The sequence below is a fragment of the Python bivittatus genome, unplaced genomic scaffold (genome assembly GCF_059951505.1).
Source record: "Python bivittatus isolate LINGU-HERP-01145 unplaced genomic scaffold, Pbiv_v1 ctg000310_np1212, whole genome shotgun sequence".
Classification (NCBI taxonomy): Eukaryota; Metazoa; Chordata; class Lepidosauria; order Squamata; family Pythonidae; genus Python; species Python bivittatus.
The window spans coordinates 7653014-7937323 of record NW_028277054.1 but is presented as its reverse complement, the minus strand read 5'-3'; the positions used below and the strand labels follow the sequence as shown (position 1 = coordinate 7937323).

General features: G+C 44.3%; 13 protein-coding genes, 1 long non-coding RNA gene and 1 pseudogene across 23 annotated transcripts in view; 3 read left to right on the top strand and 12 right to left on the bottom strand.

Moving 5' to 3' along the window:
• LOC103048888 (uncharacterized) overlaps window positions 1–11178 on the bottom strand; it is an 11214-nt gene extending 36 nt beyond the window's left edge. Inside the window, exons 1-10 of one of the 4 annotated variants that reach the window (XM_015890930.3) lie at window positions 11026–11178; window positions 8926–8983; window positions 6433–6519; window positions 5304–5357; window positions 4910–4966; window positions 4682–4729; window positions 4441–4482; window positions 3293–3367; window positions 2075–2123; window positions 1–1926 (exon numbers count right to left, since the gene is read on the bottom strand). The exon at window positions 1–1926 is cut by the window's left edge and continues 36 nt beyond it. In XM_015890930.3, coding sequence (XP_015746416.1) covers window positions 1902–1926; window positions 2075–2123; window positions 3293–3367; window positions 4441–4482; window positions 4682–4729; window positions 4910–4966; window positions 5304–5357; window positions 6433–6519; window positions 8926–8983; window positions 11026–11073 — 543 coding nt within the window. In that variant the 5' untranslated portion in view covers window positions 11074–11178 and the 3' untranslated portion in view covers window positions 1–1901. Of the gene's footprint in view, window positions 1927–2074; window positions 2124–3292; window positions 3368–4440; window positions 4483–4681; window positions 4730–4909; window positions 4967–5303; window positions 5358–6432; window positions 6520–8925; window positions 8984–10008; window positions 10374–11025 lie in introns of those variants that run through there. The other 3 variants (XM_025176378.2, XM_025176377.2, XM_025176379.2) reach the window with 3 other exon arrangements.
• Window positions 10505–28729, top strand: LOC112542762 (uncharacterized). The gene is made up of 4 exons (XR_003086364.2): window positions 10505–10825; window positions 13363–13528; window positions 19251–19406; window positions 24125–28729. It is a non-coding gene; the product is annotated as an uncharacterized LOC112542762 (long non-coding RNA).
• LOC112542761 (FXYD domain-containing ion transport regulator 7-like) lies at window positions 17063–35684 on the bottom strand. Of its 4 annotated transcripts, none has more exons than XM_088140003.1 (6): window positions 34509–35677; window positions 21444–21476; window positions 21176–21250; window positions 20676–20709; window positions 20516–20550; window positions 17063–18893 (listed from the first exon to the last, which is right to left on the bottom strand). In XM_088140003.1, the coding sequence occupies exons 1-6, from the start codon at window positions 34531–34533 to the stop codon at window positions 18874–18876; spliced, it is 222 nt and encodes a 73-aa protein (XP_087996129.1). In that variant the 5' UTR covers window positions 34534–35677; the 3' UTR covers window positions 17063–18873. The 4 variants fall into 4 exon arrangements, with proteins under 4 accessions (XP_087996129.1, XP_087996127.1, XP_087996128.1 ...); XM_088140001.1 differs by lacking the exon at window positions 17063–18893 and having other exon boundaries at window positions 19401–20550; window positions 34509–34610; window positions 34794–35684; XM_088140002.1 differs by lacking the exon at window positions 17063–18893 and having other exon boundaries at window positions 19401–20550; window positions 34509–34610; window positions 35286–35684.
• A 6684-nt stretch (window positions 35685–42368) lies between these two features.
• Window positions 42369–65543, bottom strand: FXYD1 (FXYD domain containing ion transport regulator 1). The gene is made up of 8 exons (XM_007440649.3): window positions 65309–65543; window positions 54532–54585; window positions 52156–52194; window positions 51244–51318; window positions 50762–50798; window positions 48121–48170; window positions 47598–47636; window positions 42369–46313 (listed from the first exon to the last, which is right to left on the bottom strand). Exons 2-7 carry the CDS (start codon window positions 54581–54583, stop codon window positions 47614–47616), a joined length of 276 nt encoding a protein of 91 aa, XP_007440711.1. The 5' UTR covers window positions 54584–54585; window positions 65309–65543; the 3' UTR covers window positions 42369–46313; window positions 47598–47613.
• An 8625-nt stretch (window positions 65544–74168) lies between these two features.
• On the top strand, window positions 74169–89134 carry LOC103060985 (leucine-rich glioma-inactivated protein 1-like). The gene is made up of 9 exons (XM_007440650.3): window positions 74169–75151; window positions 76510–76581; window positions 79055–79126; window positions 80017–80088; window positions 81565–81636; window positions 82566–82735; window positions 84448–84612; window positions 85224–85729; window positions 87606–89134. Exons 1-9 carry the CDS (start codon window positions 74946–74948, stop codon window positions 87909–87911), a joined length of 1641 nt encoding a protein of 546 aa, XP_007440712.2. The 5' UTR covers window positions 74169–74945; the 3' UTR covers window positions 87912–89134.
• Window positions 89135–90275: 1141 nt separating this feature from the next.
• Window positions 90276–105310, bottom strand: FXYD3 (FXYD domain containing ion transport regulator 3). The gene is made up of 9 exons (XM_088140000.1): window positions 105160–105310; window positions 96938–97029; window positions 94317–94385; window positions 93498–93530; window positions 92420–92443; window positions 91990–92064; window positions 90850–90892; window positions 90611–90648; window positions 90276–90459 (listed from the first exon to the last, which is right to left on the bottom strand). Exons 3-9 carry the CDS (start codon window positions 94357–94359, stop codon window positions 90440–90442), a joined length of 276 nt encoding a protein of 91 aa, XP_087996126.1. The 5' UTR covers window positions 94360–94385; window positions 96938–97029; window positions 105160–105310; the 3' UTR covers window positions 90276–90439.
• An 11634-nt stretch (window positions 105311–116944) lies between these two features.
• LOC112541120 (alpha-tectorin-like) lies at window positions 116945–136117 on the bottom strand. The gene is made up of 14 exons (XM_025169190.2): window positions 135558–136117; window positions 134607–135211; window positions 133679–134243; window positions 132168–132367; window positions 130684–131076; window positions 129697–129983; window positions 127963–128228; window positions 126791–126910; window positions 125208–125392; window positions 123814–123977; window positions 120035–120283; window positions 118469–118631; window positions 117942–118044; window positions 116945–117448 (listed from the first exon to the last, which is right to left on the bottom strand). Exons 1-14 carry the CDS (start codon window positions 136105–136107, stop codon window positions 117354–117356), a joined length of 3945 nt encoding a protein of 1314 aa, XP_025024958.2. The 5' UTR covers window positions 136108–136117; the 3' UTR covers window positions 116945–117353.
• LOC148216124 (uncharacterized) lies at window positions 121455–123149 on the bottom strand (annotated as a pseudogene).
• Window positions 136118–136488: 371 nt separating the features above from the next.
• On the bottom strand, window positions 136489–140949 carry LOC148216123 (zonadhesin-like). Its single transcript, XM_088140220.1, has 4 exons — window positions 140676–140949; window positions 138449–138714; window positions 137230–137828; window positions 136489–136524 (listed from the first exon to the last, which is right to left on the bottom strand). Exons 1-4 carry the CDS (start codon window positions 140918–140920, stop codon window positions 136489–136491), a joined length of 1146 nt encoding a protein of 381 aa, XP_087996346.1. The 5' UTR covers window positions 140921–140949.
• A 1146-nt stretch (window positions 140950–142095) lies between these two features.
• LOC112541122 (IgGFc-binding protein-like) lies at window positions 142096–165585 on the bottom strand. The gene is made up of 16 exons (XM_088140219.1): window positions 165118–165585; window positions 163338–163902; window positions 162022–162620; window positions 159709–160258; window positions 159049–159147; window positions 158271–158869; window positions 155577–156135; window positions 153970–154361; window positions 152951–153343; window positions 152425–152711; window positions 151921–152186; window positions 151266–151706; window positions 147082–147686; window positions 145536–146082; window positions 143978–144177; window positions 142096–142392 (listed from the first exon to the last, which is right to left on the bottom strand). Exons 1-16 carry the CDS (start codon window positions 165583–165585, stop codon window positions 142096–142098), a joined length of 6867 nt encoding a protein of 2288 aa, XP_087996345.1.
• A 1229-nt stretch (window positions 165586–166814) lies between these two features.
• Window positions 166815–174896, bottom strand: LOC112541121 (alpha-tectorin-like). The gene is made up of 6 exons (XM_025169191.2): window positions 174864–174896; window positions 171369–171396; window positions 170627–170757; window positions 170256–170537; window positions 167539–167676; window positions 166815–166997 (listed from the first exon to the last, which is right to left on the bottom strand). Exons 1-6 carry the CDS (start codon window positions 174894–174896, stop codon window positions 166815–166817), a joined length of 795 nt encoding a protein of 264 aa, XP_025024959.2.
• A 7031-nt stretch (window positions 174897–181927) lies between these two features.
• On the bottom strand, window positions 181928–201978 carry HPN (hepsin). Its single transcript, XM_007432206.3, has 13 exons — window positions 201750–201978; window positions 196667–196774; window positions 194125–194226; window positions 193638–193679; window positions 193216–193345; window positions 191815–191937; window positions 190720–190760; window positions 190237–190402; window positions 189179–189369; window positions 187741–187836; window positions 186018–186160; window positions 184955–185119; window positions 181928–183831 (listed from the first exon to the last, which is right to left on the bottom strand). Exons 2-13 carry the CDS (start codon window positions 196680–196682, stop codon window positions 183793–183795), a joined length of 1254 nt encoding a protein of 417 aa, XP_007432268.2. The 5' UTR covers window positions 196683–196774; window positions 201750–201978; the 3' UTR covers window positions 181928–183792.
• On the top strand, window positions 199688–211282 carry FNDC8 (fibronectin type III domain containing 8). The gene is made up of 4 exons (XM_088140216.1): window positions 199688–199723; window positions 208938–209288; window positions 209841–210053; window positions 210998–211282. Exons 1-4 carry the CDS (start codon window positions 199688–199690, stop codon window positions 211109–211111), a joined length of 714 nt encoding a protein of 237 aa, XP_087996342.1. The 3' UTR covers window positions 211112–211282.
• A 6170-nt stretch (window positions 211283–217452) lies between these two features.
• On the bottom strand, window positions 217453–238632 carry SCN1B (sodium voltage-gated channel beta subunit 1). The gene is made up of 7 exons (XM_088139999.1): window positions 238024–238632; window positions 237309–237732; window positions 225053–225219; window positions 222429–222672; window positions 221521–221662; window positions 219921–220034; window positions 217453–218569 (listed from the first exon to the last, which is right to left on the bottom strand). Exons 2-6 carry the CDS (start codon window positions 237352–237354, stop codon window positions 219968–219970), a joined length of 666 nt encoding a protein of 221 aa, XP_087996125.1. The 5' UTR covers window positions 237355–237732; window positions 238024–238632; the 3' UTR covers window positions 217453–218569; window positions 219921–219967.
• A 3791-nt stretch (window positions 238633–242423) lies between these two features.
• Window positions 242424–284008, bottom strand: GRAMD1A (GRAM domain containing 1A). 4 transcript variants are annotated; one of them, XM_088139997.1, is made up of 19 exons: window positions 283776–284008; window positions 270232–270451; window positions 269119–269139; window positions 263728–263812; window positions 262196–262299; window positions 262015–262110; window positions 259642–259722; window positions 258677–258792; window positions 258307–258460; window positions 255745–255940; window positions 255514–255657; window positions 254179–254297; window positions 253803–253945; window positions 252593–252696; window positions 252117–252302; window positions 251811–251898; window positions 248993–249100; window positions 245260–245380; window positions 242424–244381 (listed from the first exon to the last, which is right to left on the bottom strand). In XM_088139997.1, exons 1-19 carry the CDS (start codon window positions 283781–283783, stop codon window positions 244313–244315), a joined length of 2163 nt encoding a protein of 720 aa, XP_087996123.1. In that variant the 5' UTR covers window positions 283784–284008; the 3' UTR covers window positions 242424–244312. The 4 variants fall into 4 exon arrangements, with proteins under 4 accessions (XP_087996123.1, XP_087996124.1, XP_007432264.1 ...); XM_088139998.1 differs by having other exon boundaries at window positions 270232–270448; XM_007432202.3 differs by lacking the exon at window positions 283776–284008 and having other exon boundaries at window positions 270232–271889.
• Window positions 284009–284310: the final 302 nt, after the last annotated feature.

Below are 284310 nucleotides of genomic sequence, written 5' to 3'. Positions count from 1 at the left end.
GTTTTAAAAATCTGGATTCTAAGAGGAGAATAAACCAGAAGAAAAATAATTTGCTAGTGTGGGAGCAGGAGAACCAGTAGGAGAATCAGCAGATTTGCTGTCCCCAAGAGTAGATTGTACCACCATTCATTTACCCACCCACCTGTTAGATGGACCACACAGCACAGAGAGCCATCTCTAGCCAACCACATTTTAGCTTCACATACTACACGAACCCATCTTGTGTGGTTACTTATCATTTATTGTGTGAGTGTGAGTATGTGTTGTGCGGATTCCCCAGAATGGGTCAAATGGGTAAACCATAATTTAATCATGCATAAATACATTGTGCAATAGTGCCCTGGATTTTTTCTGGACTGATCTGTGTGATTGATCATTGATGGATAAGAAGTTGCCATTGGGCAATATGAGATATGGGGCCATGTATGAACCCTCAAAAGCCTTGACGTAGATACTTGTTCTTGGTTGAGCCTGCAAGTGAACAAGAACAACAGGTCATTCCTATAAGACACAACCCAAAGAAGTCTCTCTTACTTTCAGCCAGGACATCTATTAGGTTGACAAAGCAGAAGAAGAGGGAAAAAGTAGAATGATCTTTATATCTATCATAAAATCCTGAAGAAGTCTCCCAGTGTTTGTGTCTTTCTTCATCTGCTCCCTCCAAAAGTGCAAAGAGAGACAGAAACAACAGACTTCTGGCTTTGCATCTCCTGGAAAGTAAGGCAGGGTGATTCAAACAGGAAAGGCAAATGTATGGATAGTTGTGACAGTGGGGATGAAACCCACTGAGGGCATCTTGTCTAGATTTGACACCAAATGCTGAAGATAACTATATTGCGCAAGTTCTGAGACTGGCCCATTGATTCCCTGGACCTTATTCAACTTCCCAATTTTAACCATTAGCTACCTTAAACAAGGATCAAAGCAACAATTCCACAAGATCTACAGTATGTGGTGGTGGGAGGCTAATTGGTTTTGCTTTCTATACATCTCCAAATTCCCAAAGAATCATTGGTTATGGGTATCACTTAAGTGCTGGTTCCTGTTTTAGAACCAGTTTTCATGGCTACATGTGCTTTTTCATAAGCATGGCCTTACTTCTATTTTTCCCCTTTCTTTTGCAAATATGGCACTGCCATAAATCCCAATTCTGGTTCACCCACTGCAGTAAGCTGTGATTTGCTTAATTGTGGTTTTATTGAATACATTTTAATTGGATAGGGTTGTACAACATGGATTACAAACTATGATGGCTGAGTTCACTCATTATGAGAAACCAAAGCCAGACAAACCAGATTGTGGCTTAATATGATGTGTGAATCCAGAAAACTCTGTTTGTCTCTTACAAAACCTTCTCCTCCCTTCCTTTGAATCTTTCCATCTTGCAACCCAATCTCATAGCTTCCAGTTCCCAGAGGTAATGGCTCTGCTGTCATAGCTTCTTTCAGAACAAGGGTATGTAAATATCACACACACACACACACAAGGCCAAAAACAGCACAGAGTCCATGTCAGGAAACTTAGAAGCAACAAACCACGCCAAAAATTTATTGAGAGAACAGAACTTGAGACTTCTTGGCAGAGACTTTGCTCAGCAACCAAGAACAATGGTCATAATCCATACAATCTTGATCTCAGGCGGGCAAAGAAAGGAACAATGAATTTGCAGATCTTGTGGTTGTGCCAAGGAACTAGTTTAATGTAACAAAAAGATAATTTAGGGAGAGGGCAAAAAAAATGGACTGATGTTGCAGGATCATACTAAGGACGAACAGAGAGTCAGATGGCAGGGAGACGGTTTTGGGAGAACACCAAACGTTTCTTCACCATAGGAAAGGGTGCCTCCTGATTGATCCAAAGCATTCCCAATGCAGTCTTCAGAGGCTTCAGGCAAAGAGGTTTCAAGCCAGGGATACATTATATGCTCTGTAAAGGCAGGGAATTAGGATCAGGGTTGATCGTGCATGAGAATCTGGCATATTTCTTATCCACAATTCTATTCTTCCATTGTTTTTCATGCAATCAGATGCACTAGGATAAGGAGGTGGAGTTGGCAGCACAGTTGCAGACTTACCTTCCCCGCTTTTTCCCTCGGCATCTTGGAAATTTCCCATGTTTACCACCTGGAAGGGAAGAGGGAGCAAACAAAGTATTTGAGGAACGCTCCTTTCTAGAGTTAAGAACAGAATGGGAAGAGGTAGCATGTCAGCTGTCTCTAACATCTAAAGCAGTGTTTCTCAACCTTGGCAACTTTAAGATGCGTGGACTTCAACTCCCAGAATTCCCCAGCCAGCCATGCTGGCTGGGGAATTCTGGGAATTGAAGTCCACGCAATGTAAAGTTACCAAGGTTGAGAAACACTGATCTAAAGCAATTCACTAATGGATGTGTAGACTAAGGTGCTTGGATTATGGCTGAGCATGTCTGGAGATCCACAGCTCCCCCCCACACACACTTCGCCCTATTGAAACCATGGTGCATAAATTATTCTAAATGATGTTTTAATTATAACCAACAAGTACCTTGACTAGCATACTTTTGGATATATAATCCCTTATTTGGATTGGACATATTTCATGTCTTTCCCTTTCTTTTAATATTGTACTGGTCTAATTGACTGTAATAAAGTTAATACAGATACACTTTGCCCTAGAGTTTGGCTTATGGTCAAAAATGGCAGCCTGTGTCAAACTAGCTATGTAGCATCTTCAAAACCCACCGAGGCACTGGATCACCGCGTACCCCTGCTGGAACAATGCTGGAAAACATAGTTTTTGTGTTCTCGTTATGTGTTTCCCAGAGGCCTTTCCTGAACATTAAAAAACTCTTATGATATAACTAGGATTCACCACCCAGGTTTTCTTTGGATGGATGGACAGCCATAGAAATGTGACCGACTGGTTGATAGATAGATACATAAATAAATAAGATGTTAATGTGAACGGTTCCCACCTAAACATGACCATTTTTCTGACTTGAAATGGTCATACTAATGGTGTGATGTTATTTTCTAGCATTTTCAGTTATGCGGATCACATCCATTTGATCAGCTTTTTCTTACAAGAATCCCACATTTTGTTAACTGAGATAAAACCCTTCCATTGCTGGGAAAGCCAAAGCAAGGCCAGTGTAATGAACTGATTGATGCTAACTATAGTAAAATGTTAAAGCTAAACAAGGGTTGTCAGGCAATGACATGAAACTCAAGCATGGCTACATTCTTTTACTCCATCGTTCTCTGTCCACCCTCAGTTTATAACACAATTGATTCGTTCCAATTGCTCAGGCTTACAAGTAAGAATGAGAATGCCCAAGATGAAAAGTATGGCAGCAGCTACTAATCCCCATTTGCGCAAGGAGTAATAATCTGCAAGACAAGAGGAGAAAAGTCAACAGATTTGGGACATCTGGAACTGAAAACGGAGAGCAGTTTAAAGAACACCCATTGACGTTGGACGGAAAGCACCACATTCACACAACATGTCTAACCTGCTTCCCAAATCACCCACTTTCTGGCTTTGCACAATATTTTGAACCCTGAACAAACCAAATAGGCTGGGTTTGCACAACATGCAAAGCCATCAAAAACAAACAAACTAACAAAAAATGTTGCCCAAGCTTAATACAGCCACTATGTTTCCAGCTGATCTGGTTAAGCAAGTGGTGTAAATACAGCCTTGCGAACCTGAGGGTCAGAGAACTTGTGAGCCTTAAAATACAGTGGTACCTCTACTTACGAACGCCCCTACTTACGAAATTTTCGAGATATGATCAGCTCCGGCCCCAAAAATTTACCTCTACTTACGAATTCGCCTCGACTTACGAGCCATTTTCCGCCCATTCCACGTGGTCCGCGGCCATTTTTCCGCCCATGCCACGTGGTCCGCGGCCAATTTTCTGCCCATTCCACGTGGTCCGCGGCCATTTTCCCGCCCATTCCACATGGTCCGCGGCCATTTTCCGTCCGTTCCACGTGGTCCGCAGCTGTTTTTCCGCCCGTTCCACATGGTCCACGGCCGTTTTTCCGCCCCTGACACGTGGTCCGCGGCCATTTTTTCTGCCCTGCCGCATGGTCAGCGGCCGTTTTTCCGCCCCTGATGCGTGGTCTGCGGATGCCGGAATGGATTAACGGTAATTACATTGAACCTTATGGGAAAATTTACTTCGACTTGCGACCAACCCGACTTGCGATCAGAGTCACGGAACGGATTAAGTTCGTAAGTAGAGGTACCACTGTATTGTCAAACAAGTGCCAGGATCTCTCTCCATTGGCCGTGACTTTTGAGAAGACCATCAGTATCTGGAGGACCCCAGGTTCCTCATCCCCACATATGTATACATTTTATCTTAGTATTTTCTTCCCTCAAACCAGGTGTTGGTTTTTTTTTACCTCCCTTCAAGTTTTCTCCTTTGCTTAACCCAATCCAGTTTAGAACTCACCATAATAGAAAAGATTATCATGATATTCATTCATCTCAGCATCTGTGAAAAGAGGAGGAACAGTATATTGATGGGAAGATGTCAGAACTGAAAGGCTTATTTTTCAGCATTTACTTGAGTTAAGGTTGCGGTTTTTATTGTTCACTAGATGTTAATATTTTACCTCAGGTTTTCATTAATGTTGACAAGTGTCTGCCATCTTGGAAAAGTTTAAAGAAATCTTTAAATCTTTAATAAATACCTGTTGTCTTTTCTTGGTCAACAGATGGAAGTTGAGATGTGGTACCTGCTGGAAAAGACAATGCCAGAGGAAAATTTTACTGTGCCAAAAACATCATCCTTGAAAGTTTTGTTTCCCTGAGAAAAAGGCTTCTGAGTCCCCCCCCCCCCCCGCTTATTTTCAGGGTGTTTTAGAATTTCTTTCAAATTTTTTTGTTCATGTCCTTTGGACTCACTGTTGTGACCTCACCTGGAGTGTTCGTGAGCTCCACAAAGCTTGTGCCAACTTCAGTTACAGTTGTCATTTCTATAGCAAGTCAAGGAAAGAGTGCCCTTAGAAAAGAATTGTCATTTTGTGGATTTTCCCTACCCACTTGCTTTTAAAAAATATCAGCCCCTATTTCCCTTCCCCAGTTACTTCATCTAAGCATCAAGCAGAAGAATGGAATCCTTAACTATAATTCCAACATTCAAATAAGGTTTAATGTCAGCTCATAAATTGTGACTTAAGTGTCATGCTGGGTTTGGACATCCAGCAAAACTGTCCTCCCTGACTGGTTTAGCTAACTGGGTGACAACAGCTGCCAAATAGGAACAAATGAGCTGCATGCACTAAACGTCCAAGAACGTGCACAATTGCATACCTTCTGTTGATACATTCTCATTTTCTGGATTGTGAGTTTCATTTGTTAATGCTCCTGTCATAGAAAAACAAAGCACGGAGAAGGAAGAGCGGGTTAAACAGATGTAGATTCTCTCCCAACCTAAGTTTACATTTTAACTGATGGTTTAATGCCTTGAACAAATATCACTGATCCAGCTGAATTTATGCAGCCCCAGGGTGAACTGTTGGGTTTGTGGTGTTCTCTAAGTTTTCTTCTTTTCCTGCAGACGTTTCATTACCAAGCTAGGTAACATCGTCAGTGCATGGGGGAGTGGAGTTTGCTGACTCTTCAACCCCACATCACTCTTCAAAGAAGTGGTTTGTTATTGCCTGCTTCCTAGGGATGAGCGGGAGGGACTGGCCCAAGGTCACCCAGCTGGCTTCATGCCTAAAGCAGGACTTGAACTCTCAGCCTCCTGGTTTCCAGCCTGCTGCCTTAACCACTACACCAAACTGGCTCTCTATCATTATCTAGCCTGGTAATGAAACGTCTGCAGGAAAGAGCCAAGCTCAGAGAACACCAAGTATCATATTAAATCATGAAAGTATTATATTAAATCACAATGTGAAATATGTCCTCTCCATATGTGGGAGTTGGACAGTTCCCCCATTCCCCTGTTGCCATGTGTAGATCCATATTCCAACTCAACTGCTTTGGAGACCTTGGAGACTATCACAAACCTACAAAACCTATTTGGTAAGCAGAGATGTGGGGGAGAGACCAAAGGAATGCCAGGGGGAAAAAAAGAACCACCTCACATCAGATTTGCTTCTGTTTAAAATTAATTCTCCATCTCAAGAATCTTAACCCTTTGACTTTCAAAAAGTATGAAGCATCTGTCTAAATTATAGCACCATACTGCACTCCGGGGTCTACTACACGACAAAACTTCGTGCTCGTTTAAATTTAACAAGAAACAGATTTTGAAGGAGTGAAGCAGCATTCTGGGGAATGGCAATCAGCCCTTTTCCCTATCAGCTAATCCTTCTCTCAAAACACATCTTTAGGGAAGCAAAACAATCTAGGGAAGGAAAATAGATACCCCATTAGTACACAAATGCTGGCCTATCTAAGACTGGATATTGCCAGCTGTTTTGACCAGACTCACCTGCTGTACTCAGAAAGAATTCTGTTGTGGTTGGAGATCCTTCTGCGTCTTCTTCCTTCTGAACTATCAACGTTGGGCTTCCTGAAACTGAATCAAGATGGTGGCAGATTAATATCTTTTCTTTGTGTGATCCTCCAACTGTTTTTGTGTACATCTTCATCTCTTCTCCAAATTGCTCAGAGCAGGGCAACTTCCCATTTTATTCATACCACACCCTTGAGTAACAGATTGAGTTGAGATAAAAAGAAAAGAGGGGGCCACCAACCCCCCCAGTGGTCACCAAAGCGGAATGGGGAATCAATTTTTTTTTATTTGTAAGTTTTTTGTAAGTCTTCCAGAGTCCCCTGTTGTGGGGGAGATGGGTGGGGGAGAAATCCAACAAACAAACAAACAAACAAACAAATAAATTAAATTAAATTAAATTAAATTAAATTAAATTAAATTAAATTAAATTAAATTAAATTAAATTAAATTAAATCAGATGACTGGAGGCAGCTGCTTCCAAGATAGTTCCCTCCCCAGTTGTCTTAGGTGACTTCTGCCGTAATGATTTACAGCATTTTCATAGAATCATCTACTCATCAGTGATGTGATATAAAGCCTGTCTGCATTACTGTTATCTGGGCATAACAATGGTTGGAAGATTCTAGAAGATGCTATAAATTGTTAGTGTGGATATGACCTGTGCGGAGCCCGAGAGATGGGTAGAGCAAGGCTTGCTAAGAGAAGGTTTTTTGAATGATCCTGCCAATTACCGGTGTCTCTTATAAATTTACAGTAAAACATGGCACCCAAACTGAAATTAGAGATATGAAAAACAACAATGAAAAACTCAGCTTAAACTCAACACCGCCTCAACCCAGAAAGCAAATGGAGACCACCAATGAACAGAGCTGTCGGTGGGAAAGTGAGAACCTGCTGCAAGGCACAGGAGAAGCTTTGAGTACTGAAAGGGACAAGGGGTACACTCCAGCTTGAACAGGAAGCATGGCTTAGGAAAAGATCTCCCATGGGTTGGAGAGAGTCCATGGTCCCATAGGCTCCACACCAATGCCAAAGAAATGCAAACTAAAAACAGAAAATGAGTACGTATAAACAAAGTTGGATGTCAACCTGGATTTGCAAATCTCAAATCTGCATTGGATCTGGAAATGAGGAAGTAATGGGTAGGGTTGCAGGAAGGATTCCAGATTCCTCCCACTTCCTCTTTCCAGTTTTCTGCCCACATACAATGTGAGCATTCCGCTGCCATTGATCGAGTTCAGTCCTTTTTTGAAGGTCCCATAAGGTTCTCTCCCCTCTCCCAAAGGTTTTAGAATCTGTACTTTTGCACATGTTGGGTTTCTCCACGATGTGGCTGTTACCTCCCGTTTGTGCATGAGTGAGCTATTCCACTACAGAGGTAATTGCATTTACACTCTGAACTCCAGAAGTAGAAAAAAGTATGATTATTTGATGTCAGGATGGCTATCCTTCCTTCACAACATGCCCCAAACTCCCATCTTCTTCTTGTCATCCTTTGTAGTAAGCTTATGATCCCAGTTGGCTACAGTTCCTTGCCTTTCTTCCTGCCAGCACTTTGCAAATATTTAAAAATAATTTCAAAACAGGCAATCTGGTTCTCAGCTTTGCAGCGCATGCAGGAAAAGATGTGAAATTGTCACAGTGGATTTTTAAAAAAAAAAATATTGAAAATGCTAGCATATGTTTTGACTTATTTAAAGAGAATTCATTTTCATCTCAAGGGTAAAATATTTCACAATATTTTCTTTACCTCGATTCTCCAGATGTCCTCCTTCCCACCTCCTTGTGGGTATTAAAGCAAGAAGAAAACAAGAGGTGATAAAAAAGGGGTTCCTGCATGGTTTTCTTTTCTTTTTCCTCTCTACATCTTGATTTATCTGGATGCATCTTTATAAATTACATATACCTCCATCAAAAATTGTCCCATACTGGCTGCAAATTACAATGACTGAGAACAAGGATAAATCAGCAGGTAATTTGCAGATCAATAAGAGTCTCTCTATAAATTTAACAAAAGCACAACAAAAAAGCCCAGCACTACAATTAAATAAAAAAGATCTGTTAGAATCTCTGATCTGCAAAATAGATGCACAGATATGGACTGAATTGCTGTAATAGTGCCAGTAAGCAAACACTCCAAATAAGATATGCAAAATTATACTATGGGATCTTTTTCTTACATTGTTGGGGGAATCATACTATGCTTAATATTTGTCATTCCTGCTAGGGTGCAGATAAAATGGCTTTGGAGTCTCTAACTGACCCTCGTACCACCCAGATGATCTTCCCAAATTCTAAGTTGTATGTTGCTAGATTCTCCCATAACTCCAAAAGATTCACATACATCAGATAGGATGAAAGATTGACAGTCATGGAGAACATAGATAAGCAAACCCATCACTGGCTACTATTGTGGAGTTGAGGGGACACACATATCTAGACCCATTTCAAAAGTAGCTAGCATCTTACCTTGTGCAACCACAGGAGCTGTGAGATGTGCAAGGGCAAAGAGGACAAAGACAATGAGCTGGAGGGGAAAAGAATTTTGAATCAACTATGAGGTATGTTTTAACTCTGCCCATCATTCCACCCTGAATCTCCCAAATCACCACCACATGATCAACCCAGAAAGAAATATCAACAAAGCTAACATGGGACAGTTATAAACCGAGTGCAGATCCCACCTAAATCATAGAGTGGACAATTGCCACACAGGATTCACTGGACATAATTTAGGGGAATCATAAATTTTAGTTTGTCCACATTCAGAATAGCAGTTGCCTGGATGCAAAATATTAATTATTTTAGAATGGTGGGAACACACAGCCTTGTACCACATCCTCAACAATTTCTGGGTTCAAAGCAAGTTACAGAATTTTGCTCAATATTACAAAAGCTTCCCAGATTTTCAAAATGGGCCCATATTCCATTAATGTGTCAGTCATTTTTAAAATTAGCATTTGAATTAAATAATATGCAGTCAATCTATTTTCTCAGTGCACATTTACAGATTCCAAGAGAGAGAATAGTTTAAATGAAAAAAATAATATCATGTATTTAGCATTTCTGTAATGAACCAGCAGAATCTAATTCTCATCAACCTCTCTATTTAAATGGCAGCCTTTTTAAAGCTATAATTAAACTGAATCAACTTCATCCTTTAAGCCAACAAATAAAAAACTCAGGGTGGCATTTCTTTTCTAATCATTTCTGAATGCTGAACAATGGGGCAACCCATCGATGAAAAAAGGATGAAATCTTTGAGAACTATGGTGTCTTAACAAAAACACATTAATCCTGAATTTCATGCAAAACTATAAATGAATAGGTTCACATAGATGAGAGAAAATGTTTTCCCTTGTAAGAATATAGCTAAGTTAATTCAAATATTCCCTTCCTCCATTTTCAGCATTGTGCTGGAGTGCCCCTAAACACAAACAAAACTTCTTAATGTCTGATCACACAAATCTGACATTTGGAAAGCAAATAATAGAACAGGGTTGGGGGCAGAACACTTGCACACTTACACTCCCACACCCACAAAATTCCTACCCTACATATTGCCTGGTGCTGTTTTAAGTGACCACCTTCGCAACCTAACGGGCGTTTCTGGTTCATTCAAAAGCTCTGACGAAGTTCAGAGTTCTGGGTAGATCCAAGTCTCCAGAGCTGGAAAAATACTGACATTTCCACCCAGCGGAACAGATCCTTCTTTCACTGTGACAGCTGAAGATATTGCAGCTTGCTGGAGAAAAACTCCCCAAAACATGAGCGCCATGGTGCCGCTGTCGGTAAAGGCAGTTTGGAGTTGTCAGCCAGCCAAAGTCTTCGACAAAAGACCGTTGGGGTTGACGGAAACCTAGCGTGGCCTCTCACTCCTGCATCATAAGACTGGATTGGTTTCCTAAACCTCTCCTACGGGATTCCTGCCAATCTACTGTAGTCCCCACATCACTGAAATTAACTATCCACTCCCTGACTTTTAGCTTTGTAACTGAGAAGGCAAATGGTTTTTCTCTCCTCTTGTGCGCCTTCTCGATTGCCTGCGCGCGCACACGTACACACACACGCAGAGCAGCTCTAAAGTTCTAAACTGCTCTAAACTCTGAAGCCTAAAGTTTTGGACATCTGCCGTTGCCACTGAACCATTATGTGCTCTACACCCATTATTAACTATAACACAAAGTCCTCAACTCTTGTATGGAAAAACTCCTTGCGAGCAAACCAAAGATGGAGTGAAAAAGGCATTACGGGGCCAACGAAGTTGGAAGGGTAATGCATCTCGCTGTGCTTCTCTGTCTGCCTTCTGGTTTACAACCCTGCTTTTCTGCTTAGTGCTGATCTTCCATTTCTTCCTGTGCCTTTCTCGGTAAGACATGTGGTTTTCATTCACTGCCACTACCCCCACCACTACCCCTCTCCCTTGGCCAGAGTCAGGTTCACCAACCCAAAGAGTTAATCCTCTGCAAGGAATTCCCCGGCTAACAAATTGTTCCAGAAGCAGGAAACCTGCTTGAAGTAAAGGGGCTGACAGTGTTAGAAAGGAAACTGGGAATAGGGATCACTCACCTTCATGGCTGCTGCTTCACAGCCCTGGGAATGTGGCACGTTGGGCATCTGGAAGGCAATGAAAGACTGCACCAGTAATTTCCTCCTCTTGCCACTTCCTGGCCCTGTAGAGCGGGTGTGTGAGTCACAAGGCACGTGCTCCTACATTTCTAAGTGTGTGGGGTATGTATATACAAAGACCAGCAGCATACATGCATGCAGCTTTCAGAATGCATCAGTGCACTGGGCGGAAATACAAGCGTTCTCTGTTCGGGACAATTCACAGTAACCAAATCTCAGGCTGTTCATCAGAGAAGAACAAAGGCCACCTGGTTTTTCTGCCCTCTTTCTCTGCATGGCTGAGTGAGTGGCAAAAGGTGACCTGGTTCTTCACAAACGTTGATTGGTACAAATGTTGGGCCCTGTGTTGCAGAGGAGGAACCTTTAAAAACTGTTTTCAAGGAACAGGTTTGCGGGGCAGCCAGGCCAGCAAGCTGACGATCAGATCGGCCAAGTGGAAATGATGACACTGACTCTTGACTTTTTCCAAAACGGCTATGGACAGCTTTGTTGGAAAGAAGACAGAAAATGTAATGTGAGAATGGCCACCCCAAAAGGCTAAGGTTTCACTGGCAGGTGTGTCCAGACTCACCGAAGGAGAGTTTTAACATCTTTTAATCAAGGGCATCCAAATTCTGGCCCCAGGGCCACAGAAGGGAAATAATGACCTGAACCATAGTTCATGAACATAAATTGAATTGAGTTTAGATTTGTTCTAGAAACCACCTATGCCCTTGTCCTGGCCACCATGGCCTTCAAACTGAAACAGGTGGTGCGTCCATTTTGCCTATCCCATTTGCAAGCTTTTTGCTACATTTATTTATTTATATTTCTTTTTACATTGATATAGGCCGCTCATCTCACTGTACAAGTGACTCTAGGGGGCGTGAAAACCAGACAGGGCCGGCCCTACCATGAGGCAAAGTGAAAATCTCCTCAGGCAGGAGATTTTAGACGACAGGAAAGGACAGCAGATTGCTGATTTCCTTCCCTTCGTTTGTTACTGTGTTTTTCCTGCTACAGGTGTGGAAAGATACTTGTGGGACTTTTCCTCTTTTTTTTTTTTTCCGCTCACATCCCCAACGATTGGGCACTGTTCACCTTGATTTTGGCTGGCCTCAGAAATGGAGTCTGGCTACCGGAAACCAATACTGATTTTTTTTTTCATTCCTACAGACTCAGGGAAGGCCTCAAATGTTCCTTCGTTTTCTTCCTTCCTGGAAGTGGAGGAATTGCCTTAGTGGATGAAATATCTGAGTTAGTTGAAGTATAATATGGTTCCATTCATCATTCTGTTATGATAGGGCTTAGCACCACAAACCACCCATTTCAGCTTAGAATTATATGTGATCCAGGCTACTATGGCTTATTTAAAAGTTATGGTGCATGGTGGTCCACCTGGACAAGTATTGCCTATATGAGTGTTTCTCAACCTCAACAGCTTTAAGATGTATGGACTTCAATTCCCAGAATTCCCCAGCCAGCATGTCTGGCTGGGGAATTCAGGGTATTGAAGTCCACACATCTTAAAGTTGATAAGGTTAAGAAACACTGTCCTATATCAAGGGTGCACATCTTTGTTTGGCTTGAGGGCCACTCCATCACACAGGATGAGAAGGTCATGCACTGAAAGTGGGTGAGACCAAAAGCCAAAGAGGGCAGAGCAATTCTAAAACACGAATGTGAAAAAGAATAATGAAAGGGTGTTTCTGCCCTGCAAACCTAGAGTCTGCATCTAAATGCCATGGCTCTTAGCCACCAATACTGTATTCTTTTAAGTGCCTTTTGAAGCCATCTCATCGCTTGTGGCCATCACCACATCTAGCAGCAGCCAATGCCATTAATTCCTTGTGCGCTGTGGATGACAACCGTTTTTTATCTGTCCCAGATCTGCTGGTTGTATCAGATGTCGCAAATCGCACAGCTATTAGCAAATAATCAAAAGTGCTTCTACAGCAGAAAATTTAGGACGAATCCACAGCTGGATAATATCTTTACTAGGACAGCCTGCGTGTCACAAGAGCTTCCAAACTCTTCATCAGGTTGTTTGGTGCAAACAACAGGAGTGGAAAGTAAGGATTTTTTAATCCATCTTTTTAAAACAAAACAACACACACACCCCAAAAAACCCCCAACCCCTCCAACTTTCTGATGTATCTGTGAATAGCAAAACATCGATATTTATAGCTATCCGTGCAATTGTACAATTTCCATTGGGTGCATAGTAATGGATTAACAGGCCAAATGCATTCCTCACCTCAGCTGAATGTTTTAAAAGCAATTGTCATCCATTTCCAGCCCAAGACACTTCACACATCTCGCTGTGGCACTGCGCCCTCTGCTGATCTTTCAACCCGCAAGCAAATGTCATAATAAGCAAATAAACAGGGAAGAACATGTCGGCGTCTACAGACACTGGAAAGAAGCTGAAAAAGAGTTGTCTGAAGTGTTGAAAGAAAGCATGGTAAGATTGCTCCCGGATGGCTTTCATTAAGAGCTTGTGTGGCAAGATGGGTGATTCTTCTCCTTCTTTTAAAAAGGGAACTTTAGGGTTAGCAAGAGAAAACAATATAGTTTCTGGGGGAAAGGCAGGAATCTGAGATTAGATCTGGGTTTCCATATTGTACTACACTAGCATAAGCTTTCCATCTTCTGGCCTGGTGTGCTGCATAGACCCAGGCATTGTGACTGGTAAACTACTCTGTTTTTTGACAGTGTTGGGTGTAATCCCAACTAATCATGATTCAATAAACCTCAGTTAGACCATGGCTTAGCCAGATATCTGAAGCTAGCTAGTCTGTACATCTAAACCCTGCCACGGGATGTTGAACTTCAACTCAATGCTTCCCATCCTTGCTAGCATACTCATTAGACACGTTGGTTACGCATCATGGGAGCTAAACTCTACCTTAACTGAAGGTGGGGCAGATGTTGATCTAGAGTAGTACTGTTTACCCTTTTGGGTGGCACCTCACCAGGGATCACCTTGACAAACCATCCAACCCATTTTAGCCAAGCTACAGAGGGCTCTGCACATTGATTGCAGGGACCTCTAGACCAAGCAATCAGATTTCTGGAGGCAGAATCTCCAACATGCCTCTGTTAATATTCTGCTTGTAGACTTGTAAATTAGAGATATCCTAAACATTAAGACTCCTGGATTATTTTCATCACATTTGTGGTGGTGGGGAAATATGATCCTTCTCTTGCTTGGTCATTTCCCTTTGCGGGGACTGCCGTTACTGTGCATTTCTATGGTGATTCAGGTGCTGCTCAACAACTTCCAGGGCCGTAACTCCCAACTCATAACATAACACCTCCTGTCTGGGCTTACAACCCTGTTATCCACAAGGTTATTTGTTCAGCATATACTCAGGAGAATACTCCACTGCGTTGTCTCTTTCTACTTTAAATATTTCCGTCACGTGGCCAACTAGCTGCCCAGCTTGGCAGAAGTCCAGATTCTAATGAGCAGGGGGTAGAGTCAGCAGGCTGGCATTACACTAGATTGCCATGAGAGATTGTTGCAATTTGAAAAGCCATCTCTGGAGGCTATGATGGAATGGATGTGTTAAGTTCTCTGCAAAAGGTTCCTAATATGACATACAAGTCCTGGGCAGCACTCAAGTGTGCAAGTATAATCGATTTCATTTGTATTTGTACCAGAGCTATCATCTCTGGGCTACCACAAGCCAGAGATCTCCAAAGCTGACCAGGAGCTTTTTCTCTTCATCTCCTGCCATCTGGTGGCTATCCAGACTTTTGCAGTCTAGATCTGAGAGCTCTAATCTGTACATGAAGCCCCCCAAAAGGCTTTTGTGAGTTATGAAGATGATAATAGCATCAAGGAGAAATTCTCGAACAGATCATTTCACATACTGATTTCAAGTGAAGTCCCTGGTGTGACATGCCTCTCCCCTCTCCTCTCCCCTTAGCAATAAATCCAGTAAATCTTTCAGCTGTAACTTAGGCTTCACAAAGAAGACTCGGTCTTGGGTGATCTAGCTGTGGAACTCAATTGTGGGAGACTTTATTTTGCAGTAATGTAGCGAAAAGTCATTTGGAGTAGCACTTCACCGAATGTAGGAGCATTAAATTTTGAACGACAAGGATTTATGGACTCCTCAGCCTCCCTTCTCCCTTCACCGTGTCCAGTTCTAATGGCCATTTCATGAAATCCAGCAGCCTTCTCTCATCAGGCAGATGTGTGGACCTATTATTCCCACTGGTCTTGCTGGATGGGGGTGAGAGGATTTGTAGTTCCGCACACTTGAAGGACACCTGTTTGAGGAAGCTTAATTTCTTTTGAGTACCCTATTTCAGAAGGCTTATATTGCACCATGAGTTAGGGAAGGAAGACAATCCCTATTAAGACGCTTAAAATCTAAAAGACATCATACCAAAAGAAAAAGGATGGGAGAAAAGGGGGAACAAGAAAGCTTAGATACTAACTCTAACAAGCTAAATAATTTTGTATGATAATGTTCCATTGGATACCACTGAAGGAGAAAAGATGCATGAAAAGGAAGGAAGGAAGGAAGGAAGGAAGGAAGGAAGGAAGGAAGGAAGGAAGGAAGGAAGGAAGGAAGGAAGGAAGGAAGGAAGGGCATGCAAATCCTTAGATTTGCCTTAAGTAGCTCATTGAAATGCATCTCACTGATGTGCAAATCAGGAAATGGATTTTTAAATGTGTATCAGTATCAAGACTTCACTTTTGCCCATTAAATTAAAGGCTCTAAGGTCACCCATAACCGCTAACGGGATTGCCCTTAAAATAACCAGGACAAATGAAAATCACTCTTCTACTGAATCCTATCTCCTCTTCTACAATATATTTCAGGAGCATCTCCAGCCAGTGCAAGGACAACCTGTTCAGAATTAATCGATGCGCTGAGTGGCACTGAATTGAAGACCAAAAAATAAAATAAAATAAAATAATGCTTCAGATGTGGATTTCTGCTCCCTCCATCAGCCCCCACTGCAGGGGCTTGGCTAGATCATCTGTCCTTGTCTGAAAGTAGAACTTGCTCATCTTCATCAAGATGGCAGGGACCAGGGAAGAGGGCCTAGTCTGAGTGGGACAGCAGTTTAGTGGTAGTACCCTAAGAATGTTTATCCTAATGCAAGTAGGTTTCCTAGTTCAAAAGATGATGCAAAAACAGAAACAAGACTCTCTTGAATAGAACACAACTCCTAATAACTCGAATAGAATTGTGTCTTTTCCTTGATAGCAGTACACAACAGTATATGTTGTAGTTTGCTCTTGATACTTTCTGGAAGGGAAGGAGGGAGGGAGGAATAGATAGACCAGTGTTTCTCAATCTTGGCAACTTGAAGATGTGTGGACTTCAATTCCCAGAATTCCCCAGCCAGCCATGCTGGCTGGGGAATTCTGGGAATTGAAGTCCACACGTCTTCAAGCCGCCAAGGTTGAGAACACTGCAACAGACAGATATTACTACTAGCCTATAACCCTGGCTACCTGCAGCCTGGACTGCCTGTAGGAAATGGCCGGTGGTGGGTCCTGACCCTTCTTTGCCTTGTACGTTGCTGAAAATCAATGGTCTTCCACAGCTCACTTCAGTCTCCCGGAAGGCAGATTCCAAAAAATTCACATGTGGCTCAATATGATGGAAGCCATGATGTTTCCCTAGCTTCAGCTTTTGATTTTGATTTTAAAGGATGGCTGCTCCCACTGACTTTTTTTTTTTTTTAATCTCCCTGGTTGTACTGAAGAATTTTATGACCAAAATCCTGAAGTTGCCTATTCTGTGGCAAAACATTGGGACTTACATAGTCCCCGAGAAGGTCATCTTCGTAGGACAGAAAGACTACCTGCAGACGTAGCTTCACTTAAGTACAGAAGTTTTTGACTACAGTATTTAATGAGGTTTTATTTATTATACTGGAGTTCTGGTCAATCACCATAATAAAGTTGCGATTTGGTTTGGGGGTAGTTTCCTAACATGTTAAAGCAGAAACCTACAAAAGATATCAGGTGCACCCTAAAAGTCCTCTCATATCCTTTAAAACAAAACAAAGCCAAATTCCGCACCCCAAATCTTGACCCTGTCCTTGCAAGATGGCATGGCACCAACCCCTTTACATCATTGCCCACCCCCCACTGAAGGCACTGTTAAGTGTGTGGCCCACCATAGGTCAAAACACTATTATTGCATCGCAGCGTATCTTTCTGGAGACCAAGCAAGAAATATGACACACATTATTAGGGACTTTGATTTTTTTTATCCATCACTGAAAATTACACACACAATGGCCTGTTATATACACACTCCTTGCTCTTTTTTTCCAACAGTGCAATTGGGGCACCAAGAAGAACCAGGGCAAATTCGGGGGTGGGTGGGTGGGTAGACAAGCTGGACTGGAGAATGGACAGAGTTGTTCTTCACAGCACATTAGATTTTACTTTATAATGTGATGTGCAGTTGGAAGCATCACGTCACCTTTTTACAAAGTTTTGAAGTATTCTGATTTTATTGAAGTGACCTTTGTTCTACCTTCTTGTAGCTAAATGTTAAAAAAAATATTCTAAGTCAATCGATATTCATAGTTATGTTTTGGGGGAGGGGGGCTGTGGGGCATTTGCCAAAACAGGTAGCAGAAGCTTTGGTGAGCAATATAATTCTACAGCTGCAATTTTGGCTGTGTTTATTCATACAAGGAGGAATCTACCAGAAAGAGGTCATTTTCTAATATCTGAAAAAGTTCTTTGGATTTTAAGGGTTCCATTTTCTCCATACAAGAGATAATATGAGCTAAACGTCTGGTTTGCAAATGGAGCAAAAATATCCAAATTAAGCAGAATTACAATCTTAAGCAGACCCCGTCAGCACAACTAAGGTGAGAGATGCTAGAGGGCCATAGTTTCTTCACCCTGCCAGAGAGGCCGGAGATGGGATTCAAGGAACAGGGAGCTCCTCAGAGTAAAAATAAAGAAATCACCAAATCAAGAAATTCGTTAAAAAAAAACCTGTAATTTTTATTGGTCAAATTTTTCTCCATGTGTGGATGTGACATGGAGAAGCAGGGGTCAGCATCCCTTGGCAGAAGAGGACCATATGACAAGAAAGCAACCCTTCCCTTCCAAGAATTCTTCCCGCATTGTTCGGACTACCAGATCTGGCCTGCAAATCCCTACAGGATCACTAGATGGCAGCGACAAGATATCGAAAACTCTTCGCTTTGTCGCCCTCTAGTGGACAGCCGTAATATTGTATCCCAGTTCTGGGAGCCCGACCCATCATAGCTCCACGGGTTACGACGGCCCCCCTCCAAGAAAGGGGTAGTTTCCCACGAGGGCAGGGGGGGCTCTTTGGACTACGCCACCTCACTTTGTGGCTAATGGAGTTCATAGCAAGAGGCTCAAACAGCAAAGCAGCAGCAATAGCAATGGAGGGTTATATTATGCCCAGCAGCGAGGAAGCGTTTGGGTGATTTCTTTTCCCAGAGAGCAGCAGCAGGCAGCATTATTGCATTTTAATGGGACCTTGTGTAGGGGAGGGGGGGTGATTATAAGAACCAGCCCCCAGCAGGGGGGGTCAGCTGAAACTGACTGGCAGATGGGCCGCACCACCCCGTGGCCTGTCCCGTGCCCCAACCCCACCCGGGTGGCCTGCTCCCATCATGCAATGGAAGCGCAAGAGCTAACTGGTTACAAAAGTGCCCCTCCCTCCTCAAGGTTAGACAGGAGAGCCCCTCCCGGGCAGTCAGTGCCAAGGTCTCCGGAGAAAGGTCCCGGGCGCGGTTCGTCGCCAGCCACTCGGGAGCAGGACGTCTTCAGGACGGTGCCTACACGGTGCCAGCTGGAGCTGGGAAAGAAAAAGAGGGGGAGGGAGAAAGTGGAGGATGTGAGGGTGAAGACAGAGTAAATGTGTGAACGCTTGGGGAGGAACACCCCCAGAACAGAGAAAGGGGGGGATGAAGTTCAGAAGAATAAAACTTGGTTAAACTTCAACTGAAAAAAGCCACTGAAAAAAGGAGGGGGATTTTTTTTTTTAATTCTCCCAATCAAGTTCTTTTTTGCTCTATTTTATTTATTGAATGTAAATAGCCACCCATCTCACACAGGTGGTTTAGACTTGGGGTACCTTGTAAAAATGCTTCTCCTCCTCCTTTTCTGTTCCCCATCCCATCTTTTCCATTCCCCCAAACCTCACATCTTTTAGGCTGGAACAGAGATGTCCCACCCCCCAGGAGCCTTTGCGAACAACTCTCCCTGCGGGCTTCTCAGCTCCTCCAGGAACAGGGCTGCCTGTTGCCACAGCACCCCATCAAGTCTTCAGCTCTCCTGGCAACGTCAGGAAGCTCCATGGTAACCCCAGGTGGGTGGGAGGTTACTTCAGGTGTGGGCGCTCCAGCCAGTGGCTGACTTTCTCTGCAAGAGGAAAGTTCAGTGTATGATGGGCAGATCACCTCACATCAACACGAGGGCCCAACCCAGCCCCTGTTGAATAAAAAGGGTGGTTACGGTAGAACACCTGGGTTACTTTTAAGTAGAAATGATTAAGGAGTAAAAAAAAAAACACCCAAGTAAAGAGTGAATGCTTGTTTTGCGTTCCTCCCTTCCCTTCGGGAGAACTCAGCTCCTGGAACAGAGAAACCAGCCAGAGGTAGGTTTTTTGAAAGCAATGCCAATAGAGATGCTACTGTAGTACAGACATCCAAAGGTTCACCTTGATTTCATCACTGTAAAAGACATAGAAGCCTCTCCCGGTAACTGGTTAATATTTCCAGCACTTTTACATCTCTTCATGTGCAGGCCATGCCTTTGGCATAACTTGAAGGGGGATTTTGGGAGCTCCCTGTTGAATATCATCTCTGTTCCTGTGGTGCCAGTCAAATGGAGGACATTATTCACTATGCCCTCCACTGCCCCATTTACAAGGAGATTAGGGCCAAACTATTGATGGTGGGTGAATTCAACGGCTCAGAGCTCAAACAGCTGAATTATCTTCTTGCAGAGGGATTTCCAACTGTTAGTAATCAGGTTGCTACTTTTGCTTTATCACCATTTAAACTCAGAAATATTTTTTCTTTCCATTCTTTATTGTAGTCCCGCCTTTATCGTGTTTTGACCTCTTTGTACCTAACACTCTTTATTACTTTATTTTACTCTTATTCTGTTCTATTGTATTTATTCTAAGTTAGCTTCTTATGACCTATGGTTACAGCAATAAAGCATTTACTTACTTACTAGTGTATGTTCACCCAACACACTTAACTAGGTTACAGCTTTACCATTTCTGTATGATGCTAAACTTGCACATGGTGTGAATGCTTCCCCTTCAGTTAGTTTTGCATCCATTTAGAATCCAGATGAACCATGCAATGTTAACACCAACCCAGCTAAAATTACACAGGGATTATACAAGCATGCCAGTGAGGGCCCCCTTTGCCTGGGTGTTCCTCTCCCCAGTGCTGCAACACTTACTGGGACTCTTGCCTGTCGCCCTGGGGTCTGACAGTCTGCAGAGGGGAAGAAACAGAAAGGGAGTCAGTGAAGAAGGGCCAAGGGAACAATATCCAGGGGCAGGAGAACTGGGGTGAGGGAGAGAAAGGAGGAAGGAAGGAAGAGGCCAGAAAGTACCTACCCAGGGTCTGATTTTTTGCATTTGAATTTTTTACCTGCAAAAGAGAAAGGGGCAGAGTGAGACGGGAAGAAACATGGCTCAGGTATTCAATCTGGAGATGCGGGGTGGGGAAAATAAATTGGGGGTGTGGACATAGGCACATGCACTCATATCTACAGAATTCAGGGAGGAAGAGAGCAGGGGGCACCGTAAGACTGAGAGTGCAAAAAACAAAAGTCAGCACTCTAAGATTTGACTTTACATCTTTTTAATGAGAAGCAAAAAAGAAAGAGTCTCTACATTTCGCTGGGCAACATTTTGGCGTTTCGGCAATGAGTCTGCAGAACGGACTCCTAAATGCGCCCATACGTACATCCACAAAATAGGGTGTCTCTCCAGGGAATCCAGGAACAGATAGACAGAGGAAGGAGAGAAGAACTCAGGATGGGATTTGTAGGGGCCAGCCAAAGTCAGATCCAAGCAAGCACAAAAGATGCAAGCATCAAGAAGAGGCGACTCACTCAGTGCTATCAAGATTCCCAGCACAAACATGATGGTGGCCAGGATCATCCCCACCAAGCGCAATGTATCATAGTCTGGAAGGGAGATATGGAGGTTCAAGAGTCAGACGTTCAGGACCATTCCAGCATACTCCTATCAGGACAGCCTGGATTCCCCACCCATGACCCCAAGCCATGCCACATTTCTTCATTTCTTGAAGGAAGAAACTCCACACCTCCTTCCACCCACGTAGGCCAACACCTGCAACCTTTCTATAGCATCACTCACCATAAGTGAAGGGGTCGATGGGTTTGCTGGTCTCTGGGGAGTAAAGAGAGCAGACAGTCAGAATACAGTGACCAAGCAAAGCTGCTGAATATTTTATTTCAATAGCTTTGTTGGGAAATTATTGGGTGAAGTCATTCTTTATACTTCACTACAAACTTTGGCTCAAATGCTATACTGTTCTTCTGTATTCGTTCTCCTGCTTTGCATGGATAGTGCCATACTATAGGTTGGTAGCTAGGTGGCACTGGAGTCAGTCCATTCTGGTTGGATTCATTAGTTTCTCATATCTCTTCAATATTCTTGGTTGACAGAAGTAAACAAAGAATATAAACCAAACCTTTCAACAGACCCAAATTACAGCTCTGCCCTTATGGCAGCACTATTACAACACTTAACATCATTCATCATTCAATCCAGTCATCCATCAGCAATGCTCCATTACCCTCCTGATTGGACAATCTGGCCCATCTCTACCCAAAAAGAATAAGTAAACATAACATGACACACCAAAAGCAGCCATTTCCCAAAACTACTGGGTGAATTAGTTGGGTAGCCTTATACCTTTCTAAAAACGAGAAACAAGACAATAAAATAAATTCGTTAAAACTTCAGCCCCTTAAGCGAGTTCCCTTTGGTCAAAGGAGTTAAAAGACAAATTCCATGGTGAAGCCTCTGAGTTGGCTCAACAATATTGTTGAATAATTTAGGAAGTTTGACACTACTGTGCAGTATTGCTCATGGGCTAAACTTCTGACTGTCATTGTCAAAAACCAACAGCAGTTTTCTCACTATACTGAAGTGGGAACATAGAAGGCAGAACTGTTAAGTCCTGAAATAGGTTTAACCTCATGTGTGTGATGTGGCACTGCTCACTGCAGCTCTCCCTTCCCCCAGAATATTAAGGCTGTGTTCATATAACAAGTCTGACTTATTCACTGAATTAGCCCCTCTGCTAATTTCAAGCTATACATTGAATGATAAGCTAATTAAGAGCACTGGGCTAGTAAAAGCAATCTTCCCAAGGTTAAAATTAGCCAGGCTTTGCAAGCTATGCAAATACAGCCCAAGGTTTTCAACTGACCTGTTTAAGCCCAGTTATGATCGCTATTCCCTCTTCATGGATCACTGCCATGTCGTGGCGAAGGGGCTTGCATAACTCAATGAAGCCATGAATGTATGGCTGTGAGAGCTGGACCATAAGGAAGGGTGAGCACCGAAGAATTGATGCCTTTGAACTGTGGTGTTGGAGAAGACTCTTAAGAGTCCCTTGGACTGCCAGAAGGTCAAACCAGTCAATCCTAAAGGAAATCAACCCTGACTGCTCATTGGAAGGATTGATACTGAAGCTCAAGCTCAGATACTCTGGTCACCTAATGCGAAGAGACGACTCTTTGGAAAAGACCCTGATGCTGGGAAAGATGGAAGGCAAAAGGAGAAGAGGACGGCAGAGGATGAGATGGTTAGATAGCATCACTGAAGCAATGAGCATGAAACTGAGCCAACTCAGGGAGGCAGTGAAGGACAGGAAGGCCTGGCACAATATGGTTCATGGGGTCACGAAGAGTCGGAGACGACTTAACGACTGAACAACAACAACAAAGTGATCACTATTCATCAAAAGATGAACTACCCTACAATTAAACAAAACCAAGTTCTCTTATTTCACTAGGGTAGATTCACACAACACATTAAACTCTAAACTTAGGTTAACAAAACACAGTACTGCTGTTCCCATAACATGGAATGTTTGGACCCATAAACCATATAATGGCTTAATGTGATGGCCTGGGTCACAGAGCATGCTAAGACAATAGCTGAATTCCCACAACACAATGCACCACAATTTTAGCTTAGTCTGGCATGCTGGGTATACCCACCCTGTGTGTATTAAGGAACTCGTTGGTGCAAATATATCTGGCTCACATCTAACAAATATTTTATGAATATCCTCTGACATGTCACTATTTTCTTTCCTGCTATGGACCCCCTCCCTTTGCAGATACCCCAGCTGGCCCTGATCAGGGGGTTCAAATGGTGACCTTGAGCCATAGGGGCAGTGTTCACACAGGACACTTAACCTGTACTGAATTAAGCCTGGGTGTTGTAAGCCGCTGGAGAAAAGGAAAAATTGCCAAAGAGGAGAAAGAAACATTTTTCAGGGTACAGAGACCCAAAGGCTTCAACTGCACCGCCATGAGAGAAAAGGTAGAACAGACCGTGCCCAAGAACGTTTAGAGAAACTGATTTCCTGACATTTGTGCCCAGAAGCAATGATGGAAGGAAAACAGAGACTGGGACATTGGTATCGGGGGGGGGGGGGGGAGATGACAAAATGCTCAATGCAACTTCATGCTGCAGATTCCACTCCTTATGCACTTGTGTGTGACACTGCAAGCTCAAAAGGGAGGAGCGTGTGCCAGGACATCACAACACAACACCCATTTCAGCTTTTTGACACCCTAACTAGCTGCAGGCTGCTGCATGTTGTACTAAGCCATAGTTCGTATACATCATGGCTTACTAAATGATCTACACTTGGCTGGATTCACATTGCACTGACTGGATTCATGTAACACGCTAAACCCTAAATCCAGGTTAACTAGCCACAACTGGGTCGCCATGACATGTTATACCCCAAATAAATGAATTACAGGGGATCTCCTCTAATTTTATCCTCACAGCAACCCTGCGAGATGCGCTGAGGTGGAAGAGAATGACCGGCTCAAAGTCACCCAGAGAGTCCAACCCAACCTTTAAACCACTACTGTGTCACAACTGAGAAGTCCCCTTTTGGTCCTCTTTTTACCCCAACCAGCCTTCCACAATCACATCCAGTAAACCAAGGTGAGGAAGGCAAACCAGATATTTGTACAAATACTTCCAATCTAAATGTCATCTTCTGTTTGGGGATATCACATAGCGGCTTGCATTCTCATCACGCAGCGAACCTGCTTCTGAATCAACTCATCTTCTGAGTTTACACAATAAACTGAATCCTATGTTAGCTCCTCCTCCTCCTCCTCCTCCTCCTCCTCCTCCATACTCAAATGAAGCTTGGTGTGTCAGTGCAGCTCCTAGGTCTTTCATGGATCTGACTCAGTGGGTTGTACAGACATTGCCATGGTATCTTTCAGCCCACCCCCAAACCTATTTGGTTGGATAACTTGTTCTCTACGTGCCTGCCTGCCTGCCCCCAACGGGAAAGCCAAGATTTTTTTTTCCTTAACTGAATGTTCTTCCACTGGGATTTCATCTGGCCCACCATCGGGAAGAAACGTCAACAGCATTTCTCTAATTCTCCTGCTCTCCATTTCCATCCCGTTCCTTGTAACTGACTCCAATTTTTCTGGCCAAGGAAGCCTCATTGACCGCCCCTTTCCCCAGAACTCCTATAGCTTTTGACTTATTTTGACAATGCTGTTTCTTCCATTCCTATATAAGGGCATAGAAAAGAAGTGAACATTCTTGACTTTTATTAAGGGTTCCTTGGCCAAAGCACCCTCCAGACGTCTAGCCTTGCCTTCATGGGCTTTCTCTTCTGTCTTCTTCACCACCAGTGTCGTCCTTGCCCCACTCATAACATTTTAGGCGTCATCCTAATTTCAGCCCAGGCTACTAAAATTCCCCCTCTTGGGACCGATTCTTGGATCTCACTGCAGAGGCAGCCTTTTTCCCACCTGACACCAAAAGTAGGGAAATCTTACCTTAGCCATGATTCCCAGATCAATCTGCCCCAAATAAAGGATGCTGGGTGGCAACAATTTGGCCACACAGCATCCTTTATTTGGGGCAGATTGATCTGGGAACCTTACCGCCCCCTCCATACTCCTTTCACAGAATCAGACAATCCAAGAATGTAAAGGTTGGAAGGGATCTTGGAGATCCCCTACTTCAACCCCCTGCCCCGTGAGTCGTGTTTATAGCAACACTCTGAGCTGCCCCATCCCTTACACACCAACTTGCACCCTCCATCACATGCTTTGGAAGCATTACCTATGCTGGTTCACTGTTCTTGCAGAGAAAACTAGAAAGTTGGCTTGCCCTCAACCCCCTTCCAGAACCTCTCAGAACCACCCAAGCCCTATTGCCTCTGCTTCGTTCAAAAAACAGAGACACATCGTCCCCTCTCCAAATCTAACTGCAGCCTATAAGTAAGGTGAAGCCTCCAAGTGTTTAAGGCAAGATTGAGGCCAGCTGCGGCAGCTGGGACTGCGGATGAATAATGCAAACTCCAATGCAGAGGATGCGGGGTTGCCATGGAGACGGGATACTGCATAACCAGGCGCAGCGTCTTAATCCACTGCCAGGCAGGTCAGGAGGAGGCAGGATGCTCAGGTCCTGCCCAGAACTGGCTCCAAGACAAATTGTTTATAGGAAACTTCACCCCAACTTAGTGTTACGCTCCTTCTGCTGCCACTATGCACCAAAGCCTGGCTAATTCCCCCTCGGTTTTATTCCACCAGTCCTTGGTCAGTGCTCCCACCACCACAAAATCTCAACCGTTGTCCTGAGACGTCTTCTGGAATCTAGAGACCCTTCTCTTTTTGGTCCCCATCCTCCAGGGTCTGTCAGATGTGAGTCTGGTGTGGGGCAAGTTCTCCCCTAACCAAATCAGCAGTTGAGCTTTCCAAACAAGAAGGACCTGGAAGTGGGCCAGAGAAACACTCTGCAGACAGACTGGTGCAGCAGCAGAGAGAGAGGGAGAAAGAGGAGAAGGGAGTGGCAATTCCCAGAGCTGAGTATTGCATCCCCCCCAAAAAAAATTGTTAAAAGTCTGGCCGGGGAAGCCCGCTGACATTATCCACCCCATTCCTCCATGATGCCACATCACGTCACCACAGTTCGATCCTCTCCACCTCTAAAAAGAACTGGCATTCTGCAATGCTGCAAAATGCCTCACACTTTTGCTAAGTGCAAACCTGGTTCAGAAGATGGGATCTGAGTCTGGATTTGGGAGGGGTGGCTCCAGGCCAGCCCTTCAGAAATCCTTGAACTTAAAATAAAAAGTTTTTTTGGTGGCTGACATGCTGACTGGTCAAACACTGAGGAAATACAAGGCAGCCGTGGATACTTGCAGCCAGAAAATGTGCCTTTTTAATCTGAAAACAACTTCAACAGTTCCTCTTAGGGGACAAAACAACTCACAGGTGGTAACACACTACTTTGGCTTATAGGTCTAAGAGAGGTGTGGCTCTCACATATCCTATAAATGTATACCACCTGAAATAGTTTGGCTTCAGCTAAGAATACTTGGACTCCTTTGTCTTGCTTCTTCTTTATTAAAAGCCCATTAGTTCACATTCAAATACAGCCCCTCTGATTCATCGGTCACAAACAGGATGGGCCTCAGAATGAGTTGGGTTCTGATTAGGATTGTAAGAAGTGAGTGTGTTGGAGGGATGTTATGTTGAAATTATCTGAATTTGCTACAAAATTCCTAATCTGATGATTTTTCAAGAAGTGTGGATTTAAGGTTTTTTAAGGTACAAATAATATACTGATTTGGTAAGAATGTTTAGTGTTATTGCCTTAACGTTGACTACTAAAAGTTGAGCTTCATTTGTTCTACGATGCCCACGTCAAAAACAAAAAATGGATCAGATGAACTTCACAACAAACAAATTTGAATCAGTGACTGTCATAGGTATGTGAAATTTTATTTCACCCATGTTTCTGTGATATTTAGGTGTATGAGATGATTTCAGAAATAACAAAGATTATCAAGTAAATCGATGAGCAATTCATATTATTCCACACAGCAGCATTACATGAAACTTTTGGGCAGGCTGGAAAAATGATTAGAAAACTAATGTGGCTGGTCCATGACCATAAAAATAATTTTGGCAGAGAAACAGGACCATTTGTTATGGCATAACCAAATATACAACTCTAACTGGATAGGTACCAAAAAACAGCTATGGAAGAAAAGTTGATCTTTTGGTGAAACCGTCCTTCTTTCACTTGATTACAAGCTTCCAAATCACACAGAGGTCTTGAACCAGAAGACGAAGAGTTTGGTCAGACAAAAACTTGAATCCTTAATCAACAGAAGCCTCTGTTTGTCAAGATAGTATCAGCAACTGCCCGAGACTCACCATGAAGGACCGCCTTTTCCCAGTTTCTTCTGCCCGACCCACCGGATCGGGGAGGCAGGGTATGTTACAGGTCCCCTCTATTAAGGAGGTCCATCTAGTGCAGTGTTTCTCAAACTTGGCAACTTTAAGATGTGTGGACTTCAACTCCCAGAATTCCCCAGCCAGCATGGGGAACACATCTTAAAGTTGCCAAGTTTGAGAAACACTGATCTAGTGGGATCGAGAAGAAGGACCTTCTCTGTGGTGGCTCCCTCCCTGTGGAACATCATCCCTGCAGAGATAAGACTGGCCCCCACCTTGATGCTCTTCTGCAAGACGCTGAAGACATGGTTTTGCCAGCGGGCCTGGAGATCCCAGGTCAATCTGGAGCCCATTAAATGGCTAGTGTAAATGTGTTGTTGTCGCCGGGGGGTGGGGTGGGGTTCATGTAGCAGGTTTTTATTTGGGATTTTTAATCCTGAAAGCCACCCAGCATCACCATGAGTGAGTTGGGCGGCCATCTAAATTGCATCAATAAATAAACAAATAAATAGTTTCCCTGTTGCATAAACCACAGGCAGTGCTCATGAATGTGAAAGCTTGCAAGACGACACAACAGCAAGACCCTGGTTTCTCTGCTGCAAAGAAAGCAGCAGCAGGATGATCAGGGAAGACCCAGATACAAAACAGATCATCCCTTTGCCCAGATGTCCTATATTCTTAATATTCTGGCACCAATCTTTGAAGCAAAAGCCACCATGACCAACCATTCATCGAAGAACATTCCCCCATTCCCCCATTTCTATTTTGAGCTCAGCAGAAATGTTGACATAATTGCTGGGAAAACAACGTGGAGCCCCTTCTTGCCAAAAATCACTCTGAGTTCAAAAGGATTTGCTCCTTGATGAGAAGGTATAGAATTACGACCTAAAAGCCCTAACGGTTCCACATTGTTTCCTGGTTTAGGGAAAAGTGAACACTGACGTTTTGGTACGTGTCGGCTTTTGAATTCACACGGGATTAACTTCCAGTCCTGGCAAACACGCACCCAGGCAAACTCAACACCTTGGCAAGCTGGCTAAGCAAACGGAGAGACTTTCTTTCCAAAAACAGGGAGGGAAGGGGGGTGTTGAACTTTACCCTATGTATATTTAGCGTTTATTTTAGCTAATGAGGAATTACAGAAATTGGTCCATTGCGTGTAGAGGCATCAGTTTGAGAAAGGGAAGATGTAGGGGTGTCTGGGCATAAAAACCAGGAGGAATTTCTATCACACTTGACTTTTTGGACCTGAGGGCACCCCTGGCAATGTGAGTACATCAGCACCAGGTATCGCAACTCATGAATGGAGTAAAGAGAAGGTACCTCCCTATTCACAAAAGCCAAACACCGTGTGCCGTGAGAAACCATGTTCCATGGGTGTGTGGGAAACGTGGTGACAACCCACCCTCACATCCAGGGACATCCACAGGGTATGGTCATAAAGTGCCAGCCACGATGGTGCAATCAAAGCTCTGCTTTTTTAAATGCATCACAACACACATTAAAAAGCAGGCAGAGTTTTGATCACACCACCGTGGCTGCCATTTTGACTTTTTTGCCCGTGCCCTCCGGACCCCTGCTCTACATCAGGGCATTCAGACATGCAGAGCATGCACATACATTTGTCAAACTGTCTGAGGGCCACCACAGGCCTAGAACATTATAGAATGAACATCACAACATTTGTATCCTAGAAGGAAGAGCTGAGCTGAAACTTGGGAGAACTTGTCAATCAAGAAGCAGAAATTAGCTACTTCCTCCATCTGTTGCAGTGTAAGGTCGGAGGAATACAGCTGAACCTCTTTCCTGGTTTGTTTTTATTCTAAAATAAGCCTTTGGAATTTCAGTTCAAATTGGGGCCACCACTGGCGGGAGGGGGAGATTGAATATTCCTGCTTTTTTTTCCCCCCTGAAATGTGGCCCATTATATGCCTTACAAAGAGAAAAAGAGTTACCAATAGAAGAGAATATCTGTAGCTCAGGGTTGAACTGCTGGAGTCCTTGGGGTTTTCTGAGCTTGGTTGTTTTCTTGCAAACGTTTCATTACCTGGCTAGGTAACAACTTCAGCGCTACACTGGAATGGGATTAAACCCCACTCCATTCCAGCACTGAAGATGCTACCTAGCCAGGTAACGAAACGTTTGCAAGAAAACAACCAAGCTCAGAGAACCCCAAGGACTCCACAGAAAAAGAGATCTTCTAGTGACACCAATCTCCTGCTATGCTCCCATTCTCTTTTAAACCATGCACAGGACAGCAAGCTCTAAAAATCAAGCAGTTTAAACTTTCTCCATCTCTGTGGTGAATCCCACCTATTATTCGGCCAGAGCCAAAGAAAAGAGAATCCGAGTCTGCATTTTAGATCATTTATTTTTATGCATCTCTTGTTAAGTTATCTATGACTGGACCAGCCATAAGCTTAGTAACACCCTAGCTAAATTTTATTGGCATCCATCTTGATTGACAACTGTGATTTACTTCAACTACTGTTTTTCTCATTTTGATGTATTTTATTGTGGCATTTATCATTTTCACCGAAACCTTTTGAGTTGGGCAGGCTATAAAAACTGTAATTTTTTTTTTAAAAACTAAACTAAAATATGTACTTATCAGTCTTGGTAGAGGAGCCATACTATTTGACGTGATGCACAACTGTTCCTGGACTGCAGAAGCATTCCCACAATATATAAAGCTTGGTTAGCACGAACTTTGGTTAGACTTCTTCACAGCTCAGCCTTTCGCATGAACACTTTGCTTAGGTGATGATTCAGCAGAACGTGCGGGCCTCTATAACGGAATACTTCAGAAACCAGGTTCTGCAAGCCATCCATCCTATAGTTAGACTCCAAGTAAGGTTTCTCTTTACATAATGTATGAAATGGCCACGATGCCAGGAAGAAGCATTTCTCTATGGCCAAAATCAACATAGATTAGAGTATCTTGCTTGACATCCTGCATTTGCAAACAGGAATGCACATTACTGTTGATGAGATAGATGGCTGCTTACGCACATGCAGCAGGAAGGAGCCACCAATGCACCCCAGTTTCAGAGCACGGGGACATCCCTTGCCTTAGACACAAAGAGACCACAGGCTGATCAAGAAGGTGTTCGCAACATGCACAGGTTCTTTGTCTTTCTATCTTAGTTTTTAAAAATGGATCACATATCCTGGGCATGCCAACAGGCATTATACACGGGAACACATAAACTAGGTTTGTGTAACGTGCAGCCAGGCCAGTTAAAAAACTAGGGGCTACAGTCTTACAACATACCAAGCTTGGTTAGTTTTAACCTGGGTAAGCCTTTCTATGGCTGGGCTTGCTGTGTGACCCCAATCAACTTGGTTAGTTTATGGATGAATGGATTGTACAAACCCAGCAAGTGGGTTAATTCTGGAAGCAAGTTAAGGGCAACGTGTGAACCCAGCCACCCTTTTGTCATGGGTAGGTATGTTCCCTGGCAACTTACCTCCTCTGTGAATAATGTCCTGCCTACTTTGGCCACTAAGCATTCTGATGCAACTGGGGCCCACGGTGGCCCCTGAAGTAGAAGGAATGGACCCCAAAGCCCTTCCAGTGTGCAGTCACACAGGTCAAATGCACACAACCTTTCATAAGCCTAACAGACCCAATGCCCCCACCCACATGTAGTTAGTGAATTTGTGAGTGTGAAGACAGATTGTGTTTGCACAATCCCAATTTCCCCCCGAGCTGTGCCTCACTCAGAAAAAAATCAAGGTGCACAGCTATACTCACAGACCATGCATGAAATATGAATTGTGGGGACAGAGAAAAATTGATCCTATTCACTCGTCTGATAGACCACATTCACACAACACAATTCACCTAGTTACTGAACGAGCCCATTGTCTCGGTTCAGGCAATACATTGCACTACAAGCTTAACCAAATGGTTTATGTACACACAATACCCTCAGCTACCATGAAACAAATAAAGGTCAACTCTAATCCAGCTTACTTGCTGTGTGAATGCAGCTGTTAGGTTTGTAACGGACCTAGTTAAACATGTTGTATGAATACAACCATAACTTATTTTTAAAGATGGCGGATGGGGAAACACGATTTGGCTAAAATTGAGGGGAAATGGAGAATGGAAGTTCATTAAAGATGTTGGCTTGGATTACACACTAAGCCCCTAATTCTGTATCCCATGGTTTCTTGAACAAATCACAACCGTCCAGGTTCACACAGAACACTATTTATGTATTTATTAAATTTATATGCCGCCCATCTCCCCCATTAACTATAGTCTGCAAAGCAGAAGAGCTAGATTTATGCAACAAGAAGCAAACCAGATGATACCTTAGCCCAGTGTTTCTCAACCTTAGGAACTCTAAGAGGTGTGGATTTCAATTCCCAGAATTCCCCAGCCAGCATGGCTGGCTGGGGAATTCTGGGAGTTGAAGTCCACACCTCTTAGAGTTGCCAAGGTTGAGAAACACTGGCTTAGCCTAATGTGAGAATGCAATCACTGAAATATTTCCCACTGCAGAATTTTAGCTCTGAGCAAACAGTTCCTGAGTACCATATAAAGCCTTAACAAGCCAGAGGTCCTTATCTATGAACACCAAATGTTTAGCCACCCCATGAAGACTCGTCAGGAGGCACGTGGTATCTTCAGGATAAAAGCAAGCCGAGGAAATAATTATCTTTATGTTCTCCTGCAATGTCTTACTTATGGCTTGCCACATATGACTCGGATTCCCCAAGGGGACCTGAGCTGCGGGACCGACCTCAAAAGATGCAGCAAACCCTATCAACTGACACACACAGAGGGAAGCACAGACTTCATTCTTTCACAAACACCCACTCAATGAAAAGCACAAATCAGCAAGAACACCATTCACAGACGCATACAAATAGCCGATTACAGGCACCCCTATACAATCGCACCAGATCTGAACAGGAATCAGTAGACTTTGGTTGGGTGAAAGGTCTGCGGTACAGCCAATCGCCGTTTTCATCTGCCAGGGCCCCACCCATCACCCCCCACCCCGCCTGCGGTTCACAGCTATTTGCCAGCTTTGGTTTTTCTGCCCATCCAGCTCTCCGGGCAGGAAGAGCGATAGACGACCATTCATCAAGGCAGGTGCCCCATCTCAGGGAGCAACAAATTGGTTTCCCAGCGCACTTTGTGGGTTGCATTCTTGCTTGTGAAAGAGGATTCATCGATCTGGATGCCAGAGCAGGGCAGCTGGCAGCTCCCTCAGCCAGGGCTTCCTTTTATCCTTTCGTCCTCGCACTGAAGCTCTGCAGCTATAGGCAAGCCTGTTGGCCAGTGCAGAAGATCCCCGGGTCAGAACAGGAAGTCGGGGATGAGCTGTCTCAGGGCCTGATTCCCAGGAGACCTGCAGGGAACCCCAGATGAGCACCCGCTCCCTGTGCCTGCTGCCACAGGCACATTCCCGATAGGTGCAGTATGGCTCCATCCAACATCAGCTAGCAACTGCCTCTGGTCTCTGCAACATGCCTCCTTAGCCACAACCTCTGGCACTGTGAGCAGGCCACACAGGCTACGGCAGAGCTCCATATCCCCATTCTTGCACAAACAGGTGGGGACACCCTGCTTTTTGCAAGCCACGCACCACCAAGGCATCCAGCCTTCCCCCCCTCCCCCCCGCCGCCCCCGGCCTTCTCTCTTGGCAGCATTTCTGGGCCTGTCAGTCAAACAGTAACTGCAGAAGAAATGACTTCAGGCTGCTCAGTTCTGCAGTGAAGCCGTGTGCCTGCAGACACATCGAGCAAACTCAGCCTCTGCAGCAATTCCCAGGGGGGGACCAAGGGAGGCAAAAGCCCCCGCTGCACACCTGCCTCCCTTGCAGCTACCCGTGAGCAAACACACCGCTCAGCATCCACAGATTTTTTTTTAAAGAAGTGGCTATATGTATGTGCACACACACACGCACACATACTAGCCACACCTGCCAGTGTTCACTGCATAAGCCCTGCTCTTTCACACAACTTGGCTGCATCCACACAGCATGCGTAACCCAGTTCCTGAATTAAGCCACTGTCTGGGTCTACATAAAATATCAAACCATCATTCGACATGCCAGAGGCTAAGCTGCAAAACAGTTAACCCAGTTTAGCCCAGTGAGCAAAGACAGCCGTCCGTCCTTCATGGACTTGGTTAAGCATGTTGTCTGAACATGGCTTGTGTGCATGTAGGTCCCTGCATGGATCTACCGTTTGCCTATTTAGGGACCCCCCAGTTCACAGCCCAGAGCTACACAGAAGCCAACTCCAGGTGAACCCCAGTTATGGGTCAGTGCACCACACAGACCCTCAGCCCCCAGGTAACAGGTAAACCATGATAGCTAAACTGTTCCTAAGCCAGTTCTTCAAACTGCCACTCAGTCCCAAGGGATCGCTCCCACCCACTCAAGCGGTACAACCAGAAAGTTGCAGAGATTTTATAAAAACCTGCAAAGTGGCTGGGAAAACGTGAGAAAAAGATGAAGGGGTTGGAAGGAGGAAAAATGGCAGAATTTTGCTGTTTGAATTAGCGTGCAAACAGCGGCCTTAAAAAAAAGAAAAGAAACACCCAAATGGAAAACCGCGCTATTCGCCGGCGCCGCTCCGGAGTGGCTTCGAAGCAGCGGCGGGAGCAGCATCTCTCGATTTCCAACCATCCTGAGAGCGTTGAGCCTTCCTTCGGACTAACCCCGCAGGTTGCCTAAATGCCACTTCTCCCCCCCCCCCACCGACTCTGGCGAGGAAGACGTCCATAATGCGGGTGCTGAGGGATCCGAAGCCCCCCCAGGCTCCCGCCGCTGCCCTCCCCTCCTCCCGCCTCGCCTTCGCTCACCAGCCCCCTGCAAGGGATGGCTAGCCTGGCCGGCTGGCGGAGCTTCGCGGGGATCCCCCCTCCAGGGAACCCCGGTCTCCCCCTCCTTGCCTGCCTCCCTGCGGCGCGGGGGCGGCTCACCCTGACGCGGCGCTGCGGTGATCATGGTGGGGGGACGCTGGCGGCGCGGCGACTCCCGAGCACGTCTGATCCGGAGCAACGAGCGAATGCGGCACGGCCAGGCTGGGCGGGCGAGAAATAAGACGGGAGCGAAGATGCGGGGCTGGGTGGGGGTGGCGTTCCCAGTCCCCCCCTCCCCGTCCCCGCCCGAGTCTCTCTGTCTCTCTCTGCTCCACGTGGGAAGCGAATAACCAGTGGAAACGGAGGGAGGTGGATCGTCGGTGGGGGGGGGGACCAATCTCAGACCTTTGGCCTCTGCTCTCTCCCCTTCTCCCGTCGAGGCAAAGCAAACCCCTTCGCGAAGAAGGCGCCGGGGGTCCTGCTTCCCGGGGACCCTGCTACTTCCGAATCAGACGCCGCTAGCTCTGCAAGCTCCCGTCAGTCAGGATGGGGACCACCCCGCGGTGACAGGCTCTCGGCTTTCTCCTTCGCCCGAAGGGCTCGGGGAAGCTTCCCTGCGCAGGGGCAGTCTACCTCGGTTTAGCTGCTGAACAGAAGCGGCCCGGCTACCTCCTGGGCGCTGTGCCGGTGACCCGCGGGCGCCACCGGCTTTTGGAGAAAGAACGCTAGAGCAGTCCGAGGTTATTCTGGACCTCGGTTCGCCAAGCAGGCGCCCTCTTGATAGGTTGGGGCTACAACTATTCTTCCAGAAGACGCAGGGGCCCCCTTTTGCTCACAACACCTTCAATGCACGTGGGACCACTCAGGGCTACGTTTTTCATTTTCTTGCACCTTTACCATAGACTCCAGTGATGGCTGTAACTTTAGCACGGACAATGTCGGGGCCATTGGTGAGCACATACGGCACGCAAAGAATTGTAAAAACTTCGGCTGCTGCAGTCCTAGAACACACCGAAGCTGGTCATGGAATGGTTTTCTGGCTTCACACAGTACACTGAGTGATAAAAGAAAGAGGTCGGATTCACACCCCGTACCAAACCTCTAGCCAAGATTAAACTGAGTTTAATGGGCTGTGTGAACGCAACTGCTAAGTCTTGATCCGACCTAGTAAGAATGTTGGGTGAACACAGCCACTTTCTCAAACCCAAGTAAGGCAAGACCATTGCCAGAAAAACTCTAACAATATTATATTATTCTATACAGTACCAGTGTTTTTCAACCTTGGCAACTTTAAGATGTGTGGACTTCAACTCCCAGAATTCCCCAGCTAGCCATGCTGGCTGGGGAATTCTGGAAGCTGAAGTCCACATATCTTAAAGTTGCCAAGGTTGAAAAACACTGCTGTATATGAAGCGCATTTACTTAGTTAGTCTTCCTTAACCCGGGGCCCTTTCAAACACATTGGAAAACAATGCCCATCATCCCCATCCCATGTGACTAATGAACGATGGGGCTTGTCGTCCCACCACCTGGAGGTGGTGGTGATGAAGAATAAATATTAAGCATAATTGCTGATTCCGAAACTGTGTTCACCTTGATAGCTAGGAACAGTACTGAAGTTAGCCCAATATCAGGAATTCACAAATTGTGGGTCAGGACCCCTGGGGAGGATCATTGCCCCCAGTTACACTACTGCAAAGTTTGAGAAGTCCTGCCATACAGGATGGTTTCTGCCAGGACCGGGGGGCAGGGGGAGGATGTCAAAAAAGTCAAAATGGTGCCACAACTGGACAATCAAATCCCCACATCTTTTAAAATGTGCAGGTGGGTTTTGATGACACAATTGCAACTGCAATCTTGACTTTTTTGACACACACACCCTGGCCGCGCCCACTTTCTGCCACCACGCTCTCCTTGAGACATTTCTTGCCACTGCTGAAAATCTGGAGTTAGGACCAATGTATGCACTTCATGAGTAGCAAAAAAAGGAGTGGACCAACCTCAGGCGGATCCCCTCCAGATTTACTGAATCCCCATAATCTACCGCCCAACCTCCTAAGTAATGTAAAATCCTTCCTACTCATTCATCTTCAGTAGAATGAAACACCTATTTATTGGACCATCAAGTTAATTTAAACTTACCCTTTCATCATAAAGACAGGGGCTGATTTAAAAACCCTTTGTTCCAGCTTTATGGAAGAACTAAATCACAATCGAATGAGGAGATGTGTCTCCCCCCAAGGGCTCTGGACTAAATGAATCGCTCCTTGGCTTCATCTTCAGCATGATCCACCTTTCTGAAAATGCAGAGGGTCACAAATCTGCCAGAGCCACGGAGCTCCAAATGGGGACCTTTACGCTTCGGATCCAGCTGGTTTCCAATGATAGACAGCTGCAGCTGAGTGCTGAATTTTCCCCCAAATCGCCATCTTCAGCCCCAGAATGTTTTTCTAACTGTTAATGGGTATTAGCCTATTCCAGTGTTTCTCAGTCTTGGCAACTTTAAGACGTGTGGACTTCAACTCCCAGAATTCCCCAGCCAGCCATGCTGGCTGGGGAATTCTGGGAGCTGAAGTCCCCGCATCTTAAAGTTCCCAAAGTTGAGAAACACTGGAATAGGCTTATATCCATTCATTAAAGCAACAGCAGAAGGGATGAACAAGAACATTGCAAAGGATTTATCTCTCAGGAGTAATACCAAATTTACAGGACCCCCCCCCTTATTACTGCATTATATTCTGTCTTTCTTTTTGAGAGGTTGATGTGGCATAAAGGGCAAGGGGGAGTCATCTCCCCTCATTTTATCCTTCCCCCCAAACCTGAAAGTCAGCTTAGAAAGAATGACCGGCTCAAAGTCATTCCAGCAACTTGGCCGCGACTCAAGATCCGGGTGATGATCAAGAGATTAAGTGAACAGAGGTTATCCTTCAGGTAAGGTTGCAGGCATGATGCTATCGGTGGGGAAAAAAAAAAAGTTGGGGAAAAAAATAACCCAGTGGGAGGTTATGTTAACTAAATTATTTCTTCTGAACAACAGTATCTGGGATGGGTGGTTATTCTGAATGAGGAAACATCCTCTTCATCCAAGGTCTGCCGTCCGGATGGATATCTTCGCGTTCGCTGGAGCAACGGACGAGGGACAGAGGCAGCCATGCTGGGGGTGAGGTCAAAAAAATCAAGATGGCAGCCATCACCATGCAGTCAAAGACTCACCCTATGCACGTTGCAGGTTTTAAAAAAGGCCAGGTTTCAATGGCACATTCATGGCTGCCATCTTTGAACGCCCCTTTGTGGACACTGCAGACAAGGAGGGTGAGAGAATTCAAGGGGGCTACCCAGCCTTCCCAAACCTTGGCATGCTCCAGATGGGTGGACCTCAACTCCCAGAATTCTCAGCAACAGTGCCCAAGCCCAGGGAACGTTGGACTAAGCCAAAAGATGCTAGTCACCATCCACCAATTAGCATATTTTGCCTGATTTACCCTTAGAGCAGTGTTTCTCAACCTGGGCGACTTGAAGACGTGTGGACTTCAACTCCCAGAATTCCCCAGCCAGCATGGCTGGGGAATTCTGGGAGTTGAAGTCCACACGTCTTCAAGTTGCCCAGGTTGAGAAACACTGCTTTGGAGGATCAGAATCCACCTTATCAGATACATAAGAACTTAATTCTCAGCTGGGAGAAAGGCCCAATATGAAGGAGAGGAGAAGAACAAAGTAGGCTAGATGGTGGCCTGTGAAGGTTTCCTGGACCAACATGAAGCCCTCCTCTTCATGATCCTGTAGCAATTAATAATTGGGGGTGGGGGGAGACTCTCCTAATGGGAAGAACAGGCAGCCTTTCTACTGACCCCAATACAACACAGGGATATTGGGGAGAGGCCAGAATTGGCAGCTGAAAAGCATCTCTCGTTCCCTGGAATAGACTCCCCGGGAACATTTCAAAAGCAATGGCCGTACCGCGTCCACACGCATTTGTGGACTGGGGAAGGCGAGGGTCTGACTCTGATCACCCCTGAAATGCATCCCTGCAGCTGGGGGGAAAACCCCCCAAAGAAGTCCCCATTGTTGGAGTAAGCTGGGAGCAAGTAGCCCTTCTGCTTTAGCAAACGGACAGGCAGATGGCTGCAATGGGTGTGGAATGAATGTTTGTTTTGCTGGGGTGGGGAAAGGAGTTTTGCGAACCTGCGTTCATTGGAAAGGCATACCTCTCCTGTCTCAGCGTGGCCAAAAATGGCACTTTTCAGTCTGTATTTTCACGCATTTCTACATCCCCTGCCCCAGTGGTTTACACTAGGTGGTTTACACTATTATGAAGATTTCTATCCCACCTTTATTCTGTACAACTCAAGGCAGTACACATAATGCCCCCACCTCCTATTTTCTCAACCACCACACTGTTAGGTGGGTTGGACTGTGTGTGTGTGACTGGCACAAAGTCACCCAGCTGGGTTACATGCCCAAGCGAGGACTAGAACTCAGAGTCTCCTGGTTTCTAACCCAACTACTACACCCATCCAGCTCTCATTCAGAGGGTGCTAGGGACCCCGAGATATGCTGGAGGGCCATGCGGCTGCCCACCTCTCCAATAAAATAAAAATCCTGTTGCGTGACTGGTTTGTGCAAACCTTTATGATAAACCCCGTGATGAAGCATTGCTGCCACACTATCTTCACTTTGCACAGCATGATCTCCTTCTATACTTTTTGCATTTCATCACTGTCTGATTCCACTCCACACCACCCTGTTGTTTTGCTGCCAAGAGATAACTGGGCTGGAAGTCAACATCCAAGGTTGGTAATCCCAGTTCACAGGATATAGAAACACAAAATGGCATTCTGTTTCCCCTTGATGTTTTTGCAATTTTTCCATTCAAGTCAGAGTTGCAAAGCATAGCTCCAGGAGGCTGAACGAGAAATCCCAAAGGAGCTATTTATTTAAAACTTTAGGGAGCTACGCAATGCCTGAGCCCTCCAGGGCCAAGAAAAGCAAAGTGTAACATTTAAAAAGAGAGAGAAAAAACAGTTTTGATTGTCAAATGCATTACATGCCTTTAACAGAAACGTTCTGTCAGGGATGCAAATATAGGTAGCCCTTGATTTACGACCATTTGTTTAACGACCATTTGAAGTTACGATGGCACTGAAAAAGTGACTTATGAACAGTCCTCACACTTATAACTGTCGCAGCGTTCCCACTGTCACGTGATCAAAATTTGGGTGCTTGGCAACCAGCTTGTATTTATGGTGGTTGCAGCATCCCAGAGTCACATGATCACCATTTGTGACCTTCCCAGGGGGCTTCTGACAAGCAAAGGCAATGGGGGAAGCCGGATTAACTTAACAACCATAGTGATTTGCTTAATGACTGCGGCAATAAAGGTTGCAAAATTGGGTGTGACTCACTTAACGACCGCATCGCTTAGTGACAGAAGTTCCAGTCCGAATTGTGGCCATTAAGTCAAGGAGTACCTGAAAAATTCACTTCAGCTTTAGGGGTTTGTATATACTCTGAAGTATCTCTTTAGTAAGGAAGAAGTTATAAATCCAAAGAATCGCTTTAAAAAATCTCCATGCAATGAAGCCCTTGCTTCAGACAAAGAAGCAACCATCAGAAGCGAGGCATCTTAGCACCCAGAGAATGCCCTTCTATCTAAAGATATGCACTCTGCAGATATTTTGAAAGCATTTCAGAAACTCTTCATTACTCCTAAAAGTTAATGATTTAAATACCTTGTAACTTTTGAGAGCTCATATCGATCAGAGGGGTTTAAAATATCCTGATTTATGATATGTAGTCCGAGCTTATTCGTCCCTTCAGAAGCTGCTCCAAGAATGCCAGCCAGGGAATGGCAGGATATTGGTTTAAAATAACTCACAACATTATAATGAATAGTGTTAATTGCCAGGATGATTGAGCTGCAAGGCAATTTGCTACCACAGGAGTGTGGAATTTATTGGGAAAGTGAGATCTCTGTTTTTGTTGCGGCATGCTCTTCTTTACAACATGATCTCAGTTGTGACAATATGAAGGAGAGAATCTGGTATACAGGTAGTCCTCATTTAATGACTGTTCATTTAGCGACTGTCTGAAGTTACGACGGTGCTAAAAAAGTGACTTATGACTGTTGCAGCACCCCACAGTCATGCAATTGCAATCTGGGCGCTTGGCAACCAGCTCGCACTTACGACAGCTGCAGCACCCCAAGGTCACGTGATTGCCATTTGTGACCTTCCCAGCGGGCTTCCAGCAAGCAAAATCAATGGGGAACCACATGATTCACTTAATGACCACATGATTCACTTAAAGACTGCTACAAAAAAGGTAGTAAAATCATGTGATCATCCACTTAACAACCAGTTTTCCAGTCCCTGTTGTGGTAATGAAGCAAGGACTACCTGTACCTACATCTGGATGATTCCAGTTTGAGAACTGTTGGGTTCTTGGTGTTCTCTGAGCTTGTTTGCCTCCAGATGTTTCATTACCAAGCTAGGTCTGCAAATTCCACTCTCCCCTGCACTGATGATGTTACCTAGCTTGGTAATGAGACGTCTAGAGGAAAACAACCAAGCTCAGTAAACACCAAGATCCCAACAGTTCAGCCCCAAGCTACCTATATTCTCTATATTGGCCTCTGAAAACCATCTGACTCTTGCATCTTATCTAACCCTAACCCTAACCCTTGCATCTTATCTGAAATACAGCGGTGCTCAGGAAAAAGGCCTCTTTTGCAATAAGAACTTTTCTTGACAATACCAGAGTTTGGGATGAAGATTCAAAACGCAATTCCACATTTCAAACTTCTAGCTGAGCTAGAAGTCTCAGCTACTTTCAAGAATTTGGAAAAGTTAAACAATTGTACTGGAACACAGTATAGCAGTATTTCTCAACCTCAGCAACTTTACAATGTGCGGACTTCAATTCCCAGAATTTCCCAGCCAGCATGCACCGGCTGGGGAATTCTGGGAGTTGGAGTCCACACATCTTAAAGTAACTGACGTTGAGCAACACTGCAGTACAGTATACAGTGGAACCTCGATTTACGAACTTAATTCGTTCCATGACTCTGGTCGCAACCCGAATTGGTCGCAATCCGAAGGAAATTTCCCCATAAGGTTCAATGTAATTACCGTTAATCCATTCTGGCGTGGAGGACAGGGAGGTGGCTATTGCTTGGAGGGAGAGTCCCCCTCCCTACAACCACGTGTCAGGGGCGGAAAATGGCCGCGGACCACGTGTCAGGGGCGGAAAAATGGCCGCGGACTACGTGTCAGGGGCGGAAAAATGGCCGCGGACCACGTGTCAGGGGTGGAAAATGGCCGCGGACCATGTGTCGGGGCGGAAAAATGGCCGCGGACCACGTGTCGGGCGGAAAAATGGCCGCGGACCACATGTCAGGGGCGGAAAATGGCTGCGGACCACGTGTCGGGCAGAAAAATGGCCGCGGACCGTGTCACAGGAGGGAAAATGGCCACGTATCCTGTTCGTACCCTGAGGCGGAGTTCGCAAACCGAAGCAAAATTTTGCAGCCGGAGCTGGTCATAACCCGAAAAGTTCATTAACAGAAGCGTTCATAACCCGAGGTTCCACTGTACTAAGATATTACACTTGGGTGAGCCTTCTTTGGGGAGTGTTTTATATTCAGTTAAAGGTGTTCATCAGATATTTCCCCAATTTCCTTGAAAATTTAAATTGCCAGAGACCTTAATGGGTTTTAATTTTACTGTTGTAGCTTTACATGGATGTTACAGTATTTACCCTATGATTAATGTGCTTGTGGTTATTTTTCTGAAAGCAGCTGTAGGAAGCGGGGGGGGGGGTTGACAAATGAAGCATGAGATACTCTTTTAAAAATGAAAATAGGAATATCTTCCAAATGGAAGATTTTAACACCATATGCTCCACAAACTTTAAAATACCTCTTTAACTCCCCGTTTCATCTCTTAAGGAAAGACCAGCAGATAATGAAGAATATCACAAATGTTCTTTCTTCACTGATTTTAATGTTCCCCGCTCGTTTAAGGGGACTGTTCAGAGCTAAAGAAAATTAATTCATTGATTGTAAAGGGCAATTAGAAAGCATGACAAAGCCAACTGCATAAAAACAAAGCCCCTTTATAACATCTTCAGCTCCTTCCGTTGTTCCCCCATGCCTTTTCCCATTAAAAGTTCTTATTTAGTATGGGTTTGTACACATTTTCCATATTGTTTGATCTGCTTCATTTGATCATTTTGCCTGATCTCTGCAATTCCAGGGCATTGGCTCTTGTGCTAGAAGGCTGCCCACCGTGCCAATATTTTAGTTATAACTCTGCAAGCGCAGGAAAAAAGTGACATTTGGAAACACCTTTAATCGGCCAGGAGGAAAGCAAAATCTGGAAAGATTCCTCCTAAGCATTCAACCACCACTTGGGTGCTTGGCATGTGGCCTGTTTTCCATACAACGGAAAGGCCCAGATCTCACATGTAAATGATCTGCAAAACTTGAAGGAAGCCACTGAATGAATGCATACGTTAAACATCTAGGCACCAACACGTGCTTCCCCTTGCATCAGTTCATTTCACTAGCCTTTTCATGAGCAAAAGAGAACTGGGGTGACTCCCAGAAAGGAAACAGGACTGCAATGAGGTTCCCGCGCCCAACCAGATTCCCCATTTGTGCACCTGTGATTGGGCACTCATACCGGATCAAAACCGACCTGCCGCGTAGCATTTTCAGGTTACAAAAAGCACTTGCCCCAAGGATCAAAAGTAGAAACAGATGAACCATGAAGCTCGATTCAAGAAAGGCTTTTTTACATGGAGGATCGCGCTAATGGAAGTAACATCACTTGGGCAGACCAGGGTCACACAGAGTCAATCTTCAGCCCAATGAACTTTGGCAGGTGATGGTTAGTGGTGCTGCCCTCTGCTGGAGAGAAGCCAAAGTGCTCCACGGGAAAAATTCATCCAGTGGTCCAAGACTTAACTTCACCCAGGATTCCTATGGGTGAGTCATCCACGCTTTCACTCCACTGTCATCACTGTTGAATTAAACCTAGCCAGGTTTAGAAGGGCTACAAGCAGAAGTAAAAGATTTGGGTCCACATCACAGGCAGCAATCTCTCTACTGGGGCTGGAGCTATCATCTGCCAGAACACTGATTAGCTGCATTCTCGACTGGATCGGATTGCAAGCTGAGAAGGGGATTTTTATATCCAGCCAGATTTTTCTGCATGGCTCTGCTAAAACCCTTTATCAGTTTGGGGCCAGTCAAGGTGTCAATTTCCTCATCTGACTCAGGAAGCCAAATGTGCTTGGTTAGCCTTGGTACGATGCGGTCGCATCTGCGGAGCAGGGCGAGAAGGACAAAGCCACGTTGGCACAGAAGCCCCACCCCTTTTGCAATGTATCATGACATCACCAGCATGTTCAAAAGGGGTGGAGCTTGTGGCACAGTGGTGCAAAGCGGCTTCTGTCATTTTGACAAAAGCAATGAGCTCCTACAGACGCCCATCGTATGAGGTCAGAAGACAGGGCGGCAGGCACTTTGAAACTCCACCCTTTCTCTGAAGCTCCACCCACTGAAGTCCCAGGACTCTGGAGGTGCCACTGCTTCAGAAGACTGGAAACAAATGCCTGCCTGCGTGCCTTACCCAGCATTGGGCCTTCACAGGCCAGATTAGGGCTGGAGATTCTCCACGCGGGCAACACACCAAGCCATACATTGGCAGGACACATCAGCCTCCCCCAGCATGATGGCTCCAGTTTGGCTGGACTTCCAAACGTTACAATCCCCAGCCAGCAGGATCAAATCCATGGCTGAAAAAAGGGCAGGAGGAGAGACTCCAAAGCCAAGGTCACATCCTTTCCACCTTCCAAGCTGACACCGGCAGCAATTAATTTTCTTAATAACGCTGCTTACTTCAAATAAGACAAATCCCCGATTATCCTTCTGTATTACACCCGTGGGTCATCACACATTTGATGATGTTAGAAACTCCCGCTCCAGCAGCCAAAGAGAAAATGAAGATTTCTGACTACATCTCTGGCTCCCGCTATTAAAAACCACAGGCCCTTAGGGAACTGCGCAATCACTGTCAGCCTAACTATTAAGATTGCATTATTTATCATCACTTCCAAGAGACCATCGTCCCTCTGTCTCACCAGCTCCCTTCTCCCCTTTGAACTCTTCCTTCCATATGGGCTCAAATAGCCCTTTCATCTGCACTCAGAGGGAGCTACTGTTGTCCTTGCCCAGCCACAGAAAAGAGAGGGAATTTGCCCTTCGCCGGCAGATTTCTACAAAGACAAGCTTTTGCACCTCCGCACTGCAAAGCTCGTCGAGAGCTCATCAGCTGGGTGGATCTGTTGATGAGATCACATCCCTTGAGAAAAGATCTGCAGAAAATTGCAGGGCAACACTCCAGCAACAGAAAAGGGGAAAGGCAACTGTCTGAGACCCTGGGCTGCAGATAATACTGGGTTCGAGAGATTCTGTGCAAGGCCATCCCAAAAATTTTTGCTGGCTACCCATTCAGAAGTTGACCTAGAAGTACATTAAACTTATTTCAGGCCTAGCTTCTTCCACCACACCATTGTCTGGAGGTCTTGGTAGCGTCTTTAAATAACTTAAGTCCAACAATGTAGTTACTTGCCCGTTCCAATAGCCTTTCTTCCCCTGGCATTCATTGCATGCATTTGGTCATGCTGGGCTGGGAATTAATAATCAAGGCATCTGGGGAAGGTGATTCTGGTACTCTCCTTGCCTTCTCCCATACTTGTACAGGTAAGCTAGAATAATCCTTGTCCAGTGGCTGGGTTGTGAGAACAAACTGATAGGAAAAACATCTACCATCTTGCAATGGGGAGAACCACCAAACTCTTGCCATTTTCAATGGGAAAAATCTCCCTTCCTACCTTTAAAAGCCAACTGTGTACCCTAAAATCCTGTTCCGGAACTAACAGAAAGAACCACTGCTAGTGAAAAGAGGCTTGCTACTGAACACAGCTATCAATCCTACATCCGCTTCTTTGCATATTGATTTAGTCACACCTACAATTAAGGATCGTCTTGGAGAAGGTCCTTCTATGTGGTTGTTAAGAGTCAATGTCAACTTCATGGCAATAATCAGTCCATCCACAATATTAAGGAAAGGCACAGAGGCACAAGGGTGGTTTTGGGAAGTTCCCCCTCCCAGACTTGTTTCCTTCTATGAATACAATCCAAATTGGCTGTGTGATCTCAAATGGCATAATTGACAATGGTGAAAGCCAATGAAATAACATCCTACGCCAGAAGAACTTCATTTGTCCCTTTCTTTGGTAATACGGAAAGAAGGAGGGAACTGGATCTCTCACAATTTCTGTTCTTTTTAGAACTATTGCCTTGGTGGGAGTCCCAGATTGATCTCATAGTAGCGGTCATGGTTAGTACTGAATGGGGGACCATCTGTGAAACCCAGGAGAGCAAGCTAGACTAAGAACTTGAGAAACAACCTGGAAGAAGGCAACAGTAAACCAAGTCCCTAAACCTGCCAAAAGAACTGCATGGATGCAGCCATCAGGAGAAGAAGGAACTCGAGGAATTTTTATTTTCATAAGCCCAAGGAGGGCTTTTTAAGGGAGAAGGGCTCAGAAAGGGCTACACTGTCAAGCAGCTTGAGCTTAGCTCAAGATTTAGAACCCCTCATGATCACTAGAACCTGGCTGAAGGCCAATGGTTAGATGGCTGCCCTCTCTTTCTGAGGGGTAGTGGACTTCAAGCAGCAAGCCAGAACAGATGGGGAAGGCCTTGGTGGGGCTCAGTTGGATTGGGATGACCCCAGAGGCAACCAGTTCTGGAATTCACTGGAGTTGTTGCAAGCAATGGGGCCTTGCTGGGAGAATTAAGGCCAGGCAGAACAAAGGAGGGGGCGCTCTGGATCCAGGGGGACGACGTGCAGCTCCCTAGGAGAAGAGAAGAAAAGGAAAGAAGTGAGGCATGTAGGAGAAAGTTGAAATTAAAATAAAAAAGGAAGAAGCTCAGGACCCAAGTGACCGGTGATGAGATCCCAGGTCCAGCCAGAGAATAAATTTATTGTGGTAACGAATGCCACCTTGCTGTTGGAGATATCTTCACGCCCCTTGATTTCCAGATTTATCCATAACATCAGACAGTCTACCTGCCAGTCCTTTTCTTGACACAGCTTAAACTCCTGGTCCTGTATGGCTTGGACCTTGGCTCTCCCCCAATTGCCCCCTTCAGGCCCAGAACAACACACAGCTCAGGGCTGCTACCTATCCTGAACGTGGTTTTATTTATTTTACCAGTCTCCACTGGCTGGCTGTTCTATAGAGGCCTCTGTTCCATGTCCCAGCATGACCTTCATGGAACAAACAGAACTTCCTTTTGAACAGGTTCACACGAGCATGCACACAATTTGACGTTTGGCAGTTTGCAGCCGAAGAAGGCAACCCTGGCTGGAGTCTTTGTAAAGCTGCAAGAGGCTGCTCTCCACCGGGTAGATGATGGCCAGGGCCTCCCTATCTAACGCAGGTCCTTTCGTACAATTCCTCACCCAATTTTGGAATGAGAAAAGTTGCTGCAGTCAAGCAGGTGCAGTGAGATCCTGGTGTTTCACAATTAAACCCTTGGTGCAACAGTGGGAAGTATGAACTAAGATTTGGACCAGCAACCCTATCGCAGACTTAATTTCTATTTGATTATTGCGGAGGTCATCAAAGGGCACATTTACCACAAAGCCCAGAAAGAAGATAGCCCTGAAATTAAGACAAGCCAACCTCCTCCACCCCCAAAATAGGAAGATTAGACGAGGGGAGGGGGGGACTCCTTGCCTGTCTCCAGTGTTATGTTCTCAACAAAGCAAGACTCCCCTCCCTTTTTTTACAGGTGAGTTATTTGTAAAACCCTAACCCTTTTAACCCCCACCCTTTTAGCCCTAACCCTCCCTTTTTTTTTTACAGGTGAGTTATTTGTAAAACAAACAAAACACAAACAAAACGAGCTTTCCTTTCAGATCAATACAGTATCTACATGAACAAGTCCTCTGCTCTCGAGGCCACTTGGATCTTACAGAAGAAAAAAAGACAAGAAAAGGGAACTAAAACGTTGCAGTAGGCACAGAGCAACAGAGGCGGCAATAGATTTTGAAAGCACAAGAGTCAAGAGAATCCAGCTGAAGTTAGATCACAAGAATGGGTATATTTTCATTCAGTCTAGAAGCAACTCACCAGTTCTGGATGTCTTCTATCTCATCCGAGTGGATAAACCTAGTGAGAATTCAAAAGGAGTCTGATCTTTTTAAAAGGCCTTTTCCTGAAATGATTCATTCTGTCCTTCTGCAAACACACCTCCAGCTAGGACAGTCTGCTTCCTCCAGGGTCTGTTGCATTACAGACTCCAACGGCCCTAAAGACCATCTTGCTCCAGAATGCAAGATGCAGCAAATAAAGACGGCAAGCCATGTCACCATCCTGGGGAACACCCCGATGTTGACAACTGTGCATTGCACAAATCAATCAGCCTTTTAAAGGACATCTAACAGATCCCCAATTCCCTTACATATTGCCAAACAGAATGCCAGGGGTATATGATATGAAAGCAGCTCAGCTTTCTTCTTCTTGTTCCCTTTTCGCTTTAAGTTGGAGTTGGGCAGCTATAATCAATTTAAAAAAATTTTTTTAAGTTCCCTGGCCCCCACCCCATAAGAAAAGGGGAAAGGAAAGTGTACGGTGGCCATAGGTTGGCTCTTACGCCGGATCGAGCTGCGCAGAGTTCCCTCCTCTTCATCAGGTTCCCCCGTCCTGGGGACAAAACAAAACCATCATGTAGGGTCTCCACCTGTTGAACTTTCATCACACCAGCCAGTGACAATTCTTTGCACACAGAACAGGTTTGGATCCTTACTTCGAAACGTGTTCTGTACCCCCCGAACCCCAACCAGTTCTGCAGCTCCTATCTTTACAGTGCTTCTGTTTCTCCTTTTGGTGAGCTGTTTCTATTCCAGCTGATTATAAACCAATGCACTGTCAAGATTTGGCTCCTTTACCAAGGATCGTTAGATGAACTTTGTCATATTAGAAATTGGCATCTTGAGGGTTTTTTCCCCCCTCCCCTCTCTAGCACTTTATTCTTTCGCACCATGTCTTTTTCCACAGTAAGGCTAAAAATCTTGCCTTGATACATCATGAGAATGCAATGCACTGGCAATCTTTCTGGCAGAGGATAAATGCACGCGTATCTGGGATGAGGTCAGTGTGTACGTGTAAGTGGGTGCACACGTGGATACCAACCAGAGGGTTTGGGTATAAAAGCTATGCTACAGCTCCCCCTGCTGACATCTGAAAGGAATAACAATTCAGCATACAGTACTAAAGGTAATGATAAACTACACCGTAATAAAGTCACATCAGGATGTGCAAATGGGCGCAGCACAAATCAGTAAAAATACCACAGTGGGAATTCTTGCCTTCCCTCCCTTCCTAGCACCATTTGGTTTGTATGCTTCATTTGTGTTAGAGAAGCATTTCTTAAGCCCAAAACATACAGGCAATTCCTCGAATCTGGAGCCACAGAGGGATCCCCCAAGGGTTAGCTTGAGCCCTCCTCTCTACAATGGTGCGGATCCTCACTTTGCCCCCAGCAGATTATTTTTAATTGCTCCCAAAGAGAAAAAAATAGAGAAAGGAAAACATCAGCATGAGAAGAAAGATTCTTGGTCTCTCTTGCGTCAACTGGAGGACTGTAAAAATGGCCAGCCCACTCTGCTATTCATGCCATGGGCTGCCAGGAAAAGAAGGCAGATTAAATACAGGCAGTCCTCGCTTACCACCTGCCTCATTCAGCAACTGTTCAAAGTTATGACGGTGCTGAAAAAATAATTTTACAACCAATGCCCGCATTGACGACCTTCTTAGCATCTCTCATTCACACGATCGCCATTACAGCCAGTACCTGTTCTCCTGGGCCTGACCTGTTGTTTTTCTTTTTTCCTCCCCTCACAGAGCAGAGAGATGGGAGAGGAAGGGATTACAAGAGAGTAAGTCAGCACACAATGGAGAATACACCTGGTTGTTTGTGTAGCGCGCTTGGATTGCCAGCACCACAACATTGCTTTTGCTGTGTATTCCCCATTGTGCGCCGGCTTACTCTCTTGTAATCCCCTCCTCTCCAATGAATGGAAATGCAAACATTAATTCCCTTCTTGCTAATTATCCCAAAGCCACAGTCAGCATTCTAAAGAGAGGGGGAGTGGTTAGGAGGCAAAGTGGAGGGTGTGAAACTGATTAGTCTTGTCAGTTTCAAGCCAGCTGTTCCCAGCACCTCGGTGAGCATTCCACAGGGCGGGGCACGGGGAAAAGGAAAGCACAATCACGGTCACCGGATTTCCCACTTAGTGACCACATCGCTTAATGGCACAGCTGCCAGTCTCAATTGTGGTCGCTAAATGAGGACTACCTCTATCTGGAGGAGGGAACATGTGGGTTATCCCTGTCATGCAAGCCAGGCCTTTGTGTTTTAAGAGCTGGAAAATGCCAGTTACGTTCCTACAGTTCTAGAAAAATGTTTCCTTTCCATGTTTCTGGGTACAGCAGCCTTTCCAAGATATCTGTGGGAGGGCCAAGAGGGGAAGCAATGTCCCCTGCGTTATATGGTCACTGTGCAAATGGCAGAATTTGAATCATTTCGGGGATGATGTGAGACACGTGACATCACTGTGGCTTCTCCTGGGTGCTTATGAGCGTTCCCCAGTGTGGCGCCCTCCAAATGTCTGCAGCTACAATGTCAACATATCTGAAGGGTGACAGATGTGAGTAAGTCGTTGTAGAGTCGATTGTTAATCTGACAGTTGAAGCTAGCTAGGGAGACGATGAATCAATCCTTCTCTTTAGCCCTTAAACAATCTGTAGCATCCTTTTCTTCCCAAATTTCACAACTCTTATCTGCTACTAGCACCCCACAGCTTCCACATCTCCATTTTATATGTATAATCCGAATATTTCTAGCAGGGTCAAAATTAAAAGCCCATTTATAGGGTAATCATCTCCATCACGCTTGCACGTTAACCTTCTAATATCCCGTCTCTCCCAGCTTCCAGTCCCTGCACCCCAGAAAGAAAGCAATTATCAGCAGATGTACTAGTTCAGAGAATGAACCATTGTAATGGCCAGATTTTTCCCCAGCAGGGAGATAACAGAAAATGGAAATAAAAGAGAATAAAGAAAAAGCAGAGAGTTTCAAGGGTCTCCTAATAATGAAGATGCTTGAACAACATCCCAAAACATGCAGAACTACACCACATTATTAGGCTCCCCCCATTTCTGTCCATTTGATACAACACACATAACCACGGTTCCACATCCCCTCCAAATTAACTTTATGGGAGGATTATTACCTTTGCTGCTGGTTGAACTTGCACCGACAGCGCCGGCCTGGGAGAGGAAGAGAGATATCAAGAGTAGAGTGAGGAACCCAACAGAATCTGAGCAGGGATGAGTTTCTTGGAGAGAAGCACTATTTGAATCAGAACAGAAGAGAGCCTGCACAGAGAAGGCCCCAGACCATAATCATAATAAAATGCCCTCCAGTTTCCACTCTCTGACACAAGGAAGAGAGTTGGGTTAGTCTGCAGTAGCAAAATATCAGAAGGAGTCTGGTAGCACCTTTTCAGACTAACCCATTTTATTCAAAGGCATAAGTCTTGGATCCCATAACACAATGGTTGGGTCCAGACGCCAAGAGAAGTCCGAATCCACCAACCCAAACCACATTAGGGCTTTGCATGATGTGTGAACACAGTCAGTATAGCTTAAGTGTATTCTGATCCCAACTCACTGAGCCAGCATCCTGGGCAACCATTGGATGGTATGTACTCACTAAGGATAATGAGGATGCCAAGCAGAAACAGGACAACTGCAAACACCAGGCCTCCAACTCTCAGCGAATGGTAGTCTGGAGTGGAAAGGAAAAACAATGGGTTTGTCAAGCTAGGAATAGAAAGTGGCCTGGAGTTGGAATGGAGGACCCTATTTCTATAGGGCCTTTCCCCACTGAAAAGTTGACGTGCTCTCCACCCATCCCTGGATCATCAGAAAACTATTTTATTTCCATCGCGGATCCCTTCCCTGCCTCCTTTCTGAGCCCCACCCAACCCTTCCCCAAAGGAACAGTTGACAAGCCAATCAGACATTATGCTTCTTAATGCTCTCCTTGGACAGGGTCAAGATAAGGGAGGAAACACAATACTACTGATATAACCAAGGATGGCACAAGAGGAAGACCGCATGATGGAGACAAAGCAGAACATCAGTGTTACCACAGCTCGATTACGCTGCGGTTGGGTGCAAGTGGGCTCCCAGTATTGCGTTCCAGAGGTGTTCAACTACGGGTCCAACATCAGCAAATGTTTGTGGGCATCTTCCCACCCTTCTCTTCCTCTGCGTTGTTGCCCTATTAGCCTCGCGGAGCAAGAAGGGGGGGAAAGGAATACAAAGGCAGATCTGCATTGCCAACCAAAGATCTAACAGTAGCTTTTAAGCAGGGGGTGGGTGGGGTGTTTCCAAAGAAAGCATGAAGAGAAGGGTTAAATATCCTTCTGAAGCATTACTGTAGTCTTCAGAATCATCTGCCTGTTTCCAAATTAAATAAAAACAGGAAAAAAAATCCTTCAGAGATTTTTTATTTTTTATTTTTTTTGGCCTGGGCTTTGCTCCTAGCTCTGCCAGTTGCAAGGGATTTTTCTCGCTTGCAGAAAAGCCCCAGACAGACTTTCAGTAATGATTAACTTACCATAATTGAAAGGGTCATGGGGCTGATCCTTGGGGGACTCTGAAAGATACACACATAGGAAGAGATGAATTATGAAAGACAGAGAGATAGCCTTTGCTGTGCTCCCAAACCAGTTACTGCAATGGAGCTGTCATTCCTCTTTTCTAATCTTGATTAGAAAAAAGACAGCATGCAAGTCATGAATTTTAGTTCCTTGAAACCTAGCAGGACATATTTTTAATCTCTAAGGCTTCCACCATGCGGGTCTACAATAAAAATTGAAACTTTTCTGCACAAACCCACCCAATTACTATGTTCTTCATCTTCTTCTCCCACTCCCAACCTGGCGGAGATGATGTCACGTGCCTCACCTCTAAATCATTGGTAGAAATCAGCATTTAAGCTAGGACATCTACTCATGGAAATTACAACTGTTCATGGTCCACTTCCTATGCAGCTAGAGGTAGTCCTCATATAGCAACCACAATTGAGACTGGTAACTCAGTCGTTAAGCAAAGCGGTCGCTAAGTGAAACCACACTTATGGTTATGATCTTACTTCAGTTTTCCTTTGCTTTACAGACTGTGAAGGTCATAAATGCAAGGATTGGTTGTAAATTTACTTTTTCATTACTGTTGTAACTGCAAACAGTCACTAAACAAGGCAGTCGCTAAACAAGGACTATCTGTATTACAATTGCAACAGCCTCACTGTTTTTGCATCTTTCCACCTTTACGGGTACGTGCAGAAAAAGCCCATTCAAAAATCAGATTTCTTCCCAAAGACAGTATTTATTCGTTTCCTATTTATTTTTAAAAGCTGTACGTTGCCCAGATGTTTCAGATCTTTTTGTTTCTGTATAGATTCTCCCCCCCCCCCACTGTGGGCTAATATATTTTACTATTTTACAACTGATTACTGTTCTTAAGACATTTTTGTTTTCAGCTGTTGTTTTCAAGCCGAAGAACAGGTACTACTTCCATGTACATTATCTTTACATACATTCCACTGATTTATTAATCAGCAACACATGTCTTGCCCCTGAAGAGCTGAGAATGCTGGTGAACATATGGTGTTCTCCCCTTCTATTCTAGCTAGGAGAGGTCAAAAGCACTACTGAAGTCAGCCACTGTAAATAAATAAATAATTTAAATGAGATCTCATGCTTGTTTTATTGAAATGTAGCTCTGTTCTATGATAGCTGGGGTACAACTGATTCTGGATGACCCAGTTTTAACCCACAGCATCATTTTCACATGCAAGCTTGGCTCAGTGGCTTGAACTTTACTCATTGATCTAAATCCTAACAGAGTCTGCTTGGCTTAGCACTGGATTTTCCACCCTTGTTAGCTTCTTAATGTGTGCTTTAAGCTCCCAGAATTCTGAGCAATAGTCCTGCTGGCTGGGGAATTCTGGGAATTGAAGTCTACACCTCTGAAAGTTGATGAAGTTGGATATGCTGACTTGGACATGTTACAAACTGTAGCCCTTTCCATTTATAAACCATCGTTTATAGTGAGATATGATGCATGCTAATTGTAGCCTAAACAAACCATGGCTTAGCATGACATGTGAACCTAGCCATTCGGTCTGTGTATTTTATACACTTCATTATTAATTATGTGGGAAGAAAACTGAACTTTCAAAATTATAACCATCATTTCTGAATGAGGAGTCGGGAATTCACTTTTAACCTCACCAACTCATTCACAATCATTAATATTATACAAGTAATGAATAGCCTTAACCCCAAAGGTAGCCAAGATTTTTCACGACATAAAGTTAAATTGACTCAGAGAAAAAAAATATCCTGGTTTCCCTTAGAGATCAAATCAACCTTCTACAAACTTGCACTTTTTAAGCTTTTGAATTTCAATTCTCAAAATCCCCAATCAGGCAGGCTGTCTATTAATTGCAACAAGCCAATAGCATGCAGGCTCGGGGGTCCATGAGTGGACAACGCTTCGCAATGCCAACTGTGTAACTTCCATGCCTGCATCCGATGTCTGGACAGAAGTAAGAAAGGTCAGGATTTGTCTCACGGTGTCACAAGGCATAATGTGGTCGTGTTTGTGTCATCATGATTTGTATTGAGGGGGTGCGCACACAGAAGTTCAAAAGTACAGAAGGACAAGCGACGGGTATCCTCTATAACTAACTTCCAAGATATGATATACTTTCCTTGGAGTGGGGAACTGCTAAGAAGCTTAGGTGTAGGACATCCTTTGTACATAAGCTCTAGAAAGCGTGAGGTTGTAGAAGGTTGATTGAGAGAAATCCAGCCAAATCCAGGACTCAGTTATGGCATCTTTATGTTTCAGTGTTTTTGTGCTGGACGGGATGCGGTGGGGGAGGGAGGGTCTTACTTCCATCCCTCAAGACCAAATGTGATCTTACCTGCAGCTGAACTTGCTATGAAGATCCCACAAAGAGGAAGAATGATCCACATGTCTACATATGTCCAGGGGAGATTAAAAAAAAAAAAAAAGACAGTCAGGTTCCTGGATGGGGTAAAGCAGATGCTCTTGATTTGGAGTGTGCAACAAAACAGTGAAACCCTCCTCAATCCGTATTCTGTGCTTTTGGTTGGCTTCTAGGAAATATGGCTTCCCACTACGGAAATAACAAACGGTTCAGGCCTTATGGCTGGATGGAAAGTCTGTGGCCTTCCAGATGTTGCTGAATCACAGTTCCCATCTTCCCTCACTACTGATCGTATTTGGCTAGGACATCTGGGAGCAACAGGTCTTACCCATACCTACAATAAGGGCACACATGTATGTCACATGAAGCATGCATTCTAAAAAGCGAGCCAGTAACAGCACAAATCCTTTCCTCCCTACCCCTATTCCCCCCCCCCCCAATATTCCTGCTGTTGTGGACTTCTTCAGGAGCACTTCCACTCTTCATTTCCCCCCTTCCTGTTTCTTGCACGTTCCCAACAGCTGTGATCCATAGGATTACCGCTTTTCTGTCCACTTTTCCGTTTTAGCATCTCCTCTCAGCTGAAGCAATCCCCCAAAACTCAACAGGTAAGCTCTCCCCAAATCACTGCCCTGTCAGTAAGAGAAAACACATCATGGGGTGCTTGGTCCCCTTCTCTCTCCTATTCAACACAGGAGCCTGGCCAAGTCCCCACCATGGCAACTTTCAGCTGCAACAACCAATGCATCAAAAGTAAATCAGTAAAAGTAAAATTAGAGGGGGAAGCATCCGGAACTTTAAAGAAAGGGAGGCTGCAGAGAAGCAAGATTCTAAAATGAAAGTGTATCTATCTGAATGCAAAGCGTTTTTGAGAAAAAGACGGGTGAGATCTGGCAGAAGGCAGAGGGGGGAACAGGAACCGCTGGAGAGGAAGGTATTCTGCATGGAGAAAGGGGGGGGGGGGAGAGCAGAGCAGCCAGGTGGAAAGGAAACAGATTGGGGAGGAAAGCAAAGCACGCTTGGAACAGCTGGTGCTGGGCCCACGATTTCACATTCTGAAATGACCCAGCTGGCCCTGGAGGGAGGGAGGACAAAGGCCAGTTACTATGGCAATGAGATGTTTGCAAGTGCTGAAAACTTTCTGCAATGTTTGCAGACGATAACCTGTCTCCACGGTGCCCAGGGATGTTGCAACAGGCTTCCCTTCTGCCAGCTGTTGCCCACCAGGCAATTTCCAGTTTGCAAATGCCTACAGATCATGCTTAGTCAGGACATATGGGAGAGGGGTAGAATCCGCACGGTTGAAATAAAAAGCAGCATAAGTTCACAAGCTGAGCTGGCAAGTACCCCAGGCACCGTAAGGTCAAGGGTGCTTTTATGGAAAACAAAAGAGATCTGCAAAAAAAAATAAATAAATAAATTGCAATGTCTTCCCCCAGTTAACCACAACCGCCCAGGGACCCTTGTTGGAGAAGGGTGGCTATACAAATTGAATCAATCTATCAGTAAAATAGCCACAGCAAAATAGTTTTCTAACCCTGCTGGTTAGGGACCGCAGGAATGGCAACGCCCCGTCTGCATGGGAGGCCATCCATCCAAAGTCCCGCTGCACAAACAGGAATACTTGGGCTGTGAACTAAAACTTCTCCCTACAAATATGAGTGCCCAGCCAGGAAAAAGAGGAAGAAACATTGAAAGAGAAGAGCCAACTCTACTGTTTCTCAGCCTTTTTTTTTAAGTTACACTCACCAGCAAACCTATTTTTATATTCATCAGAAAATATGAAGCAACTGAATAAACTTTGGCTACAGAGCACGTTAGCCCCTCTCTGGAGATCCACACTTTTTGACTTGGAGCTAGACATCAGGCTGAAAAGAGAAACCTGAAACCTCAGTATTTCTCACTATCATGGCCACGTAGATTGCTTTATTTATTTATTTAATTTATTTATCAAATTTCTCCCCCGCCCATCTCCCCCCAATGCGGGTGGCTTTATCAAGGTCCAGAGGGATCAAAAGCAGTGGGCAAAGAAAGCATTCGGTACCTCTCAAAAGTCTGCAGGGTCCTAATCGAGAGGCACAGGTCCAAAAAATAATAGTAATAATTTTTTAAAAGCTTGGTCGTGAATCTGTTTTGCTGGAAGGTCAATCTATCGACTTCCTTCAAGAGAAAAACAAGGAGGTTGATAGGCCCAGGTATGCAGTGTCTCCCCTCCCTTCTTCCCATCCCAGTTCTGCATCACTCCACAAGCCAATCTTTTCAATAAACATCCTTTTGGCTAACAGGCTTGGCTTCTATTGCTAATCAACAGGAAAAGAAATAGGAACACTCCCGTCCTTTGGCTCGCTTGTGGCCTGAAAGGTTTTTCACCACAAACAGAAAACAGGCTAAATATTTCCCTGTGCAAAAAGCAGTCTCCTTATGCATTCAGAGCTCTGGGCCTCCTGCTCCGAGTTAGATCATATTTTCCTTCCAACACTGGATAGAAAAAGAAATGTGACATTCTACTTTCCTTTCAAACTCCAGAATGGAATTCGGTTCACCTCTCTTCTTTCTCCCATCATGAGGCCAGAAATAGGAAGATTTTGCCAGGACACAAACTGAGCCAGTCATGCTAATTTCCAGTTGGATCAAAAGCAATGCTGGGTTCACGCCTCACTTTCATCCTAACCCTGCTTTGCCACGTAAGAATCAAATGTTTGTGTTTGCAAAATATTCTAAGCCATACACTAAATGTTCTTTAACTTTTTCAAAAAATGTGGTAAGAGAGGGAAATAACTGCATACATGACTGTATAGTAATTCTACTAGTTCTCTTTCATTCTAATGGCACGTAGATGAAAATGAAATCAATCCAAGTGTTCATCCTGGTCTCACCCACTCCTTTCTGGAATGGGTGAGACCCATCCCCCCTTGGCATATCACTCAAAGGCTGGGGTGATTGTTGCTCTGGAAAAACTGGATTGGCTCTGATCATCAGGACCCACAAAGCACAATGGCCAAGTCTGTATAACATGCTCCACAACACCAGTTGAACCACATCATGCTTAGTGTGAAGAGTGCACCCAAGCAGCAGAAAAGCAACACCTTTGGCCTACTGCAGATCCCCAGTCACCTGCACGTAAAACTGAAGGCAACATATAGCCGTGATCAATAAGCACTAATAGACTTCTGTCTGCCTGAATCAGTTTAAGTGCCACCTTTTAAAGCCACCTTTCTTTCAAACCATCTTTCTTAGTGGCCGTTACCATATAATGGTGCAGTGAGAGTCACTGGTTGCTTATCGGCTATGCTTGAAGATAGCTTGTATGGATCGCATGCGTGCGCAGGCATTTGAATGTGTGAGAGAGAGATGAGAGAGGGAGGGAGGGTTTGCTCCAAAATTGGGAAACAATCAGCATGTAATTGAAGCTCTCTGAAATTTATCAAGTCTGGGCCTATCCAGACATACTGAGATCCAAAGCACACTGGCTTAATAAATTTATCCTCCTCCTTGCCGCCTCCATTGCTAGGGACAGATGGAGTAAAACTGGCCGACAACAGACTTCCCGCTCACGGCTGGATTTATAGTTGCTGGCATCCATTTGGAATTATTCTTGTGTGTGTGTGTTTTCTTCTTGTTTCTTAATCCTTGTTTGTTTCTGCCACTCTGTGCCTCAGCTTCTGTTCCCTTTCGCTCAACAAGGACATCTCAATCCCAACAGGAAGCCCATTTCCTGGGTGGCTTGCCTAGTGAAGAAAGGGAGATCTTGTCCAGCAAGGCTAGCTCTCCCATTAGCCAGGCCAAAGCCTTCTTCAGCATGTCTTGCTGGTCCACCACAGGACAATATTGATCAGGTCCTCAGGTTCCACTCCCCCCCCCAGCTCATTTTGTTTCCACGTGTTGGCAGAAAGGCTGCAAAACACTGCAGTTGGTGATGAAAAGTTGCCTGAATTCAATGAGTTGGACATCACTGATTAAAATAACTTTTGGTTGCCACAAAGGAGGCAGGGCCAAGACAGCAAATCTCAAAGTCAACCTAAAACTCATGAAAAGCAACAAGATTTATGGTCAGAGTCAATTTACGGTCAGAATCAACTTAGCATTTACATCTCTCAGGCCATCTGGACTTGATATTCTTGGCTCAGATCAAGAAGCCAACAAGTTCTTAGCCAAGTTGGGACTTCAACCTGGCTCTTCTCCATCCATCACTTGGGCTCAAGCATTACAGTGCAGCATCACGTTGCACAGAAACAGTGAAAGCTACTTTCTTTCAGCCTGGATTATGATTACATTCACTCATTGTACCTTATTTAATCATGGCTTCTTAACTAAATCACCATTGGCTGGGTTGGCACAGTAGCTATGCCTAAACCAAGGGAATTGCATTCTGGCCTGATACAATATGTGAATCAAACCTATTTGTCTCTCTAGCCTAAGTGGAGTTAGAACCACTGGGAATTCAAAAACCCTTAATGATCTACTGTAAGTTATTAGATCTATCAGAAAGTCAGTGGGAGTCTGGTAGTACCTTTTCAGACTAATGTTATTAATGAAGTCAGCTTGATAAAGCGAACTGTAGTTCACCAAAGCTTATGCTTTTTAATAAAATTGGTTAGTCTGAAAAGGTGCTACCAGACTCCTCCTGATTTTGGGCTACTGTAGACTAACCCAGCTCTCCTACAATATCCAGGAGATCTACACTATGAGTAACTGATCCAAATCTGTCCTTCTCTCCCCTTTCCCAGGCTGCCAACTCAGTTACAACAGCTGTGCAACCCTGCTATTTTTTGACACACACTCTCTAGACTCAGCTTCCTAGGCGCTGTCCTGTCCCAACAGCAATGCCAGAGAAGCTACTGTGTCACTTTCCCCAATCTCAGGCCCCAAAACTATGTTGTTCCCTGCCCTACATGGCCCTATATTCCTACCCTTTGATGCCTGCCCCACCAGGACTCTTTCAGATGCTTCAGAGGAAAAGAATTGACAGCTTGTAGGAAGTTCGGGGAAAGGAAAGGCACTACTGGCTTGTGGCAGAGAGAGAGAGAGAGATCAGAGGAGCTAAATTTGTCTGCCTTGGCTCTGGGACAGATGTGGGAGGGGGCTGGATCAAGAGCTGCTAACAGAATGTGCAAAGGAGAAAACAAACCAACCGCACACAGGCATTAAGAGGAGGAAAGCAATGGGGGGGAAGGAATTGGGAAGGGCTGATCTACGCAACCACCACCCGCCTCAATAATGCAGCCTTAGAAATTAGTCCCTGCAAGACATGACATGGCTATCGGCTGTTTTTAACTAGCTGGAGGTCATATCAATAGCTGTCACTCTTGACACAGTGGTATCTGGAAAGGAAAGGCAGGTGAGCGTTGGGGAAGGAAGGAAGGAAGGAAGGAAGGAAGGAAGGAAGGAAGGAAGGAAGGAAGGAAGGAAGGAAGGAAGGAAGGAAGGAATTTTCCATCTCTTTCTCTCTTGCTTCAAAGAGATCCAACAGACCTCAATGCAATTTAGCATCTCTCTTGTATGCATTTCGCATTTACATAGCAGCCATGGGGGCCGAGGGATTCTCTGCAACACAGTGGCCATAAGAACTGCCCCCTCTGGGGTGATGCCATCCAAGGGCATCAACTGACCATTGGCAACTACAGCTTGGAGAAGAGGAAACCTGGGACCGTGTGGATCAGGATCCAAGCCAAGGGAGGGGAAATAACCCAGCTCACCGCCCGCCTTGCTGTGCTCTGCCAAGGCAGCTCTTTGATAAGAAACGCCCCTGTGCACATTTGCAGGAAAAAACCAAAGCTTTGCTGCTCAGAATTTTGACTGATTAGAATGGCACAAAAAGGTGAAGAGATTTAACACAATGATTATATTCACACAGCATGCTTGGCCTGTTTATTCAGGTTACACATTTTCCAGGTTTCCACCAGCCTGAATTTGTACAACACATTAAGCCACCAAAAAACCCCTAACCTTGCTTATGATGCCGTGCAAATGCCGCTGCTAGGTTTGCAAATGACCTGCTTAAGGGAACACAGCCAATGTGTAATTTAGCCATTATTTACCATAAATAACCAGCCTTATTATTCTGACGTTATATAACCGCCTCCTCCAACCTGGTCTGTGTTGGATAAGGATTGTAGGAGCTGAAATCCAACACATCTGGAGGGCGGCTCCTTGGGGAAAGCTAATCTGCACTGTAAAATCTGCTGGGCCGAGCTGGAACTGGTTATAAGAGGATCACGTTATGGGGGGCTATCAAAACTGGCCACAAGATCAGGTTTTACACTGGACAAATGAGATCCCAATCACGTGACTTTGCCTATAAAACAATCAACATATGTGGGTCTTTGCAAACTTAAAAGAAAGATATGCAGGACGGAGCTTGCAATCCACATTTCAGCAGTGGATAGGGGAAACAAAAAAGAAAGAAATTGGAGATCACAGAAAAGAAATACACACGAAGGCATGGCTAGATTTGGGGTACACTTCCGTTGGGGTCTGAAAGGATCATGCGTAAGCAATCTTTGTGAAAGAGAAGGCTTTGGGGAAGGAGGAATTTCCGGGAAGGCAGAAAGCGAGCATTGCACGGGCATTTTGCAAAGAGATTTACAGGAATTGAGTGCAGAATAGAAACCAGCCCAGAAAAGCTGAGGGATGGAGATCTTTGGGCACTGAGGATGGCCAAGATGGAAGAGGAACAACAGGGAAGGACTGGGGTTACAAGGCTGGTGCCTGGTTTCCCTGACCTACCTGACCTTTTAAAAAATGGGAAGCCAACCTCTATCACCACTTTGGTGAAGGGAGAAAGAGTAGCTTGGGCACGTAGAAGGTTTAGAACAAACTATTACATTCAGGATCCAGAGCAGTGTGTCTCAACCTTGGCAACTTGAAGATGTGTGGACTTTAACTCCCAGAACATTTCAGGGCCCCAAAGTGTCCTCAGAAAATCATAGCGCTTAGTTGTTATTGTTTAAGGCAAGTTATAGCCTCCTTCAAGTCAAGCTTGTCTCTTGGTGATTTCACGGACACATCCATGCAGTTTCCTTGGCAATAAGACCAAAACATCTTTGTCATTGCCTTCTTCCAGGAAGCTGCTGAACTTCCCAGTCTAGCCAACAACCGTGTAATTGCCTGTCCGCCTCCCATCCAAACACTAACCAGGCTTGACCCTGCTTAGCTTCCAAGCCCAACCAAGCCTTTTTTTTAAAGACATGCCCCATGGTCCTTACTTTATTTCTTCATGAGTTATTTGGGGTGGAAAGAAACGGTAAGGAAAGCTCTGAAGAAAGTACAGGCAGCTATAAACCGTGCTCTAGAGCCCCATTGCAGCTGATTTGTTGTTGGCCAGAATACTGTCTAAATATATCAAACCTGGCAAGATGTTGGAGTTATAAATATTCCCCCTTCTCAATCCTTGTGACATCCAGCCCCCAAGTGACGCCGGGGTTCAGTACAAGCCCTCTTAGGGAAGGTACATAGCAACAGAGTAGATGCACGGCCAGTTAGAGGACGACACTTTAACCTCTTTCTTATCCACCATTCACAAAGGTCCAAGACTGGAAATATTTTTTGGCAAAGGGAGAAAGAGTAGCTGGGGCCAAACCAGGCATGTAGAAGGTTTAGAACAAACAGTCACATTCAGGATCCAGAGCAGTATTTCTCAACCTTGGCAACTTGAAGATGTGTGGACTTCAGCTCCCAGAATTCCCACAGTGTTAGGATTTTTTTAAAAAAATTCTAAAATATCTAAATGCCAGGCATGGGACACTATGGTTTGCCAAAGCCTTCTTCCAGAATGTTTTTTGGATTTCCCAATCTATCTGCCACCCTATTATTCCCATCTAAGTGCAAATGCAGCTTCTGAGATCAACTAAAGGCTGCCATCTGCTGAAGCCAACAGATTTGAGTCAATATGAAGAGTATGATGAATCGGAATCAAAGGCAGAGCCAGTCTGGCATCAGGATCATCTCTCCAGGAAGGTATTCCAAAATTACCAGAAAGGTCCTTCAGTAAATGAGTGAGAGGCATGGAAAAGATTCTCACCATACTATAACGTGTAGCCTATATTCCAAGTGTTGACTGGGCACTGAAAAAATACATTTCCCCAAAATCCCAGGACACAGTAGCTGTGTTCAAACATAATGCACTAAGTCATCATCAAGGATAGGTTTGACTTAGCGTGTGATATGAATCCAGTCAACAGTGGTTTATCCAACCACAATTTAATAAGTAGGCAGGATCCACAACGTGGGAATCCAACTGCTAAGATATCATGGAGCTTTGTCTAGTTCTCTATGTAAATCCTCCCAGAAAATGCAAAACTCTAGTCTCAGGAATCAGGCTGGAGCCCTGAATTCCCTGACTGAATTAACTTGCTTACTAAACTAACTAACCAAATGGCCTGAGATCACAGAACACACTCAACAAAACCAAAGTGTAATGCTAACTAGGCATAGCATGTTACGCAAAAGACATCTCTTTTTATCTGACCTGGTTAAGAGTGTTCTGTGAATTTAGCTAACATGTGGCTTTAAGAAACTTCTGTCTCCCTATCTCAATTTCTCCACTTGTAAAAAGGGAATGAAAGCAATTTCATTCAAGCTTCACTGGGCTGGACCGTGAGAGATGAATGTAACACCATTTTTCAGCCTCCTCATGCGTGGTTTCAAGAAACAGATTTATTTAGACCCAGGATGTTATATGAAGCTACCCCAAATGGTTTATAAGCATCAGTTTATGGCAGGGGTTCCCAACCTGGGGTGTGAGCTGGAATTCCAGGGAGTACGACAATTTTATGTACTGAGTTAAAAGCTTATTTTTCTAAGTTCAATTTGTTCACCCGCATTAGAAATTAGAGGTCTTCATCTTCAAATGTGATATTACCTTTGTAGGGGGTGCAAATATTAATCAAACATTTCCTAGGGGTGTGGGGCATACAAAAGGTTGGGAACCACCGGTTTATGGTTTAACTGAATACATGAACCCAGACCATGGTGGCTTATTCAGTAAATCATGGGTTAAACAAGCCAGACCTTGGTGCACGGTATGAAGCCATCTTCTGGTTGCAGAGAATTTGTTGCCTGTAGCAACTGGTTTGCTGAAGGATCCCAATGAGACTTCTCACGATACCCCACTCAAGATCTCCAGGGATCCCTGACTGTTGGAAAGCACCAAGCAGCTTTCTACAGAACCCACCCATTTTTTTCCAACATGACCCTTTAGGCGCCCATGAGCAACTTCACCACTTTCCTTCCCCAGCCACCTCCATAAAATGGCCTATTTTAAGAGGCCCAGCAGCGGTGGTCAACTCTTCCTTCACCATCAGTGGACCAGCCTTATCTGTTGCCCAAGCAGGATAAGAGAGAAATAACTGTTGCGCCCAGTCAAAAGCAAAGCAGATATGGCATACTGCTTAGGCACCTAGAGCAGTGTTTCTCAACCTTGGCCACTTTAAGACGTGTGGACTTCAACTCCCAGAATTCCCCAGCCAGCATGGCTGGCTGGGGAATTCTGGGAGTTGAAGTCCACACGTCTTAAAGTGGCCAAGATTGAGAAACACTGGAGTAGAGCATAGTATATAGGTAATATTAATAGTATGGAGTATAGAGGAAACACAGTAATTGAATAGTAATAGTATATACATAATAGCAATAGAACAGAATATAGGATAAAGGTAACAAGAACCACTCGCATACAGATTTGTAAGTAGATTTGGGGAATTCTGGGAGTTGAAGTCCATGCCTCTTAAAGTTGCCAAGGTTGTGACGCGCTGACCTAGAACCGCATTTGGACTTCTAGCCCCAGATAAGATAAAATCTCCCTTAAACTCCCTTGAAAACCTGTCCAAACTCTTGGACAGACGAAGTTCCATCCAGTTGCTCTGGGGCCTTTATTTTTTTGTTTAATGCCACATCCTATGAGAAATCCTAACCCAACATTGCCTCAAATGACCCATCCCTCAAGTCCGGAATGCACCGCCCGGGGAATGTTGCTAATAACCCGCCAGTAAAAGTGTCTGTTGTTTTGGAAGCCGAGCAAGACGTTTCAGCGGACGAGGACGCGCCGAGCGCTTTCCGCGAGTCCCCCACCCCGGGCCCCCACCCAGCTCCCAAACGGGTCCGCAGAAGTGGGCCAGCACTGAGGACCACCCCCCAGCCGCGTGACTTCCCCATTAAAGGAAGGCAGAAGTTCCACCGGTCAAGCCTTTTCTGGCAAAGGCAGGTCTCGAGTTTCCACGTTGGTTAAAGACGCCGACGCCTTGCAAAGGAAGTTTGGAGTTGTGCCCCGAAGCCCTGAAGTCACTCCCAAACGCAAGCCAAGTCCGCGCCCCCTCCTTACCCCGCTGAAGGTCAGAAAGCCTCCGCCCCAAAACTCATCTGGCCCCCCTCCCTCTCTCCCCTATAGAGGGCACGGAGGGCACCGAGGACTCCCCGCGATCTACCCCAGCCGCTCACTCCCGCTGGAGACCCGCAGGCACGCGTCCCCAGCGCCGGGAAAGCCCCCCCCGAAAAGCCCCCCCTTGCGGTTCACAGCTTCGGGATCCGCGTCCCCACTTGCGCGCTTTCCGGGAGCTTCCCAACTTCTGCCAACCGCAGCTTCCCGCTCGGCAGCGGCGGGGACTCGCGCTTGCCTTCCTTCCGCTCCACCCCGTAAGTGGTCCAGGCGCTTGCTCAGCCTGGGCAGGGGACGGCAGGGGGCTGCCCCTCTCCCAGACTCTGGCATTTGCGCTCGGGGCGTCCTCACCCCAAATCCCGCCGCCCCCCCGAGACTTACTCCCCCGCGAAGGACGCCCGGACTCTGAGCGATCTCGGCGAGTATCTCCCCGCAACGAATCCGCGCCTCCGACGCAACCCCGGTGCGCCTGGCCAAGGGTCCCGCTCCTCGCTGGCCCCGCGATCCACTTCACCGCAGCCTGCGCCCCGCGCTCTCTGGCCGTTTTGCGGGCAAGACTCCCGGCCCCGCCTCCGAACGCCCTCCCACTCGCCCGCCCGCCCGCCGGCCGGCCGGCCGCCCCCCCCAGCCTGGTCCCTCGAATCCGCGCGGGTGAGGAGCGGGACGCAGGCTGGGAGCGGGGCGGTGCCGTGCCGTGCCGGCCGTTATACATGCACTCCCAAATAAATAAAATAAAATAAAATAAAATAAAATAAAATAAAATAAAATAAAATAAAATAAAAAAATGCATGTTATCCTTCCTTCGAGTCAGGGCCAGCAGGAGCTCCAGGCGGTCCACAGAGCGCTCCTGCCTCCTATTTTTCCCAACACCCATCCTGTAAGGTAGGCTGGGTGGAAAGATAGCAACCAGCCCAAAGGCACCCAGTGAACTTGCTTGGCAGAGGATGCCTTTAAAATTGGGTCTTCTCCGTAGGTGAATTGGTGAGTTTGCTTAATTGTGGTTAGCTGGCTTGGTACACACTAGGCATTAAGCCAGAGTTTACCCACAGTAGCTAGTTTTGCACAACTGGTTAAGCCAAACTGAAACAATTATTTTATTGGATTCTCACACGGTGCCAATGTGGTTTGCAAAAGGTGGCTTCTATCTTAATGTAGGGGGCAAATCAGCCACATATGGTTTATTCCACAAACTAGAGTTATACAAGCCATCATTTCGCATGATATCTGCTGTGTAAAACACCTCGTCTTATTCCAGGGATCCCAATTCAGTGCATCATTTAACTTTAGCAGAATGTCACTGGTTGATTTAACAAGATTAAAGTCCTAATTAACACCCATCAAGTAACCCTCACTATTACCTGCTCATCAGGCCGATAATATTCAGTCTATTAACAAACGTTTATCTGAGAGAGAGCTATAAAGCTCTTCAGATTCTTACATTAAAAGTCAGTATTGATTTCTTTTCACCCCATCTCAAATTCATTTCAAGAAAAGAAACTTTTCTTCCAACTCAATATTTAATTTCACTTAGAGGTGGGCAGCCCTGGGGGTCACAAACAGGCCTTAGAACCTCCACACCCAAGACCACACCCCTGAATATTGAGGGGGATTTTCCACTGATTTTAGCTTACTCCTCCCTCTTATCTCAATGAGATTTAAGAAAACCCGGACAGCCCGGAAGACCCACACCAGCCATTTAAGAAAACCATTAGCATTTTTAAAAGCCCAATCCCAAAATGCTAGTCCTCCTTCTCTTGGTGACATAACGGCATCTATGGAACCAGCATCCCTTGGTTATCAAACTTTAAAAAACCACAGTTCAACCTGACCATCCGGTGACAGGCTGATGGCCACCAGATCTGAGTGGCACCACTAGACAGCAACTGAAAGTTAGCCTCTTCTGAACCTCTTGCTGCCCTCGAGTGGCTCTATAGAATTTTGCAACTCAGATTTGGCAGCCTTAGGACACCATCTTTGCTGAACTGCTTGGTGCAGCTGGCTGGGAGAATGACCGGGAAAAGAAAATAAATTTGGCTCCGAGATTCAGGCTGCAGACGGAAAGAGTGCAGAGAAGAGCCGCAAAGATGGTGAGGAGCTTGGAGGCTAAATCCTATGAAGAATGGTTAATTGAACTGGGTATGCTTAGCTTAAAGATGAGAAGGCTAAGGGGGGACATGATAGTAGTCTTTCAGTACTTGAAGGGCTGTCGCAGGGAAGAGGAGGTGGATATATTCTCCATAGTGCCCAAGAGTAGGACAAGAACCAATGGGTGGAAGTTTTACAGAAGGAGATCCAAACTTGAAATAAAGAGGCATTTCCTGACTGCAAAAGCTATGAAGTAGAGGACCAGTCTGCCCCCTGGACTCATGGGTGTCACATCCTTGAAAGTCTTCAAGCAAAGGTTGGACAGCTATTTGTCTGGGATGGTCTGAGGATTCCCATCCTGGCCAGGGACTGGAATCCCTTGGAGGGACTGGAAGACTTCCAAGCTCCTTTTCCAGCCCTGGGATTCTATGATTCCTCCTCTCTCACACCCACACATACACAACACCTGAACACTTTAACCATTGCATAACAAATCTGTGCCACATTCCTATACAGGTAGTCCTCAACTTATGATCATTAGTTTAACAACCATTCAAAGTTAGGACGGCATTGAAAAAAGTGACTTACAACCGTTGCAGCGTCCCTGCGGTCACATGATCAAAATTCGGGTGCTTGGCAACCAACATGTATTTATGACAGTTGCAGTGTCCTGGGGTCACATGACCACCATTTGCGACATTCCCAGGGGGCTTCCAACAAGCAAAGTTAGTGGAGGAAGCCAAATTCACCTAATGACTACAGCAAAAAAGGTAAAATCAGGCACAGCTCACTTAATGACCGCATCGCTTAGTGACAGAAGTTCCAGTCCCAACTGTGGTCAAAAGGCAAGGACTACCTGTACTTGCATTTCACTGGGTGATTTTATGCATGAGCAGCCAGTAGAGGGCAACCCATTTCCACCAGTCAACTGCCCAAAAGGAACCTGCTAGGAAAGTTACACAAAAGTGCACAGTATTTTCTTTAGGGATAATTTGCCAGAATTGCTCTTTCTCTCTCTCTCTTTTTTTGTTTAAGGTTGTCAGCTCGTTTTATCGGCTCTTCTGTTGTACCTTTAAAAAGCTGGCCAGCATGCAGGAAGTTAGTAGGTGAAGCTCTTTCAGGCATGGGATCATGAGAAAGCTTCACCTGCTGAAGTTCTCTGCATTAGGTTGATGCTTAATGATTGCAAATACAAGGCACTTGTGCGCACACACACACACACACACAAAGTGCACAGACACTGAGGAGACCCAGGGCAGAATTTACAGATTATGCTAAGCCCTTGATAGGTGAAACTAGTCTTGATGGACTTGGATGTCCTGAGCTGGCTGGTCTTTCTTTTTCTGGGGAGAGGAGTATTATCTTGTCTAGGGTCAAGGCCCAACACTGGAGGCATTTTTTCCTTATTCCTTGGTTTTCTCTCCAATGATTTCTTGGTTGATTTAATGTATAAGGCATACAATATTAAAACAATTCCAAAATGCAAACAAAGCATCTGGAAAAATAAACACAGACATCTGGAGAACTAAAACAAACCCCAACCTCTAAAAAAGAGCCATATAACACCCCAGGAGCACCCGCTCTGGCCCAAGGCCCAAGCAAGAACCAAATTTTAAGAGCTCTTTTGAACAAGATTGGGGGGGCAGTGACTCTCTGGGAGATGTTGTCCCACAAACCAGATGCTGTTAAGGAGAAGGCATGCTTCCTAGGTTCCACCAGATGACACTGTTTAATAGATGGGACCCGGAGTGTGCCAACTCTGCCAGAAAGAAACTACAAGAGACAGATGTCCGTCAGAAAACCAAGCCCTATGTCATAACTCACCATTAGGCATGGTGGCTGTAGTTGATAGCAACTGCAGTATGACAACATCTGGAGGACCAGTTGCTTCTTCACCCCATAAAGTCCCAGTCTGGCTCTTGACAGAGTACTAACAAAAACTTGGAGTCTCCAGCATGAGCTGCAAATTTCTCTTTGACCACTAGATGGCAGGAAAGAGATCCAGGGCACTAACTCTTCGTGGTCCTCTAGTGATCATCTTAATTCTTGTCACCAAGATATATAGGGTACCCTGGCCTAGATAAATCCAACTCCATAAAGTGATAGCAAATTTGGAGTCTAAATAGTTTAAATTACACATTGTCTTGAGAATTGTCCCCATGATAAGATTCATCCTTCCGTAAGTAGGGAGCTATTTTGGACCATGAGTGCTTGGAAGTTCTGGATAATTCCTTTTCCTTAATTTGAGGATCTTCTCTCCCGTGTGTGTGCTGAGTCTCTTTCCATGAAATGGTAAGCAATTTGTCTTTCTTCACACCCAGACAACTTTTTCAGAACAGTCTTGTTGTGGATACCACTAATTATTTTGGGAGCCCTGCCATACCCACAGACAAAAGCATTCTCAGCAATGAAGATGAAAAAAAATCGCTGTTTGGCTGGTCAGCAACTACTGCCAGTGGGTCAGAGAGAGAAGGAGCCAAGCTGGAGAACTAAGATTTGAGGTCTCGCCTTATTTTTTCCCCAATTCCTGTTCAAAGTGGCACCAACAGTCTCTCAGACAGAAATGGAGCTCATCCAGATTCCTTTCCCTCCTCTGGGGATGGCGAATGGGAAACAGCCAGATTTGGGCCAAGGTGTGTCAGTTGCTAACCCCAGGGACTATTATAAAGTCGAGGCAATTCAGACGGATTTCTGACAAATATCCCCCAAATAGCAGCGTTCTCTCACCCCCCCCCATGGTAATTTATTGAGATTTCCCAGGAAATTCCCCCCACCCTGGGCAATCATCTCCTTCTCCTTCTTCTCCTTCTCCTTCTCCTTCTCCATCTTCTTCATTATTATTATTATTACTATTATTATCATTATCTGCTTTGGCCCCAGGCTGTTCTTACTTTCAACAGCTGCTCTTTAAGTTCAACTCCACTCCCCCCCTCCCTAAAGGCACTTGCAGAACAAAGCTGTGCTGTGTGTAGGGAAATGCCAAGCCCTGGGCGGGAATCCCGGCTTCTAGGGCGTTGGGCCAAACAGCTGGGCTCTTTGTAGTAGTGGGGCCAGCTCTTTGCTCCACACTCGGCTTTCTAGCTTGGCATTTGAGCCTGGACGAGAGGGGCGGACGAGAGGGTGTCGGGGGAGTGGAAACTATTAGCACTTGTTGGTGACTCCCTGGAGATGGCATCAATCTTGTGGGAGTTGCCAGGCTCCCCACTTTGCACATTCAGAGAAGGCAAGTACAAAATCTTGGCCCAATCTAAAATACCAGAACTAAAGAGCAGATGGTGTAGCCTTTAGGACGAGAGTTTTATGAACTTCAGCTACTCAATGCCTGGATCTGATACAGAACACTAAGTTGTGTTTCACTTAACCATGGTGTGTTGAATAAACTATGATTAGCAGGGTTCACAGAGCATGCCAACTCCCAAACTCAAGTCAACAAAACACGAACTCCACCATATTATAGTTTAACAGGATGGCCTGGTTCACCAGGTGGTGACAATGGCTGGTCCCCCCCCCCAACCTTTTTTAGCCTCCCTTACGTGCTTGCAGGCCCCCCACTCTCCCAGGGTTCCAGAAGGCCTTAAAAAGCTGACTCTTCCCCCTCAAGCACTGAAAATGTTGATGGGTTAGGAAACACTGGTTAGGGCACCGAGATTTGTTTTGAGCTGTTGGTTTTATTGTGGTTTTGTAACCCAGAGTTGTGACACATAAGATGGGTGGCCCTACAAGTCTTTTAGCTAGACAGACAGACAGACAGACTAAGAGGCTAAGGAAGCCAAATTTTGGGTTTTGCAGTTTACACCATTTCTGCCTTAGCCAGCAATCCCCAATGGCTCTTTTGACATGATATGTGAAGCCAGAACAAACCATATTATAGGGTGTTGTGTGAATGATTTGACTTGGCCCCTGTGGTTTGTAAATCAGGCTTGATGATTTAGCATGTTGTGTGAACTCTGCTCCTACCCTACAAGCTAGGCTTCACACAACATAGTGGCTGGGTTCAGGCAACTCACAAAGCCGCACAATTTGGTGAGCCCAGTTACTCTTTTACTTACAGATTGGGCTCACACATTGGACCAAGCCATGGTTTGCTAAATAATCCACATCTGGCTGGGTTCTTGAAGGCTGGCACATCTGGAATGATGGAAAAGGCCAAGTTTGTCAGACCCAGCATTGTTCCCAGGAATTGAGAAAGATCTGTGTTGCTGTGATGGCAGCACCAAGAAAGGGCCTTCCTGTGTCACCAGAAGAAGACTCATATGGACAAGGTCACTTCTCCAAAGACAGAGAAAGACAGATAGCAGGGACAGACTCAAAAACAAGCCATGATGATGCCAGAATGATAGCACAGGGTTTATAATAACATCACAGAAATGATGCAATGATGTAATTGGCGTCATGATGTCCAATGCAAGTTTGTAAGTTGAATCATTTGCCCTCCATAAAGGGCCATGGTAGCATGGATGGCATGATTTTGGTTTAGCGTACATGCAAACCCAGCCCTTGTAGTTTGTAAGCCACAGTTTAATGTATTCAACAAACCACAATTACCTTAGTGTGATGGATACAAATGGGTCCTTATTTTCCTTCAAAGAGCTCAACATAAGCTATGTGAAGACAATGACAGATCGCAAACCAACATTGTTGTTTGAATTTAGGTCTCACCAAAGAAGCCTAACATTGGCTGTGTCAATGCAACGAAGTCAGTTAAAGTTCCTAGTGCCTCTATTTGCACAATATAGTAAGCTTGATTAGCTTAAACCTTGGTTAGTTGAGGGAGGACTTAGCATGTCACCTGAACATAGCCATTCGGTTGGTTTATGACTCCATAGCTTGTGCAAACACAGAAAGTGGGTTAATTCATTAACCAGATTAAACATATTAAGAAAACAATGCCACTGTTTGATCTTGCTCTTGGCTTTCCTTCAGGAACATGGCTGGGTTTACGTCTTTTATTTGGTGTATTGATTTATTTATTTTATTAGGTGTATTTATATTATTTACTTACATTCCATATGTTTTCCATCATGGTGGTTCCCCTGGGTGTCCTCAGCATCTTTTGGTATTCATTCACTGGAGGAGCTTCAGCAGGAACTGCTTTTCTCAAATGACAGATGATTCAGTAAAAAACTGGAGCAAACTCTTCTACAAACCCACAGTGGAACCTGAGTCACAGTGAAAGGGAAGAAATAATACCAAGAATGAAAGCTTTGGTTTGATATCATGAAGACTCTTCCTTAGCTTTTGAAGTTCTACCAGAGGTTGCCATCATATACTATTTAATTGTCCTCAGGCGAAAAACTGATTGCTCTATTTTTAATTGCAAATAAATCCACAATGACTCTTCATGGGGTATGACTAACAAGGGATAGGTTAACATTATGGGTTAAGATTATGCGCCAATAAATCAGTGTCGACTCTTAGTGAGCACACAGATAGATTTTCTGCAGGACAATCTGTCCCTAACGTGGTCCTCCCAATGGTGACCACATCATAACTGAGTCCCTCCACCTTGCTGCTGGTCCTCCTCTTCTTCTTTTTCCTTCCACCCTTCCCAGCATAAGAGCCTTCTCCAGAGAGCTGGGTCTGCCCATCATGCGTCCAAAGTCAGATAATTGGAGCCTGGTCAATTTGTGCCTCAAGTGGACTGATTTGCTCTATGATCCAATTGTTTGTTTTCTTGGCTAGTATTCTCAGAAGTCTTCTCTAGCCTCAAAGTTCCCACCTAACATATGACGCAGAGCTAAATTATAGCATCATGGAGAAAATCTATCTCTGTGGTCACTAGGAGTCGGAAATGACTTGATGCCACATAATCAATAAAAAATGTAGCTTCTTTGCAACTTAGTCTGTTGCATGACCACAGGTTTATAGGTCATGGTTTGAGGCTTAGACTGTTGCACGAACCTAGTCAATTGTGACTTATTTAATCATTTCAGTAATGGGATGTATGATCCAGGTCAGCATTATCCTAGAAGGCAGTCCTTGGAAAAATAGCCCAATGCCATCGACAAGCCACACTGACTTCATTTGCATGATGACATCATGGCATGTCACTTCCCTCCTTGCCCCCACCCTCTGATAGACACTCATGGATATGGGACTTCAGAAGTGGCAAGAAACCACCAATTAGTGTTGCATGCAACTTACATACTTGTTCCAAACATTACGCAGCAGATCTTAACTGCATCATTTGCACAATGAAGTTCTGGCATACATGTTTAATTTTGACATCATTGGCTACAGCAGTGTTTCTCAACCTTGGCAACTTTAAGACCTGTGGACTTCAACTCCCAGAATTCCCCAGCCAGCCGTGGCTGGCTGGGGAATTCTGGGAGCTGAAGTCCACAGGTCTTAGATGCCAAGGTTGAAAAGCACTGGGCTACAGACACCTATGCATGCAAAACCCATTCTGATGTTCAAAGACTGCCACAGATGTATGCTAAATGGAAGAGAACCACCAAATCTTCTTTCTCTTGGTGAGAGCTCCTTTCCCACGCGGTCAGGTCGGATTCCCGCAGTGGATGAATTCTTCCAAGGCAGGTAATATTGAAAGAAAGGAAGACATTTGTGCGCACTCAGAACATCATGCTTGACGCACAGCCAGTGCAGAAGCAGATCCCTGTGTACCAATAGAAGCGAATATGTGTAGCTCAGGGCTGAACTGTGGAGTCCTTGGGGTTCTCCGAGCTTGCAAATGTTTCATTACCCGGCTAGGTAACATCTTCAGTGCTGCTAGCCGGGTAATGAAACGTTTGCAAGAAAACAACCAAGCTCAGAGAACCCCAAGGTCTCCACAGATGCCTGTGTGTTGTGTCTAGCAGCGGGGTCCGCGGTGTATGGTCAAAAAAGTCAAGATGGCGGACGCCCCTACTATCTATCTATCTATCTATCTATCTATCTATCTATCTATCTATCTATCTATCTATCTGTCTGTCTGTCTGTCTGTCTGTCTGTCTGTGTGTATGTATGTATGTATGTATGTTCCCATATATATATGGGGACAGAAAAAAGCCAGATCTCCATAAGGCACAGCTGGAAAGCCGCCAGTGGACATGATCTGTCCGCAACCCGCCTGCTCTCTTCCGGAGGGAGCTGGAAACGTGTGAATTAGCTTTCCTTTAACGCCCACTTCTCCCGTTGCCCGCTAACAACCCTCACGATTCTTTCTCTCCGCCGCCCGTGTTTCCCCGCGTCTCCACCGTCGCGCGGTGGCCCTGCCAGTCAGAAGCCTGCATTTCTATTGGCTATCAGCAGCTTGGCGTGCCGGCTCCCCCACCCCCACCCCGTGGTTGCGTGTCTCGGTGCACGTGTATACGCAGCGGGGATGCGTTGGCGCCGAGGGAGAAGCGGCGAGGAGTGGCTGGTTGGAGGCGCTAGGTTTAGCCAAGGGAATGGATTGTCTATTTTCGCTTAGAACTTGATCGATGGGGTTTATTTTTGTTTAGCCGGAGGAGATGCCAATCGATTCGGTGTAGTTTTTAGACTCGGGGCAGCGCTTGGAAAAAGTCGACGCGCGCGCGCGCCAACGCACCCGCGCGCCTATATCTACCCGGCGAGCGGAGGAAGAAGCCCCGCAGCCTTCTCGCAAGAGGGCAGGACGGGGCAAGGCAGGGCAGGGCAGGGCAGGGCAGGGCGCGTAGGAAGCGGCGGCGGGCCTCCCGTCTCCTCCCCGGGAGGCTGAATGGGGCCAGGCAGCGGCTGGACCCGGCCGGGAGGTGGCGGCGGCGGCTCTGCAGAAGCTGCCTCGGAGCCCGGCGCGAGGACGGAGGAGCGGCGGCGGCGGCGGCTCTTGGCTTAGACCCGGGGAGAAGGCAGGGGGGCCCGGGCGCGCGCGCGCTCCGCTTTGCGGTTTGCACGGGGAAGGGAGGCCGCGAGCGAGCGAGCGAGCGGCCGAGGAGCCCTGCCGCTGCGCCTCCTCGCCCGGCTGGCTGGCAAGATGGGCTGGGGCTGGGGGATCGGCGGAGCCGGCGCCCGGCTCCCGCTGCTGCTGCTCCTGCTGCTGCTCTTGGCTGGGCAGCCGAGCGCCGGCCGGAGGCCCCCGAAGAGAAGATGCGCTTTAGGCTGCACCTGCACCAAGGACACGGCGCTGTGCGAGGGAGTCAAGGAGATCCCCCGCGATCTGCCCCCGAACCTCATCTCCCTGTAAGCTTTCTCGGGGTGGGGGGAGCGGGGCTTCTCTGAACCTCCCCCTTTTCCTACCTGCCTGTCTACTTTCTTATTGTTTAAATCCCCTGCTTAGAGGCAGCAAAATTGCCAGCAGATCTCCTGGGTTTTACAGGTTGAGCCTGTGTTTTTACCCCTTTCCCACGATCAAGGCTTGGGGTCCGGTGGCCCGAGGAAAGGAGAAAGGGAAGCCCCTCCTGGACACCCCCTTTCCATATGGAGACCAGCTGTGCTCGCCTCCCCCCTTTTAAAAACTGTCCCGAAAGGGCTCTGGCATCAGGCTGAGAATCTGCCACCCCTGGTTTGGCCTAAGTGTGTACTGCAAGGCTGGGCTGGCCTGCAGAGTTGAGGACAACTTGGGGTATCTCTTGGTGGCCAGGGAGTCCTGGATGTGGCTAGTGGGGGGGGGGCTGAGCTAGCAAGGGGCCACGGAGTGCATGGCTTCCCCTGGGTGAAAGCACCCATCTCTGGTGCAATGATGAAAACCTGGTTAGCAGGGATCTCGCTGGGAAGCAATGGATTTTAACCAAGAGAACACACACACACGCTCCCAAATTCTGCTTGAGGTAGGCTGAAATTCTCCCCTGAGCATCCTCTGTCTTCTACCTAGAGACTCACCTCCTAAAGGCAAGCTACCTTAATGGCTAGTGGCCTCCTCTGCCTTCTTTTTCCCTCACATATGATGGGATATCTAATGGGGCAGCTTCCAGTGCATCTCCCGTCACTGTATCCCTGAAACAACAACCCTGTGAAAGAAGAGAGGCCGAGAAAAAGCAGCTGGCCCAGATTCACCCCGGTCAAGATGAGCAGGAACTTAAGTTTCCCCCATCCAGATCTTAATCAGTACAGCACGCCAGCATCCAAAAATCGAGAAAATATGTCCATGCTTAGAAGGATGGGCATATTGTTGAAACTGAAAGCTGCACACATTCCCTCCCATCGTAATTCCCCCCCCCCAAATTATTGCAAGTCCCCTGAGGAAATTAGATGCAGCTTGGCAACCCCCCTTTGAAACTAAGGATACATGCTCAAGAAAGCTTGCGAGAGAGACATCTCCCTTCCCACAAATGCGCCTCTGGTTGCTGCATAAATTCCTCCAGGTAAAGCTGATCCCAGTGACTGCTCTTTGCCCACCAACACGAAACTGTTGCCACTGCACCCACATTTAGGACTTTGGAATGCCATCCTTGGCTCATTTACTCTTAGCAAGGCTATTCTGGATGGCTCCTGAGAGCCTTCTGGCTACGCGGGGAGGAATCCGGCTGGCCATCGCCCTCGGGGCCAGGCGATGGTGCAGTTGGCTTTGTGGCTTACAACATCTCCCTCTCTCTCTGCAGGTGTCTCATTCGGTCAGGATTCACCGAGATCTTAGAAGGCAGTTTTCAACAGGTGCCGTCCCTCCAGCTGCTGTAAGGATCCTCTTGGTTGTGAGTGTTGTGGCATGTGTCAAAATGTGTGTACATTAGGTGCTCCTCGGTCAGTGTGTATGGTAGAGGAGAACCTGTCTCTGTTTTGCTACCCAACCTCCCGATCGCAGGGTCTTGCCAAGAAATCCTCTGAATGTGACTCCTTTGGTGTAATTGTGCAAATGCATACTATTTTACCTGATTCTTGTTTAAGGAGATGGGCAAGGAAAGGAGTCTTGCCCATTCTCTGGGCAAGGGTGTATACGCTTGCTTTCTTTCCTTTTGACTCACACATTCTTTGAGGGTCTATCAGTTAACCTTGGAAGGTCCCCCGGAGGACCTGGGTGAAGGAAGGTGAGCAGTAGTCATCATTTAAGATGTTCATGGCACGTGACTCTGTTTACCTATATATCTGGGGCCTGCAAGGTTTAGTCTAGGTTGTCCCAACCCGACACCCTTCACTCCTCTAGATGCATTGGTCTGCAGCTCCTCAGATTTCCAATCAGCATACCCTCCCATCACATCTGAATATTGGGAAATAGTGGCGTATTTTCTTTCTAAAGTTACAAGGTTAGGATTAGTTAGCCAAGTAATTTTAATTAATGAGCAGGAGCACCCAATTAAGCCGTTGGCAAATTTATGTATACCTCTGTCTCTACTGATCAGTCTGTGCAGAACAAAAACCCAAACCCTCTGTGTATAATTATAACTGCACCAATGGCATGTTAGGAGCAATCACTCATAGAGGAGCAAAGACGGAGCATGCACTTTTCCAAAGACAATACGCGCTGCTCTGCAAAACAATCACACCATCTAAAGAGCAAAGACTCTCTAGGGCGAATACTTTGACCTGCAGATAAACGGCATGTTTAATCAGTTAATTGTCTGGAGAAGTTTGCTATTTCCTTACTTCAGTAGGATTCCCTGCAAATTTAATAGACCTAGAATTGTGCTGTGAATGGATGAATTCATGAGCTTTCATCAATTAGCATCTTTAATAGGCTAACACACACCTCTAGAGTCTGTCTGTCTGATGGGTTGCGGTTGAACAACATATTTTCCTCCGTCAGTTGCAAACCATCGTGACTCCATTTGCACAGCATGCTAAGCTTGATTAGTTTTAACCTTGAGTAGGTCTTTTGAATGCCTTTGCACATGGTACCAACTCAGCTCTTTGGATGCGTTTGTGTGTATTTTGCAAAGCTGCTAAATGGGTTAACTCAGTAACCAAGTAAGTCCCCCTCTTTATGGATTTTGGAAGTGGGCTGTGCTATTTCACTGGCCTCTCACATGTGAATTAGCATTCCTGGGAGCATTCGCATATATAGGCTCCTCAAACAGCATGCATAATATGTGCTCATCCTGTGAATGAGAGATTTAGCATATCTGTAGATGAACATGTGCCTGTGAAGCATTGTAGCTGCCCATTGTACTGGAAAGAATGCTGGTTTAAAAAAAATGCCTTCTTTCCCATTTGCATTCTGGGAGACAGTCATTAGCAAAGCAATAGCGGTTAGTTGTTTTTTTTTTCTTTTTTACCAATGAGGAGATCTGGAAGCCTCCTAATCCCGTGTGTATATTCGGATAGGACCCGCTTTCAATACACCTTGCAGAGAAAGACATTCACTCAAGACAGGCTTTGTCGTCCCATCGTGTGCTCCAAAACTGGTCCCTGAGGTTGAAAAACTGATTTATTGCTTTTCAAGATGAGTCTATAGGACCTCTGACTCATTGCTAGACCAAGGGAAATTTCAGGCCAGAAACGATGAGATCATTTCTACAATCTGGGTTTAATGGTCTTAGAACAATGTGTTAGCTGAGTATAACCCCCTTTTTATTTGTGTGTGTGTGTGTGTGTGATGTTTTAAAAGTAAAAATGTTCAAATGAACATCTAAATATTTTTAGCCTAGCCAATTGCTGGTTCATTATAAAGGGAGAGTAGTTGATGACGATGATTGAAAGAAACATGGCAAGCAATGCCACCTTTAATGGACTGTGATGCATGTCATCTTGTCCCAGACTTTCTTACCAGGCCCTGGGTGCTGCTTTCCATACCACTGGGCCCCCATGGCTGTGGGCCCCCTGACATCTGCCCTGCACTCTGATCTTAACTACCCACCCCCTGATTGCAGAAAGACCGGTGGGGAACTGTATGTGCATTAGAATGACCCACTTGGCAGCTTTCATCCCCGTTTTGCTGGGCCATCCCACAGCAGATGTTGCAAGATGTGATGCCCTCAAGGCCTCCCCAGCCCTGGCTCCTCTCTAGCCAGCAGCCTGGACCCCCAGCCTTTTGCTTCCCTGACCCCTAGCATAAAGAGTCTTCTTATCCTCCCACCCTCCTAGTTTGAACATTGTGCTGTCGTTCTTCAGAGAGGTAGCGTTTCCTGTAGGCACCCAATGTGGCTGTTCCTCCTTTGTATTTATTTCATCTGACCAGCCTGTCTACTTTTCCCCCAACCATCTCCTCCCTAGCTTGATCACTTACAACTCCCTGGAACTGATTGGGGACGACGCTTTTGTGGGACTTGTACACCTGGAATATCTGTAAGTGGGCCACGGTGGTAGGTTTGGGAAAAGAGGGGCAAGTACATCGGTGGGGACCAGGATGGGGCGGCATCAGGAACTCAGTGTCTCAAACAAGGACAGGACAGCATGTCCCCTTCCAATGGGATGGAGGAGCAGTCCTCGTCCATCCAGTCCAGCAAGGGCTACGGCGAGGGTTGATGGAATCACAGTCTATCAACATCTGGACTGCTATATATTGCAGGTAAGATGCAGAGATTATAGCTCATAAAGAGGTGGGCTTGTAGGATTTAAGAGATTGGTTTGTAACTGTGGAACTATATGGAGAAATTGCTGGAATTGTGTAAGACCAAAAGTCCCCGGGCGGGAATATATCTGTAATAAGGCATGCAGTCAGCTAATTCTGAAAAGCCTTTTCCTTTAATCATGAAACTTTCATTCCAACATCTAGAACAGTGTTTCTCAACCTTGGCAGCTTTCCGATGGGAGGACTTCAACTCCCAGAATTCCCCAGCCACCAAGGCTGGCTGGGGAATTCTGGGAGTTCAAGTCCACCCATCGGAAAACTGCCAAGGTTGAGAAACACTGATCTAGAAGGTTATACAATGCTGATCCCAGATTTAGAGCCAAATTGCCTTTTGTTTTGCGTGTTTCTTTATGTGTTAGATTAAGATGTTGCCTTTCCTCCAGAAGCAAAAGGCAATGTACATAGCGCTGGTCCTCCCTCCTGTGATATTCTCCTCACAGGGACAGCCCTGTGAGGTAGACTGAGTTGAGAAAGCTTGCCTGGCCAAAGTCACCCCATGAGCTGAGGATGGATGTTAACCCTGGACTGTCCAACATCTTCACCACTGCCCCATTCCTTTTGCTCTCTTCCCCTGAGACTTACAAGGCCTTCTCCTACTTGCCAGGTTCATTGAACAAAACAGACTGGAAGCCATCTCCAAGAATGCCTTCAGAGGCCTGAAGAACCTTCTCCATCTGTGAGTACTTCATGGGCACCTTCCCAGTTCCTGTTTGGACTCGGAGTTCTGACACCGTTTGCCACACAACCCCACTTACTATTTATGTATTAGATTTTTTATCCAGCCTTTATTTTTGGTCAACTCAAGGTGGCCCACAGACCTCATGCTCCCAACTCTTATTTCCCCCAAACCATCAACAACTCTGCAAGGTGGACTGGGCTGAGAGAATGGGACAGGCCTAAAGTCACCCAGCCAGCTGTCATGCCTATAAATGGACTAGAACTCACCGTCTCCTCATTTCTAACCAGTAGCTTAGCCATTGTACCAGTGTTTCTCAACCTTGACAACTTTAAGAAGCGTGGATTTCAACTCCCAGAATTCCCCAGCCAGCCATGCTGGCTGGGGAATTCTGAGAGTTGAAGTCCACACCTCTTAAAGTTGTCAAGGTTGAGAAACACTGCTCTACACCATACTGGCTCTCACTTCTATATACCACCCTCAATATCAGTCTTCCTATTTGCTGGGCAATCACCCTCTGCATTACTTAGTCCAGCTTCTGTTTCGCAAAACAAACTATCCACAGCTTTTTTTCCTCCCTTCTTGCAATAAACCTAAATTTCCACTGAAATAATTAATCTGGGTTTGGGCTGCAGCTTTTCAGATGGCATGCCTTGGTTCCCATCTCATGCCATGTGAATAAAAGTAGGTTTTCCTTTCCATAATGGCTGGGTTCATATCAAAGTCCGTATGCAAAACATTAGGAATGTGCAACCCTCAAGAATCAAAGGGCCAAAGATGCTGCAGAGCACGGAGGGGCACCCACACACGGCCACCAAATGTCTTTTCCCAGGATTGTGTGTCGGCTGCATTAAGAAGTTGCAGACAGGTGCTCTGTTGGAACCTGCTCCTTCTTGGAAGCACCTTTTTGCCTTCAGATTCAAAGGGTTACATAGGGCTACGAATCAGATTAAGACGGTCTGGGTTGAGTCCAAATCTGCAAGAGGCTGGTAGCAGTGTCCCAAAGCCCTGCCCCTTTTGTACAGGAGTTCCCACAGCCATACTTTAGCATGCTTGAACTTGGAAGTTGGGATTCACGCAATACACCCCTTTGCCTGCAGTTTGCAAGCCACCATTGCTAGCTTCACATCTATTCAGCCCAATCCAAGCAAATCGTATTGTGGTTCAATGCAGGGTTTCCCAGATTTGGCCATTTCTGGATGGGTGGATGTCAGCTCCTAGAATATCCCAGCCAGTGTGACCCTTGCTGAGCCTTCTGGGAGTTGAAGTCCACCCATCTGGAAGTTGCAAAGGTGGAAGCACTGGCCTAGTGCAATGTCTCATTGGCAATTTAGCTTCAGACAGCAAATACTTTGTTTGGCTGAAATCCCCTTATTATCCCAAACGCTCCTTCATTTGCCACCACACAACACAGGGCATGTTCCCAGACCTGCCAACTTCCTTTAAAGGTATTGTTTTTCCTTTCCATTCTCGCAGGAATTTAGCCAACAACAACTTGCAGACCTTACCAAGGCACCTCTTCCGAGGTTTGGATTCTTTGACTTCAGTGTAAGTTGTGGGTTCAGGAAAAGAAACAGGAGTATGATTTTGGATTCAGAGGATGTTGTTACTCAGCCTCCCTTCCACTGTTGGTCATTAGTGCAATCAAAGGACACAGGTCCTTTCCATATTCAATCCAACCAGCTTGAATATCACATATTCCAGATGGTTGGAGATTATATATCAGCCGTCCAGTGGCTTTTAGATGGCTTAGACCACAACTCCCTATCACCGAAAGGAGCATAAGAATTGTGGTCCGTTACATCTGGAGGGTACTAGGTTGGAGGAAGTTGATCTTTAATCTCAATCCATGCATCTTGTTTGAAGGGAATGAAATATTAGGGGGTTCCTTGCTATGCTGCGTGGTACAAAAACTTCCATCGTTTAAAACCAAGGATAGTTTTTAACATCTTAGGTGAGTTTTCATACTTGCCCTGAAAGAGGTGGATTGGAAGTGTCGCCCCAAAGTGTAGCTTTTGAGAGCTTTTGTACTAGGTTGGTTTAACAGAGATTTTTTAGAAAGGAAATAGAAGTCCACCAAAAATTGTATCATCAAATTTTGATGGCCTAACCTGAAGATTCTCCAGGGTTGCCCAGGGTTTGAGGGCTGCGCATTTCCCATTTTTGACTTAGAGCAGTGTTTCTCAACCTTGACAACTTTAAGATGTGTGGACTGGCTGGGGAATTCTGGGAGTTGAAGTCCACACATCTTAAAGTAGTCAAGGTTGAGAAACACTGCCTTAGAGGAAGAAGACAAGGGTGTGAATAGTGGCAAGAAAGATGGGCTAGCAGAAGAATTAACCAACCCCTCCCCCAAGTACTTGAAGCATGGAAAGACATCCCACTCCCACCCCCAAAGACATGAAGCTAGCCCTGGGTGAACATTGTCCAGCCACCCTCCCCTCCTGATGGTCACCAACCAACGTCTTTCTCAACAGGGACTTGCGGGGAAATGCTTTCCACTGTGACTGTAAGCTGAAATGGCTGGTGGAATGGTTGAGCCACACCAACGCCTTGGTGGAACCCATCGAGTGCCACTCACCGTCTGAGCTGAACCGCACCAGTCTCAGCGAACTGCGCCCTGGAGGTTTCAATTGCATCACCACTGGTATGTCATCCTTGGTCCTATGGATTCCCACCAGCGAGGAAGGACTGCCAGCCCTACCATGAGTCAAAGAGGGGGAGCTGTCTGAGTCAGCAAGTTTTATTATCCTGGAAGGGTCAGCCAAATGGGATAGCTATTTGCTTTGCTTTAATTATAGTTTTCCTAACGGGAAGAAGAGAGAGATGTTTGCTCTTATCTTGCTGTTCTGATGATAGGGCGTTTTCTGTCCCAAGGATCAAAAAAGACTTTGGTTGATGTTGGATTGTAGATCTTTTGACTCGCAGGGAGAGGTTCTTATCTGCAGGTTTGATTTAAGCAGCCGGATGTCTTGGGTTGACTCCCCTCTCCTTATTTAGAGAATTTATAGCCATGGAAATGGAAGAAGTTTGAATTAACCTCATAAGGGACCAATAGAAAGATTATAGATTCATCAGCGATCAGATGGAAGTGGTTTGTGGTTTGTGAATACTTATCAAGCTTCTATCTCACTAAGGCAGTATTTCTCAACCTTGGCAACTTTAAGATGTGTGGACTTCAACTCCCAGAATTCCCCAGCCAGCATGGCTGGCTAGGGAATTCTGGGAGTTGAAGTCCACGCATCTTAAAGTTGCCAAGGTTGAGAAACACTGCCCTAAGGAATGGGGCAGTTCCATTCTAAACCAGTGATATCGTTCAGATGTGTTGGAGAATCTGGGAGTTGAAGTCCCATACATGTACATCTTGTGGCCAGCAAAATGGGGAAATTTGTTGTAGACAAGGTTACTTAGACTGTGGTGTCTTTTTCCCAGCCTTCTTCTCACTTTACTTTCCAAACTGGCTGATCCTGCTGAAGTCAGAGTTTGCTTAAATTCACAATATGCCCACTTAAATTCAAACAGTTTTGGATTATTTGAATGACATGCTGAAACGTGGGTCTTAGGAAATGTGATCTTGCCTATGTGGTCTGATCTTTTTCATGGGATGTCACGTGTTGTGCTGATGGTCCTTATCTTCAAAGTCTTCAAGAGAGGATTTAATATCCCAGGAGGAGAGGCCAGGGGAGGTCTATGCAAGAACTATTTATGACAATGATCACATGCAACATTTCTTTCTGGAGGTCTTATTCCCTTGAATGCGGGGTGCTGAAGGTTGGTGGTGGAGAATAGCTTGATTGCTTTCATGGTCTACTGGTGAGCACCTCAGGGACATCTGGTTGTCAGTGTTGGAAGCAAGATTCTGGATTAGATGGACTTTTGGATCTGCAGTGGACAACTTTTGTTAGTCTGAAAGCTGAATCTGGCTTTTGAGGAGCATGCTGGAGGATGCAGTTCCAAGAAGTGGGAAGGGCCAGGACAAAACCTAAATTTCACTCCTTGTTGCATTAAAAATTGCAATTCAGTAGAAACTTCAGGGCAGGCTTGAAGGCACTTCTGAGTTTTGCAAGGTGGTGCATGGAACCTAGGCTTGCAGATTCTCCTCCCTTGCTCTGGGCTGACCCAGCAGGATTCATCATTGTGAATCAGCTATAAGACATAGCAAAGTAAAACAGAGTGAGCAGATAAAGATGTTCTGCGTGGAACATTTAAAAACAGCATCAGCCCTTGCAGAAATGCATTTATTGATTCATTGCATTCCCGGCTGCCAACTGAGCTTCCCTTTCTGAATAGTGGAAGGCAAGAGAGGATTGCAAGTTTCCACCCCTGATCTAATGCTAATTTCCACTTTCCTTCCCACAGAACTTGTTCTCTTTGATACTTTGCCAGAGCAATCTCTTTCAGTAGAGACATTCATCTACCATGGAGAAGAAAATCTGGTGATTGCACAGCCCTTTACAGGACGTTGCAACTTCTTGGAGTGGGACCACGTGGCTGGGAAATTTCACAGCTATGCCTATATCAATGGTAAGAAACCCAGAGACACACAACACATACACTTTTCTCCTGCCAGCATTGCCAGGTAAAAACATTGCCTTGGCCATTTTCAGAAACGTACAGTGGGTAACGTTCAGCAGCACTAGATTACACCAATAATGAGTAAGGAGCTACCTTCACCACCCTTTCATGCCCATCGCCCTTTGCTGTGATTTGTAGGTCATCAAGACATGGTGATCTGTAAGTCATCTCCTTGACACCCCCCAGAGCCTCGCTGCACTATTGCCATTTGATAGCAAAATGGGAGCCACAAGTTCCCACTGAGGTTTGGGCAGAAAAAAAGAACAGTTCCCTATTGGAAGAGTTTATCACATCTCAAAAACAAAGAGATCCCTTCCTGAATTGTCTTAAAACTAAGTAGGTTAGGGAGGAAACCTATTTACGTGCAGGACATGACATTCTCATCTCATCTTCTGCACCCTTTGCCTGCCCAAACGTTTTGAGAGGAACGCTACAGATCCCAATTGTGATGTCATAATTAAGATCATGAATGCCACTACTTAATGATAATTAATAATGAGATAACTAATGTAAGAGGGTTTCTAGCATCATTTCAGTGACTCCATCTTTCGACTTCTCAGGTTCTTCCACAGTGGTCTGCAAACCCTTGGTGATTGAGGGTGAACTCTTTGTGGTTGTAGCTCAGCTCTTCAAAGGGTCACACATCTACAAGCGACACGAAGCTACGGGACAGTTCCTGCACACCCAGGTCATTGAGAGCTCACACATCCGCAAGCCCAACGACATCGAGGTCTTCCGAGTGGAGGGAGACTGGTATTTCATCATGGCCGACAGCTCCAAGGCTGGCTCTACCACGCTGTACCGCTGGAATGGTCATGGCTTCTATTCCCACCAGTCCTTGCACTCTTGGTACCGTGACACAGATGCTGAATTTCTGGAGATTGCAGGCAAGCCCCACGTCATCTTGGCCAGCAGCTCCCAGCGCCCCGTTGTCTATCAGTGGAACAAGCAGCAATTTGTGCGCCGTACAGACATTCCCGATATGGATGATGTCTATGCTGTCAAGCATTTCAAGGTCAAGGAGGACGTGTACATTTGTCTGACACGCTTCCTTGGCGATTCCAAGGTGAGGTTGGAGGCGGGGGATGGTGGTCAATGTTGTGCCGCCTTCACATTATGCTGAGCCCTAATGTGGTTTGCCCACAGCCTCCAGAAATGTGGCTCATTTGGCTTAGTATGTCGGGTGAATCCAGCCACCATGGCTTGTAAATCAGGTTATATCTGAGCATATTGTAGACCTTAGGACACCATGGCTTGTTCAAGTTAACTTGATGCAGTTATGAACACAGCCTGTAGGAGAATGTATTTGTGCTTGGTGAAAACTATTGCTTTCTTTTGTCTGTCGCCAATTAAAAAAATATGTCTGTGAGAAGCACAAGCTATTAAGGCTGATGGCCTGAAGGCCAGACAGATCTAAGGGTGCCCTCCAGATGTGTTGGATGTCAACTCCCTTAATTCCCACCCATCGTTTGGAAGGTCTACGCTAGCTGAAACTATTTAACATATGGAACCAGCTGCTCAGAATACCAAGCCTACCTCCTTGATGGAAGACTTTGAGCAAAAGAATGGGCAATCAGTTACAATAGAAGAGAGTATATGTAACTCAGGGTTGAACTGTGGAGTTCTTGGTGCTCCCTGAGCTTGGTTCTTTGCTTGCAGACATTTCATTACCCAACTAGGTAACATCATCAGTGCTAGTGAGTGTGGGGTTTGCTCCTTGTATACAGTAGCTTGCCCTGCTAGTGTTGGTGGGGTGGGGGTGTGGTTTTCTCCTTAGTAGTTCCTTGGTAGTTCCTAGTACCAAGGAGAAAACCACACCCCCACCAACACTGGCAGGGCAAGCTACTGTATATAAACAGGGAGCACACTCCACACTCACTAGCACTGATGATGTTACCTAGCTGGGTAATGAAACGTCTGCAAGCAAACAATCAAGCTCAGGGAGCTTCAAGAACTCCACAAACCATCGATTAACCCATATGTCTGGGTTCTTGCATTAAGAGCTCGCTTTTGATGGCTTACATAGCCTCACCCAAATGTACAATTCTGTAGTGTTTGGTAGGGCAAAGTGGAACCTTATCTTAACTTCTGACCAGAGCAGATTTGGTGGCCGTTATGCCACATGTTACCAATTGTATTGGGTGCATATAAGCAGAGATACATGAAGCAATGATAAATGGAACAAACAATAAATAGCACATACATGCGTATATGGTGGTCCAAAGATTAAGCTATATGCAGTTGGTGTGATCACCATTATGTACCAGTTTAGCTTTATCCTAGCAAGAAGATAGATCCAAGTTATTATGCCTGGTCCTTTTTCTTCAAGCACAAAGCATTTTCCCATTCAACTATATCTGTTCTGGACCCATTCAGAGATGAAGTTGGGTCAGATACCTCCTCCCCACTGCCAGGCTGGGGTGGGGGTGGGGAGTTAGGTTATTTATCCCAATTTCACCTCTGCTCTCTTTGCTGAGTTTAGACTATAAGACTTCCAGGTAGACATTCTGTGACTTTAATGAGTTCCTACATTAAGTACATTAAGTCTGTGCCTTAATGGTTCTCGCTAGCTCTGAACCCAGGGGAAGAGAAAATGCCAAGGCATAGGATTCAGTCTTGGCTCAATCACATCTAGTTTATTGAGCCAAGATAAATCTGAACCAGGTTTTTCTTTTCCAATATGTGATTGTTTAAGAATCAGGTAGATTGCTCATTAAGATATAAATGAAATCCCTCACCTAGGTTGGCCCCTGTTTTTTCCACTGTCCAGAGAAGCATTGCATTCATGAGGTTCTTTTTTCCCCTAACGATGCTCACATCCTTATAGGACTTGCTGTTGTCTTAGCTGCAGCAGATACTGCTCCACACTTGCACAACTCCATACCATTTTATTGAAGCCATCTTCAAGAAATTGCATTCAAGGCATGTTCTGCTCTCCGCAGGTGATGCACTGGGACGGTTCCATGTTTCGAGATGTCCAGCAGATGCCTTCTCGCGGCTCCATGGTCTTCCAGCCGTTGAGCATTGCCGGATATCGCTATGCCTTTCTAGGCAATGACTACTCCTTCAGCAAAGTCTACCGCTATGATCCCATCACGGGGCTCTTCCGGCACTTCCAGGAGCTCAACACCCAGGCCCCACGTTCCTTTGCCCACCTCCACGTTGACAAGCAAGACTTCCTGATCGCCTCCAGCTTCAAGGGCAAGACGCATATTTACCGCCACATCATCATCGATTTGAGTGCCTGAGCCTGATGACAGTGGGGTTGGGGGGCATCGAGGGTAGGAGGTGGCGACTGCAGGGAGAGGAGGTGCAGGAGCAGCCAGCCAGCTCCTGAACGTGCAGTACCAGAGGCAACCACTAGGGGGACAGCACTGGAAGCAGATGCTGTTGAGGGTGCAGTTCTCTGCTGGCCCAAGATAACAGCTGGCCAGCAGGTGGGAGTTAGGTGACTTAAGAGCCATAATCAATCACTAGCAAATGCAAGGAGTGGCAGCAGAAGTCAGCAGAATTTTTTTCTTTTTGACCTGCCAAATGATGATAAACTGATGCTGCCGTTGCCGGAAAGGGCAAATAGCTTGCAGCTTTGCAGCGGGGCTAACTCAGAAACCCTCACCCATAAAGGCCCTTAGTTTTGGAGGGGGAAATCCTCTCCAGAATTGTGGAGAATCTCATTGCCAACCCATCCTTTCCCCCCACTCTTTGTTTTAAATAGTTCGGTTCATAACAAGGATGAGGTTGATTCTGTTGGATTTCCCCTTCCCCTTTAATGGATCCCTGGAAACAGTTTGTTTGTTTGTTTTTTGCTTATTTTGCCTGCTTGCTTGTTTGGCTATGTTTTCTTTTGAAAACCTTTTTTAAAATTGTGGAATCATGCATAAGATAGCTGTAACCAGTCCTGTGCATGCCTGTTCAAAAAGCAAACACTGCTTACGGCTGAGTTCACACAATGCGACAGAGCCAGCTAAACTGCAGTTGGATAGCTTGAGATTTGGTTTCTGAGGATCTGTCGTGCAAACCAGGCCATGATGTTAAGCCATCATATGGTTTATTTGCCTATCCCAGGTGGAGGGCGCAGGGTATTGTGTGAACACAGCCAAAGAATCTTGGAGCTCCTTTAAATGTATTAAGGTATAAGCTTTGTACTTTATACTTCCCTAAGAATAAGCCCTGGTGAGCTTAACGGGGGTGAACAGCTCAGCCAGTAGGTACTGGTCTGCCTCCCAGTCAGTCCTGGTGGAAGGCTGCTCCAGCCTTTCATGGAGATGGGCCACATCTTCCCGTGAACATTTTCCTGCATTCAGCAGAAGTTCTTCCAAAGCAGATCTACATCCTGTAACCATTAACAGTCACACTGGTTGCAACCAGTATGTTTTAATGGCCATGTTCTACTTTCCAGTGGAAGGATGTATAAACCAGTGTTGTCCAAACTTGGCCACTTTAAGATGAGTGGACTTCAACTCCCAGAATTCCCCAGCCAGCCATGCTGGCTGGGGAATTCTGGGAGTTGAAGTCCACTCATCTTAAAGTGGCCAAGTTTGGACAACACTGGTATAAATGTACATAATGTTAGGCATCAGACTATGTCAGAGAGAGGCGACTGAAGCACAAGCTTAGCGTTAAGCACACAAAGGATCCCTGGAAATCTTGATCAGCTGGGAGGGAGGCTTGGTGGGGGGAGAGAGCAAAGTAATATAAGAGGTGTGTGAACTCATTGATAGAACAGGTAGATGGGAAGCATTCTGGACAGAACTCTTAGTTGAGACACAGGTGGACTTGCAAGGAATACAGTCCGGCATTTATTTTTAAGCTGTAAATAACCACTGTGTTATTCAGAGTCATCCAACCTTCTTCCGGGAGTGGGAAATACTGAACAGTGAGGAACAGACCTTAATGTATATCTTCTTCTCACTGGACTTGGAAGCACACAGCTCAGGCAGAAAATATACCATGCAAGGTCTCTTCAGAAGGACAGGCTGATTTCCTCTTCAGTCTCCCCTTTGTGATACGGAATCCCACGTACAATACATTGTAAATAAAAGACAATATATTGTTGGTGGGCTCATGAGCGTTTGAGCTGGTCTCTGCTTTCCAAATGCCCGGGTGATACCCAGAACTAAAGGGAAGAAATAGATCCCCTAGCCTTGAAACAATTGGAGTCAACCCACAACTGTTTTCATACGGGTTCTTGGCACTGAAAAACTGAGTTGGGCGCTGAGCTTAAAAATGTAGCATAGCTGATTTGACATATTACATTAAACCACAGCTTCTTTAACCATGATTTATCAAATAAGCCACCATTGGCAGGGTTTGCCCAGGAGGGTAATCCAGAAACCGAGTAAGCCATGTTCTCAGTAGTATGAGGCGGTGGACCAAATTAGCACAGGTGCTCGTTTCTGGTTTTCTGCATAGTACAACCCCAACCTTGTTTATTTAGTAAATCAGAGTTAAGCAAACAATTTATTACAAAACAGATCTCCACTCATTCTGGTGGCCAGGCAATTCCACTGCAGTGTAAAGTAGTTTATATGCTGGGTCCCCCCCACCCCCCGTGGAAGGACCAGAGAGACTTTACTCCAAAACCTTTCTGGCACAACTGGGGAATCTACCGATTTCCACAAATCAGCAAGATTTTATTACATGAAACGAATGCAAGAACAGGTCAGCCATTTGCGGGCTCAAGGCAACAAGTTCACGGCTTATTGATCAGGGGGAGAGCTGTTTCACCAAGGAGGACCAGGGCTGGTGATATCATTGCAAGGAGCTCCGTCTAGGTTCAGCACTCGCTGGCTTCTCCTAGACGTGGGTGAGAAAACCAAAGAAGACACATTTTAGGCAGGGCGAACGGCGTCCTTTCCCCCCTGCCCCACCTAAAAGGTTGACACGTGAGATAGGCGATCTCCCTTCACACCGAATCCCCTGCAGCACCTAAAACAGGTTCTCTTACCTACAAGCACATGTCTTGGTGCCACATTGATCTGCATGCTAGATGGGAAGAGACATCAGGTTACGGATGCTGGAGCCAACATCAGAATCTCCACCCCACTTCCTCATTTTAGGAAACAAGATTCAGGCTTGCTCTCATCCCAAACGAGGAGTGCATAACCCAAGGAGCCTTCACCAGAGGCCATCCCTTCCAATCCGTCCTGACGTGCCCCTTGGTGGCTTTTAGAAAAGATCTCCTACCTGCTACTGCTGCCTCTTTTGGGCTTGCATTTGCACTTTCCACCTGGTGGGGGGAATGACAACAATTAAGAAAAGGGTGGGGCAACACCATCCAGATCAGCCGATTCGGCATAAGGCAGCTTAGTGGGCAGGAAATTCAGCTCCAGTGCCTGCCTCCTCCCAGGATGGCTGGAGAACCAGAATGTTGCAACACGGGCTAGATGGACCTGGGGTCTCCTTCCACAGAAGACCGTGAGGTTCTGCTGCAACTCTTAACCTTGGCATATGGAAGATACAGACCAGGTTCCTATCTCATGTTAAGCCATAAATCATAAATTACAATCCACAATGGCTAAGCCAAAACCAAGTGATCTACGTCATGGGGTGGTGGAAAATGGGACTCCAGATGCAAGGAATCAGCCCAGGAAGAAACGGCTGAACTTCCAGCAACCCTAGCCAGGTATGGCCCCTGAAGAGGGATCCTGGGAGTTATAGTTCAAACCAGCTGGGTGTCACGGATTCCCCATCTCTGCTCTAAGGGAAGGGGGTTAATTGGAAAGTGACCACAAAGCTCTCTTCAAAGCCCAGCTCTTGTGGGGGTGGTATCACACGTTAGTTTCGCTGCCAACGATTTCATTAGGGGGGTCTTTCGATTAGGCAAAGGGAGGATAACCGGTAGCAATCCTACCACCGAATAGTTCTTAGCTCCCAATCATTCCTCTTTTGAAGGAAACAGCTATGTATTTCACCCAGCCGGTCATGACCACCCTAATGTACCTTCCTACTGTAACGATCTGCCACTTCTAACTCCCAATGCCAGTAACTCTCCTTGCAACCCTTGATAAGGGTTCAAAGAAAAGTTCATTTATCGAGAAATAGTGTACAGGTCCAAAGCATTGCTAAGACTGAGCCCGCGCGCGCCAGAAAGTTACTTTACCCCCTTTGGTTCCCATGTTCCCCGCTTTGCCTTCCAGACATTCTCACATTCGCCCATTGGTACGACCTTGAATGCTCCTGCTCTCTGATAACAGCCCATCTGCTTCTAACGTCTTCTCAACTCCCACCCCCTGAAATGTCTTCCTTATTAAGAGCTAGGTCAAAAAGACTCTAAGCAGACAGTGTCTCCCTGGTTTTCTCCCCTTTATTGATGTTTTCACTTACTCAGGAGGATAGCAATTCCCAGAAAACACAGAATGCCTGCAAAGACCAAACCACCAACCCGGAGCGACTCCCAATCTAGAAGAGAAAGGAGACCACTGAGTCTTGTTTAGGTTAACGGCAAAGTCTGTCTTGCTCATTTCAGTTCTACCCACTTCACTAAAAAAAGGGTGAAGACAGCTTTTCTCCTTGGCTGAAGAATTCTGGTTGGCTACCAAAGAGACAGTTTGTGTTAAGGGACCATTTCATGCAAAGGAGAGGATAACATTGAAAGAGATAATACAAAATCAGCCACATGAGTATATGGATGTGGAAAAGAGTCTATTATGGAGTACAATCTTTCCACATATTTTTTCCTCCTTTGTATAATCAAACACCCTCCTTCCTTCACCACCACCCAATTAGAACATGGCTGAGAATGATACATACTTACCATAATAAAAGGGGCTGTTTTTATCTGGATAAAGGAAATGAAAGATAGTTAACATTCTATGCTTGGGAACGGCAATTCCAATTAGGCAAACACAAGGGATTCCTGGCTACATCTTTGCAAGAAACCAAAGGTTTTTTCCAAATACATTCAGCAATTCTTGTTTAAAATGCAGCAGAAAACATTGATTCGCAAGGGTATGAACCATGCCTTATTCTTGAGTGGGCAACTAGCAGTTCCCCAAATGTTGCTGAGCTGTAACAACAAACTACACTACCCAGCCTAGCCAAGTTGGAAACATCTGGAGGACTTGCTTACCCATACCTTATTTGGACTGTAAATCTCTCTGTCCCAGCCCTGCTTTGTATCCTGCCACTCTTATGTCCCACTTTTCCAAACATGTCATTCAAAGAACCCTCAGGAATAACCTGTTGGAGATCAGCACTCCTTAATCCCATCTGGCTGGTCTCAATTATGCCCTGAGGAATTTCATCTGGCTTGAAAAACATCTCTTGAAGCCTACCAACTTTAACAAACATCTAGAAAGTAGTCAGGCTGAGGGTGGATATCTCTGGTCTACTTCAGGGTTCTCCAAAGTGGTCAGTACTGACCCCCAAGGGTTGATGGGACTATCCAAGGGGCTGATGTTTTTATTTTTTTATTTATTTGTCATATTTATATAGCCGCCCATCTCACACAAGGTGACTCTGGGCAGCGTACAACAATTAAAAAAATAAATACATAAAAAACAACTACATATAAAAAACTATAAACACACACAAAACAAGAGGGATAAAATTAATAAGGGAGCCATCGTAAAATCTCCCTGGTGGTTGTTCTTGTTATTTGTAGTACTACTAGTTAAAGTAGCATTTATTAAATTATTTTCATATAATAAATGTTTGGGGGTTGATGAACAATCTGAAACTTCACGAAGGGGTTGATGAGCTGAAGAGTTGGGGAGACCCCTGGTCTAGTTAAAGCATTTTTCGTGATGAGCCTAGTCTTCGATGGAATTTCAAAGAGATCTTCTGCCATGTTTAGAGCAAGCCATGAGACATCAGCCTACGAAGTTACTCACCTGTAGGGTCATTTGCCTTCAGAACAGGGAACCCTGCAAACATGAGTTGAAAAAAAGTTATTCTCAAGCGATGGCAAAACTACAGCCCTCAGCTTCTGCCTCCCAATTCTAAAGAGGCTATTGAGGAGGAAATGCATCGTGCAAATATATTAGAGAAGGGACAATCCCTTTCTTGACATCTCTTCTGCACTGCACTGTTCATTGGGAACATCATAGCACTCATTGGCTGGATTCACATAAAACACTCAGTCAAAACCAAATCAGTGGTTTAAGTATGGTACACGACCCTCGTTCAAACACACTGCCCAATTTTCTCAGGACTTCAACTTTCTCATACCATGTCTCAAAGAATCAATCTCATGAGTGATTATGTCCATGTTCTCATGACAGGCTAAGCCACATGAGTCAAGCTTCCCAGATTTTCAGAAACTGACATAAGACTTTGATGGTCAATTTTTGCTTTTCAATTCCAGTTTCTACAAATCCACAATGGTAGTTGGCTCATGTCTGGGAAAAAGCTCTGGCTCAGATAAGGGTCTGAAAGGGCGATGCAAGGGTTCTGGTTACACTGCTTATAACTTAAGGAAGAAATCTGGTTGCTTAAGTGGGCCCTTGGCATTTTGGGCAGCCAGAGTGGTGAGACCATCAACCATGGAGAGAAAGAGAATTAGGGATAAAAGCTGGACATTAGCCTGTCCCAAGGTGAGTGGAGCTATCTCTGTGAACACAGCTTTTATAAGAAGGATCAGATTCCCAAGAAAACTCCACACCTCTCTTAGAGGAGACCACAAGATGGAGAAGAAAGGCAAGAACATTTACCAGCCAATAGACAAAGGAGGATCTCCATGGCAGTAGATTTCATTTTGGCACACAGTGAGAAGTAGAGGTCTAGGGAAAAAGAAAACAAATGGCCAATTCAGATTTTCTATTACCCAGTTCCAGGATAATTTAAATAAATAAATAAATAAATATTCCACTGTATTGTTCGTTGTTCATACATTTAAATAAATGGAGTCTAACTGAGAGTCTAAATATTTGCCCTATTCATATCTCCTGGTGACTTTTCTTCTTCCTGACCAAAGAAAGAAGTTCCCCTTTGATACATCTTAGACCCAAGTCTGTGCAATGAAGGACACTCCAAGATTGGCCATAATACAACCTTATTTCCACCACATTTCAGGGTAGCGAATTCCAAAGTGGAATTATTCCCTTTTGTCTGTCCTGATTCTACAAGATTTAATTGGGTGACCTCTGCTTCTAGTATTTTGGGAAGGGGGAAATAGCTGCTTCTTATCCACTGTATCCTCATACATAATTCCCATCCAAGACTTTAGTTATGCAATACTGTGACGGGACAAATGGACAGGTTTCATGCCAGAACTCAAGGCACCTAACACCAGAAACATGACTCTTACCCAGAACCAGGGATGGGGGATTTCTGATCTTCCAGGTAGAACTGAACTGTGACAACCCACACCCCTCAGTCTAAGAGAATGCTGATTGATGGGTATCATCAACTACAATTGGAAGGTCACTCTTTCATTGTTCTTGCACAGAACATCTGATCTACCCTGATGCCCTCCATAAGAGTAGCCTTCCTTGTTGCCAAACTGGTTTGGCAAACTGCCATGGTAATTAAGAAGAATGGGAATTGTAGCCCAACACATCTGAAGAACATCAGGGTGGGGAAGCCTGAGTTAAACATTGCAAAATAGTTTTTTTTAAGTGTTCGGGGTCGCAACAGATTTTAAAAGAAGCCTCAGCTGGTATTTTAAAATGATGGTTTAAAGCTTACAAAAAGGAAATCAAAGAAGCTGACAACAACCAGCTCCCCAATGCAAAGCTATAACTAAAACTATATATACTGTATATATATGTATGTATGTATATGTGTATATATATGTATGTATGTATGTGTGTATGTATATGTATATGTATAGGTAAATATGTATGTGTATGTATGTGTGTGTGTGTGTGTGTGTGTGTGTGTGTATATATATATATATATATATATATATATATATATAAAGTACAACAGCAACTGGCATAGACTAAAAATTTCATCAAGTAGTCCAAGCAGCATTTCATAACATTTCTCAAAAAGTTTCTTTTGACACACTGGGTAAAAAAAGTAACATCCTTAGCTGAAAGCCTTCCTGACCATGCAACTTAAAACAGTGACTAGTTTCTGACACTGCATTCAGTCATACTTTGATCTAATAATAAACCATTAAGCCATCATTAATGCATTAAGCCATAAACCACTGTTTATAAATTACAATGAAGGGGTTCATACAACACCGTATAAAGGCTTAAGTTCATGCTGTGACTCTCACCTGAGACGTTTTCAGACTGTCCTTTCCTAGTACTATCCAAATTATGCTACTAATTCACCTTTCTTCTGTCCTTAAATAAATATTGTGATGTGAAATAAGCCAAGTAAGAATCATGGGAGGGCTGCAGAGAGAATACAATATTTCTGGAACCCCCTCTAAAATCCTGTAACAAGTAGGATCTTTTCAGACGCAAAAAAACCTTATCTGGAAATACCCTTGGAAATCCATTTTGACCAAGTAGATACCACCCTTGAGACAAACTCAGAAGGACTCAAATGGGTGATGGCCTTGGGTGATGGCCAGAACATTTTGGAAGATAAATATGGGAGAAATCATCAAGGAGGGATGGAAGGACTAAAAAAGGATCAGTAACAATACATGGGCTAAGCATGTCTGTAGCCAAGTAGAATCTGTAACTGACTAACAAAGGTGGAACTAAAACAGAATATTCCAAACAGAATGAATATTTTATCAGTGTTCTAATCCTTCAGGGTACCCACAGGGACCAAATGTTAACACTCAATGAATAGAAGGCATTTCTGAATGATTAATTACTTTGGAACAGCTCTGCCCCATTTTGGCACACTCCAGATGGATGGTCTTCTATTCCCAGAATTCCCCATAATGGCCATGACAGCGGGGGAATTCTGGGAGCTCATTTGACACATCTGCTGGGTCTTTTGAAGTTTATAACTTAACCCAACAATTAAGCTGGTGAACGCAACAGATTAAGGTCTGGGAAGAAATGCAGAGAACAGTGTTCGAAAAGAACCATGACGGTAACAGAAAGAGAAATTATTTAATCTGACCAGTGCTAATCCTGAGGGACTTTTATATAATTTGAAATGACTGACTGTAAAGGATCAAGCAAAGCAAAAGGAAAGAAAGCTTTCCTGAAGAGCATTTAGGAATTGTTGTGGAGAAATAAGCACAGGCGAACGTGTGACAAAATATTAATTAAATCAGTAAGGACCAGCGTCTTTGTGTTGGATTCTTTCTACTAACTGTTAAGCACAGTGGGTCGCAGAAGAGCAAAGGTACATACAATCTACTGCCTGCAGTGAAAGGAGCAGTCACAACATGTTGAAAGGTAATACGGCTTACCCGTGCAGAAAGCAGGAGGATCAGTTGGTTCCAGAAAAAATGTCCTGGTCCTCAAATCTCAAAGCAACACAGGGGCAAAGGCTGGAGGTAGACTGAGAAAACAGAAGGAAACTGTTTATACAGACCCAAAGCAACTCCTTTTGGTGGTCCCTGGGGCAGGGCTACCAAATCTGTGTGGCAAAAATCCTGATGCCCACTTAATGCCACAGAGCTAAGAGATTCCTGCACCTCTTTGCTTCCATACTTAGTGATTTGCTGGTTTTGGGCAGCCCAGATCTTCAGCCCTTTGTAGAGTCCTCTCCAAACGCAAAGCAGACTTCAAACAGTTTAAAAACAATGGAGAAAATCCATGAAAAGAGGAAATCTTGCCCCCATGCATGTCTGTGACATGGTCCCTTCCTCTTTTCACCCTTGGGTCACTTTCTAGAGCAATGTTTCTCAACCTGGGCAACTTGAAGATGAGTGGACTTGCTGGTGGGGGAACTCTGGGAGCTGAAATACACACATGTTCAGCTTGTCCAGGTTGAGAAACACTGCTTTAGAGGATCAGAATCCACTTCCACAGATACATAAGAATGTAATTCTCAGGTGGAATCCTCACACTGGGGACAGCATGCTGGCTGAGTGGACTTCAACTCCCAGAATTCCCCAGCCAGCATACTGGCTGGGGAATTCTGGAAGTTGAAGTCCACACATTTTCCAGTTGCCCAGGTTGAGAAACACTGCTTTAGAGGATCAGAATCCACTTCCACAGATGCATAAGAATTTAATTCTCAGGTGGGAGAAAGGCCCAATATGAAGGAGGGGAGGAGAACAAAATAGGCTAGATGGTGGCCTGTGAAGTGGCAGTGTTGGCGGGGTGGGGGAGAGAGATTATTATAATCAGCATTCAAAACTGGATAATTCTTGATGCAAGATTTGGGGTAGAGAGCAATGCTGCACAGAATGTTGGAGGCTACTATGGGTTTTGTGTCCAAAGGCACCGGGTGCCAAGGCAATAATCTGATTGGCAAGACAGAGAACAATGATCTCCTTGGAAAACTCCAGTTTCTAGCCCATTATGACAGCGTTATTGTGAAACAGAAACAAGTTTCGACAAGCTCAGGAAATGTCTTTGGTTTTAAGCCAGCTCTTAGTACCGCAGCTTTAATCCCAAAATGTAAAGCATTTTTAAAATGTTCTGCGGTGAAGAGGCCCAGTATTCATAAGTACCGAGTTTAAAAAGAGATTCTGGAACTACCAAAAAGTTGTGTTATGAAACCAGCATTGCAAGTTATGGCACTGATTACCAATTCAGATAGGGTTTTTTTTTAAGAGAAAAAAAGTTGGGGGGAGAGACAAAACCAGGATAACGGTGTCAATCTATGCATTTTAGAATGGAGTAGAAGGATTTACAGCCATCCAGAAAATGAGTAAATTCAGTAAGCAGATTAATTGTGTTATCTGAATGCAGTCTGTCTCTCTGTATATGTACAAGTAGAAACATAATTAGCTTTTCCTTCAAGAGTTGATCTGAGAAGCACAGGTTCAAGTCTCTGCCAGAAACTACTTGCACACACTTAACAGGTTTGAACATTATACTGAACTATGATTTACTTATCCATGGTAAGTAAGACAATCTAAGAACAACAATCTAAGCCAAAAACTATGATCTACAAATCACTGGATTCCCCTTGCGTACCAAATCAAACAAAATCAATACATATTATGGCTCAGTGAAATGACTTTATTACACCTTGTCCAGCAAACTGTATTTACAGGCAGTCCCTGGGTTAAGAACGAGTTCCATTCCTAAGCCTGTCTTTAACTAGAATCTGTATGTAGGTCGGAACTCGTACTTATGGACGGGCTGCCTGTTGCTAAAAATGGTGGATGGAGTTCTCCTTTCTGGGCTGATGAACCGTTGAAGCCACATAATGGTTTCATGAACCACTGAAAACCAGCCGTATATGAGAAACATGCAGCTTCAGCTCGTAAGTATGAGTTGTAACTGGGATATTCTTCACTCGGGAACTGCCTGTATTACAAACCATGATTTAGTGTTACTTACAACTGCCCGCAGCATCTGAAGCTCATCTCCGGCCCGGCCCTGATTTGTAAGAAAGGAATTGAGGAAATTTCCTTCAACTTAGTGACACCACTGGCCAGTTCTAGAGCAACCTGATGTGCTCCGAATGTCCAGGAGTCACAATAAGTACAACTGTCAACAGCGATGAGACTTGTAGTCCAGACTTACAGAAAGCACGTGCTCATTACCCCTGCTGTGTAGAACTCCAATTTACAGCCTCCTTCCAATCTATCTAGAGAAAGCAGGAATGGGATCTCCAAGCTCCTGCAGGCAAATGCATGCTCTGCTTCTCGGTTTGCATTTATATCTGGACTGTAGCAAAGCTCACCACAGGAAATAAAGCTATGCAAAACCAGGTTGCCGCTTTGAAAAATGTATACAACAGGGTTTCTCAACCTTAGCAACTTTAAAATGTGTGGACTTCAATTCCCAGAATTCCCCAGCCAGCATGGCTGGCTGGGGAATTCTGGGAGTTGAAGTCCACACATCTTAAGGTTGCCAAGGTTGAGGAACACTGGTATACACTATAACACGTACAGAGAATAAAAAGAGCTTTAAAAGGCCTGGGTCTAATGAGAATGGTTGAAAAGTATCAACGGAATGAAGAAGTTATTATACTCTTTGCAAACACCCTAAGGTGTTGCATCGACACGAGGCTGACGGCTGTGAGAAACCAACTGCTTTTATTCAAAAGGGTTGTTTCCTGGAAGTTTCACGTCACTCCGTAGCTAGAAGCCTGCAAAGTGTGTCCACATACACACACGTTAAGCAGGGAGGCGCACACATTTTCCCTACCAAAATATCACACAGTGCATGCAATCATCCAAATTCCCTACCTTAGATAGAATATTATGCCAACGCTGATTATTTTTAAAATCAGTACCACCAGAATCTGAAATAGCTTGGTGTAACACAAGTTACCTTACACCCCAGAGAAGTTAGCATATGCCCCTTCTTTTAAAAACTCCCCGTCAAAAAAACCTCCCCTTCTGCTGACAAAAATGTGTCAAACAGCACCATGTACAACAAAACCAGTCTGGGTTTTTTTATTAGTAATATTTTGTATTATATGCTAGTGAAACTTACATAATACATTATAGTGTTTCAATACAATGGCATTAAAGATTATTAATGCTGTAATATTTAGATAACTTAGATAAAAGGAAGAAATAAATATTATATCAATATTCATTATGATTTACAGGTAGTCCTTGGGCAAAAACTATTCATTCAGCGACTGTTCAAAGTTATGATCGCGCTGAACGAATGGTACTTATGACAGGTCCTCGTAGTTATGGCCATCGCAGCATCCACACGGTCACATGATCGTGATTTCCGACGTTCCCTGCTGGCTTCCCACAAGCAAAGTCAGTGGGGAAGCTGGCAGGAAGTCAGAAGTCCCGGTCATTTGAGATCCTTGTTTAACTATGGCAGCTGGGCCTGCTGGAATTGCCACCGCTAAACGATGCGGTCACGTGACGTCATGCTTTAGCAATGGCGTTCCCGGTCCCAATTACCGTCGTAAGCTGAAGACTACCTGTAAAATGTTAATGAGTGTTAAGATTATTTAGCTTTTTCATCCAGAATTGAATATAACGTTAAAAGCCATTGCAGGTTGCATCAAAGTATTTGTTGTACAATAAAGGTTCTGGTCTTGAGCTGTTGACTTAGTATTAAGGTCTCCATCATATTGTTACTTAATATGGTTTGGGCCTGTTGCTAAAAGAAAAAAGATGAACAAAGTCAATTTAACAATGATTAAAATACCAAAAAAGAAAAGAGAAAAAGGAAAAAAGAAAGAAGCTATTTGGGTTTTTTTTTTTTAATAGCTGTTGCTATTTCCCCTTGCCTGCTCTCCTCCTTCCAGTTTGATTTGATTTAACCATTCGGAAAAAAAAATCCTGGAGAGCATGAAAGCACGCTGATAACTTTTGTGCCACTTTGGGGACAGCCTTATCAAGATATTATCTTCCTCTGGCTTTTGCGCAACAGCCATTGAAATGGCTTTTTCCACCCGCTGAGAAAGCCACTTTGCCCAAAGGAAATTTCTTTCAAATTTTACAGACCAAGAGATCAGAAAGTACATAATTTGCAGATAGTGGCAAGAGGGCAGAACAACATGCACACAAAAAAGAGGCAAATAATCCACACAGGAGGTGCAAGGGGCTTATGGTTTGAAGAACCCTTTTGTTTCAATGGTTACAGAGTAGGCTCCCTGGAAGAGACAACGTCTCAGGAAAAGAATAAGCCCAAATTCCCCCCCCCCCGCTTCATTATTAAATATCTACTTTTATGAAGAGGAAACTACCAAGAAATTTCCTCTTTTGTCTTGTTGATAATTAAATCGGGCAAACTGAACAAGTTGTTGGAAAGTTAATAACTTGTTCAGATTCCCCAATTTAATTATCAACAAGACAAAGCTACAAAAATAAAATAAAAAGTTAAAAATACAAGATAAAAGATAAAGTTTGATCTAGTGGTTAAGCCCCAGGCTAGAAACCAGATAACTATGAGTTCTAGTCCCGCCTTAGGCATGAAAGTTGGCTCGGTGACTTTGGGCCAGTCCCTCTCTCTCAGCCCAACCCACCTCCCAAGGTTGTTGTTGTGGGGAAAAGAGGAGGAGGAAGGTGTATTAGGTAGGTTCGCCGCCTTGAGTTATTTATAAAAATAATAAAGGCGGGATAAAAAATCTAAATATCTCTCTCTCTCTTTCAGGATTCTTACTTTGCAGTAGTCTAGTCTACCTGACTGGTTTCAGTATCTTCAAATAAGTGGTCAAGGAGAAGCTATTTTCTCTTTCCCCAAATGCAAAAACCAAAAGTCACCCAATGCAGCTGGTTGGCCACTGGGAGAACAGGCTGGGCCAGGGGTCCAATCCAGCAGAGCATGGCTTATGTTCTTAAGCAGCATACCATTCAAAGCATGGAAAAACAGACGAGAGATCCAATGCTCTGGTCCCTCTAACAATGTTCTTCAGGCCCTCTCCCTCCCTCCCCCTGTGTAAACCTCTGTCCAGAGACTATAACAGTCCTTTCTTTCCCCCCTTCCCCCACAAAGGAAACTATGTCTCCTAGCAAGACAAAGATAAAGGAAAACAGCAATAGTGCCTTTGGATAAAACTTTGGCCAGGACAAAGGTCCAGATTCCTTTCAGCAGAACAGCAAGATAAATCTCTGAATACAAGCAAGTGGAGAAGAATCCATTTTATTACCTAAAGGCTACTAAATCCACTGGCAGAAACTGTCTTTGTATTTAATCCTCACTGGTAGTTACTCAATTTTGTTGCTGTTCTCTGCTGTTCTCTTTGTTGCTTGTTCCAACTTCTCTGAGCTTCTTAACAATGGCCAGAGGTAATGCAATTGTTTGACAAAAGGTTCCGGCTTACTGGATATGGATGCAAAGCAGGAGACGAGCCTTGTTTTTCAAGTCACCGAGCTCGCTCGCTAGGCCAACATTGCCAAGTCAAGGTAAAGCTATTCTGCCAGAAAGTGTGTGGGTCCATTTGACCTCATTCCAAATTTTGATCCATTAAAACAGACATCGTCCTCAACGATGCAATCCTGTATTTCTGGGAAGGTATCTGGCGTTTTAAGCTTACAGGTTTCAGAGAGCTTTTAAAGAAGTGGAGAAGTTGTTCAAACCAATCAGTTCAAATTGGTGGCTTGGTAGTTTCCTCTTCATAAAATTGGTGGGAAAGCAGAAGTGAATTAGATAAGAGTTAGATAAGCTTTAGACTTTGCATGTACAGTTCCAGCTTCCTTGGACATGTGTCTTGGTTCAACACAAGGGCCCCCACCTGATAAAAATGGACTCCTATTCACCACTAAGACCCCAGGAATCAGCCAACAGGCGGTTCTGTAACTCAGAGGGCCACAAGACAGCCATGTGCCACATCGTAAAGGCCCAATGATGAAGAAAACAGCATCTGCTAAACCAGGGTTCCTCAACCTCAGCAACTTTAAGATGGGTGGACTTCAACTCTCAGAATTCTCCAGTCAGCCATGCTGGCTGGGGAATTCTGGGAGTTGAAGTCCACCCATCTTAAAGTTGCTGAGGTTGAGGAACCTTGTTCTAAACAGTGTTAAGTGAGAGTTCCTACCTCATTTCAGCCTGAACAGCCTTTTCATTACACAGACCGTTTGAGTAATAAACAATTTCAGGAAGAGAACATTTATTTGTATAAATAAGATGTGAGGCCAGGGACTCCTTTCATTCCATTGTCCTGGAACCCCATTGTGATATGATAGTTGAGTTTCCAAAAACACTTGAATAAAAAACAACCCAACCCTGTTGTGCAGTATATCTCAGCAGGGAGTAACATCTAGTTGACCTTGGCTGATCTCAAAAGCTAAGTTGGGCAAGATCTAGGTAGTACTTGGATGGGGACCACTAAAAACCCCGTTGCCATGGGCTAGACTGGGAAGCTGAAAAATCACCCCAGAAGACAAGGCCAAATCACTTCTATACTATGGCCAAGGCAATTACATGGGCGTGCCCATGGAAGTCAACCAGGATGATGGTGTCTGTTCTTTATGAATATGGATCATGCCTATCTTTCTAAGTGATACCTTCACGTTATCCTCAGAAACAAGAAAAATATTTATTCCTGCAGAAAGGCTTGGGTACCCCTCCACAAATAATCCATAGCTAGAGGAGTATTGAGATGTTGCTTTTAGCTGCTGGTGGAAAAGTGGGTTCTAAATCTAAAAATTAATATTGGGCTCAGTTCAGGCCACATACCCCACATTCCAAATGTTATGGAAGCCCAATGGATTTGCTGACAGTGGTTGTTTCACAGTGACTGCACCCTTGTCCTTGATGGCCTCTAAATAAGTTGGTCTACAGACCACAGTGCAGCCAACAAACAATGGGAGTTGGGAACCTAATATGTCTGGAGGGCACCAACTCTGTGAAAACAAATCAAACACCCTTAACCATCCAATACAGTTTGGTCACTTGAAGTTGGCTTTGCCAATTGACCTCAACTCTGTGGCTGGGTTGACACATCCCACAAAGACATGGCTTGCTAAAGCAAGGTTAATTGAATACGTCACAACAGGGTTCCTCAACCTCAGCAACTTTAAGATGGGTGGACTTCAACCCCCAGAATTCCCCAGCCAGCATGGGGTTGAAGTCCACCCATCTTAAAGTTGCTGAGGTTGAGGGACCCTGGTTTAGAAGATGCTGTTTTCTTCATCATTGGGCCTTTACGATGTGGCACGTGGCTTCTTGTGGCCCTCTGAGTTACAGAACCACCTGTTGGCTGATTCCTGGGGTCTCAGTGGTGAATAGGGGTCCATTTTTATCAGGTGGGGGCCCCTGCATTGAGCCAGGACACATGTCCAAGGAAGCTGGAAGTGTACATGGCTGGCAGGGGAATTCTGGGAGTTGAAGTCCACCCATCTTAAAGTTGCTGAGGTTGAGGAACCCTGCGTCACAATAGGCTGGGTCCACACCATAAAGGGAGCACGAACAAACCGCAATATGGCCTCATGGGAGTGAATCAGGGGATGGGAAGTCCCCAGGAAGCCCCCAACTTGAGTGCCTCCAGCAGTCCATCCCTCCTCCATCCATAACAGGCAAAGAGTTGCACCCCTCTGAAATCTGACCCCGAGCAAGGCTTCCCTTTCCACGCATGCCCTTTCAACAAGGCCAAGCAGACCCATTTTCTGCAGGACCCCTTCAGAAGTCCAGACCTGGGGATTCCCGATTCAATAAAGCCCCCTATAAGCAAGTTTGGAGAACCACAAGCATGCCACTTATGGGCTGGGTGGCTGTTGTTTCCTTTAACGACCGCCATGATTACTAAAGTGCCACCCCAGATGCCCACTTTTTGTTTTACAAGCTGGGGGGGGAAAAAATCACGATCCAAGCCGCGTCCGCTGCCCGAGGGGAATTTCAGGAGTTGCGGAGAAAGCGCAAAGACTCCTTTTCCCTTGGCTTGCAGAGGCCCAGGTCGTTGGAAGCTTCGCTTCCCCCGGCCGTCCCTGCCAGCAAGAAGCATCGCGGGGCAATCGCGCTGCGCCTTCGGAACCTGCTTTGAAATCTAAACGAAACTTTTCTCCCCCTCGGCCACCAAGAAAAGGCCCGAGGGCGCCCCCTCCCCACGAGAAACAGCCCGATCCATGCCCCCTACCCCAGCCCTTCCACTTACCCGGTCGGACCCCAGCCGGGAGAACTCAGGGCGAGCAACGAGGTGGCCCAAACGACCCGGAAACCCCAGCGGCGGGCGGGGGCGCCCCTCCTGTCGGCCGGGCTAAGTGGAACCAAGGGCGGACCACACCCAAACCTGCGCGGGCAGGTACGGCGGAACAGGTTTCGCTGCCGCGGGGCCGCCGAGCGCCGATCGGAGCGGGGGAGGGAGGGGCGCCTGCTTCGTTGGCACTGGGGGAAAAGGGGCAGGACGTGGCCCAGGGCCCCCCACCTTCAAAACTTGCCCCCCTCCCCGATCTGGCACCCTCTGAAAGGCGTAGAGGACTGTTCCCATCCTTCCCAGCCAGTAGGGTCGTGGAGGCTGGGGATTAGGGGAGAGGCCGCAGGGCTGCAGAGCACCCGATTGTTAAAGGATGGGGGGACGTTAAACCTAATGGGGTGTCTTACCAAAGACTGGCTAGTTTGGTTTTCCTTGTTCAAATGCTGACATCGTGGGCTGTTTAAGAAACAATGGGGTAGGTTCACCCACAGCACCCCAAAGCATGAACTGTGGCTTGCAGGTGTTCACAGCTGGATGGGCACCACACCTCAAGCCCCTTGCCCAAATAACACCTTTGCAAACAGACACACATACACAATTACTTTATGGATTATTGTGATGTACAGATCCAGATTATTTTTTTCCTCTGTCCCTCTGTGTCTTTGCTGCCAGTGGTCTTCAGATCAGTGTTTCTCAACCTCGGCAGCTTTAAGATGGGTGGACTTCAACTTCCAGAATTCCCCAGCCAGCATGGCTGGCTGGGGAATTCTGGGAGTTGAAGTCCACTCATCTTAAAGTTGCTGAGGTAGAGAAACACTGCTTTAGACTAACACAGATCTTGCTGTAGTGCCATAAAGGAGTTTTTAATCCAAATAGGGTTCCCACCTCTGAGCTGCAAAAATTCAGCACAACCAGCAGAGTTGGGGTACAGAGTTATTTTACAGACATTGCCATCTTATGATCTGCAGTTTTGCAGTCCAGGTAGGTACTCCCAATGAAATCTATCAACCCCTTTGGGGAGAAGGGCTGGGTAAGATTTTAAGGACTCTAATTTGCTGATCAACAGCCAAACACATGTGTTTTGCCCGCCCTACCATCCTGGTAGATACAGGCACCTCCCCCAGGAATCTGTCAGGACTGGTCTTGTGATGTGAGCAAAGGGGTGGGAACTTGATGAATGTTACACACCTTGGCCCTCTGCCTATTTAAAGAGGAAAAATGGTTTGGACTGGCATTAGATGATTCAGATTGTGGGCTAAGGATAAGATAAGGTGCAAGGGAGGGGGATTGTGGTTGTTAAGATGATATGGTAGAAATGCTACAAGGGATACTACATACTACAAGGGATAAAATGGCTTTTTTATCCCAAGGTGTAGCAGTTGAGATTGATTAATTATGTGTCACCAAGTCAGTATTGACTCTTAGTGACCACATATATCAGGGTTCCTCAACCTCAGCAACTTTAAGATGGGTGGACTTCAACTCCCAGAATTCCCCATGCTGGCTGGGGAATTCTGGGAGTTGAAGTCCACCCATCTTAAAGTTACTGAGGTTGAGGAACCCTGACATAGATGATCTGTCCCAAACCTGTTCCTTCAGGTCTTCCGTGCACCCATCGCCACGGTAACTGAGTCCATCCACCTTACTGCTGGTCATCCTCTTCTTCTCTTTCCTTCCACCTTTCCCAGCATTAGAGCTTCTGCAGAGAGCTAGATCCATCATGTGTCTGAAGTAGGATCATTTGAGCCTGGTCATTTGCACCTCTGGTGAGAACTCTGGGTTGATTTGTTTGATGACCCACTGGTTTGTTTTCTTGGCTGCCCACGATATTCTCAGGTGTCTTCTCCAACACCAAAGTTCAAAAGCGTCAACGCTCTTCCTATCTTGCTTCTTCAAAGTCCAACTTTTGCTTCCCTTATGCTGGTTTTTGTAGTGATAGACACATCACAGCATCTGAATATGTAGCAGCTGATAACCACTGCAAAAAACAGATGAAGGTTCAACCTTCTGTAATTAGAATATGGCCTGGTATATAAATGGTTATGAGATCTCAGTCCTTGGAATGACCTTCTCCATCCTGGCACTCTTTGCCATTTTGACTATTTTGATCCCACCCTGTGGACACCCCTGGCTGGATTTGCTCAAGACACCCAGCTAGAGTGTGGCTTGACTGGTTTCCTTTTAGCAAGTGCTGGGATCCAAGCCATTGTGGGTAAACCTGGCCAGTTGGGCTAGATGGGCAAGCAGTCCAAGCTGAGGCCATTTCCTTCCTTCTTCCTCTGGAATGGCCTTCCCAATAGCCCTTTCCAGGTGGCTGGCCTTGGCTCTGTTCTGCACAGTTCTTGGCCATTCCTTTCAGCATCTTATCAGTCATTCCTGGCTGCTGCAAATCATAAAACATTTCCCAGTAGAAACAGGGCCCTGTTACAGCCTGTTCTCGGTGATCACCAAAAAGGCTGTTCTGTCCTTTCAAAAATCCAGCCTGGGCTGGAGAGGACTTGAAGTAGGAATGCCTGAAATTGTTGAAGAAAGGAACTAGGGTGGTGCAATCTCTGCCCGCACAAGGCAGTTTGTAGCTGTGCAGACTGAAACATAGCCTCTAGTGAGAATACGATTCACTGCATTCAGTGGATGCTTTCAAATGCAATTATCTTGAAGCACCAAGAAGAGACAAGCGAGGATCTCATGATGATCCTCAGCTTTGGTGTCCATCGGTGCAAGAGGTAACAACAGGGCTGCAAACATATATCCCACTAACCCATAATGAAGTTTTCTTGGTTGTGGCTGAGTGTCTTGTGCAAACTCAACCCACTGTGATTTGTTTAACAAACCAGCCATGATCTTAGCAATGATTGGATGTGGTTGAAGCCACTTTGCAAAGATTCTGGAGAGAATGGTCAGTGCAGAATGCCCATTCGCATGACCACTTGTTCTGGGAGCCCTGGTTTTGCACAGGTCAGTTTCACCTGCCACAAAACAGAGAAGATGAAGAGAAGGTGGCGGGTATCCAAACTGGCTAGAAATCTGACTTTCAAAAGGGCAGACGAGTCACTCTTGCAACAAAATAAGCGAAGGAGACACGTTTCAAATCAGCTGCAGTATGTTCTAGGATATATGTGGAAAAGGTCATAGGAATTGGTGCTCACCAAGATGACCTCAGTGTCATGATTAAATTGTGCCAATGATGCAGATGACATAATTCACACCTATGATATGCCACACATGCACCTCTATAGACATATGATACCGGCTGTCAAACGACAACAGTGTTCTCCTTAATACCACGTAAGATAAACTTGTCTGTCTTTTTCACAAGTACTAGGAATTTGTTCATTCATTTTTTCCCTTTATTTACTGTTTCCATATGAACTCATTGTACTTCTAGACCTCCCAAGAATTGTAATTCTCCCAGAGAGCATACAAAGCAATTACAGAGTATTACTAAAAGAGATTAAAGAGGAAAACAGCACAGTAAACAAGATACAAATTATTATTAGCAGCAATAATACTAGCAATACATCTCTAGAAGACTACAAAAATCTAGTAAACTGGGGTGGAACCTTTAGTAGGGAACTCAGTGAGCTATATTTTAGTGTAAATATGCATAAGATTTGGGCTTTTGACTTTAAGACTGCAATCCAATACACACTAGGGAAGATGCCTCTTTGTTGGATAAAAGGGAACTTACAAGGATCGCAGAATCTCAGGTGTGAAGACTGATCCATCACAGTCAACAGTGCACCCTGGGGGGCGGGGGGGCAGATGAGTCCTGTCTTGGCAAACTCTGTTGTAGATCTACTGGTATTAATTTTGCTCAGGCCCATATCTTCCCTTCCTAGCTCCCATTGTTGGGTAGAAAGGCTCAATGTGAAATTCAGCCACATGTTGACGTTGATGTGCAACCAGTGGAGAGAGATTGGGAGGCTCTTTGCAAGAACAGTCAGTCATCAAATACTTGTTGGAGGGTATCCTGTTGGTTTGGTTCCAACTAGGCTAAGGCTTTGAGGAGCAGCTCCTTAGCAAGAAGTTGCCTGAGGGTGAAAGCAGGGCTAGGTAGAAGAAGACAGCCAAGCCAGAAAATTGGGAATGCAGATGGTAATTGAGGAGGGCCATGTAAATGCCTTCCAGTGTCTTTTGGTCAGATTATGAAAGGAAAGCTGGAGTCACAGCCATGATTTCTCAAAAAGGCTACCACTACCTGGGCTTGCACGACCCATTACACCATCAGCCATGGTTTACACACCACAGTGGTTGAGCTCACACAAGAATCCAAGCCATCAATGTGTGCTGCAGACCACAGGGCAGCTCAAATGCCCATGGAAAACTTACAATTCTTCTCACTTATATTACCCAGCTGAAAGCCAGTTTGGTGTAGTTGGTTAAGGCTAGAAACCAGGCTAGAAACCAGAAGATTGTGAGTTCCAGTCCCGCCTTAGGCACGAAGCCAGTTGGATGACCTTGGGCCAGCCACTCTCTCTCTCAGCCCTAGAAGGAAGAAGGCAAGGGCAAACCACTTCTGAAATCTTGCCAAGAAAACTGCAGGGACTTGTCCAGGCAATTGCCAGGCATCAACACTGACTTGAAGGCACTACACACACACACACACACACACACACACAGAGCCGGCTACTTGTGTTTTTATGATGACTGTCTGTAAGCATCCAGAACTCTTGTAAATACAGAACTGTGGAAGAAGAATGAACGGACCAGAATCGGGCATCAGCTGAATGCAAAACACATTCCTCAGTTGCAGGGTGGATGCACAGCTCCACTTTGCAAGAGCAAATGCTGCAGAAATGTCTCAGTCCCCGTCTTCTTTCCCGAGGAATGAGCTCCTTTGGAATCATTCTCATGATTCTCCCTTGTGCTTATAAGTCAGCATTTTAAGAGCAGAGCAGAGATGCAGGAACCAGGCCCAGAATGTGCTGCACTGATATGCATACAAATGAAATTCCGGGGCTGCGTGGGTGGGGAGAACATCAGAAGTGCTTACAGTGTTGTCCAAACTTGGCCACTTTAAGATGAGTGGACTTCAACTCCCAGAATTCTGGCTGGGAATTCTGGGAGTTGAAGTCCATTCAACTTAAAGTGGCCAAGTTTGGACAACACTGGCTTAGAGGCAGCAGCGCTCAGATCTCTGGGGATCTGCAGGAAAGGATCAGTGGACCTTTCTGGTTGCAAGGCCCAGAAGCAAGCCAGATCTTTCCACAGCCCCCAGGGATGAAAAAGCCCTTGTTTGTTCACACATGCCCTCTAAGTGCTTAAAAGTGCTGTTTTCCCCCAGGAGTGGCAGAGGGACTTGTCTTCCTGTGACTGATTCACCCAACTCAGAATCTTTCTGGAGATGGTGTAGCTACCAATGCCGCATCATCCTCAAAGGTGAGAGCTGAAGGTCTCCAGGAGACAGAAAAAGGGAACTGGTAAGATGCCCTCCGTGTCCTAGCCTGTTAGCTCTCCAGGATAGGCCAAGTCATGAAACAAAGATGGCAAGGATTATAGGAATGAGGGTAGGTGAACAGAATCTTGAAAGTCTGCCAGAGTTTCTCTCTACTCCATCTTATACCAAACAGAATCAAGGTGGGGTTGTTTTGAATTTCTTTCTAACACTTTCCCTTTCCCCAGGACTGAGTTACCATTTCTCCTCCCTCTGTGTATCCTGCATTCCTTCAGCGAGATTACCTCCGCATTCCTCTACCAGCCTGTTCATGGGGAGCCTTGCTACTGTCACCCCTAACTAGAAGGAAAAGGGCCAAGCTGATGGAAATTGTGGCTTCTCTTCCTTTCTTTTCTTCACCACTTTGGAGAAGGCAGGAGGAGGGTGATAAAAAAGGAGAAGAATTCTCTCCTTTCTCCCAGTATTAGAAGTTAGAGTTATCCATTGGGGGTAATTTAAGACATTCAAGAGTGAAAAAAGGTCGAGTGGTTTTATACAATGTGCAGTCATACTGTGCCATGGGATGGGATGATGGTGATTGAGGTTTTAAACAGAAGCTAAGTGAGCTCAGGCCTAATTAATACTTGGTGGATGGGAGACCACCAGGAAGCCCCAGGGTTATGGATTACATTGGAAAGTAAAAATAAAAAACCTTGAAGGATGCCAAGAAAATTGCATGGGTGTGTCTAAGAAGGGCTGAGCTCAACTTGAAGGTGATTTACCTTAAAAGCCACATAGGCAGGACCCATCAATGGCAGGAAACTAGGCAGACTGGTGCCCGCCAGCCATTCAATGCTCTGAGAGGCACGTGCAGGAGTGAATAGGGGCACATCAACACATCTGTATTTGCATGGCCACCGAGGCAGCCACCAGCGTGCCCCTTGAGACTAGGCAGATTGTCCAGCTATGCTTGCGTATAACATCAACTCCAAACAAGAGTTAGCTCAAACTATAGATTGGAGGATCACAAATACACCAGGAAGGGAGATCTATTTCCATCAACATTTCCCAACAGAGCTGCAGGTTGCGTGGGCCCAGGGGCAATGCATCAGCCCGGGGAATGGGGGGGGGTCTCCTTAATTACCCCCAGAAGCTTCCCTTTCCTCGGTCATTTCCGCTGCCTTGAAATCCACCCGTGACCTCGCCACTTTTGAAAACACCCAAGGCTCTCGCTGGGCTGCCCTCGCACAGACGGAACATTGTTTGGCAAGCTGGATGGCAAACAAGGGATCCTTTGAGCGATGTGAGAACGGCGGCACCACAAGGCGGGCGGGAGGCTTGGCCTTTTGTTCCGGCTCCCGAGGAGGCACCAGGAGCCAATGACAAAACCCAGAAACAACGTGGGGGTGGCTCTAAGCCTTACGAGGGCATTTCTTCCCACCTCTGTCCCTCCTCGCTTGGGTGTGTTTTGGCTGGGAGACACAATCCGAGAGCCACTTTGTCTGGGTGGCACCGAAGAGGGAGAGAGAAAGAGAGAGAGAGAATTTTTTTTCTGCTGTGAGGCCTGATTAAGAGACAGAGCAAAGATAGCTTGGCAGTGCTGCAGAAATTGGCCTGAGCTGGCCCAACTTCCCCAGAGGACAGTTCGTTTTATGATTTTGCGAAGGGCAGCCCCGGAGAATGGGGTGATTCAGTCTGCATGTTCTCAAGCGGTTGCAGCTGTACCCGGTTGAGCAAGAGCAGAAAGGGCTCTGAGGCACCCCTGGCAACCCGCCAAGCCAAGTGGCGCCTTTGCAGCAATGTCAGGGAGAGTTCAGCAGGGTGGCCTGCTCCAGGAAGCAAACTCTGTTTCCTAGAGCTCAGAACGGAGAGGCGAGACAAGGAGAAGGTGAAGGGCGGGGGGGGGGGGATTTATCAAAGCCTCTTTCGCTTGCCTGCTGGGATGAACTAAGGGGGGAAGGGATGAAGCACTCAACTGGGTCTCCGAAAGAACTCAAAGATCATATTGCATTTGTGCTAAAAGCACACTGCCAGGTTGGGGCTGGTTGGTACTTGGATGGGAGACCACCAGAAGATCCTTAAACTGTAAGCTAGACCAGGGTTCCTCAACCTCAGCAGCTTTAAGATGGGTGGACTTTAAGATGCTGGCTGGGGAATTCTGGGAGTTGAAGTCCACCCATCTTAAGGTTGCTGAGGTTGAGGAACCCTGAGCTGGATTGAGGAAGGGAAGGGAAGGGAAGGGAAGGGAAGGGAAGGGAAGGGAAGGGAAGGGAAGGGAAGGGAAGGAAAGGAAAGGAAAGGAAAGGAAAGGAAAGGAAAGGAAAGGAAAGGAAAGGAAAGGAAAGGAAAGGAAAGGAAAGGAAAGGAAAGGAAAGGAAAGGAAAGGAAAGGAAAGGAAAGGGGTGGAGAGAGGGAGGGGAAGAAAATCAGAGCCTAAACTAACGGCCAATACTTCTGTGCCATCGTCAAAAAAACAGCAGAGACACGTCCATGTAGGACATCTAACACATTCCCCTGGTTGCCAGTTTGTTTCCAGCAAAATACAAAGCCCTGGTTTTTACCCTGACAGCTGTCTATGACTTACACCCAGCCGATTACAGAGAACTTTTCTTTCCCCATGAACGTCCCTGCCCCAACTTCTTGAGTTCATTTGCGGTGATTCACCTACGCTTGCCACTGGCTCATCTTCTGGCGATTCGAGGTCACGCTCTCTCTCTGGCCCTGCCCGTTCTTTCCACAGCTCCCCTTGCTGAACTGAGAGGCCTCTTCTCATCACTGTAGCTCTGAAACACTCGTAACATCTCTGCTTCTAATTTTAATCTTGCAGCTTACTGTAACGGCTGAGAAACTTCAGTAGTTGGCAATCTATGAAGCGTAATAAATAAAATAAACTAACGGGTATTGTTTTTTCATCCCACATTTCTCTTTTTCGATGCCTCCATCTGGCACTGTCCATCTTATCTTTGGCTAGACTTAAAAGCAAAAGCACCCCCAAAACCTACATCTAAAATAAAGGGATTTCGCACAAGCATCTCAGGGCATGTAAAGAGTTCCTGGCCTGTACCACAATAGGGCTGTAACCTGTCCCTTTTGACAGTTTAGCCCAAGCATCTTTTGCTTGGAAATTAAGCCTGATGACTTGATTAGGTGACAAAGAATCTTCAAGAAAGTGATGGCATCAACCTGCCACTGCTGAATTGCACACTTGCACTGCGGGCTGGGCTGATTTGTATTCTGCAAATTTCACCCTCTTGATTTCAGATTACTCAAGGCAATTTGTTTTTCCTCAGGAGGAAACAATTCTCTTCTTATTTGGGCTGTGCGGGCCTCAAAAATGAGTCTGAGGAAGTGTTTTGGATTTCATAGGAGCCCAGCTCCATTTTTTAAAATCCATTCTTTTTCTCCATCCAAGTCAAGGATCAGAAAACAGGAGGGCCTCGGAGAACTCCAGAATATTGAAATAATCCTAGGAGTCCCTTTTCACAGATTAGGCTTAGATATACTTTATTGTTCCACCTCATCAGTTTGCAATGTGCATAAGGGTGTCTGCAGGAAGGGGCAGGGGGTTGGAATGGCAGCCACAACAGTACAATCAAAGCTTTGCTTTTTCATATACATATAAAAAAATCAGAGCTTCAATCCCACTATCATGGCCGCTCTCTTGATTTTTCTGCCCATACTCCACGGACAATCCCATTCTGAACAGATTTGTGTTCCAGGCCTTGGGGTTCCACTGCAGCATGAAGGATGAATGTCAAATCATAGCAGATCCCTCTTTTTTGGCGAGAGCCACTCCAGAAGATCTCTTGCAAGGTGTGACCAGAGGCACGACACTGAAAGGTGTGCTCAGTCCCTCTTTCAGAGGTCACCAACCAGCAGGTCACCTCTGCCATACCTTTGCCCAACCAGGGACCAATCGCTGGTCTAAAAATACCGCCAATCCTGAAATCATCAGGGCATTTGAAAGGCCCCATGAAAGCAGGAGAGGACCCACCCTCTGGACAAGCCGATGGATGGAGGACCTCCCTTCATTTGGGGGATCCATGGATCTTATCCTTGGGGCAGTGTGTCTACTTCTGAAGGTCAGCTGCTGGGACACTCGAGGGCCTCCTTGTGCAGTTGGCTGGCCGCAGGCTGCTGGACTAGACGGGCTAGGGGTCCGATCCAGCAGGGCCCAGCTTATGTTCTTACGATCTCCTGGGGACACACCGGGAGAGAAGCATCTGCAGCCAGCGCCAGGAAAGGTGCACAAAGCCAAGGAGACAAGCCACCTTCACACATGCCCCCAAGATCACGCTTGGCTTGTCCCTTCCCTCCTGCTCCTGCCCTCGGAGACGGAAAGAAGGGGCTTTCCACGCCTCTGGCGGCGGGCATGCGGAGATGGCCATCGCCACCTCGCCTTGCCGTGCCCCACCCAGGGCCTCGTGCCCTGTCGCCATGAATTAAGAGGCCTGACACCCTCTCTACCAGGAGAGGTATCCCACGGACCGGCCCCCGGCTTCGGCTCTTTCCCCCCGGCTCGCCAAGAAAACCCAGCGCCGACCCTTGCACACGCAACCCTCTGCTGGGCCCGGGCATCAGGGCGCCCAGACGGCGGTGGCACGCTGCCCTCTAGCGCATCGCGGCCACGCTACCCGGTGCGCAAAGCTCTCCACAGAGCCCTCAGGCACCTTTTCCCTGACGCCAAGCACGGCGCGTCCGAGAACCGCAGATGCCTGCTCCATCTTGGGCCCTGCAGACCCAGGGGGCTCAGCGGCCCGCCTTCAGTCTTAAGCTTAACCCCCCCCCCAACTTGTCTGCGGCGAAGCTCGGGGTGAGCACAGCGGGCGCCCCGTCCTATGAGCTACAGAAAACGAACTCCTCGCTGCCATCTAGCGGTCATCGAAGTTTTGCAGCTTTATATGGTCAATGGATTTGTCGGGTTATTGCCGTGTTTTTCAAACGTAGCGACTTTAAGGCAGGTGGACTTCGACTCTCAGAATTCCCCAGCCAGCATCATCTGTTCATTCATAGGTATCTTTTTGGAAAACGAACCTTTGTTTTAAAGCAGTGTTTTTTCAAAGTTGGCAACTTGAAGAGGGGCGGATGTCAACTCCCAGAATTCCAACCCTATTTGGATTAAAAACTCCTTTATGGCACTACAGCAAGATCTGTGTAAGTCTAAAGCAGTGTTTCTCAACCTCAGCAACTCGAAGAGGGGTGGACTTCAACTCCCAGAATTCCCCAGCCAGCCATGCTGGCTGGGGAATTCTGGGAGTTGAAGTCCACCCCTCTTCAAGTTGCCAACTTTGAAAAACACTGGTTTATGGCATTTATTCCCACTGCAATTGGAAGATTGTTAAAGATCTGGTAGTCCAAATCCTGGTCCAGGCTGTTGGAGGCTGCTCTGCCCACTCCCTGTGTGGTACCTGGAGCCGGTACTACCTTTCCTCCCAGGGAATGACTTCCGTGTGCATTTCTCTCTGACTCTCCATAGCTCTTGCCCTGGTGACTAATACTGGTTTGGGAGAGGCCCATCTCAAAGGTTCACCTTGCTCTATTGAAGCCCCTGCCTTCCCCCTCTCAATTGCATCTCTGGCTGCCATGGGAGAAAACACAGGTCACCCCTTTCTCCCAACGGCAGGAGTTTCTGTCCCCGAGTTGGTCTGCTGTGCATCATGCTGGAGAAGGTGGTGTGGTGTGAACTGCACTATTTCCAATTGCAAGGAGTTTGTGTGTGTGTGTTTCTAAGACAACATTAAGGAGAACGGTTCCAGATCAGGCTAGTTCACGGTGAGCTATTTTAAAACCAATACTTACTATATAATTAAAATCATTTTTCAATTTTTACCGAGCCTCATTTGTCTCTGCAGGCGGTAGCCACTTTCTCTGAGCAACTTTCTTGGAGTAACGTTGAGCTTAGAAGCCAAGCAGAGCTGCCACTGTTTAGTAGTTGGATAGCAGACCACAGGAAATCTCAACGCTGGGAAGTTGAAAAACAGGAAGGAAGGCACTAGCAGGCCACTTCCATATTGCTATCTAGAAGACCACACAGACATGTCTATGAAGTCACCAGGAGACCTGCTTGACTCAAAAGAGGCTTTACTCTATCCACCTCCAGCCACATTATCCCCAGATCTACTTTATGGTTGATGGCTTAGCCAAAGTTGATTCTTGGGTCTTGAAGGCCAGGATGCCACAACCCAAATGATCACCCAGCAAACAGGAGCTTTCTTCTTTTTTAAAAACATTTTAAAATCAGAAGGAGACCACAGAGTGTGTTTGTAGCTGGAAAGGATAGTTTTATGAACATGACTTTAAAAGGGATTCTCCTTTTGTTTCTCCAAGTGCCTTTTAAGAAAATACACTCGACACTGGATGGCAGAAGCAAACTGGATTTTATTCTCGTAACCACCATGGTGCTGCCATTCAAGTGAGCTTAAAGTGAGCAACTATTCACAATTGGAGGAGTGCAGTTTGATCTCCTGTGTGCATGTTTGCTCTATCAGGAACATTAAAAGCTGTGAAAAGCATGGAATGGCATGGAGGAACAGAGGGAAGAAAAAGATGATTTGTGTACTTCACAACTGAAATTATACATTCGTACAGCCCTTGAAAGAGCAACCAAGGCCATGTCTAAATATGACTCCTGAGTCCAGAACTTTTCCACACCCTGAGTTATAATGCTCTCTACCTATCCTTGATTCGACCAAAAACTACCAGCATGGCGTCTCTCCATGAATGGTGGGCCTCAAGTCTGACATCTCCATCCATCTGTAAGCCATATTCTCAGCATAAGAGGTTAGCATGGAATCCAGCAGGTCACCACAGTGCTGAGGAACAGAAATAGGAAGATGAAGGGTGACGGGGTACAGTTTCTACTGGCCAGCTGAAGTCCTGTAGAGAGAGGCATGGAAGCATCAGGTTCCCAGTGACCCTGCCTGTAGATATTTTCAGATGGTCCTCACCAGGAAATAACAATATTTGGAATCCATATCATGCAGAGTTGGGTAACTTTTTTATTTGAAGGCTGCAAGTAATGGTTGGATGGGGAATAGGTAGCTGTGATTTATTCCCACCATTCATACAGAAACATGAGCAAATCACAGTCATCCCACTCACTCCCAGTGATGTTGATCAGGGTCACAGGGAGGAATGAAGCAATGAACTTCTCTCCCTGTGGCCTTGCTTGTAAGTGTCTGGTCTGTTGCTGCAGGAAGCTAGTTTCAATTGGGGTTCCTGGGAGATGGGGGGAAATGATAGGCTGGATGGGGGTTTCTTAAGGGTCACATGAGAAGAAAAAAGCATAGAGAAGCAGTGATTGGGGAAATTTCGAAGTCAAGGAGCACTCAGGGACCTTGGCATTAGGTCTGAGCACAAAGCAACCTACCTTGATCGAGAAAATTGCTACTGTATTTCAAGAAAGGGCCAGCCGAGATGATGGCTGATGGAGGTCTCCTTCCCACAATCACAGAGCCTGGTGAATGGCAGTTCTGAAACAGGGAAAACACAATCTCACTATCTTGTTCAAGAGAATGGTTTTTGTGTGAACCCAGCAAAACACAAAGTGACTCCATGGCAGACCTCAAAGTTTTGGAAAAGCAGGACTTTAACAGCACCATCAAGGAAGAAATTGTTGAACTCAAATACATCAATATATGGCAACTTCAGAAGGTCTCAACAAACACAATCAGTTTTTAACACATCACAATTGTTCATTGATAAGGTACTTGTAATCAGTTTTATATGTAATCTGCACAACGAACCTATCTTCCCCTCCCTTAGCCTCATCATCTGTGCATCTGATGAAATAGATGCACAGATTCCTTCTGATTTTTTGCCATTATAGACTAGCAAGGCTGTCCTCCTACAATGTAAAGAGAAGACCTTATCAACAGTTCCTCCTTCTTCTCTCACCACTGTGCATTTGGCCATCCGGAAGCTGCAGAGGCGGATGCGACAGTGTAGATACACCTCTTCCAAATTTGCAATGAACATGAAAACATTGAAGGAGAAGCGCCCCAAAAGGGACACTCCATCCTCCTCAACTTCTACTGTGTCATCTTGAGGGTTGGGACACCTAGAGAGGGAAAGATAACATCAGACAGAGGAGTGAAAGTTGTTAGAAGGTATGATGAGATCAAGGATCACTTCACATTTACCTGTTGATCACTTATCATCTATAGAATATTCATATTTATCTCATGTCAATCTCATGCCATTTAATAAAGTCTGGTTTTGTGTTTTCAACCCAAGACTCACCAAATTCGGATGAATACATTGTCAAGAGCCTATCCCATGTGTGAAAATTCCTTATTTGCCATAAGCCATCATGTAACTTGATTGAATCTAGCTTGTTTTATAAGAATGTAACCATAATGGTTGGCAAATCATAGCTGGTGATATAATATGCATGAATTAAACCAAAAGCAGCTTATTCAATGAATTAAATTATACATTACACAACTCATTCATTTCCCATGACTTCCTCTCCCCCTCCCTAAGATATCATGAATGCAAAGACCCAAATTCTATTGGAACCACAATGTGGAATAGGCAAGATTTAGCCCTTGGCCCATGTTGCATTTCCACTTGGAATGTCATCCTCCACCATAACATTTCTTTGAAGTGGAAGAAAACTTCAGTTAGTCCTGATTGGGACTTTGTTTCCCTTGCAAATTGACTGTTAACTGTTGTAAGATGCCCAGAGTCACACACTGTATATGAGATGGGCAGTTATATAAACCGAAGAAATAAATATATCACAACCGACAATAGAAATCCCGTTATTGGGACTGTAGGGGCCCCAAGAGAACGCCAGTTTGGTGTATTGGTTAAGGCATCAGGCTAGAAAGTGGGTGACTGAATTCTAATCCTTCCTTGGGCACAAAGCCATCTGGGTGACCTCAGGCCAGTCCCTTTCTCTCTGCCCTAGAAAGAAGAAGGCAAGAGCAAACCACTTCTGAAAAACTTTGTCACAAAAACTGCAGAGATTAGTCCAGGCAATCACCAGGAGTCAAAAACTGACTCAAAGGCACACACACACACAAAAAGGCCCCCAAATTAATGTATCCCCTTCCTCCATATGATTCCAATCTCCCATTTAAAAAAAAAAAATCTAGCCATGCAAGGCCTATAATACATGAAGATTTCTACTTTTAGTTTAGTCTTAAATACTGCAACTTAGTCTGGTAGTTAGCTTTTGATGCCAGTGATTAAGAACTGTCTTTACTATTGTCTTGAAGGCAATGAGTACTGTATCCCCTCAATTCTCAGTATTTCCTCTTCCCCTGAATCTCAGACTTTTGGGCAACTCTGAATGGTCACTCCCACTAAGTTGAAGGACAGGAAACACCTGCTCATTCAGACATTACTGAATGATCTCAGATCCCTCACTACTGGAGATGCTAATGGGGGCAACAAGGCCTGTCCACCCCAAAATAATTAAACTCTGTTTCCTTTCAATTCTCATGAACAGCTTACTGGTTGGTGATGAGATCCCACCGAATGCTGGAGGAAGGATCTCTGTCTGGCGTGGCCCAGCACGAGGACAAAGTGATCACAAAGCGGGTGGGGTCAGCTCCCAAAACCTGGATGCCCACGTAGGCTCTGTGATTGACTGTGAGCAAGATAGGGCTCTGGGCAAAAGGTTTGCTGTACTGGGGATCTTGGTACAAGGTCATGATGGTCTGGTAGTTTCCTTGGCCAGAGGTGATGGTTGCGTTAATGATGCTGTCAAAGGAATAAAACAGAAGAGAATCATGATCATGCTTTTTGCCAAAGTTTTGGAGGAAGCGTTAAGGAAACTTCACAAGTTCTCAGAAACAGTTGTGTTGTAGGAATGGGGGTGATGGGAGAGAAAGAAGAAGAAAATGGTTAAGAAACAGCAGAACGGAGGATGTGGTGAGACCGGCAGAGGCCTTTGGTTAGATCATGTAGAGTTGGTTTAACAGTCACGTAACAATTCTGCAGAAATCTTACCACATACAAATCAGGTTGTTGTACAGGAATCAGGAGATCCTGGATCCAATTTCTGAGTTTTCTCTTATGGATGCTGAAGACCTAAATCTCTGGGCAAGGTCTCAAAGTACTAACGTTGCATAAACTAAGCAACTCTGTTCAGGGACAAATGCTGCCCTCAAGAAAGAAAGCATGGCCCGAATTTGTTACAGGCCAGGAGCATGCTGAAAATGTGTGATCCTTGATCTCAGGATACACCTGAACAATTTATGGCCCTTGCAAAGCAAACACTTCATACAACAGCCTTAGCCAGGTCAGTTACAAACCTAGTAGCTGCACTTGTAGAACATACTAAAGTTTCACTGTGGTTAGACTTTCTGTAGATCAGTGTACTTGTGAACTCAGACTGTTTGATCAGATTATCATTCAGTGTATTGAGTAAACCCCCCAAATGGGTTGATCCAGTAACCAAGGAACCAGGTTGTGTGAACTCAACTCAGCCAACGTGTTTTTACTTCATCACATTGCATCACATCATATTGCATTACAGTACATGAGTTTTTAATCCTATGTATCACCTGGAGATGCAATGCCTCAATGGGAGTATGCAAATATTGTAAATAATAAACACTCAATGAGTGGTCTATTTTTCCACAGATTCCAAAAGAAAGGAATGGCTGATTTGGGATTTTTGAGGAAGAACTGCCACCCAGTGGTAGAGTAGGAAATTCTAACCACAATATGGAATGATATGTAAACTTCAGGAGAAGTTGTATTTACACAACACGGACATGTTGGCCTTCCCCTACCGGTTTCACTGCTGTCACTTTTTTTCAAAGGAACTTAACATTTAGAGAGGATGCTGAAATGATTTCTTCCCATCCAGCACTATATTTTTTTAACAGTTGGAGAATGGGGAAATGCAGTTAGTTTGGTTCTTTTTCTAGATAGGGAAGTTAAACCAACGGACTTCAGTTTGGCCCAGAAAAGCGATGCTTAGCTGAAAGAATGACATGTTGGGGAATCAATATGAAGAAGGTTGGGATGAGCAAGAACAAGGGCCAGGGTGAGCAATAGTTGATAGGAAGCCCCAGAGTAGCGAGAGGTAGAGCAGGACTGGGTACCTTTTTTTGCAGCTAAGGGGACATCATCATCATCATCATCATCATCATCGTTGTCATTGTCATTGTCATTATTATATACAAAGCAACATGAAATCACAGCTGCCAGTTCTTTAGGTGGTGTTGGCCTTCATTCACATCAAGTTCTTCCCAAGAATCTAGGCTGTTGTAATGTATTGACATAGTATAGGTGTATGTAGATCCAAGCAGTGTGGCCTTTTGTAATTGACAGATGGACACTTTGCCAATGCACAGATTTTCTAAGTGGCATCCAAATGTGCCGATAACCACTGGGACCACCACTGCCGGTTTATGTCATCATCTTTCAACTTCGATTCTCAGATCTTGATACTTTGTGATCTTCTCCAATTCTCTGTCTTCTATTCTGCTATCCCCTGGTATTGCCCCATCGATTATCCACACTTTCTTCTTTTCAACCCCAGTTAAATCTGGTCTGTGACGTGCCAAAACTTTATCAGCTTTTATTCGGAAATCCCACTATATTTTAACCTGCTCATTTTCTACTACTTGTTCAACTATATTTCCCACCAATTTTTCATTATTGGCAGATGATAATTTTTATAGATGTTCCAGTGAATCATTTTGGCAACAGCGTTATGTCATTGTTTATAGCCAGTTTGTACTATCTTCTTGCACGAGCTGAGTATATGACTTATTGTTTCTTCTGCTTCTTTGTACAATCTGCACTTGGAATCATTTGATGATTTTTCAATTCTGGCCTTGATTGCATTAGTTTGAATAGCTTGCTCTTGAGCAGCCAAAATCAAGCCTTCGGTTTCTTGTTTTAATGTTCCAGTTGTAAGCCATTGCCAGGTTTTATCTTTAACCACTTTCCCCTCAATCTTTTGTAGAGATTGATCGTGTAATGCTTTTCCTTGCTAGCATTCTGTTCGTGTTCTGATTACATTATTTGAATATTCACCCTTTGTTTCCTGTACATTTGGTAAGTTCCAATTTTTCACTTGCATCAATGCTTGTTCTTGACTGTCTTTTACGTAATCAGCCAATGCATGTTTTTCTTCTTCGACAGTTTGTTTGACTTGAAGTAAACCTCTGCCTTCCATTTCTGCAAGGGTGGTATAATCTAGCAATATCACTACGGGGATGCAATGCATAGTGAATAGTCACGAGTTTTCTTGATTTTTGGTCCAAACTGTCCAGTTCAGCTTGTGTCCAGTAAATAATTCCAGCAGTGTATCGTATCACAGGTCTGGCCCAAGTATTGATGGCTTTGATGGCGTTTCCACTGTTCAATTTTGTCTTTAGCAGTTTTCTCACTCTTTGGATGTATTCTTTACTAATCACATTTTTAACTTGTCCATGCTATCATGTCCATGTTATCCAACTGTAAAATGCCCAGATACTTGTAGGCTTTATCCTGATGGTTTGGCCATTTGGCATTTCAATTCCATTACTGTTTGGGATTTTACCTGATTTATTGCTCCTGTAGCACATTTTTCTAGGCCAAATTCCATTGCTATCTCTGTGCTGAACATCCTTATAGGATTTGTCAATGACCGGATTTCGATTTCTGATTTTCCATAAAGCTTCAGATCATCCATATAAAGCAAACGTGAGATTTTATTAGCATTTTTTGCTGTTTGATAGCGAAGATGATGATGATGACGATGACGACAACGATGATTTTACCAGCTTATAAAAGATGTAAGATGTTTTATTGGTTTCTTTCTTTCTTTTAAGGAAAGTAGCCTGTTAAGGCTAGCAGAGGCTTAACACCAAATTTATTTAAATTTGTGTGACTTTTTGGTTTTTGAGAGGTTTTTGCACTACAAAAAAAAAAAATCAAGCTACAAATTGTCTGCATTTTGCTATCGAACTTCAGTGGAGTGCTTTGAAGCAGGGGGTGTGTCTGGAAGCCACCGAATAGAAACTAGATAGCACCTTGTGGTCCACTGACCACTTAGCCAGCCTTGTTCTAGAGTGTGAGGTGTGGTAGGATGGGAAAAGGCACAAAAAGATGTGGCAGGAAACAGCAAATAAGAGGGGGGGGGGGGGTTACACATGAAAAACACCAGGAACGTTGAACAAAAGACACCAAACTAAACAGTGTGATATGGTGTGGGACTCTAATCAGGGAAAGAACACAAGTAGTTTTGAACTATAATTGTTGCCATGAGAAATTTGTCCAGCTGAACTCACTCATGGATGGGATGGACGACAGATGCCATGGAGAGGTTGATGTTCAGTGGGAAAGCACAGGAGAAGCGCAGGAAAAGAAACCGGTCTCGGCTGATCATCCCACCGTAGGTGTTCTCCAGATGACCCTGCACTATGTTGGAGTAGATAGCGTGGGTTTTATTTACCTAGAAAGGGTGGGGGGAAGGAATTGGGAGGAAGAAACCACATTGAAGAGGAGGACAACTTCTTATTGTTGTTGTAAAAATATTATCTAGGACAGTGTTGTCCAAACTTGGCCTCTTTAAGATGAGTGGACTTCACCTCCCAGAATTCCCCAGCCAGCATGGGGAATTCTGGGAGTTGAAGTCCACTCATCTTAAAGTGGCCAAGTTTGGACAACACTGATCTAGGAATGTGTTAATGAAGGAATATGTTCAGAAAACAGAATTAGAAGAGAAGATATAACTTTCCCCCCATTATTTCCTCTCACCGTTCAAGAATAGACTCAAGACTGGGAAAAGAAACCTCATTTTTTTCATAATTTTCCCAATTCTCCCCACCCTTTATGTTTTAAATGCCCCATTGCCCTGGATTCTGGAAATAATATTGGTATCTTCCATGGTGAAGCTCAACATTGACCTTCCTGTATAATGGATTGCTGATTCTAACCATGAGGCTAGAACCTTACAAAGGGAATATTTGGGGAATGTTCACAGCTCAGAGGTTGTACACATGTTCTGCAACAGGCAGTGCCTGATTCAAACCCTGGACAGTGATGGGAATGACTTAAAAAGTTGACTCAGAACATGCCAGGCTATTCTACCTATGTAGTTCAGATGTCTACCAGATATGTGGAACTCTCCCTGGATCAAATCTGAATCACCAGTTCTACTCCAAAGCTTCAAAATGGATTTCTATTCAGAACATTGAAATATATCTGTTCAAGGTCAAAAAATCAAATAGATTCAGTCTGAATTGTTGTTTCATTCAGAAAAAAGCTAATTTTGCCCATGTTTAATAGCTGTCCCATATATTCTGTTTGACAGATATATTTGTTTGTTCTGATTTCAGTTGAATCACTACTGACTTTCTGAACTGAATCAGGGGAGTCTGCAGGGAAGGGAGTCCAAAAGTCAAGATGGCAGCCACATAAAAAAGGGCAGGGTTCTGATTGTATGGTTGTGGCCACCACCTTGACTTTTTTGATTTCCCCCTCCCTGCAGACACCCCTGAACTTAATCCTTACATAACCAACTGCTTTATCTTATCCATCGGTCATTAGTCTTGCAGAAGGCTTGTCCGGAAGTCATCTTAACTGCCCTTCACCTGATCCTTTCACAGCAGGGTCTCCCAACTAAAGAAATGATTATATTGCTACAACCCCATTATCTCAGTGACTTCTTGCTTCTCCCTACCTCTACTTGTGTCCCACAGGTTTTCTGCACCGTGTCGAAGTAGAAGATGAGCCTGTCTCCTACTAATGAGCTGGTACAAGTCAGATCAGCCAGGTGGAGTCTCTCCGCAGGGAATCCATCGGTAAAAAGGAGACAACGGGAGAGAGAGACCATACTTTTGCTGCTAGTACAGGTGAGGTGGTAATCTGCAGGAAGCAAGACCACAGGTAAATGATATCTGGCCTCTTTGAAAATTCAGTCAAAGAAATCTAACACTCTGTTGACAATTCTGCATTTTTAAACCCTCTTTTTTTCCATGTGGTGGAAAAGAAATGGCCTTTTATTTTATTTTTATTTTCAAAAGAAAATGCCCAATGGTGGGAGGCAGAGCTCTTGCCATTCCTTTAATTTTGAGATAACTAAAGGGTAGGCGCAATATTTCAACAATCTCTTTAGCGGTCTGCAGTCCTCCTGGCTTCTCTTTTTTCTAAGCATTCCTAAGTGAAGTCATCAAGGGAATTCTTCAGGAAGCAAGAAGAAGCAGGGAGACTGCTGAGGGATGGAGATACGTATTACAGAAACACAATTGCTATGCAACACTTGGCCACAATGCAACAATTAAAAAATGCTCAACACCACACCCTGAAAGAAATTCTGAGGCCCACTGAGAATGAGGTAGAAAAACAGAAGAAGGAAGGGGAAGAGACTTTTCAGGAAACTGGGGAGCAGAGGTTTGGCCCTGAATTATTAAAACAGAGCTGTTGAAAGGCTCAGCTGGAGCTACTGAACCCAGACAGAGCGAGATAAGAGTACAGAGGCTGGAAATGAAAGACTTTGGCAGTTGGCATTTTTCCTCACTTGATGCCAATTTCAAGGGAAAAAACCTCAAGAGTTGTTTGTTCCAGGGATACCAAAAAAGGAAGTCTTCAGGAAGGGGTTAAAAAAATCACCATGGCCCCATAATGGAGGAATGGATCATGAAGATGGCAGAGCATGCAGAAATAGCAAAATTGACTTGTTTGATTAAGGAGGGAACAACAATTAATTTTATAAAAGACAGGAGATCCTTTATGGACTTTGGACTGAAAATGGATAAAAATGGTGAACTTCAGATTTACTGATTCAAAAAGCTTGTTTATGGGAAGAAGGGAACCATGATATGTAATTCGGGAGGGTGGAAATGGTCATTCCTATGTTTGTAACTGCTGCAAAGAAGATCACTTCTTTAGATACCTTTCTTTTCCCCTTTCTTTCTCTTTTGTTATCTTTCACTTTTTCTTTTATTCTTTTGTACTTCTTTCTTTTTTCTACTTTTCCTTTTATGTTTCTGTAGTTTTTTAATCTCACGTAAAATTTTAATAAAAATTATAGTTTCAGAAAACGACACCATGGCAGCTACAACCACGGGATCAAAGCCCTGTTGAAAGCTTTGTGAAGAAGGGGCGGGACTTCGATCCCATGGCCACGGTTGCCATCTTTATTTTTTTGACACCTCCCCCTGCAGACTCGTCTGATGCAGCAACATCACGACGTGAAACAGATCTGTATTGTAAGGCAAATTAGTACAAGGAGAAAAAATTAAAACAGCTCATGCTTTTGCTTACCATAGTCAGCCTTTTTGGTGGGGCTATAATCTTTGTAGCAGAAGCAACCCCAATTTCCTCTCTTTTCCCCACACCATTCATTGTCTCCACATGCTAAGTCAAGGCAGGGGTCAGTGGCAGCTGCAGAAAGAACAAGAAGTTCACTAACAACAGGTTTGGTCCTCGTGATTTTTAAGTGATTTTCCCTTTCTTTGATCAAGCAACAATGGGCAAGACATGATTCAGAGCGTCTCAAGGTTATTTGTTGTAGATCTCCAGAATTTTCATTATGAGTCAGAATTGTCTGCCCAAAGCAGCAGCCAAGAAACACAGCTTCTCAAATTGACCTGGAATGGACACTGAATCATTTCCTGTCCTAAAGTGATCTTGTTTCTTCTTGCTTCTGACCACTGAAATTCTGATCTTATGATGATGAGAAGCAAGGAAGCTTTAAGACCAGGAAATCCTAAGCGTCTCTCCTCTTCAGCGATCTGAACATTGCAATTATCTTTAATTTGTCCAAGAAACCATAATCCTTGGTTTTCCTCTCTACTAATTAGAAAAAGAGGCATTAGTCCTCTGTACATATTTCAAGCAAATTCAAGTTTGATTTCTTCTGACTAGGGTTGGATGGATCTCTCAGAGTCCATTTTTTTCAATCCCTTTTTTTCCTGAATCTGTCCATTTCACTTTTGGATAGATGTGATTTGGATTTCAAAGAATTTGGTTACCAAGGTTCATGAAGTAGAGAGATTACCAAAGACTTTTTTGGATCATAATCCTGAGAGTTTGGTTTATAAAAGAGAATCTAATTCTTTTAGATGGAGACTAAATGAAATGTTACCACTGAAAGAAGCAATAATGGAGGATTGTAAAAAGAAATTACAGTAAAAGAAGTCTTTGACAATCATTTAGATAAAGGTACTGATTTAAGAATGGTTTGGGATGCAAGCAAAGCTTTTATCAGAGATGATTTCATACACCATAACAGTGAACTCAGAAAGAAGAGGCAAGACTTTTTCTTTCTTTCTTGCACTTTTAGCTTTCTCTCTGATTTCTTTTTCTTTTTTCTTCCTTACTCTGTATTAGTTGGCATTCGTTCTTACTCTGTTTTTAAAACTTTTCATAACATTATATATATAAGAAAAGAGATCCTCCAAAATTTGATGGATGACTGAGAGATTGACACTCACGGCATTGAACGGAAGTTCTCCAGCCTGGGGTCTGAATCCCCTGAAGGAGGCACATTTCCTCATAAGCTGCAAGGCTGATGCACAGCATGTTATTATTTCTCCCGTAGTGGCACAAATCATACAGACAGGCCAAATAAAATGGGGAAGGATCCACGTGCCAGTGGCACTCAGCAAAGGGTCCCATCTGGCTGACCAAAATCCCGCAGAACTCTTCATATTCCTGCAGATTTTCACAGGGCTCCAGGGTTGAACTGTCATCCAAACACCTTAATAAAACAACAACAACGAAGTGAGAGGTCTTGGTTTTATTAAAGGCACCACAGCTCATAGGAGAGGAACTTTCATATCTTAGTCAATACAGGAAGTATTCATCAAACATGTTGCTGATTCTTAAGAAATCTTAACAGTTCTGCAGGTTAGAAATATAGATTTAGGAAGGTGATAAATCTTACTTAGGAATTAGCTGGATCAAACTCAGCAAGACTTACAGTGGTACCTCAGTTCACGAACTTAATTCGTTCCACGATCCTGGTCGCAAACCGAATTGGTCGCGAACCGAATCAAATTTTCCCATAAGGTTCAATGTAAATAAGGTTAATCCGTTCTGAACCATATGTGTTTTTTTTTTTAACCACAAAAATATGAAACAAAGTACAGGCGATCTCACTTAGAGGAAGCCACAACCACATGTCAGAGCAGGGAAGATGGCCGGGGGTCGTGTTCGTCACCCGATGCGGAGTTCGCGAACGGAAGCAAAATTTTGCGAACGCTGCTGTTCGTGAACCGAATTGTTCGTGAACAGAAGCGTTCGTGAACCGAGGTATTACTGTATTTCCAAAGAAACTCTACATCAGATAGCTTGGGGACTGCCTCAAAGTAACACCAAGCTCAAATTAGAGGTTATGATGTACAAAAAAGCAGCACATATGTCAATGGGTTTAGCTAAAGTCTTTACAAAGGCCCCCAATTAATTCATGGTTGATCAAGAATATAGTTGACACCAGAAATAAAACAAAATACATCATACAATATGTACAGACAATGAGCCTGACCATATTAAGCCTCTCAAAAAGCTTCATAAAGTTTATGCTACTAGGCCTTTGCTAACTCCCTGAACTGAAAGCATGTTTTTTCCAAGCATGAATCTCACCAAGTTCTGTTGAGCAAGATTTATTAAGGTGAGCATAGTAGTAATGCAAGAATTCTTGCAAGTGAATTATTTCCAATTTTGAAGCAATATAGCCCATTAGAGCGGGGCTTTGAATCTTTTGCTCACAGCTTTGCAATACACCAAAGAGAAGGCAAGTCTCTTTTCTGACAAGGGGGGAGTCTGCAGCTATGGGTTATTTATACAAAGCTTGCTGGAATCCTTATTAATCTGAGAACCAACTTTTATATTTTGGACCATCTTTTCCCTAACATCAATAGATACCCAAATACATTTAGCAGAGTGCTGTCCAACAAATAGATTTGGATCCTGTAACTTTAAAAAATGGTTCACAAAATTTCATATGCCTTCCTTGGTGGTGTATTAATAGCAGCAGCCTAAAATGTATTCCTAGCTCTATAAAACCACAAAAAAGTCAACCCCACAATCTAGTAATACATCTGTAATACCAACAAGCACCGATGTGCAATATTTCCATCTATATTGGAATGCAACGTGACTTTCATTTCATTGGATTCACAACACAGCAGCGAGGCTTAACATGTGATCTCTGAATCTTTTCTTACCCTACTGGGCTGGTCTCTGTTTTCCAAGCATTGCCGAAATGCAAATCATTCCGGGCTCTGCTTCCATCAGGTAGCACTTTATCATCCTCTGGAATACCATTAAAATTCCCACACATTCCACATAGCTTCCCCTGGTATTCTGGTCCCACTTTGATGAACAGAGTGTGTTGGCCATTATAATGGATTTCTACATCTGCTGCTAACTTTATTATCACCATATTTTTGATCTTGGCAATGGAGCCCATGAGCTCCAGGGCATGCGGCAGTTCCACCATTTCCTGATTGACCTGAAACAGGAGAGTAGGATTAGGGAAGCAAGCCGGAAAAGTCATATCAAACCAAGGATGTGGTCAGCAGAGATTTTTCTCCCTTTCCTATAATGTTAGAACTTGGAGGTCATCCACGAAAGATGAATGGTGGAAATTTTAGGAGATAAAAGTATTCATTCACACACGCAGCGATGGCTGGATTTTGCTATTATGAAGTAGTGATGGTTATCAACTCTGGTTTTAAAGGGGATTAGATGAGTTCATGAAGGAAAAGGCCATTAGTGGTCTCAGATCATTCCCAAATTCAAAGGCAATCTATCTCTAAACACCACTTACTGGGGAACATAAGCAGAACAGCAGTATTGGACTCATGACTACTTACAGACTTCTAACAGACATCTGGTAGACACCTGAAAAGAGCATCCTGGACTAGATGGGCCTTCAGCCTATTCTAGCAAGTATAAGCAGAACCAGAAGAAGATATGGTGGACTAGGACTAGGACTCTAACTTTAATTTGAGTAAATTCTGACTACTGGAGAAGTTACTCACTTACTATCTGAGGAGATCTTCCTCCATGAAAAGGTAAGTGTTATTAACTTGCAGAATACCATGTCTTCAGTGTTCAAAAATATCCCTGGAATGGGTATTTGACAGAACAAAAAGGCTCAGAATCAACTGTGATGTAGCAAGAATAATGTATGGAAATATTCCACATACCTCCACAATCTGACCGCTCCTTAGGACAATATGAAAGGTTAGTCTGCTGCTCTTCAACCAGATTTCCACTCGAGTTACAAAAGACACCCAAGGGTTTCCCCGATGTCGATTCTCTGCCACAACCCGGTAGAAGAAGGGAGAGGAGGCGTTGCAAGTCTTTGAGATCTCGTAGGCGCAGGTGCCTTGGAAATGTGCCACAGACCCATCAAAAGTGAAGTAATGAGGGTCCCCAGTCACTGTGCAGGTTCCCCATGGGGAATGACAGCCTAGTTTTCCATCCTTCACAGTACACTTCTGTCCAGGATTACAACTGGCAGCAATGCAGCGGAAGTCAAAGGGGCCATAACAAGTGCATTGCTGATGGCAGCCAGACAGCCAGACCCGATCCCCAATCTGCAATGCACCCCCCCCAAAAAATGTTAACAATGAAGTTCATAGGGTTACGAAGCTCAAGCAACACTCCGGAGCACATGTATAGTTCCTGTCAAACCACATCTCCTTGTATCATGGAATATGAGCAGACCTGAGCTAATTTATCCATTTTATTAGCCCTCCAAAAATGTCCTCTAGAGATCATTTTGCCCTTAACTATGAACAGTGGTTGCTGTTTGCCCTTCTTCAGTTAAAATGTTAAGGATGGCTTTGATCTTATTAACTGCACGTTCATTGGGTTTCTGCCCTTGCATATTACATTTGGCAAGGATGAAATCTCCTTTTCTTTGATGCCTTTAGAAGAACATTTCTGCTCTCACCAAGATGCATCTGGTTAAGCTATTTCTGCCCAAATCATTTGACCAAATAAAATGATCAGTCTTTTGTCCTTGAAACAGAAGTCTGAAGTTTCCCAGAAGGATTGGAAGTGAGTGTAATGCTGTAATTATTCATGATATTTTAAGCACTATTTTTAACTCTGTTTATTATGATGACTTTGATCTGTATTGCTCTGTTATTCTTCCGTATTTGCTTGCACACACTTGCTCATAATTTATAGTTTGAATAAAAGCCTTGGCTAATTTATAACCTTTACCGTCTGCTCCACAATTCAAAACCCACTTTCATGCTAAAAGCAGATATTATCAAACTTAAAACAGGATCACAAAAAGGTCCTACATTCGCCTCTCAGAGATACCACTTAGTTTTCTTCTCTCCTCCATCAGCAAGAGGAAGAGAGAGGGGATCAAGGAAGAAGATGAGGGCACAATCTCCTAACAGTCTGGACAAGACTGCTTTCAGCACCATGGATTTTCTTAGGCCTCCTTTGATGTTGGTGGTTCTAAGTCCTAAGAGAATATTAATGGGGCTGGACAGCTGTCATAGTATCTCCAAAGTTCTTTCAAGGCCATTGCTGGAAGTTTAAATGGAGGCTAGTAGCATTTTAGGTCAAAACTAAGGGAAGTTCAGAAGAGTTTTGGATGGCCCTTTGTGCCATGGCAGTCACCTGATGATATTATATGGTGTTACCAGGCCTGGATCTAGGATTTTACCTTATAATTCAGCCCATTGTACACGCAGCCACACTGCTCTTCTGGAATGCAGCTGTCCCCACTACGCAAGTACCCTTGGTCACAGAAGCATCCTTCAGAGCACTTGGGAAGGCAATGAGGCATGACCCAAACATGTGAACAGACATCCTGGCAGGGAGCCCCACAGAGCTCATAGTGGCTGTTGGCCTGGCAATCAAGGCCTGTTCAAGAAAGGAGAAACCCGATACCATTAAAAGGGGGAAATTCCCCAAGTGTTCAGAATGAGTAAGCAAGATTTGGCAAAAAGTAATGGAGTCCCTTAAGCTCACAGTATGTGGGCAAAATGTGTCTGCTAATCATGGACTGCAGCCTTATCTTATCCTTCTTCCAAAGCACCTTGAACTGTAGGCTTGATTCTGCTGACAGGTGGAGCATTGTACACAACGTCCCCTAAGTGCCTAGGATATTAATGTACATTCCCTGAGAAAGCGTCTCTTAAAATGGACATTTCTCTGATGTAAAAATCTTGCCACGCCTCATGTTTACCCAGGATTCAGAAATGGATATTGTTTTGCAGATCTCTTTCTTACAAAGAAGTGGGAAATTTTGACCAAAAAAACCCAGATGCTTCCTTTCAGGGTCATCTTCCAATCTGACAGCCTCTTCCTGTAACATTTCCTTGCTAAAAATCACCCAAAGACTGTCTGGCTGATTTGAACCTCAATCACCTCCACCTAAGCCCAAACATATTTGTATATTAAGCATATTTACAGGTAGTCCCCAGTTTAAGAATGAGTTCTGTTCCCAAGGTCTGTCCTTAAGTTGAATTTATATGTAAGCCGGAACAGTATTATTATATAATACTGTATAAGTAGTATTGTAATTAACCTGAACCATTGTGTATTTAACTCGAATCATTGTGTAATTAACTCGAATTTTGCTACAATAGGCTCTGTTCTTAACTATGGGTCATCTGTAAACCAGGCATTCTTAACCCAGGGACTAGTACTATAATGGCCTTTATAGGCAGTGAACTCTAAGCCTAGATTAATAAACACAATTGTAGGGTTGTATAACATGTCATGTCGAAAGAAAGAAATCATATTATGGCATAATCTGATGGCCTGATTTACCCAAACTACTAAGAGGTCCTACAGCATGCTGAACACCAGACTCCCTAACTCCATTTTAGTCTAGTCTAGTATGTTGTATAAACTCAGTGTAGTACTTTTCCAAAACTCAGGATTTTGTTGTGTCACTGGACAACAGTACATGGACACATATAACTACATGGAATTGCAGCTTACGATAGGTAGAAAACCTGATGTCCTAGCTACATGGCAAAATGCAGTGATTCCCACTTGCCATCCGAGTATTTAACAATGTAGGTAACTCAACAGCCCTTTTATCAACCACATATTTGAAGCATTTAAAACTTCAGGATGCTTTGCCTAAGAACTGCTGACCTAAAATGGAGATCACAGAATTAGTCATATTGAAGTTCAAAGTAGAAATGAATATTGTCTACCTACCACAGAAATCCTCTCTCCTCCAAGGTGAGATGGTGACATTGACTCTCTGACAAGCTGCAACGTATGTCTGAATGGAATGACATAGGATGCTACTGTCTCCAGCAGAGGCATAAAGATCAGAAATGCAATCTGTCAAGAAAGACAGTGGATCAACCTGGAGATGGCAAGAAGCAAATGGCCCATCTGGATTCTGGATGATCCAGCACAGAGATTTAAACTGAGTGAGATGTTCTCCTTTTTCAAACCCTGAGATAAAGGTAACCGATTCACCAGGATCCGCAGGATTAGTTTCTGATCTCCAATTCAGGGCAAAGTCCAGTATGTCCTCTGTGGTAGAGCCATTTCTCATCATAAAGTCATCATCCATGAGTTCATTGAAGTTCCCACATAGACCACAAGTCTGGCCCCGATATTCCGGGGAAAGCATAACAAACAGATTGTGACCTGGGTCATAACTCACTATTAAACCAAACTCTGTTTTTAAAATAGTATAAAATCCATGCTGATAAATGGTGGTTCCTAAAGCCCGAATTTGAACTGGAAGGTTTACTGTCACTCCATCAATCTGTGTAAAAGACAAGAACAGGAACCATTGATTGCTGCCAACAGAAACCGCAAATGACACCCAAAAAATTTACATAAAATGAATTGGGGCTTTGGAATCTAAACCATGGTGTCTTTACTCCAAAGGAGCCAAGGAAGAAAGAATTGTTGAAGAGGAACAACAAATGTGATGAAACCTGGTGTTTAACTACATTGGAACTGCAATTGCTAGAATCCCCAAGCATTAGTCTCACATCATCTGAAGAGCATTGGATTAAGAAAACTGAGTTTATCCTCTCCATCCAAAACTTCCACTGGTTCAGTTTAGCAAAGAGAACAAAATTGACTTAGAAACTGATGATAGATGTTGATCTTACTTTCTTACCTTGACTGTTCCTTGATGCTCTCTGTGCAGGTATATCTGGGTATTGTTCACTGATACAAAAACCTTTGACACTACAGATAAAGAGCTGTTGGGCAGCTTCTCATTCTTCACCTCAACCCTGAAAGAAGGTAAAGACTTGGACATTGGGCACAGTTCCACCAAGATGTATGTGGAGGTGCCTTGGAAGTTATACTGTTGCCCATCAAAGGTAGTATAATGGAGAAATCCAGAAATTCGACAGATGCCATCTGACAGTGCATGGCAGCCAAATACTCCCTTCTGAGTGCCGCAGAATTGTTCAGGGCCACAGAAGGACCCATCAGCTTCAGTGACAGAGATGGAGCCATCACAGTGATACATTTTTTGACAATCTTCTCCTTCCAGGAAGAATGTTTCCCCGTTCAAGTAATATTGTCCCTTGTAGCTGCAGCCACACTGCTCCCGTGGCACACAATCACTACCACTCAGCACGAACCTTGCTTCACACTGGCATCCTTCTACACACGTGCTTTGGAAGCAACTTGGAGGACCAGCTGGTTGGCTGCAAGAGGCAGGGCAGGGAGAGCCACAAAGTTCATAGTAACTATTTGGTGGGCAGGTCAACTCTGAAAGACATGTGCGCACCAATTAATCCAATACCAAAGAAATTGGCCAGAAAATTCTCCATGCAAAGGAAAATAAGATATATTTCAAACTTATGTAGAGAGCCTGTGGTCTTCCCAAAGCTGAATTCCAACTCCTATCACTGTTAGTTTACATGGCCTATGATGAAAGGTGATGGAAATTGTCATTCAACAACATCTGAAAGACCATACTAAAAAAGAAAGCAAAAAAAGAAAAATATGCAGATTAAAAATGTAAATGTGGAGCAACTGATTGCCTGGGTATGCAATGAGTGCCTAATAATGCAACAAGAACTGCTGAAATTATATTCAATGGAGACTCACTTACCACACTCCGTAATTTCCCTCCAAGGCTGAACGTTGATGCCATGAGCCTGGCATTGCCAAGCATAGCTTTGGAGGGCTTTGCACAGGCTCTTATGAGCACCCTGAGTCGTGCAAAGGTCTGTTACACAGTTCTCAGTGTGGTTCTGAAGACCTATAAGGTTGCCACATTCTTTAAATGGTCCATCCCCACTGCTGATCATCCCACAGTAGTTCTGAGATCTGAAGAGGGCTAGTTGAGTTTCACTGCATGTGGCTGGAACTCCAACTGCTGCACAGTAGAAAAGGGAATCAGCTTTTTTCCAGCTGTTGCCAAAAATATCTGCATCCTGAACCACAGAGCCATTGGGAGTCCTGAAGTCCTGGTGATGGTTCTTACTGAAATCTCCACCAAGACCACAGAGGGAGCCAGAATAAGTCTCAGGAACAGAAACTGACACATAGTAAGACCAGTCGTAGGAGATGGAGAGGCCAAACTCAGTTTGAATGATGACAGACAATCTGCTGTAATAGGCATAGAGTTTCCCAGAGGCCAGGATAACAGGCAGATTCATCAAGAGGCCATTGACCTAAGACAAAAAGGTGAAGCTAGAAATCCTTAAGAACTAATGGATTGGCACTCCCCAGTTTTTAATCCAAGGATGATTAATTTAAGGTAAAAGGCAAAGATTCCCTTGAGTCAAGCTCTACTCAGAAGGACTACACAAAAATATCTATGTGATTTTCATAGGAACAGTGTGGACATGGCTTAGCATTGCCTCATTCTGAGATTTATACCAAAGAGAGTCAAGGCAGGGCAATCTTGAGTTTCTTTCTCACCGTTCCTTGTTTTCCAGGGCTAAACTCATATTTTACTAACAGTTACAGTGTTATTTTCTTCAAGGTATCTCTATGCTCCTCTACAACAGCCTGCTTAGTCTGCCACCTGCTCTCACCTACTGAGACTTTCTTGAATTGTAGGTCTCTGCATGCTTTGGAGAGTGCAGGGGACAGAAACAAGGCACTTGTTTGCAATTCCTTAAAGCAGCATCTTTTCCTGGGATTGCACCACTGCCCTCCCCAGCCCCCATGCAATCCCAGGAAAAAAGTTTGCATAAGAAGTTGCAGACAAATGGTCCAGAGCATGTTTATGCCTTTCAATCTGGCACCCAACCATCTTTTACTCCATTTAATCCTTGGCTGCAGTTTTTACCTTTCTTTTTTTTTTTTTTTTATCATTTTTCTCCTGTCTTTCTTCCAGGGAGCTTTGGAAAAAGCACATCATGTCTTTCTATGTTTTTGTTTCAGCCACTTACAAGCAGGTAAGGTGGTGATAAAGCGATTAACCTATGGCTTAGCAGGAAGTTGACCCTTGTTTCTCAGGTTTATGTTCAGCTCCAGTTCTACAATAGTGAGAAATGTGAAGGATAAGTATCTTCTGATCCATAAATTGGATGGATTGGGGGGAGGGGATCTGACTCCACATATTTTGGGGGATGTTTAATGCATTTGCAATTTTTACTTTTATCTTTTTGGTTTCATTATTGTGTTTTGTCATAAATGTGATAAATAAATAAATAAATAGCCAGGAGGATTTGGATCAAACTGCTTCATGTCAGAATTCACAACGATCAAATCCCTCACATATTGCCACTGAGAGGGCCCATTCTTCAGGGTTTGCAAAATGCCCCTCTTACCTGCACTTTGCCTTCCTGCCCTCCTTTTACAGTGATGCGCTCCCCATAGACATCCAGATCAAGCTGCTTAGTCCAAGATGCTGCAGTGGAGTATCTGTGCACATTTACCATGTGGATGGTGAACGCAGGTAGCTTGCCAGGGGGACCACAATATTTGCTGAGGATGTACGTGCATGCTCCTTGATAGCTAAAGGCGGCCCCATTGAATGTGATAACATGAAGGTAGCCAAATACCCGCATAGTGCGGTAAGACACAGGATAGCAATCCCAGACACCATCCACAGTTTTGCATATCTCCTGAGGCGCACAGGTATGCTCCTGGCACTCCAGAGGGTGGCCAGGTTGCTTGCAGGAACACTTTCTGCTGCAGGTGTCTGACAGGACCACCTCTTCTCCCAGCGCATAGTCCTGACCATTCTGCCTACAGCCGCACTGGCCCAGGGGAATACATGCTCCTGAGTTCAGGACATGCCCCTCTTGGCAGGTGCATCCTGCTATGCACGGCTCGGGGCATTTGGTGAGAGCTGTGTAATTGGCACAAGTGACTGGACAGGCTGAGCCACAGAAATCATAGTAAGCATTGGGCGGGCAGGTAATATCTACGATAAAAAGAAAACAAAGGATTAAAATAAGTCACAGACCTCATCCAAGTTGGGGAAGGCAGGAAGGTTAAAATAGGACAGTGTAAATCTTTGATGTGGAAAACCAAACCAGGAGTTGCGGATGTGAAACTCTGTCCGTCCATCTCTGCTCATTCTGGATATTTGTAAATAAATATATCCATAACTGGGACTATTCATCAATTTATTTATTGTTTTGACCACTAGTCATAAGAAATAAGATAAAACCTGCACAAAAGTGGCCAAACATTAATATATACAAAAATCAGTAAAAAACATTAAAATGTTTTTTTTAAATAACAGCAGGTAAAATATTAGAAAACATTAGGAACTTTTGATAAAATATTCTCTTTGTTTAGCAGCAGCTGTGCAGAGCTTGCTCATTTCATAACTGAGACTATGTTTAATAGAAAGCCAGCTGAACATTGATATAAACAATACAATTCATAGTTAATTCCTTGTAACCTCCAAAGGAAACACAAGACAACCCAGCAGTGCACCTCTGAAAGTTTTCATGCTTTAGAACTGGAAAAAAACACACACACATTTGCACACTAGGACATTTTGAGAGATCAAGAGGAAGCATGTTCCTTGCTCACCACAACCCAACTCTTGTCTCCAGTTGGGCACCTTCACTTTAAGAGACTGGCACATCTCCTCATAGGTTTCTATGGCTGCACACAGCACATCATGACCTGGTCCATACTGGCAAAGATCAAAAATGCAGGAGTCGTAATATGGAGCAGGATCCTCATGCCAGTGACATTCTGAGAAAGGCCCAGATCGATCTTTTAGGATCCCACACTTTTGCTCCAACTCTAGGCGCTTAATGCATGGTTGAAGGGTACCTGTGTCATTAATGCATCTGAAAGGGCAAGAGAGAGGGTGAGTTCATGCAGGGCATTAAAACCTGTATCCAAATTAACAGAACAGAACGGCTCATTCCTAAGGTTATATTGAACGTTAATTGTATAACGTCAGTAATTATCTGTTCATTCATAAATAATCTCTTTTTTGAAAATGCACCTTTGCTTTAAATCAGTGGTTTTTCAAACTTGGCAAGTTGAAGTCCTCACATCTTCAGCTTGCGAAGTTTGAAAAACACCATTTTCAATAAAAATAAAAGGTAAAAAAACCCCCCAAAAACCAGAATAGCTTTATTCACACCATATGAGATGCCCAAAAACATAAACTGGATTAATTTGTCATCTGAGTATGTCACAGCCAAGCTGGAGAAAAAAGCTCGACGGCCAAGGAGGATGACTCTGGGCGTCTTCCCAAGGCTGAATTGAAATGCTCTTCATCCAACCTTCAGTCAGAGGAAAACGGCATTCACATGGTATTTGCTTTCCTCATGGCTGATCTCTCCTGCCTTCTTGTAATGGTATGTGGGAATGACCTTGGGAGACGGGGGGAAGAGATGCAGATAAGAGGGGGATAGCTCACAGCTGCATAACGGGCAGAGAAAGAAACTCAGAAAGGATCCTCCCTAACTTATCAGGTTGTAAAGGAGAGGGCGGGAGATTTGTACTTTCAGACTTGCAAGATTCTGTTAACGTAGCCTTACAATAAAGTAGAATTAGCTCATCTGGTCATGTTTCCTGTCTGGTCTACCTGGGAAGGTTTTCACTCCCTTCCCAGTCACATAGTTTTTAAACATGTCAATAAGTAATAGGGTAGGTTGGAAAAAAACTTTATTTCCCCAAAAAGATAACTTTTCAAACAAATGTTCTGGGTCAAAAACTACATAGATTCTTGGAAAACTGAATGCAAACCCAAGCAGAATGGCTGCCTGAAGTAGGACAGGAGAATGTCAGACTGCATCTGGGCCAAACCTGGGAATGATGGTCCTTTGAAGAACAAAGCTGTATGGAGGCAGAGGAATGTTTATCAAATCTTGTTTCTACTCTCCTAGAAATACTTTATGAACAGTGCCCTCCCATTCATAAACATAAAGGATACTCCAGGAGGTATTTGAAGAATGGGGACAGAGACTAGATGCTACAATGTCAGCAAAGATGTCTGCTTCTATGAATAGACTGTGTCCAAAAGATGTTAAAGAAGAAATGGCAGATGTGAAAGAGAATACCTTGGAAGATTAGGATAAAGAGCTGAAACAAACCTCACCTGATGCAGAAAAATTAGAATATAAAGAAAATGTTGCAATATGGAAAATAAAAAAAATGTGGATTATAAGGCAGAGATGACAGTGAAAGTGGAAATACAAATGATAAGCCAAGATAATGACCTAGATAATGACTCCTTACTGGATTTACAAAAGAGGTTTGCTAAAGCCTCGAAGAAGCCTTTGAGATGGGAAAAAGAAAAACTGAAGAGAGATCAGATCCTACAACAACATCTGAATGAATTAAAAATCAGGATTGCTAGAAGCAAAAGGAAGGAGTACAGTTGGTTTGTTTGACCAAGGTTAATAAGACATATTTCTATAAAATTCCGGGAACCCCTTATGGACCTTTTGCTGACACCATGACTGAAATGTTAATGATTTATGGATTTGCATATAGATAAGGGATGGGTTATGAGAAGAAGAGATACTTGCACGTAACCTTACAGGGGGTGAAGAATTACTACGTTTGTTCGTACTTGTGATGAAGATTGGAAGTAACTTCTTTAAATATTTCTTTTCTTTCTTTTCTTATTTTTTCCTCTTTCTTCTTTCCTTTTTTTCCCCTTGCACTTTCTACTGTCTCTTTCTTTATTTTTCTTTTCCTTTCTGAGTTAAGTTTCTATTGTCTCTTATTAATGTTTTTTTTAATATTTAAAAAATAAACATGGGATAAACAAAGAGAATATAACTCAACTTACTTGGGGGGGCTGATGTCGGACATCCAAGCATTGCCAAATTCAGCATCATTCTCGGCTTTTTTCCCATCAGGCAAGACTTTGTCATCACCATGATAGCCATTGAAATTCCCACACATCCCACTCAGCTTCCCCCAATATTCGGGACCCACACGGACAAACAAAGCATGGCGGCTGTTGTACTGGATCTCCAAATTGGGATGGGCTTTTACAGTCACCATGTGTCTTCTTTTTGTGATGTTGGCCATGTGCTCTAGTTTTGCTGGCAAAATAATCCGTCTCCCATCAACCTAAAAAGGTGATGGAAATCCATATAAGGCATAAGTAATCACTTGCATGGGGAGGAGAAAAAATGGCTGGTGGCTTCCACACAACATGAAGCCCACATGGTTTCACGTGATGGGTAAGATTCTGAGGGATTGCAGCCATTGGTTTTGATTGTCTCTGTTGTTATGTCCTAATCCCCCAGTTAAGGATGTCTTTGGGAAAAACAGGGGGGCAAAGGTTCCTATTCTATAATGCAGTAGCTATGATCATTTGCAGACCCATTCATATGAATCTGAAGACACTGAGTGAGAACAGACTCAGGGAAGTGTCTGAAGTAATGGGACACATTTACAGTGGGAGTTCTTTTAGTGGCCTGAGAAAGAAACCCCTAGAATTTGCTTTGAGCTTCCCAAAGAAAAGATGACAAGAATAAATGAATCAGGAGTAATAATTTAAGGCCAGACTAGATGAAAAATTGGATATATGGAACTGAATCTCCTATTTTCCATAGCTCAGTAATATGAGAACATGCTTTGAAAAGCTCAGATTCAATCCCTAGTTAAGAACTTCTTGTTGTTCCTGGGCAAAACTACCTACTCTAACATCATGGTGAGCTGCTATCATCAGAGTGGACAATTTCACTGGTTGGTTAACTAATTTATTTGGTCTTTTCTCTTAAGCATTGAAATTCCTGACTGAAGCAGAATCATACCAGCCAAGAATTGGAGGGACCCATATACGTGCTGTCCCCTGCTCAATTAAATATATAAAAGTACAACATCCCAACAAATGGGACTTCAGCTTCCTCTTGAAGACTTTCAACAAAGTAGAGGTCAACAACCCATTAGATAATTTCATTGTCCAACTTCTTTTGTCACTAAAAAAAATGCTGGTAAGATTCAGTTAAAATCTAGTATTCTATTATTTAAGACTTACATTCAGGAAAGAATATGTCTTTGCTCTCATCTATGTATAACCTGCCAAATCCTATCTCACTTTTTTACAAGCTAAATATTGTTCCTTAAATATTTCATCATCATCATCATCATCATCATCATCATCATCATCATCATCATCTTCCCATATCTCCCAAATGGCTTCTAATTATGTTGATTTATAATGTACAGTACATTCCTCCTCCTTTTTCTGGCATGTATCAAGAAGTTGTCCTCACCTTCACATCTTTTCCTTGTTCCAAAACAACATGAGAACTGAACTGTTTGAAGCTAAGCCAAATGTCCACTCGGTAAATAAAAGATACTCGGAGATTCCGGAAATTCTTGTTAGTAGCCACAACCCGGAAGGAGAAATCCAAGGAAGAGTTGGGTGTCTTTGAGATCTCATAAGCACAAGTGCCCTGGAAATGTGCTATGGCCCCATCAAAAGTGAAGTAGTGAGGGTCTCCAGAAACAGTGCAAGTGGTCAGCTGATTCTTACAGCCCAGCTTTCCATCCTGAATTGCACATTTCTGGCCAGGATTACAACTGGCTGGGATGCAGTGAAAGGTAGATGAATTGTCACAGCTGCATCTTTTCGTGCAATGAGAAAGCCAGAGAAGGTCTCCAACCTGAGAATCAGGTAAATTAGCATTTAATGGCAATCTAGCAAAAAGATAACACTTGACCACTATGCCCCAACCTGCCCACCTTATTCACATAAGTTTCCATCCTCTGCAAAAGAGGTTTTGCTTATCTACTTTACTAGATTTCTTTCTAGTATTCTTTTTGATATGTTTGACCTTAGAATGCTGCTGCTCCTGCTCCTGCTGGTCCTGTTTTGGGCTATATCTCTTTTCATCTTTGTGCAACTTCTGTGGTTGCTCGTGTTTCCTGAGTTGAAAAAGACCTAAGGGAAGACTGTGAACTCTTTATTCGGAATTTAATGGGCTCATGGGAAGCCAAGGAGGCTGCAGACTGGCAGAAGGATACATTGTCCCTGGTGATTCTTGACCACCTCCTATCTACAGCAAGCCCATCATTAGCCATTCCATCAAGAGTAACTTGAGAACCCACCAGAAGAATTGGGGGGGGGGGAAACAACCCAAACAAATGTCTTCTCCCTTGGAATAATTTTCAAAACCAGTTTCTTTTCCCACCCATGTAAAGAAGTATAACAAAGCACTAATTATATTCAGAAATACATTGCAATCTTAAATCAAGGTTGGACATTGTTTGAGGATTAGGGGGGTACCACTCTGTCTCCCTGACCTTCTGAAGGCCTTTGATAACATGATAGGCAGCATGGCTGATATTTTTCAGTGTTTTTCATCCTTTGGGGAGGAATAAAGATGAGCACTGCTGTTCCAAACTATGGGGACTCAATCTCAGGGTGCTGGGGATCAAAAATGGAGAACTAGGTGGTCCATACAGCCCATTGACCATGGATTTATTTATTTATTTATTAGATTTCTGTCCAGCGTTTCATTCAAGAGTTCAAGGCAGCATATATAGCACTTCCTACTCCACAAAAATATAGCATCTTTCTCCACAATGACTCTGTGAGGTAGACTAGGCTGAGAGAGAGGGAGAGAATGATGCCCAGTGAGCTTCTGGAACTGAGGATGAACTAGAACCTGGATCTCCTAGTCCGATCCCTTAGCCACCACATCATCTTGGCTCTCCACTGTTCCAAAAAAGGTTTACAGACTCTGTTGGAGAGGAAGAGCCTTCACCCATCTCACTGCTCATATTTCAGACCCTATGAGGTTTAAGTACTCCTTCTTAAGACCTGTTCTTAAGTTATTTTTATGTCTGTATTCAAGATCTCCCTTCATTTTATCCCTGCAACAGCAACCCTGTGAGGCAGGCTGGGCTGAAAGAGAGAGCATCTGGCCTACTTCACCCACCAAGCTTCTAGGGCTGAGTGAGGACTAGAATCTGGGTCTCCCCACTCCTGGTCCAGCACTTTCCCCACTACCCCACACTGGCTCTTGGGCTGAGAGAGAATGACTGGAGTGGACTAGAACCTGGGTCTCCTAATCCAACACCTTCCCCATTACACCACACTGATCTTTGGTTCGAAGGATGAACTTGACTTACATTGTAGTAATGGCCATTGTGCTCACAGCCACATTGCTCAGGCCGAATGCACTTGCCTCCACCCCACAGGTATCCTGCATCACAGACGCATCCTTCAGAGCACAGGGGGCTGCAGAGATGTCTAAATGTGGCTCCATTGCAGAAACCCTGACAGGGCTCCTGACAGAGTTCATAATGGCTGTTGGCTGGGCAATCCGCATCTTAAAAAAAGGGGGGGGGGATCAGTAATGATGCTGATCCTATCCATGAGAATAAAGTCTTTCAGAACCAGGGGCGATGCTATTCAATGCATTTTGTGGGTTTTTTTTTTTTTAACAACAGTAATGTGGACTTTATTTAGCTTTGCCATCACATACCAAAAAAAGCACATTCCCGCCACTACCCATAAATCTCATAAAGCTATTAATGTTCTTTTCTATAAAATGTTCCAAATAACTCATCTTAAATATATAAAAATGACCAAGGCTGCAGCAAAATGTTATAGTATATCCAAGTCTGCTAGGGAGGAAGTTTTTCTAGAATATTCCATTCATCTGATCAGCCGATCATCCTCTTCCCCGGGATATCATAAAACAAGGGTTCAACCCTGAGCCTTCAAAAATCCCAGCATCCCACATCAAAGCTATGGATTTGACTCCCAAAGCTCCTATGAAATTAATGGCTGATTAACTGTATTGGTTTTAACACAACAGGAAGAGGAATCATATCGACTATATCTATTGTATTTTAAGTATATTTAATTTAATTTTGTCTTGGTCCTATGAAGCTTGACACTTTCACAACCCTGGGCATCTTTTCAACAAGCTGTGTTCTGCCCCTGATTAGGGTACAGTCCTGCTGGCACTTCCTCTGTGAGTTCAGGGGTAGTGTGATGTTAATCTGATCGACATATAACTACAGTTTGCCAGCTCTTATGCACGCTTCGTTTTGACTCCTCTTCCTTTTTTGTTGCGCCCCAAAGCAGAGCTAGCAGGATACAGTGAGAACTTTTCTGTACAAGCAGAACATTTTTCTATACATCTCCCTTCCCAAAGTAAGCAGGAAGACCAATCTGGCATGACATTAAACAAATCAGGGTCAATTCAAGGATATTTATATTAAGAAACACCATGTCTTCGCAACAAGGTGCTTAAATAAGTTATTGAATTAACCCATTTTCTAGTCAAATGGGCTACATGTGCACAACGTGCTAAGTCTAGCTAACCAAGCTTAGCGTGTTGTGCAATGCACCTTGAAGATCTTTCAGTGATCTGATTAAGCATCACACAGTGCATTTAACCTGGTTGCTGAATTAATCCATTTTTGGCTTCCCACAATATCTTGAACCATCAACTAACCAAACAGGCTGGTTTCACATAGCACACGAACAGAACTAGCCAACATTTGCAATAAGCAAGCTTAGCATGTTGTGGGAACACATCTGCTTGGCCTTTCCATGACCTTAAACTTAGATAAATGTGTTGCATAAGCACAGTTATGAATGAACAGAATATTAAGTATTGTCCTAGAAGTGTTCCAGCCTTCATAAAGTATACTGGGCTTTGCAAATTGGACTCACCACAGAAAGATTCAATCCTCCAAGGCCTAAGGGTGACATTGGCTCTCTGGCAGGCTGCCGCATATGTCTGAATGGAGAGGCACAAGATCCTGTGATCCTCAGCTGATGCATAGACATCCAAAATGCAACTTGTTAAATAAGGTTTGGGGTTGACCACAGAATGGCAAGACGCAAATGGCCCATCGGCATTCTGGATGATCCAGCACATGGATTTGGACTGGATGAGACGTTCCTTCTCCAATTTAGGAGGCACTATGCTACCTGTGATAGCTGGTAAACTCCAGATGCTAGCAAGATCCAAGGAGTGTTTTGCTAGGGAGCCATTTTGCATGCTAGAATCATTGTCATTGGCTCTCTTGAAATTCCCACACATCCCACATACATGGCCTTGGTATTTAGAGGAAAGGGTTACAAAGAGGCTGTGTGCCAGGTCGTAGCTCACGGTTAAACCAAAATCAGTTGTTAAGACAGCATAAAATCCATGTTGATAAATGGCAATTCTTTGGCTTTTCAAATGAACAGGGAGGTGCAGGGCTATACCATCGATCTATATGAAGGAAAAAGCCGAGATGATGATTCTAGCACGTCTTTTTCTTAATTACCATTTACCAATTATGCACTTTCATTTGGTTCATGGTGACCACACCCTAATCACTATTAGATGGCATGAAATGTCAGCCTAGCCTTTGCGACTGGTAGATTCACGCAAACATCTGGTGATGCCTACTCTGGGTACTTAACATTTTCTCTTCTGACTCAGAACTGGATGATGCCAGTTGATTGTACATAGTCACCATTTTAATTCCCCATAATTTCCTGGTGCAGTGCTAATTTGGGACATTATGGGAAAGAAAAATAGTGACTAGATGTTGCTAGGAGACTGAGTCTACGAGACACTAATGGAGTTTAGAAAGAAGGTATTTAGAAGTTTCCCTACTCCATATATTGAAATAATGCATGAAGGTATCATGAGATGTCCAGGCTAACCTTGTCACATCTTTGTGTGTGTGTGTATGAGATGAGATGAGAGAGAGAGAGAGAGAGAGAGAGAGATGGTGATCCTAACATTGAATATGGAGCATTCTACTCTGAAAGAGTTAGAGATAAAGTGAGAGAAGCTTTTGGCATCTCTCCACCCCTTCTTTCAGCTTGTTTATATTTTAAAGACCTAGTCTAAATATGTTCCAAATTTGGGAGCATATTGGAGGCTCTGAAAGCTTAGGATCCACAGCCTCTCCTGGTGGCCCTCAACCTCACTCATGTTAGCCGTTTTTTGCTGGCCTCCTCAATATCAGAGTTTCCCATATTGGAGATAACAGACCTCTAATGATGGAAGTTAAGCAGATATTTCTCCTTTGAAGTTAAAACTCAAACTCCAAACTTGCAGGGTGATGTATCCTATGGTCCCTGGGTGGTTATCTCAGAATGACAGCTTTAACACTCTTCTTTTTTAAATGTATGTTCAGTTGGAATATCACAACAAATGCAGAACACGCTTGAAATCACATAATCCATTCAGACTGCAAATATCTAAAATTGTCCTTACCAAGACCCTCCCATGGTGCCCTCTCTGCAGATATATCTGGGTATTGTTCACTAGTACCAATACCATTGATGCCTCAGGGAAAAGGCTGATAGGTGTCTTCTCATTCCTCACTTCAACTCTGAAAGAGGGTAAAAACTTGGACATCGGGCACAGTTCCACTAAGACGTACATAGAGGCGCCTTGGAAGCTATAATGCTGTCCATCAAAGGTGGTGTAGTGGAGAAATCCAGAAACTCGACAGATGCCATCTGACAATGTGTGGCAGCCATACACTCCCTTCTGAGTGCCACAGAATTGTTCAGGGCCACAGAAGGACCCCCCAGTTTCAATGGCAGAGATGGAGCCATCACAGTGATACATTTTTTTACAATGTTCTCCTTCCAGGAAGAACTTTTCCCCTTTCAAGTAATATCGTCCTTTGTAGCTGCAGCCACACTGCTCCTGTGGCACACAGTCAGTGCCACTCAGCACAAACCCTGCTTCACACTGGCATCCTTCTACACATGAGGTCCAGAGGCAGCTTGGAGGTCCATCAGGCTGGGTACATGAGGCAAGGCAGGGAGTTCCACAAAGTACATAATGACTGTTCTCTGGGCAAGTTAACTCTAAACCAAAAACAAATGTATCATTCTTTCTTTTAATACCAAAGACAGATTTTGGAATTAATATAATGGGGACAAAGGAGCAGGAATGGTAATGAAAAATATTCCTCTTATTGAAAATACACAATTCTTGCATTGTCACATGCTTCCTTCCAAATGTTCTACTTATTTCCTCTAAGGCTGAAATGATGTAATCAGGCACCCATCCATTCAAAGGAGAAATGGAAATATCCAAAAATAAACTACAGTAGCTGCTTCAGCTGATCAGTGCTAAATTGGTGCCTCCACATGCTATAAAGCATCTTTTGGAGATCAGATCCAAAACACTTGACAGCCCTATTGTCCATTTTCAAACAAATGAGCCCCCTCACTTTAGATCAGGGTTTCCCAAATTGGTCAGTGTTGACCCCAAAGGGTTGATGGGATTATCCAAGGGGTCAATGTTGTTGTTGTTAATAGTAGTAGTAATAGTAGTAGTTATTAAATTATTTTCATAGAATAAATGTTTGGGGGTCAATGAACCATCTGAAACATCATGAAGACGTTGATGAGCTAAAGAGTTTGGGGATCCGTGCTTCAGATGCTAATGCATGTTACTTGATTTGCCTCAAAATGAAGTAGGCAATTTCTGCTTCATTTACCTCTTTCTCAGTTTACAGGTAAGGATAAGCATAAGGATTCTCTCAAGATTGTACTCTGACCTGGGCAATTTTTCCTAATCATGAGAATTTAAAAACTACATGTATATGTGTTTGTGTACATGTATATGTGTCAGTGTTTTTCAAACTTCTCTAATCTAGGTTAGTGTCTAATCTGAAAGCAAAGTACAGTGCTCATTGGAATTCTTGTTTTGTCACATTAACTTTTCTTCCAATAAATATTGCTAATTAGAACTCTGGGAAATTTGTTCATTAACTGTTTCCAGTGCAGACTGAGAGGAGTGAAGTCTGATTCTCACACAAACATATACAGTGGTACCTTGGGTCATGAACGCTTCTGTTCACGACCAATTCGGGTCACGAACAGCACCGTTCGCAAAATTTTGCTTCCGTTCACGAACTCTGCATCAGGTGACGAACAGGATCCGCGGCCATTTTCCCTGCTGACACACGTGGTCGTGGCTTCCTGTAGGGAGGGGGACTCTCCCTCCAAGCAATAACCGCCTCCCCACCCGCCTTCCTGTCCTCCACGCCAGAAGTCGCCTCAAGCAAGGTTAGCGTTCTCTCTCTTCATAGTGTACTGTACTGTACTTTGTGTCATATTTTTGTGGTTTAAAAAAAAAAACACATATGGTTCAGAATGGATTAACTGTATTTACATTGAACCTTATGGGAAAATTTGATTCAGGTCGTGACCAAAATCGGTTGGCGACCAAATTCGGAGGGGTCAGAACGGATTAACCGTATTTACATTGAACCTTATGGGAAATTTGATTCAGGTTGTGACCAATTCGGGTCGCGACCAGAGTCGCGGAACGAATTAAGTTCGTGACCCGAGGTACCACTGTATAGCCGTTCATTCAATCATTCATTCTTAAAAACTGTTTCAGAAAGAGAGAGAAGCAAGATTCTTAGACAGTGGAATGTCCAACAGACACCATGTTTTAACTGCAAATTTGCAAAAATGTACAATTCTGTCCTTAAAAACAATCTTTCTACTGAATATCACTTACCACACCCAGCAATCTTTCTCCATGGCTGAATCTTGATGCGGTTTGCTTGACACCTCTGAGCATAACTAAACAGTACTTCACACAGAATCTTGTGGCTGCCCTGGGTGGTGCAGAGGATCTTCACACAATCCTCTGCATAATACTGAGCTTCTGTTTGGTGAAAACAGTCTTTAAATGGCCCATTGATATCACGAATGAGTCCACAATAAGCCAGAGATCTGTATTGAGCCAGTTCAGTTTCACTGCAATTTGGAGAAGGCCCAACAGCTGTGCAGTGGAATGGGGAGCCAGAATCTTTCCAGCTGTTGCCAAAACTCTCTGGATCCTGAACTACAGAACCACTGGGAGTCCTGAAGTCATTGTGGCGATTCTGGTTGAAATCTCCACCAAGGCCACAGAGAGACCCTGAGTAAGTTTCAGGAACTGAAACTGACACACGATAAGACCAGTCATAGGAAACAGAGAGGCCCACATCAGTCTCAATAGTGAGGAAGGTGGCAGTGGCATAGGCATAGAGCTTTCCCATTGCAAGGGTGACAGGCAGATTCATTAGAAGGCCATTCACCTAAGACAAAGTCAGGGGAAGAAAGTTCTGGGTAAAATTCATAGCTGGATTTATTTATTTAATTAATGTGTACACTGCCTATCTCCCAGTGACTAGATAGATGGTTCAATGGATACATAATTAGATGGATAGATGGACACTTCTTCTCAGGTAACTGTAACCTTAGACAGAAAAGGTTTTCTATTTCCAGCCCAACCTCCCAATGTTGAATGTTATTCTCCTGAAGAACTGAGTGGATGTTGAAGAACAGGTAGATGTTACTCAACACCAAGCCCAGGAAACACAAGACGTTCTCATTCATGATGGGTTAGTCTAGTCTAGGTTAATCGCATCAACCACTAGTAACTACACTGTGGGGTTCAAGCCAAACTCTCCTTCCTGTCCAAAAGTATAGCAGTTAAGTACTGGCCTGGGATCAGGGATACCTAGAATCAACTTCCCACTCCCCGATGGAACTCACTGTGTGACTGTGGATGGTCACACTCTCTTGACCCAACTTATTTCTCAGATTCTCAGGGCTGTTGTTGGGGGGTGGGGTGGAGAGAGAGAGAGAGAGAGAAAGATTCTTTCATAGAAACCTTGGTCCTCAGAGATCTTTCTACAAATGTAATTCTAATTTTATTTTTCTTTCCACACACATTTTACCACTGTATAAAGTAGATTCCCATGACTGAAAAAGACTACTTGCTCTGAAAAAGACTGAATGAAAAAGATTCAACTTGATCAACTTGTTAACAGGATTCACATTATATCTTTAACTTAATCAATGAACTATTTTAAGGTTGAACCAAAGTTAGTATGTTGTTGAATGCACTTCTTCTTAAGCTTGTTGTATAGACAGAGTGTAATGGGCTGTGAGAATAACCTTGAGGAATAGGAGGAAGAGCCGCACCCACCAACAGTTAGATAAAAGAAATTTGGGACCAAGCAGAAATGTAATTTGAGAAAATGTCTCAAACTTGACCCTCCCTAGTTTTCTTAAAGACAAAGGGAGGGAAGGGGAAGACACCTTCAGACTTGCAAGACTCTATTACTGTAACCTTGTAATAAAAGTAGTATTAGCCTTCATCACTTTGGTTTCCTAGTCTGGTCTACCTTAAAGGGCTGACACAGAGTCATTATAAAGCACTTTCTCAGATCCCACAGACATTCCAATGAAAACCAGTTAGAACTTACAATACTCTTACCTTTATTAAGCCATTCTGTCCTTCTGCTACAATTATTTGTTTCCCATAGATTTCAAGTTCCAACTGCTTTACCCAGGACACTGAGATGGAGCCTTTATGTATGTTTAATACTTGAAGCTTGAAGCCCACAAGCTTTCCTGGAGGGCCACAATATGAAATGAGGGTGTATTTGCAGGCCCCTTGAAAACTAAAGGCAACACCATCAAATGTGATATAGTTTGAAGGGCCATATAAATACATCATGCCAAATGTCACTGGGTAACAACCCCGTACGTCATCCACAACTTTGCACATTTCCTGAGCCTTGCAGGCATGTTCTTGACACTCCATTGGGTGAGCAGCCTGCCTACAGGTGCATCTTTGATTACAAGTGTCCGCCAGGATCACTTGTTCTCCCCGCTGGTAATAGCGGCCATTCAGTGTGCAGCCGCAGAGGTTCAGAGGCATGCAGACCCCACCGTTCAGAACATAGCCTTCCCTGCAGAAGCAGCCTGAGATACAGGGTTTTTTGCAAAGGGCAGGGGCCTGGAGATTGGCACACGTGGCAGGACAAGCTGGGCCACAGAAGTCATAGTACTGGTTAGCTGGACAGGTGATGCCTGAAAAGAAAAAGATCAGATGGGTTTGGGAACTCATCAGCCATCAAGCAAAGGAATCCAATGTTTTTGTAACACAAATAAACTAAGTTTGATAGTACAGAGATGACCACTGTCATTTCCAAGGGCAGATGTTACGTACAGATGTTGCACCTAGCCTTTCAAATATATCTACAGGCATTTACCAAATGGGAACCACCCTTCTTATCTTGCTTACTGCATCCTATTGCATGTCGCCAGTTCATCACCTTCACACCACTAATGGTGCACATCTCGTCATAAGCTTCGACGGCCATACAGAACATGCGATTGCCCAGTCCGTACTGACACAGGTCATAGATGCAGGATTCATAATACAAGTCTGGGTTATTGTGCCAGTGACATTCAGAGAAAGGCCCTGAACTGTTAATTAAGATTGCACACATTTGTTTGTACTTGTGTTGATTTGGACAAGGAACAAGGTCTTCGGTGTCGTTCTTACAGCTGAAAGAGATATGCAAAAGACAGAGAGTTACAACAGCATCATAACTCATCATCCAGGAGACTGAGCTGCACAGAAGAATACTAGCTGATCTATTAATTAAAACATTCTATACCACTCTTCTTCTGAAACACTGTTGTCCTGGTGTCTTCTAATGTATTGGAACCATCAGAATTTCTGGGTCTCCTGATTCCAGGGCATTCTAGCTTTTGACATGGAGGAGAAAAAGGATCATCCTACCGTACTGAGCTGGTGTTCGATATCCAAGCATTTCCAAACTGTGCATCACTCAGAGCTTTCTCTCCAGAGGGCAAAGTTTTATCATCAGTAGCATCACCATTGAAATTGCCACACATGCCACACAGCTGATTCTGATACTCTGGACCCACACGTATGAACACACTACTAGCCCCATTGAACTGGATTTCAACATTAGCTTTGGTTCTCACAGTCAGCATATTCCTCAATCTCAAGATCTGAGCAATCGATCCTACATGGGCTGGTAGTTGGGTTCTTCTGCCATTAACCTGCGGTAAAAGAAAGACTGTAAAAGTTTCTGTAATGCTAACTTCATCTTTGCTGAATGACTGGCTATGTTGATAAACAATGAGTTGATGGAAGTCTAGAACCGACGTTGTCAGCAGCAAAGTAGAGATGGTCTAGGATTTGGACTAATTTTTTTTAACAAACCCACTTCATTTGCTTTTCCCAAACTAATGTATGGCTCACAATAACAACAAGAAGATGTCACTTAGCCACAACTCACATGGACAGCTTTGCCTCGCTCAAGGAGAATATGGACACTCGACTGGTGTGTATAAAACCAGATTTCCACTCGGTAAGCAAAGGAAACTCTGGGATTCTGGAAGCGTCTGTTTGCAATGACAACTCGGAAAGAAAAATCCAGAGAGGAGTTGCAAGTGTGAGAGACCTCATAGTCGCAGATACCCTGGAAGTGCACCCTTGCACCATCAAATGTGAAATAATGAGGATCTCCTGTGACGACGCAGGTGGTCAAGAGACTGTGGCAGCCATACTGTCCCCCCTTCAAAGTGCACCACTGATCCCTCTTACATCGAGCTGGGAAACAGTAAAAATTGCCATGGGAGTCACAATTGCATTTTTTAGCACAACCAGGCAGCCAGATGTGCTCTCCAACCTGCATGGAGAACATAGAGGTCAAAACGGGAGATGCCGTGAGAACAGAGTGGATGTTTTTCAACTAATGTTGTGTTGACTAAAGGTCAGAAAGTTACGGAATTAAAACTATTGAGAAAATTAGATGTCTGATAAGGTTATAAATCATAATTTTACAAAATGGAATTGTGTTGGAATTCTATCTTGTAACATTTAACAGATAATTTCTTTGTTAATCACAGCCCAGACAGCTATTACTCCAGCTCAGAAAATGAAGTTCCTTGCTAATTGATAAATGGCACATTTAGATATGGCGTGCATGATCAAATTAACAAATAGGGGGTGCAAGAACAAAGGCAAGATAATTATTATTACAGAACAAATGAATCATAAAATTAATGGACAAGCTGAAATACATCCATATTAGGATTGATTCAATTCTTAAGAAGTACTGATTGTTAGGATGAAAAAAAAAATCTCAACCTTTAGTTCATATTATTGTTTGTTTCTGTTTATTTATTTTTGCATGGAATGAATATAACCCATAATGCTAAAGAAAAAGGAATCAGAAAAGCACCATCACAAATCTTCATGGTTACCTTCTATACATTTTGCCCCCTTTCTGATGCCCATTCAATGCTTCTCTGCTCTGTTCAACTTTCCAGAAAGTTTTGCGATGTGATTTGCTGGATTCATGGACGAGATGGCCCCTGATTTATGGCGCCTTCTCCTCCACCCCTTCACCTCTCCTAATTTTCTCCAAAAGCTTTCTGCAAGCCAAGTACATGTTCCACCACATGACAAAGTGTTGGCTTTCATAAGATGGGGCACCCCACTCACTTCATAATAGCGTCCGTCACGCTCACAGCCGCACTGCTCTAGCCGGAGACACTTGCTGCCGCTCTGATAGTAGCCATCATCACAGAAACATCCTTCAGAGCAAGCAGTGCCTCGGACACCCTGAAGCCAACTGGCAGAGCATTCTTTGCCCACAGCGTTGTTGCAGAGCTCATAATGGCTATGTTCTGAGCACTGAAAATCTAGGAGAAAAAGGACGGGACAATCTGAAAGGCAGCAATTTGTGGATGTCAGCAGGGAGACCTGTGTACTAGTCCAGATCTAGAAAGAAGTAGGGAGAAGGAGGGAGGGAAGAAGTAAGGGGTGCTAGAGGGAGTAGGAGAAAACCCCACCCAACACTGGCTTTGGCCCTTCCCACCACCAGCCCACCACCTCTAACAATGACCTTCAGCAGATGGAAAGTACCCTTCCCTTCTCTCTCTCTCATTGTCCATCCAGTCAGCCTTTCTGCCTAGCAATACTTTTGGAACTGCCTGAAGAATGGAGATGAAGAATGGCTTCTTCGTGGCATAACTACCTAAATCCATGAAAGATCCCCAGCCCTTCCTTTCAGCAAAGTGATATGGATGCTTCTGGCAAAAATTTTATAGGGTCACAAAAGGCCAGTTATTTTAGCCATCTCATTTGTTGTTATTGTAACATTACAGATGAGTATGAGAAGTAGTTGGGTATTTCCTCCCCCACCACAACCCATGTTCCTAAATACTTTGCCTATTTGGGGGACATTATGAATGTTCTTGTTCTGCTTCAGGCAATAAGTTCTTTTGAGCCAAACTTGTTCCAGGGGAGGGGACACAATGGAAGGTAAGTCGCTTCCAGTAGTAATGGCCCTATGCAAACTTGAAGTAGCTGCAGAAATACTATGCCTCTGAATGGGAACTGCAGGTGAAGCTTATTGCAACATTCAACCAAGAGCAATCTATCAGAGGGAAGATGGGACACCTGGTCTTCTGGACTTACAAACAGATAAGCCATGAAGATTCTTCACATAGTTGATTGCCCAAGAGCCTTCTCTGGATGCTTTGAACAACAACAACAATCAGCTCCAACCATTGGCCTCAGTAACTTAGTCTAAAGGAAGTTGTTGTCTAAAGCCTCCAGAGCAGGGATAAGCAGTACAGGATCCTGAAAATGGTGTTTATTCCACACAACCCAAGCCAGCCGGGCCAATGTCAGCACTTGCAATCCGCCCAAGTTCTAGATGACAACGGTAGATGAACTTTCACAGGTCGCCATGAGATGGGTCTTCATGGAAGATCTACTGTTGGATCCAGAAAACATGCTTTTCTAAGAAGCATATGTATCTCCTGTAGGGGAGCATTATCTATACCTAGTCTTCCTATATCACATAGCACAAAAACAAAATGGCATGTATGATACAGCCATAAGATACATACAGCAGAAAGTTTCACCCCTCCAGGCAGAAATGTTTAAGTTTTTTCTTTGGCAGGCTGCTGCATAGTTCTGAATGGAGTGGCACAGGACATTGTGATCCAATGCAGAGATGCAGAGGTCCAATATGCAATCATAAATATAGGGTTCAGGGTTAATCTGAGAGTGACAAGAAGCAAAGGGCCCATTGGGGTTTTGGATGATCCAGCATTTGTATTTTGCCTGAATGAGCTGTTGCTTCTCCAGACATACTGGGTAGGAATCCGTAGAGACATCCTTACAGCCAGTCCCTAATTTCCAGCTTGCAGCAAAATGGAAGACATCTTTTCCTAAAGAACCATTTGGCATCACAAAATCATCACTGGCAACCCTGTTGAAGTTTCCACAGAGCCCACAGGTTTGTCCCATGTATTGGGGAGGAAGGACAACAAAGAGGCTCTGCGTCAGGTCATAGCTCACAATCAGGTTGAATTTTGTTTTCAGCGTGATGTATATTCCATGCTGAAAAATGATGGTCTCTCCTTGATTGAGGTTCACTGGGAGGTTCACAGTGGCTCCGTTGATCTGATTTGAAGAAGCAAAGAAGATGGGAAGACTGGTTAATCTGGCCGCCCATCAAGAACAAACAACTCATCTGACTATGTTTACGCATTACAAGAAGCTTTAAAGGTTAAGATTCTTCAGTGCAAGAAAACCTCCCATTGTTTTTGCTCTCCCTTTACACCAGTGTTGTCCAAACTTGGCCACTTTAAGATGAGTGGACACCAACTCCCAGAATTCCCCATGGCTGGCTGGGGAATTCTGGGAGTTGAAGTCCACTCATCTTAAAGTGGCCAAGTTTGGACAACACTGCTTTACACAGTCCTCTTTCATTCACTAATCCACCCTTTCTTTCAACCTTTCCCCACTTGCACCACACCGTGGTCCAAAACTAACCTGTCAGCCATTTCTTCTATGTCATTATGTTTTTTTTCCCCTTAATTGTATGTCACTTCCATTAAAAGAAATCTCAAAGCTTTTGGTGCCATCACATTCCCAGGGTAGGAGTGAGAGAGATTTAAATCATCCTTAGCTGTACCAGTGTTCAAGGAGCATGTTCTCCATGATTTTGACACCATCCTGACACCATAGGAGCAGATGACTACAGTGACTAGGAACAGAGTCACTAAGCAGTAAAGAATAGGGATCAGCAGTGGGAATAGCCAAATTCATACCAGTACAGATTTCTGGATAGAGAGCACTTCAACTCATCAGCAAGGAAAGCCCCCCTTCCATTCTGCCTCTACCTCTTCTATGTACCTGCCACCTATTCAAATATCTCCAAAGCAATGTATGTAAAATCAATAAAATTTTAAAGCATTCTACATATACAACAGCATTATAACGATCATGCATGATCTAAAGCAGTGTTTCTCAACCTTGGCAGCTTCCCCATGCTGTCTGGGGAATTCTGGGAGTTGAAGTCCACACATCTTCAAGCTGCCAAGGTTGAGAAATGCTGATCTAAAGGCTTTCTCATGATCAAAGTTTGAGAGATGATAGTCTAGCATTTTGTGGTGGTAAAAGGTATGCCCCCCACCCCCTAATATATGTGAACTGCTTAAAGCATTTTACAAACTTTTCTCATTTTTTAAGAAAGCATCTACAGCATGATGAATGGACCCTGAGTGGCGACAGGGGGATGAATCAGTCAGGAACCAGTGGCCCAGTAAACCAAATGGTTTTTATTCACTGACCATATTCTATTCACTGACCATCTCTCAAAGCATGGTAACCTAGTAGGAAGGGATAAATAATGAGAAGGCCATCCAGATGGGTTTATCAGAAGCATTCCGATGTCATGCTGATACACTGTGTCTGCCTTTTCCTATGTCTTGTCTTTGAAATGTAGGAAGCCAGAGATATGAGAACTGTGGTTCTGTTTTGCTCAGGGTGGCTCCGCAAACCAATGCTTTGTTGAGAGTTTGATGTACACTGTAGTTCTTTGCATGCTTCATAAATGTATGTTGTATCTTCAAAGTTATTTGGTGGTTTTAAGTGAGCCACGTTTTGACCACAGCCATTTCAAGAGAGAGCCTCACATTTAAGGCCCACCTGTCCACTATCAGGAGAGGAAAAAGAAAGCAATTCTTTACTGAATGGAACAATCTTGAGGAATTTGTCGTGGTGCTAGCTACTGTTTTAGGTGGCTTTTTAAAAAGTTTTTAAAAAGTCAACAGGTCAAGTTGATCAGTAGTTTCCAGCTGTGGCATTTATATAGAACAACCTTATCCAGAGGGTGCATTTCTCTGAAACATCAAGCTACGGTAGAAAAAAGAGAAAGTTGCTTTTTAGATGCCCTACTTGTATGCTTCTTATAATTGGAAACAGAATATTGAACTAGACAGACAAGATTGGGGTAACTTCTCAAAAACAAAAGAAGCCAGTGTATTTCTCCATTTTTCTCTCTAAATACATTTTCAACTTGTTTTCTTATTTCTCTGAACTTGTGTCATCCTCAGTCCTAGCTCAGACTGGATCCTAATGAAAATCCCACATCTAGGACAGTTTTCTCCAACTTGATACCCTCCAGGTATGTAGGGACTACAACTTCCAGAATACCCACCCTTGGATTACAGTGATAGAGAATTCTGGGTGTTGCAGTCCCAACAAGTGCCTAGATGGATAAGGCTGCTGAAGGCTTTGCCCAAGAGATTTACCTTGATGGTCCCCCAGAAGCCTCTCTGCAGATGTATCTGATGGGCATTCACTTGAACAAACACTTCCGATGTCACGGGCAATGGCTGGTTGGTTAGCTTCTCATTCTTCACCTCAACCCTAAAGAAGGGCAAGCCTGCAGCGCTTCCACACAGTTCTGCAAAGACATATTTGCAGGTCCCCTGAAATTCATAACGCTGCCCATCAAATGTGGTGTAGTGGAGGTACCCTGACACCTGACAGAGACCATTTGAGAGCTTGTGACAGCCATGAATGCCTTTCTGGGTGCCACAGAACTCTCCAGGACCACAGGAGGAGTTGACACACTCCACAGCATGGCTGGTGCTGTTACAGCTGCAGAAGTTCCAGCAATCCTGTCCCTGCCAGAAATGTTCCTCAGCCAGGTAATATCTTCCATCATAAGTGCAGCCACATTGCTCTTGGGCCACACACTCCGTGCCACTCTGTACAAACCCAGGGTTGCAATGACACCCTTCAACACAACCAGTCTGGCAGCTGGAAGGCATGGCTAAGGAGGCACAAGAAGAAGAGCAGGAAGGTCCACAGAGATCATAAGAGCTATTCTCAGGACACAACAACTCTGGGGAGAAAAAAAATGCACACGTATCAAAAATTGAGAATGCAGAAGCACAAATCCTGTCTTATTATTTAACCTAAGGGAAGAGGTAGGTGTCCTGAGAAGCAATATTTTTAAAAAATCAGACATCTTAATGCCTCGTATTATTAAAACACTGAGCGTGTAAATCAGTGACAGCTTACCACACCCAGTCATCTCCCTCCAGGGCTGAATGGCAATTCCATGGCTTTGGCACTGCTGACTAGGTTGAGAGAACCCTCCAGTAGAAACTCTGCTGCAGCCTAGATATTCAGGCACAACCCCAATCATATAATTCTGAGATGGTAAACAGCAAAAGGTGTGATCACACTCAGTCTGCATGGCAAGGACAGGCCTCCAGATAGTGGTGGCATTTGGATGTATCTGCCATCTATACAAATGTCCCACAATGCTCTAGAGCAATGCAGTGGCAGGGGTATCATGGGAAAATTTAAATGGCAGAAAGGCCCATTTGGAGAAGCAGAATGAGATTTTTTTTTTAAGACTAGAAAAGCCCAGAGTATGTGGTAGCAGATGGGTCTGGCGATCCTTATCAGCTGTCCAAAAATGTCAGATTCTGACACTGAACATCTTTATTCAGTTTTAACCTTCCCAATTCATCTAAGGGGATATTTGTAAGTATCAGTGAGACAGAGTATGAGAAGAAGTAATTTTCGCCAACTGGATTCTCTCTGATTATTTTGGGGATGCAGTTATCGAGAGCTGCAGTCCCACACTTCTGGAAGGTGACCAGGTAAGGAAGGCTGTTCTGAAGATGCCTCGTATTATTAAAACACTGAGCGTGTAAATCAGTGACAGCTTACCACACCCAGTCATCTCCCTCCAGGGCTGAATGGCAATTCCATGGCTTTGGCACTGCTGAGCGTATGTTCCCAGGGTTTTGCATAAGCTGCTTCCAGAGGTGACACACATGTCCTTCACACAGTTCTCAAAGTGCACTTGAGCAACAGCAGGGTCACTGCAAAGTTGAAACGGCCCATTTGGATCACGGATGATGCCGCAGGAATGCAAAGACCGGTATTGAGATTCGTCACAGGAGGGTGGAAGCCCAGTGACTGTACAGTGGAAAGGTGAGCTGGCTTCTTTCCAGCTGTTGCTGAAAGCGATGGGATCGGGAACAAGACTGCCATTGGGGTTTCGGAAATCGTCACTCTGATTTCCATTGAAGTCTCCGCTGAGGCCACAAAGGAACCCAGAATAGGTCTTGGGAACAGACACTGACACAGAATATGACCAGTCATAAGAGATGGAGAGACCAAAATCAGTCTGAACGTGGATGGAAAAGCCACTGTAGTAAGCATAGAGCTTTTCTGCTGGAAGAACAAACGGCAGATTGACCAGAAGGCCATTCACCTGAGATAGAAAGGAAGAGAAGTCAAGGTAGCGCTGTTTATCATTCACAATAAATCAGAATAACTTTTCCAATATGACACCCTTTTAGATGGATTGGATTGAGAATTTCATAATCCCCAGAGGGGGGATTCAAAAATTGCCACATCATTGTAATTATGGTGGGACAAGCCAAAAATCATCAAACAGATGATGAGGAATACATAAACTGTATTTCATGACTTTAAATTAAATTTAAATGAAGACAAATATAGGTTTTTGTTCTGGCCCTCCCAACCTCTGGCATGTGGCCTGTATATGATGCAAGGTTGGGTAGGTTGTTTTTGCTGTTCCAGCTTCTACAGCTATTCTTGGAATTGGAAAAAAAGCTATTTTGGGAATGAACAGACCATTTTTATAACTTCAATAAATATTTACTGATGTGGTTTCGCTCTATGACGGTTCAGAGTTTTGTCAAGGAGACTTTGATGGTACATTTGTGGTGAAACCACAGAGAGTGAGAAGAAGGGATGGAATAATAACCACAGCAAAAATCTCAGGAAGGGAATTATGTTCTGCAGGCACTGGTCAGAACAATAAGCACGTTTGTTTTATGTGGTGAACATTCTTCAATTATTGTGATGCTAAATTAGCCATCAGTGATTATGTCTAAGGATATGCTACCTTTCGATCTGAAACCAAAAAAGTGATTCACAACACAGGTGGGTTTGCATACCATACCTGTTGGTGCCTTCCTAAAGAAGCCATGTCTTTTTCTAGGCTCAAATAGTAGCCACACACTCCACAAAAATACACATTTGCATTAAGGAGATACCAGCAGCACAGCCACAACCACTCCAAACCACCTTTTCATTTTGGGATCCAAAGCAGAGCACTGCTGTGAGAACTTCCAAATCTTCACCTTGAAGTATGAATGTTTCATTTATAGGGAGAAAATGAATTTTTATTTTCCCACCCTGATATATTATAATGCTATGTAGTAAGGTAGTGGGAGGACAGCCATGTTAGTCTATGGCAGTGTTGTCCAAACTTGGCCACTTTAAGATGAATGGACTTCAACTCCCAGAATTCCCCAGCCAGCCACGGTATCCAAAAATCAAAAGTCTCACAGCATCTTTTCAGACTAATCAATTTTATTAAAAAGCATAAGTTTTTGTGAACTGCAGCTCACTTCATCAGAAGCAATGGAGGTACATTACACCTTCACAACTATGCCACACCGGCTCTCACCTTAGTGAGCACTAGAAGGACGCATATGAATATTTAAAAACTTAGACGCAACCAAACTAAAGAACATAAGGAACCACCGTATGTACAGGTAGTCCTCGCTTAATGATGGTAATTGGGACCAGAATTTCTGTTGCTAAGAGAAGCAGTTGTAAAGTGTGACTTCACATGACTGTGCTGCTTAGGAACAGCAGTTCCAGCAGCCCCTGGTTACTGTCATTAAATGAATTATAAGGGTTAAGTGAGGACCTCATGTGAGCGTGACTTCTGACTTCCTGCCAGCTTCCTCACTGACTTAGCTTGTGAGAAGCTGGCAGGCAAGGTCGCAAATCGCAATCACATGACTGTGGGACACTGCAATGGTCAGAAATCCAGGTCCATTGCCGAGCATCTGAATTGTGATCCCATGACCATGGGGGCATTGTGACGGCTGGAACTTTGAGGACTGGTTGTAAGTACCACTTGTTCAGTGCCATTGCAAGTTCAAACGGTCGCTGAACAAGTGGTGGTTAAACGAGGACCACCTGCATTGTTCTTACCTGTATTTTGCCATACTGATCTGCCATCATAACAATCTGCTGCCCATAGACCTCTACCTCCACCCGGTAGATCCACGATGCTGCCAAAGAGCCTCGATGTTCATTCTTCACTTTGACAGTAAAGCTTGGTAGCTTGCCCCGAAGGCCACAGGACTTGCTCAAAGTGTATGTACAGGTCCCTTCATAATCAAATGCCGCTCCGTCAAAGGTGACATAATGGGGATCTCCAAATACCCAGGAACTGCCAACTTCCTGAGCAGAGCATCCCCAGATACCATCCACAACTCTGCAGGTTTCCTGAGCCTTGCATGTATGCTCTTGGCACTCCATGGGGTGAGAAGGATGCCTACAGGAGCATTTCTTGCTGCAGGAATCTGTCAGGATCACCTTATTGCCCACTTCATAATACCGGTTGTTCAATATGCAGCCGCAGCGGCTCAAGGGCACACATGCTCCTCCACTGAGAATGTAGCCTTTGTTACAAGGGCAGCCCTCTCTGCAGGGCTCCGAGCAGAAAAGTGGGGCAGTGGAATCCAGACAGCTAGCTGGGCAAGCCGTAGAGCAGGCTTCATAATGGCTGTTCTCTGGACAAGTGATTTCTGATAGAGGAAGGAGGAGGAGAAAAATCAGTGCCAGGCCATGACCTTTTATTCTATCAAACCAAGTCCAAATACCTCCACTATTCAAATGTGAATCATTAACTATCTCTTGCTCTTCCATTCAGACACACATTCCACCTCAGCCTTCTCCAACTATCACCATCAGTGGCAACAACCAGCAGGATGGGGAATTCTAGAAGCTGAAGCCCATCACTTCTGGAGAACACAAAGTTGGAAAAGAGGGATTGATCTCATGTCATTCCCTCCAATGATCCTTTCTGCAGAGGTAGATGGGAGGGGCTGAAAGAACATGTTGCAATAAGAACATGCAGTAATTGATGGTTCACATGCATAAGAACGTATTGTTTTTCCCAGCCATGGAAAATCTACCAATCTCTTTCTTTAATGCGTCTCACATTAAAGCTATCAGGATAGTACCAATCACCAGCTTCATTACCAAGTAGAATAGAAGATCATCCATCGGAACAGAGCAAATTATGCTGGCATATTTTTCTGCCATCTCATGGGCTGGAATAAAGCATGTCCCATCAGTTGTCTGGGTGTGCCCTAAATCATGTTAATTATATTTCTAGGAGACCAGAGTGTATAAACTGTATCTCTCCATAATGATTAGTCACTGCTCTGTGACATTTATTATGATTCCCTCCAGGGATTGAGAGGTTGTTGATTAACGTATATTAGTTTAGTTTTACTCACCACATTGTGTCTCCCCTCTCCACTGCCCAACTGTGATGTTGGCTGCCTGACAACGTTCAGCGTAAATATGGAGGAGATTGCACAGCACAGTCCGGTTGCCTCCAGATGTGCAAACATCATCAAGACACACTTCCATAAAGCTAGAGATGGGCAAGATTTGTGCACAGCTAGCAAAAGGACCTGGGGATTTTTCTAAAATGCCACAGTATTCTGAACTGGAGTAATTGGCCAATTTAGTCAAGGGGCAAGTTGATGGCTGTTGGATGTCCCCACAGTGGTCCTCAACATTTTTGGCCTGCCAGCTTCTAGCAAACAGAGCCACTGACGCCACAATGGATCCATTGGGAGTTGAGAAGTCATCGGATGGATTTTCATTCAAAGTTCCACAGAGACCACAAGTAGCGTTTTGATATCTGGCAGAAACACCAATCTCCACATGTTGGTTCCCAGTGTAAGAAACGGACACTCCAAAGTCAGTATCTATCTTCACAGAGAAGCCACTCTTACGCACTCGGATCTTGCCACCAAGTAGGATCACAGGAAGAAAGGTTTTTATCCCACCAATCTAATAAGGGGTTCCATGCAATAAAGTGGAATCAAAGTTACTGCTTTTTTCTTAGCTAGATTGGATTTATCTATCTATGTGGTCACTAGAGTCAAAAAAACTTGATGGCAAATAATCAATCAGGTTGGATTTAAGGAAAGGCTGCTGGCATTTAATGCTACCTAAGACCCAGATCTGCGCTCAGGAAACAATCTAAACTACTATGTCCAAATATATTGGTAGGTGGGCAGAAGCATAACTAACTGAATAGAGCGAGGGCTTTATAAGCTAAAGATCTCCACCTGAAACCCCAGTAACTCTCTTTAAAAAGGAGCAAGACATGACAAAAAGAAAAACTTCCTTGGAAAGAAATTCTGAAATGTGCCTGCCAAACAGAGGAAATGGGTAGAGGAAGGATTATATTAGCATAGTGACTGCACACATCTTTTGCACGAAAAAGGTCTGAAATTTAAACCTTGGCATCTCAATAGAAAAAGAATAGATAATTTTTTAAAAGCTTCCAGACTGAGATTTTGAGAATACCCGCCATTCAGAAAGACAACACTAGACTAATTAGGGGAATAGTTTGGCCTGGTTTAAGGCAGTTTCTTAGGAGATTGGAGAGTTAGAAAGCCTTACCTGCCATTTGGTTTAGATTTGGATCTGAAGGGGAAAAGATGCTTTGGAGCAGGCAGGTGTGCTCACATATCACCTGGCAGCAACTCTGCAACTCTTTAAAGTAGCTGTGTCTTCTCCTGGGATCACATGGCTGCCCTCCCTAGCTGCTGTGCAATCCCAGAAAAATACACATTGGGGTTAAGGAATTGCTGACAGGTGCTCCCACTTGCTCTGAAGCCTTTTTTTCACTGAAAGTCCAAAGTGCTGAACAGCCCTTATTACTATACAATAACCTAGGAGGTGGGTTGAAAATTAAAACAGGCACTTTGTAGAGTCTGAAAGTTAGAAGGTCCGCTTACTCCCTTGAGTTCAAGCCCTGCTAAGGAATTAAATTAAATTAAATTAAATTAAATTAAATTAAATTAAATTAAATTAAATTAAATTAAATTAAATTAAATTAAATCATCCCTAAACATTGGTTCCCCTTGAAGGACAGATCAGTGAAGAAGAGTGAGTAAAGAAAGAAAAAAATCATAAGAAATGGCAGAAGAAGGCCAGAGAAGGTGGGGCAGAATTAAACCATGAGCTGAATTAGAGACACTAAATCAGATGACTTACCATGACATGCCCAGTAGAATTGGTCATTAAAACAATGTCCTGCCCATAGACTACCATGTGCAAATATTCTATGTGTGGTGCATCTGGGGCTGTTCCTTGCACCTTGCCTTCCAGCTGGTAGTACTTCAGGCTTTGGTTGTGCAAGGGTGCACATACCTGAGACAACACATAAGTGCAATCACCTCGAAAATGGTACAGTTGACCATCAAAGGTGGTGTAATGCTGTCCACCTAAGACTTGGCATGATGCACTGTAAATAGGCTGGCACACATGGTACCAGGAAGCCAGCTGGCAGACCTCATCTGCAGAGCAGCCATTGGCCTGGCATATCACTGTGTGAGTGTCGAGCATGCACTGGCACTTCTTCTCACAGGTTGATTCACTCCAGAAGATGGCATTAAGAGGCAAGAAGTTAGCTGTGAAGACAAAGGACACATCACAAACACCTGGAAAGCCCAGGAGATTCATGCTACTGACTGTTTGTTATTTGCATTGAACTAATTAACAAAAGAAAACATAAATACATAAACCAAAGTAACAAAATAATGCCACCCCACCTACACCTACACATCCATCATGGGAAAAAATTGCATATACTTGTGATAGGAAGGCCTGGACATTTATCTCATGAAAAAAATAATTCCAAAAGTTGGACTAGAAATAGAAATCCAGTAATCTTGAGCGCCCATCTTTAAACCTGAGTGTAGTATGGTTCTGCTCACTAACCATTCATTGAACCAACTACTGAGACATACTAAACACCATGATTGATAGGGTCTTAGAAGTTTTTCCCATCGTCTACTACTTCATCTTTCTTTTTATTGAAAGTCCAGAATTAGTCAGAAACCTCTATGTTCTTGTGGTGAGAAAAAAAGTCACCTAAGAATATGCCAACAACTGGAAAGGATCCAGTGATTGTTTTATTAAAACTAGCAAGTTAGAGTCTGCCAGAGACTGGTCAATAAGAGCTCTTATGTAGAGTTATAGAGATTAAAGATGACAGTTTGACTTTGCATCACAATTTGAACTGGGAGAGCTGTAAATTCACTCCTTCTCAAGCATACTGATAATGTGTTTACAGCTCTCCCAGTTGTAGTTTAGGAAGATATGTGGTTCATAAAGCAAAAGCCATGTCTTAATATAATAAAGGTTACAACTCTTAGAGGATCTATATCATGAGGAAGTAGTCATGGCATGTATACAGAGAAAGTTAAGGCTATTGTAGCTACATTGACCTTTACACTAAACTGGCATGCAAAAGCAGAGATATTCAGGGACCATCAATAGCCTATGTTTGAAATGTAGAAGGCACACAGAACATAAATATTCCCTCCACCTTCTTTACCATGAAGCTCCAGTGCTTCCCCAATGTTAATTTTATTTGTATTCATGTTGATAAGCCACTTTTATGCCTAAAGGCTTGCCAAACATCTTACTAAATGAAAAAAAGATAAACAGCTGAATATTCTACACCTTGTCCTTGGGATAAATTAAACACATTCATGGACACATTGACTAGCCATCATAAATTCATGGAAAGTCTATGCTCAGAAACTTGGAGCAAAAACCAACACCTTGGAGCAAAAAAAAGGACATTGCTATTGACATCTGGCTAAGCTTATGAGACAAATATGGCTGTCCATCCCTGGAATAGAAGGGCTTTTAGCTGAATCCTTTATGGCTTTTTTCTCATGATCTCACTGGGTAGCGTTAAATGTACCTTTGTAAACACAGCCATTGGGGACTGCAAAAACATCCACCTCAAATACCCAGCGCCCAGGATCCATGACATTGCTTGTTGAGCTGATGTTAATCATGCTTGGAGTCCAAGAACCAGGAATATTGAAATAATTGTCAGCATCACCATTATTAAATCCAGCCTGTAAGTAAGAAAGGGGGAAAAGCATTACCAAAAGATAATTGGAAGGTTGTTAAGACCAAGGGGGTGTCTGTTGGACTATGGGACCTTGGCCTTCAGTCCCCAAGATCCAACCTTGTCCATGCCACTGGCCATAAAGTAAACATGAAGATAAACTGGGTGAATGGGGATAAGGTAAATTCTCTTATAAGTCATACTTGCCTTCAGAGATTATATGTATTTCCCTTGAGAGTAATATGCAGTGACTTCCTATTGCCTTCTTCCCAGAATGTTTTTTGGCTCCCTAGTCTAGTCCAGAGCCCCAAGATTTCCTGGTGATATCTTATCCAAATAACCAGATATAACCTCACCTGGTTTTTTTTTTAGATCAAAGTCAGCTAGGTACTGCCACCTAGTTGGACACAACTTCTCCAACCTGGGTATTCACCACTCTAGGACTTCAGTTCCTAGAATTATCAGCAAAGGCCTTGTTGGGTGGGAAATCCTGTGAGTGTTCAGGCTGGGAAAGACTGCTGTAACATGTACCTTTAGGAGACACTTACCTGGGCAGGTGTGCCCTCTAAGCCAGTGTGGGCATCTCCACCACTTGCTTGCCCTGATATCCACTGGATATCCTGGTAATTCAGCATCACAAAAGACACTTTGCCATCAGAAGTTAAAACAGCCTGGAATGTGTTTACCTGTAGAGAATTGATGTTTCAATAGGTGATGTTTCATTCATTTCCCTGCTTATGGAGCACCGGAACATGTTAAATTTTGTTACACTTTAATATTATATTTTAGCATTATAAAGGGGAGGAGCCCTACCCAAACAACCATGCCCATTTCTTTCATGTGGTAATTACAACTAAACTCCCCTCCCCGCAAGACATCCAGTAGCAACTACAAAAACTTTGTGTACATCATCACATCACTGTACCAATGATATGAATTATGAAATTTGCTTAAGTCATCCCACATTATTATGATGCAATTAATGTATATAATTTGTGCATTTGTGCACTGAATGACATCATGATGTGTATAATATCACTTCTTTCTGTGGCCCCTCAACAAAGTCACCTACGTCCCCTTCTGAAGTTTCTAATTGCATCAGGAGGAGGGAGGCACTGGGATCATGTTAGGAAAGAACCAGTTCCTAACTTCACAATGTTTAAGAAGTCCCACCATGTCCTCTTTTTGTCACTTAGGAGAAAGACATACTTCCTATGGTTTCTGGCACATAATAATGGATTCTACAAGACATGCAGGCTGACCCTGAACAACAGCAAGAACAGAGTCCAGCTTTTGCATGTCATTTCTTTTTAGACTGGAAGGAGCTGAAGCAAAAAGAAACCAGTTCTCTGTCTATGGTTTCCTTGATTTTGTTGGCAGGCAGAAGTTATTAAAACTGCAGTGGACTCTGGTCACAACGTCCTGAGAACTGTAAGTGCTCAATGAGAACTGTAAGTGCTTAATGAGAACTTTGAAGTGCTTAGTGAAACACTGAATCAAAGTTTGTAATACTCTTCACAGGTCAGTTTCTTAAACTTAAGACATTGGTCAGCACCTAGCTTACTAATGGAGAAAAAAATTCTCCAGTCTCACCAGCATGGCTGGCTGGGGAATTCTGGGAGTTGAAGTCCACTCATCTTAAAGTGGCCAAGTTTGGACAACACTGAGCTAAGGACAGACTTTCACAACCTTCTCTCTTGCCATCTCATCACATTTGTTTTGTTGGCTTTTTCACTTTAATGAGTACAGCAGGTTAATTTTCATTCTTGTCTAAATCCTGATGCAGGAGTTTAGGTACTAAGAGATGGGAAGCATCACGGCCATTTTAGAATGTATATTGATAGATCCTCATGCTGGCTGGTCATCTGGGGGCCAAAGTCAACGTGTCATTAATTCCTTGAATGAAATTCATGTCTGCATCTTGCGGTGTCAGATCGAAGTTGTTGGAAATCTAACAATGGTTACTCTTTTATAGATCCATGACCAAAGCCAGTTGGGCCCAAAGCAGGAATGAAGTGAATTGCAAGGATACAATTAAGTTTTCTTATTATTAGGTAAGTAGAAATTATGCAGATATGATAGAACACCCTCCCGACCATGGAATGAATATACAGTGATACCTCGGGATACGAACGCCTCTGCTTGCGAATTTTTCGGGTTACGACCAGCTCTGGCCCCAAAATTTTACCTTGGTTTGCGAACTCCGCCTCGGGGTACGAGCCATTTTCCGCCTGTGCCACGTGGTCCGCGGCCATTTTCTGCCCGTGCCATGTGGTCCGCGGCCATTTTTCCGCCCATGCCACGTGGTCCGCGGCTGTTTTTCCGGCCCTGCCGCGTGGTCCGCGGCCGTTTTCGCGCCGGGCCGGGCCGTTTTCACGCCGGGCCGCACTGCACCCGGCCATTTTCGCGCCGCACCACGCCGCGCCCGGCCGCTTTCCGTGTGGTCCGTGGACGCCAGAACGGATTAACGGTAATTACATTGAACCTTATGGGAAATTGCCTCGGGTTGCGACCAAATTCGGGCGGAGGGCGGAACGGATTAACCGGATTTACATTGAACCCTATGGGGAAATTTGCCTCGGGGTGCGACCAAATTCAGAGGGCGGAACGGATTAACCAGATTTACATTGAACCCTATGGGGAAATTTCCTTCGGGTTACGACCAATTCGGGATACGCCCAGAGTCACGGAACGGATTAAGTTCGTATCCCGAGGTACCACTGTAGTTGGAAAGTGTGGCTCCCATTCATAACAAAAACTGCTTCTGAAAGCTGTTATTTATACTTCAAAGGAACTTTCTACTACTCCCATTTGAAGAACTTTGACACTTTAGAAAACAATAATCTTGAGACAGTGGAAGGAAGGAAAACACCTATTCCTCATGGTCTTGAGCCTTTTGGGGTTCCTGATTGCATTATATTATGTATTAATTGGTGCAGTCAGTCTTGACCCCTAGCCACTGCCTCTGCAGTTTTCTTGAAAGCATTTTTAGACGTGGTTTGCCATTGCCTTCTTCCTAGGGCTGAGAGAGGAAGAAAGTCACCCAGCTGGCTTTGTGCTTAAGGCAGGACTAGCACTCACAAATTCCCAGTTTCTAGTCCAGTGCCTTTAATCTCAGCACCAAACTGGCTCTTTCACATTAGAAATACATGCAATTAATTGTATGCAGGCTGCATTTTATTGAAATAGGTGTTACTATATCAGGAAGTGCCCAGCAAAACTCTAGTGAAAGGTCCCTCATTCAAAACCAGTTGAACTGGCCTACCTTGGAGGACAATGATCCATAGAAAGCAACTTGGTCCCAAGTGGCCACAAAGGCCCAGGTAGCTATGAACGTTTCATGTGGAAAGTAAGCATGGATATCAGCTGTGACTCTCTGCAGCAGCCCCTGGTCTTGACTCTGCCTGTAGTAGACCTCCCCTGTGATGCGATTATCAACATCAGCCCAAAAAGGAGCCACAAAGGCTCGGCCATCCATCAGAGGAAAAGGATCCGGGGTGAATTGGCTGACGGGGTTGCCAAAGGACACCACCCCATTGTTGTTCACCTGGAGGGATGAAAGTAGAGACTTGTGGTGTGGTTAAGCGACAGATAAGAGTACTGTAGCTTTGTAGGAGAAGTCAGGAGAATACTTACATAAAGGGAATGATATTTCCGCCCATAAAAGTAGAAGTATTCAGAGATGGAGATCTCGGGAGATGCTCCATCATCTGCCTTTGGGGTGCTTCTGTCCTGATACTTGGGACCATAAGGATAGAGCAGGGTGTCTAGAAAGGTCCCCAGAAAAGATAAGGGGTAAAGGTAGGTAGAAGACCTAACATACAACATTCGCAATATCAGTAAGAGTTGATTCTCAGATTGATAGATTCAAGCAACAGTTACATAAATGACCAACTGCAGATTTCCCTAGTATCAGGGAAGAAAGCCACCTCCCCTCCCTTCACTGTAAGGCTGGGCAAAAGAAAGTCAAAATGTTTCTGCCCTCATATACACTGAGATACATAGGTTCTAAGCTCAGAATAAGTGTGCTTGCTGGAATTCTTATACCCCCTACTGCTTTTATTTCAACAAATCTTGTTAAAGAGAACTCTGTGAGAATCCTGCTTGGGGAAAAATCACGTTCAGTTCAGGCAGCAGTCAAAAAGCTTGACATCATCCCAATATTAGGCATATCATTCTTTTAGGATTCATTTGGAGTGAGACTTGTGCTATTGGGGATATCAGCCAGGGCATTCTCCAGATGTGCCCTTTGCTGAGAATTCCGGGATCAGTCCACACATCTGAAGAAAACAACTTCAAGCTGTTTGCATTTTGACACCCTCAATCAAATTGGGCCTCATTCTCATGGCTTTTTCCTCAGGGCATTCTGATCAACTGCTCTGTGCAATTGATCCAAATTTGATTGTCTGTCAGGTTTGCTGGAATATTCTACAGGTTTTACCATATCTTTTGAAGGTCACTTACCTGTGTCAGGCACACTTCCCAAAGACAATATTTGCGATGCTTAAAAAAAGAAAAAGGCAAGTGAACAGAAGGAGTAGCAAAGGCTCAGCCGTACCAAGGTGTAACTAGGCAATCTGAGTGTTGCAGGCCAAAAGATATAGAACAGTGTTTCTCAACCTTGACAACCTTAAGCGGTGTGGACTTCAAATTCCAGAATTCCTCAGCCAGCATGCTGGCTGTGGAATTCTGGGAGTTGAAGTCCACACAACTTAATATTGCCAAGATTGGGAAACACTGGTGTAGAAGATACCAGTTTAAGTTCCCACATGATGTGGCATCATTCTGGGGCATGTCAGGAAATTCAAATCATAGTCCTCTCACTGGATTCTATGAACTGCTGCTTAGCAGACCAGAAAGACCCCCTGATGTATGGGGCACCCTATTAGCCAGCAGTTCCTCCTCTCTCAATTGTAGAACTCACTCTGGCCTTCTTACAAATTGCTGCTGGCCTGTCACTACTCCTCAAATGTCCTATCTCATCCAGTTTTAAAATAATTTAAATTACATTAAATCAGTTGCAAATTTGGAGCAGGGGAGGGGCACAAAAGCAGCCTGGGTGATGCGTATAGATGCCTCCACTACAACAGCTCTATTGATTGTGAAATGAGTTGCAGCTTTCGGGGAGGGGAAATGATAATGACCATAAAGTAAACCATGCTGTGTAATTTATTACACATAGTCACGAATAATGCATCTCAAAAGAACTTTGGAACATACTCACCCAGGGCTAGGAACTTCATCAGCAAAGGAAGGTATGATCTCATATCCCCAACTGCTCCTTCAATTCTTATATCAGAAATTATGCAGGAGACCTAAGAAGGTATACATTTATTTCTGGCTGAATGCTGCTCTTAATAAATTGTTTTTTGGCAGTAACTCTACCCACATTGATTGAGAAAGCCCAATTGTACACTGTCAGGCTTATTTCTGAGTATGTAAGTATAGGATGGGGCTGTATAGTTTAGAACAGTGTTTCTCAACCTTAGCAACTTGAAGATGGGTGGACTTCAACTCCCAGAATTCCCCAGCCAGCATGGCTGGCTGGGGAATTCTGGGAGTTGAAGTCCACCCATCTTCAAGTTGCCAAGGTTGAGAAACACTGGTTTAGAGTCTGCCTAATTAAAGCAAATCTTACTCCAACAGCTGTCATTTTAAAGGCATTTCCTGCTCAGTCCATCAGCAACTTGCATATGAAAAAAAAAAAAAACCTCACCGAGCATTCAGAAATACTTTGCCTTTTAAAAAAATGCTAGCATTTTGTTTCCTTGATAGGAATTGCAATTCATTTTCGCCTTCTGATAGCCCTTATTCCCATCAGAATTTCTACAGCCTCTTCCCACCTGCTTTTTTCATATTTAAAGCACCAGACCCAAGTAACTGTGGCTGTGTTAAAAACTCTTATAATGTAAACAGTGGGAGTCGGTGCGCCTGTCAATCCTTCATCTGTTCATCTTTCCCACCAACTCTTTCATTTTAATATTCCGCAGATGGATTGCATCCGTGAAATGCCACTTGCACACAAATCAATGTTGCTCTCTCTTTTTGACTTTATCCTTCCAATTGCCTTGTGGGGGTGGAGGGTTGGGGCTGGAAAAAAACATGAGCGTGACTGATCCAGCAAGACTGACCTGATGAACTTGGTGACAAAATAAGAATTCCAAGCTGAATCTGTCTACGGTTAGTTTGCATACTAAACCATGATTGAAAAATCAGTGAAGTGGGGGCAGATCAATAGAAATATTTGCCAAAGGGGGGGGAGGAGAAACTTTCTACCCATTTCATTCTGACCCCAACATAAAATTCTTACCCATCAGTTGTCTGCAGAGCCGGGCTTGAGAAGGGTCAAATCACCGATCTTTGTTACACTCGGTTTTCTTAAATACATCAGGAGGGGTTATATAGGATCTCCCAGAAAGTGCAATTGAGAACTAATTCTAAACACACACATAGGAAAGAATAGAGTCATTTGTCAGCCCAGCATGAGTAGAAACATTTTGACAAGGATATAAGTGTTCTTTGGGTTTTCCCATTGTAGCTAAACCTAATATCACACATTACAATTTAAAGTAATGGATTCTCTTAGCATCAGCAAAAGTAAGAGGTGGGCAGAAATACTGCCATAGCTAATTGTTTTTCTGCATTATTACACCATAAAGGGGAGATTTAGGATTGATTTAAGCATCAACATGCCATCCTCATTGGCTGGGTTCACAAAACATGCTTAACGAGGCCAGTTACAAACCTCGTGATTGCATTCACGCAAGCTATGTTTGTTTAGTTTTAATCTTGGTTAGATTCATTTATGGCTTAGCATCTTGTGTGCATCCTGGCCTTTCGGTTCATTTATTGTTAGACCTACTGAACAAACACAAACGAATGTGCTATTTCAATAATCAGATTAAACAAATTGTGTGAATGCAGCCACACTAAAACAAGGATGAGAAACTTTTCCTGGCAGAAGATATATCCTTGGTCTTTGAGTATTTATTTATGTATCAGTCACATTTATATATTGTTTTGCCAGACCCATTCCACCACCACACCTACACACAAACTTCTGAAGATCACTCATGTGGTAAAACCTGTTTGAAAGTTGCAGGAGGAGGGGGGAAGGAATCACTTCCCAGTATGGACAGTGGTTGTCAGTTGGATTTCTGCTTGCCATGCGCCTAACAAAAGCATACAAGGCAAATCAAGTGATGATTCAGCTCCTCCATCTCCTTATATTTCCAACAAGTAGATAAGAGCTTATTAAGCTAATTCTGAATGCCTTGAGCTTATGATACTATGGCTGTTAGTCAATCACACTGCGTGGACACTGACAGAATCTGGAACCAGAGATGAGTTAAAAGATGACCTTGGACAGGCTGGTTCCCACAAGCTCTGGATGCCTGGTTTTTATGTATGGTCTAATTTTTCATAGATTAGACTCAAATGAATCATGATTCAGTTTTAAGTCAGGGTTGCTTAAAACTGACTCTCTACGGAGGAGGGTAGGGGAATGATCCAAGCTGATCTCTCCTCTTCCTCTCACCCACCCCACAGAAATAAGAGACAGAAAGAGAGAGAGGGAAAACAATAGGGTTGAATGCCTACCAAAAGGATGTAGTGCAGAAAAGAGAATGTAGCACAGAAAGGATTCTCTGCACTAATTAGCTTGAGCCATCAGTTCATCAGTGTAATGGTTGGGTCCTCAGCTAGCAGTAAGAAAAAAGCCCTTAACATCTCAAGGGGATAGAAGAGATGCTCATCAAATTGGCAGATAACACAAAGCATTGCTAACACTTCAAGAACTTGGTAGATTTGAACATAGTGTCCTGGGTGTCCTAATAGACCACAGATTAAGCATGTGCCAGCAGTGAGCTTCAGCTGCCAAAAGAATCAATGAAATCTTGGACTTCATCAAGAGAGGTATAGTGTTAAGTGATAGTTTTGCTCTATGCAGCATTCATTAGGCCACACCTGGAACAGTGGATCCAGTTGTAGTTGCCACAATACAAGAAGGATGCTGAGGAGCTGGAAAGAGTGCCAACAAGAGCAACAAAGATGGTGAGGAGTTTGAAGGCCAAACCCTATGAAGAACAGTTAAAAGAACTGGGTATAACCTAAAGAAGAGAAGACTAAGGGAAGACATGATAGTAGTCCTTCAATACTTGAAGGGTTGTCATTGGGAACAGGGTATGGATTTATTATTCATAGAGACCAAAGGTAGAACAAAAACCAATGGGTGGAAGCTTTACAGAGGAAGATCCAAACTTGAAATAAAGAGAAATTTCCTGATTGTGAGAGCTACTAAGCAGAGGAACAGCCTGTCTTTTGGAGTCACAAGTGCCCCATCACTGAAAGGTTTCAAGCAAAACATGGATAGCCATTTGTCTGGGATGGTATGAGAATTTCTGCTCTAGGCAGGGGATTGGACTAGGAGACTTGCAAGATCCCTTCCATAAAACTAACTGGACTTCAAGCCTGTTCTCCAACATGAAGGAGCAGAGGATGGAATAGTCTTGTTAAGAGTATAATGGTGGTTAATGGTTGTAGCAGTAATACATACATCAAGAGGGCCCATTAATCTAACATAGGTTAGGGCATTAGTTAACCAGGCTGAAATGCAGCAAAATGATGATGTACTACTCTGAAAATTGTGATCCAGGTTAGGATAGTGAGCGCATAATTGATATTAACCTAATTCACATTAATATACAGAGATGAATTTGCATGCTTGCCCAAATTTCACAGTCTCCTTTGAAAAACTATGGCTAGTCTGTATATTAGAGAAACTGCATACATTTCATGTGAAAAGAAAAGTAAATGGTCTTTCTTTTAATGAAAGGATGCCAGCATAAACTCACAAGGAATGGAACGGATTGAAGATCAAATGCATGAGAAACTGCCATGGACAGAAAACAGTGTGTGAGAAACTGACATAGACTAATAGATTAATTCTTTAATTCCTAATTTGGACCCTACCTGCCTGGCATTCTTGGCTACTGGCAAAGTAATGTTGGGAGAAAAAAGAGTTCAGTTAACCATTAACCAGTTATTAGCTATTCTGTGCTCCGTTCCTCTCCCTCAGGCGGATGTGCCATCATTCTCCTGCAACACTGTTATTGTTTCCACATGCTGTGGGGCCTCAGAGCAGGCTAATCTTCATTATCCTGCCACTCTGGGAGAAGAAAGAAAAAAGGAGCATTAATTACCCAGAGCTAACTCCTTGAGGAGACGCAATGACCTCTCCATCCATTCCAAAACTAGTGAAGGGTGCTAACTAATGAGAGCTGAACCTAAGGAACCAAAAACTGATTGGACATGTCATGAAGTAGATTTATGGAGATCCTGGTATAGGCTGCAGCAGTGATTGTTCTGGGCAATTTCAGTTTATGCAGCATTCCAGAATGAAAGTCTCTAAATAGACTCACCAAGCAATGGTTGTCCAAATAGAAACTGTTCTCCAAATTCAAAAAAGCTCTGAAAATAAGAGACAGTTTCCAAGTGAACTGGAAGAGGCAATGACCTTCACATGTAAAAGTGTAGGTGAAATGAGAAAAGTACTAACCTGGAAGTGGTCAAGTTCTTGTGAAAGCTCTAAAAATGATGAGAGCTGTAGTTCTTTGAAGCTATCACGTAGAATTAAGTACTGTGCACAGTGGACTTCCTGCCTTGATTCTTCTGAAATTCATATCTAATAGTCTTTCTGCTCAGTAGTGTGTGTGTATGTCAGTTTGGTGTAGTGGCTAAGGCATCAGGCTAGAAATCATGAGGCTGTAAGTTCTTTTCCTGCCTTGGTCATGGAGTCTCTGGGTGACCTTGGGCCAGTAACTCCCTCAGCCCTGAGAAGGAGGCAAGGGCAAACCAATTTCTGAAATTTTGCCATAGAAACTGTAGGGACTAGTCCAGGCAGCTGCCAGGAGTCAAGACTGACTTGAAGGCATATATATGGAATTTTTGTAAAAATATAAATGTTAACCATATTTTAACCTTATTTTTATTTAAGCCTGGATTCCCTATGATGGGCCCTATGTCCCTGCTACCCCCACATTGTATCATCCTTTGCTTTTCATATGATAGTTTTATAGTTCTATATCCTTTTTATATTGTATTGTTTTTGGTTTGTTCACCCTATTGCCTTTCGGTTAACTGTCCCCCAGCCCCTCACAACGTGGATCATAGACCTGCCTTTCATTTGGGGTTGGTTTTCCTTGACAGTTGATTCAAGTCCGGCCTCATCTCAAGTATACGCCGGGAGCTCTCCGTGGTGCTGATTGTTTTGGACCTAATCTAAGTCTTTGGCACAGTTGTTAACTCCTGCCTCCTCCCCGCTATGCCTGGACCCAATGGACTACATCATAATTCTTAAACTATGGTTTGTTAACTAAGCCATAATAGTTCAGTTTTCACATAATGCTAAGCCATTAGGGTTGAACTATGTTCCAGACAAACCTGTCTAAACAGAGACATTCCCACAGCAGACCTTAAAATTCATAGATAATGTGAAGTGACCATTTTGGTGTTTGCACACCATCCTTGGTTATGGCTTATTTAACCATGGTTTGTTGATTAGACACATAATACTATTTTAATGTAGTGTGGGGATTAAAATGTTGAACTAAATCAGGGAAACCAGGTTCAAGTCCATTCTCAGCCATGGAAACTTCTTGTGAGTGAATAGACTTGTTAGTTTACACACTTGAAACAAATCATTGAAGATGATCAATAGTGAGAACTTCAGTCTCAATGATTTCAGTAAATCTCTATAAACAACTAAACCTGGATTTAGCCTCATATTCAGAAATATGATACATTACATGCAAATTTCACCCACGAAATGTCTCTTGTAGAAATGATGTTCACAGAAGTAATCAATGAAAGTAAATCATCTTGTCTAATAAATTCCACAACATTACAGGAATAGATCACAAGTTATATAAATATTTATTAAGAACACTGATAGTCATTGAGCTTTTGCAGAACAATCCCAGAATATGCATATATGCACACAAAATTAAAGAAAAAAGGCCATTTTTGATAGACATTTTGCTTGTAGTGGACTAGAAAATTTTTTTTTCCTTGTACACAGCAAGAGTCAAGGTTGAGATTTAGTTATGTCCTTCATATTTCAAAGCGTGCAAATAGAACAGCAAGGAACGTTTTAGAAGAAGAGCTAATCAGCACCTGTGAATGTATTGAGGAACCAGGACTGCAAATAAGGCTGTTAAGCGAGGAGATGACTAGCAGTTAGATGCACCCATGCAAAAATGAACATATAGGCCATTATTTGGACTGTGCCATTACTGCTCCATTTGCAGAAAGAACAAGTACATAAAAAAAGAGGGGGGAGTCCCTCAGGTCATGAGCTCTTTAAGACATAGGGTCTTCCCCCACCATTGAGTTGAAGAGTGCTTGGCTGCAGAACATTGGCTGCCCTATTGCTGCCCCTATTGTCTCTGTCCCCAGTCACTGCTACTCATCTGACTCCCTCCAAGGTAATGGGGGACAAAGATTAGCAAACGTCACATATTTTGATGTTCCCCTTGGATGATGTTGGCCTAAAATAGAAATAAGACACCTCCTTTGGTGTCTTATTCTTCTTCTCACCAGCCTTATTTACCCCATCTAATGTCCCACAGTTGTTGTAAATAAAAAAACCAGCCAGGTTTCTCTTTTCCCCAACTCATCGCACAACTTCTTTTTTAAAAGAGCTGCTCTTCTCTTCTCAAGGGAGAGGTATATGTGACAATTTGTGGGACAAATTCACTATGTACATCTTTTGCCCTGGTGGCTGGCTTTTCAATCCCATTCAGAAAGAATCCAGAGTCTGAAACTTTCTCACCACAGGCCACACTTCCTCCTTCCCTAACATGTATGCCTAATATTGGGCGTGTAACTGGATAATGTGGTACTCAGCTGAACTTAGACACAAACCTTTATTTCTTGTAGTTCTGAATGCAAGATCAAAATGATTAGAATGTTCTTCCCACATCATCTATATAAGCAATATCAAAACCAGGAAAGTGGCCAGTGAACCTTTTAATCATTGAAACATATTGGTAGCTCTTTTAAGACTAAATGGCAGAGTCCAAAATGAATACAAACCCAACTAATAGAAACACCAACTTTTGTTTGACCAAAGCCTTAACTGATACTCTTCTTTGTCATGTCTAATGTAGATGACAATTGAGCTTCCCCCAGGTGATCCAACAATGCATTTTACTTGAACTCTTGTCCTGAATATACAGTCTACTTTGTATCTAAACTTTTATCCATAATAGTATTACAATCACTCTACTGTTCAGCCTACACCCTTGTGAAATCAGTACAGTTCAGAGGAGTCAGACTTTGTCCACAGCTGCTAACAGTTGCAATACACTGCTTGATTCTGTCAGCTGAAAGCGAAGTGGAATAATCCCAGAACTGTTCTTTAATTTGAAAATATAAAGTATCTTTGAAATGTTGAGCTTATTTTGAAATCTGATCCTTTCTGCTGTTTAGGCTATACCATTATTGCTCACATCTGAAGAAAGAATTTCCAAATTACAGAGCCAAGTTAACATCTTGAGCCATTTGAGATGAAGATTATGAAGATGCAGAACAACAGGATCATTTTTTCATATATAATACATGGAGAGAAACAGAGAGGAAAGTTTAAGCATCCCCAACTGTGGCAATGGACTCAGTTGGGATTGTGACTCCACATTCTTATAGCACTTTTCTTTTTAAAAAATCCCTCTGTCAACTACATACAGTATATTATGAATAGTTTGGCCTAATATCTGAGCTCTTGAAAATGCATTTCTATTAAGATTTCTTAGGCTCTGCTTTCTCATCAGCTTTCCTTTCTCATCCTAAAGACTCTCTGGTAGGAAGAAGTTGTTAAGTGTCTTCTTCTCTTCGATTTTCTGGAAGAAGACATTTTCTGTCACAACATGAGTTTGCTGGCTCATTTCTGGGGCAAAGAATGAGGCAAGATACATGTTCCAAAAGGGAAATGGAGGAGGAGGAGGAGGAAATGGGGTGGGGGTTGCCTACAACATAGCCAAGTGAGAAATAAACCAGGTCAGCTCTGCAGTACTGTTGAAATTGTGAGAAGTCTGGAGCTGCTTTCAAGATGGTATAGAAACCTTATGAGGAAGTATCATTTGATAACTATGTTGATTTCCATTGATCTACTGTAACTATGACATCTGGATCCAGCTGCAGGTATAGAACTTGATGATTGAAGAGCAGGAAATTACATAAAATATCCTAACTGGAAATGGTCCCCATGTTCTAAATGTCTTGTGTAATGCAACCTGTAAGTTACAGTTGGGATATTATGTTATTTAATCTCTGGGAGAACCAACAGAAAGGGAACAGAGCAAGGTAAAAACTGGCAGTTGGTTTTATTTTTCTTATCTATACCCTGCCTTTCTGCTCTGCCGAGCATTCAAGGTGGCTAATAAAATTTAAAACAAAAACAGGCTATAAAAAGCAAAAATATAGATAAAATTAACAATAAAATAAATACTAAAACTAAAAATCTGGTTAAAGATTTCTTAAACCTTGAAGGGCCAAATACAGCACCCCAGGGAATGCCTTCTCTAACTTGGGAGAACAGAGGAGATGGTCTTCTCTCATGTACCGGGAAGACAAGCCTCTATCAGAGGTAACATCTTCAAGAGGGCCTTTCCTGCCACCCTTAACAACTCAGCTAAGTAAACCTCAGTAGGTCTGCAATGGGAGAGAAGGGGCTTTGGAAAGAAGCATTGTTCCAAGCTATGATGTTGCAAAATTAAGTGAGGCTGCTTTGGATGTGTAAAATACCCAGGAAAGTGAAGGCAAATTTTACAGTTTGCTGTCCTCTGCTGTTCAGACCATGCAATAAATCCTTCTCTCTTTACTTGTGAAGAAACAAAAGTTCTCAGGAATAGATATTGGTGAGCTATTAGTGAAAGAAACACACCCTTATGAGACATAAGTCTTAGTTAAATTGACTTGGGATTTGGAGAACCCCACTTCCAATATTGAAGAGTGTCTGGGTGCTGGCATAGATCTCTACCTGCTTCACTTCCAGATCTTTCAAAATGTGCAAAGCTCTTCAGTGAGGATATTACTCCAGTTTTGCTAGATTTCTGGGCAGCCGAATACACCTGGCTAGTATGGACTTCAGCTTTCAGAATTCCTCAGCAATCATGATAGATTGATGATTCTGAGAGCTAAAGTTCACATATCTACAGGGTACCAAGTTTGGAGGGATCTACTTTAGATTGTGGGGAGAGAACATATCAAACTACAGAAAGAGGGGAAAAATGGATTATTAATACCATAAAAAAATCATGTTCATGCCCCACATTCTCTTGTGATAAACATCTCTATATGTTCTGTGATTCCTCCAGTTCCTAGAGATCCCTAGAGTCCCAGAAGGGCCAATGCATAAAAAGAAGCTGAACAGCCAAGCATTCCTGTTAATATCAGAAACCTTAGTGATCAACCTAGAGACCTAGAACAATGCCCGGTATAATGCACATTTATGTAACAACTGCACACCAAAATTTAAAATGTACAACTCATACTTTTTATCTCAAAGAGCAGATGCATCATCCATCTGAGGAAAATCACATCCCAAATCTCTATATGATCATAGTTATTGCCTGAATTTTTATAACCATTGATAACCCCTGATCCAGATCCTCCAAGGAAGCTCTGCTGTTATAGGGAATTGGTATACCTACCCTCCATCTTTCTTCACAGGAATTCAGAGAAGCTCTGCAGAGCTGTTGGGTTGCTCAAATATTTAACCACACATATTTCATTGAGGACACAGCCCCTTATTCCTAAATTGTTTTGATCTAGCTAAAACACCAACAGATTCTTTCATGGTCAAGCAAGGAGGCTATTAGTGGATCCTCAGGGGAGTCTAATTAAATCCACATGAAAATTCAAGAACTGCCTACAGTCAAAACCAGTTTTCTTTATTGAGATCATTACAATTATGAAATATATACAGTCTGAGTGTACATGATTAAATAAGGCTGAGAAGAGTCAGTATAGTCATCTATATACAATATAAGAAAACATAATGAATGGACTTTCTTAGATACTTCCTGGCATTGGAAGGTATTGGCCTCAGCCAAAAGTAAAAACAGAAAGTTTCTTTGTAAAAAGAAAATGTCGATTGTACTTAGCTGATAATTTATAAATCATAATTGTTAACAAAGCGCAAGCAGATACAACTGTATATCACTGTGTCACTTCCTAAGTCTAAGATGTATACCAACAGACGCAAGCAGTCAGACTCCATCACTGAAAATGATATAGGACAGGAACTAAGCTTCAAGAGACCTTTCCCCAACTGATGTCTTCTATGACATGTAATGGACTGCAATTCCAAGAATTCTAGCCAGCCAAGGCACCAGGTTGGGTGAGACTCTTCAAAGGGATATACAAGAAGAAAAGGATCATCTGAAGGGCTCTAAGTCTTTTCCCCATCACACATTAATATAAGGGAACCGTCAAGTGGGCAGACAACCCAACAGCATACACAGAAGACTCCATATATAAACAGGGAGACAACCCCACCCTCACTAGCATGGATGTTACCTAATTGGGTAATGAAACATCTGCAAACAACCACGCTCAGAGAGCACCAAGGACTCCACAGTTTAACCCTGAGCTACATATATTCTCTTCTATTGGATACACAGAAGAGCTGACCCATCAGCCTTTATGCCTGCTTTTCATTCAGCCAGGGAAGGAGTTCTCACCCTTGGAATTATCCTCTCCTGTATATAAACTTTCTGTTCTTGCTAATCCACAGTAGGATTCAAGCCCAATCTATTTGCAGTAACTTATTTTATGTTCATCCAAACCTCCTTCATGTTCTCATGGTCTTCCGGTTTCCTTTTCCATCTGCCTTCCCCTCTAGATTCCAAGTTTGTTTAGTTAATTCCATTAATCATATAATGAAGTTCTTCCACTATTAAAATTCTGAGCCAATAAAGGGAGAGCAGAGAGAAAGTTGTGTGAAAACACATGTGCAATGTAAACAAGATGGGCTGAAGTCTAATGATTTAAAGCAAGTTTCCCCAATCATCTTTGTACTCCAACACATCTGAAGGATATAACTGCGTGATCTGTGACTAGGAATGAGGAAAATAATAATCCAACACACCTAAGGAACATCATGTTGAGAAGACCTGATCTAAAGAAGTTTGGACAACAGAGCTCAAGAACCAAAGAATCATAAAATAGTCTGTTGGGATACATTGTTACGACAGCTTATTAATCCAGTGAAAATGAATAGATGTGAAATGACATCATGCAAATCCACTATACTAGTGAAATTTGAGATTTTAGCTTTTGCCTTCAATATATGATCTGCTGGAGTCAGGATTTTTATTACAATCTTTTAATCCAAGTGCATCCATTAAAGTTATGACATTAAACTCATAAAGTTGTGCATGTGATTTTATGTAGCAGGAGCCCACCCAGAAGCCACTCCTTAACCGACCACAAATGCCTTGGGAAGCTGGGCGCAGAAACTCATCCATAGATGAGCATCTGAAGGACCAGAAGCGCCACTAAGACAAGGTGACACAACAAAAGCATCTTATCAAAAGCTTTAAAGAGCCAATGTGCCATGACACCTTTAGCATTTGGCAAGGACTGTCCCATTCCTCTCACATTTGGCCAGGCCAAAGATATCATTACGTTTGTTCCATTTTTTTCACCTTCTTCCTTGATTCTTTTTCTTCCTTTTGAAACAACAGCAGTTCGCTGGAAAGGGAGGAGGCTAGGAAGGTATCAGTATTTGAGTTCCTGGCATTTCATTTCTGAATCACCAACCCACTAGTGTGGGAATTTAGCTGCAGAAAAGAAACATGAAACAAAGCAGATGAAGATCTCCAGCTGCCAGGAAAGTGGTACTTTCTCATCCAGTCTTTCCCAACCTGACAGACTTCAGATACTCTAATTTTCAACACCTCCAACCAACATCATTCCAACACATCAAAAGAACATGAACTGAATTGGGTTTTTCATCTCATGGAACTCTGGCAATGTAAATAAACTAAAAGAAAAACTGAGCCAAGTCCAGGTTCTACTTCTTTCCCCAGTTAATCAAATCAGCGATGGGGGATCACTGTTGAAGCAATGGGGTCAATAACTGGCTGAGAAGGGGAGGTCTGACTTATGATTTAACTATCCCACCTTTTACCCTTGAGTAGACTAGGATTGTGGCAAACATAGCGTCAAACCTTAGATAGCTGCCTAAACTGAAAGTGATTTCTCCCAGCCTCAGCCTCTTCAAGTTCTCTTTAGCAAACTTTATTAAAGTGAAAGCAGCGGTGATACAAGAATTCAAGCAAGTGAACTAGTTTCAAATTATAACCAATATATCTATGTGTACTTTAAGGCAGAGACTTTCTGACTGTCTTTCTCTCCACCTTACTGAAGAGGTGTCTTCTCTGATAAAGTGGTTGGAGGATTAGGTTCGTTATGTGTTCATTAAGCTGTGTTTTTACTATTTTGGGGCTTACAATACAGGTTTTCTTATTTCCTGCCTCAAAACTGGCAAGAAATTGTGTTACTGATTTTCAGCAATTGTTCCACTGAAATTTCAGAGTTTGGGCAGAGAGGCTTGAGGAGCCAAAAGGAAGGTTAGATCATCTTGGTGTCACATGGGGGGGGGCAGGGGGAAAGATAAGACCACCTCATTTAGTGATTGCATTGATACAAAATACTTAATCTTGCAGCTAAATTAATCCATTTTGATGGCTTGTGCAATGCACTGAAACATAAACTAATCAAACAGGCTGGCTTTGCACAACGTTCTCTGTTCCCTCCCCCCTCCCCCAATTAACCAAAGCTTAAACCAAACTTAGCATGTTGTGTGAATAGCCTTTAACTTGATTAAGCAAGTTGTGTGAACCCAATCACAGACTCACACAGCAGCTTCTCTGGAGCATCCTTCACTCCCATGCCATTTACCTTTATTGTGCAGTAGATCCACCCATGGAAATCAGTAACCTTGGTGTAGACACCAGGCTTATTGGCCAGGGCACAGCCTGTGCCCCAGCTCACAATGCCACAGAGCCGCCAACGTGACATTTGTGAAATGCTGTCTTCACACATAAAAGGGCCACCGCTGTCACCCTGTCATGTGGAAGAAACCTGGGTTGAAAACCTGCATTCGTATATCATCCTCATTTCTATATTCATCAGACTGCTATCCTAGAATTCAAAGCCAACATGGCTTTGCTGTCTAGGGATTCTGGGAGTTTTAGTCCAACACATCTGAAAGACATCGAGTCAGGGAAAGCTATAATGGGGATAGGAACAAGATTACAAGAGAACGGTCAGGAGCAGAAATGGGAAGCAGAAGCTGAACCCCACTTCTTAGGTTTGGCACATTATAACAATTACATCTTCTGGATTAACAGCAGCCTGGGAGTAAAATTTTCAATAGGAAAATGCTCTCCAAGTTCTTATCAAGATTGGTCTCTTCTCCTCCTCTGCTATTGCTTTATTTAAAAAGGAGAAGCCACACCTAGGTAACTGGTCTTAAGGTAGACCTAGTGTCTACCTAATGTTCCCCAACTTGGTGTCTTTCAGATGTATTTGGCTATAACAGCTTATATTCCCAGCTGACTCTGCCAATGTCTAGAGGACACCAAGTTATGGATACCAACTTCTAGAGGGCACCAAGTCCAACTCTAAGAGCTCAAAGCAAAGATGGGTGAATGGATTCACTCTAACAGAGATTAGGTTATGCACAGTAGGCAAAGAAAAGAATTTAAATCACGCTGTAGAACTGGTCTTGGTTGTCCTTTAAAAACTGCTAAATTTACCAGTTCCGGAAACATTACTTTTTTTACTGAGTCTAATATGGCTTGGTATTTTTTTCTTGGATTACTTTTGGCATCAAGGACAATTGGCCACACATTCCCCTCACTATGCTTGGTGGGCCAAAGCTTCCATTAATACACCCCTCCTTTTTTTCATCTACAGTACCCTACCCTTTCCTCACCATGCCAAACTGACCCTACTGTACCTGGCAAGCATCTGTGCCCCCAGCTGCAAAACCAGCACAGAACATCCTGGGCCTTATCTGACTGCCATAGTAATCAGGGCTGTTGCAGACGCTGGTGCTGATGATGGGTACGCTGGCTTCTTGCAGGACATCAGACTGTTGGCCTACAAAGGGGGAGGAGTGAGTCTTATAAGAAACTCCCTTAGTACAAGAGAGCCTGGTGCTCCATCAACTCAGTTTTGCAGTGGTTGGCATCTTCTCTCCAGATGCCAGGCTTTTCACAGGCCCTGATGTAAACCTTGGTTCTCCAAATACTTAATATCTTCTTCAGGAATTGTCTGAAGGCCCCTGAAAGTAACTCCACAAGATTAGTCTCTTTATTGCAGAAAAGAATAGAGCCATATACACAGAAAAGATAGATCACTGTAGTCCACAGAAATCAAACCCTTATATAAATCCACAGTCCTGGATTTAAATTTTAGTCTTTTGCCTTCCTCCATAGTCAGTAGAAATTTGGCCATTCTCTTGATGGCCTTTGAAGGGACCTAATCTATATTAGTATAATTGTCCCCTCTATTATGAGAACTACTAACATCTGCCTCCCCCAGCTTCACTGCTTGCCCTTCCTGAATCATCATTCTCAAAAGCTCTAGACAGCAAGGCCAACAGTGAGGATGCTGATAGTTGCCGTTCATCAACATCTGGAGCATCAGAAGTTCTCCAGACAGGACCTGAGACTTGTTTTCAGATCCATTTAGTTGGACTTTGGATTTGTGATGCTCTATTATCAACCTACAGTCCTTCCAAAAGTTTCTATTAGGTCTTCCCCAAGCAGGGAATAAGAACCTCTGGACTGAAAGCCAAACATCTGGAGAAGAGAGTTATGTCTTCAGCGCCATTGGAAAGCAGCATGTGTAAGATGGCAGCTTTGGTGAAGCCCCCATCAAAGCAAGGATCTTCAGTCTCCCCTTTTCCTGAGCTGCTTTGGCTGCAGCTTCAGAACAGAGATGGGCCCATCTCTCTTCCAATCCACTGTGGTTGATTCACATGTGCTTGAATGTGTCCCACTGTTATTACACAAAGAGGTCTGCAAAGTCCAGCATCCCCAAAGGGAAGCAAGACACTAAAACTGGCATCCCATCTTATGTCTTCCATACAGATGCATCAAAGCTTAGGTGCCAGCAATAGTACAATCATATATGATAAATAAATAATAATATAAATTCTGCAGCTTATAGAAAGTGGTGGGGGGAACAGGGAAAGAAAGCATCTATCTGCTTGCTTTATGGCAATTGTGTGGCTTACAGTCATGAGTGAAATGCAGGTTTATGCAGGGCAATTAAGGTCAGCCTCTTGGCTTCTCACAAATACTCTCCTTATTTTGTGTGATTTTTTTCTTCCTTTTGGCCAGTCCGTCCTTCCTTCCTTCCTTCCTTCCTTCCTTCCTTCCTTCCTTCCTTCCTTCCTTCCTTCCTTCCCTCCCTCCCTCCCTCCCTCCCTCCCTTCCTTCTTCTTCTTTCTACCCATCCTTTTCTCCTCCCTCCCTCCTCCCTCCCTCCCTTTTTCTTCTTTCTACCCTTTCTTCTCTCCTTCCTTCCTTCCTTCTCCTCCCTTCCTCCCTCCCTCCCTCCCTTCCTTCCCCAAAAGCAGAAGTTTCCAATTGAATTAAGCTCTCACACAGTTTGATTGTGGACTCCAGTCATACAAACGCTGCTGCCATCTCGTGGTAGCAAGAGGCCCTTACCGTAGTATTGTGTGTTGCCCCATCCCGTCACTGTACAGATCTTGCCATCCACCAAAGTTTGCCCCAGTGCTGGGAGGCAGATGGGCTGAATAAATTCTGTAAGGAAAAAAAAAAAGAACATTGTTCATGATCATGAGTGGCAAGTGGCTTATGTTAATGGTGTACAGAAAATTTCTCCTGATTTTTTTTTTTAACCACTTGGATGAGAGAATTTGCTTTTGAAATTTCTCAGAGAAAAAGCGACTTTCAGTAGAATTCTCACAAGATGGCGTTGGCCTTTAGGGAGAAGTTTAATTCATTAATCTTTAGGGAGAAGATGGCCAGAGGGTATGTGGACATATGCTGTCTTCCAATGTATTCCTGCATGTGACTTCCTGCCCTGCCCTGCCCTTCAAACCCAAAATAAGATGTTAGAAGGGACCGCTCTCACAAGGAAAGCATGGGCAGAAGGGAAGCCATATAAAAGAGAAAATAACATCACCAAACATCCCTCTGCTACCTCCTGTAAAGTCCAGTCTGTCTGTCTGTCTGTCTGTCTTGGAAGGCCTGAAACTAGAAAATGGATTTGAAGATACTGCTAGGAAAGGGAGATCTCAAGAGAGCAGTTAAAGGACCTCATAACATTATCTTCAAATCCATTTTCTACTTTCACTTCTTCCAAGACCTCTGATACCTCTTCAGGTCCTCTCTTCAGATCTCTTTTTCCACTTTTTCCAGTCCCTTTCCAATCTTCCGTCTCTAAGCAGCACCTTCGCTCACGTGCCCTACACCAACTATCTTCCTCCTCTTTTCTGACAGCTTTCATCCCAACCCTCAGCCCTCACCCTCAGCATCTCCTATCATGGCCTCGCATGGGTCTGCTTCACTTTCAGGCCTGGCCTCGGCCTACACATGTTCTGGTTCTCCCTCTTTTTCCATTTCAAGCTGACTTACATACGCTCTTTATTCTTTAGGTCTGGATACTGTACCATAGCCCACTTCTGACCCCATTTGTTAGCATTTCCTTAATACGGTACAGATCACAGGTACAAAGACTGCATTTGTTTTTCCCACGAAAACAGTTGTATTGTACAAAATTAAACTCCTATTCTTTACTTCTAAACTTAATGCTAATTCCATGCTTGCTTCTATTTTCTTTCTACTATTATGTATTTACAGCTATTTCTATCTTATTTCATCTATGCATTACTAGATCTACATTCTACGTCTAGTTTCCTATCTCCATGTTTTTCCTAACTTAACTATTTCTTAGCAAGGCTGCTTGCATCACTCGGCCCCCCCAGATCTCCCCCCAGATGCCACTAATGAAATGCACAACATGAGCTCCGCCCTTTCGTACTACTGTGAAGATGCTGCACACAAAATACAGGAAGGGTGGACTTTGCATTGTGATGTCATGACCCATGTTCTGACCCATTCCCCCCGGCAATGTTCTCACCATTGAAGGACAGTGGTGTGGCTAAGCGCAACAAGGCAATGTCATTGCTGTTCTCCTCACTGTTGGGGTCCGCGAAGGGCTGGTACCCACCATGGTACACAATGCTGGCCACGCCCACCTGCAGCCCCCTAGTGGACTGTTGAGATATGGCACCCACGAACACCTGCCACCGGCTTACCACGCGATTCCTCCTGCGAGGCAGACCCAAAAGGAGAAGGTTGGACAGCAGCTGGGATCGGTGGGGACTTTGGATTTAACTGATCGCCTGAGAGCTGAGGGCATCTAACAGGTTTAATCAGGTTAATTAAAGACCTAGCGGTTGCATTCACATCACAAGCTGAACTTGGTTCGTTGTAACCTTGGTTATGGTTGGTATTTTTTGGCATGGCTTGTTAAATCCAGAAATTGGCTTTAATGACCAAGCATAGCACACTGTGCAAACCCTGCCCAGATGCATTATTTCACTTACTTCAAAATGCAAAAAGACAGCCCTGTGGTGTTTGGGGGCTCTCCTTTTCCATGGGTCTATGGGCCCACAGACTGTGGGTTGAAGGCCAGATATTCATGAGCAACCTGGTGGCTAGATTTACACATTGGCCAAAGCCATCATTTATTTAATCAAAGTCTAAGGGATAAGTCACAACTGGCTGAGTTCACAGAGTTTGCTGAGATTGTAACTAGCCAGCTGTATTTTGACTTAGGACCCCAGCCGCATTAAGCAAGGTCACCGTCTTAACAATTCAAGGAATCTTCAGGGCCTTAGAGAGCAGAGTAAATGCTTTCGGGTGAGTCTACAATTATCAATAAAGCCTTCTCCAACCTGGGGACTCTTCAGATGGCTTTCAGTTCCTTGAATTCCCCAGCTGGCATGGCTTTTGCTTAGAATTCTGGGGATTGAAACCTACACATCTGGAGGGCACTTCTGAACTCTGAAATGGCTCATCAACAGTTTATATACATCCCTAGTGAGCACCCAGAAATATATGCTCAAACCTTAAGAACTAGCAACATTGCAAACCTGGATATCATTCTAAACATATATCTAGTCTGGGACTTACTCTGGAAAGCAGTGAGCCGCTGTAACAACCCATTCATTGGAGATGACAGAGCCACCACAAAGATGTGTCCCATCATAACGTAGGCTGACTTGCCAGGGCCATTTACCCAAACTGGCATCTTGGCCACCTACAATCCGGTCCACAGACAACTTTCTGCGTCCACAATCTGTAAAGCGTACAATAGTTAATACCTGTTCTGATGCAACTTTGCATCCCACATACCTTCAGGACATCACACTAAAACCTTCTTCATGAGTACCAAGGATATCAGAATAACCTAGCTGAGCCCTTGGGCTGAAACTAACAAGCTCCAAAGGACAGTCTAGATCTGAGCAAATCAGAAGACAGGAAAGTTGGATGTAGCATCTGAGTAAGCAAAGAAGAACTGAGAAATATTTGGAGAAAGGTCAGGGTGAGAAAGAATGGATTGGAGAGGAAGGGGGCAGAGAAAGATACCCTTGAAATAGTTTGCAATTTCCATACCTTGGCAGAGGGTTGCCAGGAACCGGCCTGTCAGACATTCACTGTAAGAAAGAGAAGAAAATTCAAATGTATGGGAGAAGAAGTAAGAGGCATTATCAAGAAAGTGTGTAGTCCAGATTCTTGCGGTTTGAACTTTCTGTTGGACACATTTATTATCCTGATTTTGATTCTCTTAAATGATGATGGACTGATTACATTTAGATCCCAGTGATCTTTCACCACAGACTTCATGCAAAGACAAGACAATTTAGGAAAGGTGGCTATATCATGTCACTTCTAATCAAGTCCTGGACCAAAAGTTATTCTTCATGACTGCACCAAAACAACTTCATGCTCTCAAGATGCTTTGAACTCCCACAATCCTTAATCATATCCATCCTAGCTGGAGTTGATGGAAATTATCCATAACATCTGGAGCACAGCAGACTACGTTTCTGATAAAGCAGGAAGTGGGCAACAGGACCAGGTTATTTGAGGGACCGCCTCTTCCCAATTACACCCATCCCATCAGGTCCAGCAGGAGGTGTATGTTGCAGGTCCGGTCTGCCAAGGAGTTCCATCTGATGGGACCCAGAAGACATGTGTTTTTGGCTGTGGCTCCTGTCCTGTGGAACATCATTCCTCCACGAGGTGAGGTTAGCCCCATCCCTCCTAGAATTCCGGAAAACCCTTAAAATGTGACCTTGGGGATCCCATGAAGAGCTTGCAAGGTGGCTATATTCTTTTTAGATGATTGTTATTCTCCCGCATCTTGGTTTTTATTTTTTAATTATGGTTAATTATTTTAATGGGTTATATTGTTTTAATTGTTATTGTTGGTTGTATGCTGCCCAAAGTCATGCTCAGTGAGATGGGCGGCTATATCAATTAGCTAAATAAATTAAAAAATGCATTCCTTTACTCAGAAGTGTTCAGACTTAGGAATTGCTACATGTATTTAGACTGCAGTTCCCATTATTCTTGCCCACTGGCCATGCTGGCTAGAAATAATAGATGTTTGCAGCATATCGTGTACATTCAAGGTTGGGAAGGTCTAAGTATTTAAGCAAAGGAGAGGTGGGATGAATCCAATGGAGTGCTAGCTCAGTGCCTTACCACACAAAGATGGCCTCTCTGAGCCTTCGCACAAAAGGCAGGCGAGACTCATCCACGCAGAAGTAGCCTGATGTTCCATTGGCACCTACACTGTCTGCATCCAGGACCGAATGGGAGAGAGACCTGGAATGGGGACAAACCCAAAGAAAATCAGCATTAACCAATGACTTGGTAAGGCTGCATTCCAGTACAGTGTTTTTCATGCTTGGTAGGCTGCAGCACTGAGCCCAAAGTAGCTGTAGCTTTGGGAAAACCTTTCTTTGGGAGATGTCTCCACTAATTTCTGACCCACTGTTCTTGGTGCATGTTTATGGGATTCCTTCTAAGAGAGCTATGAATGTGTGTGAGCCCTGATAGCCAATAAGGTGCCAAGTGATCACTAGCTAAAGTTATTAGCCTCAGTTGAAACAGAAATCAGTACAGATCGATGACTTTCACAGGCCTGTTATCAGAGATCCTTCAGAGTTGATTCAGATGTTAAGGACGGAGCCTCTGACATTCTCCAGGTCCTCTGTCACTAATTGACAGCTCTTCTTCCCTCCTTTGATGGTGGCACCACACCGATTTTTTAAGATGACAGTATGTTTATACAGCGCAGATCCAATTTTATTTAGCAAGTTGACCAACAAGTTGATTCCAGTGAATCTGAATTCCACCTTACCTCTGGGGACAATCCCATATTGGCACAAAAAGATCTGAGCGTTAGAGCTTAGTAAGAGCTGGAATCAGGTTGGATCAATAGGACCAACTCTGTCCACTTGTAAGCCCAGCCAGTTGCCTGTGTTGACTTAAACCAGGCTACCTTTGCCCACACCCCTCAGTACTGGACTCCAACCTCCCACCCAAGCCTGGTTGACTGCTATCACCACTGTTGCTCTTTTCATGCATTATGCAAGTGCAAAGCTTGTTCACATGGAGAAAGGGGCTCGAGTCCGCAACCTTGGCCTATCCTCAATAATTATATACTACTGGCATCTGAAAAGGGAAATGCATGCATGAAACCACTACAACCATGCTAATGTGCAACTGTTGAAGCAGAGCTAGAAGGGAATATAACGCTGGGGGGTGGAGGAGAAACAAAATGATCTCAAGATTGGATTAAAACACTGGGAAATTCTGGGTAAGAAACAGTTGCATCACAGAAGAAATTCCCACCGATGCAGTTTTTCTCTTTTTTGTGACAAGCTGAGCCCAACAAAGTTCTCACTTCTCAGGTATTTGCTACGCTGGCTCAGGATGATGGGGATTGCATTTCAAGACTGCCAAAGGTGGGGAAGATGGCCTCTTTGGTATATATATCAATTCAAACAATGCATCTTAGTGTGATGTACCTCCCACAGGCCCCTGTGGACATCTCAAGCCCCTATAGACCTTGTCATCACAGCCATGTTCTTGGTGTACCTGACAAATCCCATCTCCTCACAGCTGAGAGCTGCCACCTGAGCATCAGAGGAGGAAGAACAAAGGAGCCTCCATTTTCCTTCATTCTCATCATACACAGTCAAGCGCAGGTCCTCGGTATTCACCTGAACTGAACAGAACAAAGTGGAGTCATAAGATAGGGCCATCCTTGCCACATCCCACTTTCCTTATTGCCCCAGGTAGGCTGGCTGATCCCATCAGTTACAGCAAGAGTAGGGAACCTGTAGTTCTCCAGAGGTTGCTAAGCTATCACATTTGGGAGCCACTTTTTTAGTTAGGCTGGCTGGGAATTTGAGGAGCTGTAATCCCACCACTCCTGAAGGCTTCAGGGTGGAAAAGGTGAATCTATGTCATAGGAGGTGGAAGGTGGAAGAACCCACAGCCCTCAGTGACCTACTCACCAACATATAAGCTTTCCTTTTCACTTCCAAGCACAGATGCTACTGCAGTGGGAGATAACAAGGTTGATTAGAACATTGCTCAGATGGAGACAGCGACAACAGCAGCAAAATCCATGTGCTACAGAAGGTAATGCTTGCCGTTCACAATGGGGAGACCCCTGGAAATGTCTCTTCCACTCTGGAGTCTCCCAGTGGTAGCTTGTTATTAAATGTGACTCATTCACACAGGGTCTTTCTCAACTGATTATGACTGTACATAACCCTGATGTTCCAAGGCAGATGTAGCCTAACATGAACATGATGGCCATTTCTTGCAAGATCATTGCAAAGACTTTTAATGAAGCTGATAGACTGTAACTATTGCAGTCTATCTGGATAGAAAGAGCATTTCTCACTTCCGTACATATCCCCGTTCCTGACAACCTGCAGCTGAGAATCACTGGTTTCATTGTACATCATGAACAATCCCTCTCTGACTCAATCTTACCTATTGCCCAGAGTCCAGCCCCAATTCCAGCCAAGAGCAGAAAGCCACTGGCTCCCACTGCCATGACTTTAGGCAGAGTCCAGCTGCACGTTTTAAGGCCTCCTGAAAGAGATCATCAGAGAGCAAAGCTCAGAGCTGTCCCTGTCAGGCAGAAACTGGTGATGAGAAACAGGTCCCCAGCTATCATGACTACCAGAGAGAGGGTTTCCCTTGAACTGGGGAGAGGAAATGAAGAAACATGGCAAGCCTCCAGGGTGACCGGGCCCACCTTCATACATAATGCCAACCTAGGATGTTTGTCACCATGGCTGGCTAAACAAGCTGGTTCACACCCCATATGAAGGCCACAAGGATGGGTTGATCTACCATGCCAAGCCAAAAGCAAACAAGCCATATGATATAGTTTAGTATGTGTGAACCAGGTCTAAAGTATGAAGTTCCAGATAAACAATATTTTATTGTCCCAAACAATATTTAATTTTTTTAATATATAACCCTTTTTATATATAACTCAAAGCAGCAAACATACCTGATACTCTTGCCTCCTGTTTTCCCCACAACAACAACCCTGTGGGGTGGGGTGGGCCGGGGTGGGCCAGGCTGAGAGAGAGAAACTGGCCCAAAGTCCCCCAACTGGCTTTCATGCCTAAGGGAGGCCTAGAATTCATAGTCTCCTGGTTTCTAGGCCAGCACCTTCACTGCCACACCAAACTGGCCCTCTTACAGCCTACAGCAGTGATTCCCAACCTGGGCAATTCTCAAATGTGTGGACTTCAAATCCCAGAAGTCTTCTTGGGAAACCCTGGCTTCGAGGCAACTGCAGCAAACTAAAGCAGGACAATGCACAGCTCTCCAGGTGTTGCTGAACTGTCGTTCCCCACACCCCTCACCACTGGGCATGCTGGCTTGACTGATGGGTGCTTGTGTTCAGCATCCTCTGGAGAGTTACATATTGCCCACCTTTGCAGATTCACCACTTAACCATCCCCAAGAGGAGGACATAAGAGATACAGAATTGCAGAAAATTCACATGCACTGATTTGACTGTCCCCAAGTAGCTATTCTCCCAATATGTTAGAATGGTCATTCAAAATTCCAAACCAGCACAGCAGCTGGTACAATTATGGCCACCACACTGACTTTTTTGACCCCCTTATGGATGCTACAGAAGCAGCAGTTGGCCAGTGGCTGGCTAGGAATTCTGGGAACTGGAGGGCACCAGGCAAAGGAGGACATCTGTGTTAATGTAATGTACTTTTAGAAATAATGATCATGATTTAAGTAGGCATGTAATAAACATCACTATAGTGCAGAAGACTGTGACCAGCTCAGTTTGAATTTGTTCAGGCTGTTCTCTAGGGCTAAGAATTTTTAATTGATTTTTGTCCATTTTTTACTCTGTCTCGGTTTATTATTAGTTATTCAGCATCCTTACAACTGGAGTAGCATATAAGCTGGAGTAAATAAATAGAAGCAGAAGGATCAGGTTGGGGACTGATCCTCTTAGAAAATCTATCTGTGTGGCTGCTAAGAGTCAACACCAGCTTGATGGCATACAATTACAGTGACCATCTCTCCTTTATTATAAAGGACAGCCCTTTATTTCAGAAAGCTCTCCTTTAGATGTATTTTATTTTTCAAAAAGCCACTGTTGTCCTTTACTTTGGTCCTTTAACTTTTACCCTACAAATGTACCACTTAATGCACAGTCTTTCACATTCAGGTGAAAAAGATGGAAATTGAATTATCTGTTTAAACTAAATTTACATATACTGTTTGATTTGAGATATTTTTATTAGAATACGTGTTTTTTGTAAAGTTTTCCTTGGTTTGGCTCCTGAATTCTCCTTGGTAAAGCAAAATTATAAACATAAACCATTTTAAAAAATGATCGTTATGAACCTCTTTCAGATTTACCCCTTTTTCAGGTCTGTCCTTTATGTTTTTCAAGAAAAGATGGTCACTGTACACATAATCAATCAATCAAATAATAAACTGTTGAGGGCCAACTTTAAAGCCCCTTCTCTCCGATGGCTGGTGTGCGTCTTCCGGGCTGTGTGGCCGTGTTCTGGAAGTTTTGTTTCCTAACGTTTCGCCAGCATCTGATGCTGGCGAAACATTAGGAAACAAAACTTCCAGAACACGGCCACACAGCCCGGAAGACCCACACCAGCCAACATATTCCGGCCGTGAAAGCCTTCGACAATACCCCTTCTCTCCCTTTGCGTGGCCCTGGAACTTTCTCCAGGGACAGCCTTTCAGCCTTTACAAAACTGGAATTGTGCTCTGTCCGCAGCCACATCAGCTCAGCCTGTGGAATTTGTCCCCTGGAGAAGACCACAGGCTGCTGGAGAGAAGGTGCCAGTGGTCTCCCTTGTGAGCAGACAAGCAGCCTTGGACCTCTCCTTAGATGCCTGAAATGTTCATCTTTAAGTCCTGCTCCAATTAGGCAGAGCACTGGGAGGGCTGAGGGTTTAGAGGAGGAAAAGGGGGGAAGATGTAGGGTTATCCCTTCCTTCTCTCTTTCTACAGTTCAACTCACCATCTTTTTCAGCCATTTCAAAAGCAATCAGTCATCAAAGCTGCTCGGCTGTCTGTTTGGAAAGCCAGCTCTTCAGGCTAAGGGGCCTTTGGGATCAGTCTGCAAGTCCTAAGGGCAGAAAGGAAGAATGATAGAAGTCTCCTTTTCTCAGACTTGGTAGAGCAGACTTAATGGTGCAGGCCAAAATCGACCGGTATTCCTTTTATAGCTCACAAAATTCCACCTGAGTGCCAGGGCTAAAACTTTTACCATTTCTTTTTTTCAGTTGTCAGGTTTTTGTTTTTGTTTTAGTTTGGGGGACGGTTCTAGAGCAAAATGGATGCCTTACGCTTTGCAGAAGTTTCAGGGGATTACTTTACCCCCCATTGCATGAACTTTTGGGAGTCTCTTTCACATGCTGCATAAAACAAGGGGGAGCCCTTGAGTTAATGGAAGTTGGGCAACCTTGGGGTAGAAGGACATCTAGGGCGTAGGGTGTTAGTTTACACCCTGCGGCAAATAGTAATAGAGGTGTAACCATGGTTTAAAAGGCTGCCCCCTGGTGCAAGAGCTGAAGATGATGAGACGGGAGGGATACTGCAATTCTGAATGCAGGCAGAATTTTTATCTAAATCTGGCACAGATAGACAAGGTAGCCCTCCACAGGCACATAGAGATAAACAACATCTACACACTACTCAAAAGAGACAATAAAAAGGAAACAAAAGACCAGAACATCTCCTCAGCAGCAATCATCACCTAGATAAGCAGAGATTAACACCAAGATTATCACCAGATATACAATCAAGCAGTAAACAAAACCCCAATCAAGGAACTACCCAGGGGGAAAAAACCCCCACCAACACAGGCAGGGCAAGCCACTGTATATAAACAGAGAGCAAACTCCATTCCATTCTAGCAGTGAAGATGTTACCTAGTTTGCAAGAAAACAACTAAGCTCAGAGAACCCCAAGGATGCCACAGTTCAGCCCTGAGTTACACATATTCTCTTCTATTGGTAGGGATATCCCAGCCACTCAAGGCTAGGAAAGGAACAGCCAAAAGTCCATTGCCTGAAAAAACACCTAGGATTTAAGCACTGGGGCTGAAATACATTTGGGGTTGAAACACTCACACACTTACACACATACTGTATGTGTGTGTGTGTGTACATACATCTCAATTTCTATATCTGCAGTAGGCAGATCCTATCATACACCTACACACACACATGTTTTGGCTGCTTTGGGATTCATTCATTCATTCTCCAAGAAATAGTTTGGCCTTCCCAATTATTTTTCCATTGTAGCCTAAAAAACATCAGGCTGCTTCAATGACTGTCAAAGAGGTATTGTGCTCGCGCAAGGATCAAAGCCCTTCTTCCAAATCATTTTTGAACACATGCAGCCCTAATGCATAGGGCAGGATGCTAAAGCCTGACTTGCCTTGAGCATCCTAGATTAATCCAGCAAAACACATTGCCACTCTGTGGCTGAAATAGCACCATTCAGGCACAAGAAGCAGTGGTCAGCAAGCTGGGAGGAATCGCAAGATTTGCTGTGGCAGATTGACAGTACCTAGTCTCCCTCACACACACACACCCATGACCCAAAAGCAGCAGTTGAGGAAAGAACATGCCCAGTGTTATGGGGGAATGGAGTTTCCTGGAAGATAGCTTGCCTGGATTAACCATTAAGCAAAATAAGCACATGTTTAGGGCACCAAGGGAAGGAGGGGCACCACCGGTTCCCCCCTCCCATCATGCCCTTAACTCTTCCACTGCCAAGCTCAACTTTAATCAAACTTTTTGTAGATGTCCTTCTCTGCCGTGTTTGACTTTAATCTGCATTGTTTAAAAAACGTTTTCTTTAGCACGGGGAGTGACTGGAGTTTAAAAGTTTGGTTTGTAGGCATCATCAGATAACACATTTGTTTCCATCTCGTGGCACGAGAGTTTCACTTCCGTCAAGGGGCACCATTGTGGAGCTGTGCTTAGGGCATCAATCCAGCTCTGCCTGTCTGGAACTTTATTCTGGAACAGTCCATATGGCAGCATGGCTATAAATCCCATTTGTGTAATGCACATTTTTCCCCAATGTGTAATATTATACTTCCAAGTGCAGACTAAAGAGAATTTTAACAAGGGGGTGGGGAGGGTGCCAGCTAGAGCCAGCCAGTGTGGTGTAGTGGCTCTAGGTGAAGATCAAATCAATCATCATACATGAAGACCAGCAGGGGACTTTTTGAGAGCCTACCTCCTAGGGTTGTTCTGAAGTAACCAGAGGAGAATCACATACAGCTCTTGGATCTTTATGAGGAAGGAGAGAAATGAAAGCAACCCTCACACAAGAAAGGGGTGCACCTTAATAAAGTCCATAAAAGCTTTTTCCGGTTTGAAGGCAATTTTGCCCCCATCAACTTTTAAAATCAATAGCTGATTTTAGCCAAAGCTTCTACGCTGATATTGTAGATTTCGATCAAACCCCATCTATTCTTCCTCCTTATAATGTAAGGTGGGCTCATAAACTGCTAATTCTTTTATTGTGTTGTTGACAGCTTGGTTCGTACATTCATGCATTCCAAGAGGCCACAGCGTGATACTGCTTGCTTTTGAGTAAACATAAGTGAATCAAGGCCTTACATTTTAGAAAGCAAAGTTTGTGGTTTAGCAAGTTGTGAATAATTCAATGAATCATAGTTCCACAACCTGCTTTCCCAATGTGCAAATCAGGTCGGGGCCTCCGTTGCTGGAGGCGCCCTGTCGCACATATCCTGTTGCATCTTGTGTGCCATTGTGGGAACCAAATTGCAGACCGGCGTGGCCTTTGGCTTGATCCCACTGAGTTCCTCTTACCTCTTTAACTTGCTAGGGAAACATTTCCTTTTTTTTTACCTTTAGCTCCATCAGATGAGTCACTTTTCAAACAAGGACATCAAATTTCAAAGGACAGCTCAATTGCCCGGCCAACCACAGCTGTAAAAGTAGAATTTTCCTCCCTAAACTTTTATCCTAAAATATATTGGAGGCTCCGTTCATACAACATGGTTGCACCCCATTGGCATAACGTGCTAAATCTGGTGAGTTTTCATTGAGGTTCGGGCGCTGTTGTGGCTTAGATGACTCAGCATTTTGTATAAAATAGCATTTGGAGCTATTTTATCCAGTGGGTGATGTGAACCTAGATCCAAAAATCAAGCAAGTGATGTGAATCCACTCAGAAGGTCTGGTACAGTTTAGGACTTGAGCAGAAAGTTCATACATTTGGGGGTATCTAGCAATTCCAACCAGTGAAAGCTGTTTCTACTGGGAAGAATATATTCAAAATGCAGAGACATTCATATATTAGGTTCCATTTTAGGAAAGTACTCAAAAAGAAAGATTAAGCTTGGAAATGGAAGAATTCCTTCATTCACCCCTACTTTAGCTAGATTCATATAACATTCTAGTCTAGTGATTGAAAAGGTTAGTATTTTATCATGTTCAGGGAACCTAGCCATTATTTTAGCAAGCTGCATGGACCAGGTTATCATATGAAACCATGGCATGATTTATTTGTTTGGACACAGCATGATAAATGAACGCAGAACTGTATTTTGATCACCTGGGTTTCAGGTTTCGTGTGCTGTCTGAACCCAATTTCAGAAACATAAAATATTGTTGTATTTTAATGCATTTTAATTAATATCTATTCTATTTTACTTATTTTACTTAATTTTATTAATTTATCTAAAAGAGATTAATTAATCATCTATTTAATTGTCCTTTTTATTGCAAACCGCCCAGAGTCGCTCTACTGTGAGATGGGTGGTGACAAACTTGAAATATCAATAAATATAAAAATAAGTATCAGATAAGCCTGCCAGGAATCACCTGCAGGAGAAGGGGCACCTGAATCGGGAGTCCAATTTTGGCCATCACTACCAAATACAGGCTGCAATATTCCAAAGGGTCACTAGATGGCGGCAAAGGGTTAGAATTTTCCATGGCTCTTTGCTTGCCACTTAGTGGGATCCTGAAGTATTGCAAGTCCAACATGGTGCCTCTGACTAAAGCAGTGTTTCTCAACCTTGGCAACTTTAAGACATGTGAACTTCAATTCCCAGAATTCCCCAGCCAGCCATGGAACTAACTGCTGGCTGGGGAATTCTGGGAGTCGAAGTCCACATGTCTTAAAGTTGCCAAGGTTGAGAAACACTGGACAAAAGACTAGAATGGCTTATAGAATCAAGGGCAGAAGGTTTCCTGAGCTACTGTAAGTAATTAAAATTGGATTGCCAAGCTAATTAATTAAAAATGAATTAATTCAGAAAGCCATGAGATAAGCAATATTACATCTAAGTGGCATTAGAAGGAGAGCAATTTATTCTAGCGGGATTGCACTGCTATCATGGGCAAATCAGTGCCGTGGAATCTAACAGTTACTTCACCTTCATGAAATAGCTAAGGATCCTTATCAGGAGATAAACTTTCTCTGAATTCTCCCCCTTCTCAAACCCCGCACACAGGGAGACATTGAAACATTTAGATCTTACCCCTTTGGGAGCTATTATGCCAAACCAATCCTGAGTGATGTGCCTCACTTTCTAAAGAAATGTCCAGCTCTCCTGAAAGCCAGCCAAAGTTAGTTAGCAGATGGGGAGCAGAATAGCCAAGGGTTAATCCAGCTTTGGGACATGCAAGCAACTGGATTGTTATGGAACAAACTGGTTCTTTTGCCCATCTGAGGAAAGAGGCTGCCTTCCAGGTGAGTTTCACAGTAACAGATCAGTAACCTGTTTTTATCCTAGTTCGTTTCTAGCGTGATTTAGCGGGGACCAGGCCCCTTGGCTACTTTCTCGTTCAATAATGCAAATTGAGAAACCGAGTTAATTCAGTAACTGAGCCTAAACCAGCTTTAAAAGGGTTAGTAGCATCTTTGTTTCTGACACTAAGGTACGGAGGTCGAAAAGGTCGCTGGGGATTCGCTCCCACAAACTCTTACACGCATGCACACACACTCGAGCTTTTGTGACCCAGGCAGGGCAAAACTGGCTCTCCAAAGAACCGGGTTTTCGGGAGAAGCGAGGCTGTAGCCCCGACTGCGGGGCGATCGAACACCCTCACCTCGCTCTCCGCTGCGGGGCGAATCTGCACGGCCGCGGGGGACTCGCTTTCTTCCAGCCCGGGGGGCGCGCTCTTCATCGCCGGGGCGGGAGGCACCGCGGGCGGAGAAGCGCTTCTGGCCGCAACAGCTGATCCTGCTGGGACGGTCGCGGGCGGCGGGGGGGCGGGGGAGACAACGAACGAACCCCGGAGGAGACCCGAGAGGCGGCAGCGGCTGCGACCGGGCAGGTCCCGGTCGAGAGAGAGGAAGGGAAGAACGGGGAAGGGGAGAAAGCGAGGGGGCGAGGGGCGGGACTACACGGTGGGGGCGGGGCTTTGGCTTTTTCAACATTCCGTCCCTAAAGCGAGGGGGGAGCAAGCGGGGCTGCGGGGGGGGGGGGGCGACGCCGAATTCCCGGGGTTCCACGACCAGCTGGAACGTCGGGACGGATCCCAAGAGGGGAACCCAAGGCCGGGATCTTGGCCTTTCCTTCGCAGATGGACAGAGATTTTTTTTTTTAAGGGTTCCTAAATTAGGGAGCGAGCGCGCATCTCATCCCTGCAGCGCCGAGCACCCTGCTGGAAGGGCCCAACCAGAGCCGTTTGGGTCTCCATCGTTGCTGCGCCCGGCATCTTCCAGGGCCCTCGACCTCCGAGCGACGCGCGGTCGAGCTGCGGGGGAGCCGTCGGACGGACCTCGCAGAGCCGGCGAGAAGCCCAGGAGTCCCGTTGCCTAGGTTAGGCGGCTGCAGTGAGAGGGAGAGAGGGCGCCAGCGGGGTGGGGCGTGGGGGGGAGGAAGGGCTGGGACCCGAATGCTTCGCCGTGGGCCCTTGTCCCAGTCCAGCAGGCTCCTCTTGGGGACCTCGGCTTTCTCCTTCCAAAGACCCCCCCGCCATGCAAGGGGGCTGCGAAGTCGCCGCCGCCGCCGCCTGGAAATGTGCCTTCTTAGAGGGGCGTCGCTTGGCGAGGGAAGCGCCCGAGCAGCTCTTCTCCCCCCCTCCCTCCGCCCGCTCAGCCCGGCTGCTTTCTCAAAGAGACCATTGTCCGGGGCACCTGAGGGCGCACCTGCGAGCCGAGAACCTCGCGCGAGCGAAAGAGGAGGAGCCGATCGCCACACAAGTCCACACACACACACACTCACACCCGTTTGAGACCCCCTGAACAAATTGCAGTCCCCTCTCAAGGATAAAGTCTTCAGCTCCTGGTGGCTTTATGTACCCACTCGCGTACAGAAGTACAGGCGTACCTCGTTTTATTGTGCTTTGCGTTTCGCAGATATTGCGGGGTGTGTGTGTTGTATTTTGTTTTTTTTGGTTTTGTTTGACAAATTGAAGGTTTGCCGCAACCCTGCCTGGAGCAAGTCTGTCGGCACCATTTTTCCAACAGCATTTGCTCCCTTCGTGTCTCTGGGTCACATTTTGGTCATTCTCACAACATTTCAAACTTTTTCATTATTATGAAGCAGATGGCGATCAGCATTTTCTAGCAATAGAGTATTTTTAATCATGGTGTGGACGTTGTTTTTTTTAGACATAATGCTGTCGTACACTTAATAAACTACAGGATAATGTAAAGATGACTTTTATATGCACTGGGAAACCCAAACATTTGACTCGCTTTATTGTGATATTTGCTTTATTGCGGTGGTCTGGAACCAAACCCGCAATATCGCCAAGGTATGCCTGTAGTTTGTGTTCCTTCTCTGAGGATGATGTTTCAGCTTTCTGGCCTCGCCTACCATCCTGGGATTTCCTGGTGATGTCCCATCCAAGTACTAACCAGGTCCCATCCTGCTTAGCTCTTTCCAGATCTGCCAGGGCCCTCCCCAAACTACAGCAGGACTGCCTAACCACAACACCAAATTGTGTCTGATAAGCAAAGGAGCTGTTGACTCTCATGCAGAGAGCCTTGGCCAGTTAATCAGCTAGAATATTAGCTGATTCCTCCGCAATTTGGGCTGAACTAAACAAAAACAAAAAACCTGCAGCTTTCATGCAAATGTTACAAAGGCAAGAGTCAGGCTTTGCTTAAAAACACACACACGCACTTAGAATGTGTGTGTATGTGAAAGAGAGAGAGTGTGATTGGCTGAGTTTGGACAGGGCACCGAACCACAAACTGTCCAACTGCATTTTAGTAGGGTATCACAGGAAATGACGGGGTTAAGCTGTTCTGTGAAGGATGTCCCACCAGCATGAGCAAGTCATGCCAGCTCTCTTTGCACCACGCCCTAAGCCCTAAAACCCATCGTATGTTAAATACTAACCTGGCTTAGTGTGTTGTGTGAATGCAGCAGGTTTGTCTTGAATGGACCTCCGTAAACCTCTCATGTGAACACCGTCAAATTGTCATGCAAATCCAGAAAATTGGGTCAATCGAGTTAACCATGGTTAAGTCAATCGGGGTGAGCATGTCAGGCAAACCCACTCTTGGGGTTCCGATTCTGGTTTCCCTTGGGTCTTTGGGATTTTCCACACGGGAGAATCCAGAAGGCCTTTCATCAGTGGTGGGCTATGAAACAGGCCGAAGACATCTCGCCAAAATAAAGGAACTACTTAGAGCAGGAGGGGGGGAAAGGGGAGGACAGGGGTCAGGGGATCGCTCTCTCCTGCAAAAACAGGTGCAGGTTCAGCAAATGTATTCAAGCACAGAAGGGGAGAAACCTTTGAGACTTGGGTGCTCAGTTACTGATTACCTGGGCAGCTGTTTGGAGTTGGCCTCCGGGAGGGGGAGAAGCAAGTTCAGACCTGGTCCAGGCAAGAAAACAGCAGTTCTCACCCTCTGAACTTGCCAGTTGTACAGAGTGAGAAAAACTGAAATGGAGCTAGATTGAGGGGGTATCTCCTACCCCCGCTTCAATTCTTAACTTATGCCCTGGAACAGTGACGGAAGCAGGGAAGTCGCCAGCTTTGGGGAAATGGGGGTCCATAAAAGACCGGTTAGCACTAGTTATTTTTATTGATTGCAACATTCTTTTCTGTGCAAATAAACAGAGGGCTAAGGCAAAAGAAAGCTTGTTATCAGTGAGGATCCAGAAAGTGCCAGTTCCCAAATATCAGTTCACAGGGCAAAACCAGGCATATTCAGTGTTGGAGGCAGTTTAGCTGTCACTCAAACAAAAACCCACATTTGGATTGTGAAAAGGCAGCAAACATCAATATTTTAAGAGCCAAGTTCACAAAGAAAGCCAGACCGAATATAAAATCTTTAATATTAAAAGGAATTAGGAGATTTTTTCCTTTTTTTTTTCTTTACGGTGCTGAAGGTGAGCCAGGAATAGAGAAAATCAGCTATAGCAACAGAATGAAGAGCGGTTTGTGTATTGAAAGGGTTTGTACCCCTCTCCCTTGTATTCTTTCTATTGCTAAAATAAATTTGCAGCACTATCTGCCTCCTTTATTCGTTCATTTGTTAGATTATAGCTCACCTTTCCTCCAGGCACTCAAGGCAGCATACATAGAATTCCTTCCTATTTTTCCTCCCCACAACAGCCTTGTGAGGTAGGTTGGGCTCAGACCTAGTGACTGGCCCAAAGTCAGCCCAGTGAATTTGGGTGGCTGATGGTGGACTTCGAATTGCAGATGAATTGCAGATGAAGAAGAATTGCCCAACAGAAACCTGTGCGTGATAGAGTTTTAAGGGGAACAGATGTTGCCCAGAGGCAGTCCCATTCTCTCGCTATAGAGACCTGAATCCAGTGTCCTGGAGAACCGTTATGTCTGGAGACTTTGCCTGCCGCAGTGGATGACCAGGATATCTAAGTGTTTTGTCATACCTTTAGTGTTCCACAATACCTGCTGGGCCTGCCTTCCTGACTGTTGGACCATTGATCGGTCTCCTCCACTCCATTTGCCAGGGCCAGACTTCACATGCTGGGATAGACAAATTCTCTACCTCACGGAGGGTCAAAGACCCGTCAGTTACCCTCACCTGGTTTGGCCTGTCTGCTAAGATGGTTTACCGGGTGTGGCCACTGTGCATGTTACAGCTATTTGGAGCCACAGGTGAGAGCTGAGCACCAGGCGGGGACCCAAGATGAATGAGCAACCCTAAAAAGGGCATGGCAGGTCCCTCCACCAGAGGTGCCACCCCTCCCTGGGCACCCCAAAGACCTCATAGTACACTGAGCTACAAACTACCGAGATCTATTTTAGCCTAGTCGGATGAATCCAGACACAGGAATTCCTCCAAAAGAGTCAGAACAATGATCCACTACAGTTGGTCGTCTTGATCCTTCCAAAAATAGACATCAAATAAGTTGTGTTGCCTAGAAGGGAGCCGTGCATTTTGAACTTGATGAAATTTGCAGATCCTTCAAACAGGATGGTTCTTATCAGCCACTACTGCCCTTTTGGGATCTGGTTTCCATTTGGTTTGGGGGTTTTTTAAATCATACTAACAAAGCCTAATTCAGCTCACTTGCCAGTTACATGCATATGCTTTTCGCCACCCACCCTCAAACCTCTCCCCCCAAAACCTGTGACAGCAACTATAATCTAAATCAGTGTTTCTCAACTTTGGGAACTTTAAGATGTGTGGACTTCAACTCCCAGAATTCCCCAGCCAGCATGGAGTTGAAGTCCATACATCTTAAAGTTCCCAAGGTTGAGAAACACTGATCTAAATGGTTATATTAAATGGTTATATTTTTCTGTAAGTTCAGAATGCACTTGCCCGTGTTTTTTGTTTTATTATGGGTTTAACTGTTTTAATCGTATTTTAATGGTTTTGTTTTTAATTGTTGTGATTGTTTGGTTTTGTTATTTTAATTCTTGTGTGCCACCCAGAGTCCCCTGGATGAGATGAGAAGCTATATAAATTTAATACATAATTAAACAAGCAATCCCAGAGCGGGGGTTTTCTTGGTTTTTGGATGTTTCTTTGGATTGGATCTATGCTTTTGAGTCAGAAAGTAAAAACCAGCATATTAGTCATCAAAGGCTGAATATTTGCCATCGATTCAAAAGGCAAAGCCAAGCCCAACCTGGAATGGTGCCAGTGGAAAAGGCAGCTGAACAGAGAAGACAAACACACACACACGAGCAAAAGGCAGGGAAATCACCCCCTTTGCTACATGCAGTGTCCATTCTCCAGCAAAGGAAGCAGAGCAGTCTATTGTCTTGCCAAACTACAGTTCTATGCTTCTTTTACTGGCTGTGACTGCAAGAAGCGTTCAACGATCTCGCAGTGAGCCCGGATTCCCCACCCTGGTTGTCCTATGATTGTGCCACACCGACTCTTCAGATGCTATAAGGAAGCACAGATCTCTTCTTCAACCAGGAGTTTACTGGTAGAAATGCACCTCCCGGGGTCACAGCTGTGTATACAAAGCGTGTGCATGCTTTATTTCAAGGGGGTGTGTGGCTGCGTGGCTTCATTTGGCCCCTCTGTGCACATATGAAGGACTCTGGGTCTCAGACTTTGGAGGGCACACACCTGTCCTTATGGGCACACATGGTCATAATGGGAGGGGCATCACTGTGGCATAATGAGGGATAAGCAAAGGGTGACCTTTCTGGGCCATGGCCCCAGAGCCACAGACCTCCCAATGTGATGCTGTTTCTGTCAGTACTGAAGCATCTGGTGGGGGTAAGTCAGCTCTAGCTCTGTGACTTGGGAAGAAGAGATTTTCTCCTGAAAAGTAGGATTAGAGTTCTGATGACCCCTTTTCATCAGGGCAGGAGAGAGAGAGAGAAAACAATTCTGGATTCCAGTAGTGTTGCTGGTGTGAAGATATGGTAGACTTACAAATCTCCACCCTGTATCAGTATTAATCCTTCTCCTTCTCCTTCTCCTTCTCCTTCTCCTTCTCCTTCTCCTTCTCCTTCTCCTTCTCCTTCTCCTTCTCCTTCTCCTTCTCCATGGGGATGGAAAGGCAGAGCAGATAATGAAGTGAGTGTGATCACATCATCACACGAATACCATAATACTGAATTTAATACTGAAATCAGATTTTGGGACACAATGATGTAAGGGCAGCACTAGCATTATACCATCACTATCTCTATGTGCCATTGTTCTGGGGGTGGCATCGTTTGCTTCCAATCCACACCAGTTTGCTGTGAACTGAGTGTACTTCCTAAAATTCAACTCTGTGGACTTAACCCTTAGTCATTAATATATGGAAAGGATCCTGTGAGGGTAGAATGTTTGAAAAGTCTGTAGCTTAGAGATCTTATCCTTGTAATGATCTGAAGGGTTCACATTGTCTCGTTCCAGTGACCAGATGCAGCCTTAAAGGTCCAAGCATATTCAGAGCTGATCATCATATCTTGCAATAAAGAACCTTTATCAGAACTTTCCTTTCTTAAGGCATGACCTCACCCCTCTAGAAAATGGTAGGTGATATATCATTAAGCTCAGGAAATAGAGCTATATTTTATTTCCAAGTATAATTACATCCTACCTGGGATATAATTAGATGGGGCAAGACTCCTCTTATTTGAATCCCACAACAAGCCTGCAAGGTAGAGTAGCCTAAGAGGGAATGACTGCCTCCAAATTGCCCATGGAAAGGACAAATGGGGCCTTCAATCTGTGTCTTCCCAGTCCCACTTCAATGCCTTCACCATACCGGCTCTCCTAGAAATCTCACTGAACCATAAAGTAGTTTTCTAATCAAGCCTTAAAGTGTCCTGTGGGCTCAGCATATGTGGGTCAAATCTGAATTTTTAATTTTGCCCTGACTACTTTGCATGCTCTGCCATTGCTTGTTCTCTCAAGTGTGACCCTTGGCAGGGATACAAAGTCAAGATGAGTTTGTTTGTCCTCAGTTTGGAGACTAAAAGGAAAGGGAAGGGAAGGGGAGGGAGGGAGGGAGGGTGGAAGACAGAGAGAGAGAGAGAGAGAGAGAAAGGAAGGAAGGAAGGAAGGAAGGAAGGAAGGAAGGAAGGAAGGAAGGAAGGAAGGAAGAAAGAAAGAAAGAAAGAAAGAAAGAAAGAAAGAAAGAAAGAAAGAAAGAAAGAAAGAAAGAAAGAAAGAAAGAGGAGGGGAGGGGAGGGGAGGGGAGGGGAGGGGAAATCCATAAGGGGATCAAATTAATAAAAATGGCAGTCGTGACCATGAAATCAAACCATAATGCATATAACAATGTGGTGGAGCTGCCATCTTGCCTTTTTTGATCCCCCTGCAGATGCCCCAGGAGGAAAGGAGAAAAAGTTAGTTCTGCCTCTTGGTGGGGAAATGTTTCTTCTTCTTGTTCCGTTCAGTTTCAGCTGTACAGAAATCACACTATGCTCACCAGCGAGAGCAGCGACACCTCCAGCTGTGGCCTGAGCAGCATGATGGAGAGCTCTAAGAACATCCTCTACTCAGCCAGCAGTCTGCCTCACACCTTGGATGACTTGCTGGCAGGCATGAAGGTCCCAGAGAAAGAAGCCCGCCAGCCTCCACCAAGCCACTCTAAATGCAGCACCAGGAATGAAAGCGTCCTGGTCAACTTGGATGCAAGCGATGGGGAGACCAGCGCCTCAGACAGCGGATCGGAGTCGCCTGTGTGTGTGGAACTCCCACCACAGCCCGTCATCCGGGAGCACACTGTCAGCACCATCAATGCTCAGGTGGGCCTCCTGCTCGTGGATGAACAAACTCTGCCATTCACATACGGTGAAACCGGATTTCTATTAATCATCGTTTGTTGAGTAAGCCACCACAGCTTGGTTCTCATGTAACATCAAACTCTAGGCCATTGTTGCCAGTCCATAATGAATGGGGTTCTACAGTGCACTAAGCCATGGTTTCTTTTAACTGTGGTTTGCTAAGATGCCACTGTGGTTTGGTTCATACAAGAGAATAAGCCATAAACCGTGGCTTACAAATCATAATAGTGTGCAGCAGGAACCAACTAACTGAACTCCAGAATGGCTTAGCATGAAGAGTGAACCCAGCTAGTGATGTTTACGACCAGGAAAGTCACAAGGGCTTGCTAGTCCAATTCCTGGTTTGTTTTCTTCCATTTCTTTCACCCTTACTGAGGAGAAATAGGCCCATTTTCATTAGCAATGCTCCAGCTTTCTGAAGATAAAAGGAGGGTTGACTCAACTTTTCTGCAAGCAATTAGGTTTGTAGGAAAGCAGATTTTGGTACAAATTCCAATTGTCTCTCCTGTGCAGGTCTCTTGGACAGGCCCGCAAAACGGTGAGTTGATTTCCTTCTATGAGCTGCAACTGCAGGAGGCCAAGCTGGATGGCCAAGGAAAAAATATCCATTGGTTTTGCTCACAGACAGAAGAGCACTTGGAAAACCTGACTCCTGGCACGGTGTATGTGATCCGTGTCAGGGCTCTCAACGTGGCAGGTGCTGGGAAGTGGAGTCCACCTTACAGGGTACGTACTACTCTGGGGTTTGGTGAATACACTTGGCATAACATTGGGCCTCCAAAAAGATGGAAAAGCACTTCTGAGAGCAAATCTAAAGTTGGTGGATAAACCTAACACAGTCTACTACGCAGGTGTGTTCCTGCAGCAGTCAGGACCAGGAGATGTATTTGTCGTATTTCTAACGTGCCCTTCTTATTAGGAAGTCAAAGTAGCGTATGTGATTCTCCCCTCAACTTATATTTCATACTCCAATAACTCTGTGAGGTATATGAGGCTAAGACATGATTGATCCAAAGTCACCCAAATTGCATAACGACTGAGTAGATCTTCCCTTCCCAGCCAGGCCCGACCCAATAGTTCAGATTGTATTCAGTCATTGGGCTCACACAATACTCTAAACCACGTTGGATTAACAATACATTACTGAATAAGCCACAATAGGTTTGGTCTGCCCTGTGTGCCATAAGCCATGGGTTTCAACCCTTAATGGCTGGACTCAACCCATATCTGAAGCCAGAATGAAACAAACTATATTCAGTCCTAATGCAATGTACTAATGGGAGAATCAGCTTGGCTACAGCTTGCATGTGGGAGGGAGGGAGGGATGGAATTAGATTTGTATGTTGTTGAATCCTCCACAGTTCCTGGTGTCTTACAGGGATAGAAAATACACAATCCCACAAGCCTTCTCATTGCAATGTATGAGCCCCTATAGCAGTGTTTCTCAACCTTGGCAACTTGAAGATGTGTGGACTTCAACTCCCAGAATTCCCCAGCCAGCCTTGCTGGCTGGGGAATTCTGGGAGTTGAAGTCCACACATCTTCAAGTTACGAAAGTTGAGAAACACTGCCCCATAGGTTTGACTTCTATCCTTCCAAATTTGGTGAGGGCACCACTTAAGCAAAATGGGTAATATATTATAATAAACCTTTTATGTTGATTCTTGCAGTTTGGCACGATACATCCAGTCCCAGGCATGCCCCTGGATCCATCTCCTGTTACTGTCACTGTACGAAGGCGTAGGAAACCCCAAAGGAAAACTATCTTTATTCCAGCCCCCTAAGACTATCTGCACCAGGGTAATAAAGGATGGCACCTCCAACTTGCTCCAGGATCACTGACCTTCTCCATCTCTCTGTCGGTTACTCGGAGCCTTGGCAAACCTACACGCAAAGATCACTCCCGGCCACAAGGAAACAATCAAAAACTTAGCAACTTTTGTGTCTAGGCATATCTCACAGGAGGAGTGCCCAAGACATGTCTATTTCACTGGACAGCAAGAAACTACCTTTGCTAAAACAGGAAGCCAGTAGTTGGCGGGTTGGTGGATTGCTTGCTTGATTATGTCCCATCAAGCCGGTGTCGATTTTTAGAGACCACATAGGTGGTTTTTTTCTGTGACGATCTGTCCCCAAATGGTCCTTCAGGTCCCAACGGTGCACTCATTGCCACTGTAACTGAGTCCGTCCACCTTGCATGGTCATCTTCTTTTTCCTTTCCCAGCATCAGAGCCTTCTCCAGAGAGCTGGGTCTTCACATAATGTGCCTGAAGTAGGATAACGTGAGCCCTATCATTTGTGCCTCAAGTACAAAATTGGTTTTAGAGAATTAGCCTGATTCCAAACAAAAAAAAAGGCCTGACAATCAGTCATAACTCGGTGGCTCCATGCTCACGGATCTATTTTGGGGAAGGGAAGTTAACTTTTTTTTTTTCTTGGACATACTTCTGCAAACCAGGAAGTTCCTTCAACTCTGCTGATAACTTTTTTTGTTCTCAATTCCTTTTTGTGCAGATCAGCAGTTTACATCCATAGCAAAACTCAAGTATGAATGTTTGAAATAGCAGAAATGATAAAATAGCATTTTTAGGCCTGCAGCAAGGGCCTCTATTGCTTTAGAGTTTGGGGGATGATTTTATACGGCACCAGTACGCTTGAGATATGATTGAAAGGCAGCATCGAATGACTCGAAACGGCCACAGGGGATTAAGAAAATATGGTCAAAACGATAGGGCCCTGCCCTGGGGAACCTGCAAGCTATATTTTGACAGAGAAGCGTCATGGAGAGAAGAAATTAGCAGGTTGGAAAAGAAATTCAACTTTTAGAATGTGTCACTTGGTGGTATAAATCATTTTCCAAAACTGTTAAGTTTTATAACATTGCCACCAAGTATTAAAAAATGATCGAAACTGGTCATTACATTTCCATCGTTAAAGTTGTCCATCTTAGCAATCCATATTGGACTAATGTTGTTGTTGTTGTTCAGTCGTTAAGTCGTCTCCGACTCTTCGTGACCCCATGAACCATATTGGGCCAGGCCTTCCTGTCCTTCACTGCCTCCCTCAGTTTGCTCAGTTTCATGCTCATTGCTTCAGTGATGCTATCTAACCATCTCATCCTCTGCCGTCCTCTTCTCCTTTTGCCTTCCATCTTTCCCAGCATCGGGGTCTTTTCCAAAGACTCCTCTCTTCGCATTAGGTGACCAAAGTATCTGAGCTTGAGCTTCATTATCAGTCCTCCCAATGAGTAATCACGGTTGATTTCCTTTAAGATTGACTGGTTTGACCTCCTAGCAGTCCAGTGGTAAATTAGCATATCCCAGTTTTCTCTAATATTTGGTGTAAATTCACTGTTTTTCTTCCATTGGAATTCCCATTTGTTACAAATCAATTACTGTATCAAGCTTCTGCATCCATTTAATCATACAGTCTTCAACTTTTTCAGTTTCTGAATCATATTTCACAAACAATTTATGAGGCCTAGCAAATGCTCTAAATTTTGTGTTATAATATCTTCACATTCAATCAAGTCGCTTTTGCAGTTAAAAAACTGTATAGTACTGTATTACAGCACTTATTTGAAGATATTGAATCAGTCAAGTGGCTCTAGCCATTCCAAGGGAAAGGTCTCACAAGATTTTATCTTTGTTTTATTGATAATCAAATCTTGCAGTCAATATGATTTGTTATCTCTCCACTGAATGAATGTCCTTGTATTTTCCTCTTCGTGAAAATAAATATTTAGTAATGAAGCAAGAAGCAATAGATCTGCATTGATTCTTTTCTTGTATTTATCCTAAACTTTTAATACACTGGTTATTATTGCAGAATCTCTTGCAGACTGTTGATTTCTGTATCAGACCTAAGATATCTGTGCGCACCATCTGGAAGTCCTGTTCCCTCAACAGAGACAACTAAGACGTAGGGTGATACAATCTGAGTTAACTGTAGTTAACTAACTTGGTAATACAGTTTGAAATTTGGAGCTGCTAGACCCCTCATTCTTTAGAATCCTATAATACTGTATCTTGAATTTAATCCTCAGCCTTTTATTACAAGAGCCAACGTGGTACTGGTCTCTGCCCGTTATGTAATACTTATTTTCAATTTTTTGTGGAATAATTTGGAGCAGAAAATTAAGCCTTGGTAAGCTGATAAATTCAGGAATGTAGGGCACGTTTTGAGTCAAAGAAGTTAAATTAAAGCTTTATTGGGGGGGGGGTCAGGTTGTCTTTATTTTTTAAAATGCATAGTAACTGCAATGCCTTGATTTGTACTGCTCACATGGCTGTGACTCTGGTTTAGATTGTTCTATGCAGTCCACTTGCGGTCTGGAATGTGACCCAAAGAATGTTAAGGTTGTTTTAATGGCTCTGGAGGGCTTCATGAATGGGCCAGAGGTGGGAGGGAACTGAGGAAATGCCAAGGATGAGAGAAAATAGTATGGCAGCTTGGAAACTTGGAGATGCAGGGAGGGGAAGAAAGAAGCAGAAATTGCTTACACTTCAGAGCTATTTAGCACCCAGGAGACATTGCTTTTCCACAATTAGCAGGGCGTGTAATTAAAACAGGCTGCACACCATGCTTAATATTAACTAGCAATGCCCTTCCCCGTGGCCAAGCTCTTTCTGTCTAACGTAATATATCTGCCTCACTGCCAAGAAGTATGTTCAAGTTAGCATTTGGCCAGGGAAATGTTGAGGTGGTTCTCAACACCATCAGGTGCTGGTTGGGGGAGGCCACAAAACTAAGGCCTAGCTGAATGAATGAATGAATGAATGAATGAATGAATGAATGAATGAATGAATGAATGAATGAATGAATGACAAGCCTATAGAGCATAAGCATCTGGTACAGTGTGATGATGAAGAAATGGCCAAATATGACAAGAGAAAGCCCTTCCTGACCAATAATGTTGGGCCAGGTTTCAGATCTGACATACGCTTATTGTTGTTGGCTACCTTATATACCTTATTATCCAAAATACTACTCTTCCTTTTTTTTCTACTCAGGATGAAACCTCACATTTTGAGAACAGTTTTATATTTGCAAACTTAACCCTCCCATATTTGCAAAATGGCCAAAAAGGTCACAAACCACTACAGTCCTAGGAGGATCCCCTGTAGTGATATGATCCCCTGGACCCAGGGACCACATCTCCTGCCAGCAAAGGTTTATGAATAGGAGGCTACAATCAGCCAAAGATTGGCCTGGCTCTGCTTGTTACATACAAATGAGATCAGGTTGCCTTGCTCTCTTGCTTTGTATATTCTCTAAACAGTATTGAGCTGTATAAACAGCTATCGCTCCTTCACTCTGAAAGGATTTGCACGCCATGTACAATAGGAATTACTATTTCTACATACTAAACTCTTACATTTTATGCACCTGTATTCTACAAGAATTACACCTGCTGCTACAGTGATATCTACTTATTAGCTGTACATTCAAAACATATCTAATAAATAGATCGCTGCACTCCATTCCTAAGGAAATTACAAATAGCAAAAATCCTTTTAAATAATGATTATAAATTCAATCCATCTTCGACTTTTCTTTTTTATACTTTATTTTAAATACACTTATGCGCGTAGGCAAATACAATACAGCAGAGTAAAACGGCTTGATAGCTATACCTACTCTCTAACATGTGGACAAGCATACTATTTCTAATCGTTATAGCAGAGAAATACTGAAAGATGGAGATTGAGGAAATTATAATTTTGATTATGAATCTAAAATGGATAAAAAGCCTCCAGCTAATCAAGAACATAAAAACAGGTACAGCAGAAATTAAACTGAAGATCAATTATTATTCAATTACTGCAGAACCATATGCAGTTCAGGGGGTAAAAAGTCTCTAAATGGTCATAAAACCATCATAGCCATTGGTCACAAAACCCAACGTGGCAGGCATCATATTTAGGACTTTTCTTGATCTGTTTGACTAAGGTATGGGTAGGATTAGCGTTGACTTGGCCCTTCATTGCCCTTAGTTCCCTGGTAAGAATTAAAATTACTAAAAAAAAAGATAATAAATATTTTTACTTTCTTTCCCTTCCATTGGTACATGTATCTCTGCAAGAGGAAAACTGTTTCCTGTCCAGCCAATTTCCCCCTGGCTGGAGGATTTTCTTTAGTGGCCAAATAATTTTCAAAGAGAATTCTCTTTAGGTTGGTGGTGGGGGCGGACGCTGAATAAAATAGACCAGAGCTTGAATAAAGGCAATCGATGGCATTTTGTATTGGCTGGTGAATTGCAATCTAATCTGATTTATCTAGCATCAACATAGGGAATTCAAATTTAAGATTTAAATTTTTTTTTTCTTGGACATGGGCAAGTCCACACTATGTTTAAACTGATTACTGAATTATTGTTAGCTGCTCATTGCTTTAGGGTTTTCTTGGAATTTTAAAATTTCCTTTTATAGTTATTGTATCGTATGCTGGTCTTTTATTGTGTACAGTCTTGGACCATAAATAAAGTTTGAATTGATGATGAATTACTTTGATTGCCCGATATCCAAAACCGTTTTGTAACCAAAGGGTGTGGATTCATACACCAAACCATCCTCGCAAAAACAAAACCCAAACCAAGGCTAAAACTCAGCTTAGTCGTGTGTGCAAATGTAGCTAGTGTGTTGTGCAAAGTTATTTACTGGAAAAGTTTATGAAGCCACGTTATGGGTTTTGAGGATGGTAAATGATGCTGGATTTTTTTAAAGGCATTGTTTTGTAGCTTCATTTTCCTGACTCACAAGTATACTTTGAGCAGTTGCCACCAGATGGTGCCAGAAAACTGCAAGATCCAAGTACCTCAAAGTTTACCAATGTTGGTTAAGATATGGTGGTGGGTTCTTTTGGGGGGGGGTGCCTTCGAGTCAGTTTTTGACTCCTGGCAACTACCTGGACAAGTCTCTGCAGTTTTCTTGGCAACTTTCAGAAGTGGCTTGCCATTGCCTCCCTCCCGGGACTGAGAGAGAGTGACTGGCCCAAGGTCTCCCAGCTGGCTTCATGCCTAAAGTGGGACTAGAACTCAGGGTCTCCTGGTTCCTAGCCTGGTACCTTAACACTGGCTCTCTAAGATCCATTTACCAATGTTGATTTTAACCTTGGAGTCATTTGTATTGTATGATATAATGCCTTTTGCTCTCTCTGCCTAAATTACATCACAGGGTTGTCGTAAGGATATAGGAGGGTAGACCCATGATGAGATGCCCTCATCAAATTAGCTGTAAGAATAGTTCTCATATAGTCTATGAAAAGCATGATAGCAAATCTGACCCTTACAAAAATCAGGGACAGACGGAAGGCGACCCTCTCTTGCTAAATAGGGGAATAGACAGCCTATCACACAGGGTAGGTAAGAGAAAGAGGGCCAAAATACTAGTTCTGGAAATAGGGTTTGCTCCTGAAACAGTGCAGTCACTAGAATTCTTTCATGATGGCTACCTAACTTTTCTTCAACTAAGAATTACTTATCAGTTTTTGGTTCCAGTCCTGTCTCTTGGATGAATCCTAATTTTAGCAGAAAGTAGAACTCACAGTAGAAATAACATTCTTTTCCTATCTAAAAAATAATAAATTGTACTGAAATAAATGCCAACTCTACAGAGTCAGTGAAGATACTTTATACTGAGCCATATTATGGGTCTGCTTGGGTCAGAACTAACTACACTATGCTACTACAAAAGGCCGAGAAGCAACCAAACTCTTCTAGCTGGCAGCCCCATCCTGAATTTTATTTTTGTGAATGGGTCTCACCCCCCACTTTATAACGCTCACGATCCTCTGAAGCAGCATAGGCTAGGAATTCATGGAAGGCCAAGAATTGGTGCTTATTCTTATCCTCTTTATTGCTAGAGGGCAGGGATTCTCTCTTTTTATTCCTTGGTATGTGGCAGTAAGGCAGAGCAATTAAATAAATGAGCTCATTTTAATTGTCAGTGATGGTGGGGTGAAGTCAAAGAGCTTCTCTATCAGGAAAAGCCTGTCCTGTCATTGTTCCACTCCTTCCACTGAAAACTTGCATCTCTCCATCCCCTACTTAGAAGCCATCCAGATGTTGTATTCACACATCTCCATCACTCTTATCACAGGAATGACACTGGCGAGCCAGAGCAGGTGAAATTCAATCATCTTTATTTATGAACAAACCCTAATTGATTGTGATGGCAGCTGGTGCCTAGGACCAGCCCCAGAGGGAGGGGATCTGAGCAGAGGGGAGGGCACAGTATTCTCCAAAGAGCCAAAATGGCCTGGCAAGGTAATATTGGATCCAGGAAGGGAAAACATGGAGGAGGGCAATGGGGTGATGGCATTGCTGTGACGGTTGGTCTGCACCAATTCAAAAGCCCAGCTCAGCCACCAAGGCCCAACAAAGGGCACTGTGACAACACACATCTCCAGGACAGAGGCAGAAGTCCCCTCCTCCATCTGACGTCTATTCCAAGGCGTCTCTCCTTTGCAGAGATCTTCAATATGTGCATTGCCAGCCTGGAAGGAAACCTTGGTAGAGAATGAGATGAACGATACCTGTGCTAGCAACGGCTTTCAGGTGGCACCATCCGTATCTCCACCTGCACCAGAGAGTTCACTCAGCAACAGAGTTAGGACAGTGTTCGCATCTTAGCATTCCCTCCATGGCTTCAGAACAATTAGGCAGTTGTCTTCCACCCAGTCTCCACTCAACCCATGGCTGGCTGGGGCCACTGAGAAGTCCAGATCCATCTTGACTCGTAGGAGAGAAAGGTGGAGTCCTCTCCTCAGACCCATCGAAAGTGCTGGTTGCGAAGTAACCGAAAGAACTCGAAGCGGAAGAAATGTGCAAAAGATCAGAAAGCGTAAGTGCTCATAAAGGAAAGAGGCTTCTGGCCGGCCCGGGGGGCTGCCGCAGAAGAGGACCCCAAGCTTTGCATTACGTGAGCAAGCCGCCATGCCGCGTTCTCATCATGCTAACGGCAGGGGCAATTCCCACTCCGGAAGGTGAAAACCTGGGTCTAAAAGAGCGAGGTCCCCTGCGGGGAGAAACCCACCCTTCCCCGTAACAATATGCATGTCTCTCTCTGAGTGGCTGGCTTGAATGCAGAGCTCTGGTATTAAAAATAGCATGCTTTCATTAAGGAAAAGGGCCGTGCAGTGGGGGGAGGGGCTGCTTGGTTCCAGCTCACTTCTTCTCGGGGCTGCTGATGGCTCTGCTGAGTCACTTTGCCTCTTCTCCACTCCTTGTCAAAGCCTCATCCCTGGAACATTGTGAATAACACAGCATTAGATCACCCTGATGACATAAAGAGGACCTAAGATTAAACCTGAAGCCTCTTTGGCACCTGGGAGCGGGTAGTTCTGCAAGACCCGTGCCAGGGGATGTTATTAGTAGACCATTGCTAAGGGTCTTGGGTCACCAGGGACCGGCTGCTAAAATCTGCAGGGGAGTGACATCACAAGGGTCATGATATCCTCCTGTAAATGACGTGAAAAGGGTTGCTGACATGGTGTCATTGACACTGGGACCTCATGGTACACATGACATCATTGTGGCCTGTCCTAGCCTAATGGTATCTTCCCTTTCCTGTTGCAATTTCCTCTTCTGGAGAAAGAGGAGAAAGGCAATCAGTTCTACCCACCTCACCTTCCTGCTGTTCAACCAGGAGAACCCAACTTGTGCACCCTGAAAGCCCCAAGGGTGATTCCCAACACCTTTGAAATGTCACCTCCAGGTGGTTATGTTCAATGTGACAGCAGGGGAGACTTACTCAGAACGATTAACATTGTAGGAGGACAGCTGAGTTAGCTGATGCCTTCGCATAGAATCTGCTCGTTGAAAAAGGTGCTACCAGACCCCCTCCTGTTTTTCAGAATGATTAAGTTCGTGTATTTGAATGAAATTTAAGTGTATTACATCAAAGCAGATTTAGTTGGAGTTTTCTCCTGCTGTTTAATTCTGATGGGGAGAACAGTAAGAAAATTGGGATCCATTTTCTTTTTCAGAAGTCAGCCAAAATCTTCTCCAACAATATCAACTGATGGAAAGATGGGATGTAAATACAAAGATGGGAGTGGCATTTCCCTGCTCCCAGACTAAATTTGGATTGCAAACAACTTGAGGCAGAAACATCTCTGGCTTTTATTACCCTCTGCAAAGCACCAGGCACCACTGATGATGATGATGTTGTTGTTATTATTATTATTATTACATAATATTAATAGATACTACATATGTATTATAATGATATTTGGACAAGTCTTAGGCTTTTGGATAAATCTTGAATTGATCCTAAACTACCAGCATTTCCTGAGCATTCTTCAGAAGAGAATACATAACAACAAAAATCATAAATCGATAGTCATACCAATTGTTGTTGGAGCTCTTGATGTAATACCAGAAGATTTACCAAATGTTTAGAAATGTTAATCTTCCTGGAGTTGAAATCCCCTATTTTGCAAAAGAACATCATACATTTTGTGGTGATACCTCCATGACTCCATGACTGTTATCTCATACTTATCTCATACTCTCCATGAATCACTGGAATCAACAGCCAATCAATTAGACTATGAAATTCATTTGGATGAGGATGATGATAACAATAATACCTTATAAAAATCAGGAATCCCAGTGCCCGCCAATGGCCTGGCATGGGCTATTCAGCTACCTGCACCCCTGTGCAGTTTTCTTTACTCTCCGACGTGATGGCCAAGTATTCAGAGCTGTTAGGACACAGAAAGACATGGGCATGCTTTGGAAATGGGGTTTAGCTCACCTTTCCCCATCCCTCCCTCACAAAGCACCCTTAGCTCGAGTTTCACCACGACCAAAGGCTGAGCCAGCCTTCAGGATCTTTTCAAAAGAATCCTGGTGTGTTTTGATGTCCCAGTAAGATCAAGTGTCTAGATCTGGAGGCCCAGAATACCCCTCCCTGTGATGAGGGAGATAAAACTAGTGACAAGCCAGTTTGTTGCATGATGTCATGGTAGAAGAGTGAAAAGAGGGTGAATCAAAAATGTAAGCAGCAGAATATGCCTTAGACAAGGATGGGCTACAGTTGCAGGACTAGGGACATGTTGATTTATGGGAAGCTGAGGACCATGACAGACAGGGCGAGGATGCAAAATGTGTAGGGCATATGATCAACCCAGGATTCATGGCCCAGCAAGTCTCCAGGAGTTGAGCTTGACTCAATTCCCTCTAGAAGCTTCTAAGACCCTTTAGGCCTGCCAAAGTTCCCAGAATTTCGTTGTGCACATGCAGAAGCTTCTTGATGACCAAACAATTTTAAGTGAAGGTGAAACCCAGGGATTTGCAAATGGTTGTTTGCAATCACAAGCCATCGGAGGAAAGGTTTTGATCTTGAAAGGTGAATCAATGAGATGAGCATGATGATGATGATGATGATGATGATGATGGAGAAATGCAAATCAATCAATCAATCAATCAATCAATCAATCAATCAATCCTGGCAATGTCACCAATTTACCAAAAAAAAAAACCAACCACCACCACCTCTCCTACTGGACAAGCTCTTTCCCTCCTTTTCCAGTCACACATGCTCCAGTGATTTTCCTTTCCTACTGTATATCCCGGCCCACCACCCCATCTCAGCCCTACCCAATGCAGAGCCCCAGTATAGAGGGCATAGGGAATGGCCTTGAAGAACAGGAGGAAGAGCCACTACCAAGACAATGGTCAGGTTAAGAGGGGCTTGAGCCCGGGCCAAGAAACTAGTTCGAGTAAACATCTCAGACAGGCCCCTCCCTAGTTCACACAAAGTTAAAGGGAGGGAGGGGGAAGCACATACAGACTTGCAAGATTCTGTTACTCTAGTTGTTACAAGAGAAGTAGTTCTGACCTATATGACATCAGTTTCTTGGTCTGGTCTACCTTATTGGGCTGACACCTAGAGCCTTGGAAGCTACCAGGTGTAATGTTTGATGTCAACATCAGTTTGGACCTTTCTTTCGCTGTAATGTCTGGTTTCTGTATAAGCTGCTTATCAGGACCCATAATACACAATTGGCAGCATCATCCTAGAGCATTATGGGTTATTAAATGGCACTGGGTAGCTCATAGCCGCTCAGCATAGATAGAAGGGTCATTGTGCTTACCATATAATTTGGCCCCTAGAGAGGCATTCAAACTTGGAACCCCCATGTTGCCCCCCTTGCTTCTTTTGCTGCCCTGACCCACTTTCCTTACGCATTCTCTTGAGCAGCTGCCTCTGTCGCTGCAGCGATCTTCTTGTAGCAATAGATCATCTCAGCTACCAGCCAGATGGTCAGGACAACAATGAGAACGTACATCATGATTTCGGAGACAATAGATGCCGTATCCCGATTGGCTATGAATGAAAGGGAAGACAGGGATAGGGCTATGTGAAGTACAGACTGACATCCATGTTTAGCTAAATTTGATTGCCCTGGGCAATGAATTTTGAGGTTTTGGGAATCTGTGGCTCATGGACCGTATGCAAACAATGACCTAGGTTCATCTGGAAGTGAACCCACCTACTACTGGGCTCTTTGGCAGATACCTAAAACTGAATGTGATTCCTTCCAGTCACTATTCTCAGAGTTTTCTTTAACCAGATTTATTGCAATGAACAGAATGGAGTTACAAAAATTCCAGCATTTGAATTATTTCCTCTAAGGCACAGACTTTGTTTTTCTTTCTAACAGCTTTCTATGATCCAGCAAGGAGCTGGATTTTCTCACTGACAATGGAGAAGTTTGCAGCTGACTGCCTATGTAACAATCTCCTGAAATTTTATCAGTCTAAGAACAAAGTATTATACCTACTCTCTGTGGCTCTACCTATTTTGATTCTGGCCACATCCATCCTTACTTCTGGTTATGCTCAGTTGGAATGCAGATAAGAACCCACCCCTTGCTTCTGACTTCACTCACATTGGACTTATTTGTGCCTGTTGTTGGAATGTGGGCTTTGGTAAGTTCTGAACTGGCCAGATTGGACACTGTGGGAAACAAGATGGTTAAGAAGATGCTCTGATCCATGAGGAATCTGATGTTTATGCTCTCCAATGGCCTACAACATGCTAAGGTACCCTTGCATGCTCCACAGTCCCTGAGCTCCAGCTTCATGCTTACCTTTTTCAACCACATCAATGTGGATTGTTTTGTTGATCAAGATGTTGTGGGAGAACTCATTGGCATAATGGAGTGTGCGGTTGATGCTGCAGATGTACTCCCCTGCGTGTTCTGAAGTCACATTCAGGATGAAAATGGAGACATCCTGCAAGTCTGCAATGTTCTTGGTGCCATTCCACATCACTAGATTTTCAAAGCGAGGATCATACACACTGAGTTTATCATAGGGATCATACTGAAGGATCTGGAGAGAAGATGAAGAGGACCCAATCAGAACCAGGAGAAACAGTATCGCACACAGAAAAAATACAGCCATTCAGTAATAATAGTTTGATGATGATGATGATAAGTAGCATATTGTGAGTGAAGGTGAAGCAGCCATCTCTGGCGGTAGATTGGAGAAGACAATTTTGGGCAAACTAGGAGACAGTTTAAAAGGTACACAAGTTACAACGTTCTTCTAGAGATCCACTTGGTGTCCTCTGTTAACTGGAAGAAAAAGACAGGGCTGGCCCTACTGTTAGGCAAAGTAAAATAATGGCCTCAGGCAGCAAATGCTGCAGTGGGAAGGCACAGGCAGGACAACTCTCCAGCTGTTCCTTCTGAGTCCCAGGACGTTCCCCTCCTTCAATTTGTCTTAAATCTTCTAGACTACCTTGCTGCCTTCAGGTGCAGTAGAAGACTGTATCCAAGAGCTATTTTCAATGGCCATTGCAGTTAGTTTGGATGTGGAATGAAAGGGGTCATCCTTTTGTTCTGGCACCATAAAGCAAAATATTTATTTATTTATTTATTTAGTCACCGCCCATCTCACTCAAAGAGATCTCTCTGGCAAGCCCTCGAAAGAGGAGAGATCCATTCTAGGAGCCTGCGATTAGCAATTCCCCCATATCTGACTTCATCTGATATGTGGGGTCTCATGGTGGGTTATACCTGATCTTAGGCAGGCTGCACCAATGGCACCCCATTTACTGTAAAAGTAAAGCAGGACTCCTGGTGACTACATGGTTGTATCCATGTAATTTTCCTGCCAACAACGCAAAAGTGGTTTGCCATTCTCTTCTTCCATAATGTTTTTTTTCAATCTTTCCACTCTAGTGTATAGCCATTCTAATTTATATCCTGGTGGTCTCCCATCTGAGATTAACCAGATCAAACCCTTCATGTCTTCTAAGTGCCCCTGTTGCTTTCTTTTGGTTACTGCTTGCCTAATACAAGAAAGCACACATGCAAAAGGAGGATCAGAGCACCTGCATTTCTAATAACTACACAGAAAGAATCATTTTTCCCATCTCTCCATAGGAAGCAGCAGTGAGGTCACTCTCTGGTCTGGGCCATTGTTAAAATGGCAGTAGTCTATTCCGCCTTGTCCCCTCTTGACAAAAGCAGAAAAAAGATGCTGGGAGAATATAATTAACATTGCAATCCTGCACGTGTAAAGTGACAAAGTCCCACTAAATGTAGCAGGTGTTTGCCTCCAGGGAAGTGGCAATCAAACGGCAGGTTTGCCAGGGGTGAGATTAAAGAGTTGCAGATGGAACCAAGACTGTTCCTCTAGAACAGGGGGGAAAAATCTGTTTTCTGTCAAGAGATGGGCCGAGATGGAACCAGAGCCGAAAGAAGCCGAGTCACCCCGTCTTTCCCTTTCTGCAAATAAGTAATGAAAGGCCAAACTAATGAGAGAGTTGGGAATTGCAAGTGCCAAAGAAGGAATGCTGACCAGAGGCAAATGGGATCACTTCTGTGCAACTGATCTGCATCTTTCTGCCCTCGCTGGATCCCTAACCCAAATAAGGACAGTTCGGTTTGCTTTTTTCTCATCGGAGGACCTGCACGTACAGATGCTGCTAGAGTGGTTAATCCTAGATGCAGGTTGCAAAAATAGCCCCTGGAACAAAGTCACTGGCACACAAGGGTACCCTCCAAATCACAACTGTCCATAAGGCTATTTGGAAAGAACAAAAGTCACCATTAATAACTGGGCATTGGAAGAGGAGGTGTGTACTGCCACACGTAGGAAATTAGCGTGTCTCGTATTCACAGTGTAAGCTCTTAAAAAAGGGGACCGCCTAGGCCTGTGAGAGCTTCAGTGAATAATCAATTTATTGGCTAAATCAGGGACAGGCAACCTGCAGCTCTTAAGGCGGAAGGCAGCTTTTGGCCTGATTTCAAAAGCCCTCTGCAAGGGATCGGTCCAGACCTCTGGTGATCTGCTCCTTATCCAACAGCCTCCTAGATACAGAGGGAGAAAGAAAGCAGGCAGGAGGAAGGGGTGGCAGAAGAAAGACCACGGGTCCTGCAGCTAGTATCTTCTTTGTTATTTTGCTTTGCACGTTTTGCTAAAAAGTACAACGAAACCTGGATGAACCATCCACAATTCATGGGTCGTGGCACCCACCCATGCCCTAATGACATAGATGGGTGGATATTTTTGTCTTGTTCTCCTTTCCCTACCTCAAATTGGTTGTAAAGAACTCTTTATTTGACATGCACACACATATGAATGCATTTACTATTTTGGAGGCAACACAGTTGATCTTTGAATAAATCTAGATTTTTTTTTCAGCCGAGGAGCACGCAGCTGGTGCTCTTCCAAAATATTCCTTCTGTGCCCCAGCACACACCTTGACCAGGTCGGTTGTCCCCTCCTGCCTGAAGAACCACTGAGTGAAGGCTTCTGCCTCTGTTTCACTGCGCTTCTTGCATGAGATGCAACGGATCTTGAAAGACTGGCCAACCACAGCCTCTGTATCTGCCTCTACCTCCACGCAGCCAGCTTGGCACAAGGTCACTGAAAGAGGGGAAATCAGAAAAATTATACTCAGGTGGCATCAAAACTCCTGACCTGTCTTCAGCTTTTATATCCTCTTTTTTTGTATATTTTAAAACATTTAAGGAACAAAATAAATGACTACGTAAAAGAAAAAAAGGTTAAAAAGTACAAAGCAGATGGAAAATAAGTATTGGTAAAGAAGCACGGGATGTACAATTGCCATAAAGTTTAAAATGTGTTACGTCATTGATTAAATAATTAACTGAGTAGATAAAATTAGGCTCATTATATCATCTTAGGAAATAATCGAAAATCACTACAGAACTCTAAACATTAATACTTATATTGATATCAGAGTTATTTGTCATCATTCCTATAATGAATGCCCATGATCTTGTAAACAAAAAGAGAGAAAAAGAAAAAATAAAGAAAAGTGAAATATAAAAGTGAAATTTAAAAAAAATCAGTTAAAACAGTATTGAGTTTTAAATTCCCTCCCGTTGTACCCAACTGATTGCATCGAAGTAATTATGAACATGCTGGTTTCCCTTCAGATGGTGTAAATCATCTGATGGTGAAAACCCATACCTTTCCTGGCTCAGGTGGGTATCATTTTTTTTTATTTCCAAGCAGAGATCCTTTCTGCACAGGGGAGGGTGGGATCCACATGGAGCATGACAATCTCAGAATATCCCCCTGCATCTTCTTAATACTATCACCCTATCAGCCCTCTGTGGTAGACCAGACTAGGAAACCAGAGTCATTTAGACAGATGCTACTTTTACTGTAAAGTTACAATAACAGAATCTTGCAAGTCTGAATGCGCTTCCCCCTCCCTTCTTTTATCTTTGTGTGAATCAGGGAGGGGTTTGTCTGAGATGTTTACTCATGTTATGTTCTTGGCCTGGGCTCAGGCCCATTTATCTGACCGTTGCCTTGGCAACAGCTGTTCCTCCTGTCCCTCAAGGCCATTCCCTCTTCCCTTGACACACCCGACCATTCACCCTGCTTTCTCCCCCACCTTCTTCACCGCTGCTGTGCAGAGACAGAACACAATGTGTCCCGGTGTCTTCTTACCCTGCGCACAGGTGACAATGGCCAGGGCAGAACATCAGCAGGCCTGGCGTGATTGGAGGATTTGCAGACCTTGGCAGGTGCCCTAGGACGCTGGTCCTGATCCCTACCTCCTGCATATTTCACATCTTACGAGACCATTCCAAATACACAAGGTAGATCTAACAATGGAGAAAGCCATCCCTGTGGAATTTCTGCCTCGATGATCTGCTGAAGCTATAAGAACCTCAGCTGGGGGATGCTGGAGTGTGGAAGCATCCTGACCTACATTTTTTTCCCCCATTATCCCTTTATCTGTTAATAAACAATGTCACTGCAGCAAGAATACTATATGCTTTTTGTCACAAAGCATGGCTGATTCCTTCCTGGAAGAATGGCTAATCAAGTTATGGGAGTACGCTTTGATGTCTGAAATAACCTCATATTTAAAAAAAGTAAATCCGATGTAGAATTAAATTCTAACCATTCCTGGATACAATTTAACATGGGATTTTGTTCCAAACCACTTTTTAAAAAAATGTTTAGAGTCTATATTCCAATTTTATACAAAATTAGATTTCTAAAGTTGATTTACTTCACCATAGCCTATGACTCTAATTAATTATTTATACTTTGTGAACCAGGTACTCTTAGTTTAAACCTTAATACGATCTTTTGTTTTTTCTTCAAAAAGTGATATAACGTATTTCTTAACTTAACTGTATAACTAATGATATATGTAATAGTAATACTTTATTCATTAGCCATTAGGCCATATTAGAATACAAAATATAAAATACAGAACAAAAGTGACACCATCAGTTAAAAAATAGAGTAAAAGACATGAGTAAAAGAAAATGCAAATCATATTTCTGCATCACCCCTACAATTTACCCCAATCAAATCCACATATGCAGTTCTCAATTGTACTATTTTGTTCAAATAAAGGGCTGTATTATGTGTAATTTTTGGATTCTGTCTGCACACAGAATATGTTGTTTTAATATAAGGATCCCAACAGGCCATTTGCCTAATGCAGGGTTTCTCAACCTTGGTAACTTTAAGATGAGTGGACTTCAACTCCCAGAATTCCCCAGCCAGCCATGCTGGCTGGGGAATTCTGGGAGTTGAAGTCCACTCATCTTAAAGTTGCCAAGGCTGAGAAAAATTGGTCTAATGTGTGGTCCAGGATACTGATGATATATGGAAAAATTGTAATCTCCATGTCATTTTCGATTCCATGTATGCATACTTGTATCTGATAAACTTATTTAACTCTTTTACTTATTCCATATGTCTTTCATCCTTCATAGTTCAAAATTTTTTAAAGGAAGCTTAATTTTGAAAAACGTTGTTCACCAGACTCTTCATGGCAGATGGATTACTCAAGAACAAATATAGACATCTTGGGAATTTGCTAATAATGTCAGGTGTCACAGCTACCAAACATGATATAGTTGTATCCTTAAGATGCAAGGATAACTTCAAAGAGAAAAATACTGTCCTTCTCACCCCTTCCCATAGCTTACAACCCGAGGGAAGGCCTTGGATTTCCTTCAGTAAATGCCCAATGAAACCATGCAGCTAGTTCTCCAGGTAGAGTTCTCACTAATGCAGCCAGAAGAAGCATTGCCAACACACGCCATCTCCTTAAGTCCACCATGACCTTGCATTTAGTCCACGACAGAAGTGCACCTATCAAGAGCATCAGGTAGCAGACACAGAAGCTTCTGCCTTGAGCATCTGAAATCAGTGGTGTCTGGAGGGGGAGGGGGGACTGTGTGGTCAGGGCCACTGTCTTGAAATTTTTGACCCTCCCCCCTGCCCATGGACCCCTTGATCTGAATGAGGCTACAGGAATGCCGGTCTTCTCCAACCTAATTTTTTTTAACAGCTCTCCAGAATGGCAGCAGAAAAAATGGAAGTTCCTTTCGTTTTCAACTGCCCAGGGCAACTTCAGAGGCTAACGAGACAGATAAATAACAGGTTGGCATCAGAAATGCAGTGTGGATGCCAAAGGTAGGTTCAAAGCTAGATATTAGGATTAGTGCTCTAGCCCAACGTAGAGATCTTGGTGCCCTCCAGATGTTCTGGACTTCAAGCACTATCAGTCCTAGGCAGCACTGCAAAGGATTGTGAGAGCTGCCATGCAAAACACCTGGAAAGCACTAGAATGGGGTTTATTATATTTGTTGATTGGCCAAATGTAATACAAATTCATTCATTTGTTCACTAGAATGTCCAGCCATGCTGTAGCCAATGCATCACTAGATTTGCTGACGTGATTAGCAGATATGAAAAGTTTCCTTCCAGTGTACAAATAACTGGGCCTGAGACTTCCAAGCTGTATGTGCCATCTGGAAATGCATTTCTGCTACCAGTCTTTGGAGTAAATTGATATTACTGAAATTGCTTCCTTCTCCCTTGTTTTTTGCTATCCTGTAACTTTGGTGTTTCCATTGCTCGCTGCTGGATGAAACTTTTCTGTTTTATGCATATGGGTATAATATGTCTCTGCCTGAAAAATATATTGGCATACACATGCAAGAGACAAACTATTCCTGATTCTCCTTTGGTAGCTCATCCTCCTCCGTTCCTTGTCTCCATCTCCCATTTTCCATGCCTCAGCAGTGATATCCCACACCTGGGAGGACAAGGTCTTTGCTAATCTCAGCACAAACACAATCTGCAGCAACCAACAGAACAGCAACTCTTGGGTGGAAGATTCAGGAGTGGTTCAGCCTAAGGAAGTATCCTGGCAGGAAAGGAGCAGGATGGTTAGTTGAGATGCCAGAAACGGATGGGCTTTAGGGATGACTCATAAACAGCTGCTCACTTGTCAAATCTGTCTCTAGGTCAGTGTTTCTCAACCTTGGCAACTTTAAGAAATGTGGGCTTCAATTCCCAGAATTCCCCAGGCAGCATGCTGGCTGGCAAATTCTAGGAGTTGATGTCTACTTACCTTAAAGTTGCTAAGGTTGAGAAACACTGACCGAGGTGACCAGGCAAGGAAGCTTTACAACTTGGTGGCGATTTGGGCCAGTACTTATTCCAAGTTCTTGGCAAGGCAGGTCAGATCAGATGCCTTCATTTGGCCCCTCTCGCCATCCTTATCATTCCTGGCGCTGTCATCTTCCTTTGGGCCCAATCCACATGACGACTGAAAGTAGGAGAATCTGCTCTTTCTCCTTCTCATCTATGACAGCTTAGCAAACCAAGGAAAGGAAAGGGAAGATAAAGAAGCACTGAAGCAAAGACAAGAGACAGAACTACAGGCCCCCAGAAATGTAGCCTATTATCTTTGACCAAGTTGAACCATTAGTCCATTAGAAACTACATGTTGGCTGGCTTTGGCAACTTGCTTAATTTAGTAACTGAATAACTATTTTCTGTATTCATACCATCAAGAATTGCAAACTAAAACCAAACAGGCTGGGTTCAAATAACACAATAGGCAAAAAAAAAAAAAAGGGGGGGGGATGGGTTAATTCTAACTCACTCCAACATGTCATGCAAATACAATCACTCAGCTTGTAACTGACAAGGCTGCGCTCACTTTAAAAGTAGTGCTTCCAATTTCATGCAACTGTAGCACCTCTCTGTTCTTGATTAAAGCAGCCCATCTTTTTTTTCAGGCTCCCATGTGAACTTGAAAAAAAGTTGCAGCTGCTTTAAGAGTGACGTAACAGCAACCTTTCTTTTCAGGGTCATGCAGAAATCTGAAAAAAAGACAGGCTGCTTTAATAAATAACACAGAGGTGCTGTATTCATACACCAGTCAAGGGGCTTCTTCTAAATCATTTCCAAAGCATGCTCTACCTCAGTAACCAATTCTTACATTTTTTGAAAAACTCTGCCTCTATCAAGCCCAGAGAAGATTGCAAAGAGAATTAAACAACACAGCTGGAACAAAATTTACAGCCCTGATATTAAAGAACAGGTTCAAGAGAAGTGTTTTCTATCAATTTTTGAAATGTTTGTATACTTCAAAATTGAGGAGATGGAACAACATGTTTCTATATGGTCTAGATTTAATAACAAATTAAAGGATTCAGCTAGTTCTATATTAAAATTATATGGAACCCTTTTTTCTTTTCTTGTTTTAGTTCACTTCTATTACTATTACATTTGCTATAATTACAATTAATTTCTTTTTGGATGGAATAATCATTGTGCTTGTTGTCATTGTTATTATTATTATACTTTGGTTATTATATTTCACACACACACGCAATTAAATAAAAGTGTAAAAAAAACCTCTGAACTGCTTAAATACTTTTTTGTGAGCTAAGCTACTAAGTACAGTAATGCCAGTACTCTAGGCTTTCAAATAAGAATCTCTGCCAGAGATGTCATGATCTAAATCTTGGATCTTTTTCATATAGGATCAGTGTTCTGCTGCTGAACTGAAGACAATTTCCTTTCTTCAACTGATACCAGCAGTGGCAACTGTCCCTGGTTGGGACAGTAATAACTGTCTGAAGAGTTATGGGACGATAAGTTGACCAGTACTGTAGTCCTCTTACTCCCTTGGTTGCTTAAGAACCTTTGCTACTACATAGTAGAGATGTATTGAGAACAATTTATACCAGTGTTTCTCAACCTTGGCCACTTTAAGATGAGTGGACTTCAACTCCCAGAATTCCCTAGCCAGCCATGCTGGCTGGGGAATTCTGGGAGTTGAAGTCCACTCATCTTAAAGTTGCCCAGGCTGAGAAATACTGGTCTAGACAAAGCCCTGAAAATGCTTCTATCTAACTACACAAACACATCTCTAGCCATCCTAGATACCTAGACAAACTCAGCTGTGGAGTGCTGAGTAGCACAACCTCATGTTGAGGCATCTCATTGGCTTGTGCTGTGGGAAAGCATGGACATCCCATCCAGGTCTTTTTCCAACCAGAGGAAGAGTGGCAGGTGAAAATGCTGATAGTGGCCCTTTTAGAAATTTGGGGTCCCAGCAAAGACTTTAACCTGCCCATTGAGGAGCTGATGTTGGTCACAGAAATGGATCAGCAAGCAGGGAGATAGAGAAAGGATGTTTTAGTGCATGATGTCTTCCTGTTTGAAAAAAATCAAATGAATCTAAAAAGAGAGACAGTTGAATGCTAAGTAAGAAGTAAGGAATCCCAAGAGGAAGCAATGCCAGATAATGTAAACTGATGCATGTTTACTCCAAAGTAAACCTCACTACATTCAGTGAGGTTCACTCCCATAGTAGAGATAGCTGCCAAAATTGTAATCAGATGGATTACTCCAACTTCTGGAGAAGGACAGAGTATCCATTGAAACAGGAAGATGAAAGTGTGTAACTAAAGCTACAGTAATGTATCTCATTGCTGAATCTGCCAGAAGATACCCACCAAACAGAGAGCTTTGAACAGATAAATCTAGGCTCCTCCACATTTTGGATCTCAGAAGCTGCAAAAGTGACAGAGAGACACAACATTCAGGAGCCTGGGGAACATATACATCTATGGGAGCTTCACAGAATCGTCAGCTTGGGAGATTTCAAGAGATGCAATGTACCTTCCTAAGCACCATTTGGCCCCAACCCCACAAACTGCTAAACAGCACTTGAGCGAGAGCTCTGCAAATTTAATGATTAGAAATGGGTTGAGCATTCATTGTAAGGAGTATCCAAAACTCAACATTTCCACAAACATACAACTCATACTGTTAGCCAACAGTTAATAACATACTTTGGTATGATTTTTAAATGATTATGACCCTTTCCCCACCTTTAAAAAGACATACAGTTTCCTATTTAAGGTCTTACTTCCTCTGTAATGTCAATATTTAACCAGTTAGAATTTATTAATGGGTTCTAGGGCTTTAAAGCTGCAGTTCCTGTGCTTCTAGCAGTGAGCCCCACCGAAGATTTATTTCTGTGCAAAGCTGTCCAGTGACCACAGGAGGCAAGTTTAGGTCAACTAGATGCACATAGTGAAAGCCTAGGATAAGATATCCAATGGCTCTAAACCACTAGAAACATTAATAAGAAATTAATTATTCAAGGAATTTCAAAAATTCAAGGAATTTTGGCTGGCAGGGTCTAGGAAGAGGGCCTTTTCTGCCATGGCCCCCGCCCTGGGAAACAACTTACCATCTGAGGTGTAGACCGCTGCCACTCTCATGGCCTGTGAAATCTTGGCTGTGCCACATGGCCTGGGGGGTCTGATGGGGGCTCGCATTGTTGGAATTGGCTGGTGGAATAATTGATTCTGCCCCCGTCATCTTGAATTGTCTATAGTCTTTTTATAGAGAATTTTTTTTAGCTAATTTAATATGGATATGAATATTTTTATTGTTTCTACAGTTTTGGATTTTAATTATGAGTCACCCGGAGTCACCCTCTGGGGGAGATGGGTGGCATATACATTTAATAAATCAATAATTAAAATTACGGTTGTGACAAATTACTGTATAGTCAAAATATTGCCACCTAAGTAGAAGATGGCATCCAGCCACCGTGGTTTGCACAACACATAAGACTGTACCTTCATCCGATGCACACAAGTGCCAGATAGGGCCACACCTAATGTAAATGCGCACCTACACGTTTGGTTACTGTTTTTAAAGGCTATCATTTGTGTGTCATTTGCAAAGAGCTTCACACAACCTAAATCAAGACCATTGATTTGTTTGGTAATGGAATTGCTTCGGAACTTCTGAATCCAAATGCTTTCAAGAAAATCAGCTGGAGGCAGGCCCAGAGCTGAAGAACAGCTGCTAAGAAACCTGGAACTGGTTTTAGAGCGGAAGCAGAAAGCAGTGTATATTTGAACATATGCAAAGAATATTTCTGAACCACTAAGTAATTTCAGGTCGCCCCAATATTCTTGGGAGCGAGTAGAATTACTGGCTTTAGATTAGGAGAGACAACTTTCTAGATCAGTGTTTCAACCTTGGTGACTTTAAGATATGTGGACATCAAGTCCCAGAATTCCCCAGCCAGCCTGGCTGGCTGGGGAATTCTGGGAGTTGAAGTCCACATATCTTAAAGTCTCCCAGGTTGAGAAACACTGTTCTAGATAGAATTGATGTTTTTTTCCCCAGTATCCAAAAAAATACTTTGATGTGTCAATCAAAGCAGAATATGCAATATTCCAGGGGCAGGAAACATTTTCAGGCAAGCAACTGTATTTCTATGCCTTCTGAGGAGATAACTTTGCATGAGGCCAACACAGAAGAACACAAGAGCCTTGCTAGGATTACCGTACTTCTAATCTAGTAGTTTTTTGCTCACAAACACCAGCAAGATATTCCAGGAAATCCTCACCACTGACTACCTTTCATTATTGTCTCTCCAAGGCACCTGGTATTTAAAGATGTATTGTCCTCAGAAGAAGAGACGCCATTTATAGCAAAAGCACTGCCTTTCAGGAAGGAAAGAAAAATAATGCACAAGATTGACTATACAATCTTAAATTCTTGCTACCTGAAGTACGCACAGCATATTTTGGAGATATGACATGCTACACAGGGGTGGAGGTTATTGTATCTGGTGCAGAGATGACCAAATTGCTTCATGTTGCCTTTCTGGCTTCAAGCCATTCCCCCTTCCATCTCTACTTCCCAACTCAGCTTCTAATTTAGAGTAACATGACCTCAAGTTATTTGAGGGACCGCCTCTCCCTGGTTACATCTACCTGTCCTATCAGGTCCAGCAGGAGGGGTATATTATAGTCCCACTGCTAAGGAGTTCCATCTGACAAGATCTAGGAGGAGGCCTTTTTCTGCCATGGCCCCCATCCACTGGACCATCATTCCTCCCAAGGTGACATTAGTCCTGACTCTATTGGCCTTTAGGAAATCCCTCAAACCTGATTCTTCCAACAGGCTTGGGGATCCCACAGAAATAGGGAGCCTGCAAGATATTACACTGTGTGTAGGATGCTGGTCCATTCTCCCACGGTCTTATTTATATTTGTGTGTAAAGTGTTTTTAATTGTTGCTTTATATTTAGCTGGCTGTTTTATCGGACACCACCCAGAGTCACATCTGTGAGATGGGCGGCTATATAAATTTGGTAGATAGATAAATAAATCAACCCAATGAATTAGTTTAATGACATGGCACAATTCTGAAAGTCTAATTAGTGTGAACTCGCCCACCACGTTTCTTGCCACCGGGTTTCTCAACCTGAGTTCTGAACCACCAAGTGTAAGGAATCTCACTTCTAATGAAACACATTCTGAGTATCTGACAAGAAGCTCAACCAGAAATGCTTACAGCTAAAGCAAGAGAGGCCCTTACAGCAGCCACTCACTCCATTTTGGAGATCCTGGTGGCCTGACAAATGCTAAACTATTTGCAAACAAGGAAAACCAAAGCACTCTAGAAATTTCCAGAACAGAGCTGAATATAATTTTCCTTCCAAACACCCAGGTCCTTTGGTTGAAGCTGTCTCATATATGGTGACTTGCCTAGGGGGAATAAAAAAGAATCACAGGTGACCCGGTAGGGAAGCTTTGAAAATCGGAAGAACAGTTTTGCTTAAATATATGGAGGGGGCCGATTAAGAACATCTGGAAGGCGAAGAAGATACTGCCATGGACTAGGATTGAAAAAAGCAGAGTCAAAGCCACATTCAGCCATGATGAAGTGGGAATGGAGGAAACTATGATCTCTCAGCTGAACCTACTTTTCAGGAGTTGCTGTGCAAAGAAACAAAGATAGATGAAACATCTACCTCAAGCTTCTCAGAGAAGGGCAGGATAAAACAAAATACGTAGCTCTCACTGTAACCAGACTTTTCGAAGGTCCTGAGAACAATGCTTTTCAAACTTGGCAGCTTTAAGATGTATAGACTTCAACTCCCAGAATTCCCCAGCCAGCAGGTTGAAGTCCACACATCTTAAAGTTGCCAAGTTTGAAAAACACTGTACTAGAAGGACCTTCAGCCAAATTATTTTCACACCTTCTGATGGTGACATACTTTATTTTATTTTAACTCACTTCTTTGCTTAGTGATGCTGGTTTTGTTTTTGTCTTAAGCTGAAGAGGATTTGTTTTTAAAGTCCCATGCTATGTCATGCTATTTATTTATTTCTTACTCTGCTATTGCAATATCCTCATTCTGTCTCTTTGATGGTTTTAAAAATGTTACAACCAGCCATCAGCATCATCTTCAATGGGATTACCTTGCAGATTGAAAAAAATAGGAAAGGAAGGAAGGAAGGAAAGACAGAAAGATGGATGCTAAAAATTGCCTCTGCCTATCAGGTTGGGAATTGACAGTACTGTACACAGTTTCCATTCTGTTCCTGGATCAGGGAAGGAGGAGGTTATGCTGTACAAGTGTTTAATTATTTTTGAGCTCTTGCAGGATGATGACATTGTAGGAGGACAGCTGTGTGATCTACGGTGGCCAAAAAATCAAGAGTCTGGTAGCTTCTGATCAAATCTGGTAGCATCAGATGCATCTGATGAAGGGAGATTTAGGTCCTGAAACCTTATGCCTTTTAATAAAAATTGTTAGTTGGAAAGTCAGACTCCTTCTGATTTTTTCCCAGATGAAGGAAACTCTCACACCCTTCCAGAGGATGCCTCACATCTCTTGTGATTGTGTGCTTCAGGGCTTGGGTATCTGAAGGCAGAATTTTACCCTAGAACACTGAATAAAAGTGTGCTTCTCTGGACCAGAAAATAACTTTTATTCCTCCATGGGGCTGATGAAGAGAAAGTTCAGTGAGGATATCTGAGATTGGAAACTGCAGAAAAAAAGGAAAGAAATGGGAAGGTTCCCCCCACCCTCCTACCGCCATACACACCGTCACAAAAAAGCAAGAAAATGAAGGCTACCTTTAAATGCCTTGAGAGTTTGGCAAAGCAGCTTCAGCAGATAGAAGAGGTGGCCCAAGGGGGGCATTAATTGAGAGAGGGGAAGAACTGGCAATGCAAGGCCAAGGGCAGCAGGAATGGTACAAATCATTTTTCATTTTCCTTAAATCATTTTTCAAGGGAAAAAAAACCTAGGAATGAGTTAGTGAATTCTGCTTCTTCCAATTACATTTGGCCTCCAGAATCAAGAAAACTTCTCTTTGCTCCATTGCTTCTGCCCATCTGACTGCAGAGGCATTTGCGCATTTACTGAGTGAGCACCATCTAGGACAGGGACACTGCCATCCGCCATCTCTGGTAAAGCCCAGGTTGCAAAAGGCTGTTCTCTCTGTTGAGTCAGAAGGAAATCCGTGTTTGGTGGCCCTTGCTCTGAACTCCCCTTGACCTTACATGGAATAAGCCCCCTCTGCGTCAAGCAGGGCTCCTCTGCCCCCAATGAAGCCCCCTTCCAATCCCAGGCATCTTTCAAGTTTCTGCTTTCTACTTCCAGCCCCGGCAACTTCACGCCTTGGCAATACATTCCAAGTTGCTGGGAGGGAAGAGACCACCCTGGCATGGATTCTAAGTCATTTGGAATGGAGTCTTAGGGAACCCTCCCCCCCAAAAAATAGATGCAGAAAAAGTTTGGGGGGCTATTGCATCAGCTCCATCCAAGCCTGCACATCACACAGATCTAGAAGTCCAGGCCCAGAATCGAGATCTCTGTGCCACCTTGGCAGAGAGGAAGGGAAAACCAGGAGCTCAACTGAGGACATCCCGGAATGAACTCTTCCCTCACTTGGCACGAAAAAGCCCAGAGAAGCAAAGCGCACGAGGCCTCCCCGGAGGCTTTACCCGCTCACCGCGTTCAGAAACCCTCCGCTCCTGCAGCTCGGAGCCTCCAAATACCCTTCCAAGCCCAGCACCGAAGACCTGGACCTGGATTTTCTCGGGACCGGGAGCGGACCCCGCGCGCCGACAGGCCCGTTGCGGAGAAAAGACGGCCCGGGGAGCGGGCGGGGGGCAAAGTCTTCCTCCTATCCCGGGAGACGTGCGCACGAGGCCAGCGCCCGCCAGCTCCACGCACGGCCCCGAGGGGCAAGACTGAAATGGGAAGGGAGGCGCGCCCTCCCCGCGCACCCTCTGGGGTCCCACGCCGCCTCCTCGGATCTTTTCCGGACGCCCTCCCCCCGTCTCTCCCCCCCCCCCGCTCCGTACGTCCAACTCACCGAGGGCAAGGCAGAGCAGAAGCGAGATGGGGCGCGGGGCGGCCATGCTGGGGGGTCGGATCCAGGGTGCGCGCCCTTCTCGGCCGGGGAGTGGGCCGCGCGGGTGGGCTCGTCCCGCCCGTTCGAAGCAACCTCTTGCGGTCAACAGACAGACGATCCTCGGAAAGAATCTTCCCGCGAGGGTATTTATAGCTCGCTCAGCGGCCGCCCAAGACAGCCTCGCCGCGTCTCGGAATGTCCCAGCCGGATCCACCTGTCTTGGCCTCGGACACCCGATCCTCCCCGGCCCCGGCGCGGACGTCGGCCGCACGAGGCGCTCCGCCGCTCCGTGCCCCAACGACAGCCGCTGCGCCCGTCGCCCCGGGGCTGCGATGACACCAAGCCGGGGACCGAGATGCCACGAAGAAGCAGAGGCGGCGGCCGGCTGCTGGGGGAGCCATAAAAGTTGGGATGGGCCCGGAGAAAGGCGAGAGGCAGCGCGGGACGGGATCCCCTTCTTCGCCCCACGGGCCCGGCCACCCGCGCGCCCGCGTCCTTTCGGATTCAAGGGGCACCCGGAGCGGCGCGGTGGCGGCTTGCGGCCCTGCCCAGCCGAAAGGTCGCGGCTCCGCCGGCCGCAACAAAGCGCCCGCGCGGTCTTCCGGAACCCGAAGCCTTTTCCCAGCGGGGTCCGTCCTCTCCAAATTAAATCGCCCCCTCTTAGAAAAACACACACCTCTCCCAGCAAGCCCTTTGCAGAACGCGGCTCCCTGCGGCGCACGGGAGGAGCCCGAGATCAGCCGCCCCCTCGAGCAGGTGCCTCCGCGGGACTCCAGAGGGCCGGATCCATAGCTGCTTCGCCGGCTCGCTGCCGGCAACCCTGCGGCGCGCTGCCCGGGAGTCCGAGCGACTGCGGTCGCCGCCTTCTGCTCTCGCTAATAGCGGCCCCAGAGAAGGCGGGATCGATTGGATCTCCTGCGCCTGCCGCGGAAGGGAACGGAAGGGTGGGATCGGTCCGCCCGGGAGCTGCGGAGGTGAGTCGCCCGCTGGCCCGCTCGACGACCCCTCGGTTCCCCCCTCCTCCTTCCTTCACCCCCGCGGCGATCTGCCCCTTCCCCTCTCCTTAGCCTTCCCCGGCGGCGCGCACCGCTGCGGCAGAGCCTTTGCTGGCCGGGAACTGCTCTGCCTCGCTGCTGGACAGGGCGAGAAGGAATGAATCAAAGCGTGCGCCAGGCGGAGGAGGCGGGCGCCGCCAAACTTGATGCATTGCAGCAGCGGCGGCGGCGGCGGCGGCGGCGGCAGCACCAGCCGAGGCACCGGCGGCGGCGGCGGCGGCGGCGGCGTAACCAGGGGAAGCCACGCGGGCCTAAAGATCGAGAGGTGGAAGGAAAAAGGTAGGAGGCCGGACGAGCGGGGCCGGACCCGCAGTGGCTCCACCCGCCCGCCTCCGAAATCGGGCGATCGAAACGCGAGCGGGGAAGAGGCAGCGGGGGGCGGAGGGGGATGGAAAGAAGATCATAGGCGGAGGAGGGATGCGTCACTCTCTGCAGTGGCTGCGGAGCCCGTCCCGAGGCACCCCCACCCCCCAGCGTTGAATCCCGGCCCTGGTCCTGCCCCAGTCCCGGCTTGGCCGGGCTGGCTTTGCGCTGGCTTTGGAAAGACAAGGCTGGCGGTCCCTCGGGCGTTGACACCTGACCAGAAGGAAAGTTTTCCAAACTGCTGGGGGGCGAGGGCTGTGTGAGGAGTATCAAAAACCCTTTGCATACTCCCAGAGAGCCTCCTGGTCATTGCTGTGGTCCAGAAGGCCGGCATGAATTGTAGTTTAACTTGGGCAGAAATTAAGGTCTCTCCCGTCTCTCCCCACTCCAACCCAAAGTTGTCCTCTTGTTTTGCTACCCTTTCTTTCTTGGAATCCAAAGATGACAAAGTCTTAATCCTAGCCTACTTGCTTAGGCAGAGAATGACACTCTGTACATCTGCAAAGGTAAGCTCTTGAACAGACTGATTCAACAGAGCTTTCCAAATCCCTATTAGAGGGAATAGCTTGATTGGCCAACTCAAAGGGGACCAAAGAGGCTTCAAAATTCTTCAACTCCCTTTCTTGAGCAAGATGTCCCAAAAAGGTTTTGGACTATCATTAATATTATGAAACTTGCCTGGTTAATTTAGAATCTCAAAGTGGGATACAGAAAGAGTCAGTGTATGTTTTGTACACGGCTTAGTCCCTGATTGAAAGCACTCTGGTTAGCCGGCATGGGAGGAGAAGGCTAGTCCAATATAAGATTTAAGAATCTAAGCCTGTGTCCACACAGTACACTTAACCAGAGTGTTTACAAACCTAAGGGTTACGTTCACACACCTTGCTAAGCTTGGTTACTTTTACCCTTGGTTTGTTTTTTCCCAGGCTGTGCAAACCCAGCCTATAATTCAGTGTACCATGCAGACCCAGGAAATTTATTTTTTATTTAGCTATATGATTTAGATAGCTGCCCATCTCACACAAGGGATTCTGGGCAGCTTACCAGATTAAAGCACAAAACCCTTCCACACCCAACCCCCCATGTGCCCAAGGATAAACCATAACTTCACTCACCGTCAGTAAGAACAGAGCTCATTTGCCACTTGACCCAACTAGCCAAGTAGCTTCCCAAAGTAACCAGGTTAATTGCTTTGGGTGAAGACAGCCAAGAAAACCCTGTTAAGTCAACTCAGGGGCCTACACACTGTCATTTTGATCACACATTTCAGTTACCCCAGTTGGGATCCATTCATCCTTGAACTTCCTTTGGTCTACTTGGGAATCAATGTGAAGACAACCTATTTGCAGGAAGAAACTTCAGTAGAATGATGGAAAGCAGAACAAGTCAAGGCATCTTTAAAATTTAAGTTAAAACCACTCCATTAAACATTCAGGGTTTTGTTTTATCTGGGCACCTAAGGGCTCAGAGGCAATAACTGGACAAAGACAAGAATCTAGATCAGCATTTCCCAAACTGTTACCTTTGGCAAATATTTGCTGCATCTTTTGCCTACCAAGGAACCCTTCTGATGTGCCGTAAAGCAGGAGCGGCTTTTTGCCATCAACCAAGGTCAGTTATTTGCTGTGGTGGCATTTGGTAGTAATAAAGCAGAAAAAAAATACAGCCTGTGATCTTGATCTGGTTGATTGTAACTTTCAAGTTATTGATAGGTGTTTGAAGTATATATAAAGTAAGGTTTAGGAAATAGTATGGAGCAGAGGAAAAAATTTAGTGTTTTCACCGGGATCTTTTAGTAGTTCAAAGGCATTAATTTCAGTGCACCCAAGAGTAGATACTACTGCTTAGCGATCATGCATGTGCTTTGCACACTAAATGTTCCAGAGTACCCAGCACCTTTTCTACCTGGTGCTGGAAAAGACTTTGAAATTTTAGAGCTCCATCGTCTCTCTGGGGAATATTGAACACAATGGACCAGTGTTTCTCAACTTTGGCAGCTTTAAGACAGGTGGACTTCAACTCCCAGAATTCCCCAGCCAGCCATGTTGGCTGGGGAATTCTGGGAGTTGAAGTCCATCTATCTTAAAGTTGCCAAGGTTGAGAAACACTGGATTAGAGCATGTTCATCACGCAGCAAAAGATGAGGCCATCCTGTATCTGTTTGTGTTAAAAGAATCTTCCTCAAATTGCATTCTTTTCCCAGTAGACCTTGAAAGCTGTGCTCTTCGCCTATCTCCTGGCAGTCTTTTCCCTTCCTCCTGAGGATCAGGGAAAGTACATCTGGGCATGGGGGGAACATGATGTCTTCTCAAAGAGGAATGGCTCAGGAGGCCCGGATTACTAATCAACACCTTTTACTTGGTGATTGAATGAACCCATTTCTGTAACACCTGGAACTAACCAACCACCTGAGTTCACACAATCTATTAATCTACTGCCCTCTCCCCTCCAAAAGTTTAAACAATTCATGCTTGACATTTGAGGGGGGAACACAGCCAATGGGTTTCCAACTGACCTGGCTCAGCAGTGACACTCAGGGCCAGCCTTCTTGACTCTTCAGGTCCTATCTGCTATCCTTGCAACATCTTCCATGTTATCCTGCCCTCCAGGACCACAGCCATATAATTAAAGCCCTGCCCTTTTCACATGCATGTACAAAAGGGTGTGTGTTTGCATCATTGCTGCCATATTGACTTTTTTGACCCCACTGCAGACCCCTGCCAGCCCTCTTTGCCTTTGTTCCTAATAGGATCCATTGATGTGACCATTCGATTCCTATCCTCCAACCTTTTAACTCTAAGTTTTAACTTCTAAGTCAGTGTTTCTCAACCTTGGCAACTTCAAGATGTGTGGACTTCAACTCCCAGAATTCCCCAGACAGGTGGGACAGAAATGTCATAAATGCATTTGATTTTCTTGCTGCCTTCATCAAGATGACAAGAGCAGGATCACATTGTCAAGTGTCAGCCCTTTGAGGTAGGAAACCAAACCATGAGTACTAACACTACCTTTATTGTAAGGTTACAGTAACAGAATCTTGTAAGTCTGAAAGTACCCTCCTTTACTTTTACTTTCCAGAAACTAGGGAGGGTCCCTTCTGAAATGCTTTCTCCACTCCCATTCCTTCTGTGGGCTGAGATATCACTTATCTGACCAGTGCCCTGGCTGCAGCTCTTCCTCCTGTCTCCCAAGGTTATTGTCACTGCCCATGTGAGCTCCGCCCCGTTTGTAAGTCCTAGTGACATCATGACCCACATGCAAAAGGCTAGGGCTTGCATTGCAAGATTGCTTTTCTCCTTCTCACCCCTCTTGAATGCAAGAAGAGTTAAATAAACATCTGCTTAGTCTTGGGAAAGAAGAGGGGATGAGAAAGAAAGTCAAGATAACCCCACTTTGACTTTCTTTGGTATAAGGTCAAGGGAAATGCTATCAGGTTTTCAAGATTCCGTTCTTATACACAGCAATAATAAAGTGAAATTCCTGTCATTCTTATGGTGCCGAGTACCAGACCTGGCCTACGTCAAAGGGCTGGCATCAGTCTTGAAAGGCAGATAGAGGGAAATGTATGCACAGTGGAAAAAGCAAGGCAAGCCTATTTGGACGAAGGTTTTAAAAAATACGTCCCTCCCCCATAAAGACACACAAGGGCACTGTGACCTCCGATCCACGGTCTTTATTTCACTCCCTAATAAATAAGCCTTGGTGTTTTTCTGGAACTGCAAACACATGGGATTATTAATACTGAACAGATCTACAAAACTGAAGGAAAGAGACCACCCCCCACCCCCCTTTTAATGGGGGAAGGGGAAAAAAGGGAGAGGGTCTGAAACCTGGCTTCCCAAGTTTTTGGGGTAAGAGAACACAGAGTTGACAGACACACAACCCCCTCTCCAGGAGGGGGCAGATTTCAATGCCCCCTCCTTGCCAGTATATTTGAAGGGCTTAGAGGCCCAGATTGGCAGTGAAACTTCACTTTATAGTGACAATACAGTTTCCTTGTGGGAAGGCAAGGCCCAGCTGTTGTTCAGGAGGCAGATGCAAGAATCTCCTGTGTGGCACACATGGCATGCTGCACAGGGTTAAAAAAAAATAAAACCCGGATGGCACCACTGGTCTTGACTGCACCCAGATACAACATTCCCTAAAAAGCACCATTTGGAGCATTTTGTACTAAATTATCTCTGTTTGTGTGGCACACTAAACCCAAATGCCTGGTTAACAAGAATGAACACTAGCACTTTACCACACTCTCGATAGCTATATACACTGATTGTTATCCAGACTCAAACATGTTTTCCAAACTCAAAAAAGGTGTGCCATTTGGGGTTTTGGAACACTTAAACCTACAACATGCCTTGGCTACAAAGTCCATTTTCAGTAAACCCCAAATGGTGACAATTTCCAGTTCGGACAACACACTAAAACAGTGTTTCTCAACCTTAGCAACATTAAGATGTCTGGACTTCAACTTCCAGAATTCTTAAAGTTGTCAAGGTTGAGAAACGCTGCATTCAGCTTATGTCTCTGGCTATGCGCAGTGGGAAAACAGTGCACTCTTTCATCAGCCTTTTGGATTTAGTGTTGTGTAAATACAGTCCATGAGGAGCAGAACTTGGCGGATACTTTCAGAAGTCAGTTACCATTCTGTGAAAAGGAGGGTTGGGCTGGACTCCAAGATAGCAAGGTTATGTGTATATAGAACTGCTGGTGTATGTATCTTTCAAGATTACAGGGACACTCCAAGGGTGACCCCTTGTTCAGAAATTTCTCTGCATTAATGTGCAACCAGCAAGAAAATGCTGTAGTCCAGCTCTCTGCTTTTCTGTGTGTGAAAATGCGGTCCTGAAGAGCTTTTACCCTATCAGAGGTAATTTGTTGAGAAGATCCCTTTTAAGAACATTAATCATCAGACCTACCAAGTGGTAGGAAAGATAGGGGAGGGGAGCAGCAGGAAAGAGAGCCAAGGAAAGAATGAACCCACTGGAGCCTCTGAATTGCTTTCTCCCCACCACCAGTTCATGATAGCTTGTGCGTATAAGAGAGAGAACTGCAGATCTAAATTCTTTGCTGTCCTCCGTACAGTATCTCAACTGTTGAATGAAGGGCAAAAGGCAGATCCCAGCTCCAGAGGCCATCCGCCGCCTAACATTGATCCCACCCTCCATCCTCCCCAAACAATAGCTGGAAAAAAGAACTGGTGCCAGGATACAGAAAATCAAGGATTCTTGGGGATCCTGGGTGGAATATAAATAGCACTGAAGGGGAAAGGGGTCAAAGAGAAGTCCCTGCAGGAACTGTCCCAGGAAGAATGATCAGAGAGTGATATTCCCAGCAAAACAGGTTCCACCAAGGGATCCACTGCTACCAGTGGCACTCTTGAGGATAATGTCCAGGTGATGGATCTGGCAAGGAACACAGTGCTATTTCCTCCCACCTCCACCCACAGGATCCCCACACTACTGGTTCAACAGTTTCTGGGATGAGTCTCAGGAGTCTTCTCTCCAGTAACTCAGCAACCTCCTCAAGAGAGAGGAAGATACTGTGGCTTCACTCGGGCTCCAACGGGGGCTCTGCCACCATGATGCCCTGCTGCAGCTTCTCAAGGGAGAGTTTCATCTGGTGGAAAGAGGAGAGGAAGTTATTCCTTGAAGAGGAAGGCACTGCCCCAACCAACAAGGAAGCTGTGGCTGGGTTCACACAACATACTATGCCATGTGTTGTTCAGCTGCGTTTTATTGGACAAGACAGAACTGGTTGCTTTCACAGAACACTGCCAAGCCATCAACCCAAGATATCACATGATGGCTCAATGTGTTAGCTGAACCCAACCTATGGGCATAGGTTCCATTAGTATTTTAGCACATGTTTGTGCACCATGTGTAGATGAGCCTTAAGCCAGCCTTCTGCAATCTTGTGACTTCCAGAGGTGTTAAACTGTATTGTTCATACTGTCTGGGGACTGTGGAAATTGTTGTCCAACACATCTTGAGGGAATTGGGATACTGAAAGCTTGCCTAAACTGTCACCATAGCAGTGCATAGTCGAAAGTGAGTCCTGGGTACCCAATTCAATATCCTACGATTTTGGCTTTTCCTTCTTTTTATTAGGGAAGTAAGGATGGGGAATCTGTGCCCCTCCCATCACTGGATCTGGTGACTCCCAGGATCCCTCAGAGAGGGATGGAGAGTCACAGGTTCCCCATCCTTACCTTGAAGTTACAAAAGTTGGTTTCAAAACCTGGTCAAAACCAGGTAGACAATCTGGTGCCCTCCTGCTCATTTGAACTTCAGCTTCCATCAGAACCAACCTGCTTGACAATGATGAGGGACTGTGGGAATGAAGTCCAATATCTCTTAACCTCTGTTGTGTGGCCAACATCTGATGGAAATTTCTGACACTAAAAGGGGCTTCTGGAAACCATGAGTTGGAACATCACTTCTCACACCTTCTATGAACTAGCTGGACTGGAAGAACATTCAAACTGCAGGGCTCACCTCATCCAGAAGCTCCACTGAGGCCTTCAGGATCTGTTTCCACTTTTGCACCTCCACACTGTGGAACTGTTTCTGCAGCTCCAGAATCTCTGCCCATTCCGAGGCTGTCTGTGGAAGTTTTCTGCCAGGCAAGAAGGAGACAAGAGTTCTCTTAACTCAGATGGATTAGCAGTGTGTCCACCCCTTGAATTCACGACTTTGCTGTGAATTATCATACCCATCACTAGCGTTTAATGCAGAAGCCAGTTGGCCTCCCAGAACCTAACTCCCCTAATTCTAAGGTGGGGCGAGCAACCTTTTGCAGTCAGAAGCTACATTCTCTTCTCAGTAACTTTTTTATAGCAAGCTAGGGGAATATACTAAAAACATACTGGGGAGTATTTTATGCCCATTTGTGTTTTAGAGGTGTGGAGGCGGGGTTATGATTATATTTTATAGACATGTAAAGCCTATCAGAAAATCAACTTGCATCTACCTGGGGTCTCTGGAGCTTCCAAGACACATGCAGTTCTTGGTTGGTCAACCGTGATGGGTGGTCTTCATCTGAAACCTTTTCCCAAGCACCCTGCCGAAAAAGGCAGGCTCCTATTTTTAGGAATGCTTCCTCAAAAGACATTCACCTGGTACCTACCTTACAGCCTCACCATACCAAACAAAAAACATTTGGTTTGCTCAAGCCTTTTAAAAACTGTTGGAAGCATTTTGTTGCTAGCTTTAATTAACTATAATTTTATGTACGCTATTCCTTACGATTATTTGTGCTGCCAATGATTTTCTCTTGATTACTGTACTGTGGGGGTTTTTTTGGGGGGGTTGAGTTTTATATTGTTTTACTGTATTATATTTTATTATGCTGGGAGGACTACAGTTATTAAAGAGTAATCAATTAATTCTATTTAAAAGAGCAATCAATTGATTTTATTGGCTATACACTAGCAATGGATTTCAGCTTAAATCCTGTCACTCAACATTTCAAATAATTTACTCAAATATTCATCACATATTTAATATACATTTATATCTCGCTTTTCTTCCAGAAAAGTGGTACCCCTTCTTTGTTTTATCCTAACTACTCTGTAAGATAAATTAGCCTGAAGAAATTGGTTTTCTGTCCTCCTTAGAGATAGACTAAGAGCCTGACTGGTTTATTTGAATAACAATATGCTTTTCCAGACATTAACCCAGATCCAAGCATCTTAATGTTCACAACTTTTCCCAAAGTTCTGCTCAAAACAAATTTTAAGTTTTCAGTTAATCACTGTTTAGCATTGGAAGAAGTTTACACATACAACAAAGATAATGCTTTTAAAATATGATGGATAATGTATCATCCTTGTTTCATATAGAGACAAACCTTGGTTTACCACTGAAGATATAACTCAGCAGGGAATGCAAACAATAATGGCTTCCTTTTGAGGGTTCCTGACATGCTTAAAAATATTTGGATAACAAATACATTTGTTATTCCACTGGTATCCATTTTGGCATCTGCTTTCTGCTTATTGATTTATACTCAGGCTTTCAGCAATAAGAGACAATCTTGTTATAATTATGACTACATTTTTTACATTTTAAGCACCAAGGTTTTGCCCAGTGAAATTGTCAAAATGGTTAGTAGGTTCGATTTAGAGTTCAGAAATGAACATTTAAAGTCATTATTTAGCATCCCATGTATAAATATACCTTGGTTATTTTAAAAACACCTTCATACTAGAGCAGTGTTCCTCAACTTTGGAAACTTTAACATGTCTGGACTTCAACTCCCAGAATTCCCCAGCCAGCATGGCTGGCTGGGGAATTCTGGGAGTTGAAATCCAGACATGTTAAAGTTGCCAAGGTTGAGGAACACTGTACTAGAGGGAGGAAACTGCTCCTAAAAACTGTTTGGAAGTTACTACTGGGTAGAATCCAATCACCATAGGATTGGTGGAAGTAGGATGAAGGCAGTTCACATGATAGGAGTTATAAACATCCCTAATTCCCATCGTATTTCTGGGCCTACATTTATGCTGGGTCCACACAGCTGTAACAATATGATTTGTTTGGTTTTAGCTACCTGGGGAATTCTGGGAGTAATGATAATAAACTTTATTTCCAGTCAAAGGCCATATAACAGTTATAAAGTCATCCAGTATTAAAGGTGAGGAATTAATGGAATACAAAATAATAAAAGTTTAATGGCAAGGATAAAATGCCTGACACATCCACTCTTAGACCAAATGCAAACCCAGGGCCACCTACCAGGAATCACAACGGAACAAAATTTGGCAACTTTCCTAAACAGATCTATAGACGGATTCTCTAAGAAAAAATGCATAATCTCCTTTATAGACCAATGTTAAGTATTTAGCGAAGATGAGTTAATAAATCAGATATGTGCAAAGGGCAGCAAAAATTTTGGAGAGTTTGAGTCCATGTGGCTGGAGGAGTCCGAGGTTGTGGAATTCTTCTTAGGAGGCTAATTAAATTCTGCCCACTTTCATTTATTCCATACAGCATGGTGAAGCAAACTATAGCTGGACTTGGAAACACAGAAACATGGACTTCCATCAATAAAAATTTTTTAAAAAGACAAATGAATGGCTCAGTATATAGCCCAGCCTGGTACCATAATATTATTTATTTATTTACTTATTAATTGTATAAATAATATAAATTTAAATTTATATTATTTATATTTTTAAATTTATATTGGCTTATCTTCTAAGGTGATATAACCCCCTTCACTATTCTGATTGCAGCAGGCTAAAACGCTTTCTCTTGATATCAATAAAGAAATTATCTCGTTTGTTTATGTTCAAGTGGTATGCATCTTCACATAGGCTCCCGCTTTTGCCACGTGGCACCTGCTACATGTGCTAGACTACAAGGCCTATCACTCTAGCTTCATGTGGGTCTGGGTGATGGGCATTGCAGTCAATACACCTGGAAGGTGCCACACTGGGAAGACAGATATCTGCATAAATGCTGTTAATGGACTGATGGATTATGTGACATCAAGTCAGCATCTACTGTTAGCAGTCACATAGACCTTCTCCAGGATGATCTGTCCCAACCTGCTCCTTCAGATTTTCCAGAAATGTACTCATTGCCACTGTAATTGAATCTATCCACCTTGCTGCTGGTCATCCTCTTTTCTTGCCTTCCAGTTTCCCCAGCATTATGAACTTCTTAAGGGAGCTGGATCTTCACATCATGTGTCCAAAATATGATAATTTGAACCTGGTTATTTGTACCTTGAGTGAGAAGTCTGGATTGATTTGTTCTGTGATCCATCTGTTATTTTCTTGGCGATCCATGTTATTCTCAAGAGTCTTCTCCAACATCAAAGATCAAAAATTTCAGTCTATCCTGCTTCTTCAAAGTCCATCTTTCACTTCTATATGTTGCCATAGGGAAAACCACTGCCTGCATAATTCTGATTTTTGTAAATATTGACTCATCAAAACATCCGAGTATCTTTTTCAAGGCCTTCATTGCTCTCCTTCCAAGTACTAGTCTGCGGCACATTATTTCTTGACATAAATGCTATAGTTACTTATATTAAACCAGCAGTACACTATCTTGAGAACATTGTTCTCCCTTTCCCTCAATTCAAACTGCATTTTGCCAAGATGTTTGAGAGAATACAGGGCCCCAAATCCATATTAGCTTGCATTAAATTGTCAAAATCTGTATTTAAGAGTAAGGAAATAAATCTCCTATTTTTCCCAGATGTTGTTGTCTTTCTCACCCATTGGAGAGCGCATATGTCTGCCATGACTCCACGGTTCGGGCTGTGTGCTCCAGAGACCACAGCCGGTAGAACAGCATCATGTTGAGGATGACAAGAACTAAGAGACTAGAAAGAAACAGAAACGAGTTGAAACATGAGGCACTCTTTCAGACCAAGGCGGCACCCATTTCCACCTGGAACGTGGTGGGATTTGACTAAAAATCCCTCCAGATTTCAAAACAAACACATCCCCTATGTCAAAAAATAGCATTCTCACTTTGGGGGATTCTGTAAAGAGTCAGAATTAGAATGGATGCTCAGTGATAATAACTCCTTCAAGATCATGGTTCAAATGACGCCATATAATAAAAACACATAGGGACTGAAATATCCTGATATTATAATTTCCCAAGAATAACGATATAGTAGAATAACTTTCCTACTGGCTTCACAGTTTGCCTTAATCCTGCAGTGATATATTTGGTTTTGGCTTAGAATGCGGTTGAACCAGCCTTTACAACGGAATAAACCCATGCTCTAATGCAGTGCATGAACTGGGTCTTTAAATAAGTAAGCAGTGACAACCGTGATCATATTGGAAACACATCAACGCATCTGGATTAACAGAGGAGTGAGAGAAGCAGCATCATGCCCATCATGCTGTCGTTGTGCAAAGGATATGAATTTCATAATTTGCAGGACATCGCTGTGGCTTATATTCGACATCTAGGCCTCGATAACGCTGCCAGTGCAAAAAATGAACTCAGCCTGAGCTAATGAAGGGGTCCGTGGCAGCCAGAGTAACTCCCAGGGATAATCTTACTATTTTTGCACAGGCAGTGACATTAACCTTGGATACAAATTTTGGTATCCAGGAAGTCTCATCTTCCTTCCAACGGCTGGCCCTCTAAGCTTTAAGGCTGAAATATCAGAAGCCCTATGAATGAAGACAGACGGGGAGAAAGCTAGCCCCCCCCCCAAGCATTTGCAAGCAGGCCATGGATGCTCTAAGTAGCAACTTGTCAGATTAATGAGGTGCACAAGAAGGAAGCTGTGGGTGGAATCACGTAAGGCAGATTCTTGAAAAGGAATCGGGCCACCTGTTTTTTTCCCCCTTTCCCTTTTAGTTTGGTGGGGAACACAGCTTAGAACAGGGGGACACGTGATAAGAGAAATGGCAAGCAGAGTGCAGTGCGGGGCGGGGGGTGAAAGTGGAAGACATCAAGGAAGAGACAGCCAAAGGGCTTAGGCAGAGAAAAGAAAAGGAGAGGATTGAAATGGCAGGATCAGGAAGGCCAATCAAGAAATCAGAATCAAGCCAAGGTTAATCAGCCATTTGGGACTGGGACTGAAAGAAAGAATTAAGGCGGGGTGTAAGATGCAGGTCTTCAAGGGAGGGAGGAATGGCAGGAGGGGGTTAGCTTGCAAAGGAATGTCCAAGGCAGTAGCAGTAGCAGCAACATGGCCAGCACTGGAGGGCTGTTGGCATACAATACCTCACACAGATCCTGTGCGGAGGCAAGAGAAAGAAGACAGAAGAGAGAGAGAGAGAAAGAGAGAGAGAGAGAGAGAGAGAGAAAGAAAGAGAGAAAGAGAGAAAGAGAGAGAAAGAAAGAAAGAAAGAAAAAAAAAAAGAAAGAAAGAAAGAAAGAAAGAAAGAAAGAAAGAAAGAAAGAAAGAAAAAGAAAGAAAGAAAAAAGAGACACATGAAGCTTTGTTCCTGCTTCTTCTCATCTAAAAAAAAATAGAAAAGGGAAAAAAATCCAGCATGGATTCTGCCCTAACATAGCTCCCTTCCCAAACTTTGTTGTACTTTTAAAACAAGTAAGATTGCTAATCTAGCAGGAAACTAGGCTAGGTTAACCTTGAACTTTTCGTTCTATTACGTTTTATGGTGTTTTTAACTGTTGGTAGCCACCCAGAGTCATGAACTTGAGATTGGGAAGCGGGGGAGCATACAAACTGAAATAGTAAATAAATAAACCAGTCCACCTAGAGAAATGGAGCAGGGCAAGAGATTTTAGGAAGATAGCGCTGCGCCTTAAACCACAAGCCAGCATACTTTTTAATGTGTTAGTGGCTAAGGAAAGCAAAAATGAGATTGCAAAGCGAAGGTACCCTTTCTCTTTCCATCCAGCCTTGACAGCCCTGGTCTCCCCCAGGAAACCCTTGCAAGGCCTGACCTTTGGGAACAACAATTTTCCTCTTTTACTACAGCCCACCAAGCAATGGGGCAACAAGGTCATTTCAGTTTGGGGAACAGAGAGGGGAGCCCTTTTTTGATGGCCATGTATGTTACTTCGCTTACTTTAAACTAGACTTGCTGTCTCTGGGGCCACTCTACCCATTAAGGCAAAATTCCAGAACTCCGCTAAAGCCCCATCCTGATGGCATAATGGGTACTCAGGATAAAGCCAGCCCCTGTTCCTGGCTTCAATGAACTGGACTCTTTCTTGGTTTCCCAGTTGTAACCCTATGTAAGTTGTGACCTTGAATAGACTCACTTTGGAGTGAATACTCTAAGATTGCATTTGGAAAACTCACAGAGAGCTCTAGAAAAGCCTTCCCTGAGGCAGTGCCTCCAGATGTGTTGGACTACCATCCTCAGCCAGCTCTGCTATGGGCTGCCTGGGGATGGTGAAAGTTGTAGTTTGCCTCTACAGAGCACCAGAACCTTAGTGCCTTCCAGATGTATGGAATTCAGTTCCCCATCCAGTTCAACCACTGTGGAGAACTTTGGGTTGAAGTCAGTGCACTTGGGGGAGACCAGGTTGGGGGAAGTTCTCTAGATGATCTCCAAGCACAGCCCCACCTCCCCAAACAGCAGCTTCCTTACACCAGACTGATGACGAGGATCACAGTGGAGACAGTCTGTCCCTGTCCCGGCTCCAGTAGTTGTTCTGAAAGACGTGAGGTCAGGCTGCCTACAGGTCAGAAAACCAACAGATCAAGGACTTAAAGAACGAAAGGAACCTGAGGTCCTCCAGACATTGTTGAACTGCAACTCCAAGCAGCCTCATTTAGTCTCATCCCTAATGCTGAGAGATTTTGGTAGTTCAGTAATATCTGGAGGATCACTGAATCCCTGTTCACCAGGGAGAGGGGAAGGAGGTAGACATCCTTTCCCAACAAGGAGACATACCTGAGGGGCGAACAGTACGTGATGCCCCTTCACCATCGGGTAGTGTGGGCATTGGGGGTTCAACATGGGGTGCTCTCCAGCTCAGGGTACGTTTCCTGCGACGCAATCCAGACAAGAGACCCCGGGGTTCTTTGCCATGGCAGCTCTCCTCTAGCAGAGCCTTTTCTGCTTGCACCAGTGCCAGTTCTGAAACAGTTTAAGACAACAGAGGTGAAGGTGTTGCAGGACTGAGTTCATGCACAAAATTACAATCATGATATATGAGCATCTCTTTTTTTCCAAAACATCTACACTTTTGTCTAGTTCTGCACATGCCTACAGGCTCAGACCCCTTTAGAGCTACCCGTTCTCTAATAATCTCTACTGGGAGAAAATGATGAACCTCATGAATGGGAAGGAACCCCAGCCCCAGACTGTGTTGTAGCTATTCCAAGGCACAGGTATTGCACTGCAGCTTGTCCCCTTGATTCACTTACCCAAGTGCTGGAAGTATTCTTCAACACCACTCCATGCATTTTTTTCAATGAAAGTCTTCACTAGGGTCCACGGCTGCTTCCGATACCGGATTTCAGAGGAGACTCTGTAATGGAGAACAATTGTCACAGATGGGCCAAAGAATCTTTCTGTTTCCCCCATGGAATGCTGGGAAACTCAAAGAGGAACCCCTTGGGCAAAGGATGGAATACTTAGTTTGATTTGCAACCAAGAGGATCTCTGGGGTTATTTAATCTTTCCTATATCTGTCTCATCTTCTTCCATTTCCTCTGCAGCTACGAGATCAGGTGTTCTCCAAGGAGATCAGAGTCTCAGTAACCTTTGTGTTTTCAGAGCTGGGAAGGTGGGATGTCAGTCATTCTTTGTTCCTGAATGCTGCATGTAAGATGACCCAAAGATGTCCCACAGTCATGCATTTGGACTACAGTCTCTATCTCAATGTGAACTCTGAACTGCAAACAGCAAATCAGCTGGCTTAATTTGGGGGGTTTCTTGCTTCTTCCCCATCCCGATTGATGTAGCATCATGCCCAAGGAAGAGTTTTAGAGAATCTGAACATTTGTACATTTTCTGCCATTTGGCTGATCCTAATTAAAGCATTGCCCTGCTATGGATTTAGTTTACATGGCATCAAGAGGATTCTCTAATGCTTTTACTCCTCCTAGAACAACTGAACTATGTGTCAAGAGAAAAGAGGATCATAACCCGATGTCCTCCTTGGCCTGGTATGGTTTTAATGTATTAATCAGATTCAAAACAAAAATGAGTAACAAAAATGCAACCAAGAGTCACTTGTTGAGATGGGTGGCCATGCAAATTGAATGAATGAATGAATGAATGAATGAATGAATGAATGAATGAATGAATGAATGAATTCCCATCCAAGGGGGAAGAATCACAATCTGTATATTATGAAATGATGTAATGACATGAGTTATTCATTTGTATCAGATGTTATGACACAAAATCTACACTCTACAACATCATGGCACACATCAACATTTTGATGAACTTGAAGCTTATTATGGATGCCACTGGCAACCACCTTCCCCCTCTTGTTTCTTCCCCATTACTTTCCACTAAGTTTTCGACTCTCCAAGGAAAGCCTATCTCCTTGAAAATACAGGGAAAGCACCCTATTGGCCAATCACACAGAAGCAGCTGAGAGGGGAGAGATCCAGGAATCAGTACCTGAGCCTGGCCTTGCTTTTGGCTATGGTGGTGATGCAGTATCGATGCACAGTGTAGAAGTAATCCTGGTAAGGGATGCCTTGGGTGACCACCTCTGAGTCAACTACACAGCCTCCATTCTTGGAACTGGCACGGAACAGAGTCTGACCATCCAGTAGGCAAGGAGGAAGAGAAAGGCATGATCAGCACATGCACTCAGTTTTTGTTACCCATTCTCGGTCAATGCCATGCTTTCCCATGCCCATCAGTTTGCTCAGACAACTGTCCCATGGAAGCAGTGGCTTAAAAGTTTCTACTGATCCAGCCAGCAGATCCAAACACAACAACCTTGCCTTCTCCACCCCTCTTCACATTTTTAGGAACCAATTGTCCATACCTGGGTCTCCACCACAGGTGCAATCTTGGGGCCCAAAGGGTTACTGATGGGGATGGTGTAGGTGATGACACGGCTTTGATGACACTTGCTGTCTCCACTCCATGAAGTCAGTGTAACATCTAGGAAGGGGAGAAAGAAAAGTTGGGGGCAGGGTAGGAAAACCAAGTGGTGATTACACTTTTGAGGATATTTTTAAAAAATGATACAGTAAAGTCTTAGTTTGATGAAACACAAGTTTAGTGAACTTTGGATACAGCAGACCCACATTTTGTTCAGACTCTACACTCTTTGTAATGGATATTAGTTCATTAAGTCAAGGTTTTACTGCAACCAACACAATTTACATCCATTATACACTTATGCAAATGACAAAAATGGGCACAAATTTGGATTTAATGGACACCCCTCATCTCTGAAGTTTCCATTAAATCCAGGCTTTAGTATAAATGCCTTCCAGCAAAAAAAGGCATATAAAAATCAGGCAGGACTCAATTTTTCAAAGGGTTGCTACCTATTCTGCATGCACAGGATGCAGCCTGTTAAAAAGGAACTGAATCTCAAGGCCTTTGGCTCTGCCAGAGAACTAGGGTCCATTCTCACATCCATTAACTTTGGACTGAAAATGAAAGGGATCATAGAATTCAAAGGCTGAATTCAACGGTGGGCAACCTATGGCTTGTGAACCATGAGAGGTCCCCCAGCACCCCTTCTGCAGTTGTTAGAGCCCTCTAGAATTGTGTGTGTGGGGGGTAAAATTTAGGCCTGGGGATTTAGCTTGCTTGGGAGGGGGGCTTTGGGGGAAAATGGGTGCCCTGTTTGCTTGCCAGATGTGGTGGGAGGAACAGGCTCAGCAACCATGCCAGGCGGAGTTCCAAGAATGGTTGTCAGCCTCTTTGACAGTTGCTTAAAATTGAAAATAATAATTTCAAGCACAATTCTCAGACTCTGTTCTGTAAGATTTATTGAGATTAGTGGGATGGGGTTACAAGAATTCCAGCAGCTGAACCATTTCCCCTTTGGAACCAATTTCACTCCATGGACATTCAGGCGGAGACTTTTAGATTTTCTTTCCAACAGCCTTCCTACGATCTGGCAAGGAGGAAGGTCATTTCTCTAACAATCAGGGAAGTTTGCGGCTGGCTGTTTATGCAACAGTTTCCCAACTCTTTATCCAATACATCAGCTGGGGACCAGGTCATGAAAGTCTAAGTTAAGCCATCAAATAAGACATAAAACAGCAGTGTCCTTCATTTTGCAATGTAAACTCTTGCCTGAACTTTGCTCCTGAATATCCACTGGGGTTGTGATTTGAAACAGTTTCTCCACCTCCCTTACCTGTGAACTTGCGTTGGTCAAAAAAGCCATGTATGAACTGGGAGTCACTGAAGAGCATTTGTTGCAACCTCTCAGCTCCAATGTGATACACAGCATTAATCAGGAGCCGCCCTGGCAAGTCGGTGAAGAAGGCTTCCACTTCGGCTGGAGAAGGAGGAATGAGAGATGGTTGAATTACATCTTCTACTCCAAGATCTGGAGGAGTTCAGGCAGGATGGGGGTTGCCCTCACCTTCATCTTGTGTGGAAGAGGAGGAATTACTCATGTCAGTGGGGAGCTCCTCACTGGGGGGTGGGTCCCCCTCCGGGGGGGACACAGGAGATCCTTGCAGCAAATCATCTGGTGGGGGTTCCGTGGCTGAGGTCACTGTGTGGCTGGATGAAGCATCCATTTGGCTGTCAGTGTTTTCCTCCAGATCCTCTGCCAACTACAGGGAAGCAAACCGGCATTAGTTTCAACCCATGTGAGATTTGGAGATTTGGCTCCAGTTAAAATACACATTTGGTCACGATCTGACATTCAGCATCTGGACAGTCAATGAGAAATCAGCCAAAATATTTGCTATTTGATATGTTCTTGACACCAAGCATGTAGCAGAAGGTAATATCTGATGAATGACATGCAGCCGAATTGAGTACATTTTATTTGGTCCTATCCTCCAACTATTATTTATTTTTCTTTTATTAAATTTAGGGGCCACCCAACCCAAAACAATGCCTGGCGGCTTATAATTTAAAAGGAAGAACAATAAATTAGAGGAAAAGAAATCATGTATATTCAGAAAAAAACATACATAGCTCACCAAAAAAAAACAATAACTGCAGGACTCAACATTCACCCTGCCCCTGGTTGGGAAAACAACCAGGGCTTCAAGGACTTCTGACATGCCATCAGGATGTTCTCTATGAGTCCTCTGATTGCTCATCTTCTTTGAGGTCTCCATCTAAATCTGGAGTTTTTCCTCATTTTCCAATGGATTCCTATTTTAATCGCAGGGATTAAATTCATCACGGACTATGTAATCCCAGTTGCTAAGAGAAAACATATTCTGAATATCTATCCTTAACTATCTGAACTGGCTGTAATCCAAACCCAAGTAGCTGGAGTAACTCCAGCTAAATTCGGTGGGGCTTATTTCTAAGTAGACTAAGTAAATAATTTTCAGAACTAAAATCTCTCTCCTTTATAAGTTGCAGTGGAGCTAGAATCATAAAACCATTTTAGCCAGATGGGTTTCAATAGATCAGCTTCATTTTTAAGAATTCTGAAATGTCCTTGGATATTTCCCAAGTCTCTGGGGCTCGCCTGAACAACAACCACAGAGTGAGTGTGTTGGGTTTTTGTATTCTTTGTTTAGCTGCTTAAAAAAAGGAGTATTTTTAGATCAGGAATCTAAAAATACTCCTGATCTTCAAAGCTGAATTGAAAATGAATTCACCTGTTTTGGCAGCCTGAGAAAAAAGCTTTTATTAAGCGGGATCAAATCAAACTGAATTACTTTCTGCTCAAAACTTATTTTAATCAGTAGAAGAACTTCCCATTTTCCTTCATATGCTTTAACTTTTACTTAAAGTTGACGGTTGGATGTCTTTAGAACATGTATAAGGTAAAGATATTGATATTTTAAAATAGTTTTATGGGGTTGATTGTAACTTTCAAGTTATTGATAGGTGCATGAAGCATATATACTTATAAAGTAAGGTATAGGAAATAGTATGGAGCATAGGAAAAATGTTAGTGTTTTCACCTGGGTCTTTTAGTAGTTCAAAGGCATTAATTTCAGTGCACCCAAGAGTAGATACTATTGCTTAGTGATAATGCATGTGCTTTGTACACTAAATGTTCCAGAGTTAATATCCAGCATCTTTTCTACCTGGTGCTGGAAAAGATTGAAATTTTAGAGCTCCATCGTCTCTCTGGGGAATATTGAACACAATGGACCAGTGTTTCTCAACCTTGGCAAGCTTAAGACGTGTGGACTTCATAAGACCATAAAGAGGTGTGGACTTCATAAGACCATAAAGTCCAACATTAACATTAAAGCAAAGAAACATAAAACAGATGTGAGGAATGGAACATAGTGCCTGGATTCCAAAAAGGCAGTCCTCTGCACAGCAGCAGTTTGTTGCAATTTTCACATGTCTGTAGCCCCCAACCAATGACCTCCCACGTCCTGGAGATCCCCCTTAGGAAGGTCAGCATCACCTGTCCTCTACTTCAAAAGCTTCTCAGGTTGGTCAAAATGAGGAGCCAATTCTATCAGTGGTATTATGTGAAAGGGAGGGGGAGCAGGGAAAGGCCAGTTTGGTCTAGATCAGCGTTTCTCAACCTTGGCAACTTTAAGACGTGTGGACTTCAACTCCCAGAATTCCCCAGCCAGCCATGCTGGCTGAGGAATTCTGGGAGTTGAAGTCCACTCATCTCAAAGTTGCTAAGGTTGAGAAACACTGCAACGGACCAATGGTCAGAATCTACAATACCTTCCTGTACTCTAAAGAATCCTCCAGACAACTTCGAAAATTACACTGCTGAAATTTGGTGATGTGACTTTTACTCCCTCCACCTCCAAATAGGTGGTAAAATAGGTGCATTAAAAAATGCAAAACAAATGAGATTTCTGGGGAGGAGAGAGAAAATTATGCAAAGCAAATAATATTCAAGAGGGGAACGGAAAAGTCTACAATCAGTTCATCATGCATTATTGTAGGACAACTTGTTCTTATGGGGGACAAAATCTAGGAATGTAGGAATCTTCATAACATTCCAGCTCTCTTCTGAATTCCCCATCCTCACCGATGTGGTCCCATCGCTGCTGCTGGCCAGTGAGTTGATGCTCTGACTGGTGTCCCTTTTGTCCAGCAAGGGACTGGTGTCCAGCTTGAGGTCAGTGCTGCAGCGGGAAGTCAGCTCAGTCAGGTCGATATCATCTCCAATTTCTTTATGGCTCCTATTGGAATTGTGATCCATGGCAAGGCAGAGACAAAACAGAGGAAGATTTAAAAGGAATCTCCTGGACCAGCAAGGCAAATTTATGAGGGAATCAACCTTGAAAAAGGCTTCTCACCATCTCATACAGATGGCAAACATTGCTAAGAGGTATAGCTACAGGTTTCATTCACCGACACGGGAAAACTGCCCTGTCCACAGGGCAGCAGATGCTCACCCCAAGCCATTGAGATCATCAATGGGAGAAACGTAATCATCATCTTCACTGGTCAGGCCAAGTTCAGAACCATAGCATTGATGGACAATGTGCCAGAGTTCTCGTGGAGGCAATGTCTGGTGGCAGTGGAAGAACATGACATTAAGAAAGGAAACAAAGAAGCAGATACATAGCACAGCTTTTGAAGAGCTTATGACAATAAGTCAATGTTTGTTTTAACCATGGCTTGCTGAGCAAACTGCAAATGACTGGGTTCACATATTGTACAACAGCATAAACTATGGTTTACAGACCACAGTGGCTGGATTCCTGCAATGTGCTAAGTGTAGGGAGCCATGGAGATGACTTTGGAGAAGGAATCCAGAACCCATTAGAGTAACAGGAGGTGCAGAGGAAGAAGCATGTATTAAGTCCAGGAGGGTGGGAAAATATTAGAAAGAGACTCAGGCTGGTTCCCCTCCATTCCCTGGAGTATGAGGGAAGAGAAAACACAGGCTGACTTGCAAGATTCTGTTACTATAGCCTATCTCAAAAAAGTATAGTTCTAGTCTTCCTATGGAATCAGTTTCCAGATCTGGTGGACACTGAGCCAGAACCAAGAAAAGACATGGTGGTTTGGAACAGGCAACCTGTGGCACTCCAGGTTACATCTAGTATCTATCGCCATTAGCCGTACTTCCTAGAAGTGCTGGAAATTGTAGTCAGGTAATACCTGGAAGGTCAGAAAGTTATCCACCTTGCCTAAGCGGCATGTTTGAACCTTGTATGTACAGTATGTGTGTGTGTACCTCTTTGCATGCATATATCAAAGCTAAACAAATCAGCTTGGACAGTCACAAACATAGTGAAGCCCCAATATAGGGAGCACACTGAAAAACCTTGAAACATGATAAAATCTGGGCCCACAACTCTGAGGACTGAGCTGTGACAAATCCTTGGTTGCTCTTCCCCTGATCTGTTCCTACCTTATCCAGAAGTGCATTCTGCCAAAGGCGAAAGATTAGCATGAAGCATCGGTCGCGGGCGCCGAAGGATGTGAAGAAATGCTGGGAACCACAAAGAAGAACAGTGTGTGAGACTGTCCCCCAAATAAGCTTGACAGTGGGGAGCCTTCATAGCTTCTACCTGTAAGTTGCATTTAGGCTGTGATTTCTCAGGAGCACAGAAAATTACTGAAAACTGAACTATTTTGGAGGGTTTAGGATGAGCAATGTGTCACCAATTTTTTATTAGTTTTGATTTACTAAGTTCTTTTAATGTGCTTTAATATTTTACCATGGATCTTTCAATAGGACAGCCTTTGTATTATTATCTTATTTACTGCGAACTGCTGAGAATCTGATTGATTTGATCAATAGGTAGGTAGGTAAGTAGGCAGACAGACAGAGGGATTGGAATTTATTCACACAGACATGCACATCTCACTTGGGAGCCGCAAGGACATTCCTTCATCACAGATGCTCTGCAGGGGACAATCTGTGTTCTCCCTGCTTCTGCTGTTCACACAGCTGGGTGGATGTCAGAGGTGGGAAGATAACCCTCTATGTAGACCAGGGTTGCTCTTCCAGATATGGCTGAACTACAACTCCCAGCATCCCCCAGCAAGAGCCATATTGTCTGTGCTTGCTGGGAGATATAGTTCAGCAATGTCTAGAGGATCACCATGTTCTCCACTCACAGAAATGGCTTCCTGCCTCATAATGGTGCACAGATTGTGCAAAGCATTCTTGCATGGATAATACCCCAAAGGAGTACAGTGATCCCATGCAGAAAAAATGGTAGGTGTCTATGAAATGGGGTCTGCTGTTTCAAACTGCAAACCTCAATACCAGAAGAAAACACGCCAATTTGGTGTGCCAATTTGGAGTGGCAGTTTGGAGGGATCTGAGCAATCCAAAAATTACAAGCCCCCGCTGGCTGTCTAACCACAACTGCTAATGAAGATTACAATCTTGACTTCCGGGATGTGCATATCTTGAAAGGAACATAGAAAGGCTGTGCATTGTTTTCTCTAAAGTGTACAATTATGGGTCATTAAACACTGTAAAGAAAGAATGGTTCCATATTAACTGATCTTCAGCCTGCCATAGAGGTTGGGAGACACCCATTTTTATCTGGACTTCTCTATGCCCGATGCACTTTCTCTTTTCTAGGACATTGCCTCACTGGTTAGGGCCATAAGCGAGGAGGAGATGCCTCTGAAGATAAAGGCCTCACCCTGCCCAGCAGAGATTCCAGAAGAAAAACTTTAGTCTAGGGCGGGAAGGAGGGGGGAGAAAGAAAAGGAGGAACAATTCAACAGCTGTAAATTATCAGTGAGTTAGGCTCTCTTCCTGCACAGAGCTGCAACATTTGCTAGGAAGATAATCCAGATTCATGGGTAAAACCTATTAAAATATTTACACTGTGCATAAGGTCTATAGCGTCCCTCCAGCATTTTGAAAAGCAAGGGAGAGAGAGAAGGGAGCTGGGACAGAGAAAAACTGTGGTTCCAGCCACCATATTTTTTCCCAGTGGCACTGAGCATTCATACGCAGCTTCAGAATGGCTATTGTATCAATAGCATGAGGAAGGATACTGTGAAAACTCTGCCACAATTATCACACAAAGGACACAGAGCAAGGCAGAGTCTAGAACGAGGATGGGATGTTTCTATAACTCAGCACTCACAGAAGATTCCAGATTCAATCCCGGCTATTTTCCAATCCCTAATTGTGGATTTCTGCAAAACCCCAGGGAAAAGCCATCATGTAAAATAAGCTGGGGCACCTTGCAGCCCTCAAACTCCAAGTTTTGAGGCCCCCAGAACAACCTCTGATCACAATTGGTGGAGCAACTTCTCGCAGTTTGAGTCAGGAAACATCCACATAAAGAAAGTGAACTTTAAATGCTAGAATAGACATAATGTAGTTTAAATCAAATTCTACCCCCAAACTGGAAAATCTTGACCTTGCCCTCATATATGATGTATCCTGATCTGTTTTGCATCATTCCCTTATTGAAAAAAAGCTAAATAAGGCCTCCAGCTAAAAATAAAGAGAAGAAGAAGGTTCTTCACCCAATTCAACTATAGCCCTTCCACTTGCAGGTTTTTTTCTACAATATGCAAGCAGATTTGCGCAACTTCAAATTGCTTCAATTATACCATCAGAGATGCCTGTAGCTAACGTGTGTGAGCCAAATCAGTAACAGTAGATTACAGATAAAGTCCAGTCATGCAACCCACGAAGGAATCAAAGATCAGGGTCCTTTGCTGGCAGACTATAAAATGCAGAATCTTGGAAACTGCAACATCTATCCACAGGCTTGGATTCAAAGGGGATATAGGACAATATCACCTTCTCCGTCTCTGTGCAAATCTGAATCGCGTTGGGGATCAGCTTGGCCGTCTTTTCCTTCTTGATGCATATGACCTCCTTGAGCTGGATGGAAATCTGGATGGAGGAGCAACACAGAAGTCAGTGGCCAGGAGAGGAAAAGCTAAAAGCACTCAGAAGAGACCCTGGATGGAGCATTTACCGTGGTCTCCCATCGGAAGATGTTGCTGTAGAAGCAAATCCAGTTCTCTGATAGATAAAGCCGTCCTTGAAGTAAGATGTCACGCTGCAGCGCGCAGGAGTAATCTGAGGAGAGAGGAGATGTCAGGGAGCATGGAAAGGGGTACAGAGAAAGTACAAGTTGAAATGTACTTCCAAAGCTTGCAAAACACACCTCAGAGCCTGATACTAAGGGGCTGCAAGCCCCGGGATGTTCATCGAAGTTTTAACATTTTTATTTCAGATACACAGGCTATGATCATAGTAGGGTTAATCTAGCTGAGAACCCATTTTTGAGGTTTGTCCCATCCTCTGAACTACAAACTAACCCAACACTCAACATACTATGCCACCAAAAACAAACCAACGCCCTAACCAAAATCAGCCACGTTTTGCACATTGCACAATTGTAGCTGCTGACTTTGTAACTGACAGGCAGAGAGAGACAGCTATAAAAAAAAAAAAAGACTGAACATTACTGTGACAATTACAGTTACAAACCAGCAGTGCTTTTAAAAACTTGAGGCATGGAAAAATGTCCAAACATGGCAACTCCAATTGTTCCCCTCCCTATAGTTTTCCTCCATTGCTTTACCTCTGGAATGAATGTGATATTTGAAGATGATCATAAGGTCCAGATCCAGCCTCTGGATCATCAGGTCCAGATCCTCTGGCAAGCACAGGATTAAGTGGGGCTATACCTCTATTCAAAGATAAGAATCCGTGACATGCCTCCCTCCCTGCTTCTACACTACCCCAAAGATTAGGAGCTAAACTTCTGATGCGGCAAGCATTTCAGGATTGGAAGTCACGCACAGGACTTGCTGCTGACATCCAACTCCCAAACTGAAAGAATGAAGAGGAAAAACACTGATTTTTCCCCCTGCAGATTCATTATTTCTCAAACTGTCCAAGTTGTTCTCTGTTGTTCTCCCAATGACTTCTTTCATCATCTTTATGCAGTCACTGATGATTCATGATTATGTGCCATCAAGTTGGTGTTAACTCTTAGCATAGATTTTCTCCTGGATGATCTGTCCCTAACCCAGTCTTTCAGGTCTTCCAACAGAGCAGCCATCGTCCCTGTAACTGAATCCGTCCACCTTACTGATGGTTGTCCGCTTCTTCTCTTTCCTTCCACCTTTTCCAGAGAGCTGGATCTTTGCATAATGTGTCCAAAGTAGGATAATTTGAGCCTGGTCATTTGTGCTTCAAGTGAGAACTCTGGATTGATTTGTTAGATGATCCATTTGCTTTCTTGGCTATCCATGGTATTCTCAGGAGTCTTCTCCGACTCCAAAGTTCAAAAGTGTCAATACTCTTCCTCTCCTGCTTCTTCAAAGTCCAATTTACGCCTCCATTAAGTGTCACAGAGAAAACCATTGCCTGCACTATTCTGATCTTTATGCAGTCAGTAGTCCCCTGTAAATGATTCTGTTGGCCCAGTTCACCCACTCTGTTATTTAGATCCAAGCATAAACCATTCCCAACCCCCTATCACCTCTGGTGCCTCACCTACAAGAAGCCTCTCAGCTTCAGGAAGCCCTTTGAAGATCCTGCGGAAGTCTTCATTGCGTTGCTTATAGGTGGGACTCAGCATCTGCCAATACATAACCAAATGCTTTAGGATGGTGATTTGTTCTTCCTATGTTCAGCTCAACCAGCCTTCTCCAGCCTGACACCCTCCATATAATTTCATCAATCAACACAGCTATATCTGCAGGGGGGCACCTGAACTAGACCCTTTCTGCACAAAACACCCAAATCAGAGAAGATCTATACCCACTTCCACCACTTTACAGGGAAGTGGGTTCTATGGGCAAGAAAGAAGAAATTTCTTAGCAGGGTCTGACAGCAGCGATTTTGACCAAGAAGGTGAGAGTTCCAATAGAATGAGAGTATGTTTATTATTACATTTAAAAAGAAATAAATCCTGCCCTTCCTTCAAGGAACCTAGAATAGCATATCAAGATTCCCCCATTTGTTTCACAACAATCCTGTGAGGCTGAGAAACTGGTCAAGATTGCCCATAGCACTTGGTAACTGAGTGAGATCTGAAAATAGGTCTCTTCTGCATTACACTGTACTTGTTGGGTTCACACAACACTCTGGAGTTGGTTACTGAAGGAGCCCCTTTTCTGGATTCTGCACAATACATTGAACCTGAAATGAGCCAAACAGGTTGAGTTCATACAACAGGTTGAGCCACAAATACAAATCAAAACAAAACCCCTACAAACCAGAGTTAAAGCTTAACACACTGTGCTAATGCTATGTCTTCAGCTGGCCTGGCTATGTGTGTGGTGTGAACTCAGCAGCTGATTCTCTGTTGCTAAGTGGGAACAGCAGCTGGTATCTCAGGGAGAGAAAAAGGGGTAATGAGCACAATGAAGGGTTTGGGTTGAAATGTGAACTGGGTAGCTGCCTTGCCTCAACCCCTTATTACTTGTCTTGCCTTTGGGAGACATACATAGCACTCTTTCCTATTTTTCCCCACAACAACCCACTGATGAAGATAGGGTTGACCCAAAGAGGGGCTTGGCCCAGAGACATCCAGGGAGCTTCCATGGCTGAGGATGGATTTGAACCTGGTTCTCCCCGCCCCTAGTCCAGTATCTTCACCACTACCCCACACTGGTTCTTGGGCTGAGAGAGGGAGGGAGTGGCCCAAAGCCACCCAGGGCTGAGAGGTGGACTAGGACCTGGATCTCCCTGCTCCTAGTCCAACACCTTCACCATTGCACCACACCATTTCTCATCCATTTCCATAAACTATGTTTCATATGTAACCTAATAAAGTCCCTTCCCTTCCCTTCCCTTCCCTTCCCTTCCCTTCCCTTCCCTTCCCTTCCCTTCCCTTCCCTTCCCTTCCATCATCCAAACACAGAAAGCGCACCTAAGAAGAAGAGGACAGAACAGATACTGCATAACCTCCCAATTATCAGCCCTGGAATCATCCCAAGCAGACCCCATTCTAGAAGAGCAAGACTACACATTACCCATTAGTGGAATTGCTGGGAAAATGGACAAAGAACGCTGGAAGATTTATGGGGACTCAGGCAGCTTAGGTTGGCCTTTCCTTCCTTCCAAGAGCAAAAACTAGACAAATGAGAGTTGAGAAGCAGAAGAGAGAGAGAGGAAGGAAGGGGGGGGAGCCTCTGTCTCTCTTACTTTGTTTGGATGAAATGACCGGTCATCGTGAGCAGGACCAGCCACAGTCCAGAAGGCGAAGGATTGCAGACCGCATCCTGATGGTTTTGGACAGAGGAGATCAGGGAGTTGTTGCAGCTGGAGAGGAAGGGAAGGGCAGAGGAACTAACTGTGGGAGAAGAGAGGAAAGGTAGAGAATGGGATGGGTGTAGGCTCAGCACAGGAAGGGGTTTTAAGAGTGGAGGGAGAAAGCAAAGGTGGGACGGCCAGAGTCTGCGCAGAGTTCAAAAGAGGGAAGGCAAAGAATGGTTAAAAGTGTGAAAGAAAGAAAAGGCGAGGAGGGGAAATTTGGTTCCGAAAGGAGGCTTGAAGGTACAAGAAGATTTGGTTTTTCCAGAGGCAGGGGATCCAGTGGCAGCGAGGGCTGGGAAAGCAGCTGGGCAGAAGCTGGTGATCATCAGAAAAGGGAGGGGGGCTGGAAAGTTTTTTTCTGGAGCCCTGAAAGGCACAACTGGAGCCCCCGCCCCAACTCCAAGGACAGCTCCAGTTACGCTGCCCAGCCATTGGCTGAGGGCGCCTGGGTGTTGCTTACAGGAAACAAAGAGGGTGGGTGGGGAGAAGGGTGTCAGGCTGCACTTAACCATTTCCTGCCCACAGACGGAACTTTTGCCCAGCCAAAGAAAATGGGGCAGGCTCTTCTTCCATGAAGCATAATCTGTAGTCTTGGCGAAGGGCCCTGCCTTTCAAAGATCCAGGGGATTGGAAGGGAGGCTGCTATTAACGGGGGGGGGGGGGGGGGGGTGTTGAGAAAGGAGCTCTGTGCATGCCTGGAATGCCAATGGCTGCGTTCACACAACCCACTTAACCTGGTTCCTGAATGAAACCATCGTCTCTGTTCAATGCATGGAGCCATACATTCAGGAGGCAGGCTGGGTGTGCAGCAAACACTAACTACTGAAACATGGCATGCTGTGCGAGCACAGCCAGTGTGGAATTGGATGCCTATAACTGTGGTCCCAGAGACAGATGTGAGGGTTGAACCTGAGTCCAAATCAAAGCCTGGGCCAGCCAGCAGCTGTTTTGTTTACCCTTTTGCCTGTTTATATTCTGGGATTTTCACCTGCCTTCCAAGAACACTCCCAGGGCATCTGATACCAAATATTATACAGAACCAAACAAGGATCACAAAAAGTAGAATAGGATCATAGAATTGTGAAGTTGGAAGGGACCACAAGGATTATCTAATCTAACCTTCTGCAAGGTGCTGGAAAAATAATTCAACCTTTCCTGAGAGGTGACTGTCCGGCTTCTTTGTAACAACCTCCAGAGATGAGAACCCACCCCCTCTGTAGGTAGACTGTTCCACTGCACCGATCTCACCATCCAGAAGTGTTTTTCCTTCTGTTTAAATTTGCAACTTGTACCCATTATTTCTGGTCCTAGTTTCTCTTGCAAATCGAAAACTTCCTGACCTCTTCCCTAAAGCACCCTTTTAGGCACCTGAACACTGATACCATGTCTCCTTCAGACTGCCTTTCTCCAGATTGAACATCCAAAGCTTCTTCAACCTGTTCTCTTAGAGCAGCGTTTCTCAACCTGGGCAACTTGAAGATGTGTGGACTTCAACTCCCAGAATTCCCATGGCTGGCTGGGGAATTCTGGGAGTTGAAGTCCACACATCTTCAAGTTGTCCAGGTTGAGAAACGCTGCTCTGGGGGGTCACAATTCACAAATCTGAGAAGCCATGATGTAAGGGCTCAAAAACACAGAAGCCTCTAACCTAGCCTCAGCAAAATTGTGTCTTTCCTACACTGTAAGACAGAAAGTGACATTATTAAAGATATGGTGGCAGCAAGAGTATCTATAGCCCCAAAATTGAAGGAGGCCAATATTCAAACTGTAGACCTTGTCAGTGTTTCTCAACCTTAGCAACTTTAAGACAAGCAGACTTCAACTCCCAGCCAGTCATATATTTCATTATTGTTTCAGAATCTGGGCCCAGAGCATCCTCTCGCAGATGGGATACACTCAGCCATGAACCTTGTTGGATGATCTTGAATCAGACCCATCCTCTCCCCCTGTGCCCCCCTCACATGTTTGTTGTAAGGATAACACAAGCAATGGGGAGAAAGCCATGTCTGCATTCTCTGGAAACAAAAGCAGGCTATAAAGACAATCAACATAACATTATGTATTTTATACGTACAGGGAGTCCTCATTTAGCAACCACAATTGGGACTGGCAACTCGGTCATTAAGCAAAGCGGTCGCTAAATGAAACCGCAATGGTGCTTACTATCTTCCTTCAGCTTTCCTTTGCTTACAGACCCACGAAGGTCATCAACTTGAGGATTGGTTGCAAAGTTACTTTTTCATCACTGTCATAACTGTGAACAGTTGCTAAACGAGGACTATCTGTACCAATATTGGTGTTCCTCCCCAGCTCAATCAGATTAGCCTATTTAAATATTATTTGACTATTGTGTTTTCTAAAAAAACAAAAACCCAGTCAGGCAACCCTTTCCACTCATCTAATATAAACAATCTGAAAGTTACCTTGGGGATCATTGGCCTGGAAGCCCGGAACACATTTCCAAAATCAATATCTAACCACTGACTATGCAAACAAACACAAGCTACAGATGGCAGGACACCCTTTCCTTTGCACAGAGGAAGAGCTCTTCAAAGCTGGTCTTCCAATCCCAAATGCAATTTACCACGGTCTGTTTCAGAAGTAAACTGAACATGAAGGCAAAATTAAACAGTGCCCCTACCCCCCCCCCAGAATCCCCAATTCTCCCTCTGCTTAGGCTTTCAAAAAATGTCAGAAGTACTGTAGTTAACTTAAAAGAAAAGCTGGGGGGGGAGGGGGGGGCGCCAAACAACTCACCCAGGATTGTTTTAGATTTGCTGAGAATCTGGTAAGGAAGCAAATCCTTTTTTTTTTTCTTTTTGGTCTTATCTTGCTGAGGGAGGAGAATGCCCTCTGAAATGCACAGCTATATTTCTTTTGGATAACTTTGATAAGCAGCAAGGAACCCAGTTTCTGAGTAAACGTGCAAACTACATTCAGTGAAACAAGTAAAATGAGTTCTGCTGAGCTCTATAGGTACAATGACCATCTTTTCTGGGGGAAAAATAAAGGCCCAACCTGAAAAAGGAGTGAATCTGAAAGAGGTTCATCAGGATACCAAAAAAAATAACAATTATGTTTATAACTTTGCTTTACAAAGAAAAAACCAAGAGCAAAACCAAGAAACCAAATCATTAAATTAAATAAATCTAAAGGGCAGCTTTCTGAAATAAAGGACAGACCTTTATAATAAAGGACAGGTGGTCACGGCATCTATAGGGCTCCCTCCTTAATAAGAGTCTTTAAGTTAGAAACTCAAATGGATTGGGGACATAAAGCAATATATCTCTTTGGTGAATTTTCGTCCTTCTGACTCTTTATCTTAAGGCAATATGTTTAGGCTTCTAATAGCTTTTATTCTTAACTCTCCTACAGAAAAACAATATTGAACAGCCAGTTTGGTGTAGTGGTGAAGGTGCTAGCCTGGAAACCAGGACATGGTGATTTCTAGTCTTAGGCATGAAAACCAGCTGGGCTGCTCCCTCACTCTCAGCCCAGCCCACCTCCCAGGATTGTTGTTGTGGGGAAAATAGGAGGAGAAAGGAGTTTTAGATATATTCACTGCCTTGAGTCCTATATAAAAAAGGCAGGATAAAAAAAATACCATCATCATCATCTACTTACACTGTACCAGCTCTGCATTTTCTGAAAGGAAGAGAGAGGAAAAGGAACATTAGCACTGTTCACAGGAAGGACACATGTCCAAAGTTGTTTTCTGCAAACTGAGTGGTTGGCAGAACTGGCCTAAATAAAGTACTGCAGTGAATTCATTCATTTGGGGGTCTGAAGCAATACCTTGAATGGGACAGTAATTGACCAGGGAGGTATTGCTCAGTCTGTAAAGAGCCTCCTTTCTTCAGGCCCTGCTCTGAATCAGGGGCCATCATAATAGGTAAAATCAGGGTAATAATATATAATAATTATATATTATACATATATAATAATGTATGTAATAATTGTAATAAATAAACATAATAATTGTAATGAATACACGTAATAATATATAATTATAATTATATATAATAAATATATAATAAATATATATTATACATATCTAATAAATATTTGTTTAAAAATGTAGAAGGAAAAAAACATGAAAAAAGTATCTGTAGAAAAAGGGCATATAACAAAAACAGTATACCCAAAGTGCCCTTAACAAACAAGCTAACTGCAGCAGAAAAGCAGGCAATGAAGGGCCCAACATAGCTTTCAGGAGAGATCATTTGTAATCTGGAAACCCCAATGGATGAAGTCCACCATTCTGGTGGTGTAGAGAAGTGCAGAGATGACCTTGGAGAAGATACACGGCGACCATAAGTAAAACATTAACTTTGCCCAGGAAAACAGGAAGGCGTGAGAAGGAAGCTCAAGATTCTCCTGCCTTGACTGTCTTTACTACAAGAGGGAGGGAAGGGGAAATGCGGTCAGGCTTTCAAAATTTCTCAACCCTGATGGCTGTAAGATACGTGGACCTCAACCCCCAGAATTCCCCAGCCAGCCAGGGAGTTGAAGTCCACACATCTTAAAGCTGCCAAGGTTGAGAAACACTGGCCTATATCAATAAAGGAGACTTCCAGTATTTCTTGTGGAGTCTCTTTCCTGATCTGGCCTATCTCAAAGGGCTGCCAGGTGGTGAGAAATGCATAGAAAGGACCACACCAGCTGAGCAGTTCAACAATCAGATCTCGAAAAAGGCATTCTACCACTGTTTTACCTGCCCCCAGATGTCCATCGTACCTTGTTATTGCGAATAAAGCTGCGCCCGCTGAGTGGGTAGTTGAGAGGGTTGCCCTGAGGGGGCCCCGGTGGAGGGGCCCGCTCAGCAGGGTTATCGGTGCCCTTTTCCACCATGGTCTCCAAGGGTGGCTCTGGAGCAGGCCGGGCAGGCAGCTGTAGGAGGCGCTTTCTCAAAGACGGAGAGTTGCTGGGGGTCGTGCGGGGAGAGGTGGTGCCACTGCTGGAAGGAAGCCAAGAGGGAGCACAAAGAGCTGAGACCCAGTTGAAAGGACAAGATCCTGCCCAGGTCATGCATTTGCCCCAACTCAAGCATCAGCTCCTATGTCAAGCTGTGTCTGTAATAGCATGTGGGAATGACCTTGGGAGACAGCAGGAAGAGCTGCAAACTAGACAACCGTCATGCAAAAGAGCCCACAGGAGGAGGGAGGGTGTGGGACGCATTTCAGAAGGGACCCTCCCTAGTTTTCTGCAGAGTAAAAGGAAAGGAGGGGAGAAATACTTTTAGTCTTGCAAGATCCTGTTAATGTAACCTTACAGTAAAGATAAGAGCTAGGATTCATTATTCTTGTCTGGACTACCTCAAAAGAGTGAACGCCCATCAAGATACCTCTTGCATGATGGTTGTCTGATCTGCGGCTCTTCCTCCTGTCTCCCAAGGTCATGCCCACATACCATTACAGTGTCCTAGCCTCCCCAGCCCACTTGGGTTCCCCCACCCTCAGAAAAAACATCTCCATCTTGCTCCCACCCACCAGCCTTTTCTGCATCAGATGAGTTCATTCAGCCAACATGCTGGACCTATCTTCTGCATTTGCAATTGCCCTGGCTTCATTTGTTCAACACACTAAGCCGCACGCGCACACTCCCAAAGCTCTAGCCAACTCAATGATTTTTTCATTCATTCAATGTGTGAATGCAGCCACTCGAGCTGAAGTCTTGGCTGAAGGCTGCCTTTGAGTTTTTACTGACCTGACACAGGATCTTGTGCGGTCCCAGCCCCTCAGTAGCTACATCCAGGCTGTGCAAAGCCTCTGTACAGAAGTTTGTTTTTTCTTTTTCTTACACTAATATCCTACCTTCCCTCTACGAAGCACAAGGCTGCCTCTATGGTCTGCCTTTTTCCCCTCACGAGGATCCCAATCATCCAGGGAATCTCTTGAACTTAGACTCCTATCCCTATCCAGAACTGAAGGCAGGGAAGCAAATTACAGCAAAATTCCCATTGCTCATGATAGAGCAGGAGGAATATTAATCTAACTAAATTAGAATTGAGATTACTCTCATTCCGGGCTGATGTCCCTACATGGTTACATACGAAGGTTTAAGTGCAACCTTTGCCCAGAAAATTCCGGGAAAGGCTGCCTGTGTATTTATCCTATAGTAGCCACACGCTGCTACATAAAAAAAGATACTCTGTGAACTGTGAACTTGGAAAAAAGCCCTCATTGAGTATATGAACACTTTTGGGTGTATTTCTTTGCAGCCAGATCTGTGCTTCATCCTCACTGCTCAACAAGATATTGAACCTGGCCACTGCTACGAGGTTTGCCAGTAATGCCTGGCTGAAGCCAAACCTGTTTTGTTTCAGCCTGACAGCTGTATTGCTGTCTCAAAACATGATCCCAAGATCTGGAAAAGTCACTCCTTTCTCCCCCCCCCGCCCCCCATTCTCCCTTCTGTGGGATTTTTAAAGATGCAGAAATTCCCTTGGGGCCTGAGTCAAGCTAGGCCAAATAATGACATCAGCAGGATTTTCTGTTTCCCATCCAGGGAATTATTCTGGGCGCAGAGGAATGCAAACAGGAAACTGCTTTCTCAAGGGGTGAAACAGGATCCGAATCTCAAGCTTGGGTCACCTTAGGAGACAGTAGAGATTCTAAGGAGCCGTCAAGATGGAGCAGCAGCTGACGACAGATCTGGGGTCTTGCAAACAAGCCAGGCGCCCAGGACAAAATACGAAGAGTTGGGTGTCCTCCTGGGGACTTCAGTCCTCTCTCCTAGCAAGATTTGGCCTGTCTTTTCTGCTTCTTTAAGGGGGTCATGCTGAGGCTCCCTAACTCACGTGAAGTGAACAGGGTGGGTGGGGGGTTTATTTATTTATTTATTAAATTTTTCAACCGCCTATCTCCCCCCAATGGGGGAACTCTGGGCGATTCACAACAAACATTAGAACATAAAATATATAAACACATAAAACCTTAATTTAATTATGGTTGATGTGTCTTCTCTGTAGCATCTCCTACACTCCTAAGAGATGGAAACCCCTAACTTCTCCAGCTTAGGGAGTCTCTTCAATCCTGGTTCATCTTTCTCTAAGCACTAATAGTGACAGGATAGCCTTTAGCTACTTCCTGGGGGTGGGGGCTGTTATCCTTTTAGGGTCTTTTCTTTCAGTCTCATAGGCTTCTGTGACCCCCTTTCCTTCAAGTAAGCAAGTGGCATATACAATTTGGCACCAATAGACAAAATCCTTCCTGTACTGAAGCCATACAATCAATGGCCAAATTGGCACAGACGGTGACCCACAACTCAAAAGAAAAAAAGAGAGGGGTGTTCAAAGCCACGCGGGTCACCTTGTTCACATCAGATATACCATCCAAATCGAACCCACAATTTGGAATAGACAACTAATGTTACAGTACTCTAGATCAGTGTTTCTCAACCTTGGCGACTTTTGAGATGAGTGGACTTCAACTCCCAGAATTCCCCATGGCTGGCTGGGGAATTCTGGGAGTTGAAGTCCACTCATCTCAAAAGTCGCCAAGGTTGAGAAACACTGATCTAGACCAAACTGGCCTTTCCCTGCTCCCCTTTCCCATAATACCACTGATAGCATTGGTTCCTCATTTTGACCAACCTAAGAAGCTTTTGCAGTAGAGTACAGGTGACGCTGACCTTCCTAAGGGGGACTTCCAGAACGTGGGAGATCATTGGTTGGGGGCTACCAACAAATGAAAACTGCAACAAATTGCTGCAGTGCAGGGGACTGCCTTTCTGGAATCCAGGCACTATGTTCCGTTCCTCACTTCTGTTTTATGTTTGTTTACTTTAACATTGATGTTGGACTTTATGGTCTTATGTGAAATGGCTTTTCTGTTTGCTTATTCTAAGCTGCCCCAAGAAGCTTTATGTTCTGGGACGGCGTGCAAATGTCATGAGAAAGAAACAGCCTGCTTTCTTGCTCCTTTCAAATATAAGCCTCTTGGCCGCTTATAAAAAAAAAAAATCATTCCTATTTTCATGAGGAAAGCGGTTTGAATGGTTAAAAAAATTGTGGACGTTTCTCCAGTCGTTCAAATGTTAAGTGGAGCAGCAAGCATTATGATCTTTAATGCTTTAATACATTCCAGGGGCCATAAGGAGAGTGGGCTCCAGCGCAAAAGAAATCCAAAAAAATAGATATTGAGTAAGCGAGCCTTGTCGCAAAAGGATAACCTATTAGCTGTCAATGCCCAATGCCTATTTAGTTCTTTCCAGCTGCAACAAGCAGGATAATGAAATAAAACTTAATCTCCTAAAGAGAGGGTAAACATTGTAAGTCTGGCAAACTGGTAGACAGGTATTTGCTTGCTAGCTTATAAAAATAAGCCTTTGACGACCAAGCAAGAAACCTTCTGGAAGGGAGCTCCCTTTCTTTTTCCTTCCTCCTTCCCCAGCCAATGGGGTGCCAAAACAAGATTTTTATATATAATGGCCTGACGTGCTAATCATCGTTTTAGGATGGTCATTATTTTAAACACAAATATAAGGACAGAATTGTAAAAGTCTACTACAGTGTTTCTCAACCTTGGCGACTTTAAGATATGTGGACTTCAACTCCCAGAATTCCCCAGCCAGCCATGCTGGCTGGGGAATTCTGGGAGTTGAAGTCCTCATATCTTAAAGTTGCTAAGGTTGAGAAACACTGGTCTACCAGCTTGGCATCTCATCCTCCTCCCTCCAAACAGCACTGCTATCTTCCCTTCTGACATGCCTGTCTCCAAAAGCAGACTAATCTGGATTTAAAGAAATCCAGGCTTGAAACCTAGGCTTGTCAGAGGTGAAACGATTCCAGCTTCTGTGAATCCAGACTGGAAGACTTCCATTTAGACAGCACAGTAAGCTTACAACTTAAACCTCAGGGCCAGGCGTGATGGAAAGCGGTCGGTTAAGATGCCCCCCCACCCTCCTGGAGTGGGGCTTCATCCTTCAAACCCATGCAAGGCCAGCCTTTCTCTAGGACACGATCTTTCAGGTGTGGGGAGTAAGAACATCCCCACTTTCTCCATCATACTCATGCACGCAGCCTCCCCCCCGCCCCGACCCCCAATCTAGCAGGGAACTTACCGGCCACCCGGGGATCTGCCTTGCGTCCTGGTGCAAACGAGAGCGAGGAAAAAAGAGAGCGGAGGAAAAGGCATGAAAGACGAATATTTGTGCAGAGGGCAGAGAAGAAAGAGAGAAAGGAGGAGAAGCAAATTGTGGCTGTAGGCTGAAGACCACCTGCTCTTCTTTTTGGCTGTGTGTACATCACCCGCTTAGTTTAGCTCTTGCTTCCCTCGTTCCCGTCCTCTCCAGACAAATGCTTGCAACAGGTGGTTATTTTACACTGAACAGCTGCTTTGGGGGGGGAGAATATTGCACACAAACCAGTGTTTTGAAGGATCACTGCTCACCCGACTGCCCTCCAGCTTTTCCAGGGAACATCAGTTTGGCCAAGCCCACCTCCCTATGCTCCTCCCCCAAAATTTGTTGGGGTCCTATGCTCCCAAGGCGTGGATAGGAAAAGGCACCAAGTTTCTGATGCCGCAAAACAGTTTTGCTCCAGAAAGGTACATCCTGCCAGCCTCCTTCATTGCATTGCTCGGTTCTGTGAATGGCATTTCTGTTCCTGGGTTCTCCAACTCAAGCAGTAACAGCTATATCTGAACCCCACTGGTAGGGCCAACAGGACTGGGCCATCTGAATGAAATTGGCACTGCCCATTGCTCCTAATTTCCTCCGACACGCTTGGCAAGCCTCTCCATCACCCATTCCACCGATGGCGTTATACAACTTTGGACGAGATGGGAACAGTTTTAGAACCCCTTCCGATCCGGATTGCTAAAAACCAAAGCCACAGTTTCCCACCCTTTTGGGTGGGAAATAAATAAAAACTAAACTAAACTCAATAAAGACAAAAACTAAATGAAAATAAACACACTACTTTTAAAAAGACAAAGTTCTCTCAACATTTCCCACGTAGGGGTGAGTTTTTCTTCCTTTGTGGCCCTGTCCCCAAAATACAAAGTGTGGCCCCCAGCCGGAGGTTGCCCATTCCTGATCAAAGGAGCTTATGGCAATACACGTGGCATCGCCCCTTATGTTGTTTTCACAACAGCAAATCAATGTGGTTGAAAGAAAAGGAATTGGCTCCAAATCACCCAGCAATTTCTGTAAAAACCTGGATCTGCTGGTCCCGGAGCAACCTTCTGCCAGCCTTCAAAACTGGCATTCTGAAAGCATTTCTTAGAAACCTAAGAAACCTTTTTATATACATCTTCCCCAGCCTTCCATGACCTTCTGGAAGGCCCTTAAAACATGGTTCTGCCAAATAGCTTGGGGTTCCCATGACAGAGTGGGGCCTGCTAGATAGCGATCTGATAGTTAATTGAATGTACGCTTTTGTATGCTTTTCGGCCGTTTTCTCTTTGATTTTTCTCTCTCATTAATTTAAACTGGTTGTTTTTCATGGTTTTGGGGTATCTTGTTTTATTATGTACACTGCCCAGTCACCACGTGAGCTGGGCAGCTATACAAATGTGACCAAGAAAGAAAGAAATAAACTCCTCCAACAGTAATTGTTTAAAGAAATCATTTTCTCCTGTTTTATTTCGCTTTCACCTTGTACGTATCCTGGCTTCATCTTGTTCATGCTTGTTTTTTTTTTTTTTTAATCTTGTTTCACTATGCTCTGCTTTTATTTCCTTTTTTAGATGGACTTTGCTGTTTGCTTCTGGAATAATGTTTGGGCTACTATAAAGGGCTTTGTGATTTGCTGTAACGAGAAGCGGCATAAAAATTATTTAAATATTTCCAATTTATTTGTAGAAGTTATCGTATTATAATTATAACGTATAATATAAACACGATTTATGTTTCTGTTATGCTTCTATATTTGTTTAGAGAAGTGAGCACTAACTGTCATTCACATACACACCCTTCCTGCTTGCCTGTGCTTTCTGCAACCCCCAAGCCTGACATAATTATGGTATGTCCTGGGCATGTCCACCCAAGTGGGTGTCGAAATCTGAAAACTGCCAAGAAATCGTGAGAGTTATAATCACTGGAAATGTCCCAGGTGAATCAGACTACGAACTGCATGGTGCCAAAAAATTTCAACTCTCCAGTGACCAAACAGTCCCAATGTTCTGAATGCATTTATCTGGGATTAGAGTTACCTCTGAGCAAGGAAGTCCTCAAGATGGTGATGACCTCACATTATGAAGGGTGGTTTTTAAAAAAGAAGGCATTGCAAGGAACTCAGCAGGGTCTCTGTAAAGTGGAGGACCATGCAGGAAAATGTGAAATGCCTTTCCGTCTAAGTGTAAAGCAATGTGTGGGAGGCAGGTGGGGGGAAAAATCTAACTTCACATTTATATTGATGGCGACTGAGCTACCCGGGATAAATCATGCCTATGAATCAGAATTCAGACTTTCATTTTAATTTTTTTTTTTTTTGCAAGGTTGATCACTGACTTAATCAGTTTCCTGGGTTTGCAGAATCCACTGAGCTGTGGACTAACCACATGGCCATGGTTGAAACAACTTGCTAGGTCCCGCCCAAATAAGCAAAGTTAAGATCACTGAGCTTGGGATCGGGTGCGAATGTAACCGCTAGGTCTACAGCTAACCTGGGGAAGGGTGCTGTGTGAACACTGCCACCAAATACCAAGTTCTGGGACAAGTGCTATAGCTCCTAGCCAATCAATCGCATCGGTTAACCCCGTTGCTGCTGCTGCTGTAAAGCAATGCTGGGAGAGAAGGAAGGCACCCATTTTTGGTTCAGAGCAAGCTATTCCTACTGAATCGATTCCAGAAATGCCTTTGGATGGCAATACGGGGCGACATCTAATGCAGCCAATCTAGAGGGTTGGTTAGGAGCAGAGGACCCGCAACACCTCATCACCAGGAGCTCTGGAGGCCTGGGAGGATCAGCAGATGTGAAAATGAGGTTGATGCTGGAACATCTCTTTGGGTATGCACAAAGATTCTTGGTCAAGAACAGGGAAGCTTTTCTGACTTAAGGCTCACATTCTCTCTCAGGGAAGGCACCAGAAACAGTCTAGCAGGAATGGGTGAGGCCGTGTGTAGGGTGGGCCTGCACCTTTCTCATCTTTTTCTGCCACTGGTTTATCATCTTTTTCATTCGGACAACCCAGCGGATCAAACTTGCCAAAAGATTGAAATTGCCTGCCTTTCTGATAGCCAAGGACCACATGAGCCACATGGCCACAAGTTGCCGACCCCCTCGCTGTACTCACTGTTACGTATACCGTAAGAGTGAAAAAGGAAACAGTCTTGAGAGTTTTAGAGAAGGGGATGGCCAGCAAGGTTGAAGTACTAAAGAAATCCACTTCTAACCCCTAAAATTCTAGCAAACTGGCCACATACAAGTCGTTTTTGGCATTAGTCCCCAGGAGTCTCCTGGAATTACGTTGCTGATGTCCTCTATTTATTCCTTGTTTTATTTCTGGACTGAGAAACAAAAACCCAGTTATTTCAGAAATATTCCCTTACTCTTAACAAGAATGCAAAGATGCTAACTTGGAAAAGGGTATTCTACCTAATTATTTCCACCCCAGAGAGACCTGAAGTATCCTTATACTAATGTTTCTCAACCTCAGCAACTTGAAGATGTGTGGACTTCAAATCCCAGAATTCCCCAGCCAGCAAGGCTGGGGAATTCTGGGAGTTGAAGTCCACGCATCTTCAAGCTGCCGAGGTTGAGAAACACTCCCTTATACTTTAATGTCTTGTGGCAGTGAAACCTTTACCACCAATAGAGTAACTCCTAATTGCAACCCCCACCCCCACCCCAAATATGGAGGTACATGGAATCAAAAAAATAGCTGGGTCTTATTGCATAGAACAGATGCCAGGCCATGATAGTTGAATTTTTTTGAGCCCCACCAATATCTTTCATTCCCCCCTCCCCCCATCATTGGCCATGCCAACTAGGGCCTCAGAGAGTTGTAGTTAAGCAAGATTTGCTAGATCACAAGTCCTCTAGAAGGTGCACTTGATTGTTTTATGACAGATGATGATGCAACACATAAGGTGTGTGTGGGAAAACAGACAGCGCATGGCTTTCTTTCCAACCTTTTTTCGAGCCTGGCCCCTGAAGGCATCTGTATTTTCTTCTGCGTGACAAACGAGTCAGGAATACACATGTGTCTGCATACACATGCATTTCCCCCCCCCGGGAGAATTCAAGGTATGCGCATACATGTTGCCTGCTGGGGGCTAGTACATGTATTGTCTCTGTTAGCATGTGCTTTGGTGTGAGGATCTGGTAAAGGTAGGTTCAGAAGCATTGTCTCAGTGTGAATTTCGGTTCTCCATTGTGTTGTGTTTGTGCGCACGGAGAGGCACGGGATAAGTTGCCTTTGAGTCACAAGGCCCAGAAGGAGGAAGACAGGGGCCTTAAGAACGGAGTCCCTAGCAACGTTCTGAGCTGCCCCCCAACAGGGATGCAGTGGGATTTTCTTTCTCTGCAGCCCCTGGCCAGATCTGGGCCATTCATAATTGCTGGGAGTTGGGCAACATACAAGTTTAATAATAAATTATTATTATTATTATTATTATTATCATCATCACCATCCATCTTTCTCCTGCCAGACTAAATTTGACCCTGTCTGTTCTGACTTTGAAGCACTATCCTGCTGAGCACAGACCTACAGACAGACAGACAGACTGAAAAAGTCCTGCACCCTACACAGACTTTCTTTCCAACCTTCTGTAGGACTGTTGGAATGGAGAACCAAGCAAGACCGCAGAGAAAGTTCCTGGACAGCCAACGGAAGGCCACGCAAGTTAGTTGCAGAAGCAAGAATAACACAGGGTGATGTTGCATTCACTGGAACTGGGAGAGGAAGGAAGAATGAACTGACTCCCCCCCCCCCTTTCTCCCATGATCATTGCAGTCATAACACTCTGTGCTGGCAACACGTTCATGCTGTTGGCCCTCACTTCCTGGGGTTGACCTTTGTGTAGCACTGAGCAGCCTCCTGCCCTGTCCGCACATGAGACAGGGATCTTGAGGGAGGATGTGGTTGGGAGCAGGACTGCACAGGAACTGAAAGGCTGGTGTGCTATAAACGGCAAACAGGCCATGATGGTTCAGCACCACCAACAGAATGGGGAGGAGACATGGGGACTTGGATCATGCACGTTGCACAGCCGGAGACCATGTGCCCATAAAATAGATGGAGAAGATGCTACTCAGGAGCCTGGAACAAGACACCCCAATCTTCCTATGCTCCCCTTCCTTGCTCTCAGCTCCAGGCAGTACCAGCAGAAGGCACAAGTAGGGGGGAGGCTAGATCCGATACCCCAAGGTGCTGTATCGCCCCCGGAGGACTCTCAGCATAGCACAGCGCTCAAAAAACATCCCTGTAGAGTAGCGTTTCTCAACCTTGATAGCTTTAAGCTTTATGGACTTCAACTCCCAGAATTCCCCAGCCAGCCATGCTGGCTGGGGAATTCTGGGAGTTGAAGTCCAAGCTGCCAAGTTTGAGAAACACTGCTGTAGAATCAAGCTAACATGCTAAGGCAAATATTTCCCCTGGTCACTTTGGGAAGCTTTAGTTTCAGGGCAGAAATGAGCAACCTGAGGGTGTAGACCCAAATGTGTTCCTTAAACTTTTTTTCTTTTGGCTCCGGGGACCCTTTCTAATCCACAGCCCTTTTCCTTCATTTTAAGCTGAGGAACACACAAAAGCTATAGCAAAGGCTTGTTTGAAACACAAAGATCTCCTTTTCCTCAAAACAGGAACAAAACAGACAATTCTACTTCTGGCCACCCACGTTAAATGGCCTTAACATCTTTGGTATCACTGCCCTCTCATTCCGACACTCACTCTCTCCCCATCCCATTAATTACAGCTGCTGACCACAAAAAGATCATTCACACTTGTCTGGGGGGTGCTAACAAAATAACAAAAAAGGCAAAAGATGATTCCCATGTTCCTCTGCAAAGGATTTTGGAACTCAGCTCTTAGGCTGAGTTAATGCAGCATGTTTTCCTGCATTTCCTGTACACTAACCAAACGGCACAGGTTTGCACAACATATCCAAGTCATTAAAACAAGGATCCAAGTTAACCGTAACCAAGCCCAGCATGTTCTGGAAACAGAAGAGAATATCTGTCGCTCTGGGTTGAACTGTGGAGTTCTTGGTGCTTGTTTGCAGATGTTTCATTACCTAACTAGGTAACATCATCGCACTGATGGCGTTAGCTAGTTGGGTAATGAAACGTCTGCAAGCAAACAACCAAGCTCAGAGAGCATCAAGAACTCCACATGTTCTGCAGATGCAGACGCCAGGTTGGTAACTGATTAAGTTATGCAGCTGTGTGAATACAGCCTCCAAATCACATGCAGTTCTAGCAACATGGGCCTGGACTCCAGAAGTTTGTCTTCCGGATTATGCGGTACAGATGCTGGGAGGGAACAAAAGAGTTGCACCAAGACACTCTTTTCACGCTTCCCTGGGCACAGGCAACCCACTTAACCTTGAACAGTTCAAGTGAAGCACAAGTAATCCAACTGCACGATCAAGGGCCAACTGTACACAGGAGGAGATGTTAACTATCTGGAGATACAAGACCTTGCATGGAAACCCCATGCCTATACTCTTATTGAAACAATCTTCCTGCTCCACAGAACCTACTCATAGATACGGAGGCTGCATCTACCCCAAACATGCCTATCAGCTTCCAACTGCATCACTGAGACAAAATTCATACTGATTCAAGTTATGGAAGCTATTTTAGGAAATTCAGCTTGGAACCTCAGGAGTGAGCACCCCTTGCAAAATCTTCCTTTACGTTTTAGTAAAGGCTGATCTGCCCCATGGGCCAATGGCGATTTTTCTGTAAAAAGATTGTCTCCAAGCTCCCAAGCTCGTGTCTACTGAGTGTTTTAAGCACTCAAATGGCCTTTTAAAAGTGCAAAAAAGATGGCTTACCCACAATGCAATTGAAGGAATTTCTCTTTTTTCAGTAATGTGAGAAAGGAACCTCAGCGGATGAGTCTAACTTCATGTGGATTCTAATTCATTTCTTTGGAAGCAGAAAATAATGTCCCATAAGGATAGACCAGAGACAATCCTTTTCTCTTAACACATGACACTTCTAATTTGTTAATACCTGGATTTCAATGACCTTGTTTTCTCTTGAGGACTGAAAAATGTGAATTGATCTATACCCGATTAACATGAAGAGGAACTTGCCATGGGGCCGAAGGTAAGAATGAATAGTTGTGTTCACACAACATGCACTACCTAGTTGTTAATAAACTCATCTGGGGAATTTCAAAATATACTGAACTGTCCATTCACCAAATGGCCCAAGTTTACACAACATGCCAAGCCACGAAATAACTAAACAAGGACACCCCCCCCAAAAAAAACAAACGAAATCTAGCATTTGTATATATATGCAGCCACAGTTGCTAATTTCATAACTGACTTCCTTAAGTGGGCTGTGTGAATCTAACCAGTGATTTTCTGGCACCCCAATGGTCCTATGATCTTCACGCACTCAAAATCATGTGGCTGGCCTGCAGGGTTTTGAATAAGGAGCTCAGAACTTTTAGAACAGTGCACACCATTCAAAAACAACGATCTCTGTGGCAATTTTTCAGGGCTTTTGAACTCATCTTCCTCTCCCACTTGTATAAGCAGAGGGCCCGTAGATTAGAAGCTTGGGCAAATAAATCTAGTGCCTCTGGAGATCCTCTTTACCGTACAATTTTATATTCAACTCCTTCAGTTGCTAAAAATACATTTCAAGATTCCCACAAGCTGGCTGCTTTGCCCAAGAGGCTAATGATGTTTCTCCAGAGTAGAGAAGGAATCGCAGGTGTTCTGACGCGCTCAAGGATACCCCTGTTTCAGCGCAAGACGAAATCACATACATCTGCTCAAAAGCACGTGGCATGTCTGTTTGCTCACACATTTGTTGACACACAGGTCAAAACATCAGGATCATCCAAGAACTGGCTGACATTCTTCCTGTTGCAGCCTCTGTCTATGTGGGGGTTGGGGGTGAGGAGTGAACAACAGGGGACATCAGTAGCCTGTGCAATATTGGGACAGAAAAAGTTTAAAAGCTGGAAAAGAGAGAACGGGAGGCTGCATTTACCCAGCGTGTATAACCTAGTAATTCACTTTCACAAAATATACCGAACCATAAACTAACCAAACAGGCTGGCCTCACACAAGACAGGAAGCCACAGAAAACATAACCAGGTTTAAAAAAGGCCAAGATTAGCAAGTTGTGTGAACCCAGCCTTCCCCATGCTGGCGCTTTCCAGGCACTGAGCTCCATTCCCCATCAGCTGGCTGTCCCCGCAGCTGGAGAAGATGGTCATTGCGGTCGGATAATACCGGGAACGGAAAAGGACCGGCCAAAGGGTTCTTGAGCCGGCGCGCGCCCCCGCCAGCCCAACAGGCGCGGAGACCCGCACGCCCCCGCGCAACAAAGGCGCTACACAACACAGAGGACGGCCAGCCGCGAATCGCCGATGCCCCAGCAGGAGACGGCGAGTGGCTTGAACGAAACCCGTGTGGGGAGACGGGGAGATGGGGAGGGGGGAGGAGGAGGAGGAGGAGGAGGAGGAGGAAGAGGAGAAGGGGCGGGGCCAGCCTGAGCTGAACCCTTTCCCAACCCAGCCTTCGAAAGAGAGCTTGAGAATTTGCACAGGGGCGCGCGCATTACCCAGGGGCGGCCCTGGCTGGTCCTTTCCTGGAATTAGAGACCAGCGTTGCGGGGGGGGGGGAGAAGGGGGGGCGTGTGCATCTCCTCCTCCTCCTCCTCACCGCGCGTCTCGGCTCCTTCCTTTTTGCCCTCCGCCAACCAGAATCGGCATCCCCCCCCCGCTCCAAACCAACCGTCGCCGTTGGCAAGGATGCCACGCACTCTCTTCCACCAACCCTCCCTCCCTCCCTCCCTCCCGGCAGCTCCTTTGTCCCTCCATCTCTCCCTCCATCCTCCTGCCAGCTGACAAGTGACCAACCCCACTCGCAAAGCGTAAAGCCGGCGGACGCAGAGCGAACCCGCCGGAGATCGCCGAGGACTGCGCGGCCCTCCGATGCCCTCTTCCCGCCCGGATCATCCCCTCTGCCCGCTCCCCCGCCTGCCCAGCCGCAGCGGAGCCCCTTCCCCCACGCCGGACCGCCGCCGCCGCCTCCCTGCGGCCGGACTGCGCGCCAGCTCCCGCCGTCCGCGCCTTTGGCCAGCCCGGCACCCATCCGCCGCCACCGCCGCCGCCGCGTCCTCCCCCCTGCCGCGCGTTCCTTACTCGAACATAGCCCGGCGCGGCAAGTGCGGGGCGGGGGCGGCCGGACGCCCCCCTCCCCCGCCCAGCCGGGATGGAGAGGCGAGCGAGGGTCCCGGCCGGCGGCCCCGCTGTGCCGCGCGGAGGAAGAGGCAGGCCGCTCCTCTCCTGCCCGCCCTCGACGGCGGCCGCCCCTTTTGTCGCACGCACCCCCTCGGCGGCTCCCCCGCCGCGCCGCGCGGCCGCGAAGCCGAGCGAAAGGGAGGGGCCAGGAGCAGACGGAAGGCGGCGTGGCTGGGCGGGAGGGGCGGCGAGCCGCGCTCCGCGGGTACGTGGAGACCTTTAGCTCTCGTGCAAAAAGAAAGAAAGAAAGAAAGAAAGAAAGAAAAAGAAAGAAAGAAAGAAAGAAAGAAAGAAAGAAAGAAAGAAAGAAAGAAAGAAAGAAAGAAAGAAAGAAAGAAAGAAAGAAAGAAAGAAAGAAAGAAAGAAAGAAAGAAAAAGAAAGAAAGAAAGAAAGAAAGAAAAAGAAAGAAAGAAAGAAAAAACGTCCACCAAAGGG

What these genes read in the sequence shown, in the direction of transcription:
- LOC148216123 (XM_088140220.1), bottom strand. Translation starts at nt 140,920, where the DNA reads ATGGCCAACATCACAAAAAGAAGACACATGGTGACTGTAAAAGCCCAT. An exon ending in GAGACAAGAGTTGGGTTGTG is followed by an intron (nt 137,829 to 138,448) that starts GTGAGCAAGGAA and finishes TTTTTATCGTAG; the next exon opens with ATATTACCTGCCCGCCCAAT. An exon ending in GGCAGGAAGGCAAAGTGCAG is followed by an intron (nt 136,525 to 137,229) that starts GTAAGAGGGGCA and finishes CACTCTCCAAAG; the next exon opens with CATGCAGAGACCTACAATTC.
- LOC112542761 (XM_088140001.1), bottom strand. Translation starts at nt 34,533, where the DNA reads ATGATCACCGCAGCGCCGCGTCAGG. An exon ending in CATCGACCCCTTCACTTATG is followed by an intron (nt 21,251 to 21,443) that starts GTGAGTGATGCT and finishes TCTCCCTTCCAG; the next exon opens with ACTATGATACATTGCGCTTG. An exon ending in TGCAAAAAATCAGACCCTGG is followed by an intron (nt 20,551 to 20,675) that starts GTAGGTACTTTC and finishes TCCCCTCTGCAG; the next exon opens with ACTGTCAGACCCCAGGGCGA.
- GRAMD1A (XM_007432202.3), bottom strand. Translation starts at nt 270,522, where the DNA reads ATGACCTGGGCAGGATCTTGTCCTTTCAACTGGGTCTCAGCTCTTTGT. An exon ending in TTTGCACAGAGACGGAGAAG is followed by an intron (nt 259,723 to 262,014) that starts GTGATATTGTCC and finishes TGTGGTTCCCAG; the next exon opens with CATTTCTTCACATCCTTCGG. An exon ending in CAGTGGAGCTTCTGGATGAG is followed by an intron (nt 244,382 to 245,259) that starts GTGAGCCCTGCA and finishes TCTTTCCACCAG; the next exon opens with ATGAAACTCTCCCTTGAGAA.
- FXYD1 (XM_007440649.3), bottom strand. Translation starts at nt 54,583, where the DNA reads ATGTGGATCATTCTTCCTCTTTGTGGGATCTTCATAGCAAGTTCAGCT. An exon ending in CCATGACCCTTTCAATTATG is followed by an intron (nt 51,319 to 52,155) that starts GTAAGTTAATCA and finishes TTTCCACTCCAG; the next exon opens with ACTACCATTCGCTGAGAGTT. An exon ending in AAGTTCAACCAGCAGCAAAG is followed by an intron (nt 48,171 to 50,761) that starts GTAATAATCCTC and finishes TTTTGTCCCCAG; the next exon opens with GACGGGGGAACCTGATGAAG.
- HPN (XM_007432206.3), bottom strand. An exon ending in GAGGAGATGGGATTTGTCAG is followed by an intron (nt 191,938 to 193,215) that starts GTACACCAAGAA and finishes TCCCCATTCCAG; the next exon opens with GTCTCTCTCCCATTCGGTCC. An exon ending in AGAGAGGCCATCTTTGTGTG is followed by an intron (nt 190,761 to 191,814) that starts GTAAGGCACTGA and finishes TCTTTCTTACAG; the next exon opens with TGAATGTCTGACAGGCCGGT.
- FNDC8 (XM_088140216.1), top strand. Translation starts at nt 199,688, where the DNA reads ATGGTTGCACCCCATTGGCATAACGTGCTAAATCTG. An exon ending in TCAGCACCATCAATGCTCAG is followed by an intron (nt 209,289 to 209,840) that starts GTGGGCCTCCTG and finishes TCTCCTGTGCAG; the next exon opens with GTCTCTTGGACAGGCCCGCA. An exon ending in AGTGGAGTCCACCTTACAGG is followed by an intron (nt 210,054 to 210,997) that starts GTACGTACTACT and finishes TGATTCTTGCAG; the next exon opens with TTTGGCACGATACATCCAGT.
- LOC112541120 (XM_025169190.2), bottom strand. Translation starts at nt 136,107, where the DNA reads ATGAATCTGCCTGTTATCCTGGCCTCTGGGAAACTCTATGCCTATTAC. An exon ending in TGGGATCTCATCACCAACCA is followed by an intron (nt 118,632 to 120,034) that starts GTAAGCTGTTCA and finishes TTCCCTCTCTAG; the next exon opens with GTGTCCCAACCCTCAAGATG. An exon ending in TAGCAATTTTCTCGATCAAG is followed by an intron (nt 117,449 to 117,941) that starts GTAGGTTGCTTT and finishes CTCTCTCTACAG; the next exon opens with GACTTCAGCTGGCCAGTAGA.
- LOC103060985 (XM_007440650.3), top strand. Translation starts at nt 74,946, where the DNA reads ATGGGCTGGGGCTGGGGGATCGGCGGAGCCGGCGCCCGGCTCCCGCTG. An exon ending in CCCCCGAACCTCATCTCCCT is followed by an intron (nt 75,152 to 76,509) that starts GTAAGCTTTCTC and finishes CTCTCTCTGCAG; the next exon opens with GTGTCTCATTCGGTCAGGAT. An exon ending in GTGCCGTCCCTCCAGCTGCT is followed by an intron (nt 76,582 to 79,054) that starts GTAAGGATCCTC and finishes TCTCCTCCCTAG; the next exon opens with CTTGATCACTTACAACTCCC.
- LOC112541121 (XM_025169191.2), bottom strand. Translation starts at nt 174,896, where the DNA reads ATGAAGTCCAAGATTTCATTGATTCTTTTGGCA. An exon ending in TTTCATTGATTCTTTTGGCA is followed by an intron (nt 171,397 to 174,863) that starts GCTGAAGCTCAC and finishes CAAACCTGACAG; the next exon opens with ACAATCAAATTTGGATCAAT. An exon ending in GGAAATATCATTCCCTTTAT is followed by an intron (nt 170,538 to 170,626) that starts GTAAGTATTCTC and finishes TCATCCCTCCAG; the next exon opens with GTGAACAACAATGGGGTGGT.
- SCN1B (XM_088139999.1), bottom strand. Translation starts at nt 237,354, where the DNA reads ATGGCCGCCCCGCGCCCCATCTCGCTTCTGCTCTGCCTTGCCCTCG. An exon ending in CATTGATGTGGTTGAAAAAG is followed by an intron (nt 221,663 to 222,428) that starts GTAAGCATGAAG and finishes TTTCATTCATAG; the next exon opens with CCAATCGGGATACGGCATCT. An exon ending in GCAGCTGCTCAAGAGAATGC is followed by an intron (nt 220,035 to 221,520) that starts GTAAGGAAAGTG and finishes GTGTCCTAACAG; the next exon opens with CTCTGAATACTTGGCCATCA.
- FXYD3 (XM_088140000.1), bottom strand. Translation starts at nt 94,359, where the DNA reads ATGAAATCTACTGCCATGGAGATCCTCCTTTGTCTATTGGCTG. An exon ending in AAACAGCCCCTTTTATTATG is followed by an intron (nt 92,065 to 92,419) that starts GTAAGTATGTAT and finishes TTTCTCTTCTAG; the next exon opens with ATTGGGAGTCGCTCCGGGTT. An exon ending in AAAAGAGGCAGCAGTAGCAG is followed by an intron (nt 90,649 to 90,849) that starts GTAGGAGATCTT and finishes CTTCCCATCTAG; the next exon opens with CATGCAGATCAATGTGGCAC.
- LOC112541122 (XM_088140219.1), bottom strand. Translation starts at nt 165,585, where the DNA reads ATGAATCTCCTGGGCTTTCCAGGTGTTTGTGATGTGTCCTTTGTCTTC. An exon ending in AGCGAGGCAAAGCTGTCCAT is followed by an intron (nt 152,712 to 152,950) that starts GTGAGTTGTGGC and finishes CTTTTACCGCAG; the next exon opens with GTTAATGGCAGAAGAACCCA. An exon ending in GGCCTGCAAATACACCCTCA is followed by an intron (nt 147,687 to 151,265) that starts TTTCATATTGTG and finishes TTTTTGGTTTAG; the next exon opens with AGTTAACTTGCCCAGAGAAC.